The following is a 218,796-nucleotide window of genomic DNA, read 5'->3' on the forward strand; positions in this document are numbered from 1 at the left end:
CGTTGAAGATAACAAAAGTTATCTTAAGATCCAGATTAAATTGGCAAGATACATTAATTTCCCCTTTCCTGCTGAAGACGCCCAACATGTCATTCCTCAGGTTCCCTATCTCTAGGAGCAGAATTTCAAGGAGATTGGCAGGCTGCTGTGGGAGGGGGAGGCAGGAAGGCACCAGCCTGCGGATGGAAACTTAAGTTTTAATTAGGGTTGCCAGTCTCCAGGTGGTGACTGGAGATCTCCCAGAATTACTACTGGTCTCGTGACAAAAATCAGTTCCCCTGGAGAAAATGGCTGACTTGAAAAGTGGATTATATGGCATTATACCCAGCTAAGGTCCCTTCCCTCCCCAAACATATAAATAAACATTGTTTTGTTCATTTTTCTTTAACTTAATGCTTATGTAGTGCTTGATACACTCACACAGCCAAACATTCCTTACTGAGACAACACTTATAGCTGGGCTCGCAATACAGCCAGCACATCAGACTTGTGTGGAAAGACTGAAAACTAACATACCACCCTCACTTTAATGGTCTGGTTTTGGGACACACCTGGACTAGCAACTAGGAGACAAGTATCCCAGTTAAATATGCTGCAACCATTAAGCTGCATAATATTCAAAGAATGACAATTTGACCAAGCACAGGCACACCTCAAACCCCTGCCCCAGTCACAAACATCTCCATCCTAATAGCGGCATAGCCCAGGATACTACAGTTCAGTCTAATGAGTTATTATAATTCTGTAGTAGTAAAGATCTCTGGCAACAATTTTTTAATTGCTGTGATGTCTCAGAATGTTTCAAAGCATGCTAAATTGTCCATCAAAGTTATTTAAATGTATCCAAACTGTCAGGGGGGGGGAGTTTGGCTGAGTATACCAGCTCTAGGGATCCAAAGAACGGGTGAGGATAAGCATGAGGCCAAGGACTGGAAAGTTAAGTAGGTAAAGGACCTAAGGGGTCCAGTGCCTGAAAGTAAAAAAAGAAATTTCAGATAAACAGGCCAAGGATGAGGAAACAAGGAGCATCCTCCTCTAAATAACAGTTGACAACAAGACCCTATTACAGTTTTGCCTTTGATTCTATACGGCACAGAAAGATCCAAAAGGCAGCAGGAAGAAGGATGAATTTCACGTCTTGAATTGAACTGATCGGAATATTTCCTTCAGAAAAACTAAGACAAGGCTGTACTAAATGGCTCTGGAGATGTTTCCTTAAGCAGAGCATGAGAACAGGATGGAGTTGAGGCAGCAGCAGTACCAAACTTGCTATCACTTCTTCTCATTCTGTTCACAGTTATATAGCAGCTCCATCTGCACAGACACAACCATTCAAGTTCCCAAGGAACGGCAGGTGCATCAAGAAAAGTCAATTTTTATTATTTAGTGTGGAAGGCTGTCTTCTTGCAATTTCAAAGTACTGGGCTGAAATTAAATTGCATAGTAGTAAAAGCCTTGATTATCTGAGCACGTGAGTGGACCAAGAGAAGAAAGAAATGCCTATGAATCCCCAGTCCAGGAGCCAGAACGGAATACATGCCAAAGTACAGAATTTCCAGAGATTACTTTTCATGTACATGCATATAGAATATATTGCAGCTAAGATTCTACCACTGGAGAATCTTGTGGCACACTCATAGTAACTCTATACTTCATGCTGAAAACACCAGTACAGATATAGACATGCAGAACATTTTGTCACTATTTAAGCTGGCAATGAGTAGGGACATTCACCTGTTCAATACATGCTTTCTCCTACAATGTCTTGTCCAATAAACTAGCCCCTTTATTTCTAGCAATAGGAAAACTACAATATTTACATGCTACCAAGTAGTTGTGAAAGCATTCCTACATCAGCAAACAAATATAATTAGCAGTGGAACTAGCCAAACATTAAATTTTAGATCGACTCAACTGAAGTCACTCTGAAATGCCATTAAATGCTACCTAAAACAGTTACAGATAAAGTTAAAACAGTGCCTGGTAAGAAATTTCTTTCCTAATACTGCACTATTCATTACACTGATCTATAACTACAAACAGTTCTAATCATAACCTTTTACATGCAAAATGTTTATCTCAAGAGCCTGAGTCAAGATACCTGTGCTTTTTATTCCAGAACCCCCTATCAATGAATATTTATGAATGCTCTAATACAATGTTTTTAGGCATCAGAAACAATAACACAGCATCTCATGTTCTCTTTGTTCCACAGAAAATTATTGAGCAAAAATTTTGTAATAATTTACTTATGCATCAGAAATTACACTCCAAAAAAATTCTAAGTACAAATAGATCCAAGCACAAAAGTATAACTCATGATTTGTTGTTATTGCATTCATTGTTTCCTGTCAACAGAAACCTTTAAAAACATGCTTCCTTCATTAAACTCCTAGAAATGTTTAAAAACATCAGTCTATAAAGGCATATAGAACAACCATTCATCTCCTAGCAGAATTCACAACTCAGCTTGTGCCATAAACTCAGCACATCCATACCCGAAGCTAAAGTAAGGTAACCACATGCAGCACAGGTCTATGAATGTGTGAAAGTATTGACTTTCCATACGCTCCCACACCACTGGATACTTATCAGCTCTCCAATAAAAGTTGCACGCCTGATTCTGTCATATAGTTTCCAGCATGCAGATGCTTCTGTGACAGTCTCTTGGGGCAGCATTGTAGTAACCAGCACGTCTGATGCATCAACGTTTTTACCAGCTGGGATGCAGTATTCCCAATCATGACTCTTGGTTTTTTATGTATTAGGTTGAAAGTAATTATTTGATCCCACTTTTATCTATTCTGGTTTCATTCATATGAAAGATTCCAACAGAAGGCTTTGCTGGCAGTGACCCCACACTCCTTCACTACGCTGCCTCTAACCTTCGTCTAGAACACAGTCCCTTCAAATCATAAGCGTGATTCAGGGACATGTTAGACACTTAGTTTTACTTTTGCAGATTCATTTTTTAAAAAATTATAGCCAGATATCGCCAAATGCACAGACCAACATCTTATAATAATTATTAAAAAAATAATTTCAGTTAATAACTAGAGGGATACCGTTGTGGTTAACTGCATGTCTCTACTGGTAATTCAACCCCTGACTGACAAGGTACCTGGAATACCAGAGGGCAGGGAAGCCCTGAGAAGTATTTGTTTCCAAATTTTTTCTTCTCTGTTTGGCACCCAAATGACCGAACCTCCTTCCTGGCAAGGACCCTAAGCTGACTATAAACGTCAAATTCATAGCAGTGTGTGTGTGTTGTGTGTGTGTGTGTGTGTGTCCTTAACTAATGTTATGGGGTTTTTTTTTTAATGCTCACGTCTGGCACATCGTGTGCGTGTGCCCTGCGTACTCTCTAGACATGCACGCACTTTGCCTAGATGCGAAGGAGACAAGCGGCCAAAGAAACAAAGGAGACCGAGAAACACCTTCTTTGGACCTACCAAGGAGAGCCTTGTCTCTTTAAGAGCGGCAGACCTTAAACTTGGGCCTTTCCTCACTTTGCCAGACACTTTCTGGCCGCCTCGGTGCCAGAGCAACTCTTGCCTTTACAGGGGCTCCCCTTCCCTGAGAGCTGCATCTCCGTTAGCCCAGCCAAGGGTAGGAGCCAGAAGGGAGCAGGTCCCGCACTCACCTTTCCTCCGAGCCCTACATCTCGCCCCTGAAGCGCCAGGAGGTGGGCTCTCTTTCTGCAGAGCAGATGAAGTCTCTTTCCTCCTCCTCCTCCTCCCCCCTTCTGTCCGTCCCCAGCAGGGGAGATCTGCGCGCCGAGGCTGTGTCTGCCTCCAACTCATTCCCAGTCTCTCCTCCTCCTTTCTCCTCCCTCCCACTCCTCCTCTGGTTGCTGCCTGTCTGCAGCGAGTCTGGCTCTCAGTGACAGGCAAAGAACGGGAGACAGGGCAGAGGGAGGGGAAGCTTCCTGCCCAGCCCCTGCCCATACTAATCGCAGGCTACACTGACATCTGCAGGCCTGGATGTGTAAGGAAAAGGGACTCAGGGTTGTGCGGTGTGTAAACTCCAAAATTCAACAGTGGCACGAAGAAGACATCTTTCACAGAGATTGCCAAACTGAATAGTCTTTCTCCATCATTTTCACTTAAAACATTTGTATGTCCCCTTTCTACCCAAATAGGGTCCCCAAGGCAGCAAAGATTAAAACATTAAAAATTATAAAACAGTATTTTAAACCATTTAAAGGTAAAAACAATGTTCAATATTAATAAAAATAATTCTATAAACACACACAACACCAAAAACAGAGAGGAGGGCCAATAACAAGTTTTGGAACAACGACTGAGAAGGTCCTTTCTTGGGTTGCCACCCACCTAGCCACAGACGGTGGGTGCACCCAAAGCAGGGGCTCTGAAGATGGCCAGAGCAAATGGGTAGGTTAACACGGAAGAAGGCAGTCCTTAAAGGTATCCTGGCCACAAGTCGTATAGAGATTTAAAAGTCAATACCACCATCTTGCATTGGGCTTGGAAGCAAATTGGGAATCAATGTAGATAGAACGTGACAGGGGTGATACGGTCCACACAACTTACTCCAGGCAGCATTCTGTACCAATTGAAGCTTCCAGACAGTCTTCAAGGGCAGTCCCATGTACAGTGCATTGCAGTAATCTCTAGATCTTACCAGAGCATGTACTACAGGGGCAAGATCTTCCCTGCCCACAATGGGCTGCAGCTGGCTCATCTACCATCTTAATGCCCGGATTGCCTCACAGTCACATGATTTCCCCAAATGTGGTAAAGCAGAAGATTCACAAGACCAATCAAATATACCAAAACTTCTATTATTTCAGAATTTCGTTATTTACTTAGAGTTCTCGCCAACTCCAACGTCAGAGTCAGGATGGGTTATAACTAGGGCTGCCAACTCTGGAATAAGAAATTCCTGGAGATTTGGGGGTGGACCCTTGAAAAAGCATTATTTAAGGAACGGAGGGAGCACAGTAGGGATGTGATACTCTATAGTCCACCCTCTGAAGCTAGTTTTCTCCAGGGTTAACAACACCACAGAATACCTTGTCATTGAGCTTTGCCAATTTGTCCTGTTTTTATGCATAGCTATTTCAAATTTGGGAATAGCCTGATATCTTTATATCAATGGTATTGCTACGAGCAAACAATATAAATTATCAATATTAAAAAGCAGTTATATATATACACTGAAGAACATTGAATGACTTGGAGAAACAGGAAGAACACCCTTGAGAATTTCCACCTCCAGGCTTTGAGAGTCTTTTGATGTTACCAACATTAACACGCCTCTGGACCATTCTCTGAAGCGAGTTTATTACAGTTCCTTTTTGTATGTGTAGGACATAAAACCATCACCTCACATAAACTATCACTGACAGCATAAGCAAGGTCCACGGTCTGTACTCAAGCCCTAAGATATAATGGCATTTTCATTAATCCTGAAGGATTTATATCAGCAATTCATAAAACAACAGCTTTCACCTGAGAAAAAGGAAGAAATAGATTAACAGGGCCAGATGAGTGCCCAAGAGAGCTACCTGCTACAGAACAGGCCCACATGGAAAACAGCTGATCACTTAATAAGTTCTCCCCACCCCCACAATACTTGCTCCAGAACATCATCAAGGTTCTAATGCCCAAGGTTCTAATGCCCATCACAAGGCCTGTGATCCTCTCACAGGCCTTGTGTGGAAGGCCTGCTCTTGCTTACCAGCAGGCAGGCAAGCAGGCAGGCAGGCTCTAATCTGAAGCAGCTGTTCTATATCAATGGGCTGCCAAATGTGAATTTAAAACAAGGGGCCAAGTTTTGCAGCAAACCCCAGTGCCAACCCAGCCCCCTACTACTCAAAAAACCCTATAATAAAAGTCAAATGACATTGGCCATAGTGGTTAGAGTGTCAGACTAGGATCTGGGAGCTGCAGGTTGAAACCCCCCCCCTGCCACGGAAGCTCACTGGGTGACCTTGGACCAATCACACTCTCAGTCTATCCCACTTCACATGGTTGTTGTGAAGTTTCATTAAAGTGCAAAGTGCAAAAGTGCATGAAAGTGTCATTCTTCTATAAATATCAATAATCATCAACAATTCATAAATAACAATAATAAACGATTAATAAATATCCATAAATATCCAATAAATAGCACATATTAACTTCTCACACTTAAAGGTACATCAACAATTATTGTCCATGTAATCAAAGGTTTGATGTCATTTCTCTGCTGTCCGACATGGAGTTCTGATGGGATTCAAGGTAAGTAACCCTTCGTAGCTATAATTAACAAGCGTATTTCTTATTTTTCAGGTTCTCATTCATCCTGTGGGACACCACTGATCAAGGCTCCACCAGCCCAACAGACTGCTAGCCGAGTCTGTTTTGCACCAACCGTGCTTTTTCAGGGGCTGCTTCTAATGAACAAGTATGTTGAATCTGCTTCTTGCTGGATGTACGCAATCATCCATTCATGACGAATAAACACTATTGGGCATTTTCTCCCATGAAAGCCTCCTTTGTTGTATCTTAGTAGTGGGATTTGAACCAACAGAGTGATAATAAGCAACCTAACCACTTGATCACTAGTTCAAAGGGAAATTACTACCAGAAAACATCTTCAGTTAGAATCCACTAACAATTTTATTATGCTGTGAAACCTGGGCTCAATAGATAGTTGGGGTGGCTATCTCACAAAAGAAAATAATGTCTCTCATGAGGTGTTTATTTATTATACTACTGCTGTGCTTATCATCCCCACTGGGTTGGGAATGAGTCACATACCTACGCTGATTTGATCATATTTATTTGAATGGATTCTGAATTAATTTGCATTCTCCATATTACTGTGACGCCTGCTGCTTTCTCTTGCATTAGGGCATAAACTTGCATTTTCCTCCTCTTTTCTCTATAATTGGGAAATATACACTTACCCACTTAGAGGAGAAAGCATCTGACAAAGTGGGCTGTGACCCTGAAAACTCATGCCCTCAAATAGCTTTAAGGTGCCTTAACCTTTTCTGCTGTCTCCACTCCTAGCTGACATACAGATGTAATAATCAAAAGAGCAAGTTTATAGAGAATAGGAGGGGACACTGAGAGATCTCTGTCTTTTGGTGCTACACCTCTGAAGATGCCAGTCACAGCTGCTGGCGAAACGTCAGGAACTACAATGCCAAGACCACGGCAATACTTTTATCTACTCCCTTGTCTTCAGCTTTCCCACCTGGGAGCCTCTCCCTGGGAAAAGTCTAGCCAAATTGTATGGTGCCTGTTGCCAGGCTGGCCCATGCCCAGTTGCACAATGTCAGCAGAGCTGGGTGGGTCCAGTTATATGGTACTGGTCAGGCCAGGGCCAGTTGTACAGGGGAAACCTACAAGGACTTTACTTTCTCTCCTGACAGCCCCCCATATCCTTACCATTACCTATTTCCTGGTCTCTTTCTGACTCACCAACCTACCTATTACCAGCCCCCCCATCTCCAGCTATATTTATTATTTATTTACTTCATTTATACCCTACTTTTCTCCACAATGGGTACACAAAGAGGCTTGCATAATTATCCTCTCTTCAATTTTATCTTCACAACAACCTGGCAAAATAAGTTAGGCAGACTGTGTGTGACTGGCCTAAAGTCCTCTGGAATTTGAACCAGCAGAGTGCAGATTCACAGTCCAACCACTTAATCACTATACTACAGCAGCAGGTTTGAGTCTTTTCTTAAATGTTTAGTTTTGTCCAAGTATTACAGTAAAGTTCATGTTTGGTGGCTGTTTTCTCTCTTAATTATTTTTCTTCAGAAAAACACACAAAGAAAAAACTGTGCCCTGTTCTCTGAAGGAAAAAGTAAACCAAGTTTTAAACTTTTCTCAAAAAATGAACTTCAAGTAAGGACATCTCTCAGAAGTAACAGGGAGAGAACTGAGGGAAGGGCACTATTTCCCCTCCTTTTCATTTTGAAAAAAATGTGGGAAAACAGCATGAGGGAAGGGAAAGGAGCACCTTCTACTTCTTTAGAGCTCCTGAAACTTCTCCATGGTTGGTCTGCATGCACACATATCACACATGACAAACTTCATTCACCAGCTATTATCATTTGGCTTCTGTAATCACTCCACTCTCCAAGATATAAGGACAGATGGACTCACATTCTAGCTGTATCTGAAGAAGTGAGCTGTGACTCATGAAAGTTCATACCTGTCAGGTGCTCAGGATTACCTGTCATATTCAATACCTCCTGCAGCTGAAGCTGATGTTGTTGAGGTGATTCTGTTATTTGAATCCAGGGTGGGAAACTGAGAACAAGAGGTGTCTGTTCCTGTTGTAATCTCTCCCAAGCCTGTGAGCCTGCTTGATCTTGAGCAGTCCATGAATCATACAGCCTGTTTTCCTGTCTGCAGAGTTAGAGGACTATTAGGAGAAAGGGGTGGAAATTAGGAGTAGCCTCAGGGAACCTATATCTGCTTGATACTTGTCTGTAGCCGCCAGTCCTAGCAAGGATGCCGTGTATGAAACTGGCATCTTATCAATAAAGATAAAGTGAAGTCTCTTGAGAGTTGCCTGGCATCCTCATAAATTGCTAGGACTGCCTTTCTTAATCCTCAGACCTAACTCATCGTAAACTCCCAACTCTGAGCACTGGTGGCTGAGGGAGGCAAGGGGACTGGTACAGCAGAGCCGATCGAGGGAAGCCTTAAAGACCCCGCAAAGGAGCATGGGCCCAATGCAGGAGTGTTGGCCGGAGCTGGCGCAAGACTCCGCACAGGTGTTTCCTGGCAGTCCATTGATTACAGAGCTTGGACGGAGGGGACCTCAGTGGAGTGGACCCCGTGAGTGGCATTGGCCAGGAGGGAGCTGGACCCAAGAGATAGGGCTCAGCTCCACATACCATCCCTGATCCAATAGGATGATTTCCCCAAAGAAGGAGGGGAAGGTGATGAGGAATCAGGAAGGAGGAGAATGCTGGAAGCACCCTCCACTGAGGGAGATCCGAGCCAAGATGGGAGAGATAAGGTGTGAATTGTATGCTTTCAAAGAGAATATCAAACAGATGATGCAGGCAGCCTTCCAACCTGCTCCCCTGGGAGGCCAAGGTGGCCAGCTGGGTAAAGCCACCCAAGGGCCACAAGACCAGCTGCTTGTCCCTCCCCCAGACAGGCAAGGAGCACCGGTGCTACAAAGCCAGGCACCTGTTCTTCCCCCAGATGAGCAAGGAGTCCCAGTGCCAGCTGGCCCACCGGCCCAACCCATACACCCAATGGGAGTCCCGACTGCACTGAATCCTGAAACTCTGTTGCAGCCACTGTAGGAGCTATGGAAACTAGAAGCCCACTTTGAGGGGGACCCAGAGGAGTTGGGGTACTTCCTAGTGCAATTGGCAGAATTCCTAAGAGAATGAGGCCACACCTTCCTTGATGAAGCCAGCTGGGTGAGCTACTTTGGCTCCCGGTTGGGGGGAGAAATGGCCAAATGGTATGCAACTCTCTATACAACCCGAGCCTTGGAGCTTCAGAGTGTGAGAGCCTTCATGTGTGTAATTCAGGTGCAGTACAAAGAGCAAGAACTAAACTGAAGTGTATGTGGCGGAGGAAGCACCCTTGCGTGAGTTTGCAACCAAGTTTAGATAGTGTGCTGCCAACATTCAAGATTGGACTGAATCCAATGGAGAGGAGGAGGAATCAAGATTTATGCCTAAAGTGTGGTGGGGTGGGCCACTTCTCCGTGGAATGTCAGGGGTTGAGAAGAAGTCCTCTGAGAGAAAAACTGGACCTTGGAGCAGCCTGGCGAGGAGGCCGAGGAAGGGAGAAGCAGCGGCCCCAGCAAACCTGAGACAGGGTGGAGCAGCATCCCAAACGTGTGAGAAGGCAGCAGCGGCTGGGATGGGAGAAGCACCTGAGAGGCCAGGAGAGGGATCTCCTTCCAGCAGTGAGGAGGAAGAACTGGCAGGAAACTGTGTAGACCTACTGTGACTGGCACCCGTCAGCAGGTCAAAGAAGAACAGGTGCCAAGCAAGGTGAGAGAAAAGGGAAACTTATTTTTACTCCTCATTACAATAGTACACCCAAGAAGGGGGACGCATATTGGGGTGAGAGCTCTGATTGATTCAGGGTGCAGCAGGGAGCTAATTGCCCCAGCCCTAGTCACAGGTCTGGGACTGGATCTGGTGAAATTAACAGAGCCTATTAGATTTGAGCAAATGGATGGCTCTATGAAAGGGGCTCCCTGTGCCTATGAGACTGAATTAACCTAAGTTGGAATGGGGAGTCATGGGGAGGAAAGAACTTTCGTAATAAGCCCCACTGCAAAATTTCCTGCCGTTTTAGCAGTCCGATGGCTATATGATCATGACCCGTACATACAGTGGAAGATGGGGCGACTATGTTTCCCTGCTGAGGATTGCCAGAAACATTTGTGGAACCCCCATGAGGTGCCACTACCCCCTCCCATGCCTGAAACTGTATGCCTAATGAGAGAAAAATTGATGCAACCCCCTTGAGTACCAAGATTTCAGTCGGGTCTTTGAGGAACAAGAGGCAGACAAATTATCCACTCACAGGACAATAGACTGTGCTATTGAACTGATCCCTGGGCAGAAACTTCCTAAGAGGAAGTATATTCCTTAAGCCCAGCTGAGTGAACAGAGCTTCACAAGTTCATTGACAAAAACGTGGAAAGGGGTTTTATTTGATCCGAAAGTTCCCCTCATGCTGCCCCAGTGTTGTTTTGCAAAAAGAAGGTTGGGGGTTTATGTATGTGTGTGGATTATGGAGGGATTAATGCAGTGTCAATGTCAAATGCACACCCCTTCATTAGAGATCTGCTGGGAGTGGTGACCAAAGGAAAGATTTTCAACAAACTGGACTTAAGAGATGCTTACTTCAGAGTGTGCATCAGGGAAGGGGACAATTGGGAAACAACCTTTAACACCCCTCTGGGACAGTTTGAGTACCTAGTCATGTCATTTGGACTTCAAGGGGCACCTGGAGTCTTTATAAATACCTGTACAAAGGAGTGGTTGTTTATCTTGATGATTCTCTGATCTATTCTTATGACTATGACTCGCATATGAAGTTTATAAGGGAGATTCTGAGTACCCTTTATAAGAACAAACTGTATGCAAAATTGTCAAAGTGTGAGTTTCATAAAACTGAGCTGAACTTCCTGGGCTACAGAGTGTCCAAGGAGGGACTTGGGATGGACCCAACTAAAGTCAGAGATGTGTTGGGATGGGAGGCTCCTAAAATGAGATGGGAATTACAATCCTTCCTGGGCTTTGCAAATTTTTACAGACCATTCATTAAAAACGTTGCCCAAACTCTATTACCTTTAACAGACTAGTTAAAAATGAAAGGAAAAGGACCAGAAGAAATAAAACGAAGTGCTAAGTTGGAGTGGACAAATGAATGCCAGCAGGCATTTGAGAAGTTAAAAACCCTGTTCACCTTTGAACCAGTATTATGCCACCCAGATTAAAACAAGAAGTTCATTGTGCAAGTAGACCCAAGTGATATGGTCATGGGCCATATGGCCATGGGCCATATTACAAGAGGGCTCTAATGGAGAGCTACAACCCTGTGCTTATGTGTTTAAGAAGTTTTCAGAGACAGAAAGACACTAGTCGGTTTGGGACAAGGAAGCAACAGCCATCAAGTTAGCCCTTTCTACTTGGCAACATTGGCTGGAAGGGGCAAAAATACCCTTCGAGATCTGGACAGATCATAACCATCTAGAAGCACTTAGATCACCGTGCAAGTTGGATACAGCTCTGGTAGGCGGAGTTCTTCTCAAAGTTTCAATTCACACTCAAGCATCTCCCAGGGACACCAAATTTCTTAGCAGATGCGTTGTCCCACCTCCCTCAACACAAAAGTCAGAGAGAGGAAATTGTTGACGGTATTTTCACACCCACACAGTTGGGAGGGGCAGTGCTGACACACAGGCAAGCACAAAACCTCACTTCCCCATCGAACTCCTGGCTGAAGACAGTCAAAACAGAGAAGGAAAAGGAGCGGGAGGAGGGTTTGCAAGATTCTCTGGAGAAGGGGAGGATGGATGCTGGTACTGATAGGGCAAATTGCACATACCAGCAGCCGTGAGGGGGGAGGTACTGAAAAAATGTCACAGTGACAAAACAGCAGTGCACTTTGGTTCGTAAAAACATTGCATTTAACACAGAAGCAATTTTGGTGTTCAGGAATAAGGAAAGACATATCTCAGTATGTGTCCAGTTGCCTCATTTGTTTGATGAAGAAAAGACAAGGGGGAGCCTCCAGGTCTCTTACAGCTGCTAGAGACACACACACACACACCGCGATTGTGGTCTACCATCTCCATGGATTTCATCACTGACCTTCTCCCCTCTAGGGGAAAAACTGTAATGTTAGTGGTGGTTGATCTATTCTCTAAACAAGCACATTTCATTCCCTGCTCCAAACTCCTCACTACAAAAAAACTAGCCACGCTATTTATGCAGACCATGGTATGTTTACAGTCTTATCCAAACAAGATAATTTCTGACAGGGGGAGTTGATTCATTGCTACCTTTTGGCAGGAGCTCATGACGGTAAGAGGAATTGAGCAGGGGTTGAGCTCCAGCTATCATCCAGAGACAGATGGACAAACAGAATGTACTAATCAGATACCGGAACAGTTCCGGAGGTATTATATGACTGGATGGAGTTCTTGCCTTATGTAGAATACTGCTACAATAATAGCCTACACAGCTCCATGGGGGAAACACCCTTCCAAGTGACTCAAGGTTTTGAAGGGAAACCTCTGCCAATGCTAGGCACAGAGCCAAACATAAAGGGGGGTGATTTGAAGGAGTGGTGGACTAGAATTGTGTCACAGTGGGATGTAGTGAAGCAAACATTGGAGAGAGCTAAACATGATTATAAACTCCAGATTGGTAAGAGACGTTCACCCCCTTGGGACCTGAAAGTGGGAGACAATATTTACGTATCCACAAAGAATTTGAAAGGGACACAACCCAGCAAAAAACTAGGATGGAAGTACTTGGGTCCTCTTTGTGGTCAACAATGTTATTGTGGGACTAGAATTGCCAAAATATTTGAGGCATGTGCACCCAGTTTTCCATTTCAGCCTCCTCAAAAAGCACCCTAGACTTGACAAGTGGTGCCTTGCCCCCATGACCCCACCTCCAATCTTTATAGACGGACAGCCCCATCAGGAGGTCAAACTCATTTTAGACTCCAAGTGGAAGATAAGGTTGCTGTACTACCTAACACAATGGAAAAATTTCCCAAAAAGCCAGGCTGAATGGGTTAAGTCTACTGATGTGAGAGCCAAGAAACTGGTTCGAGCTTTCCATAATAAATACCCGGGGAAACGAGGGGGAGGATTGATCTTTGGGGGGGGGGCAGACTGTCAGGTGTTCAGGATTACCTGTCATATTCAATACCTCCTGCAGCTGAAGCTGATGCCGTTGGGGTGATTTTGTTATTTGAACCCGAGGTGGGAAACTGGGAATGGGAGGTTTTGTTCCTGTTGTAATCTTTCCTGAGCTTGGGAGCCTGCTTGACCTTGAGCAGTCCATGAATCACACAGCCTGTTTTCCAGTCTGCAGAGTTAGAGGACTATTAAAAGAAAGGGAGAGTGGAAATTAGAAGTACCTTTGGGGAACCTATATCTGCTTGATACTTGTTTGTAGCCGCCAGTCCTAGCAAGGATGCCGTAAGTGTATGATACTGGCATCTTATCAATAAAGAACTTTTACTCATAATGTGGAGTCTCTTGAGAGTTGCCTATTCTTAAAGAGTCCAGCAGCACCTTTAAGACTAACCAACTTTATTGTAGCATAAGCTTTTGAGAGCCACAGCTCTCTTCGTCAGATGCATCTGACGAAGAGAGCTGTGGCTCTCAAAAGCTTATGCTACAATAAAGTTGGTTAGTCTTAAAGGTGCTACTGGACTCTTTACTAATTTGTTACTACAGACTAACATGCCTAACTCTTCTGGATCTATGACCATGAGAGTTGCCTCGCATCCTTACAATACCCTACCCCTAATTTTGTTAGTCTTATAGGTGCTACTGGACTCCTGCTCTTCTCCACAGCAATTATACTTCAATAAATACATAAAAGTAGGATGAATGTCAGCCTGAAATTATTCCCTGTCAACCTCATATACATATAGAATCTTAGTGTCTTTACGACTCAATATATTTCAAGACACTGGATAATTATTTTCATAGATACATGCTTGTTTATTTAATCTATGAACATACTATAATAAAATCGATGGTTTGAATTCATAGCAGCACTGTTGATACAGGATGATAGTAACATGGATCTATATGGGCTAATGTAGGTGGATTAGTGGAACCCCAGGTAAGGTGTAGGGAAGAGGCATGCAGTAAACTGGGGGGAGAGCATGGCTCCATGACTTCTTCCAACCCAAAGAACTCACCAGATGAACAACTCAGGTAACAATGATTATTTAGATCTTCCTCTTTATAGGATCTTCCTCTTTATACACTCTTTCCCCTTGATGGCCCAGCAGAGAGGAAGAAGTTTCCTCACTCTTCCTGCACACTTCTGCCTCCAGCCACCTTATCTCCTCCACCCACCACTCCAGGCACCATCTGACCACTACCTTTAGAGCTCTCCCTTGTGTTCAGACATGCCCCCTGCCCTCTGGGTCATTTCCTCTCTTTCTTACCCAAGGCAACCTCACCCCTAAGGGGATGCTTTCCTCTTCAATGGGTGCCACCAAAGCTAGCCATCCTCTGCTTACAGCATGGGTCCCGAGCCACTCCTGGCACACTAACTTGTTCAGCTACTCTGTGCATCCTTTAAGGGCATTTTTTCTTCCTCTGGCAGCTCCTTTATGCCACCTCTTGGCCAGGGGTTATGGACCCAGAAACCCTTCCTGGCTACAGGGACATAGAATTAAAATAACTGTGGTAATAGGAAGATTTGTAAAATTATAGTTCTACCGTTACTGTGAAATCAAGCCCTGGATAGAATAGATTTAAATGTAGACTACAGATTAAAAAAATATAATACAAAGCTTTCAGCTAAGTTAAATGGATGTAGAAAGCCAAGAAAATACATTTTAATTGCATAAGAAACTAATTTATTCAGTGAAACTGCACTTTGGGACTAGTCTCTTGTTTGTGTTCACATCTGCAAACATACATTCTAAACTGTGCCATTCCACTGCCAGTTACACCCATACACCTGCAAATTCCCCCATAGGATGCCAGTCTGGGATTTAGATAGTCACACAGATTAGTTAGACATATTCAAGCTTTTCTCATCAGAGCAAGACTCAACCTGGACAAAGAATATGTTTTTATTGCAAATAAAATGTTGTAAAACATAAGCTGGATATTAAAAACTTTATTCCAAAGTTCTAAGGATCCAAAATCCGTTTCAAACATGCAATCTCAATTTTGGTTCTTACAGAGATTTCGAAGAGATCATTTAAAAAAATTAATGCATTTGAGAAACATTTGCCACTACATGTCGTCCCTGAACGTCTATGGAGCAAGCTGGAAACAAAACAGTATTTTCAATCAATTTGTCACAAATAATATTAAAACACTATTTTAAACGTTTAATGTGTAATTAAGTAATATTAATCAAATATTAAAAATCCTAAAATAGTGCATTAAATTCCCTCTTTCTCAAACTGCAAGTAAAGTTTCCTTCTGGTAAATGGCATCTGTTTTCCAACTTTTTACCATCACACACTCTGACATTGCATGGTTGCTGATGCTGAATGATAACTTATAAAGCAAAGTAGAAGATGCTTCTCTTGAGGTGTATCATAAGGAACAGCTTTTGCCATCTAGTGGAAAGAAAGGCTTGAGTGTTTATAGTGCTGAACTGTAGGACAACTTCTGCCTTCAGAGAATAGGGGAAGGAATGTTGATGGAGTAAGAGACAAGATTATCCTTCATATTTTATTCTTTATATGTCATGTTTTGCTCCTCCACTTTCCTCTCTGGCTTCTCGCTTTTCCCATTATGGTTCATGTTTTGAATGTTTGGAGTAATCACTGTAAAACCCTATTACAACCTCCTTGGCAGACAATAAGCTACAAGTTTAAAACAAATGATAAGAGCTAGGTCAATTACATGTTTTTCAATGTTTACTGGCTAATTACAACCAATCAGGATACAGACATGCCAACTGAATTTCCAGGTTTCTCAGCTGAATAACTGTCTTGGCTTCAAAACTTAAGATTCTTAGATGTATTGTTAAGATTCTTACTTCAGAACTAACATATATTCTCCAACCAAGGTTTGATAGACTGTTATAAACACTAAAAATACAGATCATTTCTATTTATGTAATTTAAATGGATAAATTGAGAATATTGTCATGGGCACAAATATCCTATTACATGGCCATAACTTTATGGCAAGAATCTGAATCTTTCTCACCATGCATGTGAGTCATTTGTTAGCATGGTATCTTGGGTTGTCTGAAGCATTTTGAAATTGGAAAGCAAATAAAATGGGTTTTAATGTACTTGTAAGAGGGTACTTCAGTTTAAAACTTTTCCGTTCTTTGTCTCTTAGCTATTAGGTGGCTAAATGGAGCTCCTGTAGGCTTTTGTCTGGAAGCCATATGAGAGCATAAAAGCTTGAAAAACTTGCAGGAATTTTGAAGCAGGTTCACACTGCTTCATTGAAAGTGTGGGTGGTTTTGAAGTTCAAATGACTCTCGTCACCAGGAACATTTTAAAAAATAGCCCATTTGAAACAACAACAACAACAAAAAAGGCTTTCAAATCCTGATAATGCATTGTGTTGGAAAGCATATGAAACTGAAGCTTGACGAATGTAATTTGTCCAGAGGTTTAGTTCAGAATGAAGAGAAAATATATAGACTCCTGCAATCTCCCATTTAACAATTATTTAGTCACAAAGGTATACAAGGTGGTAAGAAATGCCTGTGGGTTGCTGGCATGTGTACTTTTGCAATCATGTTGTGATCAAATTTCACATTACCCTTTCATTGGACAAGGAAGGGTACCACTGGAAAAAAATATGAATTGATTCAAATAAAAGGTCAGAAGAACCAAATCAGTCTGCTAAGCCGAGAAATTATGCCTCAGTGGTCTAGAAGACCTCACAAATTTTACTATTTCCCCCTTTATTTCAGAAAGCTACTAAAGTACCTACCAGTGCCAGTTAAAATATAGCCACTGTAGAACTTCTCAGTTGCCAACCATTAAAATAACCAAAGAGATCTCTGTGCAAAAATCTGCCATTTATTTTTATATTAATACCAAGAATTTCCTGCACTCGTTTTGAAATTTGATGACTGTAACCTAATGGGAAGAAAGAGTGTAGAAAGAAGAGGCATTTATTTACAGAGGTGAATTACAAATGAATGTGCTTCAAAGTTGTTCTGTTAAGCCAAATCTCTATGGAACAAACAGTTTATGCTGCTTGCGTGTTTAGAACTTGGAACATAAATTATAAATAAATGAAATTATAAATAATATTTTGGGAATAAATGAAATTATAAATAATGCTCTGGGCAGAAAGTTTCTTTTTTTAGTGTGAAAAAGAAAAAAACATCCTGCTGTATTTCCCATACAATAAAATACAATTGCATTACTTCTTAGAACAGATTTAAAAGATCCATATAATCTTCCCCTCCCCATTCCACCCCCCACTCTCCAGATGCGTGCTGTTGCCTGCCTACCTCATCTCATCTGATTTCAAGGGTTAGTTCAGGATTGATTCAGGTTACATAGTAACAATATATTTGATTGCTTTAAACATTTCCACTCCTTCACAGCATGAAGCATCTAATAATAATAAAACTTCTACAACCAAACAACAGTAAGATAAAAAGAACCTAGTCCTTTTTGCAGTAGATAGAAGGGTTCCAATGTTTATAGAATAGCATACCTTGCTCACTTTTGTAGCTCTAGCTTACACTATTCTAGTAAGTTTAAGAGCCAATTGTTGACTGTGATAGGCAATTACGTGGGTTAAAAATGTAGATGTCCATCAAAAATTCTCCCCCAACTACATGCAAGCTGCCTATCTGTGAGTGGATACCATAGTGCAGGGAGTTAGAGCTGAATGGTTTGACTGCGTGGGTTGGGCCCATCATGTAAGTTTTCCTTACATAGCAACAGTTGCATGGGAAGGACCAATGTGCTGGTCCAAGCCTATACGGTTAACTCAAGATTAACTCCCAGCACTACGGAATCTGCTGATAAAAAAGTGATCTCCATTCAGCTATGTGGGATCTGCTCATCATGAGTAAGTTACTTGCTGTCAGAGGAGCACAGCAGATGTTCCTCAGAGCAGGATCATAGCTGTAATCATTTGCTGATCAACTGTCTAAAACAAGTAGGTAATATTGACTGTTATGTATTGTTTCTTTATTATATTGCCAGGAAAAAAGGAAAGGATATGTGGTAGCTCATTGTGGTGCTTTACCAGTTAAAACTGTGGGAATTTTTCATTAGAAAGGCTGTATAATTAAATTGTCTGTTCATCAAGTATAAAAAATCCTTAAAATAGTGGAATAAAATTCCTCTTTATTAAATAGGAAATGGAATAATATTTCCTTTTGGTATATGGAATGGCAGTTAATTAACTGCTGAACCGCAGAAGTTAGTTGATGGGTGGTACTTAATGGCAAGACTTAGTTCTGTTCTGCATACACAATACCCTATGCAACAAGCAATCCTGTTGTTTTGGTAGGATGAAACAGCAGTGAATTAAACAGAATTTGGCCCAAATTGAATTTGCTTCTAGATACTTCTCTCACTGCAGAGACATTTAAGGGTTGAATGGATTTTCCAAGGAAACTTTTGTGGCAAGTATTTTTGTGACTCAACACAAATATTCCTTGTGAGTTTATAACATTTCCTGGCAGTGGATTTTAAATGTCCTGAAAGGAGTTGTATTTCACTTTGAATGGGTTATCTGGCACTCACAACACAAAATAAGCATTTGAATATTTATTGCAAGTGTGCTGCCTTTTGCAAAGAACACCCAAAGATCTCCTAGGACAATTATCTTGTTCCAGCTGTAATATATTAGCAGTAGCCTCCTGAACAGACCTTTTGAGAAAACAGTTTCTTTAAATTTTTCCCTCATGAACGCAATTTACTCCCTTATTCACAGCTCTTTGTAGCCATCTAATCTCTCCGTTTATGTCTCTGACACAGCCACAATACAACATGATTGACATACCTGACAGCTCTGACTAGTGACAGAATGCTCACAATGAAATAGAGTTCTGTGCAGGATGAGTATTACCTCTCGCTCAGAAGAAGTTTGAAATGAAGGTAAGGAAAGAAAGGGATTCAATCTTCCCCCTGCTGTATTTTCCTGCATTAGAGAGGACAATTTTCTTATAATTCTGTACCTAATGAACCAATTGTTTATTCAATATGCCTGTTAGTATTTTAATTCAGAATTAATAAAGTGATCAGTCCGAAGATTTTGATTCAGCAGTAGGTTTTGAGGGATAATTTTTGTCTTCATTTGGCTCTTTCTAGTTACCTTATACAGCCTTTGCAAAATGGCATACATATTAATTAGGAAACCTGTGTGGAAAGGTGGGGCATAAATGTTTAAATAACTAAATCCTGAAAATAGCAGAGATAACATATAACCTAAAGTGCTAGGGAGATTTCAGCTTCATATTATGTAGGTGTAAAGGCATGTTAAGTGTGTACTAATGAAGAGTTAAAACAGTTAAAAAATTCAGAAGTATTAATTAATCTTGCTATATTTTCTACCTTAGTCAAATGTTTTTGGATGGCAGAAAGGATAGTTCAGTCATCTGTATACTCTCTGTAAGGTAAACTCCACAAATCCTGTTAAAACATGCTGGGTATACATAATATTCCAGAGACTCTAGCTACAATTAAAAATAAAATGGATTGGTTCAATGTAACTTCTGTCCAAGTAATCAGTCAGGCTGTGATTACTTATGCTGTAAATGGCTTCTAGATTGTATTATTGCAACATGCTCCTCCCATGAGAGCCATTGGGGGGGGGGCACCCACCAGCCTCTATCAACGTTTCAAAGATGCCCATACAGGCTCCAAAAGGTTGGGGCTACTGGTTCATAAAATGTCAGTAATACTCTCAAAATAGTTATAAAGCCTATGATTCTGAAAATGCCCAATTAAAAAAAAAAGTACAAAGAAAGGGGACGTTGAGAACTACTTTTCATTCAGAATCAAACAAGCACTTCCCAGGCTATTAATCTATGATATCTTTGATGAAAGTCTATCAGCACAGTTTCTATTATAGAAGCTGACTGCAGTGACTGGATATCTTTAACTATTATTTTCATCATCCCTAATTCTCACCAACTTCTATGTGACTGAACCTACTTTAAGTCTTGGAACCACACAGACAAAAACATTAACAGAAATGAAGGTTTTGATTTTCTTTAAATGGATGGAACTTTAAAATGGGACTTGTAAAAAAATATTTTCCCATTAGTTTTAAGATAAATGCAGAGCACTTTTGTAGATAAAATAGATCAGGGGACATATAAAGTTAGGAACTATATATGAATATTTAGCATTTACACAGTATATTTTTAATTGTCAAAGCAGATTATCTTAATAACCAGGATTTTATTTATTTATTTACTTTAGATTTTTATTCCGCCCTCCCCACAAGGCAGGCCCAGGGTGGATTACATCAGGTAAAAAAATTAATATAATTTACATCAAAAACAATTTAAAATGGCAATAGTAAAACAGTACAGTATAAAATATAAATATAAAACTGTTGACACCCAAAATAGCAGCAATCAATTCACTAATCAGGTTTGCTAATTGGAGGCAGTTGATCCACCAATTGGGAAGAGCTAGATTCTAATAAAGAGGGCTCAGATCTTCACTTGCCTTCTATCAGGCCGGCAGCGGCCCAGCCTAACCTTAACCATATGCCTGGCAGAACATCTCTGTCTTACAGGCCTGGTGAAACAACAGTAAGTTCTGCTGGGCCCTGGTCTTACTAGACAGAGAGTACCACCAGGTCAGAGCCAGGGTTGAAAAGACCCTGGCCCTGGTCGAGGTCTTTCCCTGTTCCCTTTTGGCTTCTGAGTACATTCCGTACCTTCAAATGATCTGTTCTCCTGTTTGGACTTGTGTGATTTCTATTTAAAGTAACTCATTGACCTAGACGATCTATAATGCAGTAACTAGATGATGTCCTATGCCCTTTAAAATACAGATTGGATAGTTCCATATGAACATAGGAAAGAGAATATTAAAATGTGAAATATCACCAGATTTTTCACAAAGTATACATATGGCATAATATTTTTTGCTGGGGGGAGGGGGCCATGTACAGAGACTTCAGACTAGAAATGAGATGAAGACTTGCACAAATCGTCTGTGCTGTCCAGACCTTTACAAAGACCTGTGCTGTCCAGACCTTTATTTTTCTAACAAGACCTGATTTTCCTCGCTGTTCAAAGCATTTCTTTAATCTAGTATTGCACCCCCCCAAAAAATGTGAAACTATCATAAAATGCACCTTAAACAAGAAGTAAAAATAGGAACCTAAAATCAGCATTCCAGACAGGGCAGCATTATACAGGCAAATTTACAACATAGGAATTAGAGATATGCACTGATAACATGTTCATTACATGTTTACATAGGAATTCATATGTAAATTTGACTCAGTCAGGCTTGGATTGAATACAGACTATGAATGGTTATCTCATTATCAGAAGTAACTGATTTCATTATCAGAAGCCACTGATTGCATCTACTCCCCCCTCCCCTCTCCACCTATATATCTGACCAGTTTTTTTCTTACCCTCCAAGCATCTGACGAAGAGAACTGTGATTCTCAAAAGCTTATGCTTGATTGGTTAGTCTTAAAGGTGCTACTGGACTCTTCTATTTTGCTACTACAGACTAACATGGCTAACTCCTCTGCAGGCTAGAGAAATTCTTGCAGCCCCTTTATGATCAAATATCTGAAAATAGAAATGCAATACAGGAGGTTTCCCAAACAGCTGAAAAAGCAGTGGAAATAAGTTTGAGTACACAAGGAAAAATATGGAACCTTCAAAAAGACGAGAGCTGGTCCAGGAACAAACTGATTGAACTGGATAATAAAATGAGAAGTTATAACCTCAAATTTTGTGGTTTTGAGGAACATGTGGAAGAAAATACTGACCTTGCAATTTTTCTGGCTAACTGGCTAGCCCAGATACTGCATTTAGAAGAAGGAATTTCCCTAAGGATTGAGAAAGCCTTCAGATTGGGCCCATTATATGCCCCTCAAAGGAAGTTTACCAGATATACTTTATTATCCTCACATATTTTATTTATTGTCTTCTTCTCCTTTCTCTTCTTCAATTGCCATGCCAAATATTTCTCAGGTTCATTTGCTCCTTCAAACGACTTTTGATTCATTCTCTTCAGATTCCATTCCAGTTCTTTATTATTCATTGCTGTCAACTGTTCTTGTAAAATTTTAATGTCTTGGTAAACTTTCTTCTTCCCTGGTCTTTTCTTTAGTAGTATTTCTTTGGCTTTTATTTTCTCTGTAATCTCCTGTCTCTTCTCCTCTTGTTTTTTCCTGGCTCTTCCGTTTAAGTCCATTAGTATGCCTCTAATTACTGCCTTATAGGTATCCCATACCTTGTTGGTTGGTACTTCTCGATTCATGTTGTATTGTATGAAGAACTTAGTTTCCCTTCTCAACATCTCCAAGTTTTCTCCCTCTTGCAACAAGTCCTCATTTATTCTCCATCCTTTCCTCTTAGTTCTTTTCCCAAACTTCCACATAATTGGATTGTGATCTGAGCCTACCATAGGCATTATTTCCACCTCTTTAGTCCATAACACTAAGTCCTTTGAGGCCCAGATCATGTCGATTCGTGATAAAGTAGAGTGTCTTGCGGAGAAAAATGTGAATTGTCTGCCCTTGGGATTCTGTATTCTCCATACATCTTCCAAAGTTTCCTGCTGCATTAATGCAAAAAAAGTTTTTGGTAGTAGTCCTCTTTTCTTTTGTGCAGTTGCTGATTTCTTGTCCTGCTCCAAATTTGTAACTCCATTGAAGTCTCCTGCAAGAATTATCTGGTCGTAAGAAAGTTCATCTAATTGCTTCCTCAAATCCTCAAAGAAGCTTTCTTTTGCTCCATTAGGTGCATAGATTCCAATCACCAGCACTTTCTTTAAATTCCATGTACATTCCACCGCTAAAAATCTGGCTTCTGGGTCCTTAAACACTAACTTTGGCTGCAGCTCCTCTCTAATATACAAGACCACTCCCCTTTTTTTCTTTTTTGTGGCCGCTGCAAAATGAGTGCCCAATTTGCTCAGTTTTAGATATTTTACATCCTGTTTTCTAATATGAGTCTCTTGTAAACAAACAATATCACATTTCTGTTTTAATAGCCAGTGAAAAGTACTTTTTCTCTTATTGGGTGAGTTAAGTCCATTTACATTCCAAGATATAACCTTACATTCCCTATTCATAGCCTTGTTGCTGGTAAGTCCTTTTCATTGTCCCTCATAAACTTTTCCATTTCAAATTCAGATCTGATGCGCTTTTTCATTCCTCCAAACTCAAATGCCAGTCCTTCCGGTAATTCCCATCTATACCTTATTTTCATGTCCTTCAAAATTTGGACTAAGGCTTTATATTTTTTCCGATCAAGCAACACCGATCTAGGTAACTCCTTCATAATAATCACCGTCTTGCCATCAACCTCCAATGGGTCTTGGAATTGCTTGCTCACAATCATTTCTTTCATATTTCTGGTTGTAAATTGCACAATCACGTCTCTTGGTAACTTCCTCTGGGTCGCCAATCTTGAGTTTATACGATACACCACATCTAGGATAGCCACGATTTCTTCTTCTTCCTTCCCCAGGTATCCAGCTAACACTTCAGCAACTTGCTCTTGAGCTGTCTTTCCCTCCATCTCCGGCAAACCGCGAAACCTTAGCTGCTTTTCCATATACTTGCTCTCCGCAATAGCCATTCTGCCCTTCATCGTCCTCATATCTGTCTGTTGCGTGTCTGAGAGATTCTCCATCGCCTTCTCCACCACGTTAACTTTTTGCTGTGTTGCTTCCATTCCCTTTTTCATTTCTGCCAATTCACTTTTAACTGTCTCTTTAACTTCTTTGATCTCTTTCACCAGCTCCTGCTGGACCTTTAACATTTCCGAAAATCTTTTGTCTAAATTTTCCATAGCCGTCTGCCACTCTTTTTTCGACATTGTGGGGCTTGACTTGCCTCGCTCCCACGAATCTGCTCGTTTCCTTAACTCCGTGGCGCTTGGCTAAGTGTCCCTTTAATTTAATTTAATTCAAATGTCCCGGTTTCAAAAGGGAAAAAAAAAGCACTTACAAAATCCAAAATGCCGGGCGTCTTTTCTCTATGGTTTTTCTATATTTTTGTAATCCAATATGGCATACTTCCTCTTCTGCTGAAGCCCGTGCCCTTCCCTCTTCAAAGATGGTGATTGCCCTCTTCCTGTCTGCCTTAGGGCCGTCTCTCTCCAGCAGCTCTATCACAATTACGTACTTCCTGTTTCCCGTCTCCTCACAGCAGCTCTCGCGATGGTAGAAGCTTTCTCACAGTCTATTATCTCCTCACAACCACAGGTATGAACAACAATCCTCCAATTTCTCTAATTACTTCTTTTAGCTTAGTCCTTTTACTAATCTGTTTCTTGCTGAGTCTTCCTCTACTTTTAATCAAACTGTTGCAGTTTAAAAGTCCCCTTTAATGCTTCTTTACTTTAAGTAATTCGTCCCGTTTCAAGAGATAGTGATCTTTACCTTTTCAAACGTCTTTCTGGGTTGTAATCACTGCTTCAAACTCAGGTTCTCTTTCACCTTCTTTCCTCCTGTTGATGCTTGGGCATGTAGATCTTATGCCAGCCGTCACTGGCCCCAGAACTGCCGCAGAGATATAGGCCGACCTGTCTTAGGGTGGGACCTCAAGGGACGGGGGAGAGTCCGTTGCGCAGAACCCCCCCTCGCTCGAGATCAACGCACCCTGAGGTACTTGAGCGTTCAAAGCCTGTTCTCCGCCTGAGAACAGGGGACCGCGGGCTTGTTTGCCCCCGCCGGTCACTAAAAACGGCAGCCCGGTCAGCTCTGCTCCCAGAGCTGTGTTAGACCTCCATGGATCCCAAACAGGAAGTCCCAGTATATCTGGAACAGACTGCTATTAGTAGAGCCTTCTACAAATTTTACGCTAAATTGTATAATAAAAAAGAGGTGAATAAAGATTCAATAGCGACATATCTGGGGGAAATGAGGCTCCCAGTGATCTCGGAAGATTGGAGAAATAAATTGAATAGTGAAGTGACAGAGGAAGAGATAAGGAAGGCAATACAGTTGTCAAATCTGGGTAAGGCGCCAGGGCCTGATGGACTCACAGCTAAATTTTATAAGGTAATGGTCAATGAACTGGTGTCATTCCTAAAAGAAGTGATCAATGGTGTTATGAGAGACCAAAGAATTCCAGATACTTGGAGTGAAGCTAATATATCATTGATCCCTAAAGAAGGACAGGACTTGACTAACGTCAAAAATTACAGACCTATTTCCTTACTTAACAATGACTATAAGATCTTTGCGAAGATCTTAGCGGAAAGAGTAAAGGGATGGCTATCCGAAGTTATTGGGGAAGAACAAGCTGGTTTTTTACCGAATAGACAAATCAGAGACAATTTAAGGACAGTTATAAATGCTATTGAATATTATGATAGGCGTTGTGATAAGGAGGTTGGGTTCTTCTTTGTGGACGCTGAAAAAGCATTTGCCAATTTGAACTGGGATTTTATGTTCGCCACTATGGAACAGCTACAGTTGGGAGAAAGATTTATCAGAGCAGTAAAAGAAATTTACAGAGACCAGAGTGCAGCAATTGTGGTGAATGACGAGGTGACTAAGAAATTGACTATAGGCAAAGGTACAAGACAAGGTTGCCCGTTGTCTCCACTGTTGTTTATAATGGTTTTGGAAATTTTGATGATACAGATCCGAGAAGATAATGCAATCCGTGGAATAAAGATAAAAGACTTTTCCTATAAGGTCAGAGCATTTGCAGACGATATAATGTTAATTGTGGAAGATCCAATTGAAAACATGCCAAGGGTAATAGAAAAAATCACAGAATTTGGAGATTTGGCAGGTTTTTTTGTAAACAAAAAGAAGTCAAAGATACTGTGTAAAAATATGACTAAACAAAAACAACAGCAACTTATGGAAATAACAGACTGTGAAGTAACAAATAAGGTGAAATATTTGGGAATTGAACTGACTGCAAAGAATATAGATCTATTCAAGAACAATTATGAGAAATTGTGGACTCAAATAGAGCGAGACTTGATTAAATGGAATAGATTGAATTTGTCATGGTTGGGAAGAATTGCAGCAGTCAAGATGAATGTGCTGCCAAGAGTGATGTTTTTGTTACAGACAATACCAGTTATTCGGGATTCCAAGCAGTTTGAGAAATGGCAGAGAAAGATATCGGACTTTGTTTGGGCAGGCAAAAAGCCTCGAGTGAAAATGAAAGTGTTACAGGACGCGAAAGAGAGAGGCGGAATGCAACTGCCCAACCTAAGACTTTACTATGAGGCAATCTGCTTGGTTTGGCTGAAGGACTGGATGATGCTTAAAAATCGCAAATTGCTGGCCTTAGAGGGATACAAAAAAATATTTGGATGGCATGCATACTTATGGTATGATAAAGTAAAAGCGGACTCTATGTTTTTACACCATTACAATCGGAGAAGCCTCTTCACAATATGGAAAAAGTACAGAGATTACCTACAAGAAGGAATTCCCTCCTGGGTGGTTCCTTATGAAGCGATAGATCCGAGAACTGTTGATAATGAACAACAGTGTTTAACGTATAAGGAGATAACACGAATAGAATTTTCTAAATTAAGAATAAAGACGCAAGAAGAGTTGTCTCCAAATTATGACTGGTTTCAATATAGACAGCTCAGAGACCTTTATAAATCGGATTGTGCCAAGGGAGGGATAAGAATGGAGAACTCGGACTTGGAGGAAGTAATTTTACAAGAAGACAAAAAGGAAATTTCAAAGGTCTATAAAGTGTTGTTAAAATGGTATACTGAAGAAGAGGTAGTTAAGGTGCAAATGGTGAAGTGGGCTATAAATTTTAATAAAGAAATAACAATGGAGGCGTGGGAATATTTGTGGAAAAATACTTTGAAGATTACGACATGCACTAACATTAAAGAGAATGTCTATAAAATGATCTATCGTTGGTACCTGACACCAAAGAAAATTGCGCTAGGGAATGTGAACACGTCTAATAAATGCTGGAAATGTAAAAAGCATGAAGGATCTTTGTATCATATGTGGTGGACCTGTGAGGTAGTCAGGCAGTACTGGGGGGAAATAATAAAAGTAATAAGTGAGATTTTACAGTTTCAAGTCAATAAGAACCCAGAACTCCTGCTACTGAACTTGGGAATGGAAGATATTCCAGCACAACATAGGACATTGCTTTTTTACATGACAGCAGCGGCTAGACTTTTGTATGCGCAAAAGTGGAAAGTACAAGAAGTGCCAACTATCGAGGACTGGATTCACAAATTGCTGTACATGGCGGAGATGGATAAACTGACAAGAAAACTAAGAGACCTTGATCCAGGACAGTATAACACAGATTGGGAGAAGCTGAAACAATATTTGGTGAAAAAATGGGAGGTGGGAGGAGAACTGTGGCAGTTTGAAAATTATTGAAGAAAAACAAAAGAAGAGAGAAGTGACTATACCGGGGGGAGGAGAGTTAAAGAATTAATAAGCAATTATTCTATTTGATTATTCTATACAGTATTAAGTAATAGTTATTATGTGATATATAAGAATAAAATTAATTAATTAATTATGTTGCTGGCAGATAGGGGTGTAATTGAGAATTAACAGAATTAAAATTCATGAATACAAGAAGGGGGGGAATGAGAAGTAGCATATAGAATATAGGTTAAATTGATTGACTTATGCTGAAGGTATTTTTGGTTACAGCGATATTTAGAAATGTGCAGAACATGGGTCAAATTGATTGACTTATGTCGAATGTATATGGTGTTTATAGGTATATTTAGAAATGTGTAGAATACGAGTCAAATTGATTGACTTTATGTTATAAAGATAAGAGATATAAGAGGAAGTAAAGAGTAACATATAGAGTATAAGTTAAATTGGTTGACTTATAAATGTATTCATCACTTATGAGTACTCAAGTTATGTATAGGGAGGGATAAATTGTTTGTCCCATATTGATGACATTAGAATGAATAAGTTAGAGTACAGGATATTGAGAATATTACCAGTATTATTACTATTGAATAATATGCCAGGAATGTATTAGTTAGTTGATAAGTGAAGGGAAATTGACTTAGCACTGTGTTATAATAGACTAGCTTAGAAGAGTGTGAAAGTATATGTTTAATTGACAAAATAAGTTGAAATGAGTAGGGGAAGAATAGACAAAGGGTTGGAAAACTGTTGGAAGTCAACAAACGGGGGGGAAAGGGAGGGGGTTAGAACTGGAATATTAAAGTAATTTGACTGTTGTAAATGACAAAATATTTCTAATTCCAATAAAAATTAAAAAAAAGGAAGTTTACCAGAGACATACTAGCAAGATTTCCAGATCTTCGCACTAAAGAAATTTTTTTGGCTGAAATAAAAAAAAATGGGCATCTCCTCTTCAATAATACAAAAATTCAGGTTTATCAAGACATTTCTCTGGAAACTTTGCAAGCAAGAAGGGAGCTGAAACCAATCATCACCACACTTACTCAAGTAAACATTAAGTATAGATGGCTAAACTACACCAGACTCAATGTGAGATACCAAGGGAGATAGCTGGAGGCAACAAACTTGGATACTGGACATTCACTTTTAAGATCTCTAAACTTATTGCAGCCGACTACTCAGGATGAAGAAACAAATAAGAAAACATCTCCAAAAAGCTCTCTAAAGGGAAAAAGAAGCAAGATTCCAATCAAAACCTCACTTGATGCTGAAACCTGAGCATAAGGATACTAAACAATAGAAAGAGTACCAATCTAAAACAATGGTACAAGCTTTGCTAATATTAGTTGGCTATGTTATCTTACCATTTTGTTATGACCAAATGCTATCCCTGACTTCTGCCTGATACGAGTGGAGGAGGGAGATTGAGTTGATAAAATCCCAAAAGCAAGTGTTATTCTCTGTACTTACCTATATTTTCTTTTTTTCTCTCTCCCCTCTGTACAAGGAGAGTAAAATATGCAGTATTTTTTACTGCTTAATTTTCCTCTCTCTTTTTTCCACGTCTTTTTTCTTTTTTTTTACACTATGGTTGGGTTAATGGAGGGGGGAAATGGCTGGGGTGGGACAGGGAGTTCTGTGGGAAGGGGAATTAGGTTGGGAGGGGGGACAGTTAATATGCTGAGAAAAAATGGTTGCATTATTTAGGAGCTTGATGCTTCCATGTTTGAATTTACCGGTGTCTCCAATATAAGCTGCTGCATTGAGTAAATTATTCATATATAATATGGGCTTGCTTATGTGGGCTCACTTTGCTCGTTCATTAATATTTTGGCTATTGATGCTGTACCTGTTTAATAAGGGTTCTCATTGATTATTTATGCTAAATGTTCATTCTATTCAACGGTTAACAACAGGGCTTTTTTCTGGGAAAAGAGGTGGTGGAACTCTCTATTATCACATGTGCACGTGGCTCCTGGAAATGTGTGGTGATGTCACTCCCAGAAGTGATGTCACTCTCAGAAGTGGTGCCACTTCAAGGAACCCAGCACAATGGATTACGACGAGACAAATGTTAGTAAGCTTGGGAAATTACACTATTATGAGAAAGGGTTTTTTCCCCCTTTCTGTATCCTCTACAAGAAGTGAAATCTTCCATTCCCTTTCCCAAACATTTCATTTCTTTGGAATCATATTTTAAAATATGCAATAAGGAGGGGGCCTCTAAAAATCCAAAACCCATCTCACAAATCTTAATTCTAACAGATTCTCTCTGCCAGTGTAGAAAAAAAAATTCCAAAATTCTTTCTCAAAATTCCACAGAGTCTGAAATTCCTAATCTAATGAATATTGAATTTTCAAATTTTCAGGGAAGGTTTTGCTTTACTGGAGCAATTCAAAATTAGATACTCAACTTTAGCTGCATTAGATTTATAATTAGTTTCAAGTGGCTTTTTTTGTTGCCTGCCAACTCTACCTTACCAATGGCTAAGCCATTGTGATATTGTGAAATGTTCATAAATATTCCAGTGTCTCAAACAATATTCATAAAAACTTCCTTAACACCCATATGTCCACTGCAATTTCAGTGATGTTAGTCAGCTGAGGGTGGGGAGAACCATTTGAGTTACAGCTATTAAAACATAAGAACACCTATGTGTTGATGAATATATTGATGAAACCCTTCTGTGACTTGGACACAGCGATCCATTCCTAGCATAAAACTGGAATCACCATAACTGATATTTTAACTAATACAAATAACCACAACTGATATATTTAACTAACACAGAACCAATCTGCATTCAAAAGCTGTGGGAACCATAACAATGTCAACTTCAGTCAACAAAAGAATGAAAGCAACACACACACACACATACATAGCCCCATCCACCCCCATGGAAAGAGAGCAGAATGATCTCAAAGCAGCACACACCCACACACTGCCCCCACCCCCATGAAAATAAAACAGTATGAACTCAAAGCAGCACACACATACACAGAAACCCCTGAATGAAATGAAAGCAGAATGAACACAAAGCAGCACACATACACACACAACTCCACCCTCTGAAAAGAAAGCAGAATGAACTCAAAGCAGCACACATTCACACACAGCCCCACCCACCCACTCCCCCAATGAAAATAAAACAGAATGAACTCAAAGCAGCACATACATAGAAACCCCTGAATGAAATGAAAGCAGAATGAACTCAAAGCAGCTTAGCCTCCTCTGCAGAGCTGGCCTCAGCAGCTCTGCTTTCTCTCTCTCTCTCTCTCACTCACAAATGAAAAAAAGCAGAATGAACTCAAAGCAGCTAAACCTTCTCTGCAGAGCTCCTGCCTGGCCCCATCTCTCTCTCTCTCTCTCTCAAATGAAAAAAAGCAAAATGAACTTAAAGCAGCTAGGCCTCCTCCACAGAGCTCCTGTCGGGCCCCAGCTCTCTCTCTCTCACTCATAAATGAAAAAAGGCAGAATGAACTCAAAACAGCTAAGCCTCCTCTGCAGAGCCAGCAGGGCTGAAGGAGGAAGGAATCATGTGGGCAGATTCTAGAGCTGCCGGAACGGTGTTCCAGAGCATTCCCCCTCAAATAAAGCACTGATTAACAATGTCTCTTCAATTGCTTTCATACAATTGTAGAGGCCTTAACAACAGTGATAAATAAGAGTTTCCACAGCACTGATGACACATCATCTAGATTTGTTATTTTTGCAGGAAATCCATCTAAAGGTAACGTCACTTCCTGTATTTAAATCTGTTTAAATACCAGTTTCAAGCTGCCGGTACCTCAAAATCAAGAGGGGCAGCCATTCTCATCTCCCAAAATGTTAGATTTGAGCTTTTAGACATGGAAAAAGACACTCTGGGTCGATATATCTTTGTAAAAGGTTGTCTTGACAATCATATGATTATGTTAGCATCTCTATATGCAACCAATGTTAACCAAGAGCGGTTCCTTGAGGAAACATTAACAAGATTGGAAACTTTCCAAGAAGGTAGTAGCATTATTGGAGGGGACTTTAATTTAATAGACAGTTTTGAATTAGACTGCACTTATCAAACATCCTCAAAGAGAAAACACTTAAAGCATAAATCCTCAAATCTATCTAAAATATTAACAAAGTTTGAAATAATAGATGTATGGTGACATAAACACCAAGGAGAAAGGGACTATACATATTATTCCCCCCAATACAATGTACATACAAGAATTGACTATATTTTGATATCTAAATCTTTAACAGACAATGTCATCTCTTCTAATATTGGAGTCAAAATGTGGTCAGACCGTGCATGGTTAGATTGCACTCTTTCTCTCACCACAATAAATAAAAATAAATCAGATGGGATTTTGAATAAATCTTTATTATTTCACGAAGATTCATTTAAATAAATAGAAAAAGAGATCCTGGAATATTTTAAAAATAACAAAAACCGTGGAGTGTCTCCATCTATTAGTTTGGGAAGCTATGAAAGCAGTGATTCAGGGAAAATATTTCTTTCTAGCCTCTGCATACAAAAAGAAAATAAAAAAGTTAAAACCCAACTCTTAGCTAAAATCAAGTTATTAGAGACAGAACACAAACAGACATGTAGCAAAAAAAAAATTATAAACAAATTTTGCTAGAAAGGAAAAGACGAGACATTAGAATGCTCACACATAAAATACAACCTATTATTCCTAAGACAAAAAAACTGGTATAAATCTTCTAAATCAATTTGTATCTTATCATGGAAAATTAAACAGAAAATGGCTTCCAAATTCATTAATTTTATTAAAGACACAGAGTCCAAAGAGTTAATTGTGTATAGCCGTAGGTCATCACAATTTACCAAACATCGACTAATAAACAGTTAAATCCATTATCACAGTTTGTAAAAGTTAATTAAAATTAATTAAAAGAGTACAGTATGACAAACTATCCCAGGAATCACGAAACAGCCTCATTCAGTACCACCTTAGATCTTATCTTTTTGGCTGCGAGTGCAAACTGAGAGACTCTGTAGGACACATTATTATCAGTGTCAGATAACAAAAACACAATCTTCTCGATTTCAGAATATGTGTTTACGACTGATAGGATTCTGGTCAAGAATTTAGCTCTGGGTATACTATATAATGGACAATAAAGTAGGTAGTGGGAAAGGTTTTCAACTGTAGGTAATGCACAAATGCAGGTGCGATGTTCCATAGGGATGTGAGAATAATGCCCCTGCCAAAAGAGCTGTTTGCATCATTTGAAAGACACAGAGGGTACAATTCATTCCGCCTCTAATAAAATTTTGGAAAATTTATGCATATAAGGCTCTTTCTTACACCAGATGTACCTTCTTCCCTTTCAACGGATGCAAGAAAGTGTAAGAAAGAGCGTCACCACTATATTGCTACCCTTAAAGAAGCTGGGATAGCGAAACAATTGCAGCTAGCATATTGTTGGGCAGAGCCTGTCCCGGCGGCATCCCACACCCATCCAAGCTTTACTTCTTATAACAAATTGAAGATTTGGTTACATTTTGCACTTTGCTTGTTATCTTTCTTAGTGGGAGCCTCAGGAAGATTCCAGACAGCGATACACCTTTCACAGAAGTGGATTGACTGTTCCATCTTTTAATTAGGACTTTACCATCTACATGGATTGTACGCATATGAGCTATTATGCTGCTAATGTTGTGGATGTAGTTGACTATTTTGTATGAACTATTTAATAACTGTATTTATTGTTATTTATTATATGCACTGAGCACCTTACACGTTTCTTCACCAATTTAAAATTTTGATATAAAAATAATTTAAATATTTATTGGGAGACTTTTTTATTTGCTTCTACATGGGCGATTACCAAGCTAGACACAATATGGAGGCAGGGTGAATCTCTCAAAAACACATTTTTATTAACAAAAACTCAAAGTTAAAAGCTCTTAGTTCAACAAAGTGATATGCACAAGTAAAACCAACATGTTAGAAAAACAGAGATAATATATCCTCATATATTTCTCTGTATAAACATTCACAGATATACCTTACATAACTATATACACCTATATACACTGTACATAGTCAGTTTCCCTTTGTAAGCCACCTGTGTAGTCACCTAAGTGAGTGACCTTGCTGTGATCCTTTCAAGTGAACAAGGACTGCAATACAGCTCATGCCATTGCAACGTCTTGGGTTGTGTCTACATCACCAGAGTAGAGCTTTACAAAAGTATCAGAAGAGGACCATGTGGCTGCCTTACAAATCTGGGACACTGGTACTCTTTTCAGGAAGGCTGAGGAAGAAGCTTGAGCTCTGGTGGAATAGGCCTTAATTTGCAAAGGGCATTGTACACCAGCTTGCTGGTATGCTTTTCTAAAGGCAGATACAATCCATCTGGCAATCGTTTGTGAAGAAGCACCTCTGCCCTTCTTAGGCCGTCCATAACAGATGAATAAACTATTGTCAATGCAGAATTCTCGTGCTGTGTAAATAAAAGGCCAATGCTCTCCTCAAATCCAGACAGTGGAGTGCTCTTTTCGCCTTTGTCTTAGGGTCAGGAAAGAAGACAGACAGGTAGGAAGATTTCCTGATTTTGATGGAAAGGTGATTTGACCATGGGTAAAAAGTCTAGGTCTAAGCACCACTCTCTTGTCCAGAAACTTCAGAAATGGAGGATATGACCTAAGTGCAGCCAGTTCACTAACATGCCTAGCAAAAGTCACAGTAAGGAGAAAGCTGACCTTGAGTGACAATAGTTCTGGTGAGTAAGTTGCCGTAGACTCAAAAGGAGACAACATAAGTTGGGCCAGCACCAATGACAGTGACCATTGTGGGATTGGGGCTGATACAGGAGGATGCAGGTTAAACATCCCCTTAAGGAACTGGTGACTAATGTGATGTGAAAAGACAGTCTTGCCTTCCATTGGAGAATGGAAGGCAGAAATGGCTGCTAGACAAACCTTTAAAAAAGTAGTGGCCAAGCCCTCTGATTTCAGGCTGCAGAGATATTCCATAACACTATTCAGAGAGCAGTCTGCAGGTATCAAATTCCTAGACTGAGCTCAACAACAAAAACATTTCCATTTTGCCTTGTATGACCTCCTCGTAGAAGGTCTCCTGGTATTAAGCAATACTCTTTGCACCTCTAAGGATAGTGCTAAGTCCCTGCGTGGATGCGCCACACTGTTAGAGGCAGAGATCTGGGATTGTGGTGGTACAGCTCCCCACAAGTCAAGACGTCTTGTCATTGGAAGGTGTATGTATCTCCGCTCTGACAGACTCAGCAATCTCGGGAACCAGATCTGTCTGGGCCAGAATGGGGCTATTAGTATACAATCCGTCCTGTCTGATTGGATCTCGCTAAGTGCCCTGGCGATCATAGGAATGGGCGGGAAGAGATAGAACAGTTTGCCCGACCAAGTAATTTGGAATGCGTCCCCTAGAGACAGTGGATCGCTCCCAGCCCTGGAACAAAACGGGGCATTTGGTGTTGTGTGCCATGGCAAACAAGTCCACCTCCGGTACACACCACTGGGCAAAAATGTGACTGAGACATGAATTGTCCAGGGTCCACTCATGATTGCTGTTTAATGCTCTGCTCACAGCATCCGCTCTGGTGTTGTCTGATCCCACAATGTGAATGGCATGAAGTGAGACCTCGTTGGCAATAGCCTAGTTCCAGACTTCTATAGCTTCTGCACATAGGGCCAGGGAGGCAGTACTCCCCTTCTTATTTAAATAGTACATGGCCATGCTGTTGTTGGTCTGGATCTGAGCATTCTTGCCACAAAGAATAGCTGTAAAAGAGATAAGAGCAAAGCGAATGACTCTGAGTTCCAGAACGTTAATATGCAGTCTTTTGACCTCTGGGGATCAAATATCCTGAATGGAAAATGACCCACAATGTGCACCCCATCCTCAAGAGGAAGCATCAGTAGTCAGCAGTATGTGGTGAGGAGACATGCCAAAAGGCATATATTGTGTCACGTTAGACTCAAGCGACCATCATAATGACCTAAGTACCTATCTGGGTATAGTGAACTTGTGACTAAGAGAGTGTAAGGTAGCATGATTACATTCTTAGAAACTAATTTTGTAGGGTGCGCATATTAGGGCGTGCATAAAGCACCACAGCCGTGGATGCTGCCATGTGACCCAACAACCATTGCATTCTCCACACAGGTTGGAAGCAGTTCTTAGAAAATACAGATACCAATGTTTTGATGGTATGCACCCTTTCAGGTGGTAAATAAGCCCTAGTGTCCTCTGAGTCAAGGAGCGCCCCAATGTAGTTCACTCTCTGACATGGTTCCAATTTAGATTTGTCAAAATTAATAATCATTTCTAATTGCAAACAGGTATTAACCACTAAAGAAACATCTCTTTGCAGTTCCTCCCTTGATGATGCTGAAATAAGCCATTCATCAAGGTATGAAAAGACACAGCAGCCCTGCTCTCTAAGGTAGGCTACAGCAGGTGCCACACACTTTGAAAATACCCTAGGCACAGTAAATAACCCAAAAGGTAAAACAGTGTACTGGTAGACCTTGTTCAGATATTTGAACAAGAGGTACTTCCTGTGATCCTTCCTAATAACCACATGGAAATAAATGTCCTTAAGATCCAGGACTGCAAACCACTCACAAGTGTTTAAAGGGCCAGAACAGCCACCAGTGTAACCATTTTAAATTTTGATGTCTTCAAATACCAATTGAGGTCTCTCAGGGTGAGAATAGGCCTAAGGTCTCCATCTTTCTTGAGGATCATGAAAAATTTTCAGGAAAAAACCAGGGAAGTGTCTATGTCCTCCGCCTGTACAACCGCTCCCTTCTTAAGGAAAGCTTCAATCCCATTTTTTAACTCAGGTAAAACATTATTTACAGCTGCTGAAGGTAGGATGCAATCAGGAGGCACCATGAACTCTAACCCGTAGCCATACTCAATGACAATAGTCAGTTGTTATTGACTCCCACTCCATTAAAAATGCAGAGAGACGACCTGCAAAGGAGCAGACTGGGTTAGATGTGGCTGCCAGTCAAAACTGCTTGGAAGGACCCTGGTTGTCCTTCCTCTGGTGCTGTTGTTGCTGCTGTTTTGGTTTAAACTGCCTCCTGTTTTGTTTATTGGATTGATAGGGTCATTGGTAGGTCCCTTGGTACTGTTGCCCTTGTTTGTAGTGTCTGTATGATGCTGATGGTACCAGGGGATGGTACTGATGGTACTGATGGTGTGGTAAGTATTTGGGTTTGTAACGCTGGTCAGAGGGCACAATTCCCAGAGATTTCGCCATTTGTTCTTCTTCTGTGAGAGAATCTCATCCATGGTACAGGCAAACAATGATGTGCTCTCAAAAGGCATTTCTTCCACCTTGTTCCTTGTCTCAGGTGGCAAGCCTGTCAAGTGTAGCCATGAGTGGCGTTGAATCAAGATTGCACCATCCATGCCCTTGGCATATGTTTCCACTGAATGTCTACCCGCATTCATCTGCTGTTTTGATAGCTGAATGGCCTGCGTTTGCAGCAGCTCTATCATTGTCTTCTTGTCTTGGGGGATGTCTCTAATGTATTCACTCAATTTTCCCCAAAGGTAGAACTGATAGACCCCCATTATTGTTTGGTAGTTGCCAATCCGTAAATGAAGTGCTGAGACAGATTTGCTTTCTTTCTTTATCAGGCTGTACTGAGTGTGTACCTGCTTTGCTTCATTGAGCCTCTTTTATCACTAGAGATGAAGGTTGCAGATATTTGAAGAGTGAAGGCTATGTATCCTGCTTGATGTTATATATAGATTCAACTCTGTTCGAGGTGGCTGGTAATTCAGCAGGCCTTTCCCATGCCTTCAGTATAATTTGGTCTAATCCTTCCAGCACAGGGAAGGCCACAGATGCAGGAGTGTCATTGTAAAGCCTGCTAAGCAACTTGTCCTTAGTCACTGGTGTAGATGCGATTACATCCAAATCAAGCGCTGTTGCCATACGAGACATCCGTTCAGCGTAGATGCGCAGGTCCTCAAAGGGAGATCCAGCTGCAGGTGCGACATTTTCATCAGCAGAACAGCCAGAGGCTGTATCGGACCCAACCTCTGATAATGCAGGCGCTGGTTCCTCATCATCCTCGGAGTCATAAGACACTTGGAGCAGAGCTGGAGACAGGGGGTAGCCAGGACCTTCCAGCTGAAGTAGATGGTCTCAAATCCGAGAAATGCAGTGCCCCTGCCCAGCAGCACTGGTAAGGTGGCAGAATGCAGCAGACATGTTGGTGCCTTTCAGCTGTAAGCCTCGGTTCCGCAGGTCTACCGGAGGAACCCTATCAACTCTGACCTGGTGCTGTTGGGGAGTCAGAACTTGATGGTCTTGCATCTGGGTGCAGTGTCGGTTCTCTGCTTGACTCCTGTTTCAGAACAGGCGGGATGACAGTCTGCTATTCCTGGAACTTACCTTCCGAAATTGATCTTTCAGGTGACTGGAGATGTGGAGAAGGTGTCTGAGGAGGAATCAAGATGATGTCCTTGGAGTCGCTGGGAGGCTGAAGTGGTTGCGACCTCCTCGATTCTGAACCCTCTCTCAGTTCTGAAGACTTCTTGCTAGAGTTAGCATGACCTCTCGACTCCGACCTGCTCAACTTCGAGCACAACCTCGACTTCGGCTGGGACTTTTTTGCTAGACTTCGCCCGCAAGTCGAATTAGGAAAGGTGTTTGGTCTTTTTCAGTTTTTTGGCGGGTCATTCTGAAGATCTCTTGGCTCTGCCGGCTTCAATTTTTTGGCAGGTTTTGACCCTGCTGGTTCTGATCTCACTACGGACTTAACCAAACCCACTGAACCCACTCTGAAGTGGCGATCAGGAGTTGACAATGGCTGCGATCCTTGGGTTGTTGGTACAGGGACCTGATCTTTTGGGATTGGTGTCTTTTCTGCGAACACCTTCTCCCATAATGCGGCCTTAAGGCGAACCACCCTTTCATTATGAAGCTTGGGAGTAAATTGGGGGCAAATGGCACACGCTCCCACATTATGTCACTCGCCAAGGCAGAGGAGACAGAGATCATGTTGATCCAAGTGTGTCATCTTGGTAGCACACTGAATGCACTTTTTAACAGAGCCTTTGCTCTGACATAGCAGCTTAGGTATAGAGGCTCACAGATTACCAAAAGCATCAAGTCAGAGTCCAAAATCCGAAAAGAGTTCAAAACGGTCCATTAGTCAATTAAGGTAGATTAATTCACACAAAGTCCGTAACCTGAAAGAGAAGTCAGGGCGATCCAAGATTCAAGCATGAAAAGTCCAGTCAGATATACAGACACAAAGAATGAACGGAGCAACAAAGCTAAAATCCTCTCCTTGCAGCAGCTCAGAGAGAACTGGAGGGAAGAGAGGTTGCTTCTCCTTTATCACATGCCCATTTTGGCAGGAAAATGGGTCTCTATGTGACTTGGAGAAGCGGCCCCTAAAGAAGCTTTTTAAAAACTTTAAATATTTTCTGAGGGGCTGGCCTGCGCAGTCCCATGTGGGACTGCACAGAAGAACGACAATGAACATTATGTAACAGGGAGCCATCTTTTCAAGCCTGCCAATGTCACAGTATCAGCTAAGAGTCAATCAGGGCCCACTTGCTTAATTGGCATTGCTAGCCCTGTGAAATTGAGGAGTGAAGGTAGGACTGGTGAGAGCCAGCCTCCCAAGGCCGAATCTCTTGAGAACTGGCAGATTAACAGGCCAGCATATTTTTCTTAGCAAGGTCAGAGCCAGGCCTGCAACAACTTGCAGCCCGAACCAAAGTTCAGTGACTTTAATCAAGATCGTAAGAGTTGAATATGCCTGTTCGTCACAGGTATAAACTTTTGAGAGTCAAAGCTCCCTTTCATCTCATGGAAGAACATGGAACTGGGACTCAAGGATTGGATGAGATGGGTCTATCAAAGTAAGGGGTAGTTCTAGGTCAGTTTGGAAGGTTATGCTCCAAAGGTACTTTGCCTGCTTCCTGGAAGAAATACACCGTAAGGCTTGTATCTGGATCTAGTTTCCATCAGACCCCATTTTTCTCCTTTAACTTTCCTTCCTCTTATTGCAGTGTCCCACATGTCAATATCGGTTGACATGTCGGTTTTAGGCCTGGTACTTTTCAATATTTTTATCAATGATCTGGATGAAGGGGTAAATGGACTACTCATTAAATTTGCTGATAATACCAAATTGGGAGAAGTGGCAAACACCCAAGAACATAGAGTTAAACTTCAACAAGACCTGAATACTCTGGAGAAGTGGGTGGTTGTGAACAGGATACAATTCAACATAGATAAGTGTACAGTATTACATCTGGGCCACAAAAATGTGAAGCACAAATACAGGATGGGGGATACACTTCTGGGTAGTAGTGAATGCAAAAGAGATCTTGGGGTAAGAGAGGACTGTAAACTAAATATGAGCAGTCAGTGTGATGCAGTGGCAAAAAAAAAGGCAAACTCAGTCCTGGGTTGTATCAAAAGGGCCATTGCATCGAAATCTTAGGAGGTCATAGTCCCTCTCTATACTGCCTTGGTCACGCGGCACCTGGAGTACTGTGTGCAGTTCTGGAGACCTCACTTCAAAAATGATGTGGACAAAATTGAGAGGGTGCAGAAGAGAGTTAACCTTGTGATCCCCTCATCATTAAATTGCCCAAACAGAAAATATGCAGCTGACCAGGGAATCGTTATATACTAGCCAGTGGCACAGGATTGGTTCTTTGACATGACCTGATCTTCTGAGTCATGAAGAAAAGCTACAAAACGTCAACATTAAGGACAACTCGCTGCTACTTGATAACTCTGTCTACTACTCTGGACCACTTTTATACTCCCTGGATCTGGTTTTTCTTATTGTCCTGAACTCTTGATGTCAGGATTAATCATCACTTCAACAGGCGCAAATGGATTCACATAGTCTTCCACCTGGCTATGGTATGATAGAAGGAAAGCAGAGACAGGGAGGTTCCATATATCAGGTTGGCTAGGCCAACTGCTAATTAGCTTTCCTGCCATAAATTATCTCCCCACAATAGCTATCCCAGAAGATCATTAGGTGACCGTAACCTAAATTTATCAGTCTTCACTGGAGCTTGCTTGTTTGGTTCCTTCCCTTCTATCCCTTTTTCCTTGCAGGAATTAAATTAGCTCCCCTGAACACTGTGAGTAAAAGGTGGCATAGAAGTATATTATAGAAATAATTGATGGGTAACAATTTTTCCTAGCTTTCTTCCATGTAGGTTGGCATAGATTCCATAGTTCTTATCTTCTGTTTTATTCTTATAACTAAGTTGAGCTGAGAGTGACTAGCCAAACATTACCCTGTACTTTTTATGGTTCAGTGTGGATTTGAGACCAGCTCTCCCTGAAACTTACTACACAACACAGGCTAATATTGAATAAATTAATCCACCAAGGTCAGTTCCTTCCTTCTTGGCTGAGAGTTTACTATCCACTGAAGCGGGCAGTGCCCCAGGCTAACAGGGCCTCCTTTGGCTAAGCTAGTACTGTGATGCACAAAAGCCCAGACGTACTGATACACCAGATGGCAGATGAACTTGAGCTGTTAGAATTGCACAACAGTCATGGTGGATGGGGCTAGACAAAGTTCCTTTATATGATAATTGATTCACATTTTATAATGGGGAAATATGTACATTTTCTTAACCAAATAAAAATAAACCTCACCCATCATCTACCTGATGTCACCAAAGTAGTTGTTCATGGTTTTTTTTTCTGTGAGGAGGCCGATATTCATCGAAAAACATAGGCTCCGCATGTTACTGTTTATCAGGTACAATCTATATTCTCTGATCCTTGTCCTTTGGTAAATCACTATTTTATTTCTCTTTCTGCATTATGGGGGTGCCACATTAAAATGTTTTTTTGCTACTATTGCCACCTGGAAAGAGGGTCAAATCCTCCCTCCATCTCTAAAAGTGAGCTGGATGAATCTTGTATTAAGTAAATATTCATTTCAATTCATTTACAGTCACTAAGGCACTATGGTGTGAGCAGCCTATTTTACACCTTGCTGTTGCTGCAATGTTTTTGAGCAAAATAATATATTGGAAGAGAATTGTTTTTTTTTTAAAAGTCAACAAAGAAAAAATACGCTTGTTTTATAAATCATTGGAGAACTGTAGTAGTGTAACAAACATGCACCTGTGAAATGGTGGGACATATGTAAATTACTCCAATAGAATCCTATTCAACACCACCACAGCTTTTTTTGCATGGAAAGATACAGCTTTTTTGTTGTAGAATGTATCATGCAGTTTATCTTGTATCATGGCATCCATCATGCAATACCCACTCACCCCATATCCATACACAGAAATTGCTACCACTGTTGGAAATAGGGAAATGCCTCATACAATAACTTCAGAAGAACTACATGTCATTGAGGAATAGGAAAATGAGGAGGAAGTAATGGAAATGCTTTTCTGACTAGAGGAATGGAATTATTCAGGGCTTTTTTTCTGGGAAAAGAGGTGGTGGAACTCAGTGGGTTGCCCTCAGAGAAAATGGTCACATGGCTGGTGGCCCCGCCCCCCTGATCTCCAGACAGAGGGGAGTTTAGATTGACCTCCACGCCATGCGGCGTGGAGGGCAATCTAAACTCCCTTCTGTCTGGAGATCAGGGGGCAGGGCCACCAGCCATGTGACCATTTTCAAGATGTTCTGGAACTCCTTTCCTCTGCGTTCCCCCTGAAAAAAAGCCCTGGAATTATTACACACTTCTCACTTCTTTGAGTGACAACAGTTCAAGAATTAGAGAACAGGTGGAGCAAAGAGGCACACCTAGAGGGGTGCAGATCCACTGCCCACATCTGATCCCAGAAGATACTGGCACCTCAAGAAGCTTCAGTCATCTCTCTGCAATTTGTCTTCTTCTTTTTTGGTCTCTTCTAGAATCTAAATTCCTGTTTCTTAACACACACATTCCTTCCTTCAGCTGGATGGGCCACCTCTTGCATAGGATACAACAACAACACCCCCCCCCCCCGATAACTCTCTCTTAATAATTGGTTCCCACTGAGAAACTATCCAGTTATTAATATTCTTTTGTTATATGCTCTGGCTCCATCACACACATACACAACCATACCATTTTAGGCCAAGCACATAGGACTGTCATATAACAGGACTCCAAACTCAAGTATTTAACACTCTCTTAATCTCTGCCGCCCGTTCTACCACGATGGATAATTTGACAGTGGAAAATTATAGACATGACTCCCAATAAGCATCTGGGTGGGGATGCTAATCCTCTATCTCATTTGCATGTGATGTCCTGAAGAATGTAAGATTGCAGAGATTCCTGCTGGTCAGACTTAAAGGTCCATCTGGTTCAGCATCCCTTTCCCCGGCAGTAGGAGGTCCACAAACAGGGCATGAAGGCAACTGTCCTCCCCATGCTGTGGTTATAGGTATCCTAAGCACACTAAAGCAGGCAAGAATTTAAAGAAATCTTTTATTTATGAAATTGAGTTTAAAAAACAAACAAACATTATAACTTGCAGACAATACAAAAATAAGAGATAGTCTTGCTTCTGGCAGCCAAAGTGCAGTAGTGTTAAGTGACATGATGCCTATACAAAATTATTTTATTTAAAATTACAAAATTACAAAGCACCCGTTTCTCACAAAATATAATTTTAGTGTACAAAAAAGAAGCTTGCCAATTCAATAATTTAGTTGTAAATTTATCATGTGTTAACAATAGCTAATGGCTACTGCTGTGGCAAGCCCTCACCAATGAGCTGAATGGTGAGTGTATCATTTTTCTCTGTCTGTACCACCAATAAGCTTTTGAAAATGCCTGCTGACACGGGTCTGAAAAAGACTGGTAAGTTGCAGTAGTGATGACATCTGCAAGAAACAAGTTCACAAAAATAAGACACACTGTAGTCTTAAATGTAATTATAGGACTCAGAATTTCCTCCAGGCTTCACTGCAACTCTGAAAAGCAGTTTGAGGTCTGTTTTTCACTTTGCAGCTATGTACATGCCCCGCCCCCTGGCTTAATTTCCATTTTGCAAGTGTGTACAATCCAAATAATGTTTAGAGCACTTTTAAACCACATTAAATTTACAGAGCTGAACTTGTTTAGTTCTCTAATGGAAATTACAGGACCTAAATAAGTTTACTCATTACAGCGTTGAATCTATGAAGCCAGCTCAAATGTCTTGGATTAAATAATTTCCCCTCATTGAATTGGTTTTGCTAAGTGTTCTTCCTCTTCTCAGATGTACACATCATAAAACTATGAGAGAAATTTCTATGTGAAAACATCATGTGTTTAACACCATGGACTGAATTCAAAATATGACAATGGAAAGAAATTTGTGGAACAGGTCCTTCTTGTCTTTTCCACCCTCCACCTGTAATCGACTGAGCCCTCTAAAATTCTATTTCTAGTGGTCAGAGAAACCTTGCTAAAAATGGTGGGCAGAAAAGTGTGGGTAGGGACTAATAGGCCAAAACAGCATCCCCTGTTCTGCTAGCTGGCATTATGCTGGCAAAACAGCACTTTGGGACCCAACTCTGTATAACACTCTGTCAGAAAACAGTTTGTGATTATAGACATACACACGTATTTGCTACAACCAGAGGTGTGAAAACAGCTTGATTATGCTAGGATAAAAATGAATCACACATAAATGAATGACATTTAAATGTTTCAGATGAAATAAAGCCCACAGATACCTTGAAAAAGCACCGAATCTAAATTCTGAGCTCAAGCAGTAAGTCTTTCATGCACCCTTATGAAACTATTACTGCACTGCTGCAGGACCAAGAATTCAATGGTAGTATCTATTAACTCAATAATTATCAGGCTTTATCCATGTACAGGATCCAGCTTTAGAACATGAAACAACTTACCTTAAGTTATAGTGGGAATGCTTGATGTAAAAAGGCTCCCTGGGTCTTAAAAATTTCAGCTGCAATTTAGTAAGAAATTGTTTTTAAAAGGCAGGTTATTTAATTTATAGTAAACAGGGCTATTTTCATGAAAGGTAGGTATATACATCCTTATTCACTGATTTCAACTAAAAAAGATACCAGAAGCAGGTTTAAGTGAAAATCTTGGTTATCGTATCAAGTACAGATTAAAGCAATTGGATTAAACTTTAATCCAGCATTTGGCTTTAATGAAAACTGTAATTTTACAGTTGAAACTAGCAAAAATTCTGGTAAAAAATGAACAAGTCATGCAATATTGATAAAAATATAAGGCTGCTGCATTTGCAAGATCCAGTTAGCGTTAAGCATTAAGTGTGTTGCAGTTATTATTTGGGGTGTGTGCTGAGAAAAATTCTTGTAATTTTGGATCTGGGCTTTGGAGGGAAATTTTTACTGTGGTTGCTTATTTCCGAATAGGATGATACTGGTTCAGGATTCAAATGTGGTTTTTTCATTCTGGAGTTTGGGACCATTGTTTTCAATAGCAAATGTATATGAAGGTCTGGGGCAGTCACTTCGTTAGATAATGGCACACAGAACATAGCCTTCCCTCTAATCTAAAACCCTCCAAAGTTTGATTTTACATTCCTCTGAAATAGGTTCCTCTCTGCACAGCTGCACTTCTCTCTACTGATTCCTAAAATAGCTATCAAGCAGCCAGTCTAGCAAGAATGCTCCAGCAAGCCATGAGCATCTGAAAAAAAGACAACCCTGCCTGCATTCATTTCATTTTCCTACTCTTACGGTGATGGACAGACTATCAATTTTTTAAACCTTTCTGCTGAAAATTCTGCATTTGCCAGCCTTGTTGTGGTCTGTTTTTTGTTTCCTTTCACAAAGTGAGGAAGCTTTCCTTTGCAGACCCCACCCCCTGATGGTCTGCCATTATTCCCTATGGGGGATGTGGGTGGCTGTTTGGCAACCAAATGACACCAAAATTGCAGTGGAGCTAGGGCTACTTGTCCATTAAAGAATTCCCAAGTTTCAAGTGAACTGGACTGAAGGTTCCAATTCTACAAGGCCTGCAACAAGGTGCCTTTTCCAGGGAGAAAAGTGGCTGTTCTTTGACCAAATGACACCAAAATTGCAGCAGAGTAAATTGGACCAAGTTTTTCAATTCCACAGGCCACTGAACAAAGTGCACTGAACAAAGTGAACAGGTGCTACATGCAAAGAAAAAAGGGCTCCACCCTCACATGAGATGGAGTGAAGGAAAATGGCTGCTCTCTACAGTTTGTATCCAAAGGCTAGGACAGCTCTGTGCACCTTCCTTCCAAAGATCTGACTGGAAGGGAGAGATGCCATTGTCCAAGAAATCAATAGAATTAAAGAAAAACATGAGCTCATGTTGCATGGTTGGTAAGCAACCAAACTAGGAAAAAACCCCATGGATTATTCAGCAGAGGGAGTTTCATAATTCCCAAGCATCTTGGATTTGTGGTACCATTCCGGAAAATCACAGTAATGATTCAAAACAGCTACTTTTGTGTGTATCTTCAGCTTTGGGAATTTTGTTAGGCAGACCACTAGTTATTACTACATTAATCCTGAAAAAATGTTTAAGATCAAAGCGGCATAGTGACTTCATATCTGATTTAACATACCATGTTTGAAGAGGTCGAATAATTTCGCATGCGGATTTTCAACATGCTTGATTCACCAACCCTCGTTGAAGGAAATGTATGGACACCATCTTGGGCATATACTCCTTCCCTGATTTTGAAAGACAATGGATATATCACCACCAGAAAAGTCCACCAGGCCACCTTGCTTCTTAGTGTTTGGTGTCTTATCAAAAACCTTTTCTCAAATATCTTGTAACACTGAAATAGTGGTGTAGCTACCGTATAGCCTCCAGAGAGCCTCTGCCGTTGCTACATCCTGCCAGGGAGAACCAGGCATGCAATGAATGCTGCCCTGGAATGTGGAGTGATTGTGGCTTGATTGGATTTACTAGCTCTTTGGCCCCATTGGTGCCCAGAGCAACAAAAGACTTGCAGAGTCACCCCCACTTAGCACATTCCGTTCCCTCCTTCCGTGATGAGATCTCCTGTCCATGATTGAGGAGCTAATCAAATGACATTCATAAGTATGGACAGTCGTTCCTGGCACAATGTATCCCCTCCCTAAAAACACTTAACCTAGCTCCGGTGTACTTCATCAGAAAAACTGTCCTTTTTCTACAGCGCTAGAACTAGTTTTGCATCTGCATTCACACACCCCGGCAGCTATCAATTGAAGTACTCAAGCCTTTTGTCTAACCCAGGAACTGACCATTGGAGTCTTTGTCCTAACTGCTAGGAGGACTCTCCTCCACCTTGGGGCACATTTTACCTATAAATGCAGAGCCTTAGCCCCATTCAAATTGAACACGTTTCTGGATCCACAAGCACTGTTCCCTTGAGGTTTGCTCTAAGCCTCTTGCTTTGCCAAGGATGCTGGATGTTTGAAGCATCTCTCTCTCCTCACCGCGGACTGGACCTCCTTCTCCAGGATAGGCAGATATAATTACTCCCTCTCGCTATTCCCAATTTCTGGCTACATTTCCTAGGACTCTGTGTGTGTGTGTAATTATTTCCCCCAGTAATTGGTGTGTATGTGCATGAAGTTCTTGTGTTCAATAAAAAGTTATTGTTTGATATTAAGCACCAGACTTGCTTGTTCTATTGTCGGAAGGGACCTGGTTACAGCTTCTCGTATAGCCGTCTTCCTTGCTAGCTAATTCCCCCCATAAATCATATTTTATTGCAAGGAGACCACTTCCAGTAACAGTGGGTTCTTGGATGCTCTACTAGGATTGCTACAATTTTATGCTTCTAATAGTTAAAGAACTGTAAAAAGTAATGAAACTGAAATTTTGTAGAAATGGAATTGGAGGACCACTCTGTCCGGAGCGTTGGAGACCGTATTGATGGTTCAAAAAAGATTAGCAACAAATAAGTACACAGTAAGTTAGGTTTTTCATAGTATTCCAGTGAATTATCATATCATTCACATACCTAGCTTTGGGATCAGAGGTGTCAGGGTATTCTCTTCTTTGGGAAGTAAGTGGAACACTAACTTTTACTAAAGCAGATGAGACTTCATTCTTTAAAGTTTCATTTTCTACAATGCCCTGTTTCAAGAAATGTTCCAAGTTAAACATTAGCACTGATTACTCAAATTGTTTTACTGTAGTTTCTGATAAGAAATAAAACAAATGTACTGGCTTTTTAATACTTTGTTTTTGCTTATTATCTCTAACAATTCTCAGTATTGAAGAGAAGCATTAACAGATTAATACAGTGGTTCCCAACCTTTTTGATATGGTAGCCCACAAGTCCAAATTTACTTCATATGGTGACCCATACCAGACTGGCCTAAAAGATCGAGAAGGTGCTGGGTGGGACTCAGGGTTGAGGAGATGTGGGAAGGTGGTAGATGTCAGCAAAGAGTAGTCGGACAGGCACTCAAGGAAGTGACAGTACAATCTGCTAAATGTTTTCCAAATCATAAAGACTGTTTGTTGAGGGATTGAGGGGGTCCAGAAGGCCAGTAGTTTGTTGATGACTGATTTTCAGTTTCTAAGACTGTCTAGATCCTTCCTGTCAGTGTTCAGGTGAACAAGTGGAGGGGAGTATATTCCTGGAGGGGTGCAGGCTTTTAATCTGAAAGTGGCCCCCATTATTCTTTATGGCTCAGCTATTTGGATTAAAGCTATCTCTGATAATATCTTTTAGTACAATTTCTTAGGAAAATATTGAATATCTCCTATTGTGTGTCTAACATTGTATTGCAGGCAGAATTTGCACAGCTATCCCTGGAAGCAAGAGCATGGCTATAAAACTGTTCTATGCTAAAGATGGTTTGTTAGAAGCTCTACATCGGGATACCCACCAATCAACTTGGATGAAAGCCCTGGATGAGAAACAGATGATAGTTGGATTGTTGATTGATATTTTTGAGATGGGCAAATCCAAAGCATTTTCTCTGATTAAAAACCGTTTCCTAGAAATCGACCATAGCAGTTGGATTTTGAGAGCCCAGAAAGTTGGTTCACCACTATCTTTTGGTCCTCCTTTCCCAAAATCAATACCCTCCTTACATGTATTATCTTACCATCCCATGATACTTTTAGGGCTTTCTTGTTTGCAAGATTGAATCTTATCCATAATGGTTTTACAGGGGACATTTTTAAACAGGCCTTATTCTGACAGAATTTGCCTTTGTGGCCTTAATAGGATTGATATCATCCTTTCATGTCCTGCTTGAATGTAGGATCTTCAAAAATATAAGGGATTATTATATTAAGCCTTTAATTAACCAACCGTCCCCTTATACTCTTGAAACTCTGGCTCTTTTGCTTAGCAGTAAGGATCCTAAGTTTACCTTAGCAATTGTCCCTTGCATCCCAAAAAGATAAGGAATAAGTATTTTCTACTGCTCAACATTTATGAATCAATAAGCTTCTAAGGGAATAAAAGGAAAGGAACAAGTAAGTCTGGGCTAGAGTGTTGTAATGGTCCCTATAATATGCTATGTATTATTGGAAAGATCCATGGAGAATGGATTGTCATTACTACCACTTCCAAGAACCATGGACTCCTTGACTAAGTGGATAATAGGAAATCAGTTCAGCTCTTACTTCCTTGGCTGAATGGCCTTTGAAATGAAGCAAGTTCACAGGAAGGCATATGCCAGGCTTTGGGGCCAGGGTGATTAACATTATCTCCTTTTGCTCCCTTATTTTTTTAAAACTAGCAATCAGCAAAGAGTTTTAAAATACAGGCAGTCCACAAAAACATGTTTGCATTTTTCCCCCACTATTAATTTTCATTATTTTAGTTATTGAAGGCATACTTTTTAAATCAAATGCGAGTGGCAAGGACATCATTTTGGTACATGCTCCTTCAGTTCTTAACTTTTACAAAAACCCTTGGAGCTTGTTCTCAAGAGCAAGAAAGAGGTTCAACACCAGTAGCCCTAGTCATATGGAAACTGCTCAAAAAGGATTTTGGCTCAAGGTCTGTTTGCAGGATTCAGATCCTGGTGGCAGAACTAGTTGATTAGTCGTTCAATTCACCACTGAGGTATTGAACAGAAATGGCTGTGGTATGGTACTCTGCCCAGTATGGTACCAAAGTGGTTTCTTGTTGGAGAGCAGGACCTTTTTTCTCCCTTGTGGCTAACTTTGCCATAGTGTTGTCTGTTACTGTGAGGATGCATATCAGCCCCATGCCTGATTCTTGAAGGCATGGAGGCCCAGTCTGATCACCTGGAGTTCCTATTATCTGACTTGGCTTGTGACTGCTTGCCTTGGGCTAAGATGCTAAGGTAGCCAGTTAGGATGGCATTTGTGGCAATTATAATCTCATATGATCTGCAGAAGCATATACATTGTTAATGCAGTATGTACACTTCCTGGATCCCTTAGAAACTGCCTTTGGAGATCTCGCCCTCCCTCCCTCCTGTTGGCCACAAATGGCCATTTTGTTGGCCAACACAGACTTCTCCCAGCCTCCAATCCCCCAAGGGTAGTGCAGCAGGCCTGGCTCTGCTTGACTGCCCTCCAATAAGCCAGCCAGTCTTCCTGGGTGATCCAGGCAAGGCTTGCTGTTTTATATAAGGGCAGGCCGGGCAGGTTGCGAGCTGCCACCACACTTCCTGTGACTCACAGGGCAGGCTCACTCCCCAATGCCATTTTCTGTAGTGTCTCCAAAGTGGATGCAGTGCAGTCTGCTGGCCTCACTGCTGCTGTCACAACTCAGTTGTCTTCTGAGCAGGTGAGTGCTGGGCCAGGGATGTTGGATCCATACAGGTACTTTGGTTTGTAGGAGGTTACCCAATTAGTAAATTACATTTATGCAGCAACAACCCATAGCCTTCTTCCATTTATCATTTAAATCATTAATAAATGATCATTTCCTCATTCTATCTTAATAGAGGAGAATTAATGAGAAATCTAAAGCATCCAACAAAACATTGCTGTTCTATGTACTCACCACTCCAGAAAACTGCAGTCTGTGCTTGTCTTTCAGGTGAGGCTCATGAAGTGGGTGACACTCAAGATCCCAGAACTGAGAATAATCACCCCTATCTCTTGGCAAAAACATGATTACAACCTAACAAGAAATAAACCATATATTTAAATAATTTATACTATTCCAAACCTGACAGAACAGTATTTTTACACAAAAGCTGGGCTTTCTTCCATCAGAAACGATAGTACTACCCTAATCTAAGTTACCTCAGTAGCACAAGCTTAACTGCCATCATAAAGCCAAGACTCAGAACCGAGATAAAATGAGATACAATGTCCTTCTTGAATGCGAGGTTCAATCAATGAACATGAAAGATCTATTCAGACCATCTTCAGTCTTTACTTCCTTTTAAGCTAATACCATACACCCAATTCTGATTCTGGGCCCATGGAGTGTGGATCAAAAAACCCACATACTGAGGCCTAGTAAAGACTGGGAATATGTTTAATACAGAACTGGGACAGCCACTGGGTTTACAAAAGAATCCAAAAATGAAAAATGAAATTAACAGTAATTTTTAAAGCTTTAAAAAGGAAGGCGCTGCTGCTAGACATACTAGGAGGAGCAGCTGCTGTGACGGAAGAAGTGGGAGGTGGAAGGTGGGGGAAGGACAAGGCAATGAGGAATGTGACAGAGGCTGGGTGAGCCAGGCACCTGTAGGTGGTGCTCTGAGGGGGCAGGCAAGCAGGGGAGAGACTAGAGAAAATGGGAAGAAAGGAGGAGACGGTAGAAAGGGCAAGCCTGATGGGAGGTGGCTGTGTGAGGGCAAGCAAAGACAAGAGTTGGGGACAGAAAAGGGAAGAACAGGGCTGCTGGGGGAGAGGCAGGAATAGTAAATGAAGCTGAAAAGGGAGGGAAAGAGCTGGGTTCCCCGTTGCTCCTTAGAATCTTGTGGGTTATAATGGTTAAATGCTAAGGGAAAAAGACAATACCAGAAGAGAAAGAAAGACATTTCAACTCATTATTTTTAGTAGTTGGTAACAGTGTTACGCTAATACAAAACCAGTTAACTGTGAAATCTATCTATCTATCTATCTATCTATCTATCTATCTATCTATCTATCTATCTATCTATCTATCTATCTATCTATCTATCTATCTATCTATCTATCTATCTATCTATCTATCTATCTATCTATCTATCTATCTATCTATCTATCTATCTATCTATCAGACAAGTGTCAACGCCCAGCCCAAACCCCTGGACCTAGAAACATGAAATTTGGGGAGAACATCCCTTTCATGATGAGAACACTCACTAAGAAGGAATTTTAAGAAATTCGCCCCCTAAGGAGGCAAAAAGGGGTAAAATGTGTTTTCTCAAAGGGATACAGCTTCCCTGTGTAGCTGGCAGGCTGCTGCCTGCTTGCGCCTCTGCCCACTGCCAGCTCAGCCACTCTTCCCTGATTAGGCCAGCCTTTCAAGGTTATTTGAATATGCGGGCTAATTGGGACTCACAACATTTCACACCTCCCCCCCCACCCGAGACAGTTGGCACACAGAGGTCATTTGCGTATGTGACCTGATTGGTCCTCACCCCCCACATTCTAAACAGTGTGCAGTTGCTACTGGGAGTCACTGAATGTGTCCTGAGGTAAAATGCACCTCCCAGACTCTCTCTAAAAGTTCACTAGGGTTGCCAAGTAGTAAAATACCATAGCAAAGCACGGGTATCAAGCTAGTTTAGTATACCTAAGAGTAGCTGTGTGGCTAACTATATAATATGTATTGAAAGAATATTTTCCAAGAATCCTCATCTTTAGCCTTGATGCCAAGAAATTTTCCATAATGGTTCTGTGAACCAGATACAAATTTCAGCCTAAGCCCTAGTATCAGCATTCTCCCTTGCTACTGAATAAGGATTGTCTCTGTGAAGGGAATGCAAAAATGACATTACGATTGTTTCTTCTGTTTAGCTGATAAAAACTGTTATAGCATTTGAATGATAGCTCACAGATTCAGAATTATAGACATCTTAGCAATTGGGTGGGAGTGAAGGCCATGACCACTTTACCCTCCAACTTCAAATATGCAACGCTACTTGTTAATGCAGAAAACATGGTTGCACTAACCTGTAAGTGCACACATTGGGAATGTGCACATTCAGGCCAGCCATGGAAAGATTTTCAGAGCTTTCTAGAATACTAGGAGTGCCACTCCTCCCTTTAGCGCTTTCCTCCCAAAAATATCACGACTAGGATGTTCCCTCCATTCTTTCCATGCTGCCTCCGGAGGGGACCCCCCCCCCCAGAAACTAAGGTTCCAGAGAGTTCACCGTGGAACAGGAGGGAGGGATGTGTGCCTGCACAGAAGACCTCTCAATGAACTATAGTTACAGTTAAGTGCAACCCTGTTTTCATCTTTGTGGTTCTGTGCAGTCTTACATTGGGAGAGTAGCAAGATCACTTGATAAAGGCGGTAGATGTGAAGCTCTCAAAGTAAAAGACTATGGAGGACCACCTTCCCAAGAGACGCTTAGCGTCTCAATAACATTAACCCAGAGATGCTTCTAAAGAAGACTGGAGTTCTCTAAAACCGTCCCTGCCAAAGTACAAGCAGGAATGCCGCAAGGGTGGGGAGAGCCATGCTAGGTAAAGATCAGTGAAGGGCAACGAACAAGCATGCACTCAAGGGAAAGTGTGATAGCCTCTACCAACCCACAAAGGAAGAGTTATGTGAGAATACTGCCAGGTCTCTCTTGGAGCGTGAATGACTAATACAACCAATAATGTTGTGGGACGTGAGGGCTGAAAGCCAACCCCTGGTAGGGAATCCTGGCAAGGGCACTGGACACATTAACATTGTGAAACTCTCTGTATGGAAGGGACATAGGTTAGAAACCCACAGTGTCCTCATTCCACAGGTGGAAGTGCTGTACACTAAAAATGAAACATCAGAGAGGTGCAAAGTTAACAAGGGGTCACACCTCTACTTTAAATGTCTTTGGAGATCCACTAAGGAAGAGGAAAGTTTAGTCCCAAATATAATCAAGAGCACAAAGAGAAGGGTCCAAGTCCTGCTGTAGAGATTCTTGCCCACTTAGAGGTGCAAGATTTAGTAGTCAAGGAGCAGTGGTTGCCACTCAGAAAAAAACCTGAGATTATTGCTATAGTGCAGGAAAAGGAGCTGACCAAACCTACCAAAGCCATCAGTGGGAATAAAAACATAGCAGATCCATACCAGAATAATGAAAACAGTGAAGCAGGCATGATGGGGCCAAAGAAAAGACAAACCATCAATGAACCCTGAGCTGCTAGCAGAACAATTTGTGCAGCAAAAACCAGCCAGGAGATAAAACATAACAGATTACCCTGCCAGTGGATTAGCAAGGGCATTTACCAATATACCCTGGCATATACCCTGGCAGCAAAGGAGCAAACAAAAGGGCAGGTCATAGACCATCACAGTGTGTCGCAAGGCCAACTAGCCCATGCCTCCAATCACAGTATCTAGGAGCTGGTTCCAGTTAGTTGAGGAAACATTATTGCAATGCATTGCAGTGACGTGGAGCATTTGCAGTAAAACAAAAGACAAATAAAGGTAAGGTATGTCTAGTACTCTTGGTGAAAGTAGTAGTAGTAGTATGACAAAGTAATTTTGCAGAAGACCAGGAGCCATCCTTTCATAGTAGGGCCTTTGCACCACAGGAGAAGCCTCTGAGATGGCACTAAATCTCCCACTCACAGCATCATGACAGTGCCCTGGGAAGAACAGAGCACTGAAAGCATAAGAATGGTGTACCATATGCTGTGTCTAGGAAAGAAGAAAACAAATTTGGGTATTCCATGTAGTGTAAAACTTAAACTGAAGACCACATTCTGCCAAGGTGACACATACAGGTATATAAGAAGACAGAACTGTGGCCAAAGATCCAACATGGTGAGTGATTGAGACTCTCATTTCTGTGGTCTCTTGTGCTGGTTCTGTTTCCTAGGTTTTACAGCTAGGCAGGGTTGGGAAAACAACCTGAGCTTGTCTCCTTATCAATAGGAAACACCCAAGCGTGCGGTGCTGGATAGATCTGGGGGTTTATTTGGCTCTTTTTAATTAGAGAGCTGAAGACTTCTCAGTGTTTGGAGGATGCAGGAACATCAAGCAGGAGCAGGAGTGAGGTGACTGGAAAAAGGCCAAATAAGTCTGCCAGGGCCATCTGTAAATATAATAGATTTTTTTGGACTGTGCTAAAACCTTAAGAATTATTTTTTCCTCTTCTTTTATAAGAAACTAAAAATTAGAGCTACATTTTCTTTTCTTTTTTTCTTTTCTGAATGAAGAGAGCCAGTAAAATCTATAGCTTTCCAAAGAAAAATCAAAACAATTGCTAACGGCTTATTTGGACTTTGAATTCCAAAACGTAAGTTGGACGCTGATTTAAAAACCATCTTGTTAACCCGTTTTATTTAACTTTGGCTGATAAAGACCGTGAACTATAACTGGGGAAAGACGTAAGCACAAACATTGTTTATAATTCCATTTTAGCATCCTAATAATTGTTAAAGAAGCAATTTTAAACACATCTAGGAATATTGCCAACATTTGGACATTATTTGCTTTCTTTCCTCCTCCTATGTTTTAATTCTCTGCTCTGCAGTCTTCCTAAGGAGAATAGGAACTACTTAATGGACTTGAAATTGCTTCACCTTCTGGCTTAACTTGCTGTTTTTGGATTACAAAGCTTCTGTATTAAATCCCTCTTTTTTTGGTCTTTTCTACTATTTGAACTATAATATATCAAGAATATACATTTGTTGGATGATTGTTGAAACTATTTTCTTTTCTTTGTTGTCTCTATTCTTTTTAATAAAAAGAAAATGGCTGAATACTTAAAGTAAGTTCACTATGGAAATTTACAGACTGAAATATATTGCCACCTGTTGGCTGAGAGTAAATGGAACTATTGGATTATTTCAACTACATAACCACCACCTACTGGCTTGAAGAATGAATTGACTTTCCTCGTTTCTTACTAATCTATTCTAAGGGCAGACCTTTTGACATATTTAGGTGACCTCTTTTCATTAAAAAGAATCTCATCAAAATGACTTTTGAAGTCAAGTGAAACAACTGGTTCAATAGTGATTCCTGGCTCTCGGGGTTCACTTTAATTCAGATACCTAACTCAAGAGGACATTTGATTACAGTCCCAATATTTAAAATGCAGTCCATTCTGCTATCTGCCAGTTAGCCTTCTTTCTTCATTGGGAAAGCTATACTTCTCTTACCTACTTAAGTAACTTTTGAATTGGATTGAATCAGAAGCAGTGCAGGGTCATGAGCAGATTGGTTTCAAATGGGGCTCCTTGACTCCACTGCTTAGTCCTCTATCATCTGGCTGAGAAATATTCATCCTTTAAAAGGGGACAATTGTATGTGGCCTTAAACAGGCCTTTGACTCTATAAATCACCCCAAATTGTGAAGTAAACTTGCCCAAACCACCACTGACAAAAGGCTTCTAGGGCTTATACTACGACTATATTGTGGCTCAACTGTTCAAGCATGCTGTGAGTATGAAGGACATTTAACAAACTCATTTAACCTGGAAAAAGGAGTAAGACAGGGCTGTTTACTAGCTCCCTTTCTGTTTAATCTATATTTAAATGATTTAGTATCTAATTTTGACAAGTGATACCATCCACCTAAATTAATTGAATCTAGTGTCCCTATCTTTCTTTATGCAAATAATGCCACCATTTTGTCTCACACCAGGGCTGGTCTGCAAAGGGCCTTGCAAATCTTTTCCAATATTTTCTGTGTGTGAGTCTGGTGATTACCTACCAGAAATCTAAGATCCTAGTCTTCATCAAAAGTAGGAGATGGCCTCTGTTACAAATGGTAATCTACAGATTTAATACTGAGCAAGTTAGGACCTTCTCTTATTTGAGGATTCTATTTTGAGCAGACTTATCTTGGAATTCACAACTTAGAATGGTGTTTTGCAAAACAAAACCCTGTGCAAACTCTATGAACGAGTTCTTCTATAATAAGGAGGGGGAGTACATTCCCAGAGTTGTGCAGGCTTGTAACTTGAAAGTGGTTCCCCTAATTCTTTACGATTCAACTATTTGGATTAAAGTTGCTCCCAAAATATTAATCAGCCCCTTGCTCAATTTCTAAGAAAATTATTGAATGTACACTGTTGTGTTGCAAATTTTGCATAATTTGGTCAACTATCTTTTGAAACAAGAGCATGGCTCTCTGCCCTCAAACTGAGAATAAAATAGTTTTTGGAGGCTTTTTTGCTGAGGATGGCCTATTGGCTGCCTTGAAAGTGATACTCTCAAATTGGTTGGGAGGAAAACTTTGGATGAGAAACTGCCACTAGTTGATATGATGGCTAATCTTATCTCTGAGATGGGTAAAAAGTTCTCTCTTTGATTAAAAAGCGTGGTTTAGAAATTGACCATGGAAGTTTGACATGTAGAGCTCGTTGTCTGTTCTTCCTGTCCTTTGACATTACTCCTCCGAAATCTTTACCTCCCTATATGTATTGAATATTCCATGCAATTGTAGATCTTTTTTATTTACAAGATTGAATATTATACCTTCTATGGCTCTAGAAGGAAAATTTTTAAATAGGCCTTATTTTTATAGAATCTGCCCTTGCGGTCTTAATAAGATTGATACATCTTTACACGTCCTGCTTGAAGGCTGTTCGTATGCGAATAACAGAGACTATTATAATAAGCCACTTACTACTGATCAATCACTCCCCACTACACGTCAGAAACACTGTTTTATCTGCTTAGAGATAATGATCCTAAGATTACTTTGGTGATAGCAAAATTTATTTCAGTTCTTATATCCCTTGAGTTAAAAAAAACGATGAACAAGAACTTTCTGTTGTTAATCAATGAGCTTCTAAGGAAAGGAAAGGAAAGCATGGGTGCCAGGGAAGCAATCAGGCTGGTATGAAGTCAGCCTTGGAGAAGAACCGTTGTGAGGAGGCTCTGACAGCCACACCTCTAGACTAATCAAGGGTGCCAGAAAGGAAGCAGGTGCCTTTATAATCAGGCTGACATTTTCCAGCATCTTGAAGAAGCCTTTCTTGAACCATAACAATGAAGGGAAAGACGGAAACTTTTTCTTCTTTAAATGTAGTTGTATTCTTCACAAGGATATCTATTGAGGGTTAAAAACTTTTAAAAGAAATAATTCTCCTCAGCCTCAAGGATGAGGTGAGAGAAAAGCAGAGAACAGCAATGGAGATCCTTTCTCTGTGGTAGCAAGAAGAGAACTGAGGGAATAGCACCCCTCTTCCTGGTCATGTGATTTTTTTTGGCAGGAAAGCACCAAAGGGAGGAGGGGCATTCCTAGTCTTCTATAAAGCTCTGGAAATCATCTCCATGGCTGGCCTGCATGTACACAGTCCCAATGTAGGACTGCACAGACGCCATGAATGTAGGAATGTAGATGAATACGCTTTTGTTTTGCTCAGGCGAAGAAAAAGCAGGAAAGCTAGAAAAACAGCATTCCTTGCACATTCAATGGTGCAGAAGAAAGAACACAGATTGCAAGACAGAGGCATAAACAAATGGATCTGAGGGCTAGCCCTTCAACTCAGCAGATGCCCACACCATGTACTCAAATGCCACTACTTCCATCTCTGTCCCTCATTATGGGAAAAGGGAAATTTGCAATCTTCCTGTAACTTCAGCCATCTCAACACTACTTGGTATCCACGCCACTAATTTAAACAGGATATGAGACAGGCTGATGTTGAGGGATGCCACAGCACTCACTGGTGGCCCAAAAGAAAGCATTCCCTACATCTGAATTAATTTGAGCAAAGCAGTGCAGGGGTCTTGTGGGACACCTTGTAGAGACACCAAAGCTCCCACTATACAGTCGCACTAGCTTCTCCACCTACACCATGGCAGTTAGTTCAAATGGGAAAAAATTCAGTATACAGTACATTGAATAAAAATGCCTTGCACAAATCTAGAACAAAATAAGTCGACCTTGAGAGACCCAAGAAATTATATACTTCTATCACTACTATTAATATCTTTGCAAGATGGAATCTTGAATACAAATATGGCTTAATTTCACCCTGTTATAGGTGAAATCCTAGAATTTTAGTACCTTTAGCTACTTTTTCTTTTAAGCCAAATATGAAAGAATTTATTAGTTAAAATGCACACAATGTAGATCACTAGAATAATCTAGAATCAAATGAACTTACCTTTTCTTTCCCCTGAGCTTCAAGTGTACCAGAACTACAGGAACATTGAAAAGCTGTATATGTCGCTCTGTAAACCTCTCCACTTTCATCTACTCCCTAAAAAGAAATAATCATTCCTAAAGTTAATTGGTTCAGTTAAACAGCTTTCGAACATTCACAAGTGAATTATTTCTAAATCAACATATAACGAATTTCAGTTAAACAATGTTTCAGATAGCAAATCAAAACATAGATGTAATGATTTTAAGTGTGTATGTCTTTAAATGCTTGGTGTGGTACAGATGAAGTGTGGGGGTGAAAGAGAGGGATGAGTGAGTGATATGACTGGTTGATGACTGAGAGTGTGGGTGGAGTGAATGCACTTTTTAGTTACTGAGGGAGAGAAAAGATTCAGTCAGGGCAAGAGAGGCAAGCTGAGTATAGCCTTAGCATGTTTAAGCATTTCTGAGAAAAAAATATTGAGTCTGATTTTAGCAGGCAAACTGTGTGCGCACCTGAGAGAGAAAGTCTATGTGTATTTGAGTGGAGGTTGATATCTGAAGCAGGCAAACTGTGTGTGAAGCCTGAGAGAAGATCTGTGTGACTGTGTCTATGAAAAGAAACTTTAAGAACCAATAACACTCTTTGAAACCATCAAGCTTAAGAAATAATATGAAACCGATATGCTTCTTATAAAAATAAAAGTTTTTTTTAAAAAATATCCCAGAGTATCATTCTTATATCCCATTCCTATCCTCAGGGCCACATAGTACCACGAAGGAGCTTGATTTTTCAGCACATCACTAAAGGGGAAATTTAAATAAAATATCTTGGAATATAATATTCCTGGTGGCAGTAATCTACCCAGAGGGTGTAAGAGAAAGATTAAAGACAAAATCTACCCAAGAGAAAGAATGGTTCGTAACACTAGGGAACAGAGATGGGCATGAAATGAACCACAGAACAAAATTCTGGACGGAACGGCTGGTTCGTAGTCAAAGAAACACACGTTCTGTTTTTACGAAACAAATGACTTCTTCCTACCATTCCATGACCAGTTCAGGAAGCCAGACACTTTGACGCCATTCAATCCATCGCCCAAGCAACGATGGCAGTCTTTTGGTTGCCCCCAATCTGAGGCCTCCATGCTTGACTGGCAGCTGTCCTTGCCAACTAGAGAGCTCCCATTCTGGTCCATCCAGCCAGGAAAAGGGGGGGGGAGGGTTAGAATCTCTAAGGCAACTGAGGAGATGGAGCCTTCACAGTAGCCATGGTAACACCAATCTCTTCCTCCCAAACCATGTTAGGCAGGTCTTTCTGCCAACCAGAGTGCTCCTGTGTTGCTCTGAACCCAGACTCTCTTGGCAGTAGGAGGGTTTCTCTGACAGGGCCTGCTTGATCACCTTTGTCGGAGATCCTTTTTGGGAACTACCCTCCATGCTTATTCTCCCCCCCTCCCACCTTGGGTTTGAAGTGAATGGCAGCTGACAGCTAAGCATGTGGTGTATAAATATTGAAACAAACTATTGGGGGAGAGGGGGAAGGTGGGGTGATATATGGAAACTAGGAGATGAGAGAAGGGAGATGACAAAGAGGGGGTGCAGTGCGGGGCGCTGCTCTGCTGGAGTGGAGGAGGGAGCAGCATTGAGATTGGAGAATAGGAGAGGGAGGGAGAATGGAAGGGAGAAGGGGGAAGGAAAGTAATAGAATTTAAAACAACTTTAAACCCAACAACAGTGATTTGCTCCTACCTGTCACACAGGGACTGAAAGGGCATTGTGTGTCTCACCTCACTTCCTCCTTCCTCTGAGGCAGTGCACACACAACCAGCCACTCTTTCCACCAAAAGCGACTCCCCCTCCCCCCAAAAAACCCTGAGAAGAAGTGAGAAGTGGAATTGATGTCAGCCGGGAAAGGGATGTACTAAAAGGAATGACAGGATTGCCCATTGGAAATAATGGGAGAGGCTTGAAGGCTCATTGGAGAAAATGGGAGCCAGGAATGCCAATTTACTTGCATGGACTCCATTGAAATGCATTACAACACACACAAAAAGAGTCCAGTAGTGAAGAAGAGAGCTGTGGCTTATGAAAGCTCATACCCTACCACAAATTTTGCTAATCTTATAGGTGCTACTGGATTCTTGCTTTTTTCTACTGCTACAGACAAACACCCATCTTGGTCCATCAACACAGGCCCCAGATTGGAATGACAGTCCCTGGGAGAAGAATCAGTGGTCTGGGACTGGAATGGCAGTGGGTGTGGAATGACAGGGGGTGTCATTCCACACCCACTGGTGCCTGTCATTCCAGTCCCAGAACACTTCTTCTACTCCCAAAGGCTGTCATTGCACTGCACTCTGGGAGCTTTCCTTCCAGTCCCAGAGCACTGAGCCTATTCCAAGGACTGTCATTCCACTCTGAAACCTGTCCTTCTGGTCCCGGAGCACAAACTCTATAGCTAGGGACCATCATTGCACTCTGGGGGCTGTCATTCCACTAGCAGAGTATTCTGTCTGAAATCCATTCCGCATTTTCGTTGAAACTTTTTTTGTGTTGTGATGCATTTTAATGGAGCCCAGTTAAGTAAATTGGCATCCCTGGCTCCCATTATCTCCAATGGGCCTTCAAGCCTCTCCTATTATTTCTAATGGGCTATCCTCCTGTCATTCCTTTTAGTACATGGCGAGGGCAGGGAAGCAAGAAAGAAAGGAGGGAGCAAGGGGGAGAAAAGGTCAGATGGGAGCTCGCTGCTCCCCAGCTAGCTAGTGTCTCTTGCTTGCTCCAGCGCGGAAGCTTCGTCCAAGGCTTAAATTGAGAGAGAGAGAGAGAGAGAGAGAGAGAGAGAGAGAGAGAGAGAGAGAGAGAGAGAGAGAGAGAGAGAGAGAGAGAGAGAGAATGGAGGAGGAGGAGGAGGAGGAGGGAAAACAGGGCAGAGAGAGAAATGTCCCCGCTGATGGGGCTGAACATGAAGCTCCACTTTGGGCAGTTCACTGCCCTCTTGTCTGGTGGAAAGGCTGACGCGAAATGCAGGCACCACCTTCTATCGTCTTCCTCCTCTCCGGGTGCTGGCTGAGTGGGAAGGCAGGGCTGCCCTTTTGTGCTCCAGAAGAAATGCCCAGCGCCAAAAGAGGAGAATTCCTGCACAAGCGCATAAAAGCACACAGGGAATGCTGGTCGTTGGGGGCCGGCACAGCACTCCTTTAGAGTTCAGCGCTCGAGGTGGCTGCCGGCACTGACTCAATGGACGCACCAGGCCTGTCTGCACACCTCTTCAGTACCCTTTACTTTTATTTTGAGTGCCTCTACAGCCAGTGCTGGCATTAATGAAACTGAACGAAACACGAGGTTCAGTTTTTTCCCGGTTCGTGCCCACGCCTACTAGGGAATCAGAGTTCAAAAATAAAATTCAAGATTAATCCAGCATCTACTACGTTAGCTGTGTATAGAACTTGCTTACCTACCACAAACAGATTTTAGATGGCACTCCAGACAAAAAAAGGACTTGGCAAGACCAAGGTCTAACAGTGGAATACTGACATTAATGACTCATTTGATCAATGTTCAAGTTAGACGATGTCTTTGATAAGCCATAAACAGACTTCATTTTGGTGATGCTCAGGTAAAAACCCTACTAGCAATATTGGGGAAACTGAATTTGAGAAGTCATTTCCTTATTAAGAAAGAAGTAAGTATTACAAAATGAAATAATATGGATTTATGTGTGAGATAAAGTGGATTTCATTATACACACTAGGGGTGGGTATAATGAAATTCCTGAACCAAAAATATACACAGAACACTGTTTGGGCTCATTACCTTGATTTCCAGAACAGTTAAACAAATCCAAGATGCTTGGGAATTATGAACCCCTCTCCCTTGAAAAATCTGTTATTTTCTTCCCAAGTTCTAGTCATGCTGTATATTCTGTTGTTTCTCTTTGATTCTAATGAGTTCCTGGGAAATGATATTTCTCCCTTCCAATGAAGTCCTTGCAAAGGTAGAGCTCTCAGCCAACCACCTCTGCAGGCAAGCTTCAAAGAACTGCAGAAACCTTAGCTTCCTTTGAAAGCCACCTGGGGGCACCTTATTCAGGGGCCTATAGTACTGGAATCCTTGGTCCAATTCACTTGAAACTTGGGGATAGCATCCTTCACTGCACTCAATTTTGGTACAATTTGGGTGGAAAAAAACAGTGTTTCATACCTGTAACTGTTGTTCATCTAGGTCTTCCGTGCAGGCACACATGGGACTGCGCATGCGCGGGCCTGCCAACTTCAGAGATTTTTACAGCTCAAAGCCACTAGGGGGCGCCCCTGCCTCCTAGCGCGCATGCGTGGCCGTCTTTTCCCGCCGAAAAACGGCTCCTAAGAGGCGGGGCGCCCCCGACGTACCCTCAGATCCTCTTTCGCCACCAACTACAAGGTAAGTACCAAGAGAATTAGCGGGGAAGGAGGGAGGGTATGTGTGCCTGCACGGAAGACCTAGATGAACAACAGTTACAGGTATGAAACACTGTTTTTCATCTGCGGTCTTCCTGTGCAGTCCCACATGGGAGATTATATAGCTAAATACCTGGGTGTAGGTATAAATGTCTCGTCACAGGAAGATCGATTGTAGGACCGCCATGCCCACTATCGTTTCCTTCCTGTCCAGCACATCTAGGGCATAATGTTTGACGAAAGTGTCCACAGACGCCCAGGTCGCCGCCTTGCAGATATCTTGTAGAGGGACACCTCTCAGGAGCGCTGCCGAAGCTGCTTGCGACCTAGTGGAGTGAGCATGTATCTCCAATGGACAAGGTAAGTTCGCATATTTGTAACTTAACAAAATAGCTTGCACTACATCCACCGAGCCACAGTCTGAGGATTGGTGCCCATCCCCTTTTTTGGGCCCGCAAAGCAAATAAACAGGTGAGAATCTTTCGTAAAGGGCTTTACCCTATCCAGATAAAACAAGAGAGCCCTACAAACATCCAAGGTATGAAGGGATCTCTCAGCATCTGAAGAATGATCTTTGAAAAATACAGGTAAAGAAATTTCTTGCGACAAATGAAATTTGGACACAACTTTGGGTAAAAATTCTACCTTTGTCTTGAGGACCACTTTATCAGGGTGGATACTCAAGTAGGGGGGATCACATGACAGAGCCGCCAATTCACCTACCCTTCTGGCAGATGTGACGGAAATAAAAAATGCCACCTTAAAAGAAAGGAAATTCAAGGGGCAGGTAGCTAAGGGTTCAAAAGGTTTGGACATAAATTTGGTCAACACTAGGGGAAGAGACCATTGAGGTACCAACACTCTTACTGGTGGGAATAAATTGTTCAGCGCTTTCAAAAACAATTTGGATGTGTAATGAGAAAACACCGTCTTCCGATCCACTGGGGAGTGGAAAGCAGAGATTGCAGCTAAATAAACCTTAATAGAGGAGTTTGACAACCCAGATTGTTTTAATCCCCATTAAAAATCCAGAACTTCGGGGAGGGGGGAAGTCAACGGGTCTAACCCCCTGCCCTCACACCATTCTGAAAATTTATTCCATTTCAAGGAATACGACCGGCGTGTGGATAAGCGACGTGCATTCTGAAGCACATGCATTACTCCCGCAGAGAAGGCCTGTCCTGCAGAATCAGCCACGCCGTCAGTCTGAGTGTATGCCCTCTGTGATGGAACACCCCCCAAAAGGACAGCAGATCTGGTTGTTCTGGGAACTGGTACATCCGACAGTGGAGTCTCAGAAGAGCATGGAACCACGGTTGTCTCGGCCAGTAAGGGGTTACCAGAATGGCTGATGTTTTGTTCATCTGAATCTTAGAGAGTACCCTGGCTAGGAGGGGAAACGGGGGAAACATGTAATGAAGACGACCGGACCAGGTTAACTGAAACATGTCCCCAAGTGACTCGAGGCCGACGCCTCCTCTCGAGCAGTAGTTGGGAATCTTGCGGTTTTCCTCTGTGGCGAAAAAGTCTACGTCTGGGGTCCCCCATTCTGAAAAGACAGGATTTAAATACTTATCGTGAAGAGGCCATTCATGGGTATCGCCCCCAACCTGCTAAGGTGGTCAGCTGTTACATTATCAACACCTGGTATATGCACTGCCACTAGCCAGACCGCATGATCAATAGCCCACTCCCAGATCTTCACTGTCTCCTCGCATAGGGCTGGAGACAATGTACCCCCTTGCTTGTTCAAATAAAACATCGTGGTGGTGTTATCCGTAAGAATTTGGACTGTCTTATTCTGTACTAGATCAGAAAAAGAAATCAAGGCGTAATAGACCACCCATAACTCAAGGAGGTTAATGTGTTCTATGTACTCTGACTCCTCACACATTCCGTGAGCATACAAGCCCTCACAATAGGCACCCCAACCCAGAGTAGATACATCCATAGTAACCGAAACATTTGGCTGTCTACAACCAAAACCAATCCCCCCAAAGAGGTTGGAATCCTGTAACCACCAACTTACGGATAGGATGACCCTGCGAGGGATGCTCAATTTCTTCCTCTGGGAATTTTTTTCAGGGAAAAAGGCCCTAGAAAACCAAAGTTGTAAAGGTCTCATCCGAAGCCTTGCTAGGGTGATCACAGCCGTGGTGGCAGCCATATAACCCAGAAGAACCTGAATAAGCTTCGCTGGTTGGAACCTGCATCTCTGAAATTTCTTAACAAGAGCCTTAATCTTGCAGGCCCTATCTGAGGGCAAGAATCCCATATTTAGGGACCCATCGATAACGGCCCCAATGAACTGAATCACTTTAGAGGGAACCCGTTGAGATTTCTTTTGATTCACGAATAACCCCAATTTCAAACAGGTATCCAAGGTAATAGACACCTGGTTAGTGACATCCTCCTCTGAATGGCCAACAATCAACCAGTCATCAAGATAGGGGAAGATGTAGCACCCCTGAGTCCTAAGGAAGGCAATCACTACTGCCACACACTTGGTAAATACCCTAGGGGCAGTGCATAACCCAAACGGGAGAACACGGTACTGAAAAATCCTGTTACCATAGGTAAAACGTAGAAATTTCCTATGTTCAGGAAAAATGGAAACGTGGAAATATGCGTCTTTTAGATCTAAAACCCCAAACCAAGAGTCTAAGGGTAATAAATTTAAGACTGTCTACAAGGTAGTCATCTTGAACTTTTGGGTCTTTATAAACTTATTTAACCCTCTGAGATCCAAGATGGGGCATAAACCTCCATCCTTCTTGTCTACCACAAAAAGGTTCGAGTAGAAACCAAGGGGGGAATCAGAAGGAGTCACCTCTTCAATAGCCCCTTTATTTAGCAAGGCTGATAACTCAGACACTACCCCAGATTGGGGTGTATGAGAGGAAAAAACAGGGAGCCGGAGACCAGGCCACTGAACAAACTCAATTTTATAACCAACATTAACCAACTGTAACACCCAAACATCTGAAATGATAGCATTCCACTCTGAAAAGAAGAGAGAGAGCCTGTCCCCAAAATAGGGATCAGGTCCCTGTAATTGTCAGAACTGTTTTGGGGAATGTCCCGGTTCCTTGGACTGGTGTTGGTTATTTTCCTGTCTGCTCTTGTTGCCCTGCCTTCTCCTCTGGAAGGTAGACTGTGGGCCTTGGTAGCGGTGTTGAGATTGGAACCCACACCCATAGTAAGGGTGATAGCGCTGCTGACAATTCTTAGTAAAGGGTCTATACTGAGCACGATTAGGCTGATGCTGATGTAGAACGCCATAGGATCGAGCTGATAATCTGTCTTTCTGTTTCTTAGATACTCAGCCGTTCTATCAGAGAACAGGTTCTGTCCCTCGAAGGGAAGGTCTTCTACTTTGGCTCTCGTATCTAAAGGTAGAGCAGTGGTTCTTAACCAAGCGAACCTACGAAGCACAAGTGCAGATAGAAGTGCTCTGGCAGATGAATCAGCCATGTTTCTACTAACAGTAATCTGGTGGCAGGACAAATGCACAGCCTCTTCCTGGATGACTCGAAGGAAGACTCTTTGGTCCTCAGGAAGCTGGGGGACAAACGTTGCTACTTTTGTCCATAGCAACAACTGGTAAGCGGCCATCATCGCCGCATAGTTAGCAATTTTAATACCAAATGCTGTTGAGGCATAGACTTTCCTTGCTAAAGAGTCAATCTTTCTACTATCTTTGTCCGCCGGAACCGAAAGGGATCCTTGCTTGGGTTTCGATTGCATGTCCTCCGTGACAAGAGAGGAGGGAGGCGGATGAAGGGATAAGAATTGACATTGTTCATCTTTGACTCTATAGAGATTTTCAATCTTCTTATTTGTAGCAGGAAGAGAAGCAGGTTTCAGCTTTAAACCTGACAGGAGCTCCACAAATCCTTCTATCATAGGGAAGGCAACTGTCGAAGTCGATCCGGAGTACATATGCTTCAAAATCTTATCTTTGGATCGTGGTTCCGAAGAAGCCACCTCAATCTCTAGCTCCTTTGCCATCCTTTGGAGAAACTCATTGTAAGCGCGAAAATCTTCTGTAGGGGAGGCTTCCTCCGAAGGGCCAATAACTCTCTCCGGTGAATCCGAGGGAGGAGAATAATAAGACCTCTCAAAGGGAGCATAACCATCAGGCTCAGTATCAGAGAAAACAGGGGTCCGTCTGGATACCCCTGGGGGAAAAAAAGCACGCATCGAAGGCGAGCGAGATTGTCTCCTGGAACCATGGTCGGAACCATAAGATCTCTCTTCATAGTAGCGGTGTCCAGCAGCGTACGGGCTGTATCTGTCTGAATGGCGCGATCTTGGTCAACCCCTATCCGTTTGAGAGGAGCGCGAGGACCACGAATCTCGAGAGGGTGAACGAGGTACACCCGATGGAGTCCGGGGGTTTTCTATCATAATTACATCTGATTCCTGGGACCTCTCAGAAGCCGGGGTTCTCTTCAGGGAGGTTGCATCTCCTGAACCTCGATGAGCTGTAGCAGGCAGTTCCGACTCGGATGCATCTCGTTGGGGAGTGATGACACTCTCGAGTAACTGTTTGTCCGACTTCGAAGAACGGTGCTTTTTCTTTTTCTTCTCCAAACTCGATCCTGACGGATCCGATGGTTTCGGATCCGAAGATCTTTGTCGGTCCGATAGCGAATCACTCCGAGGGGTTTTCGGCTCCGAATGGGGCACGGAAGCCTCCCTCCTAGGTCGATCTCCTGACCTGGAGCCCGACGGTTCTGACGCGGGCCTCAAGCTCAAGATCAGATCTGATGAGGTGGTAGCGATCGGATCCGAGGAGCCACGCGCCAAAGCAACCGGGGTTGGCGGTCTCGGGTCGGAACGAGCGGGAGACTGGCAGGAATGTGGCGATTTCTCCGCAGATCTTGAAATTGGAGTGGCGGGTTTTCCTGGCGCGGGAGATTTGCCCGGCGCAGATGGATCTGTTACCGCCATCGCGCGCCACCATAGATAGGCCTGAAATCTACCTGACCTTTCTGCCCTGGCCTTCGGCGTGAAGGTTCAGCAGTACTTACAAGTTTGTGGATTGTGTGTCTCGCCCAAACAGTATAGGCATTGAGAGTGACCATCCGATTTGGTCATTTTTCGATCACATGTCGAACAACGCTTGAATAGAGCTTTCTCAGACATCTTCCAGAAACACGACGAACGCTATTCCGAAGAGCAGAGCTAGCAAGAACCTCTCAAGTCGGCGGCAAAAGAGGAACTGAGGGTATGTCGGGGGCGCCCCGCCTCTTAGGAGCCGTTTTTCGGCAGGAAAAGACGGCCGTGCATGCATGCTAGGAGGCAGGGGCACCCCCTAGTGGCTTTGAGCTGTAAAAATCTCCAACGTTGGCAGGCCTGCGCGTGTGCAGTCCCATGTGGGACTGCACAGGAAGACCGCAAATGAACCACCACTTCTGTCCCCCTGAAAAAGTACCCCATAGGTAAACAGTAAAAATTTCCTCTCTGAAGCCCAGATCTGAAATAATTAATTTTTACTTGGCACACATCCCTAGTAGATGCTAAGTATAAATCCCCCATTTTGATAGTTCTACATTACCACTACACGGCAGTAAAATGGTCCCCATGCCAATCACAAATAAAGCAAAACCAGTGTAGATGGAACGTTTCCAAACAGACCCCTCCTCCCACAAACCAGCCATTTTCTAGCTTGTAATTCAATAGCAAACTTTACGATTGGGTATGAAGACAGCCTACAGATCACCACAGACAAGATTGTGGTGAATATTTTGGGGATGGCATAAGTATAAAGAAAACCATCACCCGTGAATTAGTAATCCCCCTTAAAAAAACCTGATCAGGATTGAGAATTCTCCTTGCTGTCACTGCAACTGTTAAACTGAAGATAACACCAAGAATGGATTGATCTGTTTAAGCCTCTGGAGCAAGAGACTGTATATATGTTGGTGACAGTTCTCAATAGTTATACCACAGTTTTGGCAATAGGCACTATGTGCCACTTTTATCATCCCAGACAGGTGTGACACTAAACACATAATCAAAGCTCTTCAGTTGAACAAATAAAAATTAGTCACAATAGAACGAAGTAACTCAGAGGTCTCTAATGTGGCATCTGTCAGCGCCATGGTTCTCACAATGTACTTTTAGAAAGTGGGTGGGGCCTGGTGAGGCTTTTACCCAGCACACCTTCCGATTGGCTATTGGAAATCTGATTTTCCATGAAAGACTATTTAAAGTTTATTTCAGCAGCTGCTGCCATTACCTTCACTGAGCTACTGAAGGTAAGCGATGTAAATGCAAGGAAACACTTTTAAACAATATGTTCATTTTAAAAGGCATCCTCTTAATTAAAGCTTCTATGCACAACTTCATTCCCTGCCATTCTGTAGTTGTGCCCACTATCCTTTGCTAGAATTCTGAAGTTACCTGCTGGCTTTAAAAGGCTGGTGACTCATAAGCTAGTTTATACGATTTTATGGAGCTTCAACGTCTTATGCTCTATTCTTTTTGTAGCTAATTCTTCTGGAAAGATGGGCTGCATGTTAATGTCAGCAAAATTCGGTTGAGATGCAGTTTCAGGGTATAGAAGACATATCCTAATCTTTTGAAGAAGTGTGGGTTTTTCTCCACACTGCCTACTCACCTTGACGTAAGGGGGTGCAAAAGACGTCAAAAACCACTTTACACTTTCATTCCCATTATTTTCAAACTCTAGGCGTTTTTCTGTTAAAAAATAATCAGATAAATTAATATTATATAATAGTTACCTTTGACAAATAATTTCATAGTAATCATACAAGGATACACAAGCAAAGTTTGCTAATAATCCAAATAAGACACTTGTTCAAAAAGTTATTCTATTTATAAACCATATTCATAATTGCTTGTTACTGCAAACTATGATGGAATTCATGAGTTTTTGCTAGAATGCAGTTTCAATTTACTGTACCAAACAAGAGGAGTTATCTACAAACATCTCATGCAAAAAGGCTAATCTGACTTTCAACTGCATTTTTGAGCACTGCAAAATTAGGACACGCTATGGTTTGAGAAGCTGAGGAGAAAGAAATAGCAGACATGGCAGTTTCCAAATGAGCCCTGATTATAAAGAAAGGAAATAAAAATAAACCTAAGAAATGATCAGTGGGGAATGTGGATTGCCATCAGGGAACAGGACAGATATTGTGCTTAAAGGGATGGAATGCGTGAATATCACAGCGCTGTGACCCTCCTCTAATTTTTTAAAAAAGGAAGGTGATAGGTTGCTTGGGGTTTGTTGGCAGGCTTCTTCTACTGCCAATGAGTTAGTCAGGTACGAAAATGTAATTTCTGGGCACAGTTTGCAAGGTTATGAATTTGCAGTCTTGATTTCCCAAAGCAGCCGTATGAGAAATGACATCGCAGTGTTATGACCCTTCCTTTTTTTTTGAAAAATAATAAAGAGGTGTGCATGGAGACCTAGGGAGGGAGTGGTTTCCACCAGGTGGCCAACCACTCAGCACCCAAAGAAGAGAAGAAGGGGTGGGGGGACAGTGCAAGACTAAAAATTCTGCATAAGTGTAAGAGGCATCAATGGTGACTTAACAGTGGCTTAAAAAAAGGTCACTGTACGCACACAGGGAAAAAAGTCAGGGAAAACCAGGGAAAGTTCAATTCTGCAATTTACGCTTCCTTTTCTTGTGCAGAACACTGGAGATCAAGAGAAGCAGAATAGAATCTGAATTGCCATAAACTGACTGTGTGGAAAACAACTCCCAAAAAACTTCTAAAAGACTTAGTTGTATTCACTTTTGAAGAAGTCTTCCCATGATCTCATCAACTGCGACAACTACTGATTGGTACTTGTTATGCCATTTCTGAGCAAGCGATAAACCATTTGGCAGTTTTGTAACTCAAGTTTTCTCAGATGAGAGAGATTAACTAGATCCTTTTCCACCTGGCTTCCAACCTGGGTATGGTACTGAAATTTCCTTGGTGTACTGGATGAGACTGAACAAGCTGAATCTTAATTCAGACAATGTGGAGGGTTGGCTGAAAATTCTGCTAATCTGAATAGGATTATAGTAATTTTAGATAGGGATTAGTCCCCCTGAAGAACGAGATTCAAAATTCGGGGAGGGGTGCTGCTTGACTTGGCCCTGCTCTTAAAAGTGTGGTTCTGGTAGCCCGGATGCTTTTTATTAGTTTAAGCTTGTATAGCAGCTGTGATCCTTCCTAGAAAGGCCTGATATGTCTGTATGTATACATACCTTGGTGACCTCTAGAGTAGATTAACACACCCTACCTATCTTTGAAAAGCTCTTAAACTTCAACCTGTCCAAAATGTATCTTTCTCGTTGTTATTCTGAACTCACCATGTGGTTCACATTACATCTATTTTGATCCACCTACACTGACTGCCAGGCACAATTCAGGGTACTAGTTTTGCCTTTAAAGCCCTGAACAATTTGGAGCAAAGATATTTCAAAGAATGTCTTATTCAACATGACATCAAGATCAGCTAGTGATAATTTCTTTGTGTGACACCTTTTGTGAGAGGCTTTTGAGTATTGGCACTAGATTGCCTGCCCCAGCAAATCCATTTGGCTCCCTACTTGGCAGTATTTAGGAAGGTGACCAAGGGACATCTGTTTTGCCCTCTCTTTTTCCTAAATTATTTTATGCCTAGAGCACTTCTTAAAGTGTTTAATGTTATTATATTGTAATTGTTTCATGAATTCTTATTTCTTAAGCCACTTGAAGATAGCTTTTATCCAAAGTGTACTAAATAAAACAGACCAATGCTGATGTTCACTTCACAACTTCTGGAGCATCACTCTAGGCTGAATAAACTCTATACATCCCAAAGGGATGATTCAAATGGAACTTTTCAAATTACCACTTACCTGAGTTTTCACTAGACTTTGTCTCAGGAAAAACTATTGTCCGATTCTTTATCTCAAGCTGTGTGGAAGGTGGCTTTTGAAGTGGTTTTATTACGTTAACAGGAAGCTCAGTATTATGATGTCGAGCGCCTAAATTAGGAACTGTTGGGTTCCTTCTAGATTGTTCTTCAGAAGTATTCTCACGAATTTGTACTCTAACAAACTATGTAAACAGAAAAATACTTTATTCATTGTAAGTCTTCAAATTAGCTGAACATGACATTATCCTGCAGCAATTTCAAAGCAACAACCCAATGCACAAATTCTGACCATGGTGTGAGACTAATGGCTGTGCTTTAGTCAACTACGTTGTGAACGTTTTCTAGAATTCTAGCAGCTACAAAAACTTTTATATCCAAAGCCATTTAAGCAAGCCACTTACCTTTTGTCCATTATCACAATGTATGTATATATGACCACTCCATGGAAATACTAATTTGTTTTCTGCAAGTGACGGATTTGGACTCACATAAATTGAAATGCAGCTTCTAGAAACAAGTTAAACAATTGAACAGTGAATCTTCAAGTTATGAGAAAACTTCCACTAGCATTATATCAAATCAATCCAAAGAGAGAGAACGCGAACATGTAGCCTTTCTGCATGTCAAGATAGAGAAATGCAATGGGAACATTGATGGATTACCCACCAATGGATGGATTACCCAGCAGTGAAATACTTTATCATCAACACAGCACCAGATTCTTAGATCTATTGCATCAAAAAATAAGCACTGAAAATCCCTGTGTCTGTTGTACAGAAAGGGTAGAGAAAAACTCCACCCACAAGCTTTGTACCATATGGCGCTCAGAAAAAATACTGCAGCTACAAGTATATGTTGATTTTAGAAGTTTAGAATACAGCACTGTATTGTTGGGCTCAAACTCCCTGCTGTTAACAAATATTTCTATGAAGAAAAATGAGATACATTTTACAAAAGTATCTTAATACTTACAGTAATCCTAAACACTTCATTAATATTGATTAAAGATGTGGTTATATATTCTTACTTATCTTTCCATTATGAAACATGTTCTTTTAACAGCTAACAATGTATTTCTTTTTCCCAGCTGGCCCTTATAATAGTTTCATGCTCATAGATGGCTGTGTCAACTGTTAACACTATGCAAAAGTAACAGATATACTTGCCCAGGCTCAATAGTTCCATGTTGAGGTGTTATTGTAAGACAATGAGCAGGCCATGATAGTTCAAATTTCAACGATCTGTTTGAATGGTTGGTTATTTGTGTATGTCTAGTATCTGTTGCTCCACCTATTAAAGAAAGTGCATGCAATCCTCAGTTAAATGTACTGTACACACAATATTAACAACTGCATCAATGAGGCTTCTAAGTCTACTCCTTCGTTTTTGCATACATAGATAAATTAAGGCCATTTAAAAAGCACAAGTGAAAGCAACAAACATACACTATTACTATGATTCCTAAATGGCAGACTGGCACCTGTGTTTTCAAAGTGGGAACTTTGTATGGTCACCAGGCTGTAAATAATGAAACAAGCAACTAAAAAAAATTCACTACCTGTTTGCAGGTGAGAACTGGCAAGCAGATCCTGACCAAAGGAAAAATAGCACTGGTGAAAGCCAGTGGTAACACCACTGAAGTCTCAGAATTCATTTGCTAATCAAGTTTTATAAATAATTGAAAATAAGCACAATGCCACCCCATGTTCAGCTTATCACTTTATTAATGTAAGAATAATATTTTAAAGCGCTCCAAGACAACAAGTTATAGTCTATATTTTTATTAGACAGTGAAACTCTATATAGTTACTTACTCAGAGAAGGAGCTGAGAGACACAGAAATTCAGGTTGCACAGACCAGGTCCCCTGAGAAACAAGCTTATTCTCATTCTGGCTGCTGACATTTGAGGGAAGGACACAAGCATGAGGTCCTTTAACAGGCAGTACATCTAGAGTCATGCTCTGTTTCTCAGGCACTCCATGTCTACAAAAAGTTTTTTAAAAGAATTTTTAAACTCACTGGTCAACAGAATACAGTAGCCAAGTATTTGTTCCTATACACACATAGAAATCAATTTTCCTTCTTTCCATTCCCTGTTCCGTTGGGTACATTTTATAACCTTTTACGTAGAAATATGCTCTACAGAAGGAAGCCTACATAGATTGGTGGTACTTGCAGAATTAGTTGAATACTAGAGAGCAGAGAAATTTGATGAAATAAATCAGGAACCATACAGTAAGAGCATACTAACAAGAGAACAGCACAATTTCGCTACTGGGAGAGGCAGGATTTTTCTGCACGCTTGACTTATTCCCGATTTTCTTAGCAGTCAATCCACAAGCACTGAAAACAATTTGTGTACTGTTTTCCTGCATGTCTGCCCTCCCTTTTCATTTTTACAGTTGTGGAAACAATTTATTTTCTCCCTCTCATGCCTTAAATAATCAGGATTTTCCAGCAAGCAAGCTATTGTCATTGGCATCATTGGCCCTCTCCTCTTTTTTATTTTTTACACAAGCTTATATTGGTACAGCACTATAAGGGCTGAATTTTTCTTAAAGATCAAAAAAGAAGACACTGCTAGCCTTTGAACGAGGATGCCTAAAAGGGGAGCACTCCACCACCCATTCCTAAGCCTCCTCCCAGCAGTCCCAGACTAGCACTGGTGGAGTAAACTGACCTCTGCTGAAACAGAACTCAGAGCAGCAGCAGCAGCAGCAGCAGCTATGTGCTTTTCAAACTGCACTGGGTTTTTTTGGCACCAGAGTGGCCACCTACACTGGGCCACTGAGGCTTGTGTGTGTGTGTGTGTGTTTTCAAATGTCAATTTCATATTAATATATAGACCTAACATTGTAATAAAAGGTGCCGCAGGTTCTCTGAATTTTCAGCTTTCACTTTTTTAAAAAAGTAAGTCTCCAGGCTCATTCTCTTGTGGATATATAAGGAAAAAGGCATATCTCCACAATGGAAGGAGCTAGAGACTTACTTTTTAAAAAAATTAAATTTGGGGATTCAGAGAACTTGCCATACCTCTTGTTAAAATGGTAGATCAACATACTGTCTTTAAAAAAAAAAAGATTGAAAACAAAACCAGGAAGGGGGAGGACAGTGGGGGGAGAGAAGAGGTTCAACAATGACAAATGCCTAGTAATTGAAAAGTGGATTGTAGGTGGGTGCGGCAAATAAAACCAAAGCAAGCATTAAACATGAGGAAAAAATTAACTCAGAATTGACTTCTAGGAAAAAATTAGAGTAAAAGGGTTTTCAAAAGAAATGGGAAAAAACTGGGGGCAGAGGGGAAACTAAAGACAAAAAATGAATGCTGAAATCAGGGGATAAACTGAAGTAGTATGGGGCAAGAACTGATAAGAGAAAAAAAACGTGGAAAAATCCACAATCAGAGGAGTAAACACAAAATTTAACATACAACTTTCAACCTCAAACTGACCTTTTAAAGTCGTATATAAAAAGCCTTACTTAACATTAACCAAAGTGACTATCATTAATAAAGATTACATCCTTGAAGAATTTAAGATGGCAGGGATTTGGTGAGTGGGTGGGAGCAATCCAGAAATTAAGATCCTGGCTCAAATATTTCAGGGAAGATCCACAACAGCGCTCAGTTCAAACCCAGTATTTTCCAGAGGCTTTTTCTCTCAGGAAGAATCCCAAAATTTCCAAGGAGAGAGATTAAAGCAGGTTCTAGTCGGAGAAATACTCCAACAACAGATATCTACATATACCTTTTCTTAGCTAAGACAATTAAAGTTCATCAAAGCAGAGGATCATTGTCCCAGGATTTTAAAAACACTGAACAAAAAATTCTGCTATTACCTATCCAGTGCTGTAAGATGTGCTGAAGGTGTCACGGCATTCAAAGTAGCACTAGAAGATGCTTTATAAACAGAAAGAATAATCCTCCTCATATTTATGAAAAAACACTGGATACCATTTATTTGTTGTGGAAGATCACATACTAGGAAAACATATTTAAAAATTAGAAACATGTATTAATGGAACAAAAATATCATTCCTTCATACTACAATCTCAATTGTAAATTGTTCTGAAATGAATCTGCAACCAATACAATTATTGCAAATCTTTAAATCTAGTAGTACTCCATTGTACAAATTTGGAAGTTGTACTCTAATAATTTCATACCAAAGTTGCAGTTTGATAACAGATATTCCACTTTATATGGTACCACACAGAGTTTCTTTTATTTTAAAAATTGAAAATATACAGTGCTATCAAACAATGTGTACATGTAGTTTTTTGAGGGTGTGGCAGAGGCCTGAAAAGACAGTCCTCCCTCCAGATTTTTTTTCAAGTTTTCCAATGAAGGAAAAATATAACTTTTAGGCAGTACAGAAAAAGTCCTACTATGAGTGAAATGCTTTTTAAGACTAAAACTCCAAATGGGTAGTATGCAGATTTTATCCAATAATCTATATGACAAATGATAACTCTTGTTTCTATAGCCATATACAATGTATTTTCAATGATATATTTATTATTTAAATATGTCCACAATTAGTTTGCCATAATTTGTACAATAATACACCATTAAAGAATTCAATGTTATGAAGTTTAACTTTATATCCAACTATGTTGCTTCTCCTATTGCATCTGAAGGAGATTGCTTCTGTCCAAATAAAATGAGATACAAGCTGCAGTTCCCTGTTTAGAATAGGGTATATTCACATTTTACTTGTAAAAAGCTAGCAGAGCAAATCTAAGCAGGATTACACTCTTCCAAGCCCACTGACCTCTATGGATTTAGAAGGATGCAACTATGATTAGGATTGCACTGCCAAGGCATTCAATGCTCTTCACAGCTTGAAAATCTCTCCAAGTTTTACATCTCTAGAGAAGAGCAAATGATTCTCATATGGTCCAGTACCTTGTATTCTTTTACCTCCTCCCTCACAACTTTTCACAAAAACAGCTGATGTAGCCAACATATGGGTGGCACTGGCAACACACACTGAGACTGATTTTCAATCTGTATCAATGAAGTTGTTGAGGAACGTCACAAAACAGAAACATTTTTAGCATACAACACACATGCCCAAATTTCTATTCTTCTAAAACCTCTTAAGTAATACTGTGTAATTATTAAAGTTGGTCACTTACTAAAGCCTTGCTTTTGTATGCTCTCACACTTTGTATGCTTTCTTACACTCAAATCTTATTTGAAAGTCTGAGGCTTTGAAAAATATGCTACAGATTACTAAGATTTTGAAGTATCAACTAGTATTTAGGAACGTATCCTTTACTTTTAGTATAATTTAATATTAGTTAGCATATGTGCTTGATAACATTCTGAAAAAGCATAAGGCATGGTAACACTGTATATTAACACCAATAATAGTAATCCTGAAGCTGGTTCTTTCCACACTCTAAATTTGTGTTATTACAAGGATTTCATAGAAATCCTTCAAGTATGACAAATGACCTTACCTTCAGTTACCAGCTTTTCCCCTGGGAATTCTTCATCGAACTTTACATTTGTCACTGGATTATTAGCAGGGAGTATATTTTGTTCTTCTTCTGGATTATGCTTGATAGCTCTGAAAAGACAATTTTAAAGTGTTGCTGCTTGTGTTCCATTAATTTTATTACACAGCATTCTGAGAAAGATGCTAACATATACTGTAGTGTGCACAAACCAGATATTCCTTTTTATAGACCTATTTGCCCTATACCATACTGTACTTAGAGTTACACTGATCTGTTTCTTATGCTCCCAAAACATCAATGTAACAATTTCTCAAGCCTAAAACAAGCTCAATTAACTCCTCAAGAGAGCACATTTTTATTTCCTCAGGGTAGTCAGAAATCCATAGATCGGGCTGCTAATAGAGGCCATAAATCCCTTTCTGGGAAATGTTGCCCCTGGACATCCAGCCAGAAGAAATAATCCTCACCTACTTTTGCATCACACAGAAAACAGTTTCTCACTATGTCTTATATGTAAATACACAAAAGCAGCAGGAGATTGCATTGCTTCCAGGCACTTCCAAAGCCGGCGCAAACTCACAAACTCCTTGCAGTTATTAGCACACGTCAGAAGCCTGAAGGGAATGACAGGGCTAGTGGCCATCTCAGACGGACACAGCACTCATGCCTTCCTTGCGTAGGTTCCCAAAGCTGCCTGCGCTTCAGGTAAACCAGTATGAGAAAGAATACCCTGTAAAAAAAATAGCTTTTTTTTTTTTTTTGCTCAAAGTGCACTACCCTGAACATTCGTTCTGCTGGTGACAAGTTACAAAAGCAAATGCCTGGCAACTCATTTAACAGTGAACATTTGGTAGTATCAAAAGAGACATAGCAGTAACATTTCTACATTGTAGCATGAGCTACAATCTACAAATAGCATCAATTGGAAACTGAAGTGTCTATGGCAGTCAGGATTAGCAGACTTCTGTCCCTCAGACTGTAGAAACTCTATGGAATGGTTTTACCTTCCTCAACTCAGCCAGAGACCAGGGACATGTGCCAGGTTTCTCCTGGTCTCTTTGTGTACACTACAATCCAGTAGCTATCTACAGCTTAGTTGTAAGAACAAAAAGATAAGCTACAAAATATGCTGTTCTTTTGCAAGGAAAGCTGAGCCTCACCTGAGATATTGCTGTCTTGATATTTCATCTCCATAGAAGAAGCAAATTGTAGATAACATTGGTGCATTATGTTGTTCGCTTTTGGCAGAGTTACATGTTACTGTAACTTTCTGGGGGAAATAAGGATTCCAGTGTTCAAATGGAAAGTTAAAATCTTTCATTAGTGCTACTATATTTGATTTATGTTAAACTCTCAAATGCAGAACAAAATTATATAACATATTTCAAAAAAATTCTGTATTTTACAGGTATCTATAACAAGAGTTCAGGTTCATGCAACCTAATATGAAAATCATGGGACTAGCTTTCAGACTTACCTGCTGCTCACCTTCTTTAAGAACAAACTTCTCTGGAAATAAATTCAGCATATTTGGATCCATAATAATTCCTTCAGAGAAATTCCTAAAACACAATGCTTTCACATAAGCAGCCCGACATCCTGTATTGTTTAGAGAGAAAGAAACCTGGCTTGTTTCCCCAGGAGACAGCTCATTCAGTTCCACCAGGTATCTGTTACAGTGTTTTTTCACACCTTCTAAAATCACACAGCTTTTGCCCCCATATCCGTACAAGGGTATCTGGAAGAAAAAAAAAATCCACATAATTCACATTCAGAATCACAGGAATGAAAAAGAGATCCGCTCTCCTATCCACAATTATCCTTCCCTACTCCCAAGCAAAATGAATATTCAGGGCAAGCAGATGATTCTTTATGAACTAAAATAATAAAAATGTGCTTCTTCATGACAGAAAAACAGTGTTGCACTTACCTGTAACTGTTGTTCATCTAGGTCTTCTGTGCAGGCACACATGGGACTGCACATGCGCAGGCTTGCTGACTTCAGAGATTCCTATAGCTCAGAACCACCAGGGTGCGCCCTTGCCTCCCAGCGTGCATGCGCGGCCATCTTTCCTGCTGAAAACAGCCTCTAAGAGGTGGGGCGCCACCAACATACCCTCAGTCCTCTTTCGTCGCCGTACTAAGGTAAGTACCAAGAGTGTTAGAGGGGAAGGAGGAAGGGTATGTGTGCCTGCATGGAAGATCTAGATGAACAACAGTTACAGGTAAGTGCAACACTGTTTTTCATCTACGGTCTTCTTGTGCAGTCCCACATGGGAGATTACAAAGCTTAAATACCTGGATGGAGGCAATAAAGAGTTGTCACAGGAAGACTGATTGTAGGACTGCAGTGCCCACTGCCATCTCCTTCCTGTCTAGGATGTCCAAGGCGTACTGCTTGACAAACATGTCAGCTGAGGCCCATGTCGCCACTTTGCAGATGTCCTGGAGCAGAACACCTCTCAGGAGGGCAGCCGAAGATACCTAAGACCTAGTGGAATGAGCATGAACTTCCAATGGACAAGGTAAGTCTTCCATCTTATAACACAGTAAAATTGTCTGAACCACTCAATGGGCTAACATCTGTGAACTGGCCTTGTAACCTTTCTTTTGGCCCGAAAAACACACAAAAAGGTGAGAATCTACCCTAAAGGACTTAACACGATCCAAATAGAAGAGGAGCGCCCTATGCACATCTAAAGCGTGAAGGGCCCTTTCAGCCTCTGTGGATTGATCACAGAAAAATACTGGCAAGGAAATTTCCTGGGATAGGTGGAACTTAGAAGCCACTTTTGGCAAAAAACCCACCTTAGTCTGAAGGACTACCTTCTCTGGGTGGATTTTCAAATAAGGGGGTTTGCAGCATAATGCTGCTAATTCACCCACCTGTTTGGCCGATGTAATGGCCACCAGGAACGCGATCTTCATAGAAAGGAAGTGCAGAGGACAAGTGGCCAATGGTTCAAAGGGTCTAGACATGAGCCTGGTCAAAACCAAAGGCAATGACCACTGAGGGACTAAAGATCTGAAAAGGGGAAACAAATTATTTAAACCCTTCAAAGATAATTTAGACGTGTAATGAGAGAAAACAGTCTTTCGATCTACAGGGGGATGGAAGGTGGAAATGGCCACCAAATACACTTGGATGAATGAATTAGACAACCCCCCTTACTTGAGCTCCCATAGAAATTCCAGGATTTTGAGCAGGGAAGAAGCTAGGGGATCTGAGCTCCTCCCCTGGCACCAAACAATACATTCGTTCCATTTTAGGGTTTAAGATTGGCGAGTAGACAAGCGCCTCACATTTTACAGCACAAGTCATTCATTCCCTCAGAGAAGGCCTGTCTTGAAGGATCAGCCAGGCCACCAGTTTGAGTTTGTCTATTCCGTGGTGAAACACTCCCCTCCATGACAGCAGGTCTGGTCTTAATGGAAAATGAAACACTCGAGTCTTTAGCCTCAGAAGGGTGTGGAACCAAGGCTGTTGTGGCCAAAACGGGGTTATCAGGATGGCCGACGTCCTGTCCGCCTGAACCTTGCTGAGGACCCTGGCTAGAAGTGGGAACGGAGGGAACATGCAGAAGAGGCTGTTGGACTACTTGAGTTGAAACGCGTCCCCAAGAGACTCGAGGCCTACTCCTCCTTTGGAACAATATCAAGGAGTCTTGTGGTTTTCCTCTAAGGCAAAAAGGTCTATGTCGGGAAAACTCCACTTGGTAAACACAGGGTGTAAATACGCGTCTTGAAGGGACCATTCATGGTTGTCCCCTTGCAACCTGCTGAGATGATCCGCCACTGCATTGTCTACACCAGGGATATGAACTGCTTGTAGCCATACTGACTGATCTATGGCCCAACTCCAGATTTTCATCGCCTCTCAGCACAGAGTCACAGACACTGTGCCCCCCTACTTGTTTATATAAAACACAGCAGTTGTATTGTCCGTCAGTATCTGGATAGTCTTGTTCCATATGATATCTGAAAAGGAAACCAATGTATACAACACTGCTCTCAGTTCCAGTAAGTTGATACGCTCCTGACATTGAGAATCGTCCCACACTCCATGCACATAGGACCCTTCACAGTGAGCGCCCCAACGTAGACTGGATGCATCAGTAGTAACCCAGACATCAGGCTGTTTATAACCAAACTAATACCCTTATATAGGTTAGAAACATTCATCCACCAGTCTGAGGAGGTAAGGACCGTCCAGGGGATACTAAACCTCTTACTCTGAGAATTCCTTTCCAAAAAGAAAACTGAGGTAAACCAGAGCTGCAGGGACGCATATGCAATCTTGCTAAAGGCACTTCAGCAGTGGTGGAGGCCATATACCCCAGTAGGACCTGGATGAGTCTGGCCAGCTGGAACCTGCACCTCTTAAACTTCCTAACCAATGCCTTTATTTTTATGGCTCTCTCTGTACGTAAAAAACCCCTTATCCCGGATGCCGTCAATGACTGCTCCTATGAATGGAATAACTCTAGACAATGGGGCAAGTTTGGATTTTTTAAAATTTACAAATAGGCCCAGCTTAAGGCAGGTGGACAATGTAGTGGAAACTTGTCTATCTACATCATCAGCTGAATAACCCACAATCAACCAGTCATCTAAATAGGGGAAGATACTACACCCTTGAATCCTTAAAAAGGCGATAACTACTGCCATGCATTTTGTAAAGAATCGCGGAGCAACAGACAATCCGAAAGGGAGAATCTGGTACTGAAAGACACGAGTACCGTAAGCAAAACGTAGGAATTTCTTATGTTCCTGAAAAGTAGAAATATGAAAATAGGGCCCTTCAAATCTATAACCGCAAACCAGGACTGTTGTGGTATCAGGGCTAGGACTGCCTGTAAGATGGTCATCTTAAATTTACAAACCCAGACGAGTTTATTCAACTTGCGGAGGTCCAGGATAGGGCAGAAACCCCCATCCTTTTCCTCCACCACGAACAAATTGGAATAAAACCCCAAGAGAGGGGAACTATCTGTAACCTCCTCAATAGCTCCTTTTTTCAGGACGGGACAGTTCAGCCAACACCCCTGGCTGAGACCCCTGAGCGGAGAAAGTAGAGGAGTCGAAGACAGGGCAACTGTAAAAACTCAACTTTATAACCAACTTCAACGATTTGTAAAACCAAAACATCAGAGGTAATCTTACACCACTCAGAGAAAAAAGAACGTAGCATGACTCCAAACAGTGGGTCAGGACCCTGTAATGGTCAAAATTGCTAGTGGGAGTGCATCTGCTCCTTAGCCTGTTGCTAGTGACCTCCCTGTTTACTCTTGTGTCCTTGTTTCCTTCTAGAAAAGGAAGACTGCGGGCTTTGGTAAGATCGCTGAGGGTGATAGGCATACCCCTGGTAAGGGTGGTAGCAATGTTGTCAACCCCTTGCAAAGGATCTATATTGCAACACGCTAGAGGAATGTTGCTGTGGAAGGACATCATATGAGCGAGCTGTAAGTCTGTCTTTTCATTTCTTGGACAAGTATTCATCCATTTTCTCAGAGAATTAAGTCTGTCCTTCGAAAGGGAGGTCCTCGACCTTATTTCTCGTCTCCACTGGTAATGCTGTAGTTCTCGGCCATATGAATCTGCAAAGGACGATGGCCAAGAGTAGAGATCTGGCTGAAGTATCAGCCATATTGCAGCCAACGTTAATTTGGTGGCAGGATAAACAGACCGCTTCCTCTTGAATAACCCTAAGGAAGACTCTGGTCCTCAGGTAACATGAGGAACGAAGATGGCCACCTTATTCCAGAGGAACAACTGGTAAGCGGCCATCATCGCCACGTTATTGGCAATTTTTATGCCAAACACCACACAGAGGTGTAAATTTTTCTGCCCATTGTGTCAATTCTCCTGCTCTCCTTATCCGAAGCAACAGATAGGGACCCCTGTTTGGGATTAGCTTGCATGTCTTTGGTGACAAGCGAAGGAGGAGGAGAATGCACTGACAGAAAAGGGCAGAGATCATCCTTTGTCCTGTACTGATTCTCATCCTTCTTGTTCGTAGCAGGAGTCGAAGCTGGTTTCAGGTTCAACCCGGTCAGAAGCTCAACAAAGCCCTCAATAACTGGAAAGGCCACAGTAGGAGTTGACCCAAAGTAAATATGTTTTAGGATCTTCTCCTTCGAGCATGGTTCCATGGAGGCCACGTCAATTTCTAGAGCCTCAGCTATGTGCTAGAGAAGCTCATTATAAGCACGGAAGTCATCCGTGGGTGAGACATCTTCTGTTGGCCCAATCACTCCCTTGGGTGAATCCAACAGTGGTAAATCGCAGGACCTCAGGTACCGGAAATCCTCCTCCAAATCTGCCTCAGACAGATGCGGGGTCCTCCTGGAAGCGGAATAGGAGTAGGCCCGTACGGAGGGGGATGTAGAACGCTCTCTAACTGGTCGGTCTGAATAGTAAGATCTCTCTCTATGAAAACTGTGGAGAGCCAGTTCGTCCAGAAAACGCTGGTCCCTCGAATAGAGGCTGCCTCCTCTATGAGAGTATGGGCTACCTCTACACTGAGAGAGCCCTCTCGTCTCTTGGGACGAGTGCGGAGACCAGGAACCTTGGCAAGGTGATCTGGATCGACCCGAAGGGGTAGGTGGTTTTTCCACCAATATTACATCCTCTTCAATCGGGAGTGAGAGCGTCTTGGCTCCAGAGGACCCAGGCCCAGGCTGGGTAGCTGAACTGGACAAGGCAGAGGTCCGTGCTGTATCCAGTGGATCTATTGCTGCCATGGCACAGGGAGGCTTGTAACCTGCCCGCCCGTTCCGCTCTGGCCTTCAGGGTGAAGGTGTGGCAGAAACAATACAGGCAGTTACAGTACCTATTGGAGTGAGTCATTTTTCTGTTGCAAGACAAGCAACGCTTGAATAATGTCTTCTCTGATATTGCTGAAGGGAAAAAGTCTCGATTCACAGAAGAAGAATGAGCTAGAACCTCTAAAGTCAGTGGTAAAAGAGGAACAGAGGGTACCCCGGGGCGCCCCACCTCTTAGAGGCTGTTTTCTGTGGAAAAGGCAGCCGCGCATACACACTGGGAGGCAAGGGCGCCCCATGGTGGTTCTGAGCTATAGAAATCTCTGAAGTTTGCAGGCCTGCGCGTGCACAGACCATAGATGAATGTTTTTTCTCCAAGGCCGTTTTTGAAAATGTCAGTAGACTTGATCCACATTAGATTAAAAGCCCAATGAAGTCACATAGCTTGTTTTAAAAATAAATGGAAGCTATAAACAAAATGTTAAATAAGCAAAAATAAAATCAGGGGGAGACAATCAATGAAAGGGTAGAGTAGGTAACAAAATGGTTACTGTCAGTCACAAATATAAAACTATTACGAAAACTCAAATACAACAAGAGAGACTTGCGACAACATCCGCTTCCAGATACCAGGTACATCTATCTTTTAATACTTAGTGTGCTATCAAGCATTGTGGATATTTAGAATGCTTCATAACTACGTCTTTACTAAACATAGAGTATATAAATATCTACATTTTTACTAAACATATTTACCATTTATATAGGACTTTCATGGTTCAAAACACATTATCTTATAATCCTTTCCACAGTCTTGCAATTGTTATTCTTGTATTGCAGATGGGGGGTGGATTAGTAATGTGCAGATGCTGAGTGTGGTTTGCCTAATGCCACCTAGTGAATTCACGGCAGAGGCAAGATCTGAACCAAGGCTTCTGGGATCATAGCACACTCTCAGCCACTATACTGTATCAGTTAAATATACTGCATACTACCACTTCTTCCTGAATAGGCTCCTATTTAAAATTTCTCTGTCATAGGAGAATTAACAGCAAAGTACTATCAAGAGATTTTAGGGTTCAGATGTTGCATCATTAGAGGCAGAATATGGTGATGATGATACTGTACTGCAAACTGCAAGTTGAGGCTTATAGATTAGTATGCTCTCCCATATTAACATTTCTGACATGCAGAAAGACTAGAACATGAGGAAGAAAGTTTTACATGACTGAGATACATTGCAACTGGGCAATATCCACAACAAGTTCAATAGTGAATCTAAAAACATACTGGCCAGAGAAACAAGGGAACATCAGTTCAATTACTTAAGCTTTCCATTTAGGGCCTTTTGGTATCAATCTGTTCCTTTTGCAACAATGCAGAAAGGAAATCCAAATAAGTAACTGTTATAATGCAAGAGAAGACTTACAGTGAACTTGATTCCAAGTCTAGTTGGAAAACCAAGCTGTTTCATTTCAAGCTTTGCAAACATACAAGCTAAACGAGACGGTGTAAACATTAAGGACACACTGTAATCATGTTTGGGTCGGATTTTGATTTCGCAGTTGCTGTACACATGTTCTCCAAGTTTCATCTAAAAATATACATGAAAATAAGCACACTGTAAATTAATTTGAAGAGATCTTAATTTAGAAGAGCTTCCTTCTAAATTTCAGAAAATTAGTAATGGGAAGTTAGCTTATAACTTCAACAGCTAATAAACTATTCATCTCCATGGTTTTACAAACTAGCAATCTAAGGAAATGTTGACAAGACAAAGTAAAACAGAGATATGTAAGTTATAAAAGAAGTTTCACTAGGTGTCTGATGTGCCACAAGCATCTGCTTGTCCTATTGTTATGGACAGATTCAAGTTGATCTTGCTTATGGGTGCTGAAAGGATCCTTGGAAGTGTGAAAGCCACCACTTCTGCTCTCAATCCATGTTCTGCGTGGCTTCTAAAAATCATTCCAGAAAAAAGTTATTGGAGTTGTTGGTGAAAAATATTAATGCCTCACTGACTGAGACAGATTCACTGGAGGAACAGAATCAACTGGGAGGGATTCCTTTTGTTTGTTTTGTGTGTGTAAAAGCTTTGGCGTTGGGTGTTATCAATATGCAGATGACATCCAGCTCTATATTTAATTATCCAAGCCTTCAGATGTTTTTGTCTTGGTTCTGAACTGGTGCTTTAACGCTGTACTCAGGTGATTAAGGCAGAACAAACTGACAAAATCTAGAAACAAGAGAGGTAATGCTGTTTTATTAGAGGGAGTGGATCAACTGGCCCTGGATGCTCTGGAGCTGGCTTTTGCAGAGCAGGTTAAGAGTGTGCGAGTGTTCATGGACCCAGTCTTTCTGTTTGATAAGCAGGATGGTGCAGTGGCCATGGCCAACAGCACCGTCTAAAAGTGTATCTGGTTCACCAACCCTCTCCTTTCTTAGACTCGGCCAATCTAGCCACATTGATCCATGGTTTGGTAAACTGGAAGTTGGATTACTGTAACACATTCTACACGGGGCTGCTTTTCAAGACAACCTGGAAACTGCATCTGGTCCTGTAAGCAGCAGCTTGATTACTGTAAGGGACTAGCTGATGGGAATTTTTTAAAAGCCTTACTTTTATTTACTCTTTTTTTTATAACATTTTTTAAATTAAAACTAAACAAGTATAACATACAAACTGACAAATAAACAACTTACAGCTGAACAAGTAAGAAAACTATTTTGATACAGGAAGAGAATTGAGAAGAAAGAAACAAAGTTATACAGTTCGCCAAGTCTTTAAAACTACAGAATAAAGCCTCCAGAGTGGGTTATTGCTTTGGGTTGGATTTGATTTTTGATTTGGGTTGGATATTATACCTATCAACGTATTCAAAGAACGGTAGCCATTTTTCACTTTTATTTACTCTTTATTAATTTTTGTGGAGGTGGATTCTTGCTTTTTTGAGTGAGTGAGAGAGTGAGTATGTGTGTGTGGCCTTTTTCTGCTTTGAGTGGCTGCTGGCTGGGGCATTTGTTTTTGGAGGGGGGGGAGGCTGGTCTTGTTTTAAAGTTATTGTTGTTGGGATTTAATTTTCCAGTTGTTGGTGGGGGGGCTGCTGTTACTGCTTTGAAATTATTGCTGTTGGGGTTTCATTTTCCAGTTGTTGGGGGGGGGCTGCTGTTACTGTTTTGAAGTTATTGCTGTTGGAGTTTCATTTTCCAGTTGTGGGGGGGGGGCTGCTGTTACTGTTTTGAAGTTATTGCTGTTGGGGTTTCATTTTCCAGTTGTTGGGGGGGGGGCTGATATTAGTGTTTTAAAGTTATTGTTTTTAGGGTTTCAGTTTCCAGTTGTTGGAAGGGCTGGTGTTACTGTTTTAAAGTTAATTGTTGTTGGGGTTTCATTTTCCAGTTGTGTGTGGGGGGGGGAAGCAGTGTGTGCTAGGGAGGTGTAGGTAGCTAGAGGAGGGGGCTGCTTGCTTGGGGGTTCTGGTTTCCTTTGCTGAGCTTCAGTGAGTGGGCCTGAGTTCTTTAATTTCAGTTTGTGTTTTGCCTCTTTGCCAGAGTTTTCTGCTGTCTGTGTGTGTGCACACACACGCGAACGCGCTAGGGAGGTGTAGGTGGGCTAGAGAGGGGACTGCTTGCTTGGGGGGTTCTGTTTTTCTGTTTTCTTTGCTTGATTTGGGGGGCTTTGTTGGCAAGTTTTACAGCTGGTGTTTGAAGTTGGTGGTTGGCAAATTTTACAGTTGTGTTTGAACTTTGGAATTGGTGTTTCTTAGAATAGTTGGTGTTGGTGTTTTACAGTTATAGTATGTTGTTTGCTGCTGTTGTTGTTTTATTGGTTGGAGGTGGTGGGTTATAGCGGTTGTTTAGTAATAGCTGTGTTTGGGTAGCATTATTTTGAGTTTCCAAGAACTGTTTAGTTTTAAATAGTGTTTTTATAAGGTAGGCTAGTTGTAGGCTTTTGTTATTATTTTGCCCTATAAAGTAAATTGTTAGAGAAAAGATTTAGTGAGAGTTAGGTAAGGGTCTGTTCAAGTTATATTCATATAAATAGGCTGTCTATTATTTCTCCCTTAACTAGGGTTTTCCACCTCTGGCACCCTTGGAGCCGGGCACTTTTTTTGTAATAGGCTTCCATTTATATCGGGGTTTAGGGTCAGCTTGATTCCTGAAGAGGAATTCAGCAGTTTGGTGGAGTAGGTTTAGGTTCACAAAAATAAACAGGGCCGTTTAAAAAGAGATTTCTGATCATCTCCAGGAACAGAGCCACAAAAACAAAGATCTAGAACGGGTAGATAGGTTTTGAAACTAAAGCTTTTGGCTAGTTGCTTGGGGAGGGGGTGTTTTAAAAACTTAAGAGCTAGTTAGTGTAGGTTCAAGGAGGGGAACAGAATGAGTGACAGGAAAGCTGAGAGGGGCCCCAGGGGAAAGGCTAGGGCTAAGACTATAGGAGTGGAGGGGAGGGAGAGTGCTGAGGCTATCCTCCCATCTGAGCAGAGGAGGCCCTCCCCTGCGCTGCTGCCATACACCAACCTGGCTTCTGGTGACAGCAAGAGGGTTTGCAAGGCCCTCTTTCCTGAGGCAGATGCTGGAGGGCCACCCCCAACTCAGGTGTTTGAGGCAGGAGCTAGCACTGGGTGGGGGCCTGCTGCTGAGGCTCCCCCTTCTTCAGCTGTTGAGACCCAGCAGCTGGAGGAGAGGCAGCATGTCTCCTGGGATGGACGTGGGGCACATGACTTTTCCATCCTTCATGCTCACCCCAGGGACCCGTCAGATGTTGGAGGAACTGCACGAGGAACCCCCTGCTGGGCAGTCCTCCCCTGTTTTCTCTGAGGCCAGCAGCAGGCCTCTCACAGCTGTGCATAAGGAGAGGGTGCTGGAGGAAGAGGAAGAGACTGTGGTGGAACAGCCCACATCTCTGCCCCTTCATCCTCATCCATCTGTGACTTCCCAGCTGAGGCACGGTGTGTGTCTGCCCCAATCACCTCACAGGAGATGTCTCCTGGAGGGCCTGTAAGTGCCTCTCCTGTGCGATGTGGGCCCCCCACTACCTCCAATATCTGGAATCACTTCCAGAGAATGGAGGAGCCCCTGTTTGCCCAGTGCAAGCATTGTAGGCAATGGATCAGTTGCGGGAGGGATGTGAACCATCTCTCCAAGTCTGGCATGCGGAACTACCTGAAGAGGCAACACCAGGTGGTGTTTCTTCAGGGCTTTGGAAAGTTCAAGTGGCACCACATGGATGCCAGCTAGCCAGAAGGAGGCAGGCTCCTCTGGTGCTCTCCCCCCATGGGTTCCTGTAGGGCAGGGATGCCAAACATCTCTGACAGAGATGCTTGGTACGCAGGGCACTAGTGTGCCCAAAAGGGGGATCCAGAAGGTGAGCAGGCGCATGACGCGCTGTATTGTCACAATGATTGCCCATGATGGCCAGCCATTCTCCCTAGTAAGTCAACACAGCTTCCAGGAGTTGCTCTAGGATCCTGCTCCCTGGTACGCAATCCCTGCTCGCAAGTGTGACGGGAACCTCACAAGCACCAGAGATGCCCTCTGTGTGCGGGTGAGGCGTAGGCAGGCCAAGAGGGGCCACCTGACATCAGAAGGGGTGGGCGGGGGCCCCAGCCCTGCGGGTCCCTCTCTTGCTCCTTCTGAGCAGGCTCCCTCCACGGCCGCTGGGATGTCCTTGGAGATGGAGATGCTCCGGCGGCCCCTCGGCCCCTCTGGGACTGTGAGTCGTGTGAGACAGGATTTGGCGGAGGCAATGGTCAGGGACTACCTTGTGGAGCTCTATGAGTTGCTGTCTACCGATCTGTTGAGCTACCGGGCCAAGGAGGCGGTCTGGCTGGACGTCTCCCTCAAGATGCAGAGGCTCCTCTCATGCCCTCCGACGAGCATGGAGAGCGAGTGCATCCTTTCTTATGTGGGTGACATTGTCAGCTCACATCGCACTCGCCTTCTCCCATGGAAAGTTGAGCAGTTGGTCTTCCTGAAGGTCAACATACAGCTGTTCGATTTCTGAGTCGACTTCCAGAGCAAATGAGGTGAGCCCTCGAGGTCTGCATCCTTTGTGAGTCTAGGAACTGGAGAATAGTGGCAGTAGGGATGCACCCTGCAATTTGGCCATCTCCCCAAGCATCCACCCACCCACCCACAGACTGCATCAGCACTGGCCCAGTCCCTGAGGGTACAAATTTGTTCTGATAAATGTGACTAGAGGCCCCAGAAATGTTGACTGCCACTGGAATGGGAAGACAGGGAGAGACAGGTTAGGTTAGGTAAACTGTAAACTGTAGAAGGACACATGGAAACCCAGAGAAGCAGACCCAAACTAAGCTATTTACTGTTGTTAAATGTTTTAAAATTGCTGTTGTTAAATGTTGGTTAATTCTCTAAAACGTTGTCCAATTTTGTTGATGCCGAATGTTGATATTGATAACTGCTGTTAAATGTTGTTGTTGAAGGGGTGGGGGGAGTAGGGAAGAATGGTGTGGGTGGGCGCCCGCTGATGATGAAGACTAGGTCCCAACATTGCCTCATAGGTAGTGTTCAGCCTGAAGCTGGCGTGGGGGGTGGGAGGAATCCTTTGCAACTGTGGTCCGCGAATGTCACTGTGTTGTGCTTGTGGCTTGGTACTGTGTGGTTCTGCTCTGTGGTGTTTCTCCACTGGCTGAACTCAGAGCCTGGCTGGAGGAAATGACAATGGTTCTGCTGGACTAAGTTGCAAAAATGTCCCCTGGTTGAATTTGGTTTGGGTGGAATCGATGATGTGATGAAAATCCAAGAAATCTAAGAAATAAATCCAAGAAATTCATTTTTTAAGATTTTTTTTGGTGTGTGATTCTCTGGTGTGATTTTATTTTTTTGGTTCAAACTGGACTGTATGTTGTGATTTGAATGTGCCACTAACGTGCCACCCTCAGCCCACTTGTGAGGAGGGAGGGCAAGGGAATCCAAGAAATACATTTTTAAAGAATTTTTTTTTGATGTGTGATTCTCTGGTGTGATGTTATTTTTTTGGTTCAAACTGGACTGTATGTTGTGATTTGAATATGTAATGTAATGTGATGTACTGCTGTAATGTAATGTTAATAATGCTGTTATGGGGGGAGGGAGGGTAGGAAGTCCAAGCAATAAAATTTTAAAGAAATTATTTTTGTTGTTTTTGTGTGACTTTTTAGTGTGATGTTGAGGTTGTTTTAATCTAGGACTGTAAGTTGTGATTTAATAGTGATGTGAATTGTGATGTTTAATGCTGTTGAGAAATAAAAATTTAAAAAATTATGTTTGTTGTGTGTGTGTCATTCTCTGGTGTGATGTTGGGGGTTGTTTTAATCTACAGTGTGTGATTCTCTGGTGCTAAGATAGGGAAGAATGGAGAGTGGCTGGCCAGCCAGCTCAGGGGGCGATGGAGGATTTTGGGATGTGTGTCATTGCTTCTGCTTTGCTTTCCCAGGGATAAGCTTGCATCAGGGGTGCATGCCTGTGCTGTGTGGCACCCACCCTGTGCATGAGTGCCCCTGGGAGCAAAGTCTGAAAAGTTCTCGTCCTAGGGAAGAATGGAGAGCGGATGGCCAGCCAGCTCTGGGGGTAATGGAGGATTTTGAGGTGTGTGTCTTTGCTTTCGTTGGGGGGTGGATTGTGAGTGGGACTGTGGCTGCGGCCATTGACAGCCACAATCTATGCGTTTCTGCTGTGTGGTAGTTTTCTCTACAGTAGAAATAGAGTATGGGATGGAAATCACCTTTGGGGAGGCATGAAATGGCCTACAAAAGAGCAATCTCCTTGAAACTTGAGGGGGTGGGAGGAGGTGTAGGATCAGGACCCCTGAAAATTGGGCGCATTTTGCTTGCAACATGCCACCCCAAGCCACCAAGAAAGCCTCCTTGTTTTTCCCCATAGGGAATAATGGAGAGTGGGCTGGGGTACCTTTTTGGGGTACCTTTTTGAAGTTCAATCGTTCTGAAACTTGGGGGGTCATTAGAGGAGAGTTTGGAGAAGGTCCCCACCAAGCTTGGTGTGATTAGGAAAGAAAATGCGCCCCCCCGCCCAGGCTCCCGGAAAGCCGGGAGCATGGTCCCATTGAAAATAACGGCCAAATCTTTCCTAATCACACCCGAAGAGACCCGAATCGCGATTTCTGAAGCTGCTTACTGCTTCAGGAATTGCTTGATTCTGAATCTTTTTCCTGATTTGGGTAAACCAAATTGGGTAAACCAAAGCACCCTGGCACTGCTCACCCCTAGTTACGATTCTTAAAGTCCTTCACATCCTTGGGTCCACATATTTGAAGGGGCCATCTCCTCCTATATGTTCCCATGTATCAATTACAGCCTTCAACCGCCATCTGCTAGACCCAGACTTTCTGTCTGATGTTGGTGGTCCTCCTGGCATCAATGGGGGGGGGGGGTTGTTCCCCCCGCCCCCAGTCATGTTGTCTCTGTTTTAGCGCTTGCAATTTCCTACTACAGGGCTGGAATGCAGACGTGTGAAATACTGACCACCACACTGAGAAGCTGTTTTATTGTATTTATAATGCTGATGGATTTTATTCTATATTGTTGCTGTTTTTATCCTTATATACATTAACTGACTGTTACCTTCTCTGAGCCCATTTGTGGGGAGAGTGGGTTATATATGTTTAATAAAATCAAAATCAATCAAATCAAATGGAACCTGGGTCTTCTCCATTGCACTTCCACTCTGTAGAATGGGCTCCAGAGAAGCTGCCTTGCAAGAGATCTTCAGGAGGCAATACAAGACTTGTTTTTTTGCCAAGTGTATGATGGGTTTTTTTGATGGAGTACAATGGCAGCCATTCTGGGTGGAGGGTTTTTTGTGATTTTTTATTTTATTTATTTCTAATCTACTATTATTTTGTTAATCATTATCTGTAAACCATCTTGAGAAGAGGAGACAAGGTACAAATAACTAAAATGAATAAATGCTGGGGTAGTCTCAACGTTTTATTTTGGATTCACAACAATTTTATGCATATGTAAATATTCATAAGTGTTGCAAATATGTGGGCTGAGAAGCTCCTAACAGCAACAAAGAACTGTTGTCGTACAAGCGAAATATTTAAGATCACTTTAACAAAACAAGCATTAAAAAGTTTTGACTAACACAATGTAATGCTAGAGGAACACAGGAATATCAAGACGAACACTTCGAAATTTTAAATTTTGGCATTAATGAATACTATACTATATTTGGACAGCAAAATATCACAGAGGCTATCACATTTAGACATTCTAAATAAAAAGTGGCCTGAAATACTGAACACATTTCATTGTATAAAAAAACGTATTGGTTTCCATGACTCACCTGAAAACAGTCCTGATCTTGACCCCTTATCAGCAATCGTAACTGCTGGGTAGTAGTCTGAGAGTCATTTCTCAGAATTAATTTCTGTTGACTAAAATTTATTTTTAAAAAGAGTTAAATATTCAGTTTTCATTTGCTGTTGCCAAAAATTTTTAGAAAAGAGTTTACTATTAATTTGTCATTTGCTTGTATTGAGAGATGAACAGAACAGCTGTAAATTTTCTAGGAATCTATGTGATAGCTACTAAAGAGAAAATGTAACATTAACGTTTCCCTTTATGCCTGCTATTTAATCTAGAATTGGATGTTAACATACTTTGACTTGATTTATTTATCTTGTATACTGCGCTCCCTGCTTACGTGGGTTCAGAATGGATAAACAACAACGAATATAATCACATTAAAAACCATAAATAAAAACATACAGTTTAATAAACATCTCAACAGCAGACCCACATTTCCTAACCCTAGCCAAACATTCCATGGGAATGGGGGATGGTGAAATGAAGATAAATCAACTGGTGAAAAAGCCAAGGCTGGGAGTGGGGGTACAATACTTCCTCCCAACAGGAGACTGAACTTGTCCATGCCCCAACCTCAACCATATGCCTGGAGGAACATCTCTGTCTTACAGGCCTCGTGAAAGAATAACAAGTCTGTCTGGGCCCGAGTCCCAGCAGACAGAGTTCCACCAAGCTGGGGCCAGGACCAAAAAGGTCCTGGCTCTGGTCATGGCTAGGCGAGCCTCCTTGGAGCCAGGGACCACCAGGAGCTGTTTATCAGCATATTGAAGAACCCCCCGGGACACATATAGTGAGAGGCGGTCCCGCAGATATACTGGTCCCAGTCTGCTAAGGGCTTTATAGGTTAAAATTAAAACCATGAATCTGATCTGGAACTCCACAGGAAGCCAAAGCAGTCAGTGCAGGATAGGTGTTATGTGTGCCCTATACAGAGTATTCGTAAGGACATGCACAGCTGCATTCTGGACCTAAAGTAATTTCTGGACCAGACCCAAGGGTAGCCCAGCATAGAGCAAGTTACAGAAGTCCAGTCTGGAGGTGACCATTGCTTGGATCGCTGTCATTAGGTCATGGGTCATTAGGACAAGCTGCCTGACCTGCCACAGATGGAAAAAGGCAGACCTGGCAACTGCCATTAACTTAATAAACCATATGATAACATAGATAAGGAGGCACCCAGAATCACCCCCAAACTTTCACAAGGTCTGTTCAGAATTCTTAGAACATTTAATATTCACAACACATACTTCTGGATGCATGGAGTAATCTACAAGGCCAGAAGAGGTAAAACCATCAAGCAGCATATTTTAATGTCATTAAACAGTGGCATTTAATGCTAGTTGCTGGGCATTTATTGTGTTTACTTATAATGCACTGATTTGGTTTCAGCAGCTCACATAACAAAATACCTAAGGCCAGCCTTGCTTGAATTGCATTTCCTTTGCTCAAAGTATGCTTAAATAAGGGTTGTCATCATTAGGATCATGGACAATGCTTTTCAGGCTGCTTGTTGTTCAAGACTTTAAAATGTGCAGATTTTTCTTTTTGATTATCAAGACAAGATAGCATTCACTGCTATAAATACCGTGTGGAGTTTATTCCCTTTCAATGGAACACGCTACCATGATTTCATTAGCTTCAGGTCACAAAAAGAAACCAATGTATCACAACAGATTAGTAATAGGGCTAAAATTTATCACTTGATGTGTGTGTTCTCTGTTGCCTTAGAATTAAGATACTTTGATAGCTTGTGTACTGAGACCTATACATCTGCTCAAGGAATTTCCCTGGAATGACAGTCACATCTGCTCACTTTATGCCTCCTATATGGAATGCCTAGAGAAACTTCCCTTAAGGTTCTTCTCCCAAATGAACTGAGAAATTATAGCACTGGGAGAACTGCAAAGGCAAATGGAATCCTCTAATAAACCTTCTACAGTCTTCATGCAAGTTTTGTTTCTAGTCCGACTGTGATTTAAGATGAACAGGAAGACTAAGGCCCTAGTCTTGGCAGTGCAATGGAATCAGAAAGTATGGTGGTGACAACGGCATCAGTACTCTTGAAAGCAAGATTTTCCATTTCTATGCAGCCTGCCTTTTTCTCCCCAAAAACATATTGGGGGAGGGGAGGTTTCCATTGGACACCTGGGAATAGATTAAAGATACAAAGCAGGGGGTTGTAGGGGGACAAACTGACAAAAGTCATGCCTCTGGCTTTCCACCAAGAGAACATATGGCTACATTCCAAGCCATTTTCTGTACAAATGCTGAGGCCTAATTTGTGTGCTCAGTAGTTAATTTCCATAAAAGATGGGACAAGCCTCCCTTGAAAGCAAAAGGCAGGTACAAACTCACTGAAAATCCACCTGGGAAAGAATTAAAACTTGAGGACTTTAGAAGCTAAATTCATCCTAGCCCTATTTTCTGGTTGAAATCTTTAATATTAATAACATTTGTAATTAATATTAATAACATCTGTTCATCTTTAATATCAACAACATGTAAAGAATTACATACTAATAATTGCAACAACCAAGAGTGAGAGATTTCATTTCTTTTCTTCAGAGGCATGCAAAGAAACATGGCAGGATCGTGACTTGAATGTAAACTTGAATACAAGGGGCTGGAATTCAAATAACTGTGCTTAGTATTCGGCTTCTACATAGGAGAGATTTCCTGCCTTCCATTTCCCCTACATCCTATTAGCTCCCTGAAAAGCTACACCTGAGCATCAGGAGATCCTCTGGAGCGTTATGCTGGGAAAACAGTTATAGTCTGTCTGCACATACGGAGAATTCATGCTTGCTCATAGGGCAGTTAAGAACCCAGTTCAGTTGTGGAAGATCTTTCTTAGGGCATTATTCACTGCACAAACTTACTCTCAGGTTTTAAATAAGGTATTTAAATTACAAACGAAACATTGGCTCAAGCTTTATACAGAATTCAACTAAACATTGTTGAAAGAATTTTCTTGGTACTTACACTGTTCTGCCAAGTTGTACTCCGCCCCATGCCACAAGCTGCTTGTTAGCAAGGATGGGAGGAACTTCTGAGTTGTGGCACATTTGTGAGAAAGGTTTGCTGTCCACCACAGGTACTTCAGCCTTCACAGTCACTTTATACTCTGGCCCAGAAGGTAATACAAAAATTTTCACAACGCTGTTAAAATAAAAGCTCAGGTTAAATACTCCATAAAAAGGAACTCTGACTTTCATGATTAGGTCATATAGGATACTACCTTTCAGTGCTTCTACAGTCCTTTGGAGAGAACCGAACTGTCACTTCTTGTTCTTCCCCAGGTATAAGAGACAGTTCCTCAGGCTCAACAGAGATGCTGTTACTTGGTTCCAGTGTCTGAAAATGAATATTGTTAGTTCAAGTAGCCATTAGTGCCTCAGAGCAGGATGGGCCTGCTGCTGTTTGCTCTCTGCCCCTGCTGATGCTTTGGCAGGAGAGAGAAGAATGGCAATTAAAGGAGAGGCATTAGTAGCCATCGCAGAGGCTTGTTCTGGAGCTGTGAAAGACAAGGCTGCTGCACTGTCCTGTCACAGCAGCTCTGCTGTAGTTACTGCTTAGGGTGTTCATCTGAGACAGCTTTTTCTTTTCTGTTCCAGCCACCGCTGCTAGTGACCAAGAGGCATGAGAAGCTGATGGCAGATTTCTAAAGATGTTTCAACATTTTATCCTGCTAATTCCTTAACAAAGTAAAAGAGTTGTGGAAGTTTGTCTGACCATAGCAGGCATAGCATGGACTAGGTGTGTGTGGATCACCTCCTCAGGATAGTGGAAGCCTTTGCAAGATATCTACATATGGAGTATATTTGCCCATGGAATATGGAGTAGGCACAGCCCATACAAGGATACCTTTTCTCCCCTGATGGAGAATAGCTGGGTACAAATATCCAAACAAACACAAGTTTGCAGTATGTAGCAGCTGTACTAGACACAAATCCAAGTGGCCAACTATGTTGTGCTCTAGAAGAGAAAGTGCATATGTAACCACTTGAATGACACTGTAGCCAGATGAATAACTGTATAATGTCATATTAAACTACTTGTGTGGCTATCCACCTTGTTGCTGCAGCACACAACCACTTCCACTGGCTCACAAAGGAAACCAAGGAGAAGTAGACTTGTGCTCTGCTTCCCATTGTGAGTGGATGCCAAAAACAGGGAATTATCACTGGTGCTCATCCCAGATCATGATTGGTAGTGGTACAGCAGGACAGACAACTGGTCACTGTTTGCTCCAGGCTGCCATATCAATTTTTATTTTACTAAGAAAAAGAAGAAACTAAAGAGTCTCTTGCCACTCAGCTCTTACGTATTTACAAAGTTAGACTGGTCTGACAATTTCAGAAATACTTAGAACAGAGATAGTCACTCACCATGATCTTTAAATCCACTTTAATATTCCCAGCATTCTTTAGAGGCAGCTGTTGTCTTGTTGATGATCCTATTCTTGCAGACACATGTAAAGTCTGGAGGGAAAGATATCAAACTGCTGACATCTAATACAGGAAGATCGGAGATATCAAAAGTGATGTTTGTTTTTAAAATGTACCTGCAGACCCTTTGGGGCATATATTCTAGGAGTTCCAGATCTTGCACAAAGAGGAATACTTAAAATGTTAGTAGGCTCTGGACAATCAACCTCCACATCAATTCTTGCCAAGTATTCATCCGCTGGGCCCAAAAAATCTGGAACAGTTTAAATTTGATATTTTTTACTCAAATGCACAAAAATATTGTACCTTACTCTATTTAGTCAGACTTAACAGTATATTACCTCAAGTTTTAATCAGACCAGCAGTGAAATCAAATGAGAAAATACCAGGTAACTTATTAAGAGCCCAACAAGGGCTAAAAGCTAACCTTCAAATTTACAAGGAAATCAAATGGCACAGGAACAGTGGTAGTGAAGTATTTCATATTAATTTAAAAAAAAACACTTATCTTTAAAAAACATTCAAATCTCAAAATGGCAGCTGAAAGTCACTTTAGAAAACAGTGCAACACACACTATTAAAACTACATTGTAATTTATTACTGCTTTTCAGTAGCCTTTGATAAAAAGGCAGATTGTTAAATGCTCTGAATCTCAATAAATCAAGCCACCTGAAAGGCATGTAAAAACAATGCTTCTGACCGCCGCAAGGCTCTTTTAGTATCACACAGATACAAGGAAGACATGCAAAGTACTTCATTTTTCACTGGTTGCCACAACATACGGGTTGGCTTCCAAAAAGTGTCCCAAGGAAAAGCAGCTTCCCATTCTCCTCATAATTCAAAACAGAAGCTGCTGACATACTTGCCAATTATACCTGTCACACAATACAGTCTTGTTCAAAGAACCGGTATGTTAATTTGATATCCTAGCACACTACTTGCTCTAATCAAGACATGTTTGCACATGATGCCTTCAATGTTAAAGATGAAAATCTGCAGAAGACTTAACATAATGCTCAAATATTGTTTAAAGCTTGCTGAAATCTGACCTAACAACCCATCCACACATTTTATGGTAGAAAATAGAGAAATATTCTGTCTCATAATAGTAGCAATGAGGGGTGATCACCCAAAAAATATCTGGGTTTCCTGCTTCAGATTTACCCAAAGTGGGAAAACAATTCAAGATAACCTGAATCCTGAAGCAGCTTGGTTTTTAAATGCCTCGGTATGCTCTGTAAAAATTTGGGAATCTTTACGGAGCACAGCGAAGCTCAAAGCAGTACTTTTCTTTCCATTTGCAAATGGCAAGAAAAGTGTTGCTTTCAAGCTTCCTGCCCCGCTGCCTTTCTTACCCGATGGAAGGGGGAGGAGGGGGTTCCCTTCTCCCCCTCCCTTTGGGTGAAAAAAGTGGCAGGGCGGGAAGTTTGAAACTTTTCTTTCTGTTTGCAAATGCAAGCAGCTAGAAAAGTGCTGTGGCTACTGCCTCTTTTCCCGAAGCTTCCCGAAGCAATACAAATAGCTTTGGGAAGCTGTGTTTCAGGATTCCCGAATTGGCTCAGCAATGCTGGGGCCGATTCATGAATCCCAAATCTTTCCAAATTGGGCTCGATTTGGGTTAAAAACCAGAATAGGAAACCCGAAGCACACAGCCCTAGTATCTGTGTCTCTTCTGCATGTACCTGAGCAACATACACTTTCAGAGAATATTTTCATGTGTTCTTAAATCTAACACTGCCATGGAGCCTTTTCACCCATGTGCATTAGATTTAGACAGCAAATGCTGTATATGAAATATTTTGATCATTACTAGGTAGGGGTGTGCAATTTAGTATTAATATATCAGCTATATACCTGGATAATGGTTAAATCCAGGTATGCTGAATCAAATTAGAGAATCCCAAATTACTACTACTACTACTACTACTACTACTACGATTTATAAACCGCCCATCCTCAGGATACCAGGATATTGAATACATGAATACCAGATAAAACTGAATATACCTGGTTTTATCTGTCAAATGCAGCTTAGCCAGTTAAAAGCTGGCTAGCTGCTTCTTTGATGTTTTTGTTACTTTGTTTCAGAGAGGATTTATTTGCAAGTAGCCAAAGGATGTGCATTGGGGAGATAGCTTTTTTCTGGTTGTGTTAGTGACAGGTTGGTTGCTCTGCTGCTTGCTAGTGTTATATATTATTGCTATATATTCTTAAGGGTTGTTTTAGTGGTAGGGAGGGTTGCTTAATGTTTATTGATGTTTGCTTGACATTTATTTGCTTGTTGCTTCTTGTGGGGGAAGGTGCTTAAGCAATTGCTTGCTTGCTATTTATTTGTTACAGTGTCCCTTGCTTCAAAAGATTCTGGTGATATTCTCTGGATTGATGTTGGTACTCTTGCTTTGGTTCTGTTGGGATTCTCTGGTTTAACATTGGGTCTGGTGGGACTGTCCAATTTGACACTGGTTCTGTTGCTTCTGTTTTGCGTGATTCCCTGGTTTGACATTGGTTCTGTTGGAATTCTCTGGTTTGATGTTAGTTCCCTTGCTTTAGTTTGGTATTGGTGGGATTCCCTTGCTTCTGTTTGGTTCTGTTTCCCCCCACACGAAACAAAAGAGAGTGGCCGGGGCAGCTTGTTCACAGGCCCATAGTACTGGATCCCTGGGTCCAATCTTTCTGAAATTGGGGGGGGGGGGGTGGTGGTTTAGCGGACAGGAAGAATTAGATTTTCTGTAAATCTGGTGGTTTGCTTGAAAATTCCCCCCTCAGTCCATCCAGATAGTTACCCCCATAGGAAATAAATGACCAAATATAATTGGAATTCTCTAATAAAACCAAATCTGGTTAGACAATTTGACCCAGTTATCAGGAATACCGAATATATATGGCACTGCTGATCCACATCCCTAATACTAGGTTCAAAGATTCATTTCACCAATTGAATTTTATTCTGACAGGCTAATAACTATCTGATACTGACCAAATTCAAGACACAGTTTGTTAGAGTTCTGTACCTGATGAGAGGCGTTTACTTGGTGCATGAAACTGGACCCAAACTATTACAGCTTCAGGATCCTAGAGGGAAAAATATTTGAGTAAAATCAAGAGTGCTACAGAAACTTCAACTCTCAAAAATGTTTCAATTATAAAACTTGAAACACTGACATTAATTTCATAATTTGAACAGAACTACAATTTTAAACAATTAATTAGGGCAATTTAATATAAGTAGAGATGGGCACAAAATGGGGAAAAAACAAAACGAGCGTTTCGTGCTTCATCACATTCTACGAATCACGAATTATGAACTTTCATGAAAATGGCCTGTTTTGTGAAATGATTCATTAGTTTCGTGATTCTTCAGAACTCAGGGCACTTCAATGGCTCCCTTCATACCAAGAGATGCCAAACTCGCAGGGAGACTTCAGCAGGTTCTCCTCCACGCACCCTCACCCAACAAAAGCCAGCAAGAACAAATGCTCTAAATATGAATATAAGCAAAGAAAATTAAAGAAAAAAAGCTAGGCCCCAGAGCCAGGCAATGCCCTGAGACGGGTTGGGTGGGGTGGAGGAAAGAAGGCACCCTCACTCAATGACCTTCCCAGCAAGGCCAAGAGATGAAAGTAAGAAAGAGGCTTTTCAGTCTCTTTTAAAGCAGCTACAAGCAAAGAGGGAAGGTCTCTGACAAGCTACACAGACAAGGGGACCAAAGGGTCCAGAATACAATCTATATTTTTTAATAATAAAAATGCAAGTGCAAAAGTGCATTAATTCTCATTGCATTTCTAACTTTACCTCCCTACTGTTCTATTTAAGTGGACAATACCAACAATACATTTAACCCAATGCTTAACAAATACATATTGTTCCATCAAAGAAGAATAGGAAGTCCATCCATGTTCATAGAATGCAGTCCACAAGGTAAGTATATGTTTGTAATCAATAATTATAAGACGTTGTTTCTTCTTTCTTGCAGGCAGGGCTCCGTCGGGAAACAGACAGGACAAAAGCCGGGGAGCAAGATGAGGGAAGAATTCTCCCAGGCTGTTGGCAACGGGTCCAGCCAAAAGCTCCCAAGTCCACTCTCTCACTCCAAATCCCATCAACAGGTCCTCCCTCTCCCTCTGTCTACTAGAACTGAAAAGCTCAAGGCAAAGAGCTGTGCCTTATGTAAGAAATGCTCACACAGAGCAGAATAGGAGGTCCTTGGTTAGCAGACAGACCTGCCAACAGGGTTTGGAGGGATGAGATTGGTGTTCCCATGGCTATAGAAGGCCCATCTCCTCAGTTGCCTAGGAGATTAACCCCCCTGCTCCTTGCTGTATAGGGCAGAATGGAGGCTCTCGTTGGCAGGGAGGGCTGCCTATCAAAGTTATGTGGGCTAAGATTGGGGTTTCCAATGGCAACAAAAGGTCTGCAGACATGCCTATGTTGCCTAGGGAATCAATGGATCAGCGCCAGCCTATCTGGCATCACAAATCATTCATGAATCAAACAAATTGGTCCAATTTGTCACAAAATTTGATTCGTATTTCAATTTGTGCCCATGTCTAAATATAAGTAGTTTTTATTTAAAACCATGAAGAATAGATGCAGGAAAAAAGTAGAGTTCTTCTGAAGTATGGGAGATATTTTTCATCAGCCACTTGGGCACCGCTGTACTATAACAATAGGAATGCCATCAACTGAGATATCAAGTTGTTATTTTGAACGTTAAAACAAAATAAAAGCAAGGAATGTTTCTGCATTTGGCCAGATTTGCAAATTTATACCCACCTTTCTGCCCTCATCATAGCCCCCAAGATTATAAATAAATAAAAACACGGCTTTAAAACCATTAAAACTAAGGAAAAAAACATATTGCAAAATTATGTGTTAAACTTAATATGCTTTTCTTGAAAGATATCATTTCTAATGGCAATGGTTTCATATGAGCAATCCAATGAAAAGATTGGATATTCCTATCCAAAAGAATATGCAAAACATCTTAATATCAGTACAAATACACATGTACACACACACACGATCCCTGATTGTCTGGATTAGCTTGGAGTAGCATCGACAGATATTTGGTCTGCAGCATCATAGACCATTAAGAATTTAGCTCAAACTGTACTGAATTTAAGTAAGAGCTCTCTGGGAGGTATATTTGATGTTTTGTTTTATATAAAACCAGTTTTATTTGTAATATAATTGTGATTATACTGATCTTATTCAAAAGACTGTTTCATAACTGATAAGAATTCCTAAATGCCTAGATTTAACAAACCTTACAAGACAGTAATAAGTAGGGATGTGCGCGTCAGATAAAATACCCGAATTGGGCCCGATTCGTAAAGGTTCGGTATTTCTGAATGCTGGCCAGCATGCTGGCCCCGATTCAGAAATACCGAATCAAAGTTTTCCCGAAGCATTTGTAATGCTTTGGGAAAGCTTTAGGGGCCCCAGGGGTTAAGTTTAAAGGGCCCTTTCGCAAGCAGCAGGCATACCCCACTTACCTGGCACCAGCTGGAGGAGGAGGCCCTCCCGCCTCCCCACTGGCCCCCCGATGGCAGCGGTGGCCCTCTCTTCTGGCCAGTGTGGTGTTGGCGACTGGAGCCTGACTAGGTAAGTGCGGTGTGAGTGGGAGTTTAGGGGTGGGAGTTTAAGGGAGGGGGTGGGCCTCCCCCCTCCCCCCATCACTTCAGAATGCTCCGAACCTTTACAGGCAGCAGGGAAGACCCTCTTTGCTGGCCAGCCGCGCCTCCACGGCAGCAGCGGCAGCAGGGAAGGCCCTCTTTGCTGGCCAGCGGTGCCTGTGTGGTGGTGGCAGGGGAGGCCTTCTCCACCGGCCAGCTAGCCAGCGCGGCATTGGTGGCTGGAGCCTGACCAGTTAAGTGGGGTGGGGGTGGGGGGATGGGGTTAAAGGGTGGGTTGGGAGTTTAAGGGTGGGAGTGGGCCTCCTCCCTCCCCCCGTCACTTCAGTATGCTCCAAATTTTTACGGAGCATAGGTGTCCAGTTCAATCCATATGAGACAAGGTTGTTCCCTTAAGATGTCGTATCTAATTCTTGAACTGGGAGAATGTATGGTGATAAATTATCTTGAAGCTGGCATGGACTTTTTAATATGTGATGGAATTTTACATGTGAAATGTTTTCTTCTGCGCTGTGGTTCTAATTGTAAAGAGGGAGGAAGTGATCTTGTATGCATACAAAAATTGCCTTATTAACATGATCTTGTTGCTTGGTGTGAACATTATCTTGCCTTTGGGCTACCTGGAATGTAATAGTGGATTTTGGTCACTCAGATGCCAACTCACAGTGGCCAGCTTCACTTACAGGCAAATGCAACTGGTTCGTGCAGAAGCTGAAGCTAAAGAAGAGAGAAATATTCATATCCAACAAGGAAAGGATGTCCTGGATATAGTTAGAACTATAGGGGAACAACTGGTGGATATGACCAAGAAAGGTATTCAAGACATCTATGCACACAGAAACAGGGCTAGCCCTACCCTATAACTAGATAGGCCTCTAAGGGAGTCTAGAGGCCTAGAAAAGGGCATAAAACAATAGAGTTAGTTGTTGTTTTGCCATGTGTAGAAGAACTCATACTAACGCATAAAATGTGCCAATGCCCAGGTGCAGGAGTATCTGAGACTGGCAGGAATGTCTAACTTCATAGAGGCTGGCAATATTTTTTGAGGATAGTTATATTGGTCGAGGGCCAAAAGATATTCAGATGTATGAGAAACTTGTAATCACTAATTCTACATAGATTTTGTTAATACAAAAAGTAGCAAGAATGAACTAGCTACTGTTATATGTTTCAAGAATATGTTTCAGATGTCATACAGATAATAAGTTAGCCAAGAATTTGAGTCTCTGAAGCAACTATAGTTAAGAAAAGGTTACGAAACCTTATAAATATGACAAGCTAATTTGAAAGAGCTTCCTTTTTGGAGGGGCTCCTAGCCTATGATTTTCATATCTTTGAGTATGATACTTTTTTGAATTGATGTAATTGCTCTACTTTAATTATCTATGTAGTTAAAATAGATGGTATAATTTTTCAGTGATTGAGTTGATATCAAGAATACTAAATAATTATTTTCTAATAATAAAGACTTAAACATTGTGGTGTATCTCTTGCCAGGAGTTAAATGATTTGATATAGGAAAGCTAAGTAGACACTAAGGGCTTCTTAAGTGCACGCCTGTATTTGAATCAAGCCTGACCATGGTCACCCAGAACAATGGTGTCATTATTAGAGTATCAGACTAGGATCTGGGAGGTACAGGTTCGAGTTCCTACTCTGCCATGGAAGCTCACTGAGTGACCTTGGGTCAGTCACTGTGTCTCAGCCTAACCTATCTCGTAGAGTGACTGTTATGGATAAAAGGGAAGGGAAGTTGCCCTTCAGGACAACTTATTGCCCACTCAGAGAAGTTTACAAAGTGTGTTATTATTATCCTCATGACAATCACCCTGTGATGTGGTGGGGTTGAGAGAGCTCCAAGAAGCTGTGACTGACCCAAGGTCACCCAGCTGGCTTCAAATGAAGGAGAGGAAAATCAAACCCTGTTCTGCAGATTAGAGTCCTGCCACTTTTAACCACTACACCAAACTGGCTTGTAAGCCACTTTAGCAAGTCATTGAAGCCAGTGGTTGTAAGCCACTTTAGCTTCCTAGTGGGAAGAAAAGGAGGGTATTAAAAAATACAGTAAATCAGATAAATGTCCTTTTTTGTCTCAGTACATAACTACTTACCTGCTCATCGTAGCTTGGATTCATGACATGGGAGATCACTGAAGGAGCTGCTAGCTGAGAGATGTTGTATGTATGAACTGTACTTTTAATGGGAAAATTAATAGGTTCCTTGGAAAACGTGAAGTAACGCCACGCAACAGCATTCTATAATAAAAATAATTTTATACACTGAAAGCAGACCATTAGCAGGTTTAGGGAAACTATTGAACAACTGAGATAATTTCCTATTGATGCATATTAACAACACCATTTCAATAAGCCAAGAAGGTAAATTTTCATCTTTATATGAATAATTAGGAATCCTGTGTGCTATGTATTACCCTCTTCAAGGGAAAAAAAATCTTGACATTATGTGAGACCCTTTACTACTGACTGGAGAAAGACTCCTATAACATCAGCTTTTAACAAGTAAAAAGCTTCTTCTACACAATAGACACTTGCAGAAGAAAATCTTAATTTGTGTATTCTGAATCTCCCAATTCCATTTTACAGATCTATTTTTTCTTTTAGAGTAGGATGCAAATTAGAAGGCAGTAAATGAACTTAAGAAAGGAGGTGTATTATCTTACATTATAAGAAGCCCAGAGGAGTTAGTCATGTTTGTCTCTTGTAGCAAAATAGTAAAGAGTCCAGTAGCACCTTTAAGACGAACCAACTTTACTGCAGCATAAGCTTTCGAGAACCACAGTTCTCTTTGTCAGATGACTCTTTACTATTTTATTAAATAATAAGAGAGACAGTAATTTTGGCAATAGAGTTCTGAATAGAGGTGAGAACAGCACTGAGAACAGCAACAGAAGGCCAGAGAGGAAAGGTTGCAGTAATCAAGGTGAGAGATGACTATAACATAAGCCAATGCAATGGAAAATGCAATGCAATGGAAAATAATCAGTCAGTCAACTGCCATTGTGAGACTGGCTGTAGGGAAGTTCATGGATACAGACAGGTGTCAAAGTAATGGGGTTTGGTTAGATCACCCAGGGACACTGCGTTGACAGCACAGCAGACTGTGCCGAAGGGAGAGAAGGGGAAAAAAGTTTATCTATGTGTATATTTCAAGCAAACAATGATGAAGCCAACATAGCAATTGCTTGAACTCTGAAAAATAACGTAAAAGAAAAGATACCACATGGACAGAATTTTATGGTACTAGTTGCTGTACTTACTGCATTGATAACAAGTCTTACTGGCACTCTAGCATGTGTCTTATTGATCAGTTTTAGCGGAAGAGCTTTCCAGCTGCCAGATGGCAGATCACCAAAGTCAAGTTGGTTTGTTTCCACCTAATATCAGGGAAAGGAACAAATTCTGAAAATTAAACTACAACAAACCATACTTTTTTGTATGAAAAAGTAACCCAGACAAAAATTCACTGCTAAGAATTCATATAGTCTTCCTCCAGTCCACTAGGGCAAAGCAATGTACTTCCTCAGAAGCAAGAAAAAGATAGTTACATATACAGTGGTTAAGAGACCATTACGACCAAGCCTTCCACAAAGTAACTGCTTTTAATTAATGGTGCATTTAGGCTCTATTCTTTAGTTATTTCAATTCCATGAACTTCACTGACATTACTTTAAATGCAAAGCTCTATATAGCATGCTTGAAATATGCAGCAAAACTGCTTCCTCCTCCCTCTCCAAACAGTGACAAGAACTAGGGATTCGACAGATTTCTATCCAGAGGGGTTTTTTTTTTTTGTATCAACTAGTGTAGCAGTACTGTGGACTTGAATTCATTATTTCTTTTTTCAAAACACTGAATGGAAAGGAAAAACCTGAACTGCTGAATGCCAAAAACATTTCAGTATTATCCACACCGATAAGCAATTCATGGAAGCATTGCAATATCAGAAAGAATGTATCCTTTATCTTTTTTCTTAGTAAAGCCACTTAAAACTACTTTCCAGTAAGCAGATTTGTTAGATTTGCCATAACTAGATCTTTACAGAAAAAACAAGTGTCAAAGTTTTACCTCGAGCTCAGGATTTTCAGCAACTGCATTCAAGATTACTCTAGCTGCTAAAGCTTCTGCTTGGACAATTGTCTCTGCATCTGCAGAAAATGGCCAAGAGGCAACGCTAAGTACACACTGGAAGACTCCTGCTTGACAGGGTAAGAATAGTATTTTTATTTCTTCTGTAGTACAAGGTCCTATGATAGTTTTGTTCTTAAAAAGTAGACATCCATGTTTCAGAGGTTCCATCTACAAAGAACAAGAAGTTTTAAAAACACATTCAAAACATTTTTCAATGTATACAAAAAAGTTTATTTTAAAGGATAAATAGATAAAGGCTTATGGAAGATTGTCAGTCACATTTAAGTCTTTTTTTAAATTTTTTAAATTTCAATTAATAAATTGAAACACATAAGACATAAGCTACAATCATACAAATCACACTTCTACAATCATCCAGTTATCAATAATTATCTAGATCATAAAAGCTAAACACATCACCTAAATCATATTAAAAAACCATAATAAACTACTATCTAAATAATTTTGATTTCAAATAAATCATCTCTCTATATAAAACTTGCTAATATAGGTTCTTGATTTTTCACTTCTAAACAACTTTCTGTCTTCATATATAATAATTGTTCTTAATTATTCTTCTTTTTCAGCTATATAATAAAAAAAGACTTTCCATTTTTTTGAAATTCTAAAATTGGCCTATTGTGCATACAAGATGTTAATTTCGACACTGAGGCATCATATAGCTTATTTCTTCCATTCCATCAGATTTGGGCATCTTTCAGCCTTCCTTCCATTTTGCTGCAAATACTATTCTTGCTGCCATCATCACGTACTTAAATAGTTCACTATGCATTTTTGTAATATTACTTGGTAAAATATTTAAGAATGTATTTTTGGATTCATCACAAACTTAAATTTTAGTATCTGCCAGACTGAAATCTTGTCATAACACTTCTTCCCTCACTTCCTTCCAAATTACACTTTGGTAGATGCTTTGAAGTCAATCAACTTTAATTACTCTGACTTGGATAGCCCAGGCTAGCCCATTATCATCAGATATTGGAAGTTAAGCAGTGTTTGCTCTAGTTATTACTTGGATGAGAGAGCACCAAGGAAGTCCAGAGTCACTGTGCAGAGGCAGGCAATAGCAAACCACCTCTGTTCACTTTTGCCCTAAAAACCCAGGAGGTGTCACCATCAGTCAGCTGTGAGTGGACGGCACTTTATACATACACAACTTTAATTCGTAGTTGAGGAACAGGGTTCATAAAATAGAGGACTTTGGTAAGGCTCCAACCACATTGCAAGGCAACCAGGAGTCCCCAATGTGGCATGCATGGGCACTTATCAACCTTTTTTAGCACCCACCAAATGTTTTTTAAAAGTGGGAGGGCTAGGTGGGGCTTTTGCCCGGCAGGGCTTCTGAGTGGCATTTTGAGATCTGACTGGCTCTGCAGATTTTTAAAAAGTCGCTTCAGCAAAGCTGCCACCACAGCACAAAGATCTTCACAGCATGACTGAAGGTAAGCTGTGTGCATGCAAGAAAATACTTTTAAACAGTATGTTCATTTTAAAAAGGCATCCTGAATCAGATTTTATGTCTGAAATGTTGAAGAGTTACTGTTAGAGTTGTGCATAACCCTGACATTTTGTAGTTGCATTTATCATTCTGTGTCAGAATTCCAAAGGTGCCTGAGGCGGTTGGGAACCCTACTATACACAAATGTTTACATACCTTTTCACCATTAAGAGTAACACTACGCAAATCAATACAAACTTGTAGCCAGCGTTCAGATGGATTAAGAAGGCTAAGGACCGTTTGTGATGTGAGCCCCACACAACAAGCATTGCAGAATTTTATTTCTTCTGGTACTCTCACTTGCCCTGGGGAATAAAAAAAATCCAGACAAGACATTCATATATTGACAAGTGTAAAATAGACACTATTTCAACACTGAAGTTGACTGTAATATTATTTTACCTGCAAAAATCAAAAACAATTTAATGTTAAGAGGGTGTCTGCGCCATAGATACTCCCAAAAAGCATACTTTCAGATTCACCAGCGTATCAGTATAGTATTAACTACAGCTTAAGAAAAAACTGTCAATACCTTAAGTGAATATATTGCATTCTGCTCGCTAACTGTAGAAAAAAGTTTAGTATCAAATACTGTTATTGCATACCAATGCCTAAAACAATATGAAAAATTCCAACTAAGATACCATTCCATGAGAAAAGATGTAAATAAACTGCAGTACAGAACAGAATACTTTTCAACATTTGTCAGGCCTGACATATAGCTACCACGTATGTTTTATTCTTTCCTTACTATGGTTATGTGCTTTAGAAAATTTAACATGTAGAACACATATTCAAAAGTTTATACTGAGATGCTCTGAAAAACTGAAGTCTAGTGGTGTGAGGCCATACGAATTTGTAGTATGGATGGTTAGTCAGTAACCCCGGCTGTCCATGTTAGAAATGGTGGGCACCCTAGACAGCTAAGTTAAGAACATAAAATCAGAACTGGGAGAAATAAACACATAGCAGGCAAAGAAATAAAATATGCTTATCATGTAAACAGAAGCTAGAGAGGTTGACATATTAGTCTGTTGCAACAGACAGAAAGTAGTCTTGTTATCATGTTAAAGACTAACAATATTCAACTGAAGCCAACGCTTTGCCCTAGAGCCCACTTCAGATAACCAACTAAGGATTCACTTTATGCATTTAATGGAGTGGGCTCCAGTATATCAAAGCTTATGCTTCAATGAATGTGTTAGTCTAAATGCCACAAAACAGCTTTTTGTTTTCATGTTGTAAACTGATATTGACACATGCAAAATGCTTTATGACTTAAAAAAGCACAAGCAAAGAGGATAGAAATTAATCTAGAAGATGTATAAGATGGATCTGGATCAGATTGTTTTAAACAATGCTGTGAAAGTTAAAGAAAAATGAACTTACCAAATTCAAATGGCACAGATGTTTCCCACTGTCTAGGTCTGGCAATATCAGCGTCTTGCATTGTACCTGATTTACTACTTAGAATATGTGGGTTGGATGTAAACTTATAATGTGGAGTTGTACCCAACAATCCAGACCTAGTATCTGGACCTAGTGGCATTCCTGCAGCCAGTGAGTTTGGATGATGACCCATAGGGATGCTAGAATAAATCAGTCCTGTTGGAAGACCAAGAACTGGAGGACAACCAAGATGATACTGGGGCGAAGTAATATTTGCACTTGATGGAAAGCTTCCCATGTATTGTTGGGCAAATGGAGTTGCTCTAAGGGAACAACCTGTTAACAGGGTTGGCATCACAGAAGGTACTCCTGGAATCTCTGAAGCAGCATTATGGGACTTCAAGTTTCCTGTATTTTGATTTAAGGGAATACAGCCATCAAAACCTCTGGAAGTTGGCAACATATTTAGAGAGGGTAAGCCTAGTCCTTGTGCTGTGTTTGTATAGTCATGGCGTGTTATAGGAGCATCCACCTGACAAAGTTCATTATTGCTGGGTGCCATGTTAGGACAAATGTGTGCAAACTGATCTTTGCTTTTTGATGCAAATTCTGCTGATGACTTCTGGTCCTCAGATTGGCTGTTAGGCTCCGTAGATTCATCTGCCTCTAGTTTCTTACTAAGACTTTTTTGGGTAGTGCTTACTAAGGGGATTTTGTTTGCTTGTAAAGTAATGTTCTTTTTTTCAGTGTCCTGCTCCAGTGCTGAAGATGGACTGGTCCAAACTATGGTTGTGCTCAACTCATTGGAACCATTACTCTGAACAAAAAATAAACAATTATTTGTAAAATCTGATTAAGGCTAGTAACTATATATTAAAAGCACTTCCTACAGTAATTCTATAGACAATGCATGTACAAAAAAAATCAATACATGGAAAAAAGAAAAAACAGATATTTAGAAGCCACAAATGGCCCGCTATGAAAACTAGGCAAATTTGCTGTACCTAAGAAGCTAATTTTTGCTATTAAAAGATATTGACATAGACTTGGATCTCTGCTAAAAGTTCTGAAGGGGATAATTTGCATATTCCCCCCCCCCTTCTGTGGCATACTTCCAACATCCCCAGGCTATTCCTGGAGGGATCTTCTGTCCCCCAGGAGCAGCATTTGAGGCAGAGGGCACTTTGGGGATACAATGGAAGAGGAGATGGGGTAGTCATGCTCTACAGATAAAAATCCTATTGCCTGATTCGTCACATGTAGCCACTACTTTTAAAGAGACAAATGTACAATTTTAGATACACCTTATCTTAAAAATGCATACATTTATCTGAAGATACTGCTGGAAGAAACTAAGAGGTTATCCATTCATTCTGCAGAAAGTATCTGTAAGTACCTGCCAGTGACTTGCGCAAGACAAGGGTAAGGGAGTATGTCTTCTCAAATGTCAGATCTACCACACTTTTGACATTTGAAAATAAAAACCGAAATGTGAGACCAACTAGTTGGCCTACTTTCACAGTAATGCTAGAATTAACCCTTAGAGAAAAGGAGTGTGTGGTGAAAGCCCTTGAAAGATAGCCTACAAAGATAGACTTTTAAGTTCACAATATGAAGAGCTGTATTACAATTTTAAAATGATTTGGCACCTCACAGATTACTTACCTGACATCTCTCTGTTCTAGAAAGAGCTAAATTCTTAGTTGTGTTTTCTGAGGCAGACAGAAAGGTCAATCGTTCCAAGCTAGGACTAGAATATGCTGACTGAGGCAATGAACTATCATTGTAAGCTGAGTGCTTAAAATTAGGTGTTGTACAAGGATAGTCAACTTCACATCTAAGAAATAAACACAGATTATAATAACACATTGTCCAAGTTTCCTACATAACTTTTAAACTTTGTATAAATTAACTTCAGCCCTCCTATCAGAGTAAAAAAGTCCTCTTGAATAATTTAGTTTTACATCATTTCTGGAAACCCAGGAAAATGGGGCCTTTCCTGACCTCTTCAGGTAGGCTTTAATATAGCACATAAATGAGCCCATACTTCTTAAAAAGAAAAAAATATATGACTAATTACTAGTTCACAAAAAAGAAAATTTAACAGCCTACTATCTCTTTCCCTTTCTCCCAATACCACACTTTCATATACAGGCCTTACCCTGAAAGGATTGTTCCAGAAGATTCACTTGGAGATGAATGAGTAAGAGGAGAGGTTGAAGGCCTGAAGCTATACTGTTCATCTGAAATCTGCATACAAGGTATAGGAGATGCAGGCTTCTCGTCAGTCTCGACAAGAGCTTCACCTGAACAGAACAAGAAATTAGACTTAGGCATGGGAGTTCCTTTGAGTCATGGCACAGGACTTCTTGTGATGATGGCTAATTATTCCCACTGATTTCAGAAGGCAGGATTTGCACAGCCTTCTGTAATAACCATGGAGGAGGAGCCCTTAGGTTGTTTTTCTTAAAATTCCCACTTTATTTCTAAGGATGTGAGCTATGGAAAAATAGCATGAAATGGGAAAAAAACCAAAACAAGCGTTTTGTGTTTCGTCACATTCCACGAATCATAACCTTTCACGAAATTGTCCTATTTCGCGAAACGATTAATTAGTTTCATGATTCATCAGAACCCAGAGTACTTCAATGGCCCCCTTCATACCAAGAGATGCCAAACGCGCAGGGAGACTTCAGCAGGCTGTCCTCCACCCACCTTCACCCAACAAGAACAAATGCTCTAAATAAGAATATAAGCAAAGAATTTTTCAAAAAAGGTAGGCCTCAGTCAAGCTAGGCCCCAGAGCCAGGTAATGCCCCGAGACTGGGGTGGGGTGGAGGAAAGAAGGCACCCTCACCCAACGACCTTCCCAGCAAGGCCAAGAGCTGAAAATAAGAAAGAGGCTTTTCAGCCTCTTTTAAAGCAGCAGCAAATCCAGCCCAAAGCTCCCAATTCCACTATCTCACTACAAATCCCAGCAATACATTTTCCCTCGCCCCTGTCTACTGGAACGGAAAAGCACGAGGCAGAGAGCTGTGCCTTATGTAAGAAATGCTCACATAGAGCAGAACAGGATGTCTCTGGTTGGCAGACAGACCTGCTTAACAGGGTTCGGAGGGATGAGATTGGTGTTCCCATGGCTACAGAAGACCCATCTCCTCAGATGCCTAAGGAATTAACCCCCCTCCTCCTTGCTGTATAGGGCAGAATGGAAGCTCTCCAGCTGGCAGGGAGATGTGCCTATCAAGGTTACGTGGGCTAAAATTGGGGTTTCCAATGGCAACAAAAGGTCTATAGACATTCCAGGCCTATGTTGCCCAGGGAATCAATGGATTGGCACCAGCCTGTCTGGCATCACGAATCATTCATGAATCGGCCCCCAAAGTTGTGATTTTTGTGAAAACCTTGGCCCCACGAAACACATTTCGTGGAACACGAATCGGCCCAATTCGTCATGAAATTTGATTTGTATTTTGATTTGTGCCCGTGTCTATGCAAAAACAACTGAAGTGAGGAATTGCACATGGTGAACATTATAACATGGCTAAACAGAAAAAGAGTCTAGGATGGCAGACTACTCCTGAGATGTCATAGTCTAACTATGGGGAATAACCCTACCCTCCAACTTTGTGAAGAGTGAGGGTTCAGGACAGAATGTCATCTTTGTGACCACAAAGAACCTTACTGAAAAGTACATTTCTGTCAAGAGAGAAAGGCAATTTCTAATAATGGAATGTTTTAGAGCAATGACATGACAGGTTATGATTTTCTCCAGACTGTACAAACTGCTGGTACAGAAGCAGTTCATCTTCGCACAGAATGGATCCAAATCCTCTGTGCCACTGAGATCTGCATGCTAGCATTCAACGAATTTCTTGAAACATTTCCTCTACCTTCAACATTCTCTGAATGAAAATGAAATTAAATTTGACTTTCTACAGATTACCCCAACTCTTTCAGATACAATGGACATCTGGAAAGACATCAAGATGTGTTTAGCATGTCTGGAGTAATTCACTGGCCCTTTGGAATGAAAGAAGGTTTTGTTCTTGTGTCTGAACACAGACTTCTTTTTGACAGACACTACAGCAAGTCCTGGCTGATATCTCTGCCGCTAACAACCAAACTTGCAGAGTGAGATGGTGCAGAGTGAATTTACAGATAAGTTCATGTTGAAAGTTCATCATCATGCACACCCTGCATACCAAATGTAAAATCCATTTGGGCAACCTAGGAGTTATAGACATGGTAAGTATGAAAGCCACTTTCAATTAGTACTTAACAAAATGTATTTAAAGGAGTATAGAACCTAGTTTTCATATAATTCAGAAGGCTGAAGCTTTTCTTTGCTGAGCACCAGTTTAGCAATCTAGCAAAATCCTAGCAGACAATAAACTCTAGCTATAGTGAGATCCTTCTTCTAAGGACACACATCATGTAAAATGGAATTCTAATATTAGATTTTCAGCAATAAGTGAGTATAGTAAGAACACATACATATAAAACCTTATTCAGAAAAGAGAAGTATCTTGCCTGAAACAACCTATAACCATTTAATACAGCATCTGAAGAACAGTGTGATTGTTGGACTAAGATCTAGGAGACCCAAGAGGGTATCCCCTCCGTGCTACAGAAGCTTGCTGAGTGTTCTTGAGCTAGTCATACACTCTCAGCCTAATCTACCTCACAAGGTTGTTGTGAGGATAAAATGGAGAAGAGAATGATATAAGCTGCTTTGGATCCCCATTGAGGAGAATGGACCTTTGGACACTTACCGTGAAGGGTCCTTCTCCTCTGAGGAAAGGAGGACATCTTGGGTGATTCCCACCATCCAATCAGGGAGGCAGGAACTAACTTTCTTCCTCTTCCTGTCTAGCCTGTGGGACCACCCTCTCTTCAGTTCAGGTGACTCCACAAAGCAGTAACATTGAATTTATCATTCAGCAACTGTTAATACTGAGAGAAAAAAACAACTGTTGCATTAACATGTACTGTAAATAAAGCATAACCTGGAGGAGGTATAAGAATGAGGCAGCAGGGTAGAGAAGGACGGAGACCCGGGGAGGGCAAGATGTCCTCCTTTCCTCAGAGGAGAAGGACCCTTCACGGTAAGTGTCCAAACGTCCGTTCTCCCTCTGAGGCGGAGGACATCTTGGGTGCTCCCAAAGCAGTTTCCAGTTTCTGGGTGGGATGTGGTCTTCGTCCATGATCATGCACTGCAGTACTTTTCTACTACAGTCGGTATCCGCTGAATCATATAGATTCGATTTGTAGCATCTTAATAAGGTCAAGACTGACAAACTTGCAGCCTTCTTCTACAAAAGTGTTCCTGTGTAACGCTGCACTGGTAGTAGTAGCATTCCTCAAAGAGTGAGCTGGTATTCCACAAGGAACCTCTGCGAAAAGAGTTTTTAGGAGTTTCGATAGTGTATGTTTTGCTATTGGCACCTACTGCTGCTGAAGACATTTTCTTCCCTAAACTGAGATGAGATATATTTAAAAACAGTAAGACTGACTTTCTAATTTGCACTATTTGGAGCAGAGGCCTTAATCCTCCTTCTGACATCTAGGTTGTGTCAGAGCCTCTCCCTCGTCTATTTAGGGTACAGGTATAAATATGGTAGCCTTATCTCTTGCAAACTATGTAGTTTGGAATACGGTTTTGGAAGACAGTACGAGGCATCACCTTACTATGGGAAAGATACAGAGTTCAGGTCTGACTAAATCTTCTGGCAGACGCGAACATAAGGAAGATAGTCTTCATTCTCAGCCTTCTCAGGGGAACATCCTTGACTGGTTCAAATGGATGCTTGGTCAGGGCTGTGTAAAATGTCTACTGAGTGAGGGCTTCCCAGTAAGAGTTGTAAATTCTGAGCATAAACTGTTTTCTGAATGCTAGGACTGTGTTGGCCACCTCTCAGAAATATCCCCATCTTAGGAAGGCGTTCCTTTCTATTTCCACACGGTTAAGCAGAGTAAGTCTAAATGAGGGAGCCAAATTGGTCCCTGCTGTAACTTGACCGAAGAGGTCAGTAGGGTGAAAGTTGGAAATATCACCATCTGTTGGAAGGTGGAAAGACATGGTCTGTTACTGGTAAGGGTAGTAATATATAGAGGAGGCCTAATGGCCACTGCAATGTCACGGCATCTGCTTGTGAATAGAACAAATCTTGTCATGTACCCCGGTAGTTGATGGCTGTGTTGGGGCGCACACAGGTTCATGAGGTGTTGTGAAGTGCAATGTTATGAGATGTTTCTTAAGGGACTATTCCCGTTGTCCCCTCAGCCAGTCTGCCTGGGCATTGGATATGCGCCTTTGATGTGTACAGTTCTGATTGAAGCTAGGTGACCATCCTCCCAGGTAAGTATCCTTGCTGCCACCTGTGTCACTTCAAGGTCTTGAATCCCCCCTGCTTGTTTATATATATTTTGTCTGCAACCTTGTCCATACAGAGCTCTGAACTGGAACAGGGCCAGACAAATTGCTCCCCTTTCTACGTCATTCATAGGAAGACATGCCTAACCTGATTCTTACACCTGTAAATATTTGTTGTTCTCGAGGGATCATGAATCTTTTGCTTTGCATTGGGTTGGTGACCTTAGCTCAGATGCGTTTTGATCTGAAGTGGTATCTGAATGGGAAGATCTGTCTTCTCCATGATCTGTTGTTAATGAGATCTAAGAAAGGTCTGAAGTGGTCTTGCCTATAGACGACCCCAAAGGTATTGCATTGTAGGTAGCAACTAGCAAACCCATCAGTTTCAGTAGTGTTGTGAGAAGTGATTTTGCACTCTGATGACAGTCTCAGTCAGCAGTTTGGTCTTCCTGACCTTTTCTTTGGTGAGGGATAGAAAAAACCCTTTTGGTGACTGTGATCTAACCCAGGTGTTCAAGCTTGTAGGAACTGAATGGTGAATTGAGTGTTGTGGTGAGATTTTCTCTTGAACCGATCAGGAGATCATCTGGGTACAAGTGAACATGAATACCCCGTCTCTGAAACGTATGATGGGGTTGATCATGAATTTTGTAAATACTCTTGGTGTGATGGACAGGCCAAAATAGGATGGCTCAGAACTGCCAATTTTTAATTTATTTTTTTTTAAACATAAAATCGTAGATAATTTTGATGGGCTGTCAGAATTGGTACATGGAGGTATGTCTCTGTGAGATCTGTAGATGTCATGTGTCCTTCTGATTGATTAGTCACTGCGACTGAGCACAGAGTCTCCATTCAGAAGTGATATAATTTGATAAACTTGTTCAAAAAACTTGAGGTCTAATAACACCCTCCAGTCCCTATTCTTTTTAGGGACTGAGAAGAAGATTGAGTAGACCCCTTTCTGGAGGGCAGCTTTCAAATTGTATGGAATAGCCTTGTGAGACTATGTGTAAAGGCCTGCCTGCTTGTCAACCTAAGCTTGATGGTAAAGAGTAGTTGGCCTATCACGGGACAGCTAGCAAGTTCTGTCTTAAGAGATCTGGGTATTAAGGTTGATCTCTTTCCCCGTGTGGAGAACTGTCTGTTTGATCTTGGGAAAAGGTAAGCATTATCCCCACAATACAGCTGGAGAGCTGGGACTGAGAGGACTGGTTTATCCAAGACCATGTGGCAAGTTCATGGCAGCAGTGAGAATTAAACCTGCAGAGTACTGCATCACTGTTCAGTTATTTAACCGCTATACTACAAGTGTGGTCTTAAAAAGACCCCCCTTATTAAAGGGTTGCCTAGATTAACCTCAGGATGGCCATTTGGAATCTTGTCCGGACCTTAGTAGTGTCTGTTATGAATAAAAGGCTGAGGTCCAATGGATCTCCTCTCAGATTGTTTGAGTGTTTTTGGCAACACATTCTTCTGTCCTAGGTCTCAATCTAGATCTTTCCCAGGGTACCCCCCAATAGCTTGTCTCTCTGAAAGAGGTAAGCCAGGATGATATTTTTAGAGTGTGAATCTGCTGGCCATGCTCTTACTCAAGCGTGCCAGCTTGTCACTGCTGTCAAGACCATAATCCTAGAAGAAAAAGGTAAATGTATCCAGGATGATGTCTGTCTTGAAGGTATTGGCCCTTACATTTCTGTTTGCCCCTTCAATGGGGGCAGCTATTGTTGTACAGGAGGAGTTGGATCAGTTTCCAGATCCATACTCGTGACACTCTTGAGGCAATAGAGACAATAGCTGTAGCCTTAATAGCCATGGTCACGGCCTCGTGAGCTCTTGTTAGCATGGCCTCTCTCTTCTTGTCTAAGTAGTCTCTGGCTGATCCTTACCCATCTTCTGACCAGAGCCCAGATGACTGAAGAGTAGCCACTGGAGGTTCCATCGCAGGTACCTGCAACAACTCATAGCAAAGAAAGGTAGTAAGTACAGTTTTTTGGGGACCAAGTTTGGGGATTATTAATTGGCTTATGGTGTAGAACATTCAGCCTTGAACCTTCTCCACAAATATTCTGGAAATGGGAGGACCTTTTCTGAGGAACCTTCACGAGGAAGTGACTCGTTTCCCTGGGCTGGATTTGGTATTCCCAGTCTAAGGGTCCTACTCCCCCAAGGCTAATTTTTACAGCTCTAAGGCTGAGGATGTCTTAGGTGTAAATACTGGTAGACCTCAGATTCTGACAGCTGGACTGACTGTTCTGGTAGGGATATTTCTTCCTTTTCCACATCTGAAGGAATTCATCCTTCTCCCTGTCATTACAAACTCTATCTGAGGGCGACCCCCCTGCTCCGTGGGGATCCCTGACTGATAAACGTTACAAACTGCCTTATTCTGACTCAGACCATCGGTCAGTGTTATCTCCTCAGACTGGCAGCAGGTCACCAGGGTCTCAGAAAGAGGTTTTTCTCCTCATCTACCTAATCTCTTAAACTGGAGTTAATGGGGAACAAACCTGGATCTTTTGCATACAAAGCAGAAGCTCTTCCACAGAGCTACAGCCTTACTCATGGAGGGAGGAGGAGGTAGACACCACACTACTATTTCCTCTCTCCTGGTTAGTCTTAAGAGTTAAAAGGTTCAAAGACACCGGCAAAATTGCGCCCTTTATACATTACCCATCTGACAGGGAAAGGCAGGGCTAGATCCTGTTGTAAAAGCAGGGCTAAATCCAAAGGGGAAAGGCCTGCTGTAAAATCTCCAGCCAGGAGATTGGCATGGGCACATTCACATGGAGCCAGGGCTGAGGAGATTCCTGGAATCTTTATAGGGCCAAGGTGCTTCTGACTGGTAAAGTAACAGGATTTCCTCCTCCCTCACAGCCAGTCTAATTGCTGACAGGAATTCTGGAGGTATAACACGCTCGGGGGAACACTTACGTGGCCCTCCTGGGCTTGTCGGCTGGAGCTCTGGGTGTCTGGATTATGTTTCAGCCATGTTTCTCCTGCCAGGAGATTGGCAAGTGCGTTGCGTTGTTTCCCGCCAAAATTGAGCTCCGCCAGGTGGCGCTGTTCTCAGCTGGCTGGCTGAGACACGCTGTTTTAACAAGCTCCCTCTGTGGAAGATGGGGCTGTTGAGAGGCCTGCGTCTCTTCCAAGGCCATTTCCTCACCGGGGAACCCATACAGCCTCAGAGGCATGCTGGTGCTGGCTGGGCCTGTTCCCGCCATTGGTAGGATGGCACTCCATGGGAACAGCCCATATTCTCCTTGCCAGGGAACCCATACAGCCTCAGAGGCATGCTGGTGCTGGCTGGGCCTGTTCCCACCACCGGTAGGATGGCTCTCCGTGGGAACAGCCCAAATTCTTCTCCGTGAAGCTTTCCTCAGAGTCCGATGACTCTCTAGAGACCATCTCGTCCTCTTCTTTTCTTTCTTTGGCAAGAGGAGTAAAAGAAGAGGAAATGGGAGGAGAGTAAGGTAATGAAGTTAAGTAAGGAGTAAGGTAAAGAATGATGTGAGGAAGAAGAAAGATAAATAAGAGATAGAGAGAGAAAAGGCAGCAGAGCTAGTCTCCTGCAGAACTGCTCTCCCTGGAGGCAGGAACAGAACTGGAGAGAGGGTGGTCCCACAGGCTAGACAGGAAGAGGAAGAAAGTTAGTTCCTGCCTCTCTGATTGGATGGTGGGAATCACCCAAGATGTCCTCCGCCTCAGAGGGAGAAAGATAGGGTATAAAGCAAGCAAGTAAATAAAATAAACACTCCGATAATTCTGCTTTCACTGTTTTCAAGATAAGGCACAGCAGAAATTGGCTGCAGCTTTTTATACTTACCAACAAGCTGCTGATTATCAATAGGCAATTTGTCAAAAGTCACATGTTTTTCACTGTTACATGCAGAATTCTTTTTCTGGATTCTTCCATTTTGCTTGTTTTTGTACTGAACTTCATGTGTAACCTTTTCCTTGTGAGGACACGCCGGAAGAGGAGAAACCAATACTGAAACTGATTTTAAATTCAAGGGTGAAGTGCTTGTGCTAGTTCTTCCTTCCGGTTCAAAGTGAGCTGGACGAAGAACAAGATGTTATTCTTTTTGCTATTTAACAGACCTGAAGAATTCTTATTAATTTCTGCCAGGGATGCCAGTTTCTATTGTACATTTCAGGATAAGCTTGTGTGTATTATTAAATACTATTCCCAGCATATTCTACCTCAGGAGATGATAAATGTAGGAGACCCACGAAGCAACGTTAGTTTGGCAAAAAATGGTAATCAGTGACCAATCACCACCACCACCCTTAAGTATGTGATAGAAGAGTGGGGTGCAATTTTATACTAGCCTGCAGCATCTATACAGAAGAATACAAAAGCACGCGCTTATATTGTAGTAGCTATTAATTCAAGATAAACTACTGAGTTGCTAAAATTTTAAATATTTGTCAGACTAATAGACTTGCATAAAATGCACTGAGAAGAATACACGGTCAGTGTTAGCTGTGAAAGTCTGGGCAGCTAGTCAACTATTTTAAGAACAATTTCAACTAGGACTCACCGGCATGTGTCATCTTTGTTATGCCCCCCTCCAAGAGAACTTCAGCACACCCAGATCTCTCTTCTGAACTTGGTGCAATGGTGGTTAGCTGTTCTGATTGGAAGTTACTACATGTATTAGATACTGCTTCTAAATATGAGTCCAGATATTCTATGCAATTTTTCTTTTCAGAGGAAGCATCACAAGTCTTGTGTTTGGAACAGTTTTCCTCATACTTTTTTTCCAGATGCTGTTTCTCTTCTCTATACAAATTGCTTTTGGACAAGTTTCCTGTAATTTGACATTCTTGCTTATTCACAGATTTTTGACAGTCCCTACTAACATCTTCATGATTAAAGAAGCTTTTGAACTTGGTGTCAGTCTCATCTTCAGTCCTCCTGAGATACTTCTCCATATTAATTGTACTGTTTTCTACATTGCTGGCTAAAAACTGACTGATTACAGAGAAGTCTGCAGGATTGCCAGCTTCAAGAATGTTGTTCCTCTCTCTTGTGTTATTTAAAAGTGCCATTATCATAGCGGCTAACTGTGAAGGTTCAGCACTAACAGAAGCATTTGCAATAGCAGATGCAATTGTGCTTATACTCAGCACAGGTGACTTTAGTTCAGAGTGCATGCTTTCAACTTTTTTTCCTCCAAATGCTTCCTAAAATGGGGAGAAAAGATGAAAATAGTCACTTCAACATGCTGGAGCAAAGTTGAAGTCTCATTTTGGAATAAAAACAATGTTGCTCAGATTGGCCAAGGACTACAGACTAGGCTATTGGGTGCTGTCTGCTGACATAGATATGGTCCTACTGGGTAGTTCAATGTTGCTAAAGATGTCATATGAATGGATAGCTGCCCTGGTTCCCCTAACCCTGGGTGTTGATCACAGCCACTACAGAAATCAGGCAGGTGGGACACACTTCCTTTTTGTTTGTGAAACTGCAAGTTTTAATTTGCCCTAAGGCCTTGGCTTTCCAATCTCTGGGTTCGTTCTGGGGTGTACCTAAGCCCAAGTCATGAATTCCAGACCCAGCTTAATTATTAGTTTAAGGAGTGTTTGCAGAAGCATAAAGCACTCTCATACAGGCAAAAGGCATAAAACAACGAAACCTTACTGTTGCCACATAAAGTTCTGCCTATCGAAAACTTAAGAGCTTGCTACCTAGCATCTCTGGTTGGCATCCATTCGTTGTTCATATTACCCATCCGGTAGAATGTGCCCCCTCCCATGCCTGGTTGGTCTGGCATAGGGATATACTGAGGTGAAAAGAATAGAGAAGGGAACTGAGTGAACTGAGAAGTCATCTTTTCTGGAACTCAGTGTATCACCTGGCAACCCTAGAGCCAATCAGGGCCAAGCTGTTTATTAGTGTTTCAGCTGTGAGAAAATATAGGGAATGCAGATACAGCCTCTCTGAGAACAGCCTCCCAAGGTCAAATCACTGGAGGACTTGGAGACCGCTCTGCGGCTGTTACTAATTAGCCCACCCAGCACATATCTAAGCTAGGCCAGAATCCCAAAAGCATTTACAACTCTGAACCTGTGTTCAGCCTTTTTACCAAATGACTGGGTCTGGGCTGATAACTTCCTTACATCATGTTAAATACTTAAATTTTAATTTACAAAGGTTTCATGTATGTGTTCAGCTTTATGCTAGTTTTCATATATGCAGCCACTAAACTCTATTGTATCTGTTTCCTTGAATGTCCAATTGCTGAGCATACAGTATTTTTGCTCTGTGAGTGTCTTAGCTATTAGATTGTATTCACTTGCGATATGTAATTTGCCCTGGATCTGAGGAAGGCAGACTATAAACAAACACCACCATCACCAATAATAATAATCCCACAATACACAGTACCCAATAATGTTCTCTGTTATAAACCTCTTAAGGGAAATTACCATATCTTTTAAGCTAAAAGAGTTGCATTTTAGACAGATGAGCATTTACCTTAACTATTTTAAATACCTGCATTTTGCTTTTGGTATCCGACTGCATATTTATACTTCTAGTTTTGCTAGCTAATATGTCCTTTTCACTAAGAATGAATGTAGTCGATGCAGTATGTGATTCCTCTTTAATGCTGTGTTCTAAGTTTCCTAAACAAGACAAAACTCATTTTCATTGTGTTAACATGAATACTGCTTAGTAAATTAAGCATAAACTGGAATAAAAAACTGTTAGTATATAAAAGAAACTAAAATCCACAGCTGCATTCAGATGTCATGACAAACCTATTTGCCCACACCTGATAAGCATGAACACAGCCTGTTGTTGTGCTCATCACTCCCTCCATCTTCCCTTCATATGGGACATGTAATAAAAAAACGCTGGTTTTAGAAACCTTCAAACTCTTACATTCTGTGACATCAGAATGTGAATGCCTGGATACACCTGAATTTACCTCTCCGCAAACTGGGATTATATTGCAGTTTACAGGGCAGAAAAAAACCAAGGGTCCCAGGTAACCATATTCAAGCATTGTGGCCAGCTGCAGATTGAGAGAAGACTTCCAAAACCTTGATTTTAATATATATTGGTGCACAGCTATAATAAATACTCTCTAATATATATATATATATATACACATACATACATACATACATACATACATACACACACACACACACACACACAGAGAGAGAGAGAGAGAGAGAGAGAGAGAGAGAGAGAGAGAGAGAGAGAGAGAGAGAGAGAGATTGTTACTTAACCCCTCTATTTTGTTTCCTTTCCTTAGCCTTCAAAAATAATCCATGCACAACTGGAGGGGAAAAGAAGAAGATGTGCATAAACATGGCAATAATCTGCATTCATGCCAGCAATGGGCAGAGGCCTGCTCTGATATTCGAATACAGCTTATGTTCCACAGAAGCACACCCTATCAGTGACAGTATTACTTCCACCAAATACTCCCAAGCGCAGTGCTTGTGTAATGTTAAAGTACCATGTTTAATTACCATTTCAATATCTGGAAATATGCAATGATAATAATTCATAGCCAGAGAAACAGAGGTGCTGTTAGGACCAGACTTTGGGGCACAAGTCTGGAGTCCCTCCCAAGCATGGGGCCTTCCACATAGAAGCTGCAGCTGATCTCCTCTTCTCTGGCCTGCATATCTTTCTGTAAAAAGGTTTCCATAAAACCTCTGAAATCGCAGGCCTGTCGATTTCAGAGGTTTTATAGCTGAAATACCACCAGGGGGCACTCCTGCCTCCAACTGCGCCTGTGTGGCCATTTTCCGCTGAAACTGCTGCTTAGGAGGCGGGGCGCCCCCTGCTACCCTCAGTCCTCTTTTGCCACCATACTCTCAAGGAACTATAAAAGCCTTAGCGAGGAAGGAGGGAGGGTATGTGTGCCTGCAGAGAAGACCTCAATGAACAACAGTTACAGGTAAGTGCAACCCTGTTTTTCATCTTCAGTCTTCTGTGCCGTCCCACATGGGAGTTCACCAAGTTATTTACCTGGGTGGTGGAGCTTGTTTTCCTTCACAGGAAAACTGACTGGAGCACCACCGTACCCACTGCCGCTTCCTTTCTATCAAGGATATCCAAAGCGTAATGCTTGACAAATGTGTCCGCTGACAACCACGCTGCTGCCCTGCAGATATCTTAAATGGGTACACCTCTGAGCAGGGCTGCTGAAGATGCCTGCGACCTGGTGGGATGTGTGTGCACTTCTAAAGGGCAGGGCAGGGCAGATTAGCGTTCTTGTAGCATAGTCCTATAGCCTGTACCACCTACCTCACTATGGTTTTGGCACTAGCCTTTCCCCCTTTATTGGGACTAGCAAAACAAAAAGTTGGGTATCCACCCTTAACTATTTGGTATGATCCAAATAAAACAGTATTGCCCTTCTGATGTCTGGAGTATGTAGGGCCTTTTCTGCCTCGATTGGTCACGGAAAAAAACAGGTAAGATTATCTCCTGAGACATATGGAACTTTGAAGCAACTTTCAGCAAAAAATCCAATTCAGTCCTCAAAACCACCTTTTCTGAGGGACCTTCAGGAAATGGGATTCCAAGCTTAATGCTACCAGCTCGCTTACCCTCCTAGCTGATGTGACAGCCACCAGCAAAGCAACCTTCATGGAAAGAATTCTCAGAGGACAGGCTGCCAGAGGGTTTTGCAATTAATTTTGTCAAGACCAATTGTAATGACCATTGAGGGAGTATACATTTGGCAACTGGAAACATGTTATTCAATCCCTTTAGAAACATCTTAGAAGTAAAATGGGAGAAGACTGTCTTATTGTCTACTGGCACATGAAAGGCTGATATAGCTGCTAAATATACTTTGACTGACGAGTTCGATAGGCCTTCCTTCTTAAGTTCTAATAAAAACTCTAGAATGTTAGACAGTGCACAATTAGCAGCATTCAAATTTCTTTCTTCTGTCCATGACCTAAGTTTCTCTCATTTCAACCCATAAGACTGTCTGGTGGACAACCGTCTGGCATTCAAGATGACCTATGCTACTCCCCCAGAGAATGACCCTTCAGAAGTATTAGCCAAGCAGTCAGTTTGAGCCTCCCTATGTCATGGTGGTGAATTCCCCTCCATGACAGAAGGTCCGGATCCTTGGGTAAGTGGTAAAACCGGTTTGCTAGTCTCATTAGACCACAGAACCAGGGATGCCTTGGCCAAAACGGAGCTATCAGAATCGCTCTCGATCCGTTTGGATTTTGCTTATCACCCTGGTTAATAAGAGGATAGGTAGGAGTGCGTAGTGGAAGCGTCCTGACCATGAGAGCTGGAACGGCTCCCCCAGGGATTCGTACCCTTCACCTCCCCTTGAACAGGTCTGCTTTCTGGTTTTCCCTTGTAGCAATTAAATCGATATAGGGGAAACCCATTGGTGGAAAACAAGTTTATATATGTATCCTTTATCAACCACTCGTTGGGGTTTTCTTCCAACCTGCTAAGGCGGTCTGTTATAACGTTTTTCACCCCTGGTACATATACTGTGCTGAGGTTTTGTATTGCCCAAGTCCACATCACAATGGCTTCCCTGCACAAGCTTCTGGATGTGGTTTCTCCCTGCTTGTTGATGTAAAAGATCGCTGTGGAATTTTCTGTATTAATACTGATTTTTTATCACATCTGAAAAGAATGTTAAAGCATTGTGTATAGCTTTTAATTCAGAGGTTAATGCGTGAATCCTTCTCTAGGCCATCCTGACTCCCGTGAGCACAGAGGTCTCCACAATGTGCCCCCCAATCTCGACTGGAGGCATCAGTAGAGACAGACAGGTCAGATGTTCTATGGCCAAAAGGGACCCCAGCCAACAAATGTGCATTTTCTAGCTACCACTGTAATGACCTTTAACCTTTCTAGGTATATTGAGTTTCCGTTCTTGGGAATCCCTTTCGTACGAAAGGTCGATCTGAACCACAATTGAAGTTCTCTCATAAGTCTGGCGTGAGGCACCACTGTCGTAGTTGCTGCCATGAATCCTAACAGGGTCTGTATTTTTCGTGCTGCCTGAAAACGACAGCGTTGGAACGTCCTAACCATACTCTTTATTTTCTCCATACGTTCTACAGGTAAGTAAGCCCTATCTACACTACTGTCGAGGATCGCTCCTATGAACTATACCCTCCTCGCTGGGGTCAGTTTTGACTTCTGACTGACAAATAAGCCCAGTTCCAGACAGCAGGGTGCTATGAATGACATGATAGTGTGTAAGCTAGTCATGCAGAATTTATGAGTGACAATGAACTTATTTAGAATTTTCCAATCTAGGATCAGCCTATGCCCTCCATCTTTTTTGTCTACTAGAAAAAATCTGGAGTAGAACCCCTAACTTAGATTCCCCTTCTGGTAATTCTTGCACTGTGTCCTTATCCAACAGTGTCTTAAGTTCTATTCCTAATTCAGGACACTTCTGCGAGTCTGAAAATATAGAAATAGCCAGACATGGGGAACTTTTGAACTCAATTTTATATCCACTATAATTGATTTTCAACACCCAAACACCGGATGCAATATTATGCCAAACAGAAAAGTAACCATGAAGCCTTTCCCCAAAAACTGGGTCTGGCCCCTGTTCTAGTCAGAAATGTTTGGAAATGTGCGCCTGCTCCTTAGAGTGTTGGGATTGAGACCCATGTCTCCGATTTTGTTTCCATCTGGAAAAGTTGCTTTGGGTGCTCTGGAACTGACGCTGATTAGGATACGTACCCTTGATAAGGTTGGTAATGATATGACCTTCCTCTTAACTGGACTGTTGCTGATATTGGCTCCGTGCCCCCTGCTAAGTTGAAGGAAGAATACCATATGAATGGGGACGTGGAGTGTAGGGATAATGTAGGAGGTCGCTCCAGAAGTATCATCTCTTCTCCTATCAGCTCTCGACTTGAAGACGGTCTGAGAGGTTCCTTGGGGGAGAGGTGTTTAGTTTTTTTGGTCCATTTCCTGGGTGGTTCATCCCGGGTCGTCTCCTTGCCAGTCAGATCCAAGCACCCCATCGTTGGGGCTAGTGTTGTAATTGATTCCTTCGACTTTAAGCAGCGGACTCCCGTTGTCGGATCCAATCAAGTCAGAGATCTTGGTTCTGACGCTGGTGGTTGGGCCCGAGTCAGTTCTGAATGGCTTGTTATCTCGGCTAAGATAGATGGTGCACGGCTCTGGGGTGTTTTTGACCCCGTTGGGCTGGGTCTTAAAACCGAAGGTGGTCTCAGTGTCGAGGGTGACTTTCGATCTGATGATTCAGCAACATCAGCTACCGCTGATTTCTTTGCCTTGGGCGCAAGTCCTGCCACCGCCATGGCTTTCTCCCACAGCACCTCTTTAAGACAACTGGCTCTCTCTGCACGGGCCTTCGTCATGAACCTCTGGCAGTGTTTACAAGTCTGCATGTTGTGTTCTTCCCCGAGACACATTAAGGAGAGTGAATGCCCATTCGTTTTCGTCATCTTAGCGTTGCATTTTACACAACACTTGAACAGAGCCTTCTCCAACATTTTTCAAGGTACAACAAAGACAGCAAGAGAAACAGTTGTACTTATCTCCACGAAGAAGCTAGAACCTCTCTACACGGCAGCAAAAGAGGAACTGAGGGTAGCAGGGGGGCCCCACCTCCTAAGGGGCTGTTTCAGCGGGGTAATGGCCGCACAGGTGCAGGAGGAAGCGGAAGCACCTCCTGATGGTATTTTAACTATTAAACCTCTTAAATCAGCAGGCCTGCACAGAAGACTGGAGATGAACAGATTCCATTTGGAAATGTATTTATGGGTGATACATACTTGAAATATACTTGCCCTATCAGCTGTAAGACTTACCTTGAGGAGTGTTGGACAGTCGCGTACTTGGTTCATCAGAATTGGCTCTGGATACAGTAGATTCCCTTAACAAAGCTACAGGCTGTCTCTTCTCGGGAGAAGTAATATGATAACCAAAAGAGGGCTATAAAAGGGAACAAAATTAACATACTAAATTTGTAATGCTGATAGAGACATCACATTTTTATTCTAACATTCCTCCAGTGAGCAGAGGGTGGCATATATCGTTTTCTCTTTACTTTTCATCTGCTCTAAAGTCTGAGACGCAATTCCATCATCCAACTAACTTTTAATTGAAAATCACCTCTGCATCTTTTGTGTTCTACTACTAAGCTATGGCTCCTCCATATAAGCCTGCTCATTTTTTATTTGTGGTCTCACCAGAACCACCCTAGATCTCTGATGGACTGCACTCTTGTCAGAAAGAGTTAATTTTCGGGCACTGCTAAGAAGAATAAGGCAAGACAGTTACATACTCGTTTCACATCACCATCTCCTCCAAGACAACCAAGAGCCTCAGATCTCTGACCAAAAAACTCTCCCAGAGTCAGCCGTAAATAGCTAGCATCTTTGCTGAAGTCTTCTGCTTGTGAAGCTCGTACTGCATTATAGCTACTAACTGATTTCCATGATGTATCTTTTAATTCAGACATATTTTGTGAATCAATTTGCTCTTCCTGTAAATTGTAACCAATACAAGAATGTCAAAAACAGTAGTCAGCGCTAGATTCAGCAGTTCTAAAAACAATTTTTAAATATATTGTTACTCACCTGCATAAACCTGTGCTCCCTCTCAAATTCTTCTTGATCTTTGGCAATCATATCAATTGCTTCAGCTTTTAAAACAGCAGAAAAAATTATACAAATATTATCTCCAAAAGCAATTGCCAACGCCACTATTTCCTTTTAACTTGATGACTGCAAGCTCAGTACAGAATCAACTTCCTTTAATTTTAAAACATATGATTCAGATCGCTGGGTGACCTTGGGTCAGTTAGTCTCAGCTTAACCTAGCTCACTGGGTGGTTGTTATGAGGACAGATGGAGATGGGGAAAGGATGATTTAAGCGATGTTGTATCTCCATTGAGGAAGAAGCTGAGGTATAAAATTAAAATCAATTAATATAAACAAGTCTTATCTAAATCCAAATGAACTAGTAACTCAAAGGAGACAGGTTTATACCACTGGCTTGGATCCCATCAAATCCTACAGCTGCAGCCCAAAACGCTCCTTGGGGACAGGGGACCCCCAGAAACAGCATGAAGAGACCTGGAGATTCCACCTGGGGGGGGATTGTGAAAACTGCTCCCCTCCTGTGTGTAGTCTGTTTGATGGGATTCAACCCAACTGTTTAATCAGGAATGTGATCAAGAATTACAACAGGGACAATTTTACAATTTTTCCAGCATGAAAGTTAATCTTTGTGGCACACTATATCCTGTAGCTCCAAAGAAGCAGTCAGTGCAGCCCACTGGACAAGGAGTCAGATCAACCCAGAAATGAACTGACATGACTGCAGGAACTCAATGTTGTAGCACAGAAGTGCTATGGGAGGGAGGAGGTGGCTATATAAAGGAGTCACTGGCCCTAGAAGCAGTCAGGATCTTCTTATTGCTGGAAAGGGAAAGGCTGGCAATTTTTCATCCATGCTCTCAAAGCATACTGGATCAAAGGAAGAAGGAATATGGGGAATAGGAGACCAGATAGCTGTAAGCAGGCATCTTGAGGCTACGTTTGAAGTACTCTAGAAGTGCAGTTACTGGCCTCAGATCCCTTAAAAAAAAAAGAGAACAAAAGAGGCCCAAACAGCCAGTAATAAGGATGCAGATGAGGCTTGGATCTTTGGTAGGCTTAGAACGCAGGGCAGGGATTGATCAGAAGTCACCTAGTGGCTGTGGCAGTGATATTCTACACAGTTCATTTTCTAGAAGTCAACTCTGGAATATAAATTTTAGCCAAATAAGCTCCAAAAGAAATCTAATATCAGGCTTCATGACGACTGAAAATTCCCAGCATACAGTATGATAAGCGTGACTGACTTGGAGTAATTAATGTTCGGCTGATACAACTTGTACTGAATTAGGCTAGTCAGAAAATGGAAAAAAATTCCCATTCTTGAAGCTTCTTACTCATGTATTATTTCAAAATACTGAAACATAGAACAGAATATAGAGATAACATACTTGGCTTAGTATTTAGCACTGCATAACATCAAAATGTCTCCTAGTTGCTGTAGCAGTGCACATCGGTTTTGCATTTTGACTAATAATCAGGAAGTACTATTCATCAGCAAGGCAATATTTAGAAAGTACTGATATGAGGGCTTAAGAAACTTTTTAAGCAGAATATTCTATGGAATATTTTTATGATGTGCAATTAAGATACAGGATACAATATATTCATATTTTATATTAAAGGTCTCCTCTGACTTGGATGTCCCAAGTCTGACCTGAAAAGTTCCACAAGTTAAAAAAACAACGAATTTAAATTCTAAGAAAAATGTGGAACAGATCTATTACTCTGTAACTAATCTTTTTTGATAATGTGCCAATTACTGTATCCTTCAGTTAAAGGTGTTAACCAGCAGATCGTTTACTTAGATTTCTTACCATACATATACAATCTACTTGTTGAAGAATCCAAGAAAATCATCTTTGGACATGTTTGAAAAATCCACGGTTTTACAGAACTTCAGATAAAATGACTTCCCACTGCATTTTGGAAATGCACAATGAGATACTCCTTTAAAATTAGTAACATTCATAAATAACTATTTACTAACATAATATAGCAGACTTACATCCAGTAAAGAAGTTTTCATTTGTGTACAAGAGACTGGAGACTTGTTCTTTATTAAATGAAGTGTAGTATGCAAGATCTGTCACCCATCTCCCCTCTTCATTTTGATATACAACATTAGGAGATGATTCCTCTGAAAAATGCAGCAAATGTTGCTTTTAGCTTTGTCTAGGTTGAAGTCCACCCCCCACCCCCACATATGGCACCCACATATATGGCAGATTACATAGTATCATGAGCAGAAGACATGTTCCACATCAAAGGACCTCATCTGACAGTTGGGGGAAGTGAGGAAGTACACTGAAGTGAGGGAAGGGAAGAGGCAGGACTAACAAGCAACAAATGGAAGCAAATGCACTCACACACACTTAGGCTTCCCTGCGCTGGAGCTAAGTCAAATGACTGATGAAATAATGGGATTTCAGTAGTTTCAGTGAATTGTTGTATGAAAGGAAGTTCCATGTACATGGTCATTTACACATTAAGTAAGCTGCAGTAACTGAGCTGTGTTAATACGTATGTGTGTTTTTGACTCATACTGCAGAGATGCTTTAGCAACAGCCATCCACCAACTTAGGTTCCCTCTGACAAATTTAAAAGCACCAAATATAAGTCAATATTCAACTAATTTTCTGTAGTACCTTGATTCAGATCTGCTGTCTGACAAACAGTTGGAGACAGGTACTCAGCCGCTAGAGGAACATTGCTATCATCAGCAACTTGATACAGATAAGAAGACTGGTCTTGCTCCTCTGTGTTCCAGAGCTCAGAGGCAGCATTATTACCATCAATACATTTAAAATATAGAGAATCTAGTTTTAGTTCAGCACAGTTGGTTATGTTTGGGACATCCTTTAGGAAAATACAGAGACAAAGTTATTTCATACTTAAACATGAGGACAAAATCTTCATTGTCAGCTGTCATTGGAAAGTTTTACACTTCAGTACTGAATATCTTGAACAGTTTTTATGTTATTGAATAAGGCTTTACATTCATATCAAAGGGCTTTAATACACGATCATTTTTCTTCCTTATTCCCTTACTACAGCTGATCATCATCACCTCCATGTGATGATAGTTTTCATATAAGAGGAAGAAGAGATCACATACACCTAAACCTTTTGAAAAAGCAGGGCATTACAAAGTTCCAACAATATCATCCTATTAAAAAATAGTATACATGAAGCAAACCCACTGAAACTATCACTGTGACTTCATAGAGGGAAGTGCCCATTTCCACTAGGATGACACTCGCTAGAAAAGAAAAAACACATTCATGGTGTAGTTTTTTATTCAGCCCAACTTCCAGACCAGGCAATTAGAACTGTCTTATCAACTGTGGGTAAGCCTGTTGTGACCACATCTTTATGTTACAGACTTGGCTATAGTGATTCATGTACTGCAACCTTAAAATTAGATTATTGTAATAGACAAACTTTAGAGAGAGCTGCCTACCAGCTTGTGAATACAGAGCCTAGAACTTATTATACCTGTTTTGGCACAACAGCTTGGGCTGCCTAGTCACTTTGAAGCCCAATTCAAAGTGCTGGCTATCACCTCTAAGATCCTTTAAAGCTTACCAACCGTTTAGCAGAGGCAGCTTTTCATCCCTCTCAAGACAGGCGTTCAGCTCCATTTCACAGAGGGAGTATGCCTAAGCAGGTCTACTCTGACATATGTCCCACTTTATTCAATTAAGACGAAAACAGGACCACGTACAAAAGAGTTTAATTTTCTTGCTATCAAAACTCAAATATAAGGCACGACGAAAAGCCAAGATCAATTTCCTTGCTTCCAGAACTCAATTGTAAGGCACATAATAAGCCAATTATCAACTGAGGAGTTGTGAAGAATTCCCAAACTCCCGGCTGGAGGTGGCAACGGGTTTGCCGGCTTGGAAATTAGGCCCCGTTTCGCACAATGTGCTTTGTCATAAGCCACATGTAAATCAATTAAAGTCTGCTATTATTACTTTTCTCTTTTACATAGAAGCCACATATAAGTCAATTATAGTCTGCTACTGCTACTTTTCTCTTAGAAGCTTCTGTTCCCGAATGATTTAACTTCATGGGTTAAATCATTCGGGAACAGAAGCTTCTAAGAGAAAAGTAGCAGTAGCAGACTATAATTGACTTACATGTGGCTTCTATGTAAAAGAGAAAAGTAATAATAGCAGACTTTAATTGATTTACATGTGGCTTATGACAAAGCACATTGTGCGAAACGGGGCCTAATTTCCAAGCTGGCAAACCCGTTGCCACCTCCAGCCGGGAGTTTGGGAATTCTTCACAACTCCTCGGTTGATATTGGCTCATTATGTGCCTTACAATTGAGTTCTGGAAGCAAGGAAATTGATCTTGGCTTTTCGTCGTGCCTTATATTTGAGTTTTGATAGCAAGAAAATTAAACTCTTTTGTACGTGGTCCTGTCCTTCGTCTTAGTTCAATTTTGTTTGGGACCACCCCCTCTTGGATTTTCTCCAGTTTATTCAATGGCAATTCCTTCCAGGAAAATGTTCTTACGATTGCAGCCTAAGGCCTTCAAGCTGAGGGCAGACCCATTTTAGTAATAGCACTAGCCCTAGGAAAGAGCCATCTGAGTATAGCTTTCTAGACCTTTTCCTTCAATGCATTCTGCTGTCAGTTCAAAGCCTTATTTACCTGAGAAATTTTAAACAAAACTGCTGGTTAACTTTCACTTCTAATTTGACATTTTAACATAAAAAGATAGCACATTTTAAAAATCCATGTTAAATTTTGTATGCCCCATCGATTTACTAATAAAATCGTCCAGCCTCCTTCCAGATCTCACCCCGAATATTGTCAGTTAACCAAGTCTAGCTTTACTAAATATGTGGGTGGCAGGGGGACCAGTATGGAAAAAGAGAGGTAGTTAACTGGAGCCTAGAGTATTTTTAAGGGGATCTGCCCTGAGATCTTCATATAAGGCAGATTATTGACTCAAAATACAGTAGTACTTATAATTCACATGAACCAGGAATGCCCTAGAAGAATGAACAAAATATTTTCCTGGTAAATGGAAAAAAAGTACATAGAGGTTCAAAAGCATGTCTTCTAGGGTAAACCTTACCCTATCATAAGTAGTATCTTCAGGAGACACATATGGAATCTGATTTTCAGCATCTTCTGTTGTGACTTTTCTGCCATTGTTGAATATATTTGTTTTTAAGGCTGTTCTATCTTCACCACCACCGTCAAGGACATCTGCCATATTATGAAATTACCTGGCATTATTTCATGTTATTTCCAAGTTGCACAAAATAAATAGCAGTTTAGGATAAACTTTAAAATACCATTTGGAGTTTTCTACTGCATGACTGAAGTTGAAATTTAGCTACACATGCACAGACACTAGTCATGTTACTAAAACTTAGTATAAGTTATGATGTGATAAGCAGCCTTAAATAATACAGAGCAGAACAATGCAATGCCATAGTTCTGAAGACACCATATATACACTGCTCAGTATTTGTTGACTTTGGACACAAATTTATCAAGTTTGCATTCCCTTTTTACGTGGGCCTCAGGTAAGCGTTACTTGTATGTGGGAAGTGTGACTCAGAGCATGTTATTCTTGATAAATTACTCAATATTAGTATGTTAGCCCACATCTTAAGCAACCACAAGGCTACAGTGGAAGATTCAGATGTCTTCTCCCATGCAAGAATAATTGCAATGGCTTATCCTCGGCTGAGATGTGGCAATTTGTCTCAAGATTGGGATGCCCATCAGGACTCCGGCTTGGAAGGGGAGGTGATCCACAGGATATGTCTCCACAGGTCACACGTACTGCAACGATCATGCGTGTACACCCCAGTGTCAGGAAAAAGAAGGAATCCACATGCACTGTTGCATTGTTAATCTATGGACTAGGGTGATGAATTAAAATGTAATACTGAGAAGCAAATTGTGTGCTTCTTTCAGAACCAACAGAGTAATTATCTAACATCATCATCTAGCAAGTTTACTTCCAAAAGACTTTATTAGTATCTTCTGCTTAGTTGGGATCATTTTTCAGTCATTAAACAGTTAAGAAAATATGTACTTGCTTCATAAGCAACATTATACTAAAAGTATTTACCAAACAACATATCTTGGCATTAACACTATTCTTATAGTTATTTAAGTTTTACAATATTTCTTAAATAAAAATTGCCTACCACAAACACTAGAACTATATCTTAAATTCTAATAGTATTTGCATTTTATTTTACCAAAAGTAAAAGCTACATATGAATACGTATGTTCTTTCCTTATCCTAAGATATACTGTGTTGCTGATGATTCACTTCGTATCCTGGCACAGGTATACTGAGGGTTCTGTGGGTGCACCTGTGCCAGAATAAGAAGTCAGTTGTCGGCAGTCACAGCTGCTGCGGGGCCCTGGTAGGGCAGCACTAGGCCTCCTGTTGCCTGCCCCAGGCTTCTCAGGGGCCGCGGAGGCAGCGCAGTGTTGCGGCCTTGTGAGTGGCCTTGCTGTCATGGCGACAGCAGGGAGACCCATTACACTGCGCCGTGGAGGTGGTGAGAAGGCCCTCTGCAATGCCCGGCACGTGGCCTCGGGAGGTCTGCACTGCCACGGAGGCAACAGGGAGGCTTGGCACAGCGCAATGTACCAGTGGCAAGAAGGCTGCAGCGGGAGGGCTACTTGCTACCTCCATGGTCTTAGGAGGGCCGCATGCAGTCTGCACTAGGTCTCGGAGGTGGCAGAAAGGCATGGTGTGGCAGCCTTCCCAAGGCTTCCACCATTGCTGCCACCACCTCTTCCAGCTCCACAGCTGTCACTGCTGCTGACCAGGAGCAGCGAGCGATGGTGGTGGTACAGGTTGCTGGGTAAGTTTGGCAGGATGAAATAAAGCTGCAGAGGGGATTAGAACACCTGGCAGATGGGGGTGGGGGCTGGTACGAAACAGGCAGGATGTGGGCTCTGGGTGCCAAGCAAGCTAGGCAGGAGATGAGGAAGAAGGAGACTGAGAAGGATGGTAAGCAGAAGAGAGCAGAGGAGGGGAGGAAACGGGCTCATGAACCCCATGCCCATCCACATAGAGCCTCTCATCCACCTACCTGCACTTTGCTCTCACTCACATGTGCACACACACACACACACAGACACAGGCAGGCATGCAGAGGCACGGAGCAGTGCTGCCGTGCCAAGCACATTTAGGGACTCGGCCACCATCACCCTAATGACCACAGCCTCATAGTATTTCCCCTAAATCCACAGTGAGTGCATTTTGTTTCACTTTACTACTGGCCTGCTGGGTCGTTGTTGTGTACCATGGCAGCACCCTGCCTATCGCTGTCAACTCTACCAATCATTGTGGACTATGTAAGAAGAAGGGCTCTTATCCCTGTGCTCAAAGGTAGAGGGAGAGGAAACAGAAAGGAGGGGGGAGCCAGCTGGAGGGGGAGGGGAGCAGAAGAATGTCTCGGTGAGTGCGGGCGGATGCAGATGTGTCTGTCTGTATGTTAATTTTTGCAACTCCTCATCTTGGCACTTCCACCTCCCCCCCCCCCCAGCAACAACTGTCGCCTAAACGCACAGTTAGAAAACGCACAAGGCGCTGCAAATCTATTTTGTTTGGCCACGACGTACAATGGGAGTCGAAATGCAAGCACTGTCTTTAACAGCCCACTTTAAACTAACGGATCAGAGACAGGGAAAGGAAGTTAAAAAGAGGAGTGAAAAGAAGCTGGGCCGGCCTGGAGTCTACGTTGGGATAAAGGGCTCCTAACATGATTTGCACATAGTTCTGCTTCATTCTTCCTATCTGAACACTAATAGCACTGGGAACGAAAAGCTAAAGGAGATTATTAGGTCCATCCCCATGCTGCTGACCCTACCAGGAGCAGCCACTCAATGCCGCATGGGCTGGGATGGAGAGAAGGGAGAAGGAAAGCAGAGCGCTTCTGAGCACCTCTTCCCCAAGCAGAGGACCTGCTTGAGGCAACTTTCCACGCCAAACTTGGCAGAAACAGCCTCCCGCTACTTCCGCAGCTGCTGCAAGGCCTTGGGAGGGTGAGACCCCACAGGGCCAATGGCAGGGCCTGGCTAAGAAGCATAGCCTGGGAGGCCACTTGCCGCCGAGGGGGGGCTGCCAAATCAGTTTTCTAGGGCCCACTGTATTTGTTCACTCAATGGGCTCTGTTGCTAGTTTCTCAATAAGAAAAGAACATGTTATTTTCTTCTTTGCTTATTTCACAATGCTGTACTTTCCTCACATGGCTTATTTGTGTATGTACTATGCATTTTAAACAAATAGTTAAAAGTGTGTTACGGCATTGTAGCGTCTTTTTCAGGACACGCTTGAATTAACAAGCTGTCTGATATCAAAAGTGAGAAACATGCACAGCCACAAGAAAGGTGTTCAACAACTGGTATACTAAAGTTCACTCACCTACTATTCCAGAATGGATCAGTGGTGACTCTTTCGCTGTAATGGATATTTCTGGTATGATTCTTTCCATTTCAACAGGTTTATCAGAACTATCATTCCGTAACAGATCCTGTTCAAGAGTCAGGCATTCATCTTCCTGTCAGAGAAATAAAGGATCATCATATGACTAAAGTACACTGTACAATAACAGATGGGCTGTTCTTAGAGGTTTGAAGTAAATCACACCTAGGTTTTAAACTCTGGTTAATTGTGTTTATGCTCTACAGGTCATTGTACCCAGCTTAACTTTCACATACCTCTGGCGCTGCTGTTAAATGCAACATGAATTGCTGGCTCTTTGCACTGTGCCCAGCTCCCACAAACTCATGCAAATCTTCATCACTATCAGGAGAATCCATTCTTGTTGCTGCTTGACAAACATTAAGTATCTGGAATTTTCCCTAAAGAATTTTAAAAGCTTTTGAAGAGTTTAATTATATACTTTCTCTAGAAGTAGGTATCAATGTCAAAACTCAAAGTGAATTTGTTCATGCTGACAATTTTAATTAATACACAAAGTTTGTTATCCGAAAGGAGGAAAGGAAACAGTCTAAGAGGACCATGCCTTGGTTTAGCGCCTTTACATTAAGTGAAGCATCATTCTGCATGTTAAAAAACTGCATTCCATTTTACTCCACCTTTATGGATATAAAATAATTTGTATATCTGAGCAAAAGAGGCATGATATATGCAGCCTATAAGCCTTCCATAACAACTTTGAATTTCAATGCAGGAATACCTCTTCTGGAAGCAATTCCCCAGTTTTAATACACTTATCAAGTTCATCTTGTTCAATATCATCCTCTTGCATTTCAGGCAGTGCCAGCTTCTCAAAGTAAGCCTCCAATTGATCATCACAGAACTCTTCATCCCCAATATCACCATCTAATATGGAAAAAAGTGGATTATATCATTAGCACAGATTTGGTTTGTATGAACTTTCTACCTGTAATCTTCCAACCATTCCCAAATCGATGTATATATCCCTCATTCTGTAATTTTTGCTGTAGCGAACATCAGTGTACACAGAGCAATATCATTTGCTAAATGTACATAGAAGCCCTTATTGGAAATAAAATGTAGAAGTATGCCCAATAATTCAAATTCAACTCTACCTGAAGAATTGTCTTCTAAGCTTGCAAAAATCAGTTTTTCATTTTCTATTAAGCTGGAGAAGCCAATCTCATCATTGTCATCTACTGTATTTTTTATCCATTTGTAACTAAGTTTTAATGAAGAAACCTATGAACAAAGACAACAAAATCATAATAGGAACTTTTACTTATTGAGTTGATTTTAAAACTGAAACGTTTTCTTGCTGGATCTAACTAAAAGTGTTCAGTGTCTAAAGTGGTACCCAGAATACCTTTTTCGGGGGGGGGGTGCACAGGGCAGTGGTACCCAGATCAGCTTCCGGTTGGGGCAGGAGGGAGAATGCGAGCAGCACCACCCAGTTGAATTTGGCTTTGAAGTGACTAGGCAGTCCAGCAATACATACAGCTTACCTGCTGTTGTACAGTGAAAATGTCTGTGCTGCAGTGGCAGCTGCTGCCAAAGCAACTTTTAAAAACTTGCACACCCAATCTGATCTCCAACAGCCCCTCAAAAGCCCTGCTGACCAAAACCCCAACCTGACCTGACCTACTTTCTAAAAACACTTGGCAGGCACCAAGAATGGCACTGACAAACATTGTGGCGCCCACAGGCACCATGTTGGGGACCCCTCTGCTATACAAAAGCAATTTACTTCCAGTCAAAGGTACTGCCACACTAGAAAATCTTTACCTTGCCATCTTGACTCTTTCTTTTTGAAAAGGAGCATATTCCAGTAGTTAAATCTGAAAGATTAAGAGTAACCTATGTGTTCCCATAAACAATGAATGCATTATCTAGTCAAGTCAAGTGACTGCGATCAACAATGTATCTGTGTCATAGAGCATAGCTAACAGAACATAATGAACTAAACAATTTTTACATAGAATTAAATTTCTCTAAGTATATCTATTTACTATTAGACTATCCAGCATTATTCCTATGTCAATTTTTAAGGTAACTATTGAATTGTAAAAGCATTTATGGAAGATTAATAAAACAAAACTCCTGGCAACTAGAATATTAACGCCAGTGATATATATTCAATACATTTCACTAGCAATGTAGCCAATATAACACTGTGTTAAACGGTAACACAAAAACCTTCAGTAATTACGAACATATTGATTATATACTATACAAAACAAATGCACAAGTATGAATGCAAATATCACTTTGAAAAGCACTTTAAATTCAACATCCAAGCTACAGAGATGAGTTATCACATTCTTTTCTTCAATATTACTCATCAACAGAGCAGAATTTTAAGGGATGGTATTCCAGTGTGCTACTAGAGTGCATGAAAAATGGGCAGTAACAAAGTTCCAACCATTTTTTATTTGTTTTCTCCCTGAGACTCAAGGTGTATTACATAAAGTAAGTCAGTACAATCACTAGCGTAAGGAGAAACCTAACAAACCTAACAGACTAGGATTCCATAAATCTGAAATAAAGCGTAAATGTTAAACATAACATATTGAACAATACAAGAAATGGTACTACATAAGTAGAATTACAATGTAGCGAGAGCAAGATAAAAATATAGAGCGCTAGATAATACTGGTTTATACTGGTAATAAGTGTTTCATTCACTCTATAAAAAAATCTTCCTGTTATGATACAACCCTATTCCTTTATAAAAATGCTTTCCTGAACAGTTTTTTTTACGTAGTTTACAGAAAGCCAAAAGTATGAGTGCCTCAGCAATCTTTTGAAGCACAACACTCCAGAGGGTGGGGCCACTACAGGGAATGCTCATCTATGGGCAATTGTTGATTTTGCCTATTTGCAGGTTGGCACCTGTAGAAGGCTCTGTTCAGATGAGCGAAGTTGCTGCAACAGGGCATAAGGCTGTCCTGCAACTATGAGAGACCAAAGCCATGCAGTACCTTGAATCGAACCCAGTAATTAACAGACTGTGATTGTAGAATTGGTGTAATATGAATGCACTGCTAAGTTCCACTAACTGGAGTTTCCAAATTGATTTTGAGTGCATCACAGTGGTTAGATCCTGCAGTCGCAGGATCAGAGGAGTTAGCCGTGTTAGTTTGTAGCAGCAAAATCGAAACGAGTCCAGTAGTACCTTTAAGACTAAACAACTTTACTGTAGCATAAGCTTTCGAGAATCACAGTTCTCTTCGTCAGATGCATGATGCATCTTTGTCACGCATCTGACGAAGAGAACTGTGATTCTCGAAAGCTTATGCTACAGTAAAGTTGGTTAGTCTTAAAGGTGGTACTGGACTCTTTTCGACAGTCATAGGAATGAGTGAAATGCTTTTTAAGTCAAGGATTTACTCTCTCAAAATGTCAAGCATGAAAAATTTTTATCAGCAAGGCTATCTACAGCATTAGATAATGGTAACACCTATGCATATTATAGACAAAGGATTTCAAGGATATATTTGTTTAAATGTGAATAATATTGGCAGCAATATGCTATGTGTTATAAAAGAGTTTAGAGCTTTCAATGTTAAAAATTAACTTGATACCCAAATATGCTGGTAAGTCCTACTGTGACTGTATGAGACTGTTTCTATCCAAATAATATACTTTTGTTTATTACAACATTTGTTTTCTAATTTCAAGTTTTATTTTCTTCTCTATCTCAGATGGGCATATAAATCGTACATTAAGAATAGATCGGGAAGCACTAAACTTCAGTATACTGAAAACTCAGTGGGAAATTCTAGGAATGGCATACCTTCCAGATGTTCAAGGGGAAGAATCTCACACAGAGTATCCTGATTGTTTCCCAAGCATTCATCATTGCAATTTTGTTTTTTTCTTCTCTCCAAAGTATCAGAGTCTTCTTTCTGGACCAATTCTGATTCCAAGAGTGTTTCTACAGGGTTCTTACAGCTGCCTCTGAAGAGTTGGAACACATGTTATATCCACTGAATAGCAGTGGCTACTACTTTTAATTTTATATATAATCTCTGTATTTATAATCAAAGACAGCTCAAACCATATTGTTTAACATAGTTTCAAGTTAATTAGTGAGAAAACCCTGAGACTAAAGATTTTCTAAATGGCTGCCTGAATTACAATTTATTCAAGATTTAGCTCCAGCTTTCGAAGAGGGAAGCTCTAGATAGTGCACTGTGTAGATTACGCATGTTCCAGGGTTGGGGACAAAAAGAGAGGAGGTGGACATTTTGTCCGTTGAGGATTTGTTTCCAGTAGCAACGTTTTCCATACTAGTAAGAAGAGCAGACTTCCTCAGTTATTACACATAATTTAGTTAGCAGATTTAAGAAGTTTTGTTTTATCAAGTAGATACATCACTCTTCTCATGACAGTCAGCATGGTGTAGTGGCTAGTGTCAGACTAGGATCTGGGAAACCCAAATTCTAATCCATACTCTGCCATGCAAGATTATTGGGTAACCTTAGGCCAGTTACACAATCTCAGCCTTACCTATCCCACAGGGTTGCTGAGAGGATAAAACAGAGGAGAAGAGAACAGTGTAAATTTCTTTAGGACCCCACTAGGGAAAAAAATTGAGACATAAATGAAATAAGATTAAGAAAAAACATGTTGAAATACACAAGTCACTTCAGGATTGGAGTTAACTTGAGGGGAAAAAGCCGTATCTACAATTCCACAGACATTTATATTCAATACCTATGTTAAAAACTTAAGGAGAAATTAGTTTCCTTTTCAACAGACACTGCATATAGGAAGACCAAGAGTATATTTGTTTATTTCATTTATACCCTGCTTTCTCTGCAATGGGGACCAAAAGCCACTTACACTGTTCTTCTCTCCTCCATTTTGCCCTCATAACTATCCTGTGAGGAAGGTAAGACTGAGACTACGACTGGCCCACGGTCACCCAGCAAGACTGCAAAACTGAGCGGGGATCTGACCTGGTTCTCACAGATCCTACTCTGACACTAATCATTAAACCACCCTGGAAAAAGGCCCATAACCTTAGGCACACAATTAATTTCTGTTTCCAGAAGCACATACAACCTCATATAAGAGTTTGCTATCTAGATGATCACAACTTGCCACCATGTTTATTACAGGATAACACTTAAATGCCTCATAATTAGCCAAAGAAACTTAGTATGCTTTTGGTTACATCTGCCGGCTCACCTGCAAGGTAAATCTTATATTTAATCTACGGGACTTACTTTCTTGACATTAGCTATCACTTATGAGAACAGGAAATTTAAAACGTATTCAATACCACTTAAATTACAGAATCTACAAAGCCTATTGGCCAGAGAAAAATCAAGTTCAGACATTGAGTAAACATTTTTCTTACACTGAATCCTGTAAATTAAGAGCGAGCTTCCTCCTTGGATCAGAAGGAGATTCACCACTGTTTGGTGATGGAACAGATAATCTCTCTTCCACATAAGATGCTTGATCACAATGTCTGTATTACAAAGAAATTGCTAGTTAATAACTCTGCAAGTTCCCTACATGCTTACAAGAAAAGCAGTTTCAGTTACCTGTAAGGAAAACATAACCACCATTTGCTTTATTACTGAGTTCTAGTTATGAAGGCACACTAACACATTTTTATTTGGCAGCACTGACAATACATTTTTTATCTGGCTTTTCAGGTTTTTATTTCTGAATCTTCTAATCTTCAGAAATGGTTTAAATTTAGAAGATTCTCATCTGGTACTAAACAGTCAAAGATTTTTAAACGGTTATCAACCATATGCAGTGCGATCATGAGGGGAGCCCCCCAAATTTATTATTCTGCTCCTCTCCCTAGATGCAAATGCACAAAAAGCAAGATCTTGCCCAACAAGAATCTCCTAGAGAAAGCAAAATAAAAACAGTAGCCTAATCACTCCTTTAGAGACGAACAAAATTTATTCCAGCACAAAAAATTGTGAACTAGAGCTCACTTCACCAAGCTTGTAAATTTTGTTGGTCTCCAAAGGTGCCACTGGATGCTTTTTATTTTTCTGCTACAGATTAATACACCTACCTATCTGGAATTATTTTCTAGAGAAAGAGGATTCCATATGCAGGGTTAGTAGATATTTTGTGTTCAGAAATTCCATGCATCTCCCATTTCAAGCATTCAGTGTGTGCACCAAATTAGGTTCTGCTTCTAAATTCAGCACACACGAGAAAGCAAGGAATCCCAGAAGATTAATTTTTGCTCACTTCCCATTCAACTTGTTCTAATTATTAAATTAGAGTATAAATCTATAAATCACATAAATAAATGCCTGAAGTGTTTTATTTCAACACTTAAACAATGAGACAAACATCTAGATTTTATTTGTACTATATGATTCATAAAATTGTCTATCAAGCAGAAAGCCAGTCCATTATGATAGTCAAGTTCAGAGACAATTTTAGATTCAGAGAATAACAGCTACGGGCAATCCTTCATTCATCCTCCTTCACTGGAATCCGCTGAAGGATTTAATCTGGAATTTAACAAATCTTACCTTTCATGACAGCCAGTTTTCTGTCTGGCTTCAGTTGAAGCAGCAACTGGTAAACCAAGATTTGATGCAATTGTAATATTGTCCCAAATTTCACTAGTACGACTAGTTAGTGAGTTAGCTAAGAAGCTTGGAAATGTCTCATCTGCAATATATCTGAAGTCTTCCATATCCATGTGTCACATAACCTGTTCAAAACCTTTAAAACACACAGAAGTTGGAAAAAAGACAGTGAGACTTTATTATTAGAGTATTATTAAAGCATTGCTTATAAATTTTGTCTTTTGTTTCTTGTTCCTTTGATTGCAAGAAAAATCTGTTTATAAAGTTCTATTACAAGTTACATTAAAAAACTCTTACATACAAAAGCCACTCTTCTACTTTTCTACTATCAAAACAAGAATAGAGTTCTTTACTACTTTTATTTATTTATTTTATTACACTTTTATTCCGCTCTCCCTTTAAAACAGGCTCGGAGCAGATCACATCAAAAGTATAAATAAAAGCAATTCCAGCTAATAAAACCCAGCAGCATTCACACTGCACAATCCCTCATTATCGAAAACCCATGGGGCAGATGGCAAGCTGATAGAAGTTATGCTTTCAAAATATGTCCTAAAAATTCTAAATGCAAAGAAAAACAATGTTGATGGACAGGAACAAGTACTAGAAGTTTTTTGAAAGGAGAATGACATTATGGTCCAAAATTAGACCTACACCTGCTAGTCTTACAAAAATCTGTAGTAATTTGATTCAGAAGTTCTCCAACAGCTTTAAATGCACAAATACAAGTGCTAGTGCCATAAACAGTTCTTTTCATTAACAAATGCTTTTCAAGCTAAAACTAATCAGATAAAGGCTGAGTTATTTTTAGCCTTTAAAGTTGATCAGTATGGACTTCTTGCTGTGTTCCTAAGGAGTTCAGCACTTTTCATTAGATACAGAGGAAAAGAGCAGCACATACGTCATTTCCTTGGTCCTTCAGACTAATGACACTGTTTGAAAACAAGATTCAGGTCCAATAGCGCCTTAAAGACCAAAGGGATTTCCAGTTGGTCTTTAAGGTGCTGCTGGACCCGAACTTTGCTCTTCTACTACAGACCAAAACGGCTACCGGCCTGAAACTACCTATGAACTTATTTCAACAAATAAAAATATCACTTTATTTGTTACATTCAGAAAGAATTCTGAATTACAACAAGGTTCTGGCAATTCAAAAGGCACACGAGCAGAACAATCAACTGAAATTGTTCGAGCCAATGATAAGAACATAAGAGAAGCCATGTTGGATCAGGCCAATGGCCCATTTAGTTCAACAATCTGTGTCACACAGTGGCCAAAAAACCAAGTGTCCTCAAGAGGTCTGCCAGGGGGGAAGGGACACTAGAAGCCCTCCCACTGATTGCCCCCCCAAACACCAAGAATACAGAGCATCACTGCCCTAGATAGAGAGTTCCATCTATACCTTGTGGCTAATAGTACCTGATGGACCTCTGCTCCATATGTTTATCCAATCCCCTCTTGAAGCTGTCTATGCTTGAAGCTGCCACCACCTCCTGTGGTGAAGAAATACTTCCTACTATCGGTTCTAACCCAACTGCTCAGCAATTTCATTGAGTGCCCACAAGTTCTTGTATTGTGAGAAAGGGAGAAAAACACCTCTCTCTCTACCTTCTCTATCCCATGCATAATCTTGTAAACCTCTATCATGTCACCCCTCGGTCGTTGTTTCTCCAAGCTAAAGAGCCCCACGCACTTTAACCTTTCTTCATAGGGGAAGTGTTCCATCCCTTTAATCATTCTAGTTGCCCTTTTCTACACTTTTTCCAGTGCTATGTTTAGCTTTCTAAGCAAATATCTACATTTAAGTTGCAGCTGCTCATGTAGAATGCCACTTGACGAGTTGAATACAAACCTGGGCACTTTGTTATTTACAGCAGCACTACGGTGTTTTAGAGGCCTTGACCTGAGAGCCCTACTTGTCAGCCAGACCTCTGTAAAAGCAGGTAGTTGTAGAGTTTAGAAGTAATGGTGAAGAGTGCCCTCAAGTCAGAGTTGACTTATGGAGATCCCTGGTGGAGTTTTCATGGCAAGAAACTAACAGAAGTGGTTTGCCATTGCCCGCCTCTGCAACCCTGGTCTTCGTAGGAGGTCTCCCATCCAATTACTAACCAAAGAAAAGTAATGTAGTGAACGTACCGCAACACTAGCCATTAAGATATCGAGGCTGAGCCCTGACCTAAATCCCAGAACCAGACCACGCACAACCTTTCGGGGCACTCTTACGCGAGGGCTCTTCCCTTCCTCCTCCACACGCAGAAAACACCAATTCCACCACCCCACCCCGGCTTCCCAGTAAGGGCAAAGGGGCTCTGAGGAAAAGCCTCTTCTTCCTGGAGCGAGGGAATTAAGAGCGGAAAAACGCGCCGCCTTCCGAGCCGCCCACCCCAAAGAGGACGCCGGAGTTTCCTCGCTTCCCAAGCCGCAAAGAGCGAGCGTTTGAATCGCGCGGCACACGCGGGCCTTGTCCCAGCAGCGCAGCCCTTCCCCACTTCAAGAAACAGAAAACTCACCCGAGGAGAGCCGAAGCGAAGTGCGGAGAAGCCGAACGCCCCCTGCTCCCGAACCGGCGCGCGCGCGCGCGACGACGTCACAACCCCTGCGGGCTCATCGTCCCTCGCCACGCCCCCTGGGCGGGCGACGGTGTCTTTCAGAGGACGGGAACGGCTGTAGTTTCCCCACCACGCGCGTGCGCGCACCTCTCCCGTCCGGCGCCTTTTCCGCTTTACGGTTCGCACAAAAACGAGAACGGCGGGGAGAACTCACAGCAATTCCTATTGGCAGAACGGAAAGAGCGGAAGCTTTGGGATTGGATGAGGGGTGTGCAACGTCGCCACTTTCAAATAGCCCAGTAAAAGGTTAACTTCCGGTTAGTTTCAGAACCTGTAAAAGTGGAAGTCTGGTTGATTTGTTTTTACTTATGTCTTTGCCAGCACCATGCGATAAAGATACTGGCTTCCTCTTGCTTAGTTTCATGAGCGTTTACTCAAATATTAATCCTACCGTCCCAACTGGATTCTCCAGTAAACAAATTTAGGTTTGCATTATTAAGCGGGGGAGAGATGGTGGTTTTAGTAGATTGCAACAAAAACAAATGGCTCGCAAACCCTTAAAGACTAAAGCTTTCGAATTCTAGCAAACGCTTCACAGCCCTTTTTATCTTATTCTCGAAGGAGATTCCCCATTTGGCAGACGCACGGATAAGGAGAAGCGGGAAAGTCACCACTTCAGGAAGTCTCGACTGAATTCATTTTAAAAAATCGATGATTTCCAGCCCTTGAATAAGACTAAAGATTTCACAGGCATTAGAGGTTAATCAGTTTAGCAAGATAAGCAAATAATGGTTGTTAGGAATCATCGTTGTACTGTGCGACGTTTTAACTTTACCAAGCAATATCGGACATCTTAATGCATTTCATGGCATTTTGATGCAATTTTTTTCTGGGTATTGGCCAACTGCAAATCGAGCTTCTGATACAGAGGTAAAACCGCATAATTTAACGAAGACTTGGACAGAATCACCCTCCTCCCCATTTGATTGTGATAAATGAAAAGTTTGGGTACAATTCACAAATTTTTCTCATATACAAAAAAGTATTTCGGGCATAAAAATACTAAGTGCCAATAAGCTGCTAAACAATGACTTTCATAAACAACTGCTTTCCAAAAGGCATTTCTAATGGAACAGTGGAAAACAGACTTTTCTAAGTCTTCTGCTTTTCAAAAACAGTTGCCATTTTAGAAGTTTACATAATATTAACTGCTTTTGTTCATTTCAGACAAACTATATCCCTGTGAGTATAAAAACCTAGGAAAGATCATTTAAAGGAACTGGTTTTCTACAATGAACTTATCCTGGAAATTGAATCATATGCTAGTTATAAATAGCTCCATTTGTTGGAAAGAGAAACAGTGACTGAACTATCCACAGACATTTCCAGTGTGATGGCAGCATTAACTCTGCTGTGATGATTCTGAGCCAGCATTCTATCACTATCAGAGGCATGTTTTATGTTTTCCGAAAAAGCAACTCTTAACACTCACTATACAAACACAAAGAATTTTTTAAAACTACTTACTGCATGAAGGGTCTGTTGTCCAACATAAAAACAAAAGCAGTATTTGAATGCTGGAGGAGGGGGTTTAGATACCATTGCCACCTCAAGTGAAAAAGTAGTCAGAATCTAAATTTGAACATCAGTAACAGATAAATCTAAATAGGAATGCTGCCTTAGAAATTTACCTTAATCTCAGCACTTTTTTACTTGAATGTAAACTATTTTATTTTACTAGATACTGCTTCAAAGTTTCCAGAGAAGGGTGAAATCAACAGTAGCCTGTACACCGGCTTTCTCTGTGGTGGCCCCTACCCTGTAGAACAGCCTACCTGAGATCAGGACAGCCCCTATTCTAGCTTTCTGCAAATGATACAAAACCAAATTATTCAAAAAGGCTTTTGTATTGTAGGAAGGAGTCTCAGATGCTCTGCTAATGAGTTAGGGGTCATAGACTTCACCACTATTATGTTGCCTTCCGTACTATCTGTTGCTTTAAATATGTGTTCCTGTCAGACCTGTATCAGACCTAGAATTGCTTATGTTCTGTTTCAGCATTTCTTCAACTCTGTACTGGATTCTCGCTAAGGTTATGTCTTTGTAAACTTGCATTTATTTACCCTATAGCATTGTTTATGAAATTGTCCTTGATACCGATTGTACACTCACAATGTGTAATCCACCTTGAGTCTCAGTGAGAAACGCAGACTATAAATGACGTAAGTAACATTCCCCAATATAAAACATCTTCCTGAAGACACTAAAAAACAATCTAAGAATAAAGGTCACAGAAACAAGTAGAAACACAGCAGCACAGTTCTTACAGAAATTCACCTAAACGTTCAATGGAAATTTTTTCTTCAATGCTCCTCTAAAAGAGATCAATGAAGGATTCATTTAGGCATGTTTTCTCAAGTATTGTGAGCACTAACTTTTTATATTTGATAGCAGTATAAACCCTAAATTTCTCTAGAACCTACAGTATTTGTAAAGATACAACACAGGGGTCTAAATAGTATTTATTCAGTCATTTCATTGGAATCCACAATCCATCAGAAGACACTGACTGATCTTTCCTTTGTTCCCCTTCACCCAGCCACCTTTGCAGATTCTGGGATCATTGATATCTTGGGGGTACAGAATCTGCGACTAACTGGGGAACATACGTTGAAGAGGGGGAAGGAACAAAAAGCTCTGCTGTTAACAAAGGACTGGTTTTGTTCTCTCTCTCTCTCTCCTCAGCAGCTCTCTGACCCATGGGCTGTTAGTCCACACAAGATCCACAATTCCAGGGACCAATTTTCCCAAGATCAACAGGAACAAGGAAATTATCTATGACTGATCAGTGAGCATGGATTGCTGACTCCAACCCAATGGGTATATCACAAGTTGAGATTTCCTTGCTATAGTCCTATTTGGCTTCTGAAGCCCTTAGCACCAAGATGTAGAAAGCTGTTATCTCAGCAAGTTCTCCTCACTGTTCCTCTACAGGAATAATCTCTTTTAGCCAGCTTACCCTAGGAGATCAGGGAAAAGAAGCCCTTCTCTTTTTCAATCTCTAGAGAGGTGTGGTGAAAGGGCTCAAGACAACCCTGGAGGCTTCCTGTCCTTACTTGTGCTATCCAATCAGAGTCAATGTTGATGTCATTTCCAGATGCTCAGTGGCCAAGCAGTATAAGGCAATTAATAGCAAGCAGGATAAATAGTAAACAATCTTCAGCTGAAGCTCCCAAAATATTTCCTGTATGTTTGTTCGTAAAATTTAAAGAAAAACAACACATTATGTACTTATCAAAATGTTTTATTAGCCCATTTTATAAAAGTGTAGTGTAAATAGTTTTATGCAAGAAGGGGAGAAGTTTTAGAAGTGACTAAAACCTCCTACTTCTCTTTTGCTGCAGATTGAAGATGAATGGTGTCCTTTACATCAGTACTCAAACCCAGTGCTGGAAGAGTTTCAAGGATCGTGTCACCTAGCAACTGTGATGCTGGTGCACAAGTTCTAAAGTATTTTCCCTCCACACTTTAGAACAATTTCATTAAATTCTGTTTCAAGACGTATTCCCCAATTGATGGACATCAACAAAAACCATTAAAAAGCAAAGATCACAAGAAGCTGAGTACAAAAAATAATGGAACAAGCATTTTGAATTAAGTCTCTCCTGGGTAACTCAATTCTCATAATTAACACTACTTATTTCTTTCAATATAGTTCAAATGGGTAAAATGGCAGGACTAGCATTTCCTTGATGCAGAACACTAACTTGCTGGATTCCAAATACTGTTTTGGTTTTCAAAATTTGCCATTCAAAAACCTTAATTTAAGTGAGGACATGCAAAAAACCCCAAGCAGCCAAAAACTGAAACATTTTCAGAAGCAACTGAATAAGGCCCTTTAGACAGCTTTAAATATGTATTAAACCCCTTCATGTTCCCGTAACAGGTTAAGAGGTCGAGAGATATATCGTCTGCGAGGGTGAGGATACTGGAGATTGGCAGTGTCAGCATCACAAGAGTGCTCTATCAGAGGAGGAGGAGGTAGGAGCTGGGCATAACTGGACCACCTTGATCCAGCCCGTGGGGAATCCAGAGGGGGAAAGAAATACCTGAAAACAATTAAGACAGAAACACCAAAAAAAAAAACACAGAAGAAAGAGAAAAGTAGTAAATACAAGGAGAACCAAAGGGGAAAGACACATGCTGGAAAAAAAGGCTTTAGTAAATCCATGCCAAAAAAGAAAAAAAATCAAGATACAATGGCAAAAAAGTCCAATTCAAAACAATTGACTGTGGAAGAGTGGAAACCATTCCTTAAGAATACAGCCACAAAGGATAATGTATAATATGACCTGTGTGCATTTTACAAAGGAATAAATTAATTCCTAACAATTATAAACACCTTTGCTTATTCACTATTGTAAACTATGCAACTCATTAACATCGCTTTTAGTAACACTTGCAGAAAACAGGCATACATTAATTATGCATGTACATATCATGTATATCAATCCAGTTTAGGTAAGCTTTACTGCATATTTTATAGAAGAGATGTAAAAATCAGCGGTTTTTACAATGCTTAGATTTTCACAATATACAAAAAAGAGCATCCCTTTCCACTGAAATACAATCTGTGAGCATATTTACATATTTGTGGAGAAAACAGATAAAATCCCAAACCTCTGCTAAATTATAGGCGTAAAGAATTATGCCATGTCACTTTTTTCCTCCACTGTTTGCGACTTACCCGTAATATTTAAAACACCTTTCTAATTTTTATCATTTTTGGAAATTTAGAAAATGTACATAGCAGAATAGTCAAGTTAGTAAAACTTTAAGACATGACATATTTAGAGCTACATTTACATGCTGCATTTTTAAATCGTTTAAAACATGGTAGTTCCTTGCCATGTCTTGCTATTTGCAATAGGACACTGTTTCTGTTTATTCCAGGGCAAAAGCACAGTTGTTACACAGGATGAAGCAATGGACAACTCACAGAGCAACTTGCCAATGCCATGTGACATACTATGATGAGAGGGAGTCTTACTACTCCAGAGAATAATACTCCAGGAACATGCATATTAGCTAAAATAGTTCTCACAAACAGTATAATCCTATGCAGAGTTACTTTAGTCCAAGCCCACTAAAACCAAGACTTACCTCTGCATAGGGTTGCACTGCTAGTCAACTAAATGCAAGATACCCACTGTACATGCATCAAATTACAATGCTGTTCAAACTGTTTTAAGTATTCCTTGTGCATTACAAATTCATTGACAAAATTGTAATGTTCGGTATCTAGCTAAACACTTCAAGATGCAGAAGATAACCAAATACTCAGAAGTTTAATGAAAACCTACTGACTTCAGTGGATTTTCTTTCTTGTCTCTTTAGGATACAAGGATAGTAATCCTCAGCGAACCCCTCCCACCTCCAACAGTTTTTGGGGGGAAAACTGTCTCTGCAAGAGGGTTATTTTTTTTCCACAGGTTCCAACAAGGACATATTGTGCTGGCCAGTAGAATTCATATAGAGCATTTTTAAAAAGAGCCTTTTGATTTGCATTGAGTAGTAGGCAAGCTGCTGGTGTCTTGGGAAGAGATCAAACGGCGTTGGGGAGGGGAAAAAGGAGTTCGCTTTCCATTCCTGTGTGCATGCAACAAGCAGCAAAACAGCAAAGTTACTCCAGTTAGCTTGGTATCAGCTGTGCTTTCTGTTAAAGGACATAATACAAACGGAGAAGGGAAAATGCATCACAATTTTAGACACACATGGTTATAAGCATAACAAGAATACTGTAGAGCAGTATTTGGTAGGTTTATTATGTTTTAATCTTTTCAATCACATTATTACTTTCCTGTTAAAACACAATGATGAATTTGATCTTCAAAAATGTTAGTAGTGTTACTAGAATTTACCAACAAAGTACCAAACAGTGATCCCTAAAAAGCTATCTAGTAGTGCTTCTCATCAGTTTTTCTAGTAGACAGCATTTACGTTTGTATTAATACCTTGCAGATTCTATGTAATTACAATATGTCCATTCTTGCCTTACTTGATTTTTTGTTTACAGTTAGAAAACCCTAGTTGCAGAAACCTAGCATCTGTGAATGCTTATCAGTGCTACTTCACTGCTTCTTACTTCAAAATTTGTGCCCTAGCAATGTAATTTTACTATCATAATGGGCTAATGTAACACATGCCATTTAACTACACTGGAGTAAAGTCCTCTCCTCATCCAGTCACAGGCTGTAGGTGGTGAATAATCCACAGTGATCTTGCTGCAGTATTAAATTCTTTATAGTTGGGGCGGGGAACAAACTATAAGAAATAAGGCTAGGCAGCACTCTCCAATAGCTGCTGTCTCCAAGTTCCATGTAGAAAGGATTAGCAGCTGACAACTCACACTCTCTCTCTGCCCTTTCTGTGTCACCTTTGCCCAACCACCATTATGTTGCAGAGAATGCAATGAAGGAACCCAGATCTAGAGTACCTAATTGCAAAAAAGACTGCCACATTAGTCACGATGACACCACAGACCAGCTGCAAAGTTCTCTTCAGCAGCGGCCTAGAATATTATGGATTCTAACTAACAAACTAACTAACAAAGCAGAAGACTCTAAAGTAGCAGCACAAAAGAGAGTTTTTAAGCTTAGTTATAAACTAGCAGTGTAGGAATTGCAGCTCTACTCTCTCAAGTGTGCACCAAGAGTTTTATCCTAGCTAGTAGGACATAAGCATGACCACTTTAAAACAAAAGCTAACCTTCATGCTTTGTGGCAAAAATTCTGGAAAATATATTTACACTGTAGCACGTGTTCCAAGTTGAGTCCATCAAATGCCACCATTATGACTGCATCCAAATGCCAGGGGCAGTCCTTAAGATAAAGTTCACTGTGTGACAATAGTTTCTTTCAGTGTCAAGTTTGTAAGGGCAGGGAAAGGCATCAAAAGAGATTGTAGCTTTCTGTACAGAAGTGTTTGCCAAGAACTACTGAAGAACAGGATGGAAGGAGGGTCGTGCTCCCAAGAAGTCTCAGGAAGTGGTAGAGGACAAGTCAAAGAGACCTTGTTTGAGAAGCAACAGGATAATCAGTGATCTCAAAGTTTGGTAGGGTAACAAGAAGCAGACCATATATTTTAAATACTCAAAATACTGACAGAAAATGCTTCATCTGTTATGTTCATAGCAATGTTCACAGAACTAGAACTGAATATTATCTACAATATATCGATGCAATATTTTTAAAATTAATAAATATACATATAAAACAAGACTCACTTAAGATTTTAAGAGTAGTGTTTACAGAAGGAAACAAATTAAAACCACAAAACACTCTACCTGCCAGCAGATGTCCCATTGACTGAATTCTGGAGGCTTGGATTGGCTGTGCCCAAAGGAGCGTTAAAAACTCCCTGCTGACTAGAGCTAGCATTGACTGGACTTCCATTACCTTTCAGAATTCCGGTACACTTCCAGTTGTCCATGTAGTTAGCTGGGGGGAGAGACAGGGAACAAGCACATATCCCAATTATATCAGCTTTTACTTAAAACTATATTTAGGCATTGACACTGAAGTTATAATACGGCTCTTTAAAGACAGTTTTTAAATTGCTTGTCTGTCCAAAGGAAATAATCCACACGTGAGAGAATCACGGAGATAAACAGCAAAAAAGCAAACAAATGCACCGTGAAAACCTTACGAACAAAGTGAAATAAACTCTATTGGTGTATATACAGTGTATCAAGAAATAAATACATAGTCAATATTGCAAATTAAGTCAAGTTTTGATGTACAGTCACTTCGGGCTGCACAACAACACTCTAAGGCATCTTATTATAATGCATCTGCAAGGTCACATGTCCTTTGGAAGACAAGCTTAACAGCAGACCATATGAATAAACGTAGACTTAAAGTGACCTATGCTTACAATGCTAAAGTGCTAGCGCCTTGAGTATATAAATTTATGTAAGACCAAAGTCTTAATGAGACAGAGTCCAATTCATTTCCAGGAGGAGATGTTCCAATGGTGGAGGTGTAGCAGAGGTGTAACTGCAACGGGGGTACCAGTATTTCATTCCTGTTTCTGTATTCCTTCCTCTGGCAGTTATCATGAAAGCCACTACTCCATAAAAAAGAAGAACATGTCCATAATGATTCCTATGTCTACTGCAACAGTGTATGTACAGTACTGATACGCTGTACATACACCAATAGAGTTTATTTCACTTTGTTAGTAAGGTTTTCATGGTGCATTTGTTTGCTTGCTTTTTTGCTGTCAAAAGGAAAGAAGCAAATTGTTACATCACACGTAACTATTGCTATATGGCTTACCATCACCGATATCCCTGCTTGTCATGGCCCAGTCTGAGAGTGAGGTCTCCTCTGGAGGAGAGGAGCCTCGTGTAGCCAGCCAGGACTCCTCAGGAGAAGAAGAGTTCTGTGTAGCCAGCCCTAGCCCTGACTCAGCAGAAGCCGGCAATCAGGAGCAGCAGCTGCTGGCTGATCAAAGCCCACAGCCAGCAGCTGAGACACCAGCACCCTCTAGCCCCAATACCACAGGGGAAGCTCAGCCAGGAACTTCCACAGGGGAAGCTCAGTCGGGGACTGCCAGCACCACAGGGGAAGCCCAGCCAGGGGCTTCCACCCCCCCAGGTTCACCCACGCCTACAGAGCGCCGCAGACAGCGCCGGAGACTGGAACTGCAGAAGAGACGGCGCAGTGCTCGTCTCCTGAGCCGATGCCAGCTGCTGGAGAGCGACGATGAGTAGCATCAGGATGGAGCCCCAAGCAGCTGGCTGAAAACCACGCCTGGCTATAAAAGCCAGTCAGGAGCAACTGCCAGGCGTGTCTACTGCCTGCAACCACTCCGTGTTCTGTGAACCTTGCCCGTGCCTGCTTTTGGACCCGACACCATCCATGACTGACCTTGGACTGTGCCTGACCTCACTCTTGGACTCACTCCTGACATTATCTCGTGCCCTGACCACTGGTTTGACTTGGCTTTCGCTCTTGGAACTCCCTTTTGACTTTGGCCTTAAGGTTTGGACTGGAACCACCTTGCTTGGGCTAGCCCAGCCCATGACACTGCTCTCACAGATAAGAAATCGCTGCTGCTCTACACAGACCCGGCTGGCTCAACTCTGCTATTTTTAGTATACCAATTGAACAATGGGAAAATATATGGCTGAAGGGTCTCAAATTTGGATTAAGTTCCAGCTTAAAAGATAATTTCTATAAAATGATGTATTGGTGTTATATGTCACCAGATAAATTAGCTAAAATGTATAAAATGTTTTGAATAGATGTTGGAAATATGAACAGCAGCAAGGGACATTTTATCTTTATGGTGAACATGTAGCAAGGCTAAAACATTTGGGATACAAATACATTCAATTATTCAGAAGATCTTAAAGACTAATATACAAATGAAACGCAACACTTTTTTGGCTGGGATTAATGGATAAAAATCTAAAAACTGCTCATAGGGCTGTGCACGGGTGGGTAGATTCGGTATTCCTGCTTCGGGTTTACCCGAAGCAGGAAACCGATTCGGAATACTCTGAAATCCAAAGCGGCTTCAGGGTTCAGGAATCGCTTCGGTATTCTCCGTGAAGATTCGGAGCATACTGAAGCAAGGGGGGGCTCCCCACCACCCACCCTGGGGCAACTCCTCCACCCACCCCCCGGGAGACCCCTCCACCCCCACCCAACCCTGGGGAGATCCCTCCAACCCCACTCGCTGACCTCGGTTATCAGCTGGCCGGCGGTGGTGGCGGCAGCAGCACAAGGTTGCGTGGCCTGGAGCCAGCAGGCTCCTCTGCCGCTGTGCCACCGCCCGAGCCTGCGGGGTGGTGGGGAAGGCCGGAGCCGCCTCCTCCGGCCCTTCCTGCCCCTCAAATGGCTGCCGCAGCAGCGGCAGAGGAGCCGGCCTGGAGCCACCGCAAGTTAGGTGGCGGGGAAGGCGGAGGGTTAATGTTCAAAGGGCCCTGCCGCTGCTTGCAAGCAGCGGCGGGGCCCTTTAAACAAGCTCCGAAGCATTTCCAAATGCTTCAGAAAGCTTTGCTTTGGGGAATACCGAAGCATTCCGAATCGCACAGCCCTACTCATGGTACATTGTTTCTGTATATGACAGTGGCAGCAAGACTGTTATATGCTCAAAAATGAAGAGTTACGACACCACCTACAACAGAGGATTCGCTGGTGAAAATGGCGCTTGAAGAGAGGCCAAACTTAATGTCTTTTCCCTAATCAAAGTAGTATCTAAATTTATGGCTACCTCGACTTTTTGTGGAAAATAGAAAGAAACGAATTGATGATTTGTGCTTTTGAAGACTAGGCTGCAAAAGAAAATTAATGATTATTCTTACGTTTTCATTTATATTAGTCTTTTTTCCTGTCTGTTCTTTTCCAATTTTCTTTTCTATCTTTTTTATATCCTGTTTAAAATCTTCAGTAAAAATTCATATAACTCTTTTAGCTATTTCTGAGCTCACTAGAGAAAAAAAGTGACTCATGTCAAAAGTTACTGAAAAAAACATAATAGGTTGATGGAGAGTAATTTTCACCTCAAGAGCACAAGAGATAGAAAGGCCCCAAAGCCTTTCCTGCTCAGACTGACTGCTGAATGCCGGTGGATCTCTCTCCACCTCAGAATTCAAAAGGAAAGAAAGTCTTGTATCCATGTGTTAAACTGAACATGTAAATTAACTCACTCTCTCTGGTGTCTTCATACCTGTTTTGAAGAGCAGATTTCTCCTATTCCTCGTCCAACAGTAAGACAAACTGAATAACCTAGTATTTATAATTCAGACTTCTGTTTACAGTATCACAATCAGGGCTCATTTTGAGGGGGAATGCACCGGCCCCGTCCACCTGACTTTCAAACATTTTGGGCCATTCAGGCCTCAACTGGGGCCAAAAGGGCCACAATCGAGGCCAAAACAGCCCGGATCAGGTTGGTGCCAGGTGGTGGAAGTATCCCCTGCCCAGTACCTACCCAATCCCAGCCATTTCGACCCTGATCCGGGTCAAAATGGGTCAAAAATTGTCATTTTGGGCCATTTTTGTCCCATTTCAGGGCCAAAATGGCCCAGATCGGGTTGGTGCCGGGCAGGGGAAACCTCCCCCACCAGGCAACAACACAGTCCCGGCCGTTTTGGCCCCGATCCTGGCCGAAACGGGTCAAAAACGGCCATTTGGGGCCCTTTTCAGCTGCGATCAGGACCCAAACCGCCAGGACTGGGTCAGTGCCTGGTCGGAGACCCTTCCCCTGCCCAGCACCAACCCAATCTGGGCTGTTTTGGGCCTGATCCAGGCCAAAACGCACCCAAAACAGCCCTGATCAGGCCATTGCCAGGTGGAGGAACACTCCCCCGTGTGGCAGCAGCAAAATCCTGGCCATTTTGGTCTGATCAAGGGGTGTGGCATATGCTAATGAGTTATGCTAATGAGTTCCTGCTGTTCTTTTTCTACGAAATGACCCCTGATCACAATTATTTCAGTTAAGAAACCAAACTGTTACATTTAACATTTCCAGTTTAATTCATGAGAATCGTAAATGAATGACTGATAGACTCAGTGTGGTGTCAGGCTAGCATCTGGGCGACCCAGGTTCAAATCCCTGCTGTACTACGGAAGCTCACTGGGTGACCTTGAGCCAGTCACACAATCTCTGCCTAACCTACCTCAGAGTATTGCTGTGAGGATAAAATGGAGAAGAGAATGATTTAAGCCATTTTGGATCTCCACTGGGGAGAAACATGGGGTATTAACTGAAGTAAATACTTTTTCTGACTTCATCTGTTATATTCAGACTGTAACTACTACAGAAATACATCAAGAGTTATGCAGATAAACAAATACTGCCAGGAAGTTCCATCAAGTGATTTTTTTTTTGTCATTTAAGAACTCTGGAGGCTTAAAACACATTTATTATGTGGCTCTCTCACCTTTCCATAGCCTTACACATCCGTCATCTCCTGATGAGGCAAGTACTGTGCCTGTAATGTTCCAGCTCACACGCCAAACTTGGGAATTGTGATTATCAAATTGAGCTACTAACTGAACTTCAAATTTTGTCAGTCCGGAAGTAGCAGTCAGTTCTTTTCTAGTGAAAAGATAAGCATACTATATTGAACAGAAAAGCACAGTCTGCTTAAAGTACATTCATTTCAGACATTTAAAGTCATTCAAAATACTTTGTACAGAGAAGAAGCACCAGCATCCTCAATGGTAGAATACAAGGTATCCTTTCCTATTTGCATGATGGCTTTAAATTGATTATTTAGTGCGTGGTGCATCATAAACTTGCTAAATTTGTAACCCTAAGAATAATTTATTTCAGACTTCAAAGAAAAGGGTTACATAACTCTGTTCTCACATGACAATAAATGCAATCTGAAGAATACTTTTCTGGAAGTGATCCCCTCTGAACAGACCTGCTAAGGATGGTGCTGAACATCTCATTCAAAACTCACCTTACAGGCTTCAATGTGAAAATTCGGACATCTTTGGTAGCTACAGCTAAAATATGAAAGGACCTCCCCAGGTTCGGAGCAAATGCAATATCGTGCACAGGATCTGTGACAGTCATAAGTGTTTCTGCTTTTGCATACTTCCTGAGGAGCAACAGACAGGCAGGCTCTTAATTAAACAATACCACATTATTGCTAGATTCTCACATATAAAACCTTTTTGTAAAGGAAAGCTTTTTGTGCTGTTCCTGGCTAACCCCAGTCAGGGGCCGCCACTCCGCCATGGCATTGCCAGTCAGGGTGATTCGGGGACCTACCTGTCCCCCTTTTTGGGCTGCCTTATCAGCCCTTTTCTGCGCTGGGCGGGAGCCCCTTGTAGGCCTCAGTTGTGGTGTGAGAAGTGTCGGGAGGTGGTTGCCCTGTAACTCCTCTCCCACCTGGGAGGATATCCCTTAGCAGCAGGGACAGAACCCGCCCCCAGTACCACCCCCGCTGCAGCCCATCTCCAGGAGGGCTGGTTGGTGGCTGGGCAAGCCAGCCGTTCCCTCACTTCTGCCTGGGGCAGTGGTGGCGTTCCTGGTGGGGCCCCATGCTTGGTGGTGGTGCCAGCTCTTCCCGGCCTTGGGTGAGTGGAGGCCTATGGTCCATGCCATGCACCACTTCCTGCCCAGCCTCATGATGGGATGCCTTGTCCTGGCAGCCTCCTGCGCTGCAGGGCTCTTCAGGCAGCCTTGATGGGAGGCGAGGCTCATCCTGCCACTGGGTCACTGCCTGGCCCATCTGGCCATGGCGTCACTCCCCGGGCTGTCTTGCTGGACTTGCCCTGCCAGCGGGGCATTGCCTGGGCTGGCCAGCTGCATCATCCTTCCCTGGTGCCGCCTCCCTCATCCTGTCACAGAGCTGCAAGTGGGTACTGGTGAGTGGGGTGGGAGGCTGCCGTGGGCAGTCTTGAGTCATGCTACAAGGCCAGATCCAGACACTTTTTTAAATTCTAGAAATCTAAACACTGACAATATTTCTGTATATCTGTGATGTAGATTTTTTTTTAAATATGTCACAGTCCAAAGTGATCAACTGATCTTACAGTTGCAACATGATAGGAAAATATGAAAAAATGAACATATTGCAGTATGACATATAAGGTAACTTTGTCAGCCAAATATTACTGCCAGTGAAAGGAGAGAATCAAGCCATCCTGAAATGACAGATTTTAACCATAAGAACTCTTTGCTTTAAAACAAACATGCTTTCCAAGAACCTAATATTTATTTATTTATGTTACTTCTATGCTACCTATTCAGAGTCCTGGTTGAGGCAGGTTACAATTAACACCATGTCACAATATTAAAAACAAGCCATTAATGTTCGTTAGTTCAGATTCAATGGTTCCATTCAACGGAATTCACCGGAAGAAAATTTGCTCACTTAACCCTTTGGCTCTAACCCAGCATCATGAAGGTTTTTTCTGAAGTACTGAGATCCAGAAAGCTAATGCTTATTTTATATTCCAACAGTTATAAAAACTAAGTGATTAAGTAGCTCAATGATTAAGTAGCCCAAGGAAAGAAATGCTCTACAGTCCACAAATTCCTTATTTTACTTCCGCATCAGTTACTCTTTCAAACTAATTGTAACCATGTTATTACAGACAGTTTGAATTCTTGGGTAGAACAACAAGATGCTTTCACAGCAACACAGCATTTAGTTTGGCTAAGTATATATGCTGGCATATAATCACCATGTTTTTCAGACATGCCGTCCCCCAACCAAGAAAGATACATGTTACAGAGACATTTGCAGTATGGTCTTTAAATTTTCTCCAAAAGAGCTGGTTTGAGGACAAAGGACTTTAATGATGTACTTTCAGTATATAAACAGTGATAAAGTAGCGATTAATCATTATCATTTTAACCCCCCCCCAAAATTGATATTAAACACTTGTTTTTATTCGCAAAAAGATTTAGATTTCTATGGTGTGCATATTTTAAAATGAACAGTGAGTTGACACAGCACATGTGATAAAATGAACTATAACTGGCTATTCTCTCTTCAATATAAATAACATCCATAATGAGAAAATTGTATTACTCAGCTCTGCTATCATCAGCTGGCTTCTGGAAACAGTGTGATGAGAGGCCAGATTTCTAATAGCTTTAGAAGAGCCCCAATGGCTGTGCTTTTCACTTTCTCTGAACAACAGAATCCCATCACATCCAGTCCCCTCGGTTTCTGCCATGTGTCACTGGGGACTGTGATGGGGGGTGGGGGGAGAAGTTGTCCAAATATGCCTCGGGCTCACAGTTGTTTGGGTCTTGTTACATAGCAATATTTTAATTCACAGAAACACTGATACATATATTTATGCACAAATGATGCAGTAATTATATAATGAAACAAAGATCATTATAGAGTTTCTCACCTGGTATTTTCGTTGTATTCATAAATCTGAACTTTCGCAAGGACGTTCGGACTGCTGTCATCACTTCCTACAGCTATCATAGGAGCATGAGCGCGACAGCTACAATTGTAAAATGAAACATACTTACAGGGGACACCTGAGGATATAACTCTAAATTACTCCTGCTCAAACAAGCATCCACAGTGAGAGCCAGTTTGATGTAGTGGTTAAGAGTAAGGGACTCTAATCTGGAGAGCCGGGTTTGATTCCTCACTCCTCTACTTGAAGCCAGCTGGGTGACCTTAGGTCAGTCACAGCTTCTAGCTCTCTCAGCCCCATCCACCTCACAGGGTGTTTTGTTGTGGGGATAATAACAACATAATTTGTAAACTGCTCTGAGTGGGTGTTAAGTCATCCTGAAGGGTGGTATATAAATTGAATCTTCGTTGTTATTATTATTAATAGTCTGCCTTTCTCACTTTAAATCCGAGTCAGATTACACAGTGCAAGTGAAAATATAATATAATCAACAGCTAAGACATTCACTGAGCTAAGCACAATAATAAACAGTAGGTACATTCAGGGAAACAGATTCAATAGGGAATAATAGCAGAGAAGTTTTGAACAATCATAAAACCGAGCAGAGATGAAATCTGAAACAAAGCGTAACTAATTTCCAGGGCATGTTTAGGAGCATGGAAACTCTGTAATAGGCGCATATCTACATCAGCAGACAGTACCCAATAGCATAGAGTTTAGTTCCTGTCCCTACCAAGGCATCTCTCTCAGCTATTTCTTATCACTCAGTACTGTAATCTGGGTTGAACACCCTCCTGAATAATTCAGTTTTGCATAGTCTGTGGAAAGCCAAGAGAGTGGTAAGTTTCCTGACCTCCTCAGACAGGCCATTTTATAAGGTGGGGGGGCTACCACAGAGAAAGTACATGTGAGGGCAGCTTTGATTTTGCTCAACTGTAGGGTGGTATCTCCAGAAGGCCCTGACTAGATGAGCGAAGTTGCCACAGTGGAACATGGGGGGGTGGGCAGTTGCACAGATATGAAGGGCTGAGGTAATGAACAGCTTTGAATGTGATAGGCATGACCTTGAATTGACCCTAAAAGGGCCGTGCTAAGAAAACAACATTCAAAGGTTCCTTTTAGTTCCAAGGTCTCCCTTTTAACAAAGAAAATTTTAATTGTAACTTGCACAAGAAACATATAAGCCAATTCCTCTTTTTTCCCCTCTTAGAGAGATAACACTCACTCTGTAGCTCATGGATAGCCCGCAGTTGCCATCAACCCAAAACAGCCACATTTATCTTCATTCCTAGAATGAGGCCTGCAACTCAAGGAGGATCACAGTTTATCCATTCCTTCAGTGGCAGTTATTTCAAGGGAACCACCTGACCACCACAAGCTCCACTGGGCAATGGCCTTGCCTACTTTCTTGAACCATGGGGCAGGTGAAATATTAGGTAACCGTGCTCAAAGAGCCACAGTTAGTATGTTAAAGGGCCACTTGAGGGACCCAAGCCAGTGAGAGAATATCACTGCCGTAAAGTCCAAAGGGAAGTAAGAACATACCTTGAAGGATTCCAGGAAATACAACTGCAACTTAGTTTACATGAAATTTCATGCTGAAGAGACCACTGACTGAGATTCATAACATCTGGAGCTTCATATATCCTAACAACGCCATCTGCTGAACATGTTGCTAACATTAGACCCATGTGCTTGGGAGCGAACTTTACATCTGTAACTGACGTCCTACTGTCTACCAAAGTAGTTCTCTTTACCTAAATAAAAGAACAGCAGTTATTTATTGGTGAAATATGGATTAAACAAAATTGGATCTCAGTGAACAATGAAGTCATTATAAATACAACTATTTTATAATCAGGATAACAGGCTTTATTGTGAAAAAATGTTACAAAACCAGACACAAATATTTAAATTAGAAATGTTTAAAGATATAATGAAAGAAAAAAAATTCTCATTTAACATTCAATTTGATGTTGAGAAATGGATCAACCAAATCATTTTCCAGCCCCAAACTTAAAAGCCAAGAAAAATGTAAATGACAGAAAATCATCTTCACTATATTTAAGAGTTAAACTGGTTGGTCATCGAGCAGATTATAAAACGGGTCTGCTCACAGACAAGGTAAGGGTCTCTTCTATTAGGGGACTCCCCAGATACTTAACTTTGTAAATTAATCAAAAGAAAAATTGAAAGCGGAAGAAACAGCTGCCAATAATAGGAAACAGCTGAAAAATCCCTGCACATGAATAGAATGTTAGGTTCAAAAACATATATCCTGATCCTTCTCTGCTGCTGCTATCTGAATTATATAGGTTAACATGATCACAACACCCTAGCAGACCTACGATTCTATGACAACCATGAACTGAAAGCGAAGTAGATTTCAAATCTAAAACAATAAGCTGGAGACCAGGGAGGATTCATAGGGGAAACAATCAGGAATTCCTCAGTACCAACTGAGTACCAACCTACATAACTAAGTCCTAAACCTTAATAATACAGAACAGTTGCTCTAAAATGTTGACTTCTGAGGTTCAAGACTGGATAAGTATGGAGCTACTCATCTAGCGCTATACCTGAATGGCACAACATGTTTACCTCCCCCGCCCCCAGAAAAATACTGATGAGAAGCCCAAATCGCAGCCTCTAGGTTATTGTTAGGAGAATCAGCATATCAATTCCACTTGCTTCTTCCTTTGTTTTCCTCTTCTTTTCAATGCTTAAAAACTCAACAACCCTCAACATTCAGTCCATTATGGAACAAACTCAGTTCTTATCAGGTCATGGGAGGGGGATCTTTTTCTTTTGGTTAATTTACAATCTCATATTTTTCTACATACTTGGAAAATCCCTTGAACATGTACAGACTCCTGGTCATTTGTGACCCTAACTGTGCATTATGAAGAACTTGTGCGCCCCCCCCCCCCGCCAATCCTATCAATCACACATGTTCTAGAAGATCCATGTTTGGAACTTAATTCCCAGATATACATGGGTCCAATTGAGACTGGGACCACAGCACTATCTGTCAGGAACACAGAGGGAGGGGCTTAAGCACCACGGTCCCAATTCAAATCAGGTCCACACACACACGAGGAATTAATTTTTAACTCACAAGGCATGTCAAGTTGACCAGGGCAACCAGTAGGACTCTGTACTACATACTTAGACCCTGAGAATAGTCTGTCTTTGCTACATTTACAATAGGCATGATGGCAAGCCCTTCCAGTGACAAACTAGGGGCCTGTGAGGAACTGCTGAAAGATAAAACTGTTTGGGAAACCCACCACGCGCAAACTCAAAAATCTACCCGCCTCCAGCATTCTTTAAACCCCTCTCTTTTTTTCTTTAATTTACTCTGAAATATTTTTTTAATTCCATGCTCCTGGAGCACATTCAGTCCTTATCAGGACAAAAGGGGGAGAGGAGAGTTAATTTGCAATACCATGTTCTTCTGTACAGTAGGAATGCTGCGACTGAAAGATCCCTACCATATCTGTGGATGGCCTGGATTTGCCTCTTTCATGATTGGTACAAAGCCAGTTAATGTTACAGTGTTTCAAGGTAGTTTCAGATGGGTAGCCATGTTGGTCTGCAGTAGAACAGCAGTATTTGAGTCCAGGGGCACCTTAGAGACCAACAGGATTTTCAGGGTATACACTTTTGAGAGTCAAAGCTCCATTCTTCAGGTACTTCAAAGCTTATACCTTAAAAATCGTATTGGTCTGTAAGATGCCAGTGGTGTAAGCAGTCAGCCCAGCCTCCACCATCTTTAATAGCCATTTAAAATGGCTACTTGTGATATTAAATGTCACCAGGCCCCTGGATTACTATGGCAGTTTGGATTGCAGCCAAGGAAATTCCAGCTAACAGTTGCTGAGTCCCACAAGGGAGACACAGGCATGAATGGAATGCCGCATGTAAGTCCGGAGAGACTCGCGGTGATTAGTTCTGCAGTCTCCCCAGCCCTAAAGGAAAACAGAGCAACAAAGGTCTCGCAGAGTCATCCCACTTAACACATTCCTTTCCCTCCTTCCGTGATGAGATCGCCTGTCCTTGATTGAGGAGAAAATCAACTAGCATTCATAAGTATTTATAATTCATTCCTGGGAAGGTACATCCCCCAACTAAATTCATCAACTTAGCTCCGGTGGACCAAACTGCCCTATTGTGCAGAGCCAGGACAAGTTTTGCATTCTATTTCACATGCCCCGGCAGCTACCAATCAAGGTAATCAAACCCTTTGTTACTCCCAGGAACTGACCATTGGAGTCCTTGTTCTAACTGCTAGGTGGGCTATCCCACCTCAGGGCACATTTTACCCTATAAGAGTAGTGCCCTGGCCCCATTCAAATCATGCATGCTCCCAGGCTGCTCCCTTAGGGTCTCTTCCCTAAGACACTCTCTATATACACACTTACTGGATCCAAAGCGCTGTTCCCTCAAGGTCTGCCCTAAGCCTCTTGCTCTCCTGGCCAAGACTGCTGGCGTTTGAAGCTGCCCTCTTCCCCGTGGACTGGTCTACTCTTCAGGATAGGTATACTTTGCCCTCCCTCAATCTATTCCAACTTCCTTGTGTGCATGTACATGCATTTTCCTCTTTCAATAAAATATTGCCTTTGAAATTTAAGCACCAGCCTCGTTTGCTATTTTGGGAAGGGGCCCGTAAAAATTGGTGGAAAAGATCCCATAGGTACCGCTTCTCACATAGCCGTCTTTCTTGCTGCTAATTCCCCCCACAATTCTCTTATTCACAAGGAGAGCAATTCAGGTAACAGTGGAATCAATTCCAGTGATTCAAGAGGGAACCTGCAACCTGTTTTTATCTTTCTCTTCACCTAAGCTTTGGCCCTAAACACTGATTTCCATATAAAGGCTGAATTTAAATGTGTAGCAACTGAAAATAATCTGCAACACATTGTTGCAGGCACCTATGAGGAGCTTAATTTCATAGATTCAGGAACAGTAACCTGGCTTTAAACTCCGATCAATGAAACTAATACCTATACTGAAACCACTCGATGGGACTGGAGTTAAGGCAGCAGCAGGCAATATCATCTCCATAGGGCAGTTTCCATGTGGGGCTGAACGTTAGAACTTTAGGATTTAAAGAACCACACTGTCATATCTGAATATGGGAGACAACAATGTGGCTTGTTAGGGAAGGAGGTTGTAGATCAGTGGTAGAACATCTGCTCTGCATCCCAACCTTCATTTTAAAAGTTCAGGTTGTAGGTGATGTGAAAGACTTTCACCTGGAAAGCCACTGATCATTGACCTTGATAGACCAATGGTCTAACTCCGTATAAGGCAGCTTCCTATGTTCATGTGTATAAATGTCAATATTCTGATATTCAGCCTTCTGCTAGGTGGAGGGGTTGAGGACTTCTGTCTCCCTCTCACTCCCAGGAGCCCCAGAACTAATAATGCTAAGATTATTGAAAAGACCGTCTCGAAAAGATTATGGATTCTTAAAGGCCCAAAGCTTTGGCCTCCACCTTTATAGGTTTATGGGGCTATTTTCATATCATGCCACATTCTCTTGAACACTTCCTTCAGCCATCAACAGGAGCGCAGTAAGTTATTTTACTTAGACTGAATGGAAGCAAGCAGAAAGCCACTTTATTTAAATAATCTCTAGGCTTGTCTTTCTCCCAACACAACTGAGTTTTCATTTCATGGCTTGTTACCATTCAGACCCTCCAGTGAAAGATAAAACAAAAAAAACAGCAGCACCTTAACGACTAATAACATTCATTTTTATGTAAGTTTTTGTGAGACATAGCTCACTTCTTCAGATATGTGGAGATCAAACTGGAAACCAAACTTAAGCGGGGGGGGGGGGGGGGGAGATAAGGCAGAGAGTGAATTCTGCCACAAACCTTTCAAGTATAAATCTGTGTAGAGAAAAAAGAAAGGTATAGGTCATAAACTTCACAAAACATCCAGTCATAAAACTTCAAACTGTGAGCCATCTGTATGTTTGAAACACAAAAGCAGCTATAAATAATGGATGATGTGAGAGATCAATTAAGCAAGGCAATAAGTTTAAGTAAAAATGTACAGATACTGATATAAAGTTATAGCCTGGTAAAACGTGTTAAGGACAGCCAATCAAAATGTCCATAAAATGGGTCTTGTGGAGCTATCAAAGATTGTAGTGAGTAAGAAAATCCAATTCTCTGTTTAAACCAGGATGATCTAAGGCTCTTAAACAGAGTTTAAAGGTTCGTGGCAGAATACACTCTCTGCCTTAATGTCTCTTTCCAGCTTCTTGTAATTTCTCCCTTAAGTAAGATTGTCAGTTTCCTCTCCACATATCTAAAGAACTGAGCTGTGACTCACAAAAGCTGATATAGAAATAAATGTTACATTTTTATGGTGCTACTGGACTTTTGTTCTATTTTGCTATAATAGACTAACGTGGCTAACCTTTTGCAATCTCCACTGAAAAGTCAACTCCCCCCAGACTTTGGTAGGTTGAAAGGAGAAGGCCATATTTTCTTCATATACACAATGCTTCCTGCTCTTTGTAGCTGGTGCTACCATTCTGATCAGCTTGAGAGCCTGGCACTTTACAACAAGAGGGAATAACTTTTTTTACTTGTTATTAAAAAGACCACCCCTAACTCTGAAAGTTATTACACAAAATGTTCAAATCTTCAACAGCAACAAAACAATTCCAGAGATGGAATGAGAGCAAGAAAACGGATATTCATACTTCAAACCTTACCCAATGACTCTGCCCTCTCAGTTTATCATTTGATTCTCCCACTATTTCTTCCCATACAGCAGCCGTTCTGTCAAAAGAGCAGGATGCCAAGACTTGTCCAAACTCCGGATGTGCCCATGTCACACGCCACACGGAACCACTGTGTGTCTGTAAGAGTAAAAAGTTGGAACTTACAGACTCAGCACTACAGTACCAAAGATTTTAATTCATATAGCTACTCAGGTTTTGACCCAAAATGCCACTGTAATACAAATTAAACAAAAAACCTCAAAATCTCTTTAGAGTACCCCTTTTAACTAATTCATTGCCAAAGTTCAAAATTCCAAGTAAATGTTACAGAGATATGTTTTTGCTATACACTTCAATGGAGGAATAAGGTCTAAGGCCATGTTTACAAAATGCTTCACACTGATTCTGAAAGCCCTTCCTTATATGAGCATATATTTCAAATTTTAAAGACAAGTGCCAGAGAGTAAAAAAGTATTTGTAGTTTTTATCTACTGTTCTTTGTTTGAAACATCACTCTATGTATGTTCCAACAGTTATGACCAGACCAGTTGCCTTGCTCTGTTCTTTCCTGTTTGCATGGACTCAAAGCCTCTGCCATCATGAAGTTATACAGAGGAAAAAGCATATGTTAGTAGAGTCCACTGACTCAACTGGGAACTCATTCATCAGTCTAGCAAGAGGCATTCAGAAGAGCTGGAGTCAGAAGCAAGACTGAAACAGCACTACAGACAAAAAAGATACAATTTAGAGTACACTTTACATTTCAAAGGGGTGATAAGTAGTAGGAGATAATAACTGAGCCAAAGGATTTCTTGAATGTCTGCATGTCACATTTTTTTTAAAAGTGGCAATAGCACCAACAGAAAACAAGTAATAGCTGATTACCCTGTCTCTCTAAAGCTTACCTGCTGTGAGAAATTTCTGCCAATGTTGTTGTACAAATCCCCTGATGAAGCATAGGAGAAACACACAGAGGCTGTCAAGTCTAATAAATCATTTTTCATGGTGCCAATCGGTTTTTTTGCCTTTTCTTGTTCTACTCTGCCAAGCCAATTGCCACTGACTCTTCCAATACTTCAAGTCCTCTGCATGTACTGAGAACTTGGGGTAAAGAGAGAAAGCATGGAACTCTGTAGTAAGCAAAACTAGCATAGAACATGCATGGCTTCTGGGTGATAAAAAGGACTGAAATTTGTAATGTGTGCAACTGCGTATAAGTGAGGGGACAGTACTCTGCTGCCAAGATAAGCAGATAAATATGTTTAGTTTCAGACAAAATCTGAAAATTCTAGTCCATTACTTTATTGTAATTCATCACAGAAACTGCCTCATCATTAAAAAATGAAGGAAGATAGATGTGTAGAGAGCAGCAAGACTGGAATTCCACTTTAAGCAGTAAAAAAATTTTTTTGCAGTGACTTCTCATCCCCAATACTGTTCCATATCATTCCTAGCTATTATCAACATGAAATCCTTACCTTCCAGCTAGCAGTACAGTGCCACTCTCCATTTTCACCTTTGTCCCAGACCTATTAAAGAAATCAAACAATTACACTCAAAATCTTCCTCCAAAAGTGAAATGCGGTATCATGATATGAGCCCCAGGAAAAAGCCTACAAATCACAGCTTGTGGAAATTCAAGAGAACTCCAGCTGAAATCCTATATGTTTACTTAGGAGTAAGCCCCAGTAAACTAGGGCAACTTTCTTCTGAATAAACATGTAGAGTTGGTCTGAAGTTCAATGTTTAATAAGACTTTTCTATACAATTCCAATTACTTGGAATGCTTTGCCAGGTTGTATTTTCCTTGCTGAAAATTATAACCCCAAAATCAAATCATTAAGTTGAATTTTCATAATTATTTTACAAAAGAGTACATTAATGTATCACAAGACCATACTGATTCTAATGAAGGGACTTTGGATATTAACATATACACAAATCAGGAAAATTGCAATCAGACTTGATAGTCAGGGCGGAGTAGTGGTTAAAGTGTTAGATTAGGATTAGATACAGGGCCGGTGCCAGCATATCCTAAGGTGGGGGTTGCTGCCAGGGCACAGGGCTTCTAGTAGGACCCATTGCTTTCAACTCCTTGTGGAAGTTGAAAGCAATGCTCCTGCCTTGCCACTCATCAATGCACCCTTTCTCCTGTCTGCTTAGGAGAATTCTGTCACCCACATTCTCAGCTGCAAGTACTGCCCAACACTGCTGAGGAAGTTTGGGCAGGTGGTGCGTGGTAGGTGGCACTTTTTGGCATCCACAGGGTGGCACTCCTATTCATGCACTGCATGAAACCATTGGGGAACGAGGCCATGGGCAGCTGTGAGTACACACAGCAGGATGGCTCATGAGATGTGGAGGAAGGATACATAGGCAGGTGTGGGGCATGCAGGTGGATGGGGGGATGACTGCTTTAAGTTGGAGGCTGGTGGTGGGCAGAAGAGATGGGGCTGGCCACTTTCTGCCCAGGACCCCACAAAAGCTGAGTAGACAAAAAAGTGGGCAGTAGTGTTAGTACCCAGCAAAACCTACAACTGAAAAACCACACAATAGATTTTAGTAATATCAACCCACGTAATGCAACACACTATGCAGAAGAATTCTGAAGAAATTGAAAGCTTACATAAGACACTGCTTTACTTTGGCTGGTATTACATGGATTTTGGTTTTAGACTAAGATTATGGAAAACTACATTCAAATCCCAACTTGACAAGTAAAGTTTCTTGGGTAATGGTGGGTCACTTTCACCACGGCTACCTCACAGGATTGTTTTAAGTACAAAATGGGGGGAACATACACAGCTTCTTGGCAGAAGGGAAGAATAAAACGGTAATAGACACTGATTCTGTTTGTCAAGGGACGGAGGAGAAGCAAGCGTGTGAATATGAAAATTCTAACATGAACAACTGTTGCTTTGCTAGTCTTAAAACATGCACAATCATACAATAAGTTGCAATGCTCCTCTTCATTGTGGTTTCTCCAACACTGCTTTTCAAATCTGTTTTAACTGCAACGTAACTGCTCCGCTAGACTTAGGCCTTCTTATTAAGGGCACAGCTATATGTTAAGGAAAATTTTTCTTAAAGGTACTCTGCGTTCAGATTATATTTCCCAACAGCCATCACCCACAATTAACTAAGACACCAAAACAGTGATCCTTAAAGAATGATGAGCTTTATTTACAATAAAACCCAGATGCAATGCCATGTTCCGACATATGCATAAAAAATCAGCCACAGCAGAGGGTCTTATATACTTATTACGGCTAATTGTTCATAGAATAAAAGATCAAAGGTTAACACAGAGCTTATACAAATAACTCTTTGGAAATGCTGTCTTCAGGAATTATGGCACCTGATGGGTCTGGATGACAAGGCAGTAAGTACTTTCTGATATAAACATGTCAAAAAGTTTGGCACCTTCTCCTACAGTGTCTTAGAGACTGCTTTCTAAAGGCTCTTCTTGGTTAGAGAAAAGGAAAATAAGAAATGTTGACATTCTTGTAGTTACTATAAGGTTACTCTGACTTTTTGACCATAAGACTCCTTAGCTAAGAATGTTCCCCGAATGTGTGTGCAGGTCCGCTTCAATAGCACTCATAAACGGGTGAAAGGTCATAAAATTCCCTAACACTATGCATGTTTGTTTAGAATAAGCCCTGCCCTGACTTCCATGTCAATAGGCAGGTACAGGGACGCACCGCTAGAGAAGTCAGGAGTTTGTTCCTTTCCTCTACAGCACAAACGTGTTACCCCTTTTAAATTACTGTATCGTCCAGCCTGAATAACTAGAAAGTTTGCACACTTTCATTCGTCGTTTTTGCTAGCCGGAATAGAAGATATTACTTGGCTTTTGTTTTCCGATTTTGTTACCGTGGATACTTATATTTTATTGTGGAGTTTGGGACTATGCCACCGAAATCACGGTCCAGACATTTGAAATACAAAACTGGGTAAGGTAGAGGCTTCCTTCCTTCTCCCGCCCTCTAACACAAAGTGACATTTTCCTTCCCTTGTAAGAATGATGATTTATAACGAACTTGGCAGCATGGCCAGTGAGTGCTGAGCAGAGCAAGCCTCACACTGCATAGGCAGCTCCGCACCCAGCATGGTTCAGGGCCTACTGAAAGCGACGAACGCGGCCGACAAGGCAATGCTGCGACCGGCCTCAGAAGAGGGGCGGGGGCTCCTCCCTTCCTCCCCACTCCCCTTTTCGCCCTCGAGGAAGCCTGAACAATCTCACAAATGGAGGCGGAAACTGCTCTCTCACACTCACTCACTCACTCACACACACACACACACACACTCGGGCCAGCCCTTCCCCGGACCTTCACGCTCTGGTCGCTGGAGCAGGTCGCCATCCGCCGCCCGTGGAAGTCAAAGGAAACATCGTGGATGAGGTCGCGGTGATCGGCCGCGATACTGCGCGCAACGAACATCCCGAGGGCCTCGCAGCTGCCACTTTCTCCGCCCGCCAGCCTCCCCTTTAAGCTCGCTGGCTCACTAGGCCGCCATGCGCGCGCCCGGCTTCAGCGAATGGCGCCGAGCTCGCGGCCCCGCCTCGGCTAGAAGGCAGCCAATCGCAAGCCTTCTTGGCGCATGCGCGTTCGCTTCTTTCCCTCAAGAGCCGGTAGAGGCGCCTGTGACGCAACGCCGAGGCGGAAAAGATGCTCAGCCCGGAACGCGCCTCTGTGTGTCGGGGCTTCGCCAGGCCGGTGGCCCGGGTTGTAATCTTTTTTCGGCGAGCCACGGCTTCACAGTCTTTTAAATGAAATAGTCCTAAAATTCCCTGTGAGGAACGGAGATCCCGAAGATCTCAGGGGTCTCCGTTTTTACTCGTATTTGAAGGAGCTCTGACTCGAAAGTTAATGCCCTGAACATCTAAAGTCCTGCTGGAGTCAGATCCTTCTGTTCTACTACAGACCAACACGGCCACCTAAAAGTGTAAAAAGGTTGCTGCTACTATTACCAGCAGAGAAGAAGAATCGCCTCCGCCTTACTTGTACTCATCCACTCAAACGGCGGGAAACTATAAAAAGGCAGGCCAAGTCGAGTGACTCTTCAGTCATCGTAGCACGTTTCCTTTTGAATCTAGCTGCCTGCTTGTTAAAGAAGGCATACGGGATTGTGCTAGTAAGAAGTATAGATCCGTAATCTTACGAGAATCCTTATTTCAGCAGGGATGGAGCTGAAAAGGTAGAGGACTAGCAAGAAATGCCTTCGTTACATGATCCCAAGTAAAACTAACCATTTGAAAACACCGTCATTTCAAGGGAAGAGGTTAACACGTGAAGGCTAAATATGTGACTGAACTGTCACCATTCTTGCTGTGTCTTGTTTCTGTCTTCGCCCTCCCCCTCTGCTGAGCGTCCTTGTCAAATTCTATATTACATTCTCGTTAGGGCAAGGGCCAGGACCTTTGTACTGCTTCCTAAAGCGCTACACAGATCAATGACACTAATAATCCCCGTACCGGATGCCCCGCATTCTTTGCACATCTAACTCCTATCGTAAGGGAGGCATTGTACTCGGTTATACATTTATGAGAGTAAGGTCCACTATTTCCCGTTTTCGCCAGGCGCCATGCACGCGTGTGCACAAGAATAAACCAGCAATGTAAAATAAAGCTTTGCGACCAGTGTACGAGAGTTTGACAGGACACGGCCCTATAGCTCCCCGCATTCGCGTGGCTAACCCTGACCCCCGTTTATCCTCAAAAGGCGGACTGTGACGTCACCCCAGGTGCTGCTTTTCCCCGGCAGTGGGCGGGGCCTCGACTATTCTTGGAAGGCGGAGTACTAGGAGGCTGTCGCGCATGCGCTTGAGTGGTACGCACGGGAGCCGCTGAGGCTGCGTGCGGAACATATCAAAGGGCAGCACGACCGGTAAAGTGGGCGGGTTGTCGTCCGCGCCTTGTTCGTGGTGGGAGGCAGGGGATGAACTTGTCCGCTACTGCGGGCCTCTCTTTCTCTGGCCGCCACCGCCATCATGGCCACGATAGAGCAAGAGTTCCAGGAGATCGATGCTGCGAACGACTGGCAGCCCCGCTACCAGGTATGCGAGGGTGGAACGCGGTGAGGCTACCGAGAAGGAAGGGAAGGGGAAGAGGGTCGCGCTGGCCTGAGGAAAGAGGAAGTCGTTGGGCCATGACGGGCTCTCAGGTGCGCGCACTGAGATTGGGGAGAAGGAATGCGCATGTTCTAACTGAGGCGGCCGGGAAGAGAGCGAAAAATAGTTTTGAGAACTGAAGAGAGAGCGCATGCGCTTGGTGAAGGGAGGAAGAGGGAGCCTGGCCGGTGTACATCGCGCATGCGCATGGTGGTCGCGGTCCCTCCGGAGCGTAAAAGGGGGAAGCCGGTGCAGTTGCTGAAATGGCTGTTTGGACTGGACTGTATCGGCTGTCGCTAGTTTATCTTTAGCTTATGGCCAAGGAGTATTTCTGCGGCGTAAAACTCCCTGTTAACTCTGTATTTTGCTGCCATGTGAAAGGAAGAACACTTAGTGATTTTGCTAGTTTCATAGAATCATAGGGTTGGAAGGGACCTCTAGGGATCTTATACGGTTGGAAGGGACCTCTAGTTTATGAGTGCTGTCACCTCAAGCACATATGATTGCAGTGACACCATTGAGCTAGGGAGATTTTCTCAGGGTTTCTATTTACTGGAACGGGTTTAAAACTCTGAGGTAACCAGTACTGAGGGAAATCCCATGCCTCAAGAGTTCCTGCTTGGAGCTTGCTGAGATACAGCCTGATCTATCTGTAACGGTTTAGGTAAATCATATAGCAAACCCGCAACTTGGATAGGTACAATAAGCAGGGAGAGGTATGTTGGGTACATTTGGGGTGTATTGAGTGTATACTTGACAGCGAACCAAGGTTTGCTTCTTCATAATGTTTAAAATGGCTGTTATGAACTGAAGGTCTCATGTTGCAATTCCAAGCAGAACTAGACAATGTCAGTAAGTCTCATTTGAACTTCCACATGACTAGGCAGTCTTAGGTTTCAACCCTTTATTCTCAGTGCTTCAGCTCTTGGGCCCCTTGTGAACTTGCTAGAATGGATTACAAATAAACATAGAAGCATGAATAGCCCAGTCTAGCTCAAGCTCATCAGAGCTTAGAAGCGCATGATTAGTGCTTGGATAGGAGACCACCAAGAAAGATCTGAACCCTCCCAATTAGGTTGTCCATCATCCTGTTTCCACATTGGTTGAATTTAAATGTTTTAAATTGTTTCAGTTGTTTGAATTTAAATGTTATAAATTGTTTTTATGGAAATGTAATATTTATTGTGGCTTTTAAATGGTGTGATCTGCTCTGAGCCCACTTGGGGGGAGGTTGAAATAAATAAAATAATAAAGATTTGGATTGCTATGCAGAAGAGGACAATGGCAAACTACCTCTGTTCATCTCTTGACTTGAAAACCCCATGAGGAGTCGCCATGAGTCTATTGCGACTTGATGGCACTTTATTATTGTGGCTATTGTTATTATTACAAACACATGTAAGAGATTTCTATGCCCTTTTAATTGTTGCAGTTAGGTAAGTAATACTTAAGCATATCTGATTCTGTTTCCTACTCAGACCACTTAATAGTGGCAGTAAAAATATAGGTGATCCTATAGTAAAACAGAGACCAAACCTATTGAAGCAGCACCTGAAGGGTTGGGGGGCCCACAGCGCTTTTCTTGATTGGCAGAGTTTTCTTTCATTCTTTGATGACCAGGATGCATTTGTCAGTGTGAGGAAAGAGGTGTTTGACCAAGACTACACCATAGGCCACAAGTTGGGTATGGTTTGGTGCTAAGTTGATTAAGTTTGCAAAAGGCTCTACTTCCATGTTGTTTGTCTGAGTTCTATCCTGTACAGAAATGGTAGTGGCTTACTGCTTTTTCTTTTGAATACTCTTGCAGCACAGAATATGTGAAGAGCCAGTCAGGCTCTCTGTCACAGCAGTTTCACTAAAAGGAATGATAGGAGTTATGTTTCTTTGTATGTGTATTTCCTTTAAAAAACAAACAAGATTTACATCACCTAGCAATGGCAGACCTCTAAAGCCTGATGTCCATTCCCACGGGCATAAAAATGCTCAAAACAAGCCTCATATCTTCAAGAATGACTTTAAACTGTGAGCAAATTAACAAAGGGCAGTGGTATCTCAAAATAAAATTCCTGTGCTGCCGCCCCCCCCCCCCATGCTCCAAGTAGCATAAATTCTCCAGAGGCCTGGGGCAAAAAGGTAGGGAAACAATGACTGACTTCTCTACTAACTTGGCTACTAAAGAGAATCTTAAGATAGAGCTGCAGGCAACAAAATCTGCTCTCAGACTTTTACAAATCTCTTATTGACCCTTTAGAAACCCAGATCAGTGAAATTTACAAGGTTCTGGGTAAGATGCAAACCATGGCTGAGATGGTCATGGAAATGAGTCTTACCAAGAAGAAATTAGATGCCCTTAGAGTCTGAAACATAACTACCACTGAAGATGAAAGACCTTGAAAACCACAATTGCTGTAATCGTTTATGTGCTTGTGGGTTTGCAGAATTTGAATCAAATCTAGAAGTCTTATCACCTAGATGCCTTTCACAGCTTATAAATCTAGAAGATGGACTATCCTATGAAGGGAAGTTTTGGGTTACAAGAAGTAATTTGCTACTGAAGGAAGATTGCCCAAAGGAGGGTGAAAAATAAACATTTGCCCTCCTGGGCAGCTAGTCAGTAGTTGAAAAAACTGTGTTGGGAAGCAGCCAGATACCCCTTCATTGTGCATGGTAGAGATACCCTTCCTTCCTGCTTCCAGCTGCCACTCTTGAGGCCATAAGAGGGAGGGAAGACAGCAAGGCACTCCTTCATGTCTCTGAGAGCTTCCTTCAGCTTAAAGATATCCATCGAGCCCATCAGAGGCAAGGCTGGAGCAGAAACTCTGTAAGCAGAAATCGTTATCTGCAGAACCATTCAGTTTGGATTTAAGCCTTCGTATTTAATTTTCAGGTGAATTTGTTACCTGTAAAGTGCTTAGAAAGCCACCTTTTATGTTTAGAAAAATAGGGTGAATATATAGTAAATAAGGGACCTGAGTTCAAATTCATTTCTGGGTGCTGGTATGGTGTTTACTGAAAGGAGGATGACCCTGAATGTAAGATGCGCCCCTCCCCCAATTGTATACACAACGTTTATTACTATACATATTGTAATTTGTATGCCAAGTAAGTCAACCACTTTATCTTGGTGGCAAAAACTAGTCTTCTGTTAAATTATTTAGTCTTCTGTTAAATGACTAGTAAATGAGTTACTACTTGGTTCCAATGTGTCCACAGTTAGCTTGTTCTGTAAAACTCAAAAAGTTTTATAAACCTGCTTCATTACCTTACATAGGAAACTACAGAACAAGTAGGTGAAAAAACAATTCTTATTCTGAAATCCAGTTTTTCCTCTCAGTTGCCAGTGCTTTAGTGGGCATTTTCATAATCTTTATTTTTATTTATTTAAATGATTTATTCATTTAAAACATTTATTTGCTGCCTTTTCACTCAAAAAAGGTTCTCTAAGACAGCAAACACCAAATATTAAAAATTTAAAATGTAAAAGCATATAAAACACACACACACACTGGGGAGGAGGCCAATAAGAGTTTACTGGGAGTATGCCAAACAAAGATCCAAAGTTTTGGTGCCGAGACCGATAAGGCCCTTTCTTGAATTGCCACCCATCTAGCCTCAGATGTCAGGTGCACCAAAGGCAAGGCCTCTGAAGACAACTGGAGCTGACAGGTAGGTTTATAGAAAAGGATGTCCTTAAGATATCCTAGTCCCAAGCCATATAAGGCTTTAAATGTCAATACCAGCACCTTGAATTGAGCCTGAAAGCAACTTGGGAACTAGTGTAGATGGAACAGGATTGGAGTCAAATGGTCCCAGTGACCCACTGCAGTCAATACTCTGGCTTTAGCATTCTGTACCAACTGCAGCTTCCAGGCAGTCTTCAAGAGCAGCCCATATAGATTGGATTACAGTAATATAATCTAGAAATCTATTCAGCAATAGACTTGGTCTACAATATGTCAGCTTTTCTGACTTCTTTTTGAGGATGTGTGTGACTTCCTAGAACCCTTGCCATGTTGCACAGGTTGTAAGGTACTGTACATCAGTAATAAGGACATGGCAATATATGCTTCATGTTTAGTAGTGCAGGTGGCTTTCTCTAATCCCTTGCATAGCATAGGGCTGGCTCTTCTGTGAATCACAGATCCTTCTGTAGCTGAGCTGTTGGATTGATGAGGACTGTTACAAACTTGTATAGTTCTTTTTGCCTTGTTTTAATATGTTGCATCTAAGGCTGGATTTTTTTCTACTCTCAGGTGACACTTTGGAGCAACGCTCTCTGTGTTATCTTGGGGTTCTGTATATGTGTGGGGTAGGAGTGACATTAATATCCCTCTATGGACATGTCGAAGAGTTAATAGTGTTATCCTAAGGTTGTGGAATTAGCACTTGCTTAGGGTGTGTTTGGGTCTTTCTCCCTTGAGTGTATATCAGATAGTGCGATGTTTTTAACACTTATGCTTTTATGTAGTTATTCTGATGTAAAGAGGGAAGATGGTTCTTTTTTTGGTAGAGGATCGGGTTAATAGTATTTGGTATTTATAAAGGACTATTCGCATGGTCAAAGCACTTCACAGTAGGATCCTTGTAATAACTTTGTAAGATAAATTAGCATTACCCTCAAATGGTAAATGAGGGTGGGCAGCTGGGCTCAGAAAAATGGTTTATTTCAGAATGCAGAATACTGTAGAGTACTCTTATACTGCATTGTAACAGCTTTGTATTAGGGTAGTGTGTGACTGATGCTTCCAGTCCCCTGTTCATCTTCTGCCACATTCTCTGTTGTCCCCTTAAGCTTTGCATAAGGCTTTGAACAGTGCAACGGTTTACTACAGACTTCTTACACTGTTGCAGTGTTGGAAGACCGTAGCTGCACTGGCACAGCAGTGTCATGCTCAATCCATACCAGAACATTTGTACATGATCATGTTCAATTTGCATCCTTTTAAAAAGAAAATAAAATGTTGTCCCGAATTCATTGAATTCCATTTGGGCACAAGAAATAAAACTGCTTGTTCTGCTTCAAGAAATATCAAGCTATACTTCTGAAATTACTGAACTGCATCTTTTACTATATCAGGAGACAAGTGATACCCAACAGGCCTACTATGAAGAAGATCCAGAAACTGAAATATAATATTCTGGAGCCTGGGGTGAGGGGTGGGGAAAGCACATACACAGCAAATTTTGTCCTACTTCTGTTGTAATTTTGATGCAGTACCATATTTTATTGATTTATTTCAAATTTCTTTTCCACCCTCTGTGCGAGTGGGCTCAGGGCGGATAACAACATATTAAAATACAATAAAAACTTCATCTACATTAAACAGTGTATTAATACACATTTAAAACAGGATGGTGGACAGCCTTCACAGGGAGGGTTAAGATTTTATACACCCCTTTTTTCAGGCCGGCGGAGGCCCAGCCTCAGCCATATGCCAGGCAGAACAACTCTGTCTTGCAGGCCCAGCGAAGGGATAGTAGGTCCTGCCGGGCCCTGATTTCAGCAGACAGAGCGTTCCACCAGGTGGGGACCAGGACCGAAAAGGCCCTGGCTCTAGTCGAGGATAGGCGGGCCTCCTTGGGGCCAGAGACCACCAACAGCTGTTTATCCCCCGATCGGACTGTCCTCCAGGGAATATATGGGGAGAGATGGTCCTGTAGATACGCTGGTCCCAATCCGCACAGGGCCAATAGGTCAGTACCAGAACCTTGAATCTGATCTGGTACTCCACTGGCAACCAATGCAGCTCATGTAAGAACAGTGCCTTATTTGGCACTCTCGTAATAAAATGTGCCGCTGCATTTTGTACCAGCTGTAATCTCCGGGTCAGGCTCAAGGGCAGCCCTGCATAGAGCGAGTTACGGTAATCTAGCCTAGAGATTACCATTGCTTGGATCACTGTAGTTAAGTCAGGGATCGACAGGGTAAGGGACAAGTTGCCTGGTCTGCTGCAGATGGAAAAAAGAGGACCTGACAACCACTGAGATCTGTGCCTCCATTTTCAGGGAGGCATCCAAGATCACCCCCAGGCTTTTAACCCTCGGAACTGGCACTAACAGTGCCCCATCGAGGGCCGGGAGCTGGAGTCCCGAACCTAATTCCCCGTGGCTCAAGTACAGGACCTCCGTCTTCGTCAGGTTCAGTTTCAACCGAGACTTCTTCAACCAACCAGTCACAGCTGCAAAAGCATGTTCCAGGACATCTGGGGCTGAGTCGGGCTGGCTGTCCATCATCAGATACAACTGGCTGTCATCTGCATATTGATGACACCCAAGTCCGAAACTTTGCACCAACTGGGCAAGGGGGCGCATTTAGATGTTAAATAATAATGAGGAGAGTATTGCTCCCTGTGGGACCCTGCACACCAAAGGGTGGCGGGATGACAATTTCTCCCCAAGCTCCACACTCTGTCCTCGACCATGGAGAAAAGAGACAAGCCACTGTAAGTGTCGTGGCCTCTGAGTCCTCGGAGGACGAAGACCTTGGGGAGGACGACAGGAGTGGGAATACTCCAAGCTCCTCCAGCGTCAGCTGCTTGGAAAACCAGCAGGGACTGGAGCAGCAGGAATCCCTGCCAGAGCAGGTTGAGGAATCCAGGGCAGACTCAGGGACAGAAGCTGCCCCTTTACCTGCACCAGCTCCTGAGGGTAGGGCAACATCCCCACCTAGCTCCCCCGAACCTGATAGGCAGCGCAGAGGGAGGCAGCGGCTTGCTGCACAGGAAAGGAGGCGAAGTGCAAGGCTTCAGGCACTCAAGCAGCGTCGGAACGACCTTGAGTTGTAACAGAGTGCAGCCCCGTCCTGCAGGTGAGAACTCTTAAGCCAGGACGCCCTCTCCTTCGGTGCAGAAGCACCTGCGCACAGACCCGCCTGGTTCCACTGCGACTCCATTCTGCTCTGACTGCTTTTCGGCTCTGACCCCCGCATATCGGCTCCTTGGACTACGCTCCTGGCTCACTCCCTTATCGGCTTGTTTGAACTCGGACTGCTGGAGAGGCTCGTGGCTGTCTCCCTGCCTGCATTCCAGCACAGTAAGGCTGTCCCTTGTATCCCCACATCGGCGAGGCAGTGAGTCAGAAGATTGTAATTGACTGTATCGAGCGCTGCCGACAGATCCAATAATATCACCAGTGCCGAGCCGCCTCGATCCAGATGTCTACGAAGATCGTCTGTGAGGGTGACCAGCAATGTCTCCGTCCCATGTCCCGGAGGGAACCTGGACTGGAAGGGCTCTAGGGCCAAGACATCCTTCAGGAAGCCGTGCAGCTGTTCCACCACCACCTGCTCAATCACCTTTCCCAGAAACGGGAGGTTCGAAACCGGGCGGTGATTGACCAGGTCATTGGGGTCCAGCAATTGTTTCTTTAAAAGAGGCCTCACCACAGCTTCCTTTAATGGCCCAGAAAAAACCCCAGAGCCTAAGGATAGGTTAACAATGGCCTCCAGTGAGGACCACAGCTCCTCGGCACTGGCCTTTACCAGCCACGATGGGCATGGGTCCAAGGGACATGTGGTGGGCCTAACTGATCGCAGGGTTCTGTCAATCTCCTCCCCAAATAGTGGGCTGAAATGGTCAAATATTGGCCCTAAAGGCGACCATGAGGTCTGTAGCTCATTCACTGAATCAACTGTGGCTGGCAAGTCGCAGCGGAGAGACAAGATTTTATCAGCAAAAAAGCTCCCAAAAGCTTTACAGCTAATATCCAAATTCAAAATTTGACTGCCTCCCTCTGGCAAGGAGACCAGTGACCAAACCACATTAAACAATTTTGCTGGGCGTGAGCTAGCTGATGCAATGGAGGCTGCATAAAACTCTTTCTTCACAGCCTTCACCGCCACCTCATAGGCTTTCATAAACGTCCTATCAGATGATATTCTCTCTTCGTCCCGAGAACGTCGCCATGCTTGCTCAAGCCGTCTTAGCTCCCGCTTCTTCCGTTGGAGCGCCTCTGTATACTAGGGAGCCCATCTTGCATGGGGGCAAAAAGGGCGACGGCCGATTTCGTCAATGGCTTCGGAGAGCCAGCACTGCCAGTTTTCCACCAGCTCATCTAATGAACCGCCATGGAGCATTGGATCTCGCAAAGCATTCTGGAACCCAGTCGGGTCCATAAGTCTCTGCGGGTGAGCATAAATCAGCTCACTGCCCTTGTGAGGGGGGGGGATATCCCCAGCCGAGCCTTCAGGACTGAGTGGTCTGTCCATGGCACCGGTTTGGCATTTGTTAAATGCAAAATTTATAATCTACTTAAACTAGTACCATTGGAGTTTTGAAGCAGATGACAATAAAAACAATAATTTTGTGTTAGTTTAGCAGTTTTGTGAGTACATGTAATTAATTGAACATTAATGAAAAATCTTATTACTACTCATCTATATTGACTTTCTTGAAAGAACATCTTTTTAACATGCAACGGTAGAGAAAACTAATATCTTACTCTTTCTAGTTGGATCCAAAGTACGGTAACATCAAGACTAGACTACTATAATGCACTTTACATATTTCTCCCCTCAAAGTTAACTTGGAGGCTTCACTTGGCACAGATTGATACAACTAGGTTAATATCATGAACTAGGTGGACCATGCATATTACTCCCATACTGTGGTCACTCCATTGGCTACCGATCAGTTACTGGGCTTAGTTCAAACTATTAGCCATCACATACAAAGCCCTTCATGGCCTTGGTCCCTCATGTCTACAGGACTGCCTCTCTTTCTGTGCTCTGCTACATCAGCTTTGTGCATCTGAACAGGGTCTGCTGCAGGTACCACTCTACAAATGAGCAAAATCTACAACTGTCCATATCTGTGCTATGTTATGGCGTACCTGATGAGGTTAGGAAGTCTCCCGCTCTCCTGGCTGTCTGTGAATTATGCAGAACTGAATTATTCATGAGGGATTTTTTATGGATGTTCGAGGGCTGTATGGAAATGGTTCAGAGAAATATTTTGGGAAAGGTATAGGGACTGAAGACTGTACTACAGCATACTGACTGTTGCTGTAACCTGTTGCGCTGTTTATGGGATGTTCCAGCCATAGTTCATAATGATTTACACTATGTAAACTGCCTTGAGTCTCCCTGAGTAAGGTGGACTATAAATAACATACATAAATAACAAATTTATAGCAATCTAATAGTTTAGCTATTTATATCTAAAACAGTAAAACTATAGATTCAGCAAAAAGTTGAAAGAAGAAATTTAGGGGATACTGAAAGACAAAAGTATTTCATGCATTTATCACTCTGCCTCTCCTCCTACAGCCGGAATTGTTTAAATCTGGTGCGCAGGTTGCTGCTTGCAAAGCTCTGTAGAAATAGACCTGTGCTAGATGAAATAAGCCATCTGCTATGCCCATGTACGGACTCCCAATATTTGTTTAAATAGCCTGCTCCTGGACTATTTTAATGACTTTTTAAAAATTATTATTGGTTTTATGGTTTTGTGACTTTTAATGTATTTTTTGAATGTTGTAGCCGTCCTGACCCCATCCATGGGGAGGGCGGGGTATAAATCAAATCAAATAAAAATAAATAAGCAATATACTTTTCATTTTTAGGAAATATATTCCTGAGAGAGGTAACAAACTGATCAAGTCCTGGGTCAGGAAATTATTTCCATCATTCCCCAGTAAAATATCTCATTTTATAAATAAGTAGAACCAGTACCAAGCGGAAATGGTGGCCTATATGTATATAATCAGTTGTGTGTAATCAACTGTAGCAGATGTAAAGTGCCAAGGTTGCCTCTGTACTCTAATACAGATCTTGTTCACCTGGGTTTGCAACTGTCATCCAAGATGCATTATCATATCTGGTATTGGCTTTGAAGACACTGGGTAGCAGTTACTGTGTTTCTGTCACTTTATCTAATAGTATACTGGGTGGTCCTGAGGAGTGGAATGAGAGGGGGGGGGTCTCTTCCTACTTCAGGGGCTCCTCAGATATGCAGAATAAAAACATTTTGTAAATTAAAATGCAAAAGGGAAACTAATTAAACTAGTCTGATGGAGACTGAATATGCTTCAGAAGGAGCTTAATGTTGACAGCAAGTATCTGTTTAAACAGAAAAGAAGAAATTGGCATGCTGGGGCTCCTGATAACTTGAATCCTGGAGGAAGAGAGTCTAAGATGTGGGTTTTTTTTAAAAATTCTTTTCCCCACTGCCGCCATGATTCTTTGCAGGCATCCTGTTCTTCACAGGCACAATATTATATCTACATTAAGGAGGTAGTGCTTGTTTGCCATTGGATTTTAACTGCTTTCTTTTCAGGAAAAGACTCAAGTAATAAATCAAGACTAGTGAAAAATCTGCAGTGACTTAAAAATAATGAATCTTGATTGATTTGCTTGCCCAACATTTTATTGTAAACGGGTAAACAGCACTTCATTTAACTATCTCTTTTTTTCTTCAAGGATATTCGGAACCAGTCCAAAGATTATCCACATAAAGTTGCAAAGTATCCAGAAAACCGAAATAGAAACAGATACAGAGATGTTAGCCCATGTAAGTAAACGTTTGTTTATTCTAATCAAATCCATGATCAAGTAGTGTTTTAGATTCTAAATAGATTTTTATTAGTCAATTACGTCAGAATGTTGCAGAAAGTTGCATGTACTAGTACACTTCAGTAATTGCGACTTAAGTGTGCATACCAAGGGCTTAGTGGTACACTATGAAATATATATAGAAACCTGTAGAGCTCAGCCTTTTTCTGTCTTTGCAACATTCTTATTATCCAGATTTCCAAAATTATTATAAAACGTATTGTATGGATTATCCACTACTTCCTCTGTTATGAATGGCCTTTCATTTTTTCCCATATAATACTTACTCTGGAGGAGTTCACCATTTTCTTCTAAATCAAACTGTATCGCACCAAAGCAGATTTTTCTTCTTATTTTTTTCACAGCTTCAGATAGTATAGTTGACATAAAATGCAACACATGAGTCAGGACACAACTGGTGTCTGCAAAGGAAGAAGACAATTCTTGAGGTCAAATGTCTTCCAAACAGGATTTGGGGATTTTGCTGTGACTTAGTGCTGGGGAATCTGCTTTGCATGCAGTAGGACCCTGGATCCGTCCCCAGCATCTCCAGTTGAAAGAATTGGGTAATAGTCGATGTGAAAGACCTTTATGTGAGACCTTGAGTAGCCAGTGCTGACCTTGATAAGACTAATGGTATGACTTGGGTTGAGGCAGCTTCATGTATGCTTATCTGACTGCAGATGGTGCTGTGTTTGGAATGAGCCATCTCAGCAGTTGCTAAAGTCTTGGGTAATGCTGTTTGGAAAAGTCGAAATGCAAATTGGTATTTCTGTCCTTGTGAGCTAGGAAACTCTGTAGCATTGAAGAACATTGGATCTAGACATTTTTTTGTAAGTGCTTTGTGGATGTGATGATATGTCCAAATTTCACATAACTGTATTGTTTGAATGGAATTGGTTATTCGTGAAATAGGGTTTAATGAAAATAATGTGCAGGTGAGCCACTGTGTTTGTGAACTGGAATCTTGCTTTTCTAAATGAGGAACAAAGTTGCCAAGCAGAGCAGGAGGAGTGGTTACAGTGACCCATAGGAATCTCTTTGTTGGCAGTAGGACAATTTTTCATTGTTTCTCAGTGAGCTTTTCTGGCAGATCAGAATAATATACTCTTAATAAAATCTTTCTAAAATTGCATTTATTTCTGTGGGACTGTTATAAGAGAAATAGCTTGTAGATTGAGGTGCTTGTCTGCCAGATTACATGTTAGTATACTTGGAAGTTTCATTTTAGTTACTTTAGAAAGGCTTGCTTACCTACTTAAATAATAAAACAGTTTTTGGTCTTAGTTTTGTACATATCTGAGATGGAAGTTTAAAATGCCTTAAAAACAAAATGAGGATAACCTCTGAATAGTCAGGAGCTTCCTTTTCTCCACAGTGGTTGTCTTAGAGGTTGAATGGAGTATGAAAAGGGCATCCCACTTTATTACTGAAGGGCAGCCTAGGCAGAATGTAGTGTAGAACTATGCCTGACGTCTGCAGCCTGGCTAAGTGCAGATTCAGTGTTTGAGATTCTGTATTACTGAAAGGAAAGTTAATCACAATTTCCATTAATGGGGTAATGGGTAGCTATTAGCATTCAAGTTCCCTTTGGGTACATGATGTAGAAATTTAGATTGAACAACAAGCTGCAAGTCTTTCCTCGTGGTTTTTATGAAGAAACCTTTCTGTTTTGATGGTTATAAGTGGAGTATCTTAGAAAAAAATAGACTGGAAGCTAGCTTGCCTGGTGTTATGAGATGAAGCACAGAAGTGGGGTAATAGTGTTGTCTGCTGTGAAAAATCAAACAGCAACTGTTTGGTGATTAAATAGTTAAAACAGTGCTTGCTGACATCATCTTTCCGAGAACACTAGTACCAGTATGTGTGATTTACTATAACAAGATCTTAAGTTTTTCCTGTTGGCAAATGGCATGTAGTATTTACAAAGGTTTTGGTTTCTGTCCAGCAAAAACATTTGAGTTCCAATAAATTGATACATGAAAAGAGAACCTTTTAACACTTTCATTTCCAAGCACTGTAAATGATTTTCTTTCAAATAACCCATGTTTACATTTTCAGTAAACTAAAAAAACCTGGGATACAAATTATATATATTGAAGTTTATACCGGTTGCACATAAAAATGTGCCTGTGCATTTTGCCACTATATGTATCCTACAAAAACAGCAAATAGCTCTGAGTGAAAGCTTTCCATAGCTTTTAAACTTTAAGAAAAGGGAATCTAGAAGTATTATGTTCCATTGTCTTGTCAGGAAAAAAATGATTTCTAAGTTCCTGTATTTATCAGCCTTAAAGCAAGGCAAATGCTGCTCATGTTGCAATAAAGTAGTCTTAAACCGTTACTTTAAAATACAACCTTTTCAAATAGTTACTTAATGTAGGCTTAGTTCTTAACTGTGTGAGTATAAGGCTTCTTTCAGTCTCAGAAAGGAAGGGAGGGTTGCAGATCTTTGTTCTCCAATTCTGTCTAGCTGTCATCTTTTGGTTACGACTATACTTATATTAGTGTCCCTTTTCCCCCTCTTGATGCTTTACCACATTTGTATCAGCACACCAGGTGCACTGAGGGTACAAACCTTTCTGTTATCCAAATGATGTTTATGCACATTTAAAGGAACTATGTGTGCAACCAGAACATGCTCTACAGTATTTGTCTCTGCACTGAGGCCACTAACTGTGTAGTCATAAAAGCAACTGTTTTTCTATTGTGAGAGCTGCCATAGAGAATGTAACAAGAAAAATGTAAGTAACATGCACAGTTTGTTTGTGCATGCACATGTGCATCATCTTGGTTTGTGAGGTCTTTTGTTCTGGAACATGGCCTTTAAGAATCACAAGAAGGAGTTGTGAGAAGCACCTTTCTTGATTAATTTTAGCAACACAAGTAAGAGGTGAGAGCTTGTGTATGTTGTGATTTAAAAAGTCACCTGTGAGCTAGGAAAATCCCTGACTCAGATTTCACCTCAGCCATGAATTTTCTTTAGCCTTGGACAAGTCATGATATAGGAATAATACTGACCTGCCTTTAAAAAGTTGTAAGTTAATATAAAGAATCTGCATCTTCAAGACTGACGAATGTATTGTTGCGAAAGCTTTTTCAGGCCAGTACATATTCTTCCAAACATTTCTTGTTAAAAGGAGTTTAGCAAGTCAGAAACTGCCCTGCCCTGGTTGCTGTATAAATGGCTTATGTTAGGTCTAGACAAATTTTCTTCAGCTTTACAAGCCACCCCAAAATGTAGGAGCCAGACTTATTTTTCAGCCTTCAGGGTTTTATATCTTCCTAACCATGCTTTCTAATGATTGCTGCCACAAAACCTATTCCTAGATAGTTTCTAGTCATTTTTTAAAAAACTGTAACACAAGTGTATTATCATATAAACTACTATGGGATAATCTTGGCTGTCATCACCAAAAAAAGGTTACAGCTTTTAACTTTACTGAGAATCAGCAAGAGGCACCTACAATAAATGACTGCTGAAAATACTAGGCGCTGAGTGAAATTTCTGGGTGCCATGGCATCTGGGATTTGTTGAGCCCTGGCTTATGGCTGTTTTCACATGCCTGTGATCACCTCCAGAAAATGGAGCAAAACCCATGGCATGATGGCGTCTTCATAGCATGATTTCCTGTTTAATGACACGACGTCAGAAATCGCACCATTAAACGGAAAATTGTGCTATGAAGACGCCACTGTGCCGTGAGTGTTGCACGATTTTCCTGAGGTTTTAGGCATGTGAAAACGGCCTATGTGAACAATGGCTATTACTTGGGTGTTCAATTTCTTTTCACTGCCTCTGTTTATGTTAAGTGCCGTTATTTCAGGAGAACTTTTTTGAGAGGAGTTTTTGTTCCGTGATATCTTTTTCTGTACTTTGTTTATTCAATTGTCAAAGTGGTGTTAAATGAAAAATAAGCCATTTTAGTTCAGTAAGAAAATTCTGACTGTATATTGAGTATATTTGGTAATGAGGTATGCAGAACTAGATTTTCACTATGTGCCACTATACAGTACTGTACTTTCATTCCCCTTAAGATATGATATACAAATTCATCTACAATACAGTGACTTTTTACTACTGAAGCTGTAAGACTTAGTGTTTTCCTGATATTTATTTCAAGATGATCACAGTCGAGTTATTCTGCAGAATACAGACAATGATTACATCAATGCAAGCTTGGTGGTTAATGAAGAAGCCCAAAGAAATTATATTTTAACACAGGTAAGTATTAATAAATTTTAAAGTACTGGTTTAAAATATCAAAATATAATGGAAATAGAGTTCATGCTAAATCTGTGTCAAAATAAAATGGTGTAAGAGCTCTTACTTTCCTTGGAGGTTTAAATTAGTGGTTCTTTTGGTGCAGAAAACAGGTTCTGGGGCTGTGATGTAGGTCAGTGCAGTTGGCTTATGCCAATAGCTACATATTAAAGACAGCTGCTGAGACCAGCTTCATGGAAGTGCACTTCTATCATATCTAGGTTTATGCCTGGCCAGACAAACCCACTCGCTATATTCTCTGAGACAACAGAATTCTGACCCAGAGGCTTGAACTTTTAGCAGCTTTTAGGCACAAGTTTACCCTTCTAATATAATTACCAAATATTAAAGGCACTCTGCATATGCTCACTCTAGTTTACTAAATTAATTACTCTCTGGTTCAAGCCCTGTCAAAAAAAACAGCTTTTAGTAACCTTTGATTCAAATAAAGTATAGAATATTTGCAAAATTCTGCTATGAATAGCTCTTTCTTTTAAATAGGTATCTATTTGAGTTTAAAGTTTTGTAGCTGAAAGATTTGGAAGGGTACTACAATGCAAGACTCTACAGTTTTCTTATGTTGCTTCCTTTTCTTCTATTTTGGGGTATGGGAGTGTATGATTACAGCTTTGAAATTAAAATGAAAAAAATCCCTATGTTTATGGCCTTAGATTTTTTTATTTTGTTGTCTCAAAACTGTTATTTGCTATCTTAAGAGTCTAACACTGGAGTATTTATCTGAATTTTGACAGACAAATTTTAAATTCGCCTACGTATTGAGAGGCTAGCTAATAATTTTTTGTGAACTGTAATGTGGGTTTTCCAGTAAAAAACAGAATCATTTCTCCAGAAAATGTTTTTGAAAATTGTCAGTACCCTAAATAGAATCTATGTACATATTTATTTTTATTTATATCTAGTAAACACATTTTAAAAGTACCTCATGTTAAATTTGTCCCAAATACTTGAACTATTTGATTAGGAAAACAATTCAAGTGTGATTTAAATGTTGTATTCAAACAAATTCAGCGTATTATGTAGAAGTAATTTTAATTTGCACAATACTTGTCAATGTGTAAAGACACTATAGCATGTATTTCCCTTAATACTCACAAAAAAAAAACCCTGAAGACGCTGAAAATAGTTGACATACCACTTTTTGCACACCCAGAATTGTGCATGATATGCGTGTTTATTCATTCGTCTCTTTCAACAGAATTTAAATCTCTTCCATGGAAATCACTGGGGTGATGTCATTACATGTTAGTTCTGTATCAGTTGGTGGTTACAATACCCTTATTGCCATGTGAGAGGAGACATATAAATAAGGATTTAACTTTTGGTTGTGATTTGATATTCATAGCTTTATTTTTTCTTGTGATATCATACGTATCTTTGAATTTATTCCCCCGCCCCTCCATTTTATTAAATAAAACAGACATATAGTCTCTCAGACAATTCCTGGGAATAATCACATGAAAAGCATTAAACATTCTTGTGAGCAGTTCACTGTCCTACCCATGAATTCTACCTTATACATTGTCATTGGTTGGATAAGTAAACATCTTTCTGCATAACTGAGGCTGACAACAAAGACCGCAATACTTGTACTATTTGTGGACAAAGACCTGCATAAGTTTGTGAACATAGTATTTCATGTGTAATGCGTTCTCAATATCTGTGCCCATTATTTATATGCATGTGTGTGTGTGCATGCACATTTTTTCTCTTAGTTGGCCAAAACTGAATACTACTGCTCTTTTATGCTGTTCCTGTCAATAGTTACATATTGCTTGCTAATGTTTTTTCCAGGTTCCAAGTAGTTGGAATCTAATAATAAATTGATTTGTCTATCTATGGCAGGCATAACTCCTTAGAAAAATCTAGACACCTCAGAATTGATCAAGGGAGTTGCAGTGCCAAACATGAAAGAAGTCAGGGCATCCTGGGCCGTGCAGTCTCCAGCCCCTGCCCACTAGCTTTTTTCATTGGAAGCCGTGGTTGTGGTAGCTGTGAAACTAAAGCTAAAACTAAAACACAGGGGATTTAACCACTTCCCTGATCTATTAGAGCCTGTGTGGAATAGAATGTAGGAATGTAGATCCAGGTTCAAATCCCCCACTCTGCCACAGAAGACTGCTGGCTGACTCTGGCCTGGTCACATACTCTCAGCCAGAGCTACTTCACGGGGTTGTTGTAAGGATAAAATTGAGGAGTACAAGGTAAGCTATCTATGTCTCCATTGGTGAGAAAAGCAGCACAGATAGTGAAGGAGGAAAATAACAAGGAATGTTCAAGAACCTCCTTAAGCTATCAAAGCCTATGTTGTTTAGTGGGTAGAGTGTATGACTCGCATCTAGGAGGTTCAGCCTGGATTGTTCTCTATTTTGTAATCTAATTCATACATTGAAAACAGAGAGGAGGAGGAGGAGAATAGGTACAGATTCCGTTGTATTAAATTGATGCCATAGTATCTCTTTCTCTTGTTTCGCAGGGTCCACTTCCTAATACATGTTGCCATTTCTGGTTAATGGTATGGCAACAGAAGACCAAAGCAGTTGTCATGCTAAACAGAATTGTTGAGAAAGATTCGGTAAGTTGCAGTAGCTACTTAGCATTATGCACAAGAAATGGACTAGATTAGCATCAATTAATTGTGGTGTCCAGGTATGAGATGCTTATGTATTCTTGGCTTGAGTATTCTAGTGACTTAAAAGCCAACACTTTGATAGATATTTGAGATAATATATGAATACTTTTAGGTACTACAGAAGTTTAGTAAAATGTAGGGTCATTGAGACTGTGTAGCACAGTCTCCTATATTTGCAGCCACTTAGAGATCTGGCAGAGCTTGGAGAAAGGTCAATGAATGTGAATGGCTGGTTATACCAATATATGTAAGCACCTCTTGAGCATTCAGGACTTGGGCTGAGAGAAGTTAACATCATGAGTTCCGGCACCTCTATTTTTAGGGGGGAAAGTGTATGTAAGTGATGTTGAGTGTGTCATTGTGACATTGGTGATATACAATATGTGGACATACCCTATTATATAAATAGGCATTTTAAATGGCATTTGTTTTTGGTAGATTATAAGATTAACCCAAATATTTTAGGAAATATAATGCATACCTACAGCCTAGGTATGTTATATCACTGTGAGACTACCCCAAAAGCCATTGCTGGGTGGCTAGGCTTACTGCATTATCCTGAATTGTGCTCTTTTGTTATGAATCAGTATATAAGTGTCTTATATTTGGTTTGACAAATTCTTATTACAATACTCTTATCTTACAACTTAGGTAAAATGTGCTCAGTACTGGCCAACGAAAGAAGAAGACGTAATGATGTTCAAAGAAACAGGATTTTGTGTGAGGCTAAAATCTGAAGATGTCAAATCCTACTATACAGTACGACAACTTCAGCTAGAAAATACAAGTGTAAGTTTTTTCCCCAATCAAATTATGCAGTGTTTTTGTAAAAGTGTGTGGTGTTACCTGTGTGCTTTCTGTAGGAGCTGCAATGTCCCTTGATGCACAGACAATTGATTCTGTTGCTAAGCCTCAGGAAAAGTCTGGATCTCCTGACAGCTGCTTTAATCTTAAAAAGCAGCCAAGGAGCACACCATTTCCCCATGCAAAATCTCCTCCATATTTCTAATATTTGCCCTGCTAGGATAAGGAGACAGGAACTTGTCCCTGTTTCCTCCCTGCCCTAGACCCCACCCCACCCCCATGACTAATAGCAGCTCAGAGATTCTATTTTCTATTAGGAAATTATGTGGGGAAGAGTTAACCCCCAGTGCACTGATGTGGGATCTAGACTGCTCTCCCTCCTCATGGCTGACCTTAAACATCACCAGCATATCGTGGGAAAACATGGCTTCCCCTTTGTTTAGAATAAAGAGATGTGTGGTCTTTTCTTCGACCTCATCTTTTTCTCTTATTGTTTGTATTTCTGCAACTTTTCCAGACAATTCCCTTAAAGTAAACTTGAAAACATAACAGAACGGGTCTGATCAGATGCCAAATGCTCGTGGAGGAGGATCTTCTTCCCGTCTTCCCATTTTTCCAGTAGCTGCTCCCAGATTTCTGAAAAGTCAGTGCTGGGAGACTGAGGGAAATTTTTGAACAAAATGCCATGAGGTGCAAGCTGCCGTAGTGAGAAGAGTAGTGGGGTTAAATTGCGTACAGCTCTTTCTCCTAGTAGTGCAAGTACGATAGGAAGCTTTATTTTGGTGTAAGTGGGGGGGAAAGGCGATTCCACCTGATTCCCCCTCATCAGTGCTGCCCCCTTCGCTTCTTGGCATCATGTTTCCCAGTCCTCAGCACTGGCTTTTGCTGGGAGGGAGTCTTACGGTGTTGCTCAGGAAAGGGAAAATGGAAAGGATGTGCTTTTGAGTGCCTTGTGCTTGTGTTTATAGAAGCTGTAGGGCTTGTTACCAAAGTAAACTTCTTGCATAAACAGGCATGAGTTACTAAAATTTTAGTATGAATACCACAGCCAACCTGATCTTTCCCCCCAAAGCTGCTGCTGATTAGAGTCAGGGAACTCCAATCTTAAATACAAACGCAAATTCACACAGAATGAGTCAAGGGTCACCCAGTAATTGCGGGGGGGAGGATGCATATTTCAGTAGCAGTGCCCTTCTTGCTACTAGAGGACCTGGAAGAAAAATGGGAAAATCGGGGTGGGGGGGGTGTTTTCTGTTTTTTTCCTACACTCAAAATGTACAGCATAAAAAATTTGGGGTCTGTTTCAGTTTTTCCAGTGAACAAATTAGGAAACTTTCGGGAGCACTAAAAACACCCTCTTATACATAGTAATTTCAAGATTTTTTTTTTTGTTTAAAAGTCACTAATTTTGGCAAGAGTTAATATTCTGTGTGTTCATAATACAAAGAGTTCAGCGTTTTCAGTGGTATAATGTTTAACTTGATATCCAAACACACTGGCAGTCCAACCTGCTATTTTTCTTGAGCGAGTTTCTGTCGAAATAATAAAATGGATTTTGTTTACTACCGAGTTTGTTTTCTACCTGCAGCTTTTGTTTTTTCTGTACATCTCATATGGCAAAACTTGAATAAGCATGTGCTGTGGTAGCTTAGCCTATAGTAATTTGCAACTGTTTCTCAATTATTTGGTATACTTAGAATTTTTCTTGTAGAAAATTGAGATATTTATACTTTTAAATTCCATAAATATCTCAAATTTTATATGCTGATTACTTATAAATTATACTATCAGTAAAAGAAGTTTTGGTTTGATAGGAAAGAATTTCATATATTTCTATTTTTTCCAAAATTTGTTTTTTCAAAAAAATGGTGGTTTTCTACGGTTTCAAAATTTCCAGAAACATTCTCTCTCTACATGATAGAACTCCCTCTGTGTCGAATGCATATTGTTCAGGATGCTCCTTGACACTCACTTGAAGTGTTGAAAAATGAAATTTGTTCTGAAAGTAATATCAGATTGAAAATTGTTTCTTCCGTTATGTTCCATCGCAGCTCTAGGTCAACCACAAATGTCAACCACTTTTTTTTATTTAAAGCACCTGAATTACAATGGTCTGTGATTGTGGCAGAATCTTAAATATTTACTTGTCGTATGTCCTTGGTGGGGCTGTGGCTCAGTGGTAGAGCATCTGCTTTGCATATAGAAGATTCCCAGTACAATCCCTGATAACTTTATTTAAAGGACCTGATGGTAGGGGAAGTGACAGACCCAGGGTCCTACAGAGCCACTGCCAGTCACAGTAGGCAAAACTGACCTTGATCATATAACAATACATATTATTATTCTTTTCCTGGCTATTTCATAGTTGTGATATTCTTAACAGGTACAGTAGTTCCCCACACACCACACACGCTTGCTTGCTTGCTTACTAGGTAGAACTTAGGCAGTTTGGCATTCATTAAACTCTCCTCAATTATTGAACTGAGTATTTTATGTGCCAGAAGCTTCCTGCAAATTCTTTGGTAAAGAGCTCTGCTATTTGTATCTCTTTTTATGCCTAATCAAAATGAGTACAGTACAAAGTTTATTCTGTGAAAGTATGTTACCTGATGCTGAGTCAATATAGTTTTATAGAATTGCAGATTTTTGCATTTGCAGAAATTGCAGTTGTAAGCCTGCAGCTACCTTAAGGGAGAAACTGCTTTTGTATAAAACTTGAGGGCTGTAGCTAGCATTTAATAATATTAAACACACACTTGGGAGCTGAGCTCAGTTATAAAATCTAATTCTGCCTTAAGTACAGGCATGGGTACGATTAGATGGGAGGTATGGAAATTCGCCTAGTTTAACTGTAAAAAGATGACAGTTTAGGTTAAAAAAAGTTGTCTTTGGTCAGTTAGAATTTGAATTCCTTTTACAAAAACCTTGACCATAACCTTTCTATGTCTTCCTTTGCAGTTTCATCAAGGTTATTTTTAAGTACACCCAAAAGGATGGAGGGGAGATAATTAGAATTTTTTTTTAAAAAAACTGAATTTTTAACAGTGTGTTTTTCTAAGGTCTGAGATGAGAGAACTTATCCCAAGAAATTGTTTCTAAATTATCCCAAGAGATTGTTTCTAAATTATCATATGGTAGGCTATTTCACTTTTGTATGCTAGTAGTAATTTATCTTTCAAGCTATCGTAACTTCTTCATGCTGTTGATTATACTATAAGTAACTAGACTGCTGCATTATTTTCAAGGCTGTACTAGAGTTTTCAAGAAATTCTGCTTAGCAGCAGATATGGAAATCTACTTGACAAAAGTGGATTGTAGCAATTGCTGTGATGGGCTTGCTGTTTCATTACATTCATTACTACTCAAAGGATCTTAAACTCTCAGTATGACCCTATCAATGGATACTTAAATGTGGAGAATGGAACTATGAACAGACAAGCCAGATCTTTCGACAAACCTGAAAAATGCCCCAGCTTTTCAGAAAAATCTTAATCTTAAAACTCACACATGGGGATGGGAGGAGGTTAAAATCTCGCAACATTGCAGAAGCAGCACCCTGTACCTTTAAGAAACAAATACCCTCAGTGGCCATTGTAGGCAACCACATGCTATGTTTTTAGCAAGTTCCAGCCTTGCTAAAAGGCTGTCAGTAAAAAGAAAGGGGAGGGTTTGGAGCCCTTTCCAGGGTTGTTTTGGCCTTTGGGTGAGGACTCATCAGGGCCAGACCCACCAGCAACCACTTGTTAACTTGATACCTCACAACTTGCATGACTTGCCCAGGGCTGGATGCTTGCTTCTGTTCAACAGCTGCCCTGCTACCCCATGAAAACCAATATGATGTAGTGGTTAGCTTGACTAGCATCTGAGAGACCTAGGTTTGAGTCCTCACTCTGCCATGGAAGCTCACTGGATGAACTTGAGCCAGTTACATATTATCAGTCTCACTCACTTCGCAGGGTTGTTGTGAGGATAAAGTGGAAGAGAATGATGTAAGCTGCTTTGGGTCAACGTTGTGGAGAAATGGGGCATATAGATGTAGTAAAAAAATACAATAAATATAACTAAAGTGGAGGGGCAGATAGAATATAGGTTGATTTGTGGGAAGGAGAGACAGGAGCAGGGAAAGGTGAGGATATAATGATTGCCACGATGAAGGAAAGAGGAACTGGGTGGGTAGAGGGATACAGGTTACTTCTATGAGTCCATGGGGGTTCCCTACCATACAGGTGGGCCCAGCTCAGTTGGCATTATGCAGCTTGGCCAGAATTTTTCTGGGTAGACGCTGCCAGGGAGAGTGAAAGCTGAAAACCAGGGAGAGATAAAGGTAGGTTTGCTTGTGAATGTGAAGGAGAGAAGGAAGCAGGGAAATGAAAGGGGTACAGTGGTTTCCAGGGAACAGAAAAAAGTGGTGGGGAGATACAAAAAATATATGCTATTTGCAAAAAAAGGTTTATTGTATTTTAATAATACATTTTGTTGGAAGCCACCCTGATCCTGCTTACAGGAATAGCAGGGTATAAGTTGAATTAAATAAATAAATATTCCCTCCACCCCAAGTCTTTAAAATGCTATTTGGGACTTTGGGGGAAATGGAAGCTGGTACAATTGAGTTAGCCAAACCTCAAAATCCAACCAATGTGATTTGTACTTATCATGTGTACTTTAAAGTTTTGTTCTTGTGATAGAGGTTTAAATGCATCACAATATCATTGAGTTGATGGAAAGCAAGGAAGGAGATACGTGTAACTGGGGTATGATCAGACTGAAGCCTGTTTTCCAGGCATTTTATGCCTGGTATCTCCCAAGATTTTTGAAAAAAATTAAGTAGCTTCCCAAAATGTAAAATCTGGCCTCTCCTATTTTAAGCCTTTGTCTATCGTGTGGACAAGAAGGAGATGGTGTTCTAAGAATTGGGTGGTCAGATACACAAAAGGCAATAGTAAAATGAACTATGCATTTTAGAAAAGGCAACATAAATATTGTTTCATACCCATTGGGTTCATTCCAAAGACTCTTGCATTGAATGTCTTCCTTTGTGAAGGAAGGACTTCAAAGTCTTTGATTCAGACACATTGACTTCAGTGGGATTTAAACAACCCAAGGATGGGTAGGATTGCAGTCCACGGTATCAGTTATGCAAAGCACTTTTTGTGCTGCTGGAAGTGTTCTTTTGGGATACTAATTTAATTTTCCGTTCCTATCAACATTTTACAACTTCATAAACACAGCCTTTCTTCTTAATTATTATCAGTGATGAAGCTGTGGAAATTCTAGAAATGTTTCAGAACTCAACATGCTGTTTCTGTGTATTAAAACAAGAGCTGTATTGAATTTTGTAGTTTATATTGGGGCATATGTTTGATTCATGTTTGGTACTAGAAGGAAGAACTCAAGTCTGAAACCTCTCAGCTTGAGGTATTTTCCGACACCAGTATTATGTATAAAAGTACACACATGTCTTTTATGTCTTTTATTCAAATCCAAAATTTGAAGTTAAATTAATTGAATATGTGCTTTCCTACCCACCCCCTCCAGAATAAGTAAAAAAGCAAGAGTTCATGAAGGACATCTGAAATCCTAATTTCACTTGATTAAGGTAGTAGTGATTGGCACCAAGAAGGATGGTATAGATGATAAAGCTAATAGAAAAGGTCAAGATGTAAAGGTGAACATTATTCATGTATTTTGGAAGTACTCATTGAATATCATGCATGAGTGGGCAATGATATTCCATTGCACTGTGTTCACTTTGTGATGATGTTCTGACACAATGTAATTGTTTTTATCCTTTGTTGTGCTCCGCTCTGACCCCGCTTTGTATAACAGCAGCAGCAGCAGCAGCAGAAGATCCTAAAATAGTGCTTTTGGGTTACTTTAAAAGCACTATCTTGCCAGAGAGGAGTAGCAAGAATATGCTTTGCATGCTCTGGAAGTTCTTCTGTTTTTTTAATTTTTATTATTTTATTAGTGCAAAACAGAAAAAATTAAAAAGCAAACAAAAAGAAACAAAAGAATTCTGGCTACAAAAACACTACTAGCAGATCTATACATAGTTATCTATAAAAGATTTCCAAATATCTAAAAATAAGTGCATACACAGTTGCCTTCTACATATGATACGTTCAAATGTGGATAAGTGTATAAGGTCTTCAATCCAGTGATTTGCAGGAAGTGGTCTTTTGTCTTTCCATTGCTGTAGAAGTCTTTTAGCAACTGTAAGGGCACAGAGGGTCTATTTCTGTTGACCATCAGTTAGATTCCAGGAGACAGGCAAGTGGTTTAACAGTACATTAACATCCTCAAAAATAAATGAGTTTTCTAACACAAAATTAATATTACTAATAACTTCCTCCCAAAAGGGCTAAATGACTAAACATGTCCAAAGCATATGCTTAAGAAATTCATTTTGTGAATTACACCACCAACAGTTAGACACTGTGCTTAAATGGTTGTTGTAGATTTTCCGGGCTGTATAGCCGTGGTCTTGGCATTGTAGTTCCTGACGTTTCGCCAGCAGCTGTGGCTGGCATCTTCAGAGGTGTAGCACCAAAAGACAGAGATCTCTCAGTGTCACAGTGTGGAAAAGATGTTGGCAGGTCATTTATATCTACTCAGGAGGGGTGGGGTTGGGCTGAGTCATCCTGTAAGAGTTTCCCAGGGTGTGGAATGCTAATGGTGGGAGGCTTCACTGTATCCTGAGGAGGTTCTTTTGCATATGGATTGGTCCTTGATGTGCTAATCTTCTCTGCAGGGCTATTGTTGGGTATAGAGTGTTTTGTTAGCCTGGTGTTTTTCAGGACTGGAAACCATGCTCTATTCATTCTTAAAGTCTCTTCTTTCCTGTTGAAATTGTGCTTATGCTTATGAATTTCAATGGCTTCCCTGTGCAGTCTGACAAAGTAGTTGGGAGTGTTGTCAAGTATTTTAGTGTCCTGGAATAGGATACTGTGTCCTGTTTGAGTTAGGCTGATTTTTCAGGATGGCCAAGTCTGCAGTGTCTTTCATGTTCTTTTATTCTTGTCTGGATGCTGCGCTTTGTGGTCCCGATGTAAACTTGTCCACAGCTGCAGGGTATACGGTACACTCCTGCAGAGGTGAGGGGGTCTCTACTGTCTTTTGCTGAACGTAGCATCTGTTGTATTTTTCTGGTGGGTCTGAATACTGTTTGTAAGCCATGCTTTTTCATAAGCTTTCCCATCTGATCAGTGATTCCTTTGATATATGGCAAAAACACTTTTCCTGTAGGAGACTGTTTTTCCTTGGTTGTTTGATTCATCCTGGGTTTTATTGCGCTTCTGATTTCATTTCTGGAGTAGCCATTTGCTTGAAGTGCGTGGTTTAGATGATTAATTACCTCATTGAGAGAGTGCGGTTCACATATCCGTCTTGCACGGTTTACTAATGTTTTTATTATGCCTCTTTTCTGTCGAGGGTGGTGATTGGAGTTTTTGTGTAAGTACCGATCCGTGTGAGTTGGTTTCCTGTAGACCTTGTGACCTAACTGAAAGTTTGCTTTGCGGATGACCAAGGTATCTAGAAATGGAAGTTTACCCTCGGTTTCTTTCTCCATGGTGGATTGTATGTTCAGGTGGATATTGTTGAGGTGGTTTAAAAACTCCAGGAGGAAGAATTGATGGAGTTTTTAAACCACCTCAACAATATGTATGTTGGGTTGTAGGGCAATGCATTCCACTGAGGCAGAAAATATTATGCCAGTGAAACATGGCACCCTTAACAGAACAAAATGATAGAATAGAGCGTGATATGTTTTGCTCATCTTCTTTTTAAAAGTACTAAAATACAAATTTTTGTGAATATTCAGTGGTAACTGTGATTCAGTACCTCAGTTCTCTAACAAACATAATAAACATTAATAATATTTGATTTATATACCACTCTTCAGGACAACTTAATGCCTACTTAGAGCGGTTTTTATTATTATTCTCACAATAATCATCCTGTGAGGTTGGTGGAGCTGAGAGAGCTCTCAGAGAGCTGTGACTGACCCAAGGTCACCCAGCTGGCTTCATGTGGAGGAGTGGGGAATCAAACCCAGTTCTCCAGATTAGAGTCTTGCCACTCTTGATTACTACACCAAACAGAAACTGGGATTTGCCTTGCCAAGCAAAGATTTAACACCCCTGCCATACTGGTGCTGCTGCTCTTTTAAATTGGATTGCCTTCTTCCAAAAAAAAGTACCCAGATATTATTCCGCTCATGGAGGACAAAAATGTATCATCTACTGAAGTGTAGGTCCATTGGCTGGTGGTACTTAGGGGGAGGTGGCAGCAGACCACTTTTACACAGTTTTTGTGTTTGTAGGTTTTGGCTATTATCAGCACATTTTCAGTGTTATAAGTAGGAAATAAGCAATCCGGCAAAAACTACAGCAACACTAAAACTAGCAGTGCTACTTTTACCAATATAACCTCTACCATTTTCATAAGCAAAGTTTTATTTTTCTTAAATGTAATTGCTCTGTGCAAAAAGAGGCAAACTACAGCTGAGGTTTCAATAGTAATGGCTGAAAACTTTGCATTTGAGTATAAATGCATGGAAAATTGAATGTATCCCAATACATTACTACAATTTTAACCATTTTTTTCCTCCTCAGAATGGAGAGTCCAGGATGATATTCCATTTTCATTATACTACCTGGCCAGATTTTGGAGTTCCTGAATCCCCAGCTTCATTCCTAAACTTCTTGTTTAAAGTCAGAGAATCTGGATCTCTGAGTCCTGAACATGGGCCTGCAGTCATTCACTGTAGTGCTGGAATAGGGCGCTCTGGTACATTTTCATTGGTAGATACATGTCTTGTCCTGGTAAGTTTGTCCCCAAAGCCAGCAACTGCCATGCAGTTAATTCAATGTGCAGTGAAAATGTGAGGTTTCAAGGCTGGGGGAATCTTAATTTATTTTTGAATAACAATTCTCAGTGTAAATATAAAATAGTACATGTTGTCGCATCTTCCCCTTCCTCCCCAATATTGGAACAAATTGAAGTCCAAAGGTCCTCAGCAGGTATATGATGCGCTGTATTAACTGTAAAAATTGATGTGAATATCTTCCACTGACATCCTGGGAAAAAGTAAAAAAGTAAAGTAAAAAAGGCCACAGAAGTAAGGGAGAGAGGTACATTTTGTATTGTTACAACTTAGTGTGTAAGTGTGCCTGTAAATAACAATTGAACCAATATGAGGCTTATTCAAGAACATAAAGGCAAAATTTCTGTGGTTCAGTATTCTGTCCCTTACTGTATTTGCTGCTTATAATACAGGATTGATGTCTTGAGTTCCAAGGAGAAAGTAAAAATGAGCATGAGCCTGGCTACTGGTGAGAGAGTGACCTGTGGCAGGGGACTTTGCCAATGATGTAATGACATCATTAGCAATATGATGACATCACTTCTGGTGCAACCCAGAAAGGTCCAGGCAGATTCAGGAAGTCTCTCAACTTGAAGCAGGAATCTGGCAACCCCATATAACATAGATAATTATACTGAAATACATGAACATGATCACATGATTTGAAAGTAGCTTACACATGTTTTTCTGATCTGTCTCTAGAACTAATGATATTTTTCTTTTGTAGATGGAAAAAAGGAAAGATCCATTTTCTGTAGACATTAAGCAAGTATTATTGAATATGAGAAAATACCGAATGGGACTTATTCAGACTCCTGATCAGCTAAGATTTTCATATATGGCTGTAATAGAAGGAGCAAAATATATAATGGGCGATTCTACTATACAGGTAAATGTTTAGAATGAATTTACTTTTGAAGTCTCTTACTTTTTGGAGAATTCGTAATAGAATTATTCAGGCATTTAGATTAAAATGCTCTTTAGTTGTTCGTGCATATAAATGTCTGGTTAAGCAACTGTTACTTTACTGAGATAGTTATTGGACAATAAATTATGATGTAAAATAAAGAGATTCATGGGCAGCTGGCAGACTTCACTTGTCTTAGCCAAGATTTTATGTGAGTACAGCTTGTACAGATTTGACAAGTACATGCAATGCATCTAATATGTAAAGTTACTTCAGACTTGCTGTAATTACAAAATCTTCCCGCTTCTCCCTCCTTTCTGGTACATTAGTGTTGAATAATAGTACAGTAAATATGAAACAGTTGCCAAAATGTGGGAACACTCAGCATACTTTGTGTTGTTTAGTTAGTTGTCTGGTTCTAATACTTCTCGCATTATTTTTCTACGTTAAAGTTTCTTGGGTCCAGCATGTTGAGTTGGAGCCAAGCAGCTTTTCTACTGTTGAAAAAAGGAAGACATGCGCGCGCACACACCCTTTGACCATCAAACATGCAATGCTAGGGATCATGGGGCCTGCTTGATTGAAAGACGTGGGATGAGGGATGTATTAAGGAGGGGAACTGGGTGAGATTGAATGAGAAAGCTGGTTGGAATCAACCCTTTGTCTCTTACTAATCTTTTCAGAAGAGATTCCATTGACTTGTCTAGAAAGCACAATTCCTAATATTTATTTCTAAATATTGCTTCTGTTCAGGAACAATTGCTGCTGTGCACATTTGTCATATAATTTATATGAATAAATTGTAAATATCTTAGTGCTTACTATGATAAAACCAAATAGCTCTGATATTAACTTTTTCTAAGTGTTCACAAGAGTGATCTGTCCTGATTTAATTGGTATCATAGCAGTACAGTCAGAACGCATCTGGAATGTTAGAAGTCTTTGGATGATGTTGGAGGGCGTGATGGCACATAATCTGAATATGTGTTCTCAGCCAAAAATACTTTGTTGGGAGTCAGACCTGTAAAAATTTCTTCATGATCTTGGTGCATCACACTTTTGTGTTTGTGTCTGTGCCTACCCATTGCCTTTGTTTGGAAACTTCTAGAGCTAGCATTTAGGTGTGAAAATCCCCTCCCCCACATATGCAGTTCCAACTGTGCATGCCCAAGGAGAAGGCGTTGCACCTTCCTTCTCAGTTCCTTTTTGTCTGCTGCAACAGACTTTGGGATTTCTCTTGGAGAAAAACTGTGTCTAAAAAATTAAATGTTCATAACGTATTTATAGTTGTATATAGTTCTTCCACTGTTGTTAGTGCTTATTGTGCAAAAACCAACTTTTCAGGCACCATCAGTGTAATGGAAAGCTCCTCTCTACCGACAGCCCACAATAGTTGTCTTTTGTGCTTGGGCACACAACGTACTGTAGACTCTTGCATACATAGCCTGAATTTTTCAAAACAAGTGCTATGAAATCACTCTTCCTGGCTCTTCATTGGAAGAGAGCTCTGACTATCTCTGTAGGGAAAAAATAGACCTTCATACTGACTTTGGCTCCAGCTGTTGTACACTGTGTCAACGTCTCTTTAATGGTGCTGCATCTTAATAACTAAAAGCCCACAAGAGAGAGACTTATTCTCCAGTGCTGTGAAGAACAACCACAAGTGTCTGAAAGGGTCCTCCTTGAGACAAATATCTTTGCCTTCAACTATGTCATCTACCTTTCTGTGCTCTTGGTACAACAGACTGTGGAAACCTCTCTCTCCCTGGTTGTTGTGGATTTTCCGGGCTGTATAGCTATGATCTTGGTGTTGTAGTTCCTGACGTTTCGCCAGCAGCTGTGGCTGGCATCTTCAGAGGTGTAGCACCAAAAGGCTCTGTCTTTTGGTGCTACACCTCTGAAGATGCCAGCCACAGCTGCTGGCAAAATGTCAGGAACTACAACGCCAAGACCACAGCTATACAGCCCGGAAAATCCACAACAACCATCGTTCTCCGGCCGTGAAAGCCTTTGGCAATACTCTCTCTCCCTCTTCAGCTCTCGGAATTACTTTCCCACCTTTTTTAAAATCAAACAAATAGGGTGGTAACGCTGAAACGTTACTGCAGTAATAGTCCTTCTAATTTCTAAATACTTAATCTAAAAACTCATCTTAGCTGGCACACAGGGAAGTTTTCAGAGAAAAATAAAGGGAACAATAAAGATACATGTGGGGAGGGAGAAAGCAGTTTGGATGCTCCCTCCCCACCTCTGCATGTGTGTCTTTTTTTTTCCTCTTTGGAGTTAGGAGAAGCCTGAAACAAGCGCAAAGCAAATGAGCATGTAGTCCCCCTTTTTTTTTAATTAGGGGAGAGTTGCAAAACTGTGAGACATTCCTGCATTCTACCCCTTTAAGCACAATGTGCATCCCGTTCCATGATGGCAATCCACATTCCCCACTGATCACTTCTTTTTTATTTCCTTTCTTTACAACCAGGGCTCATATTCAAAAATAAAAAACTGGTGGGCACGAGACTGCCCAATCAGCGAATACAGGGATAAGGAGAAGGGTATGGTAGTGAACAAACTGGGCACCAACATTGTAACTTTGCTACACATGCTCTGAAATTTAACAAAAAAAATGACATCAGCTCCAGCCCCCACAAAAGGTGGCTTGAAACAGACACTTCTCAACTCGTCTGGAATAAGAAAGCAGACATCAAATCACCTTGAGGTCGTGCAGTACAGAATGCCAGGAGCCCGAGCCAATTCAGCACCGATTGGCATGAATACTCAGTATTGTGGGCTTAAAGTGTGCGGTGGAATGGATCTCAGCTAAGACTCTATGCTCTTCCCTAACCATTAGTACCAATCTGGCCATCACTGAGGTCTCACTCACCTTCCTACTCAGTACCAATTGCTTCTCCAGGTGTTCCTCCTCTGAATACTGAACATGACAATTGTCTTGCCAAGCTTATGAGTTTGAATACTACAATTTTTGCCCAATATTGCTTAGATATTTGTTTTATTAAGAATCCTTATGTCAAACCACTGGGTGTTCACTATCGTTGGGATGTGATATGCCACATTTGCTTCCCCCATCCAGAATATTTATATCTATTCCACCAGGGAATAAAATGTACTCTAAATTCTCAAAAGAACCTAGGGTTCTACTTTTGGTGCTTCACCTGCTCAAAGAGGGTTTTTTGTCCCATTCTTGACCTCTGCAAAAAATTCTAGACCCTTATGTCCTTCATCTTACACCAGGTTCTCTTCTGTCACCCTCAAATAAGCCTATTTCTGCATCTCTGTCAGGCTTCAACATTGCAAATTTCTCCTGTTTGCTGTAGAAAGTATCCACTACTGGGAAGTTATTAACTGGGAGAATTATTAGAGATAGGGATCTTTACCATTTAAAGTGAAGTTTTAATTATTATTAAGTTTAAGTTTTGAATAGATCTGAATTTAATGGATACTATTAGTTTATTAAGGAAATACGGGATAATATCATATAGAGGGAATAGATAAGTAAGTAATAAAATAAGATATGGGTTGGAAAGCTGTTGGAAGTCTGAGGAAAAGGGGGGAGGGAAAGGGTGGGGGGAAATTGATATTCAGGTTTTTAAATAAAAATTTTATTTGTAATTTGTACTCACCTAATAAAAAATTTTCAGATAAAAAAGAAAGTATCCACTACTGGTACAATGTGTTCCCCTTCAGTGTCCAAATGGTTTCCACCAAGTGCATGGCAGTGATTGTGGCACATCAGCTGTGTTGAGGGATGACTGATAACTGGTTTCTCGCCGAGCCTCTCATTTCCCCCTCCATCAGGTGAGAATAACTGCATATCCTTTCCTTACTAAGGCAGCAGGTGGAAGGAGAGGTTGCATCTGTATCCGTTAAGAATTCTACTCCTGTGAACTGCAGAGTCCTTAAGGAGGAAGGATGCAACCTCTTCTTCCACCTGATGTCAAGTTGAGGGCAGGATATGCAAAGTTATTCTTATCTGATGGTTTCTGTCTCTGGGAGAGCATCCCCACTTCCTAGCTAGAATCAGCATCATCTACCTTACATCCCAGCTCCCCTCCCCCCCACTTCTGATGGAGAGACAGGTCTAACGAGAAAGGTGGACTATAAATAATGTAAACAAATTTCACCAACCTTCAAATGAGACTCATTCAGGGCTTGTTCAAGAAGAACTTCCAGCCTCTCTTATTTTCAAGACCGAGTCCTGTTTAATCCCTGTGCTGATGCTGCAGCCTGTTCTGTGGAGTATCCCCTGCTGCAGCTTGCTTGCCTTGCACTATCTTCATCGTATCTGACTCTTATAACTGATGCCTCCCTCTGAGAATGAGATGCCCACTGTGGCAATGACACCATCAGTGGTTCCCACAAGAAAGAAGTCTTCACATCCACCACCTCGAGCTCCTAATGGTTCACAAATCACTTCCTTTCTTCCCAGGCGACATAGAAAAGCAGTGTACATGGCTGTAGATAACCACTATGTACTACACTAACAAACAGGCCAGCCTGCTGTGCGAGACAGGCATCAAGTAGAACATCACCCAGATTGCCATTCTTGTTACAGGTGAGAATAATTCTGGCAGATGTCTTCAGTTGCCAAGGGTCTATGGCACAGTAGTGGACCCTGAAGACAGGAACCTACAATCAGTCTTCTCCTACTGAGGCACACATCAAATAGATCTGTTTGCCACTGTAGCCAATAGTTGAGCTTCAGAGCAGGTGTTGGTCAGCATTCTCTAGGAGATGCTCTCTGACTCCACTGGTCAGGATGCTAGTTCTGTGCTGTCCCTCTTATTCTTATAACAGAAGTCATTGGGAAGATAATGAGGGACTGCATCCTTATCAAACCGTACTGGCTGCATCAGTTTTGTTGCATCAAGTTCCTTCACATGTCCAAGAGGAACATTCAGGATCTCCTGTCTCAACAACACAATAGGATCCTATGTCTAGGCATCCAGAACTTAGTGGTTTCATGGATACTACTAACCACCCACCCTGAAAGAGTTCCTCCTCAATTCCAGGAAGCTTTCCATCAGATAATCCTGTGAATGTAAATAGAAACCGCATATTCACACTCATTGCACTTATCTGCCATTCCACTTCTCAGTATCTCATGCAAAGCTATTGCATTTTCTCTCTGCTTCTACTGAAGCAATTCTTCAAGGGCCTTGTTTGGTTCTTATTTTGAGCACCTGTCCTGGCTGGGAGGGGAAGTCATCATCATAGGCACCCTGTCCATCCTCCAGTCAAGCCAATCATTCCACTATGAGATCTACAGCTTGTCCTGTTTCATTTAATGGGCAAGCTGTTGAACACCTTAGTCAGATATCTACAACTCTCCTCCTCTGTAGTTCCTGGTGGCAATTTGTTTGCAAGTGAACTTGTGCTCTCCACCCAGACTGTGGTTACTTCTGTGTACACAAGTACAAAGTGGTCCTGCTCCAGGACATTAATTCTCTATCTTCATCTCAATCACGATTTGATTCCTCGTCTTTTTAGTCCAGCATTGAAAGCAGAGAGATATTTATATTATTTGGATATTAAGAGAACACTGTTGTTCATCTTCGTTCTTCTGTGCCTCCACACATGGGACTGCACAGGCGCAGGCCAGCCGCCGGAGAATTCTTCATCACTTTCATATCTCCGAAGGGGCCGTTTGTCGCGCGCCTCAGCGACCGTTTTCTCGCCTAAATGGTCACATGCTCTTCCAGCGACCAACGGCCCCTTTACCTCAGTTCTCTTCTTGCCGCTGCTTGGACAGAACTGCTTCCCTAAGGAAACACAATAACCTCTTTCTATGGTACATAGGCCCAAAGAATGTCTCAGGATGTCCTTGTGATGGTACAGGTAACATCAAGCTCTGGCCCACAAGACATTTCTTAGGACACTCAGGGCTCATTTCACCAGAGGTGTCACAACATTCTCTGCCTTCAGCAGAAAGATGATCTTCTTGAGCTGTGCCAGGATCTACTTGAGTTTAGCCTTCCACCTTCATCAGGCAATATGTTCCGTCACAGCCAGAGTGAATGCATCTTTTAGCAGAACAGTGGTCAACTCTTTTTCGTCTGAAAGCATCTCTACCCAACTCCAGAGAGGTCAGCTTGATGATCTGCACCCGTTAGTGTGATGCAGACACACAAAAAGTAAACAGAGATTGCTTACCTGTAACTGTTCTTCTAGCGGGCATCTGGGCATTTACACAACCTGTTTGCCTTCTCTACAAAAGGTGCCTGTAACTTGCTGTGGCATTCTTATGTTCTGGAAGGAACTGAGTGAGAAGGCATGACTCTTCTCCTTTGGCATGCACTATCTGAGCTGTGTCTCTGATAAGAGAGGAGTTTTTGCACTTGAGAGCTAGTTCTGAAAGTTTCTAAACTGCACAGAGCTCATCGGTGTGAATGCATAAATATCCGCCTGTAACTACTGTTCTTTGAGTGATTAAAGGTAAGTGACCTGTCTATCTCAAATCTGATTGCTTCAGCTTATTGGGTTAGGGACCCAAGCTCCCATAAACAGAAGTTGTTTTTGGAATTGGATCTCCCCCTCTCCCATGTCCCCAGTAGGGGTGTGCTGCCCAAAAATATTCGGGTTTCCTGCTTCAGGTTTGCAAGTGGCAAGTCCCTTTAACATATCAGCTGGCAGGCGGCTGCGGGGGGGGGGGGTTCCCCACCTCCCACCTGATAGTTTAAATGGCCCTGCCAGCTTGCAAGGGCAGTTCCCTTTATACTATCAGCTTTTAGGTGGTGGAGGGGGGACTACCCCAGCCGCCTAACAGCTGATACTTTAAAGGGAACTGCTGCTTGCACGGGGCCCTTTGAAGTTGCCCCAAAGCTTCCGAAGCAACCTGAATGCTTCGTGGAAGCTTTGATTCGGGGTTCCCGAATTGGGGCCATCATGCTGGCCCCGATTCAGGAATCCCGAATCTTTACAAATAGGGCCCGATTCTGGTATTTTACCCAAATCGGAAACCCAAAGCGCACACCCCTAGTTCCCAGCCCTGAGTAAAGCTGCTGTTGAAGATTGCAAAATCCCTGCTGAATAGCATGCAGTGCAGCACAGGGGGTCACTTCATTAATGTGGGAGAATTAGGTGAAATTCCTTCTTTGGCAAGCTCTGTAAACAGAAAAAGCTCATTCAGTAATGAGAGGACTCAGTTTCTCTTGCTGTAATGCTTCCCTCCAAATGCTGCATGGTACATAGTTCAAGAGGATTCTCATGACCCTCAGCCGTGGCTTGACGGGGTAGGGGAGCTTTTGGGGAAGGGGAGGTATGCAACAGGCGCTTCCACAAACTCCTGGAATCTCACTCTTTAATGCCTTGTTTTCCAGCCCTGAGTTGGGCTCTGTTTGTCATCAAAGCACTTGGCAGAATGATTTAATCAAGAACTACTGTAGTTCAATATGCTCATAACTGATTAATCTATAGATACAATTTTAGTAAATTTCTAAAGTTAACAGCAGTATTTATTTATTATGCAAACAATGGTGTATAGTTTTTTGACGCTTGAAAAAATTAGGGCAATGATTTTGTGTTGTAAAGCCATTTACTTGAATATTATTTTGTCACACAAATTACTTAACAGGAACCCTCACCATCACAAAATAAATAACAAAAACTTTGTTGCATTGTGCAGTCTGCCTTGAGTCTCAGTGAGAAAGCTGAGCTTTAAATGAAGTAAATAAAAATAAATGGAGCTGGAGCTGGGGATGGATCCAAGAAGAGTGAATGGGGAAGAAAATGGCTGCTAGCCCTGTCCTGCAAATGATCGCCACAGGTGCTAATAGAAGACTTCACAGGGCTACCCCTAGTGGCTTCTGCAGGCATCCTTATGCCTCTGCTCGCACAAGCAGATCATCATCTTTGGATGTAGTTTGAGTCAGAAGACACCTTCCACATGATAGACTTTTCAATCCAGTCCCTTGTTATTGTCAGTAAAAGTAAACTTTATCTAAATTACCTTTTGAACTGCTTGTTCCATGTATTGCAACTTACCCTTTTGATTATTAATTTTAAGTTAATTTAGCTCATACAGCTGTCACTATGAACGATAAAAACCAAATTCTGGTCTTAAAAATTTCAATAAAACAAAATTTTTTTTTTATTCAGAATCAATGGAAGGAACTTTCAAAGGAGGACCAAGCACCAAGTTCTGAACACTCACCATCATACAAAGCCAAACTTCCAACAGAGAAGTACAATGGGAACAGTGTGGTGTTAGAAAATCAGGAGCAAACCGAAGATCTTATAGATGCTGAGTTGACTTCTACAATGCAAAATACTGCAGATGCGAATGCTGACATGTGAGCATCATTTTTATTTAATAGCTTGAAAACTGGCCAAAGAGCCTTTTCATTTATTGTACCTGATATGGTCTAAACAGTTGTACATGTTTGTTTTACTTTGACTACTATACTTCACTGTCTTGAACTGTTCTTGAAGACTTCTGGAAGTTTCAGTGGAGGATGACAAGTAGTAATCTGACAACTAGCTCAAAATTGAGAATCGCAGCTTTTATTTTTAGAAAAGCAGATTCTAGTCTTTAGGGTTGCAGAAAAAAATTTGAAGTCATGCAAGAAATGTCACTCAAAACAAATGTGTGCTTCTACTGTCTGGTGCAAACAGTGCTCAACAGAGTCTATTCATATAATTTCTGTGAAGAAATTCTACATTTGTGATGGGGTAACAGGGTTCTGTGCAAGTTCCCTCTTTGTACTCACAAATAATGTTTGACATATATCTATGTTTCTGCAGTCCTCTCTCCCCACCCAGCCCCAGAAGAGGTACAAGGATTTCAGGAAGTGAGCATGCACATGTGATGCACTGCATAATGTATATATGTGTCTTAACACATGCACAAAATTGCTGCTTGCCAATTGTGTGAACTGGCCTTCAGTCAAATTAAAAATGACAATATAAAACTTTGTACCCTGCTAGAATAATAGCTGTATGCAGAATAGACTTTAAAAATGACAATATTTGATTTTTGATTTCTCTTAATATGGTTGTTACTTCAAATGTGTAAAATATAAACAATTAAAGCTTGTTTACTTTTAATATTTGTACAATATAACATAAGAATAACTTTTGTTGTACAAATAGATTTCTTACTTGCCATAGTCATTGGGAGCACTTCATACTGGTGATTCACTTTTCACACTGGCTTCCATTTTTTCTAAGTACTATTCAAGGTGCTGGTTTTAATCTTAAAAACTTTAAACTTGATCCTAAATACTGAAATCCTGATCCACACATGTGCATGCATTGCCTTTTAACTGTAGCTCTCTTATGTTGCTGATTACAAACACGTACAAATTCTTGCATTTATAAATTATGGTCTTTGCCTAAAAAAATGCATGCATGCAGCAACCAAGAAAAAAAGAGTACAATTTTTCCCTCTGCATGCAATATGCAGAGAGCTGCCCTTCTCTAAACTGTGGTACTGCTCAAATGTTTGAGTACCTTCCCGAAGCACTGAGGCTGCTTTGAGTGAGCTAGCTTCTAGTAGCCAGGTTTAAGTTGATATAATGCAGCCTGGCTTTGATACACACTGAGTTGGATCTAAAAAACAGCAAAGGTGTGAAGCCCATGGAATGGTTGTTTTCCAACTCCTCCCTCCTGCTGCAGACCATGAGCTGCTTATACTCTGCTTTGGAGAAGTAGGAGACCCTGGCAAATAGCATGGCAGGGCTGGTTCTGCAGGAGGAGGTGGAATTGGAAAAACTCCTCCTCCTGCCAACAGAAGCGCCTTTCTGCTAGTGTATGCACCTTCTGTTGTTTGAGCACCCTTTGGCTCCAACCCGCTGAATAGTGTTCATTTCTGTGTTCAAAACCTTGCTCCCTGTTCTGCACTTTCAGAATAAAGACAGATTAACAGTCTGAATAAAACTGACTGACTTTTTTTGCTTTTGTAGTGCTGTTCGGAAACGGCTGAGAGAGGACAGAAAAGCTAACACAGCACAGAAGGTGCAGCAGATGAAACATAGGCTGAGTGAGGCTGAAAGGAAAAGAAAAAGGTGGTTATATTGGAAACCTATTCTCACTAAGCTTGGGTTTAGTACAGCCATTTTCATTGGAGTTTATTGTTGCTGGAAATTGTTCTTCCAAGCCTCCCTTATGTGAATGTGTGCTTTAGGTTGCAACCCTATGCCCCATAATACACATTTAAGTCCCACAAATGTTTACTGGCTGCAGAATCGCAGCCATAGTTTCCAGACCAAATGTGCTGCTAATACACCAGAGGGAATATGACTTGCAACATCAAATTCCAGCGTGAGATTAAAAACCGATCACAAACCAGTCTCAGGACTTTTCAGGTACTTCTGAAACCATATTGCCACCTGAACAAAGTTGTACACTCTTATTAAGTAAACTAGAACACATTTTCAGTAAGAATGTATATATTACTTAAAAGTCATTCTCCACTAGATCTAGAGGTAGACACTGAGTTGCTGTGTTCTGCCAATTCTATTTGATATAAGCAATAAACAGTGTGGTGTCATACTATGAATGCAAAGCAGTTACAGTGGTATGTATGTAATATGCATTTATATGATCCAGACTTAGCATAAATACATTTTATAACTCTATATTTAATCATACTTTTGTAGATAACTATTTTTAAAAGCCAGGTTTGTACAAATTTCACTGACCCAAACATAGTATGCATTAAAGTAATTAACAGTGCATCCCTTCCCATCAATTTCAGGAGTGATTCTGAAATTCACCGACCTTCAACAAAATGTTACCATTCTTAACACAATGATTAGTAAATTGCCCCTTTGAGATTTCATGTTAGGACATAGGGCTACTTTTCCATTTCTACTTTGTAAGTTGCATTCATGTATTTATGCTAATAGTTGACATTTACTTTATTTAAAAACAAAATACTTGAAAATGTTACGTTTTTATAAGACTTTGGGGAGCTTGTCCCCTATCTCAGAACTGAGTATTTTGAAAGGAAGTTGTGTTAATTTCAGCTGTTGTTGGAAGCTAATAGCTTATGTCAAAGTTCAAACATTCCATTAAATATGAAAACTTTTTTGTGTGTCTCTCATTGATTTGACTTGAGTCCTGTTCATTGTAACACTGAAAATATATGCTTCATAGTGGGTGTAGGTAGCACATGACAAATTTGTTCATATTTCTGAAAGGCACATCAAAAAAGCAATAGGTACAGGATTTTTTGGAAGAAAAAGAAAAAAATTGTGGTGCAGAGTTTGAAAGATGACTGGGGACCTTTTATTTTGTTGCAGCCCCCCTCCCCCTATCACTGGCCTATCTAGGGATAATAGGTCAATGGTTGGTTATATAACGTTGTTTGCAATCCGTGAGATCCAGAGACTTCCACTAGCAGAGGGAATGATTTTGGCCAATCCCTCCTCCCCAGTGTAGATACCCATATTGCACACAACACTGTTCTGGGTATTCCCTGAAGTTATTCTGCCTTTCATTCTTGGTTGGGCTGGCTGGCTGTTGTTCAGTTGAGGGGTAGGTGCACTGAATGTTTTACACTTTCCACTTCTTCCAGAATGGGTAGCTCCAAACTATTGGGAAATTTGAGGTGGGAAATAAGCTGCTTATAGCCTGTACTTCATAAATAAAATCATTTCTGGTGAGACTAATTACTTTTTTTCTGAAATGCAGTCTTCATCTCCTTGGTTGACTACTTTCCTCTACATTCTGGCTTTTCAGTTGCTCAGATCTGGTGAAGACCTTTTTCTTTCTTGGAAGTATCTGTACAGATTGAACTCCTGTATTTGGCTGAGATGGCTCTTTGCCCAGTGAAACAGCATTTTGGAATGGATTTGCTTGTTTAAAGTCACTGACAATAGAGAGGCTGCAATTTTTTTAATGCAACCATCACATTCTTTGTGGTGCAGAGCCTTCTTTTGGATGTCTACACCTCTTATATTTCAGTTTGAATGTGTGCTCTCCAATGCTATTCTGTATTTGATTGAGGAAAGAACCAGAAATGTTTAATAGGATTAATACGACACTGGTGTTGAGAGCCTTACAATTGTAATACTTAGTATTTCCCCTTCTTTAAAATTCTGTTTATTACATACAAACCAAAATCATAAATCAACTTCACATTAGGGAGTTTGGGAAAATGCTGTGACTAGATACTACCCAATTTGAATGAGCCTTCTTAAAAGTAATTCCTGTGCCATTTTCATTGATAAATGTATGTACATTAATGCAAGCTATAATAGTCATGGAACAAAAATGGCTTGTCTGTGAGGTGGAAGCTTGAGAGCCAGTGTTGCATAGGTCAATCTATATTTAACTTGCATGTTTAGATTGCTGCATTAAAGCATGTTATAGAGTACAATGCAAGTAAAAGCAGGGCTTCTTAGTATATTGGAGCAGGAATGTCTGGTTTCCTACTGGAGTTGAGTGACCACTGCAAAACTAGATTTCTTGTGTCACACCCTTGCCTAATGTAGAGAATTTGCATCTCTGTAGGTGGTTCTTGGTTGTTTCATGGGTGGTCCTGGCTCTGCCCCCTCAATAGTTGATGAAGCCTTCAACCTCAGCAATCACCTTTCTGTCATCTCCCATCCTGGCAGGCATCTGCAGGGAATAAGTATTCTCCAGAATGTTGATCTCACCAGTCTTGCCTGGCTGACTTTGTAAGTCAAGTTTGGGAGTCTTGTGTAAATGGATAGGAAACTTCCAAATATCACCAGGTGTTGAATTAAGCATGTGGCCATTATTGCTTAACATAACTCAAAGTTTAATAGAACAGTTGAAAGTTTGCATTTTTTGTAGGATTTACTAAAAATACATTGTTCATAGGTTATCAAAATATTAAAGCTTTAAACACTTCTTTACATATACTGTCAAACATCAGTTTAATTGTTCCTTGTTTCTTTTGATACTCTAGATTGGGTTTACTCATGTCAATGATATGAAATGCAACACTGTATCATCCATTACACACTCACACTCCTTAAACTGCACTACAGTTTACAGGTTTCTGTACAGACTCAGAGGAACATAATCCCTATATTCTTGAGTTGTTAATAGGAGCAGAGAAGTTGTCATCTAATGGTTCTATTGCTCCTCAGCTCAGTCAAGAGCAAGGCATCAGTGTGAACACCAATGTCCAAGTATTTTTCATAACTGTTAGTTTAAGGGCAAGGAGTTAGGTGTGCATGTACACACATTCTGTTTGTTAGCAACTGCTTATTAGGAGTGTGTCCTTCATTTGACAGAATTTTTTTCTAAATCTTCAACCCAAGTGAAACTAGAAAACCTGAGTTGTTTATACTTCTGACTGTACTGAACCTGTGACTTTTTTGCGTTGTGTGTCTGTAGGCAGAGAATGACGGACACCTAACTCTCCAAGACTTGTGAATATTCTGCAGCTATAAATTGCATACTATTGGCATGCAAAGCAGGATCTGACCCCTCGCCAAGAAACAAAAGTGAGGTCTGAGCAATACCCAGGTGGCCTCACAAATATCTGTTTACAACGTAAACACCAACCAGGGAATGATGTATACCACCAGCAAGAGACGTTGCAAACAAAAAAATGACTTAATTGTTTTATGCTTGTATTAATTGTAGTGATGTAAGAGATCACATTAGAAGATACTTTGTACTGCCGTTCTTATTGTATTTTTTTATACTTCTGGCAGCATTAAATATTTTTTTAAATTGACATTGGTTGTGTGTGTTTTCTTCCCCCACCTCACAAAAAGGCTACTGAAAATTTCAATCTGACATTTTTATTTTCTGCCAGAAATATTTACTGATGCAAACTGTATTGGGGGGAGGGGAGTCATTCTTCTCCATAGATTTACTTGACCATGCTCTTAAGAATAAAATTGATCATGCAGCCCCATAAGTTTGTTGGGTATAATGCTCAACTATACTTAGTTCAAATCACAGCAATCACCTATAACTTCAAATAATGGAAGAAAGGTATACTTATGAACCTAAAGGATATTATGGCAAAATACTTGGCGAGGAAAGAAAAATGGGGTGTTTCAGTGTGTGAAAAAGCAGTGCAGTTACTGAAAACTCAATCTAAGAATGTGCCTTGAAAACTGACTTACGGTGACCCCTGGCGAGGTTTTCATGGCAAGAGACTGACAGAGGTGGTTTGCCATTGCCTGCCTCTGCAATCTTGGTCTTTGGAGGTCTCCCACCCAATTACTAACCAAGGCTGACTCTGTTTAGCTTCTGAGATCTGATGAGATCAGACTCACATGAGCTATCCAGGTCAGCGCAAAGCTTACAGGCACTGCTTCTATTATTTCAAGGGATTAACTCTCCAACGTGCCTTTTCTTATTTCAGATTTTTCTGCAAATTGGGCTGGGGCTGGAGGTTCTAGAAAGATCTGTCCTGCCTGTATATGCCCCCAATATCCAGACTTAAGTATCCACAGAGGGGGTCATGTTTAGAATTTGATATAGTGATGATATAAGTAAAGCTGTGGCTGCCGTTTGTATGCACAGAGTAAAACAAGACCCTTTTTACATGTTAATAAACTTATAGTGTTGCTATTGCTCAACTTGTCATTTAATACTTAGTAACAGGTAAAAAGCTTATACATGATAACTTAGAGCAAATTCTGAAATCAGTGTTGCCTCATTAGGGGTGCATTTAAATATGCACCTCTTTTAGGCCGTCTAAATAGGCCCTTCTTTGTAATCTTGTATTTTAAGAAACTAGTCTCTCAAAACAAGATACACAACAGTAGTCTCCAGTGTGTGCACTTTTAACAAGCAAAGGAAGGTACTTGCATCTAACCCTTGTAGTCTGGAGGGAAATTGCTCATTCTAATTATAATATAAACAAAACCTGGCAAGGGATCAGGGCAGGCAAAATGATGCAATTCTTACCATCACTTCTAGTTTGACATCCCAAACTGATAACCTCAACCAGAGTGTAGTATGAATTAAATGTTTTTAACTTTTTATGGCATCTAATAGAGTCCAAATGCTCAAGCTAGACATTTTTTGAATAACCAGAAGCCTGAAAGAATAACCAGGAGGCTGAAAGATTTCCACTAGATGTAATGACTAATGGATCCAACAATAACCAGCATCTCCTACTGAGTCACCAAGGGCAGGAACAAATCTCATTAATGGCAAATATTTTCTGTTGTTTTTGAATCTGTCATCTTGCTATACACTAGTTACTTTGTGTTTTGCTAGTGATCAATAGCTTAATTTTCAATTAGTAAAAGGTTTGCTGCTGAACAAAGTGTGCATTTACTTGGATACTGCTAAATATGCAAACCCAAGGTAGAATCCAGCATTCTACTCCAGCAAGGATCATGGATCTTTCCCACACACACACCAAACCTCACGGCCATTTCTGAGACCAGCAAAGTTGATTCCTGGAGCTGCAGGATCCATGTGGAGTAATAGCCATGTAAGTCAGCAGGCTGCAGAGAAGTGGGAGAAGGGGAACAAATACTCCCCCCTATCAATGAACCTGTGCTGCTGGAAAAAGCAGAAATGGTAATTTCACTACCTTTGC

At 41.3% G+C, this 218,796-nt stretch overlaps 3 protein-coding genes across 6 annotated transcripts in view; 1 reads left to right on the plus strand and 2 right to left on the minus strand.

Moving 5' to 3' along the window:
• Positions 1-3,790, minus strand: part of LDLRAD4 (low density lipoprotein receptor class A domain containing 4) — a 456,291-nt gene extending 452,501 nt beyond the window's left edge. For 2 of the 3 annotated variants that reach the window (XM_054985105.1, XM_054985106.1), the window contains exon 1: positions 3,644-3,777. The gene's annotated coding sequence lies outside the window, so the exon portion shown is untranslated. Of the gene's footprint in view, positions 1-3,643 lie in introns of all 3 variants that reach the window. The other variant, XM_054985110.1, reaches the window with a different exon arrangement.
• Positions 3,791-43,187: 39,397 nt separating this feature from the next.
• On the minus strand, positions 43,188-173,696 carry CEP192 (centrosomal protein 192). Its single transcript, XM_054985869.1, has 55 exons — positions 173,478-173,696; positions 170,625-170,675; positions 169,138-169,284; positions 163,947-164,158; positions 162,384-162,482; positions 159,968-160,108; positions 159,440-159,597; positions 154,829-154,982; positions 151,409-151,592; positions 144,875-145,050; positions 143,722-143,835; positions 142,150-142,313; positions 140,139-140,191; positions 139,469-139,595; positions 139,093-139,238; positions 138,611-138,754; positions 138,315-138,450; positions 134,988-135,121; positions 132,538-132,748; positions 131,898-132,029; positions 129,868-129,932; positions 129,573-129,773; positions 129,097-129,220; positions 123,785-123,915; positions 121,827-122,472; positions 121,109-121,339; positions 113,068-113,212; positions 112,572-112,743; positions 110,907-111,723; positions 109,674-109,822; positions 107,936-108,166; positions 107,128-107,244; positions 105,962-106,105; positions 101,229-101,289; positions 98,333-98,469; positions 98,157-98,249; positions 97,007-97,122; positions 96,751-96,927; positions 93,746-93,836; positions 85,863-86,027; positions 79,147-79,407; positions 78,830-78,939; positions 77,670-77,779; positions 76,040-76,181; positions 74,016-74,185; positions 73,368-73,491; positions 72,603-72,708; positions 72,182-72,383; positions 69,940-70,019; positions 58,892-58,987; positions 50,670-50,789; positions 47,688-47,803; positions 46,293-46,401; positions 44,608-44,666; positions 43,188-43,593 (listed from the first exon to the last, which is right to left on the minus strand). Exons 1-55 carry the CDS (start codon positions 173,586-173,588, stop codon positions 43,455-43,457), a joined length of 8,751 nt encoding a protein of 2,916 aa, XP_054841844.1. The 5' UTR covers positions 173,589-173,696; the 3' UTR covers positions 43,188-43,454.
• A 1,274-nt stretch (positions 173,697-174,970) lies between these two features.
• Positions 174,971-216,966, plus strand: PTPN2 (protein tyrosine phosphatase non-receptor type 2). Of its 2 annotated transcripts, XM_054984698.1 has the most exons (10): positions 174,971-175,203; positions 185,675-185,765; positions 189,931-190,031; positions 192,565-192,663; positions 193,372-193,509; positions 202,140-202,349; positions 203,118-203,279; positions 211,407-211,600; positions 213,212-213,313; positions 216,621-216,966. In XM_054984698.1, exons 1-10 carry the CDS (start codon positions 175,138-175,140, stop codon positions 216,640-216,642), a joined length of 1,185 nt encoding a protein of 394 aa, XP_054840673.1. In that variant the 5' UTR covers positions 174,971-175,137; the 3' UTR covers positions 216,643-216,966. The 2 variants fall into 2 exon arrangements, with proteins under 2 accessions (XP_054840673.1, XP_054840672.1); XM_054984697.1 differs by having other exon boundaries at positions 213,212-216,966.
• The last annotated feature ends 1,830 nt before the right edge of the window (positions 216,967-218,796 follow it).

Source organism: Eublepharis macularius, chromosome 7, assembly GCF_028583425.1.
Source record: "Eublepharis macularius isolate TG4126 chromosome 7, MPM_Emac_v1.0, whole genome shotgun sequence".
Classification (NCBI taxonomy): Eukaryota; Metazoa; Chordata; class Lepidosauria; order Squamata; family Eublepharidae; genus Eublepharis; species Eublepharis macularius.

What these genes read in the sequence shown, in the direction of transcription:
- CEP192 (XM_054985869.1), bottom strand. Translation starts at nt 173,588, where the DNA reads ATGTTCGTTGCGCGCAGTATCGCGGCCGATCACCGCGACCTCATCCAC. An exon ending in ATTTAACAGCAGCGCCAGAG is followed by an intron (nt 138,451 to 138,610) that starts GTATGTGAAAGT and finishes TTTCTCTGACAG; the next exon opens with GAAGATGAATGCCTGACTCT. An exon ending in AACAAAGATGACACATGCCG is followed by an intron (nt 121,340 to 121,826) that starts GTGAGTCCTAGT and finishes TTCTTCGTCCAG; the next exon opens with CTCACTTTGAACCGGAAGGA.
- PTPN2 (XM_054984697.1), top strand. Translation starts at nt 175,138, where the DNA reads ATGGCCACGATAGAGCAAGAGTTCCAGGAGATCGATGCTGCGAACGAC. An exon ending in GAATTGTTGAGAAAGATTCG is followed by an intron (nt 192,664 to 193,371) that starts GTAAGTTGCAGT and finishes CTTACAACTTAG; the next exon opens with GTAAAATGTGCTCAGTACTG. An exon ending in TAGATACATGTCTTGTCCTG is followed by an intron (nt 202,350 to 203,117) that starts GTAAGTTTGTCC and finishes TTTCTTTTGTAG; the next exon opens with ATGGAAAAAAGGAAAGATCC.